This window comes from Phyllobates terribilis, unplaced genomic scaffold (assembly GCF_046119375.1).
Source record: "Phyllobates terribilis strain yellow unplaced genomic scaffold, ASM4611937v1 Scaffold_1__5_contigs__length_1240528914, whole genome shotgun sequence".
In the NCBI taxonomy this organism is placed as follows: Eukaryota; Metazoa; Chordata; class Amphibia; order Anura; family Dendrobatidae; genus Phyllobates; species Phyllobates terribilis.
The window spans coordinates 203,002,061-203,290,418 of NW_027362761.1; the positions used below are offsets into that span (position 1 = coordinate 203,002,061).

Consider the following 288,358-nt stretch of genomic DNA (forward strand, 5'->3'; position numbering starts at 1 on the left):
CTTGCTCCGCCTGTGGGGAGTAGTAAAAACTACGGCCGCTATACCACCATGCCTCAGCGGACTGCAGCGGCGCTGGTGGCCCCTCACCAGGTGCCACAGGTGGCGTAGTCGTAACCAGCCACTCAACCCGGATAAGCCCATACCATCCTTTTTAAATTGTGACGGCCCTGGGCAAGGAGCGGGTCCGGGCCACGGCTGCACCCCATCTGTCCATCTTAGGACCCGACTCCGAGTCCCCCATCTCCCAGGGTAAACAAGGGGCTTCCGAGAAGAGGCGTCACAAAAACTTGGCGTAGTCGGCAGGATAGCGTGCCCGCAGCAAAGGAAGGAATTACCCATTGCTACCGGGTACTGTGTGCCTTACACCTTGAACTGTCGTTTTCCACTTAAAATGGCGCCGGCCCAAGAAGAACAGGCGCCATAGTGCCGTGAAAAGACGGTCTTCAAACACCTCCCATCGTGGGCTGGGCTCCCGCTTGGCGCCAAACGTGTGGACTGCCCCTTCCATCAGAGACTGTCCGCGGGGTAATGCCCGTCAAACCGGATGGGCTGAACGAAGGTGGGCTTGTCAGCATGCCGCCCAGGATCCGCCCCGAAAGAGGAGGAAGAAGAAAAGCAACAAGGTGCGGCCCTTGCAGTCGGAGGTTGGCAATCTTCGGGAGCAGACATGGACGCTTCTGGAGCGCAACCTACTGAGCCTTCTGAACCCGGTTCAGGCCCTTCACCCGGAGGAGAGCGAGGCGGCAGCGTTCTAACAGCGGGAGATCTCCGCCAGGAAACCCCAGGTCTCATGCGGAGACAGAGAGAGGCCCAGGAGGCGGTGACGGCTGCGTGGCGGGAATAAATGTTTCTGCGCATCCGGGCCCGCCGCCAAGGAGTTGAAGCCCAAGGAGACACAGTGACAGAGGTCGTGAGCGGCCCAGACGCGGGTGAGTGTGCAACCCTTGCCCCGGCTGCTGAGCCTACCGTTCCAATCCTGGACCTCATTGCCGAATATCTCTTGCCCGGCGCGGTCACCTGGGAGCAGGTCTTGGCTCCGGAGCTGCAAGCGGCAGCTATAGGTGGGGACCTGCGATGCCGCCCTACTCCCGAATCCGAAGCGCCTGAAGCTGCAGAGGTGCCCACCGAGCTCCAACCCGGACTGGTCCGCGCCTGTAGAGGACCCACAGCAACTCCTAATGACACCGTTACCCGCACCACCAGTCGCCTGGCCGGAGGCTGAGGAGTGGGCCTGGGACAACCAGGGGGGGGACCTGATGGGCTTCCCCGGGAGACCCGGGCTGAAGCGCAGAGAAGGAGTGAGCGGTGCCGTGAGCATATCCTCCAGATCACTCGGGAGCAACGCTAAAGGGAGATCCACTGCGAGCGCCTCGAGGTACGGGCCAAAGCTCCTAAATCCCGGGCCCATCTGGAAGAGGCAACCCGTCCCAGTCCCAGTGTGGAAGGGCAAGTCGTCCGCTTCCACCATCAGGCGGGGTGGGGGTTCATCAGGAGTCCCCAGCACGAGGACGACGTGTTTGTCAGCCGGCGGGACGTCGAGCCGCGGCTGAAGAAGGGACACCCTGGCCAGAACCTCTTCCCGGGCGATGTAGTGACCTACTCTCGCCACCATGGGGTGCGGGGGTGGTACGCCTTGGATGTCCACAAAGTGTTCGGGAGCGATGCCCCCTCGCGCTCGGCCTCAGAGGACCGGTCAGCCTCCGTCGGGAGGAACAAGCCTTTTCCTAGGAGGGAACCCGAGATCTATGCAGCCCCGGCGGTTGTAATTTGTTAAAAAAGTTAAAATGTTGACATTTATGTTTTGATTTTTCTATCCCCGGTTTCTGGAGACATTGGTCCCTGCGGACTTGCAGCAGACTGACTCCTTCCTTGTATATAGTTTGCATCTTTTTAGGTGCTCCATATTGGTTTTATGCAAAACCACGGACATTTCTACCTCAAGACCTCAGAAGAAAAACCTGTCAGGGTGGCTCTCCGGGAGGTCCAACTCGGGATCTTCATGCCTGCAGCCACACCAGGGCCCACGTTGAGGGTTTGGGACAGGTCCCTCGCACTTCTGAACTGACTATGCGTCTTTGCACTTTAACCCGTCTGTCTGCACATGATGTCTCTGGAAAATGTTAGCACTTTTATAATTTTATAATTTTATACTTTTGTACTTTTATAATGTATTGTTATAATTGCAACGTTTAAGAAGATGTGCCTCCCATAAAGGGAAGATAGTTTGTTGTTATATAAAAGAAAACTTTCCTGGGTATTACTCTTTTGCAGCCCGTGGACGTGCTGTGTTTCACCAGGGGGGAATGTGGCGCCCCTGAGGGTTCAACCGCCACAGGGATGCTGCACTTCTCTAATGGAGTGTAGTGTTCCTCCTCTGAGGTAAGAACAGTGTGATGGTCAGGACCCTTCCTTCACATCCAACACCACATTTTCTCCACCAGAGCGGGTCAGAATGCACTAGGTGCTGCCCTCCTGGTTACAGGGAGACTGGGGAACCAAGAGTTAGGGGAACTATTTAGTGGGTGAGGGTGGAGGACTCACATTTTAGTGACACTTTAAATTTCATATTTAATAAATAAAGCCAACTTGGTTTGGGTCTTTGACGGTTCTCTGGCACTGTGATCTCCCACCCTGAACGTGGATCCTGTGTGGACCTGCAGCGGTTGGAAACACAGCCCTCGTACCTTGGCCTTGGGTCGAGGGGCAGGTTGTAGATAAGGAATGTCTCAACCCGGTCAAGGACCACGACCAAGAAGGCCCGGAGCTTAGGAGTGTAGCTCCACCGCAAATGGATCCCAGGGAGGATGCAGACGGAGCGGTATACGCCACCTGTCCTCGCCAACCTGATATATTCAGAGGGAGTCCGGCTGCAAGAGGGGTACCGGCCCCCGATACCCGACCTTGTACTCCACGTCCTGGTCAGGAAAGCCCGGTAGGCCCTGAGGATCCCACCGGGTATCGGAAGGAGCGGAGCTGCCACCCGTGCCCTTTTTCTGAGAGGAGTTCAGAGGGAGACCCGGCCTATCTACACACACAGACAGGAAAGGATACGGTCTGTAGTTCAGGAACACTCTGGTTCGGGGTGCTGATCTAATGCTGGACTTACTCGGAGGTTGTCGGACCCCCATCTCTGGTGACCGCAGAACTCCGCGAGGAGCAGGGAGTCGCCTTCCTTCTGCCATCTCTTATGTGAGTAAAGCCTTGGAAGTTCACCCCTATGGCCTCCGAACTCTTTATTCTGCGCTACATCGCACTATGCGGACTTTCTGGACTACTACCCCCTCCATCCTGTCTCTCTGCCCTGAGGCCTTGCTCCGCCTGTGGGGAGTAGCAACAACTACGGTCGCTATACCACCATGCCTCAGCGGACTGCAGCGGCGCTGGTGGCCCCTCACCAGGTGCCACAGGTGGCGTAGTCGTAACCAGCCACTCAAACCGGATAAGCCCGTACCATCCTTTTTAAATTGTGACGGCCCTGGGCACGGAGCGGGTCCGGGCCACTGCTGCACCCCATCTCTCCATCTTAGGACCCGACTCCGAGTCCCCCATCTCCCAGGGTAAACAAGGGGCTTCCGAGAAGAGGCGTCACATATGTGATCCGTGTGACAGAGAAAACAGAGTTTTAAATACCCGGCCTGTAGGTAGCTAGTTTGAACAGCTAACTGGTGTGAATTCCTTCACTGACACACTGAAAGAAATTTTTAATGGAGGCCAGAAATGGCAGTATTTTCTGAAAACATATATGTGATTCGTGTGACGGAGAAAACACCGATTTAAATACCTGGCCTGTAGGTAACTATTTTGAACAGCAAACTGGTGTGAATAGCTTCACTGACACACTGAAACAAATTTTTAATGGAGGTCAGAAATGGCAGTATTTTCTGACAACATATATGTGATCCGTGTGACGGAGAAAACAGAGTTTTAAATACCTGGCCTGTAGGTAACTAGTTTGAACAGCAAACCGGTGTCAAAAACTTCGCTGACACAGTGAAAAAAAATTGGAATGGAGGCCAAAAATGGCAGTATTTTCTGAAAACGTATATGTGATCCATGTGACGGAGAAAACACAGTTTTAAATAGCTGGATTTCTAGCGATGTAATATGGAAAGGACCTGGCTGTATTCTGCAGTGCCAACAAGCAAATGGCGCAGAAAAACGGTGTTCTCTGGATTGCTTTGAAAGCAAATAATGAGGATTAAGATCCAAAAAAAAGTATTCCTGGCCCCTGAGACCTGGGCCTTTGTATAGAAATATCTAACAGCAGCAGAAGGCAGAATTGGAATGGAGCCTCTTGTGCTATATGCACTGCAGTCTGCTATATACACTGCCTGCCTATATACCCTGCCTGCCTGATATCTCTGCAGATGGATTAGTTCTCAGAAGGACTGTTTTTTTAAGATGGATAAGTGTAATGTACGGTTTTTCTCCCTACACTACCTAATACACAAGCAAATCTCTCCCTGACGCAGCAGCACCTTTCCCTACTCTGCCTGATTCCAGAGAGACTGTGACGAGCACAGCGGTGCCAGGTCTGATATAGACCTGATGACGCTGTGCGGCCAGCCAATCACTGTAATGCCACAACCACCATGGCTGCGGCATTACAATGAGTGACAGGCAATCCCTGCATGTTGATTGGCGCTCTAAAGAGTGCCAAACATGCAAGGAGAGGCCCCGTGCATCCGCCCGAGCATCTCGCAAGTACTCGGCGAGCTCCGAGCATCTCGAGTACTGAGATGCTCGGGCGAGTACCGAGTACTTGCGAGTATGCTCGCTCATCACTAGCTCTAACCAGAGTAGAAAGAGGAGTGGGAGGCCCCGCTGCACAGCTGAGCAACAAGACAAGTACATTAGAGTCTCTAGTTTGAGAAATCGACGCCTCACAGCTCCTCAACTGGCAGCTTCATTAAATAGTACACGCAAAACGCCAGTGTCAACATCTACAGTGAAGAGGCAACTCTGGGATGCTGGCCTTCAGGGCTAAGTGGCAACGAAAAAGCCATATCTGAGACTTGCTAATAAAAGGAAAAGATTAATATGGGCAAAAGAACACAGATATTGGACAGAGGAAGATTGGAAAAAAGTTTTATGGACAGACGAATCAAAGTTTGAGGTGTTTGGATCACACAGAACATTTGTGAGACGCAGAACAACTGAAAAGATGCTGGAAGAGTGCCTGATGCCAACTATCAAGTATGGTGGAGGTAATGGGATGGTCTTGGGTTGCTTTGGTGTTGGTAAAGTGGGAGATTTGTACAAAGTAAATGGGATTTTGAATAAGGAAGGTTATCACTCCATTTTGCAACACCATGCCATACCCTGTGGACAGTGCTTGATTGGAGCCAATTTCATCCTACAACAGTACAATGACCCAAAGCACACCTCCAAATTATGCATGAACTATTTAGGGAAGAAGCAGGCAGCTGGTATTCTATCTATAATGGAGTGGCCAGCGCAGTCACCAGATCTCAACCCCATTGAGTTCTTGTGGGAGCAGCTTGACCGTATGGTACGCAAAAAGCGCCCATCAAGCCAATCCAACTTGTGGGAGGGGCTTCAGGAAGCATGGGGGGAAATTTCTCAAGATTACCTCAGCAAATTAACAGCTAGAATGCCAAAGGTCTGCAATGCTGTAATTGCTGCAAAGGGAGCATTCTTTGACAAAAGAAAAGTTTGAAGGAGAAAATTATTCTTTCTAATAAAAATCATTATTTCTAACCTTGTCAATGCCTGGACTATATTTTCTAATCATTTTGCAACTCATTTGATAAATAAAAGTATGGGTTTTCATGAAAAACACAAAATTGTCTGGGTGACCCCAAACTTTTGAACGGCAGTGTATGTGAAAAGTGCATGCATGAGTGTATGGTGCATTTGAGAACTGTATGTAAATATATATACAGTGTGTGTGTATATATATGCACCATGTGTATATACAGTATGTGTGCAGTGCAAGTGTATATGTGGCGCCCCTGAAGGTTCGGTCGCCACAGAGGTACTGCATCTCACCCAGAGGTGTGGTATCTTACTCTCAGGTAAGGAAGGAGTACAGCTCGGGACCCTAACACCTGCATCCAACACATACCCGCATTGGGGGTAGGGCGAGATTGCTCCTAAGGGAGAGCACAGTCCCGGGTCCCTAGCTGAGGGGAGGAGCTATGTTGTGGGTGTGGGTGGAGGAAGTAGATTAGGGGAGCACATGAGAGGAAGGTATAAATAGTGAAGCCATCTTGTTTAGATGAGTTCAGTCTGAGGAGAGAGTGAGAATGGTCAGTCTACAGTGAGAGGAGTTGGGAGCAGGAGCTCTGCTAGGGCAGAGGGCCTGAGGAGAGGCCCAGGACTGAAGGAGAAGGAGAGGAGCAGGAAGGGCTCCAGGAATGGAAGAAGGGACCCCAGGGGTACGGGCAGTGCTGGAGGCCACCAGTACGCCCGAATCTACCAGGAGGTGGAGGGGTCAGGCCACACAAAGGGGACCGGTCCCTCAACTAGCAGAGCACTTTATGTCTCAACTAGAAACCGGAGGCTTCAGTATTTCAAGTCCTGCAGCCAACAGTCCATATCAGTCTCACCAAGAAGGTAGCTATAGAGGACCCAGGGGACGGAACAGACGTCGCCCGACAAGGCCCGCAGGTACCGGTTTGGGACACTTGGTATGAGGTGCAGGGAGATGGCCAGAGAGAGGACACAGAAGGGGGTCCCGCTAAGTACTCCGGAGATATCTGGGGGTGGACTGAACCCCTCTCTGAGTAAGCGCAGCACGACGTGGGAGGTTGTAGTCCGGAACCTGTAACCTGAGGAACTTAAGAACTATGAGTAAACTCGGAAGACTGCATCCCACTGTCTCTGTGATTATTACCTGCGCCATCATCCCTGCACTAAAAGGTGGCTACTTTGAAAAACCTAGAATATAAGACATATTTTCAGTTGTTTCACGCTTTTTTGTTAAGTATATAATTCCACATGTGTTAATTCATAGTTTTGATGCCTTCAGTGTGAATGTACAATTTTCATAGTCAAGAAAATACAGAAAAATCTTTAAATTAGAAGGTGTGTCCAAACTTTTGGTCTGTACTGTATATAGACATACAGTGGGTACGGAAAGTATTCAGACCCCTTTAAATTTTTCACTCTTTATTTCATTGCTGCCATTTGGTAAATTCTAAAAAGTTCATTTTTTTCTCATTAAAGTACACTCTGTACCCCATCTTGACTGAAAAAAAACAGAAATGTAGACATTTTTGAAAATTTATTAAAAAAGAAAAACTGAAATATCACATGGTCATAAGTATTCACACCCTTTGCTCAGTATTGAGTAGAAGCACCCTTTGAGCTAGTACAGTCATGAGTCTTCTTGGGAATGATGCAACAAGTTTTTTACACCTGGATTTGGGGATCTTTTGCCATTCTTCCTTCAGGATCCTCTCCAGTTCCGTCAGGTTGGATGGTGAACATTGGTGGACAGCCATTTTCAGGTCTCTCCAGAGTATGCTCAATTGGGTTTAGGTCAGGGCTCTGGCTGGGCCAGTCAAGAATGGTCACAGAGTTGTTCTGAAGCCACTCCTTTGTTATTTTAGCTGTGTGCTTAGGGTCATTGTCTCGTTGGAAGGTGAACCTTCGGCCAAGTCTGAGGTCCAGAGCACTCTGGAAGAGGTTTTCATCCAGGATATCTCTATACTTGGCCGCATTCATGTTTCCTTCAATTGCTACCAGTCATCCTGTCCCTGCAGCTGAAAAACACCCCCATAGCATGATGCTGCCACCACCATATTTCACTGTTGGGATTGTATTGGGCAGGTGATAAGCAGTGCCTGGTTTTCTCTACACATACCGCTTAGAATTATCACCAAAAAGTTCTATCTTCGTCTCATCAGACCAGAGAATCTTATTTCTCATAGTCTGGGAGTCCTTCATGTGTTTTTGAGCAAACTCTATGCGGGCTTTCATATGTCTTGCACTGAGGAGAGGCTTCCGTTGGGCCACTCTGCCATAAAGGCCTGACTGGTGGAGGCCTGCAGTAATAGTTGACTTTGTGGACCTTTCTCCCATCTACCTACTGCATCTCTGGAGCTCAGCCACAGTGATCTTGGGTTTCTTCTTTACCTTTCTCACCAAGGCTCTTCTCCCACAATTGCTCAGTTCGGCTGCACGGCCAGGTCTAGGAAGACTTCTGGTGATCTAAAACGTCTTCCATTTAAGGATTATTGAGGCCACTGTGCTCTTAGGAACCTTGAGTAATGCAGAAATTCTTTTGTAACCTTGGCCAGATCTGTGCCTTGCCACAATTCTGTCTCTGAGCTCCTTAGGCAGTTCCTTTGAGCTCATGATTCTCATTTGGTCTGACATGCACTGTGAGCTGTGTTGTCTTATATAGACAGGTGTGTGCCTTTCCAAATCAAGTCCTATCAGTTGTTTAATTAAACACAGCTGGACTCCAGTAGAACCATCTCAAGGAGGATCACAAGGAAATGGACAGCGTGTGACTTAAATATGAGTGTCTGAGCAAAGGGTCTGAATACTTATGACTATGTGATATTTCAGTTTTTCTTTTTTAATAAATTTGCAAAAATTTCTACATGTCTGTTTTTTTCAGTCAAGATGGGGTGCTAGGTGTACTTTAATGAGGAAAAAAATGAACTTTTTAGAATTTACCAAATGGCTGCAATGAAACAAAGAGTGAAAAATTTAAAGGGGTCTGAATACTTTCCGTACCCACTGTATATATAATATGTATTTATATATATGCGCGTGTGTGTATAGATTATATATATATATATATATATAGAGAGAGAGAGAGAGAGAGAGAAAGCTAGAGATAGCGGTCTTTTATGTAACTGCACAATATGGTTGGGTCTCTGTCTACATAATACATTTATTTGTAGCGCTCTCTTGAGATATATATATATATATATATATATATATATATATATATATATATATATATATGAGAAGAATGCAGCAGCACTCCATATGGCCGAAATACGTCTTAACAATGAAAATATTGGATCTAAACTGTTTTGCTTAGCAACAAGTACTTACAAAGAACGAAGGTTTTTAGCCCATAAATTGGCCAATTCATGTGTGCCCATCAACCACGGCAAGGTAACCTCCCCCTGATGGGTAACTACTCTGCCTCTTGCCTGATTCTGCACTCCTCCCATTAACCAGCAGGTGTTGTATAAACAGCTCTGCTTGCCCTTTAAATGTAGGTGTTTTTAGCCCAGAAGAAGACATGTTTGTCCATTTAGTTGTAGGCTTGTAGCCCAAAAGTGGCATGTAAGGCAGAGTAGTTACCCATCAGGGGGAGGTTACCTTGCCTTGGTTGATGGGCACACATGAATTGGCCAAATTATGCGCTAAAAAACTTTGTTTTTTGTAAGTACTTGTTGCTGAGCAAAACAGTTTAGATCCAATATTTTCATTGTTAAGACATATCTTGGCCATATGAAGTGCTGCTGCATTCTTCTGATATATTTTATAGTTACAGCAGCTGGCACCAGTTCATACTAGGAGGTGCTGGTCAGGTTTCTCTGGTTTGTATTACTATAAGGGGGTGTAACTGCCTCTTGCCTGATTCTGCACTCCTCCCATTAACCAGCAGATGTTGTATAAACAACTCTGCTTTCCCTTTAAATGTAGGTGTTTTTAGCCAAGAAGAAGACATGTTTGTCCGTTTAGTTGTAGGTTTGTAGCCCAAAAGTTGCATGGAAGGCAGAGTAGTTACCCATTAGGAGGAGGTTACCTTGCCGTGGTTGATGGGCACACATGAATTGGCCAATTTATGCCCTAAGAACCTTCGTTTTTTTGTAAGTACTTGTTGCTGAGTAAAACAGTTTAGATCCAATATTTTCATTATTTTCATTGTTAAGACGTATCTTGGCCATATGGAGTGCTGCTGCATTCTTCTGATATATTTTATAGTTACAGCAACTGCCACCAGTTCACACTAGGAGGTGCTAGTCAGGTTTCTCTGGTTTGTATATATATGTATATATATATATATATATATATATATATATATATGCAGCACAGACCAAAAGTTTGGACACACTTTCTCATTTAAAGATTTTTCTGTATTTTCATGACTTTGAAAATTGTACATTCACACTGAAGGCATCAAAACTATGAATTAACACATGTGGAATTATATACTTAACAAAAAAGTGTGAAACAACTGAAAATATGTCTTATATTCTAGGTTCTTCAAAGTAGCCACCTTTTCCTTTGATGACTGCTTTGCACACTCTTGGCATTCTCTTGATGAGCTTCAAGAGGTAGTCACCGGAAATGGTTTTCACTTCACAGGTGTGCCCTGTCAGGTTTAATAAGTGGGATTTCTTGCCTTATAAATGGGGTTGGGACCATCAGTTGTGTTGTGCAGAAGCCAGGTGGATAAACAGCTGATAGTCCTACTGAATAGACTGTTAGAATTTGTATTATGGCAAGAAAAAAGCAGCTAAGTAAAGAAAAACGAGTGACCATCATTACTTTAAGAAATGAAGGTTAGTCAGTCTGAAAAATTGGGCAAACTTTGAAAGAGTCCCCAAGTGCAGCTGCAAAAACCATCAAGCGCTACAAAGAAACTGGCTCACATGAGGACCGCCCCAGGAAAGCAAGACCAAGAGTCACCTCTGCTTCTGAGGATAAGTTTATCTGAGTCACCAGCCTCAGAAATCACAGGTTAACAGCAGCTCAGATTAGAGACCAGGTCAATGCCACACAGAGTTCTAGCAGCAGACACATCTCTTCAACAACTGTTAAGAGGAGACTTTGTGCAGCAGGCCTTCATGGTAAAAAAGCTGCTAGGAAACCACTGCTAAGGACAGGCAACAAGCAGAAGAGACTTGTTTGGGCTAAAGAACACAAGGAATGGACATTAGACCAGTGGAAATCTGTGCTTTGGTCTGATGAGTCCAAATTTGAGATCTTTGGTTCCAACCACCGTGTCTTTGTGCGACGCAGAAAAGGTGAACGGATGGACTCTACATGCCTGGTTCCCACCGTGAAGCATGGAGGAGGAGGTGTAATGGTGTGGGGGTGCTTTGCTGGTGACACTGTTGGGGATTTATTCAATATTGAAGGCATAATGAACCAGCATGGCTACCTCAGCATCTTGCAGTGGCATGCTATTCCACCCGGTTTACGTTTAGTTGGACCATCATTTATTTTTCAACAGGACAATGACCCCAAACACACCTCCAGGCTGTGTAAGGGCTATTTGACCAAGCAGGAGAGTGATGGGGTGCTACGCCAGATGACCTGGAATCCACAGTCACCAGACCTGAACCCAATTGAGATGGTTTGGGGTGAGCTGGACCGCAGAGTGAAGGCAAAAGGGCCAACAAGTGCTAAGCATCTCTGGGAACTCCTTCAAGATTGTTGGAAGACCATTTCCGGTGACTACCTCTTGAAGCTCATCAAGAGAATGCCAAGAGTGTGCAAAGCAGTCATCAAAGCAAAAGGTGGCTACTTTGAAGAACCTAGAATATAAGACATATTTTCAGTTGTTTCACACTTTTTTGTTAAGTATATAATTCCACATGTGTTAATTCATAGTTTTGATGCCTTCAGTGTGAATGTACAATTTTCAAAGTCATGAAAATACAGAAAAATCTTTAAATGAGAAAGTGTGTCCAAACTTTTGGTCTGTACTGTACACACATACACACGTTCGTGTATGTCATAAAGATGTGAATAAACCTGTGTAATATATATACTACTATATATTACACAGATATATTTGTGTACACCTACATATTTATATATAGCAAGAGAGAGTGCTACATATATAAGCATATGTGTGTTATATAGACAGAGGGGCTCAACCATAATGTGCAGTTACATAAAGTTGCGCTATATATAAATCTATAGATATAGAGAGAGTCAAAATTGGAACAGCACCATATCTTCAAAATATTGGGTGCAAGGACCCCAAACAGATATCCATAAGTATAGACAGTATAGCAAAAAAAATGGCAGGCAGCACTCCAAAAGTTCTTTGAAAAAATATGGACTTTATTAGCCTGGTGTGGTGATGTTTCAGTTGTAGACAACCTTCATCAAGCAGCTATTCAACACTTTCAATTCTATTCTCCGTCCACCCATGCCTTCTCCCTCACCTCTCATCTCAGCTGAAGACTTTGCCTCATTCTTCAAGCAGAAAATTGACACCATCAGACAAAGCTTTTGCATAAAGTTCCCTCATCCCCTCCTCATATCTACTCAACCCTCCTCCTCCAAAACCAGCTTCTCCAACATTACGGACAATCAACTTTCCTCTTTACTCTCCAAATCACACCTCACCACCTGCGAACTTGATCCAATCCTGTCCCACCTCATCCCTAACCTTACCACAATCTTCATCCCAACCCTAACCCACCTTTTCAACCTGTCACCAGCAACTGGTGTCTTCCGCTCATGCTTCAAACATGCCTCGATCACACCCATCCTCAAAAAGTCCTCCCTTGACCCATCCTCTCTGTCTAGCTATCGCCTCATATCACTTCTCCCCTACTCTTCAAAACTACTGGAACAACACGTCCATTCTGAACTGTCCTCCCACCTCTCCTCCTGCTTTCTCTTTGACCGCTTACAATCTGGATTTCGGCCGCATCACTCCACTGAAACTGCCCTGACTAAAGTCACCAACAACCTACAAACTGCCAAATCCAAGTGACACTACTCTGTCCTCCTCCTCCTGGACTTGTCATCTGCCTTTGACTCAGTGGACCATTCCCTCTTACTACAAACTCTCTCATCTCTTGGCATCACCGACTTGGCCCTATCTTGGATCTCGTCGTACCTAACAGACTGGACATTCAGTGTCTCCCACTCACACACCACCTCCTCATCTCGCCTCCTATCTGTCGGTGTCACCCAAGGTTCAGTCCTAGGGCCCCTGCTCTTCTCAATTTACACCTTCGGCCTGGGAGAGCTCATAGAGTCCCACGGCTTTCAGTATCATCTCTATGCTGATGACAGACAGATCTACCTCTCTGGACCTGATATCACCTCCTTAATAACCAGAATCCCACAATGTCGGTCCTCTATTTCATTCTTCTTCTCTGATAGATTAATAAAACTTAACATGGATAAAAATGAATTCATCATCTTTCCACCATCTCACTCAACTCCCCCATCTGACCTAGCCATCATAGTCAATGGCTGTCCACTCTCCCAAGTTCCCAAGTGTAGGGGGCTGAGGGTGATGAAGATGTCGAGTTGAAGATGGGCTTAATAATTGTTATATGTGTTTATGTTTTTTTGTGTGATAAAAGTGTTTCTCGTGTGAAATCCCTATGGCTGATTATTGTATGCTGGTTCTCCTATAAGCTTTGCCTATGGCCGTCCCTGGGATGCGGGAGGTCTGCCCAGTAGGGGGAAACATACAATAGAGATAGGGGTTTAGTACACTACACTGATTAGACACTAGGTATTTAATACAGGGGTTACATCATTAGCTGGGAGGAATTACACCATTAGAGCAGTTTTATAGAAAAGCATTTCCTGGTTACAGACAGTTTAGGAGGGGAGAGTGAATAGTGAGGAACATTAGGCAGAGTACGCCTGCCATCAGGGGAGGCCTGTGTCAGGCCACCTCAGTCCTGGGTTCAAGACCTCAGTGCACAGAATCGGGGTAGGTTCTGTTCCATTTACAGAGAGAGACGTAGTGTGGAAGACGACTGAGCAGATTGGAAAGCTGACTGCATCAGCAGTATCAGCAGTGAAGAAGTGTTTTACTGGGGCAAGTTATCAGAACTGAATGAGGACACATTTGAGGCAGAATCTGGATGCTGGCATTGTCTTAGGCTCATGGCATGTTAGAGGTGCTCAAGGTGAGGCTTCTGTTTCCCTAGAGGGGAGTTTCTCAGCCAGGTCCCAGAAGATGTTGAGTCTCAGGAAGAGACCAGAGGAAACACTGGAAACGCAGATTACCAAGGGTACGTCACTAACTAAAGAACTTGTCTTGATCTGTATACTGCAGCCACATATGGAAGAATTGCACAGTAAAAGTGAGTCTGTTAACCCGGATCTACGATCTCCTGTCTTGCTTGAAGTTGGTGACAGTTCCATGAATGGTGTAACAGTGAGGACAGCAAATCTTCCATTGAAGCACACACTCCGGTCTCAGTCCTTAATAGTAGAGAGGGCATTGGGCGAAGAAAAGATAGTTCCGGCACACAGCATGATGGCAGTGGCCCTGGGTGCTCCCCTCTACCCAAGCTCACTAACCCTGGACTCTAATCTCTTTTTCAAATCACATATCCAAGCTCTTTCCACTTCCTGCTGACTCCAACTCAAAAATATCTCTCGTATCCCCACATTCCTCAACCATGAATCTGCAAAAACACTAGTGCACATCATCATTATCTCCTGCCTCAACTACTGCAACCTCCTCCTATGTAGCCTCCCCTCTAACACTCTCACACCCCTCCAATATATCCTAAACTCTGCTGCCCAACTAATCCACTTTTCCCCCCTTCTATTCCCCAACCTTTCTTCTCTGTCAATCCCTTCAATGGCTTCCTATTATCCAGAGACTCCAGTTCAAAACCCTAACCATGGCATACAAAGCCATCCACTACCTGTCTCCTCCATACACCTGAAACCTAGTCTCCCGGTACTTACCTGCACGCAACCCCCGATCCTCACAAGATCTACTTCTCTACGCCCCTCTTATCTCCTCCTCGCACAATCGCATACAAGATTTCTCCCGTGCATCCCCCCTACTCTGGACTCTCTTCCCCAACACATCAGACTCTCGTCTACAGTGGAAACCTTCAAAAGGAACCTGAAGACCCACCTCTTCCGAGAAGCCTACAACCTGCAGTAGCCCTCGCTCCACCATACCGCTGCACGAACAGCTCTGCCCTCTCCTACTGTATCCTCACTCATCCCTTGTAGATTGTGACCCCTCGCAGGAAGGGTCCTCTCTCCTCTTGTACCAGTCACTGACTATTGTCAAGATTATTGTAATTGTTTTTGCTATGTATACCCCCTTTCAGATGTAAAGCGCCTCTTGAGAAAGCCAACGATTCCTAGGCGAAACGTGCGTTGGGGCTCCTTCTTGCCACGGATTACCATCTTCCCAGTGCTCTTTATTTACTTGTGGTAAGGCATTTGATGTTTATTGACTAGGGTTGTAAGTTAATATGGCAGACTGCTGCCTTAAGCTGATATCGCTATTTGCCCTTAGTACATACTGTTTTTCCCATTTGGTTTGCCTTGCCTTGCTCCTTCCCATTTCCTTTGCTTTCACCCAACGCAATGGTCAGGGAGTTATGAGCTAATGAGCGCTGTGTTTTCTTGATAGTATCCACCTTCTGTTCATCCATGCCATGACTAGAGTACTTATGATGTGATGTGTATTTATTGAATATAAATTATTAAAATTCCTATTGCTTTCTACCATTCTACTCCTGGTTTCTCTTTTTCTATATTATGTTTTTGGAGTTAGTATATTTAGGCTGATTCTGGCATTGTCCAGATTTATCAGCCATGTTTTCTTTTGGTTTTTTCTTTTTACATAAGGCCATTCTGTGTACATGTTTGACATTTCTGTAGCGATGAGAGCCCGCCTAATTTACGGGGTGCGTGTCTCCAAAAGTACAAGCTGGGCACAATGTATGGGCACTACAATGTACTGGGCACTGCAATGTACAGGCACTATAATGGCACGTTTGCAATTTTCACTCAGCAACATCCACTACTGCTTGCTTCTGGAAAACACACACGGAGTCAAAATAGTCACTATACCTATAGATAAATTCCCAGAGGGGTGCAATTTCCAAAACTGGGTAATTTGAGGGGGGATTCTGCTCTTCTGGCACTTAGGGGCTCCGTATATGGAGCCCGCAAACTATTCTACAATAATTTGTTCTCCAAGAGTTAAAAAGCGCTCCTTCCCTCTCGAGTCTCACCGTGTGGCTAAGTAGTACTGTACAGCCACATATGGGGTATTGCCACATTCAGCAGAAATTGTGTGACAAATTTTGTTGCCAGTTTTACTCATTTCTTACAGTGGGTCATGGCACCCGCAAAACATAACAGCCAAGTCGGCACTAGAATATGGCGCTTCTTCCCTTCTGAGCTTTCCACAGCCTGAAAAGTAGTTCCCGATTACAAGAGGGTATTGGCGCATTCAGGAGAAATTGCACAACAAACAGTGAGTTCCATTTTTTCCTATTAGCCCTCATAAAAATTAATAACTTGGGGCTGAAATAACATTTTAGTGTTAAATATGTAATTATTCTTTCTTCACTGACCAATGGTATAAAATTCTGTGAGGCACATGTGGTGTCAATATGCTCTCTGCACCCCTGGATAAATTCATTAAGAGGTGTAGGTTGTAAAATGGGTTCACATATGATTTTTTTCTACTGTTCTGGGACCTCAGGGGCTCTGCCAATGTGACATGGCACCCGCAAACTATTCCAGCAAACTCTGAACTCCAAAATGGTGTTCCTTCCATTCTGAGGTTTCCACTGTTCCTCAATTGTAGTTTTCAACCACACATGGGGTATTAGTGTACCCAAGAGAAATGGCATAACAAATTGTATGGTTCATTATTATCCCTTTTGAAAATTAAAAACTTGGGGCGAACGCAACATTTTAGTGGAAAAAATGGTAATTTTCCATTGACTCAGCCCACTGTTATACAATTCTGTGAATCGTCTGTGGGTTAAAAATGCTCACTACACCCCTAGATGAATTCCTCAAGAGGTGTAGTTTCCAATTTGGGGAACAAATCAATGTTTTTGTGGGAAAAAGTTACATTTTCATTTTTTCCTTCCACATTACTTTCATTTTGGTGAAGCGCCTAAAGGGTTAATAATAAACTTTTTAAATGTGGTTTTGAGCACTTTGGGGGAGAGGGGTAGTTTTTAAAATGGTGTAACTTTTGGGTATCTGTCACATAGGGATCTCAAAGTCACTTCAAAAGGGATGTGGTCCCTAAAAAAATAGTTTTTTTTAAACTTTGTTGGAAAAATTAGAAATTGCTGATAAATTTTTAACCCTGCTAACTTCCTAACAAACAAAATTATGTTTAAAAAATTATGCTGTGAATTAGACATGTGGTAAATGTTATTTATTAATTATTTTGTGTGATATAATTATTTTGGTTTAAGGGCATTAAAACATTAAAACTAGTAGAAGTACAACATGTCACGAAAAAACAGACTCAGAATCACTGGGAAATGTTGAAGTGTTCCAGAGTTATTACCTCATAAATTGACATTGGTCAGAAATGAAAAAATTGGCTTGGTCAGGAAGGTGAAAGCAGGCTTAGAGCGAAGGGGTTAAAATTTAATTTTGAGCCCTCTTCATTTGTCTAATAGTTTAATATTAGACATGTACAAACGCCACCTGATTACAGAGGCCAGTTGTGCATGCTTGCTATTGGGATTTGATTCCACCTACATTTTCTAGTCCCATTCAATTTTGTAAAGGTATGTGGCCTTTTTTTCCTTCACCTTTAGGCTGAGTTCACACGATGCGTTTTTCATGCGTTTCCGCGGCGTTTTTGCAGTTGCGGAAACGCTGCGGAAACGCATTAAAAACGCATGGTAGAAGGGCAGCAATGTTCCCCAATTGAAATCCGCATGTGCTGTGCCCATGATGCGGATTTTTCCGCAGCGTAAACGCTGCGGTCAAAAATCCGCAGCATGTCAATTCATTTTGCGTAAACGCTGCTCTTTTGCCGCCATTGACTTGCATTAGACCGCATGGAATCCGCATCACTGTATATGTTGATGCGCTTTTCATGCGGTCTAATGTGCGGATGGTACCCGGGTGTGGAGGAGAGGACTCTCATCCAGACCCAGGTACCATTAAAAAAAAAAGAATAAAATAAAAAATATATATATTCTCACCTTCTGACGGCCCGCGCTGTGTCCTGCTGGCTTCCCGGGCACTTCGCGGTTGAATGAAGGACCTTCGCTGACGTCAGAGTCATGTGACCGGGTCACGTGACGCTGACGTCGGAAGGTCCTAAAGTCTTCACTGCCGGCAGCCGGGACCGATGAAGCAGGACACCGGGGGCCATCAGAGGGTAAAGTATAGATTTATTTTTTATTTTTTGACATTCACACACTATATAAATCCATGCCGGTTGCATGGATTTATATAGTGTAAAGTTGACAAGCACTTTCCAAGTGATGCTAAAATCGCTTGGGAAGCGCTTGTCAACCCGCATGCGGAAATGAAAGTGAAGACCGCTTCATTTCCGCATGTCCCTGGCAGGAAACCGCATGTACGATCCGCATGTACAATCCGCATGCGTTTTTTCCTGCCAGAGAGATGCAGAAACGCTCAGGAAAAAATCCTGAGCATTTCTGCATTGTGTGCACATACTAGTCCAATGCATAAAAAACGCAAGGCAATTCCGCATGTGGAAAACGCGTGATAAACGCGCGAAAAATGCGCGATAAACGCGTGCGGAATTCCGCATGCGTTTTTCCGGGAGAGGACTTGCATTTATGCAGCAGAAATTTTCTGCTTCATAAATGCAACGTGGGCACATAGCCTTAGGCTATGTGCCCACGTAGCAGATTTGACGCAGAGCGTTTTTGCCTCTCTCTGGCAGAAAAAACGCATGCAGATTTACATGCGTTTTTTCTGCCAGAGAGAAGCGTTTTTTCAGCGTTTTTACATGCGTTTTTGCATGCGTTTTTTCAAGCACTTTTCCAAGCGATTTTGAGCATCACTTGGAAAGTGCTTGACAAGTTGATCACACAATATAAATCCATGCAACCGGCATGGATTTATAATGTGTGAACAACTTAGATGCTTTAAATGCAGCATCTATAGTAAAAAAAAAGAAAGAATTAAAACATTAAAAATAAAAAAAACCTGTATATTCACCTCTCCGGCGGCCCCCGGTCTGCTCTCCGGTCTCCTCCGATCTGCTCCCGGCCGCGTCTTCTCTCTTAAGCATCCCGCAGTGTACTGTCAGGACCTGCGGTGACGTCAGTCAGCTGATGGTCACGTGACCATCACCTGACCGCCGACATCAGCGGTCGCGTGACCACCAGGTGACTAAATTACGTCACCGCAGGTCCTGACAGTACGCTGAAGAGAGAAGACGCGGCCGGGAGCAGACCGGAGGAGACCGGGGGCCACCGGAGAGGTGAATATACAGGTTTTGTTTATTTTTAACTTTTTTATTTCTTCTTTTCACCGCGTGGTAGCCGGGATGAAGAGGAGTTGTAGTGTCCTCTTCATCCCAGGTACCACACGCACCGCGATTACGCTGCAGCGTAATCGCGGTAGAAATGGTCATGCTGCGTTTTGCAAAGCAATGCGAATTCGGCATGCAAATTAGCGCATCATGTGCACAGCTCATCCGAATTCACATTGCTTTGCATGGCAGACTGTATAACAAGCGTTTTCGCAGCGTTTTCGCGGCCATAATTACGCCGCAAAAACGCTACAAAAACGCTACGTGGGCACATAGCCTTAATACCAAAAGTCACTTTTTATTTTTAGAATGCCTGTTTTAATTGTCTACTCTAGATACTGTACACCCCATGACCATACTGCCATTGCTGATGCTTGTTTGTTACTGGCCGTGATCATACGTGTAGCAACTTTGCAAACTAGTATTTTAGATTTCAGTAGTTTATCTTTCATTTTGGTTGAACATCATTATTTAAAATAAATAAATAAATTTAAAAAAAAAAAACAACAATAAGCGATTAAGGTTTTGCAATTGTTCAACTAGTTGCATTTAAAAATCGTAGGTGCCACAACAAATCTGATGGGAGTTACCACAAATTACTTTCTGTGCGTGAACTTATGCCGCAACCTGTTTATTTAGGGTTAAGCTTTTTGTCAAGGGTGGGAGAATTATGTCCAAAATGTATGCTAAACCTCAAGGCCAGAGTACGAGGACCGCGAACCTTCCGCCAGCTACAGCCTCTTGCTGGACCCTGACAGAAGACCCTCAATCAAAGACCTTGAACTTAAGATGGCCATAGATTAAATATGAATCAATAAGTGTTTCCTAAAAGTGTGTCCTCCACCCTCACCCACTACATGGTTCCCCCTATCTTTGGTTCCCCCCCCATCTCCTCTATCCTGGGCCGGGGCAGCACCCTGGTGCATTTAGGCCCCCTTCAGGACAGGAGTGGTGTAGTGTTGAGTGGTGAAGTGGGGTCCTGAGAGATGCTCCATCCTTACCTGGAAGAGGAGATACCACACCTCATCTGAGGTGCAGTACCCCTGTGGCGACTGAACCCTCAGGGGCGCCACACAATCTGTGAACCGAGGTGGTAGGGACACTGATTATAATTACTATCACTCTAAGGCCACGGCCTACTATCAGTGTTTGGTCAGTATTCGGTCAGTATTTTTTCTCAGGAGTGGGAGACAAAACCAGGAGTGGGAATAAATGCAGAATTCGTGCAATTGTTTCTATTATACATTTTCTCTGATTGTTCCTCTCTTGGTTTTGGCTCCCACTCCTGAGAAAAAATACTGACCAAATACTGATAGTGGGGCCACGGCCTAAGACAGGGCAAACTTTGTGGTGGGAATCAGGCGGGAGGAGGAAGGGGTGCACTGGCCATTTTACACATGGAGGTACCTGTCTGCCAAATCATGGATGATGATGAATATAATAATTATTCTGTGTTGGACAAAACCTGGGAACCAGACAGGTGTGACGAAGAGCTGAAGTCGTCAGAGGATGCTCTTGCTGGTATTGGTGATCTATAGAGGAAGCAATGAATGTCAAAATCCTTCTGTCGGTCTAAATAAGCTTTTCTTGCTTTGGTAATGCCGCTCATACTGTTGGTGGAGGAGTGTCAGAATTGACAGACAGTAGCCCTGCAGTGGGTTGCAGGAGATCTCTATGTTTGGCATTACAGACATCTTCTTAGAGGCTGTCTCTAGGACCCAGCGGCTACCTTCTTATGGCTAATTAACACCCTGGCCTGGGTGTTTAAATACCTGCTGTGTTTCAGAGGGAGATGTCGGCGATATTCATTACTCCTTGTGAAGGCTTTAGCAAGAGCAGTACTTTTCTGGAGCTTGAGGACGTGTATGCATTTGTCTGGAATCATCTAAAGCTAAGCTATTTCCCCCTGTTTGTCCTCCCTTGTTGTCTTTAGCGTTCAGTGGGGATCGACTAGTGCTCATCTCCTCCCTTCCCTAGCCATAGCCATACGCCAGAGAAAGACAGGGCGAGGCACATGTGCAGCAATTGGTGAAGAGACAATATAGGGTTGTTAGGGGAGACAGGGCGACACTAGACCAGCCTAGGTGGTCTCCACTCCCCCCTTTCCCTAGAATCTGGTCGCCCTTTCCCTCTTCCCTTTGTGTTGCACTAAGTCTTTCCCACACCTAGCGTGACAAGGAGGCTCTACCATGCCTGAAAAGTCTGCTAGTGGTGGTGGCCAGTCCTATGTGAGGGCTTCTCGTATGTGGGAATTCTTTTCCATGTTGCCAGAGAACCAATCTGTTGCATTATGTTCTATGCTTTGTTTGAAAATATGCCAGGTACATTCTGGCATACATTGAATAGAAACTTCATTACTTTGTCAGCACATGAAACAGCATCACCTGCTTCAGTGCAGAAAGGAAACTGATCAGCAAGATGAGCAAAGCTCAAGCTGACATCCTTGTTCTCTTCATGATTGTCTTTCTGGTAACCAGCCTGCACCCGCAAGTAGTGCCATGCCCCATCATGATCCTCACCTACTGCTTTCCATACAGTCCTTCCTCTACCTACATTGCTTTGTCAGTTCTCCTTTTGTATGCCCTAGAAACATTAGTCCAAATACATGAAAAATATTTAGATTTGAGAGTCCTCAGTGGTTGATACCTTTTAATGGCTAACTGAAAAGATGGTAACAAATTGCAAGCTTTCGAGACTACTCAGGTCTCTTCATCAGGCATAGTATACCACAAAATCTGAAGAGTCACATATTTATACACAAGTTTTTGTTCCCCTGATCACAGCATAAAACACATGAAATTACTGGTATTAAAAGGTAACTTCAAATCTCAAAGAGAAAGAAGAATCTCAGAATATAAACTGATGGTGACCTTTAACACTTTCAGAGCAGGAATGAATGTGTCGCATGGATTTATGTCATTCTACATCAACTAAGGAATGGGCTCCTTAGACTTTTGAGGCCATCACAACACTGGACCTAGTCACAGGACAATAAAACCTTCACACTCCTTATCTATTAACTGCTAAAATATTTATAGCCAGAACTGTTTATCTCTTCCATAATAACTCTGCTTTTCATCACCTGTCTTACCTATTGCATTTTTTGCGTGTATTATTGTGTATAAATATGTGACTTTTCAGATTTTGTGGTATACTATGCCTGATGAAGAGACCTGAGTAGTCTCGAAAGCTAGCAATTTGTTACCATAATAATAATAATAATATTAATTTTTATTTATATAGCGCCAACATATTCCGCAGCACTTTACAATTAAGCGGGGACATGTACAAACAATAAATTCAATACAAGGTGAGACAGTTTAACAGTTACATGAGGAGTGAGGTCCCTGCTCGCAAGCTTACATTCTACACGGAAATGGGGGTACACAATAGGTGGAAAGTGCTTGTTATTTCAGGTCAGGCAATTATAATAAGTCGGGATTATCATATAAAGTTGTATGATCTGGTCATCAGCCTGTATGTTAAAGTGCAATACTCAATTACCGAGTGCAGTTATCGTGTGCATGGAGGGTGTAGAAACAGATGAACAGTAGGGGGCAGATTCTGAGTATTATTTAGGAGGGAGCAGGGGAAAGTTAGTTTACTGGGTATTTGAGATGGTAGGCTTGTTTAAAGAGATGGGTTTTTAAAGCGCGCTTGAAGACATCGGGGCTAGGCATCAATCGGATCGTCTGGGGTAGAGCATTCCAGAGAACTGGCGCAGCACGAGAGTAGTCTTGGAGACGGAGGTGCGAGGTTCGGATTATGGGGGATGTTAGCCTTAGGTCATTTGTGGAATGGAGGGCACGTGTAGGATGATAGACTGAGATGAGAGAGGAGATATAAGGTGGTGCAGAACTGTGGAGAGCTTTGTGGGTGAGAGCAATGAGTTTATATTGGACCCTGTAGCGAATGGGTAACCAGTGTAATGACTGGCACAAGGTGGAGGCATCGGTGAAGCGGCTGGACAAAAATACGACCCTGGCTGCCGCATTCAGGACAGATTGGAGAGGGGAAATTTTGGTAAGAGGGAGACCGATCAGAAGAGAGTTGCAGTAGTCCAGACGAGAGTGAATAAGAGCGACAGTAAGAGTTTTAGCAGTTTCCAAAGTGAGAAAAGATCAGATTCTGGAGATGTTTTTAAGATGCAGGTGACAAGAGCGAGTGAGTGATCGGATATAGGGAGTAAAGGAAAGGTTAGTGTCGAATATGACCCCAAGGCAGCGGGCGTGCTGCTTGGGAGTTATGGTTGACCCCTCCAAGGTCATTTCGATGTTAGGTAGAGTTCGGTTAGTAGATGGGGGAAACACAAGAAGTTCAGTTTTGGAGAGATTCAGTTTGAGATAGAGGGAGGACATGATGCTAGACACAGCAGACAAACAATCCTTGGTATTTTGTATTAGGGTAGGAGTGATGTCAGGGGAAGAAGTGTATAGTTGGGTGTCGTCAGCATAGAGATGATACTGGAACCCAAATCTGCTGATTGTTTGTCCAATAGGAGCAGTGTATAGAGAGAAGAGGAGGGGGCCTAGGACTGAGCCCTGCGGAACCCCGATAGTAAGGGGATGAGGAGGGGAAGAGGAGCCGGCAAAAGATACAGTGAAGGAGCGGTCAGAGAGGTAGGAGGAGAACCAGGAGAGAACGGTTTCCTTGAGGCCTATAGAGCAGAGCATAGTGAGGAGGAGCTGGTGATCCAAAGTGTCAAATGCTGCAGAGAGATCCTGGAGAATCAGCAGGGAGCAGTGACCTTTGGATTTGGCTGTTAGTAGATCGTTAGAGACTTTAGTGAGGGCAGTTTCAGTGGAGTGTAAGGAGCGGAAACCAGATTGTAGAGGGTCGAGGAGAGAGTTATCTGAGAGATAGCGGATTAGACGGGAGTGGACCAAGTGTTCCAGGAGTTTAGAGATGAAAGGAAGATTAGAGACAGGTCTGTAGTTAGCAGTGCAGTTATGGTCCAGGGATGGCTTTTTAAGTAAAGGGGTTATGATGGCGTGTTTAAATGAGGAGGGAAAGATACCTGACGAAAGAGAGAGGTTAAATATTTTAGTCATACCATGTTTTCAGTTAGCCATTAAAAGGTATCAACCACTGAGGACTCTCAAATCTAAATATTTTTCTATCTACGGGCTAACACGGTACAAGAATATATATTTTCCCTATATCCAAATACGTGGAAATTGCACTGCCATATTTCTTAGTTCAATACAATTGATACCAGACCACCTGGCTTGTAATGACTTTTGCGAAAGAATCGAGTATGCTCAAGCTCAATGGAAGATACTTAGCAGCTATCATTTATTGTACCAAAAAGCCTTCTGTGGGCACAAAATGCAAAATTTTACATATAGCTAAATTCACCTTCTTTATAAATTTGTGTGAAAGTAAATATTATTGTGTCTGCATTGGGGTTGAATTTTCCCAGTACCACCCTAATCAGGATTGTGAGAATGGGTAAAGTTATATACATTTATCAAAAAAAAAAATATTAGAATTTCATAAGTGAAGTTTTCTTAAAAAAAATGTACTATTTTTTTTAAAAAGTTATTAAATTTTTTTTTGGGTTGGTGGAATTGGCATATTAACAGGAAATTTTGTGTTCCCTAATCAGTGAACTATTTGTACAGCGAGCGGTTGCTGACTGTATGTCTGACTAGGAGAACCTTTTTTACTCCCTGCAAAGTCAACATTTACACATGTATCTGGCCCCTGTGCTGGGCAGGTCAGAAAGAGAAAAAATATCAGAAAGGGCAAAATTTTTTCAATTAACAAACCAAAATTCTTTGACTTCAATGACTGCAATTTTCTTTGCTAAAATTATCAAGTTTATTAGAAAAAAATTGGGATGGGACAATTGACATATTTTCAGGAAAATCTGTGTACCCTAATAGGTGGAACTTTGGCAAATCAGATGGTTGCTGACCACATGTATGACCAGATGACCAGCATCCACTCCCTACAGAGTCAGCACTACCCAGCGTGTGCAACCCGTCTGCAAGACAAGTCAGAAAGGGCGAAATTTTTTAAAATTATCAAACCAAAGTTCTTGACTTCCACTTTCTTTACCAAAATTATATATTTTTTTACAAAATTGTTAAAAAATGTTTGGTGTGACGGGGATTGACGTATTACCAGGAAAATCTGTTCCCTAATCGATGAAGCTTTGGCAAAGTGGACAGTTTCCAATCGCATGTAGTCTTCTATGGCCCATCTGAAGGTCACGCCAGAAAGAGAAAAATTTTCAGAAAGGGTTAAATTGTTTACATTTATCAAACCAAAAGTGCAATTTTCTTTCACATAATTAATATAAAATTACAAATAATCAAGGCAGCGCAATCAATAATAATACATATCAAATGATTGACCAGATGTTTATCTGGCAATGCAACAAACTGATGCATTTCAGAAAACAGAACTTGCACCACTTGAACAGGCAGGTTTAGTCATACCTTCTTTCTATCCTTTCTCTATCAGGTACTCTTAGCTCTGATCCCATGGACTTCTGGCTCAGCAGATTGGGCCACTGAAAATAAGTGAAAATGAATAAGGCAAGGGTCAGTGCTAACTTTCCTTCACCTATGGCTGGTGGCACAGCCACTCCACTACCATGCCAACCACCCACATCCTAGCTCCCCACTGTGTTTCATAGTTATAGGCTGTACTGCCGCTGCTAAAACTGCTGTTGCTGGCCCTAAACTGCCAAGCATCTCTTTGCCTGCCCCATCCTAACTCTCTACCGCGTCGCTCCTGCCGCAGTCACTGTACAGCCACACCAGTCACACAGGGTTCATGTTCATTTTGTTTCTTGAAAGTTTTGTCTGCTTTATAGCCATTGTGAACATGCTTTTATGTGCTGTGTGTATACCAACTTAAACCAAGCTCAAATTTTGTGTTTTTTCTTTGTATTTTTGCAATTTATGCAAACCAGGGCGTGGCCTTCCTTCCTTGAGCTAGAAATTACAGTTAAATATATTCCCAAGGCTGGTGTCCACAGTTCGGGACCCGATCCTTTGTCTGTCCTTATTCACACACTGAGTTCAACTTTGACATGGTAAGGTTTTTAATATTAGGCAGTGTAGGACCATCCCGATTTTCTTGCCTGTCCTGTCCTAACTCTCTACCATGATGCTCCTGCCACAGCCACTCCACAACCATGCCAACAACACACATCCTAGCTACCCCACTGTGTTTCATAGTTATAGGCTGTACTGCTGCTGCCAAGGCTGCTGTTGCTGGCCCTAAACTGCCAAGCATCTCCTTTCATCTCCTTCTGAGTAGTGATGAGCGAGCATGCTCGTTACTCGAGATTTACGAGCATGCTCGGGTATTTTCCGAGTATCTTCAGCTTGCTCGGATGTTATGTTTTCGTCACTCAGTGCTCATGATTTGCAACTGTTTGACAGCTTTAATACATGTGAGGAATGCCTGTTTGAGCGCTTAGACCTGGGTTTCTGTGTAAATCTCTGAAATACGTGATTCAGACGGAACCCCTGATAGAAGATTCCCTATAATCAGGCAGATGGAGGCACTGTGGATGCCATCTGACCTAGGATCCGGCGGTGTCTGTCTTTTTATTAGGCGTGCATAAAAGTGCCGTCGGCCACAGTTTTGTGCATTTTTGAAAAAAAGGACACTGCTTAACAGAGGCCAGATGAGTCGAGAGTAACTCAGCTGCCTTGTTATAGTGAATGGATCCCTCGGGGGTTTCATCTGAATCACGTCACTCTGAGATTTAAATGGAAACCCCAATATAAGTGCTCAGTATAGAGTGCCAGATAAAAATGAGATCCAAAATGTTATGCAAAATGTTCCCAATAAAAGCTTCGACTCAATCCACAAAAAAAATAAGTCCCTACTCGGATCCGTCATCTGTTAATGGAAATATAGGGGGCTTCCACATTACTGGTAGCACAAAGCCTCTGGAAAAGAGAAATGGCTCCTTGCCTCCCAAAATTAATTTAGCAAATTCTGTGCTCCCAAATCCCTTCTGAGCCCCAGAGTGCCTAAACCACATTTAGCATCCACATGTATGACATTTATGTAGCGATGACAGCGCTCCTAATTTACGGGTGCAGAACGAGCTAGGCACAACGTACTGGTCACTACAATGTGCTGGTCACTACAACATACTGGTCACTACAATGTACTGGTCACTACAATGGCAGTTTGCAATTTTCACTCAGCAACATCCACTGCTGCTTGTTTTTGGAAACTACCCATGCAGTTAAAATCCTCACCACACCTGTAGATAAATTCCCAAAGGGGTATAATTTCCAAAGTGGGGTCACTTGAAGGGGAATTCTGCTCTTCTAGCATTTAGGGGTTCTGTATATGGAGTTCGCATACTATTCTAGGAAAATCTGCGCTCCATGAGGCAAATAGCGCTCCATCCCTCCGGAGCCTCGCCGCGTGGCTAAGCAGTACTGTACAGCCACATAAGGGCTATTTGTACATTCAGCACAAATTGTGTTACACATTGTGGTGCCATTTTTACTCATTTCCCAATATGAAAATGTAAAATCTGGGGCTAAAACAAAAATGGTGGTAAAAATTTAATTATTCTTTCTTCACCGCCCATTGGTATAAAGCACTGTGAGGCACATGTGGTGTCAACATGCTCACTGCACATCTAAATTAATTCATTGAGAGGTGTGGTTTGTAAAATGGGGTCTCTTATAGGGGGTTCTGCTGTTTTGGCATCTTAGGGGCTCTGTCAATGTGACATGGCACTGTCTAACCAGTCCAGCAAAATCTGAACTCCAATATGGTGCTCCTTTCTTTTGATCTTTCCCCTGTGCCTCAAAAGTAGTTTTCGACCACATATGGAGTAACGGCGTACTCCGTAGAAATTGCACAGCAAACTTTGAGGTCTATTTTCTTCTGCTACTTTGTGAAAATGAAAAAATAGGGGGCTAAAACAACATTTTTATGGAAAAAATGTAATTTTTTTATTTTCAAAACCCTACATTTTGTGAAGCACCTGGGGGCTCAAGGTGCTCACCACACATCTAGAAAATTCCTTGAGGGGTCTAGTTTCCAAAATAGGGTCACTTGTGGGAGTTTTCTCCTGTTTAGGCACATCAGGGGCTCTCCAAATGCGACATGACACCCGCAGAACATTTCATCTGCGTTCCAAACCGCCACTCCTTCTTTTCTGAGCTTTGCTGTGCACCCAAACAGTAGTTTATCCCCACATATGGGGTATCTGCATACTCAGGAGAAATTGCACAACAAATTTTGGGTTTAATTTTCTCCTGTTACCCTTGTGAAAATAAAAAAAATGTTGGCTAAAGCAATATTTTTATGGGAAAACTCCACGTTATAAACTTCTGTGTAGCACCTGGGGGTTCAAAGTGCTCACCACACATCTAGATAAGTTCCCTGAGGGGTCCTAGTTTCCAAAATGGTGTCACTTGTTGGGGGTTTCCACTGTTTAGGCATATTAGGGGCTCTTCAAACGTGACATGGCGTCCACTAATTATTCCAGCAAATTTTGCATTCAAAAAGTCAAATGGTACTCCTTCCCTACCAAGCCCTGCTGTGTACCCAAACAGTAGTTTTTTCCACATATTGAGAATCGGCATACTCAGGAGAAATTGGACAACAAATTGTACAGTGCAATTTCTCCTGTTACCTTTATAAAAATGCAAAATTTGGGGCTAACAAACATTTTTGTGGGAAAAATGTGACATTTTTAAATTCACGTCTCAATGTTATAAATGTTTGTGAAGCATCTGGGGGTCAAGGTGATCACCACACATCTATATAAGTTCCTGAGGGGTCTAGTTTCCAAAATGGTGTCAATTGTGTGGGGTTTCCACTGATAAGGCACATCAGGGGCTCTCCATACACGACATGGTGTCTGCTAATTATTCTAGCAAATTTTGCATTCAAAAAGTCCATTGCTGCTCCTTCCCTTCCTTGCCTTGCTGTGCGCCCAAACAGTGTTTTTTCCCCACATGTGAGGTATCGGCATGTTCAGGAGACATTGCACAACAAATTTTGGAGTCCATTTTTCCTGTTACCCTTGCAAAATAAACAAAATTGGGTCTAAATAAAACTTTAGTGAAAAAAAGTTAAATGTTCAATTTTTTATTCCATATTCCCAAAATTCCAGTCAAGCACGTGAAGGGTTAATAAACTTTCTAAATGTGGTCTTGGCCCTTAGAAAAAGCCGGCACCCCCGGCGAAACGCGCGTCAGGGACGTCTATGTCCTGTGTATTGGCATGTCAGCCACAACTCTAATGCCCCTTTCCTATCCACTCACTATGCCCCGTCAGGTCTAACGATATAGCGTCTTACTGGAGTCTGACAGCTCCTGGTTACACTGACCGCGCGCTTACCACATGTACGCGGTCAGCGTGTGAGACGGCTTGCCGGTGTCAGGAGCGAAAGTGCAGCTTCGTACATAGCTGCTTTTGGTAGATTACTGCCCGTTCCTTACACCGCTGCGGGGGTCGAGATTTAGGGCGCCGCACACCGCAATTAACGGGGACATAATATATCCCCATTTATCCAAATTGTCAGGATAAATCCTCTGGGTGAATTTTTGCGCGGATCCCGCTTTATTCATTTGCATGGTCACTTGTAAGAGTGACCCTCATTAACATGTGACAGTGGATATCTTTGATAACACCAACAGCTGTCACATTGAATAGTAATCCACAGTTTCCATACCGCACATTGATTTATATCCACCTTTCAATCAGAATGTAGCGGTGATCCGCAACAACTTTCCATAGTGACAAATTTGGAGATATTAGGGAAATAGACATCTAATAGGGACATCTTAATATAATTCCCCACCTTCAATTTCAGTTTTGAGGGACATTGGTGGTGGATTTACGCAAATTTATTGGCTGTAATACACAATCCAGGACTTACAGGGTCTGAGTTTACAATTTAATATCGACCCTATACACATCCAATTGGATGTATGTAACAATTTGATTTTATATATATATATATATATATATATATATATGAATTTATTGGTATTTTAAATTAAATTAATATTAAAAGTTATATTTTATATTTATTCACACTCTTTTCCTCTCTTTCCCCCTCCCTATGATTTGTGGTCTTGAGCACCTTGAGGGGTGCAGTTTTTAGAATGGTGTCACTTTTTGGGTATTTTCTGTCATATAGACCCTTCAAAGTCACTTCAAATGTAATGTGGTCCCTAACAAATGGTTAATTTTGTTGGAAAAATAAGAAATCACTGGTCAACTTTTAACCATTATAACTTTCTAACAAAAAAATATTATGTTTAAAAAAAAGTTTTGATGTAAAGTAGACATGTGGGAAGTGTTATTTATTAACTATTTTGTGTGACATAAGTCTCTGATTTAAGGGTACAAAAATTAGAAAATTTCCAAATTTTCGCCAATATTCCATTTTTTTCACATATAAACGCAAAAAATGCCAAACAAATTTTACCACTATCATAAAAGTACAATATGTCACAAAAAACAACCTCAGAATCAGTGGGATTCGTTGAAGCATTCCAGAGTTATTACCTCATAAAGTGACAGTGGTCAGAATTGTAAAATTTGACCTGGTCATGAAGGTGAAAACAGGCTTGGGGTTTAAAGGGGTTAAAGAGAAAATTTAAAATCATGGTGAAGATTATCTTCAGGTCCCTTAATAGCAGTGATTCCCTCTCCTACTGGACTTTTCTTCTCACCCTATTACCTACAGTGGCTTGCAAAAGTGTTCAACCCCATTGACTTTTTACCTATTTTGTTACATTACAACCTGTGTTTAAATATTTTTGGAATTTGATTTGTGTGTGATGCATCATCACTAAAGAGTATAAGATGGTGTAGTGAAGAGAGAAAAATATAGGCATAAATTAAATTCATGAGATCAAATAACCACAAATTGTCATGTGCTTATGTATTCACCCCTTTTGCGATAAAGCCCCTAAAAATTTCTTATGCAAGCTATTACCTTCATATGTCACATGCTTAGTGAAAGGAAGTCCACCTGTGTGCAATCTAAATATCACATGGTCTGTCAGTATATACACACCTATTCTGAAAGGTCACAGAGCCTGCAACACTCTAAAGCAAGAAGCAGAATTCACCAAACAACACCATGAAGACCAAGGCGATCTCCAAACAAGTCAGGGACAAAGTCAGGGTTGGGTTATAAAAAAAATATCCCAATCTCTGAAGATCCCCCGGAGCACCATCAAATCCATTATCATCAAATGGAAAGAACATGGTACCACTACAAACCTGCCAAGAGAGGGCCGCCCACCAAAACTCTCAGCCCAGGCAAGGAAGGCATCAATAAGAGAGGCAGCACAGAGACCAAAGGTAAACCTGAAGGAGCTGCAGAGTTCCCCAGCAGAGACTGAAGTATCTGTCCATACAACCACAATAAGCCATACACTCCATAGAGGAGACCTTTATGGAAGAGTGGGCAGAAAAAAGCCTTTACTTACACACAAAAATTGTAAGGCTCATTTTGAGTTTGCTAAAGGACATGTGGGAAACTCTCCAAAAGTATGGAGGAAGGTGCTGTGATCACATGAGACCAAAATTTAACTTTTTGACCACCAAGGTGAACACTATGCCTGGCACCAAACCAACACAGCTCATCACCCCAAAAATACATCCACACAGTGAAACATGGTGGTGGCAGCACCATGCTGTGGGGATGTTTTTCAGCAGCAGGGGCGGGGAAAGTGTTCTGAGTTGAGGAGCAGAGGGATGAAGCAAAATGCAGGGATATTCTTGAGCAAAACCAGTTTCAGTCTGTCAGTGATTTGCGACTGGGACGGATATTCCCTTTCCAGCAAGACAATTACCCAAAGCATACTGCTAAAGCAACACTCGAGTGGCTTAAGGGGAAATGTGTAAATGTTTTGGAGTGGCCTAGTCAAAGCTCAGACCTTAATCCAAATGAGAATGTGTGGTCAAACTTGAAGATTGCTCTTCACCAGAGGAAATCATATAACTTGAAGGAGCAGCAGAAGTTTTGCCTTAAGGAATGGGCAAAAATCTCAGTCAGTGGCCAGATTCGGAAATCTCATAGAGACATATCCAAAGCGACTTGCGACTGCAATTTCCGCAAAAGGTGTCACTACAAAGTACTGACTTTAGGGGGGTGAATAGTTATGCACACAGAAGTTTTCAATTATTTTGTCCTATTTATTGTTTGCTTCACAATAAAAAGAAAACCAAATGTTCACAGTTGTAGGCATGTTCTTTACATGAACTGATGCAAACCCTAAAAAAAAACTGAAATTCCAGATTGTGATGTAGCAAAACATGAAAAACGCCAAGGGGTGAATACTTTCGCAAGCCACTGTAATTTAAGGATTTCATTTCTTAACATCTTGTCTAGTCCTTCTGTCACTAGTCATCTAACCAAAATATTTTTTAAACATCTATATTTCGGATAACCTATGCGATCTCTTTTCTGCACTCTACAGAAACTGCACTTACCAAAGTTTTCAATGATCTCCTGACCTGGATTTGATTCTTCAGGATCTCTCTGCAGCATTTTTACACAGTGGACTGCAAACTCTTTCTGAGTATGTTTTGCTCTATAGGTCTTAAAGAGTACTTATCACCAGTCTGCAGTTGACCTTTTTATTTAATAAAATAACTGGTGATTTTCAAACTATAAGCAATTAACAAAAGCTCAATAGCTCTAATGTCCCCTTTTTAGAAAAGTTAGGATCAGACTTCAGGGGCCTATCTCATAGTGAAAGTGCAAGAACTCACTCTTTGCACTAACCCAGGGTGTCCTATCATTTACTAAGCGGTGACCAAATGGTAACATCCTTAAAGCGGTATCTATTCGGTCACCACTTAGCAAAGGATGTGGCAGAGTTAGGTTAGTGCAAAGAGCAAGATCTCGCAATAACGCGTAAGATCTCATGCTTTCTCTGAAAGAGGGGCTGTGAAGGGTACCCACAACCCAGAAGTTCAGACACAACTTTTGCTAGAAAGTTTGGCCCTTTCGGGAGATATTAAGAAGTGTTCTGCTCACTTCTGTCAATAACTTACAGTACAGACCAAAAGTTTGGACACACCTTCTCATTTAAAGATTTTTCTGTATTTTCTTGACTATTTCTGTACTATTTTCTTGAAAATTGTACATTCACACTGAAGGCATCAAAACTATGAATTAACACATGTGGAATTATATACTTAACAAAAAAGTGTGAAACAACTGAAAATATGTCTTATATTCTAGGTTTTTCAAAGTAGCCACCTTTTGCTTTGATGACTGCTTTGCACACTCTTGGCATTCTCTTGATGAGCTTCAAGAGGTAGTCACCGGAAATGGTCTTCCAACAATCTTGAAGGAGTTCCCAGAGATGCTTAGCACTTGTTGGCCCTTTTGCCTTCACTCTGCGGTCCAGCTCACCCCAAACCATCTCGATTGGGTTCAGGTCTGGTGACTGTGGAGGCCAGGTCATCTGGCGTAGCACCCCATCACTCTCCTTCTTGGTCAAATAGCCCTTACACAGCCTGGAGGTGTGTTTGGGGTCATTGTTCTGTTGAAAAATAAATGATGGTCCAACTAAACGCAAACCGGATGGAATAGCATGCCGCTGCAAGATGCTGTGGTAGACATGCTGGTTCAGTATGCCTTCACTTTTGAATAAATCTCCAACAGTGTCACCAGCAAAGCACCCCACACCATCACACCTCCTCCTTCATGCTTCATGGTGGGAACCAGGCATGTAGAGTCCATCCGTTCACCTTTTCTGCGTCGCACAAAGACACGGTGGTTGGAACCAAATATCTCAAATTTGGACTCATCAACCAAAGCACAGATTTCCACTGGTCTAATGTCCATTCCTTGTGTTCTTTAGCCCAAACAAGTCTCTTCTGCTTGTTTCCTGTCCTTAGCAGTGGTTTCTTAGCAGTTATTTTACCATGAAGGCCTGCTGCACAAAGTCTCCTCTTAACAGTTGTTGAAGAGATGTGTCTGCTGCTAGAACTCTGTGTGGCATTGACCTGGTCTCTAATCTGAGCTGCTGTTAACCTGCAATTTCTGAGGCTGGTGACTCGGATAAATGTATCCTCAGAAGCAGAGGTGACTCTTGGTCTTCCTTTCCTGGGGTGGTCCTCATGTGAGCCAGTTTCTTTGTAGCACTTGATGGCTTTTGCAGCTGCACTTGGGGACACTTTCAAAGTTTTCCCAATTTTTCGGACTGACTGACCTTCATTTCTTAAAGTAATGATGGCCACTCGCTTTTCTTTACTTAGCTGTTTTTTTCTTGCTATAATACAAATTCTAACAGTCTATTCAGTAGGACTATCAGCTGTGTATCCACCAGACTTCTGCACAACACAACTGATGGTCCCAACCCCATTTCTAAGGCAAGAAATCCCACTTATTAAACCTGACAGGGCACACCTGTGAAGTGTAAACCATTTCCGGTGACTACCTCTTGAAGCTCATCAAGAGAATGCCAAGAGTGTGCAAAGCAGTCATCAAAGCAAAAGGTGGCTATTTTGAAGAACCTAGAATATAAGACATATTTTCAGTTGTTTCACACTTTTTTGTTAAGTATATAATTCCACATGTGTTAATTCATAGTTTTGATGTCTTCAGTGTGAATGTTCAGTTTTCATAGTCATGAAAATACAGAAAAATCTTTAAATGAGAAGGTGTGTCCAAACTTTTGGTCTGTACTGTATATTTAGAAAAATCACCAGTCTGGGGCTGCCCACTCTTTTATTAAATAAAAAGGGCAGCCTCAGATTGGTAATAGGTACTTTCTAAGGATTCAGCTCTCTTGGTTGTTTCCATACCTTTATGATTTCTTCCTACCTTTCTATACTTGCATTTTAATTCATTCTTGTCTTGATTACCATATCTCATTACTAAATGGTCTTCCTCTCTCCAATTTATACAGAATGCAGCAGCAAAGCTCATCTTTCTATCATGCCTCTACACTTATAGATATCAGCACAGTATGATTTACCAGGGGTCTCAGCCCCAGAACCAACCAATCACAGCAATACATATAGGCTGATAGAACTATCTAGTTATATGCAAAGCTGGTGATTCTATCCCTAAGTCTCAATTCATCATGATTTACTCTCACCCTATCCCTCAGTCTCAATTCATCATGATTTACTCTCCCTCCACCCCCCCCAGTCTCAATTCATCATCATTTACTCTGCCCACCCCTCACCCTCAATTCATCATTTGCTTTTGCTGGGTCTGAGCTCCCCCTCTTTGTTTCTGCTCACCGAACTCCATACACCAGTAAGGGCAGTAATGCCCTGATGGCGGCCCTGATCCCAGTACCTATACTGGCTGTCCATTGGCTGTAAGCCATAATCATAAACATTGACAGAAATAAACACTTGAAATAGATCACTCTGTTTGTAATGACTCTATATAATATACGAGTTTCACTTTTTGTATTGAAGAACTGAAATAAATCAACTTTTTGATGATATTCTAATTTAGTGAGAAGCACTTGTAGGGCGTATCAACTCCCGACATCCTCAGTTTTAAGTTTGCCTAACACTTTCCATAATCACATTCTTCTTCACTGCAACATTATTCACAAGAAGTACTTGATCCTTTTTTTAACACATCATGTATAAATAAGTATGCACAGATACTGGCTTGTGACTGTCTCATGCAGCCTTATGTATATTACCCTATATACTGTAAAGGATCTCCGGACCATTGTACAAAACGAGCACTTTTTACTTTTTGTGTCAGTCCTATATTCCTTGTAGATAGCTGTTGTGAGCCTTAACTCTATGGTTTGACTTGTTTAATTTGTTACTATGTAATATTTTAATTTGTTTATGCATAGAACCTCTGAATTATATATTATTATTACTACATTATATTATCATTATTACATAGACTTGCAGAATCTATTTTTTCTATACTATTACTAATATAGGTATAAAGTTATCGATACACAACATATGTAACTTTTATCGCAGTGTACCGCTTTGTGCACTTCCTGCAGAGTTCACTGCTCCTTAGCCTATATGAACAAACAAATTGCTCATTTCATTATACCTGGCAGTACAAGGTTTGTTTGTCCATGTAATTACCTATAATGTTTTTGCTTTTCTATATAATGACAGATGTTTTAGGATTGAAATTGTGTTGCCAAATAAAGCTGGGACATTCAGTAGCATGTTCGCTTCAGTGTGTGCATGTTCATCTACTTGTCTCAATTAGATAAATGCACCTATTGCTGAGGACACAGGCCAATCATACACTAATGGATATATTATCTGATGTAACACTGCCTACTACACAGTGGGCAAAATTGCAACAGGCTTTAGTGGTTTAAAGAGCTTAAATGTTGGTCTATTCCCTCCAAAGATTAAATCTAGTCTGGTCCTGCATTCAAGTGTTGTAATAACGCAAAGTGATGCTGTAATATTATCCACTGACGCTTTACCACTCTTATTCATTCAGCTAATGGTGGTTAACTACTGCTATTCTAGGGACAGTGGCTTGACTGTAATTAACTGGCTCCCTGTCCTTGCACTCCATATTGACATTTGGCTTGCACTTACATTTTCTACTTATTTGTCTGACACTTCTATAAGTGAATGTTACCCTTTAAAATACACTTATATGCTGCACATTAACTTTTGAACTTCCAGTTCTTACCATATGCTTTTCTTTTACCAGTAGGTCTACTTCTTAATGTATTATTGTGCAGCTTTTTACATTATACAAACTAGTTCAAAGTGTTAGCCATAAATGGCGTAAAGAGACTTAAAGACCATACAATGCTCCTCTGGGAAATTAGATATGCAACTGTAGCACCCTGAGGACTCGGCTGCTACAGGGGTATTACGCCTCAAGCCAGAGGTGTGGTATTCCACTCCCGGGTAAGGATGGAGTGTGGAACTGAGCTCAGATAGCTGCATACACTACATACATCCCATTTCCGGGGGACAGATCGACGGTACTCCCACCAATATATGTGCAGGTACGATAGTGTCTGTCCCTGGCTGGAGTGGGAGGGGGGTGGAACATCCCAGTAGTGTAGGGGCAGATAGGGGGAGCAGTCTGGGTAATGCTAGGAGCTCATTGGGTGCTGGTCACCTGAGCTCACACATAGAGGGAGTATATAAGGTGGGCACCATCTTAGGACAGGGTCTTTTGTAGAGTGAGTCAGTCTGTCAGAGTTTAGCCTGAGGAGCAGAGCAGAGAAGCTCAGCCAGAAGGGCTGACAGGGAGTTGTGGTTCCGGCTGGGCCCAGCTCCAAGGCCAAGTCTGAGAGAGAGAGAGGAGTCAGAAGGACCCAGAGAGAAGAAGAAGGAACCCCAAGACCCCAGAATACAAACAGCAGGGTGAAGGGTTGGCACCCAGGGTACCGGATCCCAAGCTGGTGGAGGCCACTAATCCTTAGCCAGAGACCGGAGGTCGTGGGCAGGATCTGCCACGACCCTCACTAAATCCACTAGGAAGGCATACCAAGTATAGGGTCAGGGAACTCAGAAGAGGTGTACCCACCAAGAGACCCGAGGGAGCCGGACATAAGTGGATCCCTAGTGAGAACGGCCAGAAGAGAGGGAAAGTCAGACAGGAGCTCAGGACCACGCTCCAGAATTGCTTGGGGGTTGGCCGAGTCCAGGACCTGGTGGACGCAGCACGGCTCGGGTGGTCGCTTCAGGCCAGAGTGACCATAAGAACACCCGTAAGTAAAAACCCCTGAACTGCACAGCCCGACTCTGAGTCTTCTTGCTTAGCTCTCCTGCACCTTCACAACCACCATCCTCTACATCTGACCCCCTGAGGCTATACCCCTCCCGTTGGGGGTTATACTACCACAGCTGCACACATACCACCAGCCTCAGCGGACCCTTCTGCAGCGGCGGCCTTTTGACCGCAAATCAACGGGTGGCGTAGTCGACACTAAAGAACATTTAACAACATCTGTAAAGACTGCCACACACTGAGTTTGACACCCTGGGCACGGACCGGGTCGCCGCCACTCGGAGACTACAACCCCCATCTGATCCGGTTCCGGGTATCCCCAAACAGCACTGGCCCAGGGGGCGCGTCAACTTTGGCGTAGTCGGCAGGATTTCGTGCCCACAACCACCGGGTACTGCGTGCCTGAAGAGAAGTTCAAATTTACCTTAAGAAGAAGTCTCCCGCCGGTTCCAGAGGGTCCCCGCCATGGGACGCCATCACGGATCGTTTCCCGCCGGTTGCCCGCCATCTGCGGCTTTTTCCCGCCGTCCGCGGAGTTTCCCGCCACTGGGAGACGATTCCCGCCATTTCCAGAAGATTTCCCGCCTTGGAAGAGCGGACGCCATTATGGGCGTGCCAGAGGGTGGCAAGAGGTCACCTCCCATCGTGGGCCAGGTCAAGGAATGGCGCCAAAAGCGGAAACCGCCCCCACCAACAGAGACTGTGATGCTGGAGATGTCCATCAGCGTGAGAGAACTGCCCCTAGAACTGACAATCACAGAGTTGCCCCGGGACCACCTTCAATGTGGGCGGAGACAGAACAAAACAGAGAAGATGGGTGCAGCCTGGAGGAGTCTGGAGAGAGCTCACCCGGAGACAAGAAGTCTGGAGGGGACTCCGGAGAAGTCGTACCCGGAGATGGAGGGAGAGGCAGGCAGCACCGACCCAGTGGTCAGGAGCCTGCTGCAAGCAACAACCCCACTAGGCTTAGTGGAGATCCTGGCACAGCTCCCCCGAGACCGGGAGTGTGCGCAGACCGCGCTGGAGCGCCTCGCATGGAGGATGGCCCAGGTGCAGCGAGAGACGCTGACGGAGTGGAGCCGAGAGATGGCCCTGCAGGCAAGAACCCGCCAGCGAAGCACGCCACCCGAGACGAGGAGACAGACCGCCTCTGAGGATGGTGCAGGAGGAGTGAAGGCCGGAGACGGCGCCGAGAAGGGAGCTGGACAGATGGAGGCAGGTAAAGGGGACGTCACTACCCCGAGCCGAGAAACCGCGTGCCTGCCCCAGCTCCCCGTCGCAGAGCCCGAAATTCCCCCTGCCGTGCCCGTCGCTGCATCGTCACCGCTCCAGACAAGGCCTCAAGCAGAAGCCGCGGCCGCGACCCCTGTGACGTCACGCGCCTCAACCCTGAGCGCGGCAAAGCAGGAAACACCACCGGCCTGGTCGCAAGGTCTAGTACCCCCGGGCGCCGCAGTACCAACAGCGCCCTCTACCTCCACTGAGCCACCGGCCTGGTCGCTGGGCCAAGTAACCCCGGGCGCCGCCGTCTTCACGGTGCCCTTTACGTTCAGGGTACCCCAGGCCTGGTCGCAAGGCCTGGCGAACCCGGGCGCCGCTACCACCACCGCGCCCTCAACATCCACAGCGCCACACCTGGGTGAAGACCTATTTGCCCAGCATACGTGCCCGGATGGGCAGCCCTTTGTGTGGCCACCGGAGTTCCACCATCCCCGACTCCGGAAAGAAAGACCCCTAGATGAGCCCCTGATTCCGGTTCCAAAGCCCGTTAAGATCACCCCACTCTCGTTGGAGGAAGCGCAGTTTGCGTGGGACCCCACCGGAGGAGACCTCATGGGATTCACCCAAGAGACTCGGGCAGCCGCAGCTGAGCGTGCGGAGTGCTGCCGGCAGCAGTTAGAGGTCTTTGACCGCGAGCGAAGAGAGAGGCGGGTCCGAGAGCAGCGGCTGCAGGAACAGAGTGCAGAGCAGAAGAGCCGGACCAGGAGGAACCCCCGTGCAGCCCACGGTCCCCGTGCCACCGGGACTGTAATTAAATTCCAACTGCAGCACGGTTGGGGTTTCATCAGGGATCATCACACCCCCGGCGACGTCTTTGTCACCCGCAGAGACGTGGAGTCCCATCTGCCGGAGGGACACAGAGGTCGTGACCTATATGTAGGGGACGAGGTCACGTTCACCCGGCACAAGTGTGCCAAAGGACCCTACGCTCTCCATGTACACCGGCTGACGGAGGAGGAGCTACGGTGTGAAGAGGAGCAAGAGGATCCGGACGGGTCTGAAGGAGGAGCAGGAGTACGCCGTCATTAAAGTACGGTAAAGAGACTGTACATAGTTACCCGTCAGGGTATATGCCATGCTGCTAAGTTAAAATATAGTCCCCGTTGGGACCAGTGAACTGTTCCAGTGTGTCCCATCTCCCCACAGGCTGAGGACTGTGAGCAGCCATCCCTTTTCCCCACTGGTCGAGGACTGAGAGCGGCCATACCTTCCCTTGTATATAGTTGCCCTTTCTAAGGCGCCCCCTACCGGTTTTATAGGAAACTGTTGTTTTTACTACAAGAGACTGTCGCACTTTACCCGGTCACAAGTTGCACCGTGGCCGGAGGAACAAGAATGTTTATTATGAAAAAGTTTATGCTGATAATATATGATGTTTTATATGTTTATGATGTTTTTGAAAAAAAAATAAATAAATTTGTATGTTTGTGATGTTTTTATACTTTTACAGCCCAAGGACGTGCTGTGATTTACCAGGGGGGAATGTAGCACCCTGAGGACTCGGCTGCTACAGGGGTATTACGCCTCAAGCCAGAGGTGTGGTATTCCACTCCCGGGTAAGGATGGAGTGTGGAACTGAGCTCAGATAGCTGCATACACTACATACATCCCATTTCCGGGGGACAGATCGACGGTACTCCCACCAATATATGTGCAGGTACGATAGTGTCTGTCCCTGGCTGGAGTGGGAGGGGGGTGGAACATCCCAGTAGTGTAGGGGCAGATAGGGGGAGCAGTCTGGGTAATGCTAGGAGCTCATTGGGTGCTGGTCACCTGAGCTCACACATAGAGGGAGTATATAAGGTGGGCACCATCTTAGGACAGGGTCTTTTGTAGAGTGAGTCAGTCTGTCAGAGTTTAGCCTGAGGAGCAGAGCAGAGAAGCTCAGCCAGAAGGGCTGACAGGGAGTTGTGGTTCCGGCTGGGCCCAGCTCCAAGGCCAAGTCTGAGAGAGAGAGAGGAGTCAGAAGGACCCAGAGAGAAGAAGAAGGAACCCCAAGACCCCAGAATACAAACAGCAGGGTGAAGGGTTGGCACCCAGGGTACCGGATCCCAAGCTGGTGGAGGCCACTAATCCTTAGCCAGAGACCGGAGGTCGTGGGCAGGATCTGCCACGACCCTCACTAAATCCACTAGGAAGGCATACCAAGTATAGGGTCAGGGAACCCAGAAGAGGTGTACCCACCAAGAGACCCGAGGGAGCCGGACATAAGTGGATCCCTAGTGAGAACGGCCAGAAGAGAGGGAAAGTCAGACAGGAGCTCAGGACCACGCTCCAGAATTGCTTGGGGGTTGGCCGAGTCCAGGACCTGGTGGACGCAGCACGGCTCGGGTGGTCGCTTCAGGCCAGAGTGACCATAAGAACACCCGTAAGTAAAAACCCCTGAACTGCACAGCCCGACTCTGAGTCTTCTTGCTTAGCTCTCCTGCACCTTCACAACCACCATCCTCTACATCTGACCCCCTGAGGCTATACCCCTCCCGTTGGGGGTTATACTACCACAGCTGCACACATACCACCAGCCTCAGCGGACCCTTCTGCAGCGGCGGCCTTTTGACCGCAAATCAAGGGGTGGCGTAGTCGACACTAAAGAACATTTAACAACATCTGTAAAGACTGCTACACACTGAGTTTGACACCCTGGGCACGGACCGGGTCGCCGCCACTCGGAGACTACAACCCCCATCTGATCCGGTTCCGGGTATCCCCAAACAGCACTGGCCCAGGGGGCGCGTCACAACTATAGTCTTTAGCAAGGAAGAGGACTAGAACTCTAGTGACACTTATTGGCGGTAGCAATCCTAAAAGTCAATACCGACCCTTTAACGAGCCTTGCCATTTGACTTAGGATAAAAAGCCAAATCAGACACTTCATTTGCGGAAATGTGTATTGAGTTGTTTGCCCCTCATCAGTGCAAAGTAAGAGGTTTGATTTATCTGGTGAGCGGCCTCTGACATTGGTTCTAGGGGGGAACAGTTCTCTATGTGCAGAGTGCCAAGCTGATGTAAGGAGACTTATAGGCCATTCAATGCTCCTCTGGAAAATTAAATATGCAAATAGCCTCTTCAGAGAGTAAGATGATGAGAACTCTAGTGTCATCTCATCTATTGGGAGTAGCTATACTAAAAGTTAATATTGAATCTTTAGCGAGCCTTGCCATATGACCGAAGATAAAAAACCAAACCAAACTCTCCAATTGCAGACAGACACATGTTTCGGGGTGTGAATTGAAGATATTTGCATACAGGCAAAAAATGAGACTCCTGTTCATAGAGCCATCTCTTTAATAAATGCTTAATGAGGTTGTTGAGTTTACAAACCTAATTAGCAAATATCGTAATTGGAAATCCTCTATTTGAGATCTCCCCTATACACAGGAGCAGAAAACGTCTGGCATGTCTTTTCATTAAATGAAGAGCCCATATATTTCACATGGCACTGCGCAATGCTTTATTTATCATGTGGCACAGCAGGTGAATGCAACACTTGATACCAGGTTTTCCCATAGACAAAAGCTGATTGCCAGGGATTTTAAAAGCAGAAAGCTATTTGACCAGCTTATTGCCAAGACACCATGCTAACACTAAGAAATTGTTCAAAGTGGCAATCTTTTTAATTTTGTTTTAAATGCTAGCAATGGCTTGGTCTTGGCAATGATTGATATAGAGATTCTTTAAAGTATTTCTACTTTCTTTTATTTATACAGCGCCAACATATTTTGCAATACTATACAGATCTTGTCATCAACCATATCAGTCCCTGTTCCCATTGAGGTCCACAATTTAATCTCCAAATTAACTTATAAGTATGTTTTTTTGAGTATATGAAGAAACTACTGTAGATGACCCAGAGTAAACATGCAAACATAGGGAGAACATACAGAATCCATTCAGATAATTCCCTTTGTTGAATTCGATCCCAGTATCTCAATGCTGTTAAGTAAGTGATGAGAGACCATGCAAGGTATTTAACATCCAGCAAGAATCAAATCACATACGCTACTGTGAAGCAAGCCAGAATATGTGTTAAACCATTGGCCCTTCAAAGTACCCCCTTTTACTCTGATGACAACTTTACACACCTTTGCCGATTTTTTAAGCACCCTCATCAAGTAGTCAATTGAAATGGTTTCCAATGAACAGGTGCATCCAGTGGAGTACCGCCAATGGCGGCAGGCCACAGGGCAACTATGGGGCCCGTGAGCCGGGAAACCTGGTGCCAGTGCCGGCACCGGGCCTCCCTTGTCATCGCAAGTTCAACTGTATTGGGATGTTGATACAGTTGAAAGCAATGATGAAAGAGGTAGTGTCAGCTGACACTTCCTCCTCCATCATTCTTCCTCGGCATTTCACGTGTCAGCGCGGCAGGTGCAATGACGTCACTACATGGCGCCCGCTGCGCTGAGATGTGCTGGCTCTTCAGAATGCTTGCTGCAGAGACCAGAGCAGCGGGGGAGTGAGGAGGAGAGGTGAGTATTGTATTTATTTATTTTTTTACATCAGCAAGTAAATTGTGGTAGCCAGAATACTGTATGGAGGACTATGGGGAGTGCAAGTGGATTATACTATATAGAGGACTATAGGGAGTGAATTATACTGTATGGACTAAGGAGGATTATGGGGAGTGCATTATACTGTATGGACTATGGAGGACTATGAGGAGTACGTTATACTATATGGAAGACTATGGTGCCCATTATACAATATTGAGAGCTCTGTGGGGCTATCATAATATTTGGATGGCTATGTGGGGGAATTATAATATTTGGAGGGCTATTTGGGGTCCATTACAATATTTTGAGGGGTATGTGGGAGCCTTTATACTTTATGGAGGGCTATGTGGGGGCCATTATACTGTATGCAAGCAATAATACAGTGTGAAGGTTTGTGGGGGGTCCATCATACTGTGTGAAGGGCTGTGTGGGTTGCCATTATACTGTTTGGAGAGCTTGTGGGGGCCATTATAGAGTGTAATTAGGTGAAGGGGGGCAATTATACTATATGTAGGCAAATTGTACTGCATGGAGAGCTGTGTGGGGGATCATGCTGTTTTGAGGTCACCATACTTTGCAGGGGGAGTTGAGATGGGGTACAATAGGGTCATCATACTGTGCGTATGGAGAGTACTCTGGAGGAATTCACTGTGGGGATATAATACTGTGTTTGTGGGACACTTTTGTTGTCATCATATGTTATGGGTGGAATGAAAGGGGAAACTAGGACTTCAGTAGGAGATAAATTACATTGTAAAGGTGCAAAGTTGTGAGATATGCTCCCCTGTGACCCCACCGAATATTATTTATTTTTGTTGGGGGGGGCAATTAGACCTTCTGCTATGGGACCCCATGATTACTATGTACGTCCCTGGGTAGACTTCGTCAAGAGTTTGTGGAATCACTGGCCTTCAGAAAGTGACAGTGTTGGGACAAAGTTCCATATAGTGCTGAGCCCTATTCCACAACTTTTCTATGCCAGAATATGGAAGAACCACTGAACTAAGCAAAGAGAAACAACAGTCCAAGTGTTAACAGGTACGTAGGTGCAACAGCGCAGACAATGAGGAGACGGTGGTACTTCACCAACAACTATTTATTTGACTCGCATGAATACCTATATATATGTAGGCATGGTGTTAAGGGTAACAGTGAACAATGACAGAATAGTGAATTCTGCCACAATCAAAACTCGGCAATGCAACTAAACAGGATATCTATGCAACGTTATATATATACCGTATTTACACATACATACAAAATCCTGATTTAATTATTCTGAGGATAAGCTTACTGCCTGATTTAGTCTCAAGCTGGGGAACAAGCCTACCTTTGGATCCACATATTATAAAAATGCTCCAAGATGTCAGATGTTGTTGCTTCAATATGCTAAAAGAGCATTATTAAATTTAGACACTCATTTACTGCTGAACAACATAGCGACATGATCTTCCACTTGGGTGTGATGTTAATTCTAGTAGCCATTATGATATAGATAATAAGGAGGCAGTTTTGTTATTTCTGCAAAATGTTTATTCCACGACCAAGATATAAGCTAGGAGATTTCGCTCCATGAAGTCTTAGCTATTGAACATGTCCAAAAATTACTTATTATTTAACCCCTTCATGCTGAAGCCAATTTTTGCTTTTTTCCTCTTCTTCTTACAAGGGCAATAACATTTTTTTTTGCATTGAAATAGCCACATTTTACTATAACTGTACTGGAAAATGGTAAAAAAAAACATTAAACTGTGGTAAAATATCGAAAAAAAACCCTCAATTCCAAAATTATTTATTTATTGGGGGGGGGGGTTATTAGAAGCTTATTCTGCAGTAAATATTACCTTGTATCATGATTCTTCATGTCAGTATGATTTCAGTGATGCCGAACTTGTATAGTTTTTTTGTTTTAATGGTGAAAAAAAAATCTGAAATTCTGAAATTTGTAAAAAAATAATTGGTTTGTGTTGCCATTTACTTAGACCTATAACTTTTTTAAGTTTCCATTAATGAAACTAGGTAAAGGGTTGTTTTTCATAAGTCAAGCTGATGTTTCTAGTAAAATCATTTTGGGTAACAACAATGTTTTAATTGATTTTTATTATATTTTTTGTGTAAGGTGTGTCAAAAAACAGCAATTCTGATGATTGACTTTTTTTTTTTGCTTTACGGCATTTACTGTAGAGGTTAAATAATTTTAAATTTTGATAGCTTGGACTTTTATGGACATGGTGATAACATTTTTTTTAATGCTTTTAATTTTAAAATGGAAAAGGTAGGTAAATTGAATTTTTATGATATTTTGAAAAACTTTTTATTTTACTTTTTTACTTAGTCCCAGAGGCGTATCTATGAGGGGCGGCAGTCCGAGCATGTGACTCGGGCGCAGGTCTTCCCCGGCGACGGAATTCTGCTGCCCCCGGACTTGGATTTGGCATTTCTCTGAGCTGGGTGTCAAGCTGACAGCCAGCTCGCAGAAGCTGCAGTGCTCCAGGTCAGAGCAGCGCCAGCAGCATGATCAGGTCATGTGATCACGCTGCTGACGTCACTCGCAGGCGCCCAGAGAGAAGAGCATCCGTGGTGGTAAGTGCTCCACACTGGAGCTGAAGACACACGAAGATTACATGGAGGGAGGGAGGAGAGATTTACTGTGGGGGTGTATATACTCTGTGTGGGGGGTATTTACTGTGTGAGGCTGGGGGAGATTTAGTGTAAAGGGGCTGGGGGGATTTACTGTGTGTGTGTGGGTTATTTACTGCGTGGGAAAGATTTAGTGTAACAGTGCTGGGGGGCATTTAGGGTAACAGGGCTGGGGGAGATGTACTGTGTGGGGGAGATTTAGTGTAACGGTGCTGGGGGCATTTAGTGTAACGGCCTGGGGGAGTTTTACTGTGTTGGGGAGATTTAGTGTAAAGAGGGAAGATTTGAGGACACAAGTTTGGGGAGCAAGGAGACACAGTATGGTGAATGAGGGTGATGGGATGGGTGCGGACACAGTATGGGGAATTGGTGGGATGTGTGAGGAGGCAGTATGGAAAGTAAGAGGGTAAATGTATTAGGAGGGAGAAGGAAACGTGTGAGGAGACTACTGAGGTTAATAGTGCGAGGAGAAAGTATGGGGAGAAAAGTGGGCACAGAATATAGACTGAGTAGTGTGTGGGGTAGTATGGGGGGGACAGTGTAAGGGCACAGCCAGGAAGGGATAGTAAGAGAAGGGGGGGGAGTGTGATGAGGGGGCACAGTATAGAAACTGGGCTGTATGGGGGACACACACCGTGTGAGAGGACAGTGTGAAGAGGGGAGCCAGTATGGAAAGGAGAGGGCAGTGCGGAGGGCATGCACCATAAGAGGGACAGTGTGTGGGTAATATTTTGTGCAGTGAATATAGTAAGACGCAGTTATTTATTCAGGGGCTCAGCGTAGGGCAGATATTATTATTCAGGAGCATTATAATAACACTGCTATCTTTAAGGGCACCGTGTTGAGATGTGCTGCGGAAAACCAGAGAAGATGGAAGTCTGCAGAGACGAGCTGTGGATGAGAAAAGTCATCATGGCGTCTGGACACGATGAAGAAGAAAAGAAATATAACGACTCTAGAGACAATGTCATCTATCAGGTACCTGGATGTAAACATTTTTTGTGATACTGACTAATTCTTATGTTTTTATTTATGTTAGGAGCATTAAAGGGGTTGTCCACGTTTGTGATGAGTCTGCAGTCATTCTATGTGACTGCAGACTTCTGAATTCTCACAGTGCGCACTGCAGGCTGTCAGGTTTCTCTGGTGTCGGCGATTTGCATACATGTGGTCACGTGCCTACGAGACATGGGTGGACTCACTCAATGAAAATGAATTGAGCAATTCAAGGCAACTTTTCTCGAATCTTAATTCTCAGATTCGCCTTCTGGAACTTAGATTTGCCTCTTCTCCGTCAACTGGGACTCTGAGGAAGCTGTTGGCCACTAGGGACAAATTGAAGGATCTCTCCATCCGTAAAGTGGAGAAGATGCTTGTATTTTCAAAACAGAGATATTATGAAAAAGGGAACAAGGCCCATACCTTGTTGGCTAGGCAATTGCAGGATCGCTCTGTGGCCGCGGCTCCTCTGGCTCTTAGAAACGATGAGGGAACTACGCACTATGACCCGGGGGAATTGTCAAATATCTTTTATAAATTTTATAAGAAATTATATAATCTTCAGGACCCACTGGCAGGCAATCCAGAATATAGGCGATCAGAGATAGACAGCTTTTTTCGGAAGATTAGTCTACCAGTTCTTTCAACGGAGGCACAAGATTCCCTTAACAAACAGATCACTCTTCAGGAATTAACTGACATTTTGAAAGATTTGCCCCTGGGTAAGTCACCAGGCCCGGACGGTTTGACATATCTATATTATAAAACTTTTGCGGATATACTACTCCCCTATATAGTTGACCTTTTTAACTCCTTCCTGACAGGAACCCCGATTCCTAGCTCGCTGTCTCATTCATATTTGGTGTTAATTCACAAGGCTGGTAGAGATCCCCTTGACTGCGCCAACTATAGGCCCATAGCCCTCTTGAACTCGGACTTAAAAATATTTACCCGTCTCCTTGCAAACAGACTGAATGTCTGGCTTCCGCACATGATTCATAAGGATCAGGTGGGGTTTGTGCCCTTCAGGTAGGGAGGAGACAACACAAGGAGGGCTGTGGACCTGGTGGATGTGGTCAATAGGAATAAGTCTCGAGCGCTTCTCCTCAGTCTTGATGCGGAAAAGGCTTTTGACCGCCTTAATTGGCCCTTTATGTTTGAGACAGTGAAGACTTTTGGGATATCAGGTGCTTTTCTAACAGCACTAAAGGCCCTTTATTCTTATCCCACGACGTCCATTAAACTTCCCCATTGTGTATCACCCAGTCTCTCTATAGCAAATGGTACAAGGCAAGGCTGTCCTTTATCCCCACTCTTGTTTGCCATGTGTATCGAGCCTCTAGTGGCAGCAATAAGAGTTAATCCTGACATATAGGGGGTGGAGGTAAGGGGTAAAGTATTTAAAATTTCCCTATTTGCAGACGATGTGCTACTGACCCTCACGAATCTGCATATCACCCTCCCTAATCTTAAAGTGACACTTCGGGAATATGGCATGATCTCAGGATATAAGATTAATTCTTAAAAAACAGAGGCACTTCCACTAAACCTTCCCCATGAAGAATTAGATCATCTTAAGCTGAATTACAAATTCCGGTGGAAGTCAGAAAGTATCAAATATCTGGGGATTAACATAACGTCAGACTATGGGACCCTGTTTGCTCATAATTTTCCGCCCCTTTTTAAAGAATTGAAGGGTCTTATGGTCAAGTGGGCCAATTTTCATATCTCATTTTTGGGACGGATATCGGTGGTGAAAATGTCCCTTATTCCTAAACTCAACTACTATTTTGAAACTGTATCAGTTGGGGTTCCTATGGGGGAGTTGAGGGCTCTCCAATCCTGTATAATGAAGTTTATATGGAATAATGGAAGGCATAGAATCTCCAAGCAGGTACTGATCTCGGGGAGGGAGCAGGGGGGGTTATCGGTCCCGGATGTGGTTAAATACTATTGGGTGGCTCACTTGAGAAGGATTCCTTCGTGGTCATCCCTTTGGGCATATAATAAGTGGACAGAAATTGAAAAATTATGGATAGCCCCAGTTCATCCGAATTCACTACTGTGGTCTGAGAAATCTGTTAAACTCCAAACCACTTTCCTGGGCCCTATGCAATTCACTAGAGACATATGGGACACCTGAAGGAGGAGATTTCCTCTTTCTTCTAAACACTCCCCGATGATATCGTTTGTCTTTCAGCCTTTGCTCCCTCAGACCCAAGAATCATCGATGGTTCATCCCTGGATCAATGCGGGATTATTTAGATTTGTGGATATAGTGGACAGAAACACCTTAGTAATACATCAGTTTGATTATTTAAAAGAAAGTTTTAACATCACTAATCGGGAATTCTATCAGTACATGCAGATTCAGTATTTTGCAAGATCCCTGTTTGGCTCATATAAAGTGTCCATCCCCACGGAGTTTGAGAGGCTGTGCAGGAGAGGTCCCTCTAACAAGTGGTTGATCTCAGATATATATAAAATAATCAATTCACCGGTGGGTGGACCCATCTTCCAGCACCCCTAAGTGGGAGGGATTCTTGGGAAGGAGGCTTTCCCCTCAGACATGGCAGACAATATGGTCTAAAGCAGCTAAGACATCAATTTGCACCCTATACAAGGAGAACCAATATAAAATTTTAATGCATTGGTACCATACGCCGGATGTCCTGAATGAAATGAACCCGCAGGTCCCGAGTATATGCTGGAGATGTGGATCATCTGTCGGCACTCTGACACATGTTTTCTGGACCTGCAGCAAAATAGTTCCTTTTTGGGAAACAATAAGAAAACTGGTTCAGGAGGTGCTATTTACTGAGATTTCTCTGGAGCCCTCTGTTTTCCTTCTCAATGTGACCCCTGGGGGAATGGGTAGACATTCTTCCAAATTGCTCCTCTACTTGTTGACAGCAGCAAGATGCATAATTGCTCTTTGCTGGAAAAGGGACTCACCACCCTCTAGACAAGAGTACTACGCTAGGGTCTGTGATGTGAGGCGGATGGAGTCCTTGACTGCAAGTCTTAATGCAAAGATGGACCTGTTCGAGACAGTATGGGCCCCATGGGACTCCTATAGGGCGCTTCTTGATCATTTGTCTATATCGTTCTTCCTTTCCCTTCCTTCTCTCTGTGTTGTCCTAGTTTTTTTTTTTTTTTTTTCTCTTTCTCTGTGTTTCATGGACTGTTATTTAAAATGGATGTCATATCAGATATTTGAATTTGAAAGCTTTAAAGTGATCTCTAATGGGCCGGCCTGTTGGAGGCCTAAGTGTTTTCTCTGATATGAAAATGTGAGTGACTTTTCTGTGTTCTATGTTTCCTAAAAATATGTGAAAAATCTTAATAAAAATTACAGTTATAAAAAAAATGAATTGAGCAAGGCTGGACACGGAATGTGGCCAGAAGTATATGTAGCGCCCCGAGGGTTCGGCCGCTACAGGGGTATTGCACCTCTGCCAGAGGTGTGATATTCCACTCCCGGGTAAGGATGAAGTATGGACCAGGGCTCAGTTAGCTGCATGCATCACACACACCCCATTACCGGGGGACAGCTCAACGGTGCTCCCATTTAAACAGTAATGCAGGCACGACAGACCATGTCCCTGGCTGGAGTGGGGAGGGGGGAGGAAAACCCAGTGATGTAGGAGCAGAAGGGGACGGTTTCTGAGCATAGGTAGGAGCTCATTGGTTGCTGGTCACCTGAGCTCACACACTAGGGAAGGGTATATAAGGTGGGCACCGTCTTAGTTCTGGGTTGAGTTCAGTGAGAGAAGGAGTTCAGCCAGAGAGGGCTGACAGGGAGCTGTGGCTCAGTCTGGGCCCAGCTCCACTTGGCAGGCCTAGGGTGAAGGCCTGAGCCAGAGAGGAGAGGAGAACAGGAACAGAAAGGAACAGAAACAGAAAGGAACAGAAAAAGAAGAGAAGTACCCAAAGTGTAGAAGGGCTCAGGAACAAGAAGGCAGAAGGGACCCTAAGGACCCAGGAAATTACGGGTGACGGGTCAGGCAAGAAAAGGGTACCGGATCCCAAGTTGGTGGAGGCAAATAATCCTCAGCCAAGAACCGGAGGTCGTGATCATTGACGCGCCCCTGGGCCTACTTAGTGTAGCATTGCGCACGCGGGGACTACTCGGAGCCGGGCCTGTTGGGGGTAGTAGTTTCGTGGCGGTGACCCGGTCCGTGCCCAGGGAGTCAAACTGTGTGGCTGAGTATTAGCAGTAGATGTTGGACGACTACGCCACCCGTTGAATGCAGCTATGGAGCTGCCGCTGCAGGGCAGACCGCTGAGGCCGGTGGTAGGATAGTGCAGCGTAGATGGTATAACCCCCAACGGGAGGGGTATGGCCTCAGGGCAGCTGACGTGGATGATGGGGGTAGCAGGAACCACTCAGAGACGATGCGGTGTAGTTCAGGGTCTTTACTGGTGACAAAGATAGACCCTCCCGGAGTACTGGCTAGCGGTCGGGGCCTGGTCAGTCCTTGAGCAGATGGAATCCCCCTTGGCCAGGCGGAGTTGTAGGCCTCCCCAACTAATTGTACTCTTCTGGCTCCCTTGCTAGAGGCGGGTAAAGGTAGCCCACGTCCCTGAGTGTACCGTGTGGTGCTCACCCGTATGGCTGGTGACTCGGGGCCTTCTAGTGGCTTCCGCTCCACGACAGCGGTGCTGGTCCCACGCGTGTGACCGTGCCTTCGGGTTTCTTGGCCAGAGGACCTGAAATCCCCTGCCGGTCGGTTTCTGCTGCTGGGTCTGGGTTAATCCCCACAGCCTCGGACTCCGGGTCCGGTGGTAACTCTTCAATCAGGGCGAGCTCTTCAGCTGCCAGCCCCTGATTCCTTTTAGCACTGCTCCCACAGAGCTCCTGATCTCTCTTTCCTATAGCTGCTTCTCTTCTTCTCTCTACTCTACTCACTAACCCTGCCTCAGCCCCAGCTTTATATCGGGGAAGTTCTTCCCCTCCCAGGACTGGGCAGGAAGTGTGGCATGCATAGGATTCCTGACCAAGAGACCTCCCATCTGCTCTCAGACATAACATTGCTATTACTGTGGAGACCAGACCCCTGGGGTGCCACATTCCCCCCTAGTGAAAGTTAGTACTCCGGGACTAAACATATTTTTGTAACATAACAAATTACAAACAGAAACAACGCAATAAAGAAAAACATTAGGATGGTCACGGCGTGTCCGCAACTGGGTGTAACTTTTGAGGAAAACAAGGGTGTCCATTTCACCAACACAGGGAGACGTAACCAGGTAGGGGTCTGTCCTGCCCCGAGTCCTTAACAGTCTTTCAGTCCGTCCTGGGTTACGCTCCAACTATATACACAAAGGATTCCCGGTAAATCCACCAAAGACTCCTATAAATAACTAGAAACACATAATTATACACAAGCAAAAATAAACAGGTAAACATTAATAAAATAGCTTGAACATTTAGATCCTCCACCGTATGGGCAGCTGGCCTCTAGTGACCCTAGTGGACCTACGGAGCTGGTTGATTGGTCCTGAGCTACAGGGTATAGGGGCTGTCAAGGGTAAACTGGGCAGCCGTCTACGGACTCTTTGGCTCACTAGGGGTATGGCAGGCTCACTATAAGCAGAGGGTTGATTTTCCTGGTCTGCTTGTGTGGGGCCTTCTGCCTCCTGGACCGGCTGTTCTTCCAGTTCTACCTGTGTCTCCGTAGGCACTTGGGATGCTGATTGGAGGAACGTGAGGACGGGTACCACAACAGCACCATTGACTTGAGTCCAAGACCGAGGGAAGTCTCTCAGCACAGTACTAACCATATCTTCCCTTTCCTCCACGGGTCGAGGGTCCTCTTGTTCCTCTTCAGGGTTCCGTAGCTGTTCGGGACACTTCTTTAGGTGATCCGGGGATACAATGGCTGTGGTTTCCCCTCCGTCTTTACTGATTGTACAGATCTTCGGGTTGTCGTGGCTTGAGGGCAGTGCGGTGTACGGGTCCTTCTCCCATTGGTCGTCCAACTTGTGGAGCCGTCTTTTCCTCTTCAAGACCTGCTCTCCGGGCACCAGGGGAACAGCGGGAGCATACTGGTTGTAAGTTTTCTCTTGTCTTTCCCTAGCTTGACAGAGACTACGCTCCACGCTCTCCTGTACTTTTCGGTATTGCTGCTGCCTCTCTGTGTCCCAGTTGGCTTCTGGTGAAGTGTCCTCGGGTGTCAGGACTCCCATCTCCAGATCAACAGGAAGCTTACCAGTAGTGTTGAGCATTCCGATACTGAAATATCGGGTATCGGCCGATATTCGCGGTATCGGAATTCCGATACTTAATTCCGATACTATTGCAATATCGTATACCGGAATCGGAAGTTCCCATAATGCAATGAGACATTTTCATTTTATTCAGCCAATGAGGATCCTAAGAAGTGTGGGCACATCCTGTTAGGCATGTAGGCATCTTAACTAATGGCATGGCTGTGATTGGCTGCTGAAATGATGTCATGATGCACTATAAAAGCCACCGCCGCCATTTTGAGCTCACTCTGCTGTGAATTCAGTTAGGGATAGGACGCTGTTGTTCTGAGGGACAGTTTTAGCTACCTATTTGCTCTATACTGCTTTACCCAAGCTACTTTCTAAATCACTGTGCCTTGCAGTGCTAGTGCACAGTTCCCTGTGCTGTTCACCGCTATCTGCAAGGTCTGTGTGTGTGAGTGCAGCTCACCCTGTAGTGTGTGCTTCAGCCAAGTCTGGTTGTAGTGCACTCAGTGTGTGTCACTGCCTCATACATTGTCCTTTTTTGCCAATTCATAATTTTTCCTGATATCTCCTATTAGTGTGGTGGTTCCATCTGTATTCAGCTAAATTGGTTCCAAACACACTATATAGGAGTAGATAGAGAAATTTTTTTCCGTCTTGCAGCACTAGTGCACAGTGCTCTGCATCTGTACTGTTCACCGCTGTCTGCAAGGTCTGGTGTGTGAGTGCAGCTCACCCTGTAGTGTGTGCTTCAACCCCGTCTGGTTGTAGTGCACTCAGTGTGTGTCACTGCCTCATACATTGTCCTTTATTGCCAATTCATAATTTTTCCTGATATCTCCTATTAGTGTGGTGGTTCCATCTGTATTCAGCTAAATTGGTTCCAAACACACTATATAGGAGTAGATAGAGAAATTTTTTTCCGTCTTGCAGCACTAGTGCACAGTGCTCTGCATCTGTACTGTTCACCGCTGTCTGCAAGGTCTGGTGTGTGAGTGCAGCTCACCCTGTAGTGTGTGCTTCAACCCCGTCTGGTTGTAGTGCACTCAGTGTGTGTCACTGCCTCATACATTGTCCTTTATTGCCAATTCATAATTTTTCCTGATATCTCCTATTAGTGTGGTGGTTCCATCTGTATTCAGCTAAATTGGTTCCAAACACACTATATAGGAGTAGATAGAGAATTTTTTTTCCGTCTTGCAGCACTAGTGCACAGTGCTCTGCATCTGTACTGTTCACCGCTGTCTGCAAGGTCTGGTGTGTGAGTGCAGCTCACCCTGTAGTGTGTGCTTCAACCCCGTCTGGTTGTAGTGCACTCAGTGTGTGTCACTGCCTCATACATTGTCCTTTATTGCCAATTCATAATTTTTCCTGATATCTCCTATTAGTGTGGTGGTTCCATCCATATTCAGCTAAATTGATTCCAAACACACTATATAGGAGTAGATAGAGGAGCCTTTCTGCAGCATTGGGCCCTGCAGCCCCAGCCAGATTAGTATTAGCCTATTTTTTGCAGCCTCATCTATTGCATTGTAGGTTACCTTCCTACATTGTAATAGCTACAAAAAGTTTGTGATACTATCGTTATTACATCTTTAGGCACATCCAGTGTCTTTTTGTGACAAAAAAAACCTAAATAAAGTTCACCAAACACTCCACTTTACAGTTGTGTAGGCCACATTAGCTCATATTAAAGTCTAGTCCACACTTTATAAAATTAGTGTTTCTTATACCTGTTAGCAGCTGTTCAGGAATAAGCACACTAAGCCCTTAGTACTTTTCTGCCTATCTTTATCAGTCTACCAAGATGAAGAAGGCAGGGAGTAAGGCATGTGGTCGTGGTCGTGGGCGTGGGCGTGGAGTTTCTGCAGGGAGAGGACGTGAGGATTCTGTGCCTGCAGGGAGAGGACGTGGGGATTCTGTGCCTGCTGCGGGCACCAGTGACTCAGCATCCCCCAGTTTTACCAGGGAACAGTCCTTTATGCGCAGCTTTGTAGGAGCTAGCCGTACCCCACTGCTGCGCGAGGACCAAATTGAAGCCGTTGTCGGATGGATGGCAGCTAACGCATCGACTTCAATTAGTTCCAGATCCTCTCAGGTCCTGAGCACTGAAGAGCACCCATCTGTCTCTTCACCACCTGCCAAATTGCCCAGGCAGTCAGAGAGCCCTGGACAGGAGCCATCTCTACTTCTGTTCTCTGAATCTCTTGGCTTGGAAAGAGGGGGCCAGCCAAGCAGAATTCGAGAATTTGAAGAAGAGGTAGTATGCAGTGATGCGCAACCGTTTTGTCTCTCTGAATCTGAAGAGGCGGGTGGGCCAGTGCCTATGGTCAGCAGCACACCTCAGTACGCATCTGATGATGAGACTCAGGTGCCACTTTCTGGTGCGTACTGTGCTGTCGAGACTACCCAGGAGAAGCAGTTGTTTGAAGAGGGTGGTGTAGATGATGAGGTCCTTGACCCATCATGGCGTGAGGGACAGGAAGGTGGTGGGAGCAGCTCTGAGGAAGAGATTCCCCGAACGGCCCAAAAAGGAGGGAGAGGGAGGGGGCAGACTTGGTTGCCTGTAGCCTCCACTTCGGCACCCATTAGGAGCATGGCTCTTCCAAAATCCAAAGCGGGCGCTCCCAAGACTTGCAGTGCCTGGTCCTTTTTTGACACAGTTGCAGATGACATTTGCTTTGTCAAATGCAAGCTGTGTAATCAGAAGGTGAAAAGAGGGAAAAGTGTCAGCAACCTCAATACCACAAATATGTGGAAACATGTGCGGACCAAGCACGTGGTGGAGTTACACAAACACACTGAAGACCTAGGCCAACCTACAGCGCCACCTACCACCTCTTCAGCTCGTGTTGTAGCCTCTTCCTCCAGCTCACACACAGCTGGTTCGGCTTCCTCACAGGATCGCCATGGAAGAATCTCTGGCACTGTTGTACAGAGACACAGTGTAATTCCACCCACAGCACCACTTTCCCAGTCATCCTCACACTCCCAGGCCAGTCTACAGCCATCGTTAGCACAGGCATGGGAGAAAAGGCGCCCATACTCGGCAAACCACCCCCGAGCACAGGCTCTGAATGCTGGCATTGCTAAACTACTGGCCCTTGAAATGCTATCATTCAGGCTGGTGGAGACTGACACATTCCGTAACTTTATGGCATTGGCAGTCCCACAATACAACGTGCCCAGCCGCTTTTATTTCAGCAGGCAAGCCGTCCCTGCCCTGCAACATCATGTGGAGGGAAAAATTAAACATGCGCTACAAAACGCCGTCAGTAGCAAGGTCCACCTGACCACTGATGCGTGGACCAGTAAGCATGGACAGGGACGATACCTTTCCCTCACTGCCCATTGGGTAAATGTTGTGGAGCCGGGTACAGATCTTGAGAGTGGCGCTGTACGTGTTCTGCCAACTCCAAGGATTGCAGGAATCCAGTCTGTACACATTGACTCCTCCTCATACTCCAGTTCCTCTGAATCAGCGCTGCAGGAGCCGTCACGGTCTACCTCCACATCGACCCGTGAACGGTTACCTGTTATGATGACCGATATGAGCACAGCCGTGGCCAAACGTCAACAGGCCGTATTAAAATTAATTTCTTTGGGGAATCGAAGCCACACAGCGCAGGAGCTCTGGAATGCCATCAAGCAGCAGAGTGACGTGTGGTTTGTGCCAGCGAATCTCCAGCCAGGCATGGTAGTGTGTGACAATGGCCGAAATCTGGTGGCAGCTCTGGGCCTAGGCAACCTCACTCACATCCCATGTCTGGCACATGTGCTCAACTTGGTCGTGCAGAGTTTTTTGAGGGACTATCCGGATCTTGATGCACTGCTTCACAAGGTCCGCATAGAGTGCGCTCACTTGCGGCGTTCCAGCAATGCAAGATCACGCATTGCAGCTCTGCAGCGCCGATTATGTCTTCCGGAACATCGCATCATATGTGACCTACCCACCAGGTGGAATTCAACGTTACATATGTTGGAGAGGTTGTGTGAGCAGCAGGCAGCAGTAATGGAGTACCAGCTGCAGCAGGCGCAAACAAGTCGCAGTGCGCGCCGTTCACACTTCACCACCACTGAGTGGGCCTCTATGAAGGACATTTGCCACGTTTTGCGTGCCTTCGATTATTCCACGCGGATGGCGAGTGCAGATGATGCACTAGTCAGCATGACTATCCCCCTTATCTGCCTGCTTGAAAAAACACTGCAAGCACTAAGGGACGAGGTTTTGGAAGAGGTGGAGGATGAGGAGTCACAAATGCCATCTGCTTCTCTACAGTCTGCGCAACGTGGTTCCTCACAAAGGCCTAGGCAGGGGACACTTTGTGAGGAGGATGAGGAGGAGTCAATGGATGAGGAAGACATCTGTCCAGAGGAGGGAGGTACACAATGCTCTAGTAGTCAGTATCTAGAGCGAGGGTGGGGTGATGCAGAGCAGGCAGAGATCACGCCTCAAGCAGGGGACAGCGTTTCTTGGCCAGTTGGCAGTCTGCAGCACATGGTTGATTTCATGCTGCAGTGCCTCAGAAACGACCGCCGCATCGCCCACATTCTCAACACGGCTGATTATTGGGTGTCCACCCTCCTAGATCCTCGCTACCGGGACAACTTACAAAGCCTCATAACACCATTGAACCGGGAGCGTAAAATGCGGGAGTACCAAGACGCACTGGTGCATTCCATCATGTTCTCCATTCCAACCGAGAGCAGTGCTGCTAGTGCTTTACAAAGCAGCTCAGTGCGTCGAGGCAGTGGAGGAAGCTCTGCACAAAGAGGGAGCAGAAGCAGCGCCTCAGCACAAGGCAAGACCAGTATGGCCGAAATGTGGCAAAGTTTTGTGTCCCCGCCGCCACAAATGTCTACACCATCACAGACAGCTCCAGTCAGCAGGAGGCAACGTTTCCGTCAGATGGTGACAGACTACATGTCTTGCCCTCTTAGTGTACTCCCAGACGGCTCTTCTCCCTTCAAGTTTTGGGTCTGTAAGCTGGATACATGGCCAGAGCTTAGTCAGTATGCACTGGAGGTGCTAGCTTGCCCTGCTGCTAGTGTATTATCGGAACGCGTCTTTAGTGCCGCAGGTGGTGTACTAACAGACCGTCGCATGCGACTATCCTCCGATAACGTTGACCGGCTTACTTTTCTCAAAATGAACAAGGCCTGGATCTCTCATGAATTTGCCAGTCCTCTTCCAGAATAAATAATTGGTTGGCAACAGTATCCAGGTCTCCTGTTCTGTTCATGTTTCTACCACCTGAACTGTAATCCCTGAGCTCCAACACCGCCAGTTGGCGCTCGGAAGTGCCGTCTGCACAGTCAACACTTGCTGCCGTGTTATTGGGGTTCAGTAACGTCAGCTGTTCTCCTGCTGTGCGGACGGCAATTTCTCCTGATTTGTCCACATCCACTGTACTACACATTTTAAAGTTGCTCCAATTACTCCTCTGGCTCCTCTGTTTTCATTCTTATCCCTGGGCTCCAGCACCGCCAGTTGGCGCTCGGAAGTGCTGTCTGCACAGTCAACACTTGCTACCATGTTATTGGGGTTCAGTAACGTCAGCTGTTCCCCTGCTGTGCGGACGGCAATTTCTCCTGCTCTGTCCACATTCTCACTACTACAGATTTTAAAGTTGCTCCAATTACACCTCTGGCTCCTCTGTTTTCAGTATTATCCCTGAGCTCCAACACCGCCAGTTGGCGCACGGAAGTGCCGTCTGCACAGTCAACACTTGCTGCCGTGTTATTGGGGTTCGGTAACGTCAGCTGTTCCCCTGCTGTGTTCACGGCAATTTCTCCTGCTCTGTCCATATTCACTGTGCTACTTATTTAAAACTTGCTCCAATTACACCTCTGGCTCCTCCGTTTTTAGTATTTACCCTGGGCTCCAATACCGCTAGTTGCTGCTCAGAAGTGCCGTCTGCACAGTCAACGCTTGCTCCAGTGTTATTGGGATTCAGTAACGTCAGCTGATCCCCAGCTGTGTGTCCGGCAAATTCTCCTGCTTTGTCCACATCCACTGTAGTACGGATTTAAAACCTCCTCCAAATACACCTCTGGCTCTTCTGTTTTTAGTATTTACCCTGGGCTCCAGCACCGCCAGCTGGTTCTCGGCAGTTCCATTGGCTCTTGTACCTTCTGCTACCCATCCGGGTTCCAGTACCGTCAGCTGGTTCTCGGCAGTGTCTTTGGCACGGGTACTCCCTCCTGCCCAGCCTGGTTCCAGCACGCCAGCTGTTTCCGGGTAGTGTCAACGTCACTTTGCCTCCAATGCGTTGTCCTGTCGTGTTGCGGTCGGGTTAGCCGACTCTATGGTGCCTGCAGTTTAGGTGACTCCTATGTGGGCTGCGGGATCTGGCAATGAAGGCTGGTTCCATAGTGCCAATAGGACAAGCACCCTCTGTAGGACTGTGGGTTTTGGTAACTGCGGCCGGCTCGCGGCCTTGAACTTTTTTTTTACATGGGTACCTTCTGCTACCCATCCGGGTTCCAGTACCGTCAGCTGGTTCTCGGCAGTGCCTTTGGATTAGGTGCCTCCTTCTCGGTATCCAAGTTCCACCAACGTCTGCTGGTCCTTGGTAGTGCTTTCTGGCACAGGTACCTCCTGCTTAGTAACCGAGTTCCAGTAACATCAGCTGGTCCTCGGTAGTTCCATTGGCTCTTGTACCTTCTGCTACCCATCCGGGTTCCAGTACCGTCAGCTGGTCCTCGGTAGTTCCATTTGCTCTTGTATCTTCTGCTACCCATCCGGGTTCCAGTACCGTCAGCTGGTTCTCGGCAGTGTCTTTGGCACGGGTACTCCCTCCTGCCCAGCCTGGTTCCAGCACGCCAGCTGTTTCCGGGTAGTGTCAACGTCACTTTGCCTCCAATGCGTTGTCCTGTCGTGTTGCGGTCGGGTTAGCCGACTCTATGGTGCCTGCAGTTTAGGTGACTCCTATGTGGGCTGCGGGATCTGGCAATGAAGGCTGGTTCCATAGTGCCAATAGGACAAGCACCCTCTGTAGGACTGTGTGTTTTGGTAACTGCGGCCGGCTCGCGGCCTTGAACTTTTTTTTTACATGGGTACCTTCTGCTACCCATCCGGGTTCCAGTACCGTCAGCTGGTTCTCGGCAGTGCCTTTGGATTAGGTGCCTCCTTCTCGGTATCCAAGTTCCACCAACGTCTGCTGGTCCTTGGTAGTGCTTTCTGGCACAGGTACCTCCTGCTTAGTAACCGAGTTCCAGTAACATCAGCTGGTCCTCGGTAGTTCCATTGGCTCTTGTACCTTCTGCTACCCATCCGGGTTCCAGTACCGTCAGCTGGTCCTCGGTAGTTCCATTTGCTCTTGTATCTTCTGCTACCCATCCGGGTTCCAGTACCGTCAGCTGGTTCTCGGCAGTGTCTTTGGCACGGGTACTCCCTCCTGCCCAGCCTGGTTCCAGCACGCCAGCTTTTTCCGGGTAGTGTCAACGTCACTTTGCCTCCAATGCGTTGTCCTGTCGTGTTGCGGTCGGGTTAGCCGACTCTATGGTGCCTGCAGTTTAGGTGACTCCTATGTGGGCTGCGGGATCTGGCAATGAAGGCTGGTTCCATAGTGCCAATAGGACAAGCACCCTCTGTAGGACTGTGGGTTTTGGTAACTGCGGCCGGCTCGCGGCCTTGAACTTTTTTTTTACATGGGTACCTTCTGCTACCCATCCGGGTTCCAGTACCGTCAGCTGGTTCTCGGCAGTGCCTTTGGATTAGGTGCCTCCTTCTCGGTATCCAAGTTCCACCAACGTCTGCTGGTCCTTGGTAGTGCTTTCTGGCACAGGTACCTCCTGCTTAGTAACCGAGTTCCAGTAACATCAGCTGGTCCTCGGTAGTTCCATTGGCTCTTGTACCTTCTGCTACCCATCCGGGTTCCAGTAACATCAGCTGGTCCTCGGTAGTTCCATTGGCTCTTGTACCTTCTGCTACCCATCCGGGTTCCAGTACCGTCAGCTGGTTCTCGGCAGTGCCTTTGGATTAGGTGCCTCCTTCTCGGTATCCAAGTTCCACCAACGTCTGCTGGTCCTTGGTAGTGCTTTCTGGCACAGGTACCTCCTGCTTAGTAACCGAGTTCCAGTAACATCAGCTGGTCCTCGGTAGTTCCATTGGCTCTTGTACCTTCTGCTACCCATCCGGGTTCCAGTACCGTCAGCTGGTTCTCGGCAGTGCCTTTGGATTAGGTGCCTCCTTCTCGGTATCCAAGTTCCACCAACGTCTGCTGGTCCTTGGTAGTGCTTTCTGGCACAGGTACCTCCTGCTTAGTAACCGAGTTCCAGTAACATCAGCTGGTCCTCGGTAGTTCCATTGGCTCTTGTACCTTCTGCTATCCATCCGGGTTCCAGTACCGTCAGCTGGTCCTCAGTAGTTCCTCAGCTTTCTTGTACCTTCTGCTACATTTCCAAGTTTAAGCTTTTTGAAATGGTTCTTGGTAATCACTCTGGATCTCCCTGACGAGGACCCTGAAGACGAGGACCCTGAAGACCAACCCTAAGAAGACGAGGACCCCGAAGACAATGACCCTGAAGACGAGGACCCTGAAGACCACCCCGAAGAAGACGAGGACCCTGAAGACCACCCCGAAGAAGACGAGGACCCTGAAGACCACCCCGAAGAAGACGAGGACCCCGAAGACGAGGACCCAGAAGACCAACCCGAAGAAGACGAGGACCCCGAAGACGAGGACCCCCGAAGACGACGACCCTGAAGACCACCCCGAAGAAGACCAAGAAGATGACCCTGAAGAAGTTGACCAAGAAGACAAAGAAGAGAAGACAAGCACCAAGATACAGAAAAACAAGAGACAGAAAACCAAGAAGCAGAAATACAAGAAGCTGCAGAACAAAAAGCGGAAGAACATTAAGCATAAGACTAAAAATCAGAGCAAAAGATAATATCTAAATTATAAGCAGAAGATGACTAAGCAGTGTATGGGGGTGAGTCCGTTCCTCCTCGTGGTGCCCCTGGAAAAGACCTGCTGCTGCAGGCCAAACTGAACGCGGACAAATCCTGTTGTAAATCTTTTGTGACGGGCAGAACGAAAGGTGTAATGTCCAACCTTTTATAGATAACAACTACAGGAATGCCTGTCACAAATAAGAATATGATGAAGAAGAAGAATATGAAGAAGATGAAGAAGTAGAATATGAAGAATGTAAAAAAAAGAATAATACGAAGAAGGTGAAGAAGAAGAAGGTGAAGAAGAAGTGGATGAAAAAGATGCTGAGGATGATGAAGGAGAAAGTGTGGGAGAAGTAAAAAAGAAGGTGAAGAGCATGGAAGTAGTGAAACATAAATATCTGACAAAATATAAAAATACTTAACATAGTTAATATTTCCGTAACTCAGAACATAATAAAAAAATATTAATTCCTGCTATTCCATTTGACTGGGCTAAACCTCTATGCCTTTATTGTCTCCCCCACCTCCCCCAATACATTCTACATTATTCTTAGTTGTTTTCCTTCATGTAGAAATAACCTACAAGGAAAGAAAGGGTTTATTTTAATTCCGATATTTATGTCCCATTGACTTGCATTGGTTTCCGGTATCGGAATCGGCGATATCCGATACTTTTTCGGTATCGGTCCGATCCAATCCGATCCGATATTTCCCGATATCGGAAGGTATCGCTCAACACTACTTACCAGGTCTTGCCCTCATTAGGTAAGCCGGGGTACAGTTGGTGGAACCTACAGGGATGTGGTTGTATAGGTCCACCAGGTCGGGCAGCTTCTCAGGCCACAGACTGAGTTCCTCCAGGGGCAATGTTTTCAGGAGATCTATCACCACCTGGTTCATTTTCTCACAAAGTCCATTAGTTTGCGGGTGATAGGGTGTTGTTCTAATCTTCCGGCAGCCATACAGGGTGCAGAACTCCTGGAAGACCTCCGCTTCAAAGGCAGGCCCCTGGTCCGTCAGCACCTGCTCCGGGTATCCATGCGGACGGCAGAAGTGCTGCTGGAAGGCTCTAGCTGCTGTGTGCGCCGTTAAGTCCTTGACGGGGACGACAACCAAGAACCGGGAGTAGTGATCCACGATGGTTAACGCGTAGACGTAGCCACTTCTGCTTGGGGTCAGCTTTACATGATCCAAGGCTACCAGTTCCAACGGCTGTCTGGTGAGGATGGACCGCAGGGGAGTCTTCTGGCTGGCACGGTCCCTCCTTCTTAAGTTGCATGGGCCACAGTCTCTGCACCACCTCTCGATGGTTCCTCTCATGCCTACCCAATGGAACCGCCCGCGCAGCAGAAACTCCAGCTTCTTCCATCCGAAATGCCCAGCTCCGTCGTGGTATGCCTCCATCACCATAGCTGCGTCTCTTCTTGGCACCACTACTTGCCAGATTAGTTCATGCGTCCGGGAGTTAACCATTCTGCGGCACAACTTTCCCTTGTAAAGGAACAGTCGACTCTTCTCAGCCCACAGTTGCTTGGCTTCCTCCGGAGCGTCTGGGTCAAGGCGTGCATCTGGCCGAGTCAGCATCTCCTTTACCAGACGGACGGCAGGGTCACTGTCTTGCGTCTCCACCCAGTTGAAATGAGGTAAGGGGTTGAACGTAGCGGTTTGCTTACTTCTTACACGGTGGGAATACTGGATAGTCCCATGACGGTGGAACGCGGGGAGCTCAACTTCTTCCAGTTCCTCTGAATCTTCCCCTACGTCCGGTAGGTTTGGCATCCTGGACAGGGCGTCTGCGTTGGTATTGGAGCGTCCTGCCCGGTATTTGATTGTAAACTCATAGTTGGACAAGCGGGCCATCCATCTCTGCTCTAGGGCACTGCAGTGTCCAGGTGTGTCAACGGGTTGTTATCCGTGTACACGGTGAACCGGGAAGAAGCGAGGTAGTGCTTAAAGCGTTCAGTGACTGCCCACACCACTGCCAGGAACTCTAGCTTAAATGAGCTGTAATTCTCAGGGTTTCTTTCGGTGGGTCGCAGTTTTCGGCTGGCGTAAGCAATTACCCGTTCTTTCCCCTGCTGGATCTGGGACAGTACGGCTCCTAGCCCGATGTTACTGGCGTCGGTGTAGAGGATAAAGGGCTGGCTATAATCAGGGTACGCCAGGATTTCATCCCCCGTGAGGGCCATCTTCAGCTGGCGGAAGGACTCTTCTTCCAGCTTCTCCCATCTGAAGGGTGGCTTCTGGTTCTTGGCCTTCCTGGACTGGCCTATCAGGAGGTCCTGCATAGGAGCTGCCTTTTTGGTGAAACCGGGAATGAACCTTCGGTAGTAGCCTACCAACCCCAGGAACTGCCTCACTTCCTTTACGCTGGAGGGGCTTGGCCATTCCTTAATTGCGGTGATCTTATCAGGGTCGGGAGCCACTCCGTCAGCACTCACCACGTGTCCGAGGTACTGCACCTTTGGCTTCAGTAGGTGACACTTGGAAGGTTTCACCTTTAGGCCGTAACTTGCCAGAGCTTCAAACACTTCCGCCAGGTGCTTCAGGTGGTCCTCGTAGGTCTTGGAGTAGACGATGACATCGTCCAGGTATAACAGGACCGGCTCAAAGTTCCGGTGTCCCAGACAGCACTCCATCAATCGCTGGAAGGTTCCTGGCGCGTTGCAGAGTCCAAACGGCATGCAGGTAAACTCGCTAAGTCCCATCGGGGTGGTGAATGCGGTCTTCTCCCGATCCGCCTCTGCTACAGGAACCTGCCAGTACCCACTAGTGAGATCCAAGGTGGAGAAGAAGTTAGCAGATTTTAAAGCAGCCAAAGACTCCTCTATTCTTGGTAAGGGGTACGCATCTTTGTGTGTGATACGGTTAATTTTCCGGTAATCTACACACATTCTCATGGTGTTGTCTTTCTTTTTGACCAAGACTAGTGGAGCTGCCCAGGGGCTACAGCTATCCCTGATTACCCCAGCCTCCTTCATGTCTCTAAGCATCCCCTTGGCGTGTTGGTAGTGTGCAGGGGGTACGGGCCGATACCTCTCTTTTATGGGAGGATGGTCTCCCGTGGGGATGTGGTGTTCTACCCCCTTGACTCGCCCGAAGTCTAACGGGTGTTTACTAAACACTCTCTCGTACTCTTGAACCACCCGGTAGACTCCCTGTTTCTGGTGGGAGGGAGTGGAGTCAGTACCCAAATGTAGTTGCTGACACCAATCCTCCATTATTTTCTCAGAGCCGTTACCTTCCTCCGGATGAGATGGAGGCAAGGGTTCCACAGACTGTATAGAATTTTGGTTGATAGTATATAATTTGGCTAGCGTAGCATACCGGGGCAGGTATACTTCCCTTTTCCCAATATTTATTATGCGAACGGGTACCCTCCCATGGCGTACATCAACTACCCCCGGGCTGTCAAAATGGTGGGCCTACTGTCTGAGTAGACTGGCTCTACCATGGCCTGGTAATCTCTACCTCTCAGACCAATAGCTGCCCGGCACCAAATCATCATTTCACTTTTCGGGGGTATGGCAATAGGGAAAGGGTCACACATTCTTACGCTACCAATCTCACCGCCGGAGAGTTCCACTTGTTGCCGTCGCATCAGTGCCCGGATCTCTTTCTGGAGCACTCGCTGCTGGCCGGAGCTGGCGTTCTTGGCAACCTGCTGTAAAATGAAAATCACCTCTGCAAGACAATTTTCAATCACATTAGTTCCTAGAGTTATCTTTGGGTGACTCTCGCGCTTGTCAATGTCCACAATGATCAGTCCCTGTGCTGCCAGTTCGACTCTACCGATTTTAATGGTCATCTCTTTAAATCCGATCTGCGGCACGGGTTGACCATTGCTGGCAATAATACTCAAGTCGTCGTCAGGGTAGCGGGTTATATCCGAGTCATTCCAGTACTGCTTGAAGAGCACGTACGGGATGGTGGTGACCTGTGACCCGGTGTCCAGTAGGGCACTCATAGGAATGCCATCCAGTACCACAGGCAAGACTGGACGTCCTCCCACATATTTGTCGCGCCAGCTCGATGGGCCTGGTGATCTTTTTCCTGGGGGTTGGCCCTCTACCCCAGGTTGTGCCAGTTTAAAGGACAGTACCTTGCCATATGTCCGGGTTGATTGCAGCGGCGGCAGATGGGTTGTCCGTCCTCGTTGTATCGGTCGCTGGGTCTTCCTCTGGCCGGTGGGGTCCTCCTTGGTCGACGCCACGGGATGTCCTCCGGTCCGGATGCCAGCTGGATCTTCCCTGGAGTGGAAACCTGTAAAGACTGCACAGTTCGGGTTAGCGCAGCAACGCTTTTAGCTAGCTCTTGGACCTGATGGTGCAGGTCCGGAGCCGGGTCATTGTTCAAAGCCTGCGCGTCAGCTCCCACAGGCCCTGTCGACAAGGGCGCCGCCTCCTGGTGGTAAGTGATAGCTGGGCGCCTGTGGGTCACAACGCCACCCGGTGCCGGTTCTCGGAGCACCCGGATGGCTCTGTCCTTGAACTGTGCAAAGTCCAGATGAGGATCCTGTAAGGCTATGGCCCGCAACTGGGTTCGGTGGACATTGCAATATAGTCCCTCTATAAATTGTTCGGTCAACAGCCTGTCCTCGTTTCCCACGCTGTCGGGGTCGGTCTGCTTAATGGCTCTCAGGGCCTCTTGTAGGTTTAGTGCATAGTCCCTTATACTCTCATGTGCTCGCTGCTTGCACCCATAGAATTTAAGCTTAATCTCGGCTGAGGTGCGGGTATCAAAGGTGTCCCTCAGCCAGGTTAGTATCCCCGCGACAGTCCTCCTCCCAGGTGGCCAGGACTTTACCTCCCTTTGGGCTGCCCCGGTTAGTTGGGCCACAAGGATGCTCACTTTTTGCTCTTCTGTGAGGGGGTACACCTGGAAGAGGCTATCCAGCTTTTCTCTAAAGTCATTCAGGGTATGTGACTCCCCTGAGTATTGGGGTAGCCAGGCTGCTCCCGGGATATAGGGCATGGTAAAAGGCATGACTGCAGCAGCGCTGGCGCTGGCGGGGGTTGAGGCAGTGAAGCTCTCCTCCGTATCCGACATCTTCCTCCCCCCTAGTGGACCGTGGCCTACCTTGCGATGATCCTCTTCCGTAGGCCGCGGCTCCGCAGTGGATCGTCAGGGTTGAGGACCTTCCGTCGCGCTCCTGTGACGTCAGCGTCTGCTGGGCTCCTTCCAGGACCTTACGCGATGTCTGGACGTGAGGCGGGGCTTCAGTTCTCGCGCGCTTTTGGAGTCCACGCCCCTCTTCTTCCCGCGCGGCGTCTTCAAGATGCTGTCCAACGGCGGGAAAACTCCACGGAAGGCGGGAAGAAGGCTGAAAATGGCGCCGGATGGCGAGAAAACTTCACGGATGGGGTGAAGAAGGCTGAAGATGGCGCCCGCTGGCGGGAAACCTCCACGGATGGCGGGAATCTTCACCACTGGTAAGTTTGAACAGTCTTTTTCAGGCACGCAGTACCCGGTGGTTGCGGGCACGAGATCCTGCCGACTACGCCAAAAGTTGACGCGCCCCTGGGCCTACTTAGTGTAGCGTTGCGCACGCGGGGACTACCCGGAGCCGGGCCTGTTGGGGGTAGTAGTTTCGTGGCGGTGACCCGGTCCGTGCCCAGGGAGTCAAACTGTGTGGCTGAGTATTAGCAGTAGATGTTGGACGACTACGCCACCCGTTGAATGCAGCTATGGAGCTGCCGCTGCAGGGCAGACCGCTGAGGCCGGTGGTAGGATAGTGCAGCGTAGATGGTATAACCCCCAACGGGAGGGGTATGGCCTCAGGGCAGCCGACGTGGATGATGGGGGTAGCAGGAACCACTCAGAGACGATGCGGTGTAGTTCAGGGTCTTTACTGGTGACAAAGATAGACCCTCCCGGAGTACTGGCTAGCGGTCGGGGCCTGGTCAGTCCTTGAGCAGATGGGATCCCCCTTGGCCAGGCGGAGTTGTAGGCCTCCCCAACTAATTGTACTCTTCTGGCTCCCTTGTTAGAGGCGGGTAAAGGTAGCCCACGTCCCTGAGTGTACCGTGTGGTGCTCACCCGTATGGCCGGTGGCTCGGGGCCTTCTAGTGGCTTCCGCTCCACGACAGCGGTGCTGGTCCCACGCGTGTGACCGTGCCTTCGGGTTTCTTGGCCAGAGGACCTGAAATCCCCTGCCGGTCGGTTTCTGCTGCTGGGTCTGGGTTAATCCCCACAGCCTCGGACTCCGGGTCCGGTGGTAACTCTTCAATCAGGGCGAGCTCTTCAGCTGCCAGCCCCTGATTCCTTTTAGCACTGCTCCCACAGAGCTCCTGATCTCTCTTTCCTATAGCTGCTTCTCTTCTTCTCTCTACTCTACTCACTAACCCTGCCTCAGCCCCAGCTTTATATCGGGGAAGTTCTTCCCCTCCCAGGACTGGGCAGGAAGTGTGGCATGCATAGGATTCCTGACCAAGAGACCTCCCACCTGCTCTCAGACATAACATTGCTATTACTGTGGAGACCAGACCCCTGGGGTGCCACAATCATTACTTGGTGTGACCCCCTGCTAAACCTTGCTAGGAAGGCACCATATAGGATAGAGGGAAACGGGGCCCACGTTTGCCCGCATAGATCCGCGGCAGCTGGAAAAAAGCTTGGTCACTGGTGGGGCACGAGCCAGAGAAAGGATAGAAGGGAGCCATACTCCTGAATTGCCTGGGGGTTGACCGAGCCCCTCACCTGGTGGACGCAGCACAGCTTGGGCAGTCACTACCTGTACAGAAGTGGCTTGGAGTATACGAACTGTGAGTAAAAGACCCTGGACTGCAACACGTTGTCTTTGTGCTTTTTACCTCGCCAGCACTAACGGTACTGGGACTCCCTGCACCATCACCCCCACCATCTACTACATTGCCCTGGGGCTACACTCTTCCCGTGGGGAGTCATACTAACTCAGCTGCACACACCATCAGCCTCAGGGGACTGCCTTGCAGCAGCGGTTCATGATAGCCGCAATCCACGGGTGGCGTAGTCGGACATTACCTAAAACATATAAAAGACTGCCACTGGTCTGACCACCCTGAGCCACGGGACTGGGTCGCCACTACTACTCCCAGCATTGCCCTGAAGACCGGTCCCGAGTGCCCCACGGCCCAGGGGGCGAGTCATATACCAATCTCATACTTGTGCAAGGGGGTGGGGGTAGGGACGCCAAACTGAATTCTTGCCCCAGGTGCCAGAAGACCCAGATACACCTCTGCTTAGTCCCTTTAGGAGACTTGAATATTTGATTGTATAAATATCATCACAGGCAGAATTACATTGAAAGAATATATCCGGATAACAAAAGATCCACCTATTACAACAGGTGTTGGTCACAGCTCACATTCTCCCCTTCCCGCACAGTGACCTGTACAAAGAAGTCGGTGTCATCTCCATCTTGCCTCCGGGCGTGACCCAGTGACGTTCACCCCCCTGATTGATGGGCTGTGGTCGGGGTTTCACCATGAATGAATGCAGAGGGGGGAAAGCGCGCGGTGGATGCTGGGCTGTGACGCGTGGGGCAACCCCGCCCACAGTCAATCAATCAGGGGGGTGCACGTCACTGGGTCACACCCAGCTGCAGCCGAAACTTGACGTGACATCAGCGGATTTCAGAACCGGCTGCATCCGGGTCACGTGATGCCTGTGAACGGTCAGCAATAGTGCCGCTCACAGGCAACAATCACAACAGGAGTTATTTACAAATAAACTTATTTCCACCGTTTAAATACATTGGGGTATTGTTAATAGTAGTGGACAACCTCTTTAAGGTATATATGGTATTTTATCAGTTTTTATTGTATTTTTTGGGGAAGTGTAGCAACTTTCAATTTTTTTCTACTTACCATATTTTGCTGACTATAAGACTCACTTTTTTATGGGAGTGCGCTTTAGGCCATGTTCACACACTCAGTATTTGGTCAGTTTTTTACCTCAGTATTTGTAAGCCAAAACCAGGAGTGGAACAATCAAAGAAAAAGTATTAGGCCACGGCCCCACTATCAGTATTTGGTCAGTATTCAGTCAGTATTTTTTTCTCAGGAGTGGGAGCCAAAACCAGGTGAGGAACAATCAGAGAAAAGGTATAATAGAGACAAGTCACCAATTCTGCATTTATCACCACTCCTGGTTTTGTCTCCTACTCCTGAGAAAAAATACTGACCGAATACTGACCAAATACTGATAGTGGGGCCATGGCCTTATAGAAACACGTGCACCACTTTTGTCTTTTTCACCCACACCTGGTTTTGGCTTACAAATACTGATGTAAGATACTGACCAAATACTGACAGTGTGAAAGTGGCCAAATATAGCAGGGCGGCGTTACAGGAGGCAGGGTTGCCACTGCAGGAAGCCGGCGGCAAGAGTGGGGAGATGCTGCGGGCCCTGGGTTCGGAGAAGGGGGTGCAATAGCAATGGGCTTCATGAAAATGTCGGTGGTGCAGGCAGGAGTGGAGTCTCCACTCTACACATTGCTCTCCCGCAGTGGGCATCAGGAAAATGGCTGGCGGAGGCGACACATGCGCAGACTGAGATATCGGCTCAATGACAGGGCACGGAAGGGAAGAGAAACCATTTGACTTTTATAGTGCAACTTTTTTTTTTTACAAAAATGTTGCTTTAGCCCATAATTTCTAATTTTCATAAGGATACTAGGAAAAAATTGACCAATTTATTTGTTGTACATTTTTTCCTGAGTATTTTGATGTGGTCAGAATCCACTATTTGGTGACACAACAGGACTCTGAAAGGAAGGAGCGCTATTTGATTTTTGGAATATAATTTTTGCTGGAATATATTGTGGATGTCATGTTGCATATGTAGAACCTCCCCCAAAATTAGTACCACTCTGGGGTGTGATGATCATCCTGAACCCACTGGTGCTTCACAGAATTTTATAACAATGGACCATCAAAATTAAAATATATATTTTTTTGTCCTTGAAAATGTTGCCTTAGTGCCAAATTTGTCATTTTCACAGTGTAAAAGGAGAAAATGGGCAACACAGTTTGTTGTGCAATTTCTTCTGAGTATGCTATATGTGATTAAAAATTACTGTTTGGGCAAACAAAAGGGCTAGGAAGGGAAGGATCGCCATTTTACTCTTTTTGGTGCAATTTTTGCTAGAAGAGATTGCAGATCCCATGTCACAATAGGAGAGCCTCTGAGATGTCAAAACAGCATTTTAAACCCACGGGTGACTCAATGTTATTTATTGTATAACATTGGGCTGTGTTTTTTTTTCACTAAAATGTTGTTTTAGTCCCACATTTTAATTTTTTAGAAAGGCTAATAGGAGAAAATGGACCACATAATTAGCTCAGCAATTTCTCCTGATTATGCCAATACTCCATCTGTGGTCAGAAACTACTTTTCAGGCACAGTGTAAAGCTCAAAAGTGATGGAGTGCCATATTGGAGTTCAGATTGTTACGCTCACGCCCGGACTAACTGGCGTGAGCGTGGTTAGTGATCCCACTGGATCATGAACCGAGGAGTGCCTGGAGGGGCGTGACTAAGTATCAACTCGGTCCGACCAAGGTCGCATGGCGGCTCAGTCGACTCCGTGAACCAGGGAGGAACCGAGCAGAGGGACCAGATGCTACTCCAGGTCACAGCTGTTGACCCACACCGGGGAATGCAGGAACGGGCAGGCACAGCTGGTATGCAGACAGGTGGGTACTGGCAGGCACGGCTGGTATGCAGACAGGCGGGTACTGGCAGGTACGGCTGGTATTATTATTATTATTATTTATTATTATAGCGCCATTTATTCCATGGCGCTTTACATGTGAAAAAGGGGGTATAATACAAGAACAATTTCAATAATCTTGAACACAATGTGACAGCGACTGGTACAGGCGGAGCGAGGACCCTGCCCGCGAGGGCTCACAATCTACGAGGGATGGGTGAGGATACAGTAGGTGAGGGTAGAGCTGGTCGTGCAGCGGTATGCTGGAGCGGTGGTTACTGCAGGTTGTAGGCTTGTCGGAAGAGGTGGGTCTTCAGGTTCCTTTTGAAGGTTTCCACGGTAGGCGAGAGTCTGATATGTTGGGGTAGAGAGTTCCAGAGTAGGGCGGAAGCACGGGAGAAATCTTGTATACGGTTGTGGGAGGAGGAGATAAGAGGGGAGTAGAGCAGGAGATCTTGTGAGGATCGGAGGTTGCATGCAGGTATGTAACGGGAGACTAGGTCGGAGATATATGGAGGAGACAGGTTGTGAATGGCTTTGTATGTCATGGTTAGGGTTTTGAACTGGAGTCTCTGGGCAATGGGGAGCCAGTGAAGAGATTGACAGAGAGGAGAGGCCGGGGAATAGCGGGGGGACAGGTTGATTAGTCGAGCAGCAGAGTTTATGATAGATTGGAGGGGTGCGAGAGTGTTAGAGGGGAGGCCACAGAGCAGGAGGTTGCAGTAGTCAAGGCGGGAGATGATGAGGGCGTGCACTAGTGTTTTTGCAGATTCATGGTTTAGGAATGTGCGGATCCGGGAGATATTTTTAAGTTGGAGTCGGCAGGAAGTGGAAAGGGCTTGGATATGTGGTTTGAAGGAGAGTTCCGAGTCCAGGGTTACCCCGAGGCAGCGAGCTTGAGGGACTGGGGAGAGTGGGCAGCCATTGACTATGATGGATAGGTCAGTTGGGAGGGTTGAATGAGATGGCGGAAAGATGATGAATTCTGTTTTGTCCATGTTAAGTTTTAGAAATCTAGCAGAGAAGAAGGATGAAATAGCAGACAGACATTGTGGGATTTTGGTTAATACGGAGGTGATATCGGGTCCAGAGAGGTAGATCTGTGTGTCATCAGCATAGAGGTGATAATGAAAGCCATGAGACTCTATGAGCTGTCCCAGGCCTAAGGTGTAGATGGAGAAGAGCAGGGGTCCTAGAACTGAACCTTGGGGGATACCGACAGATAGGGGGCGAGATGAAGAGGTGGTGTGTGGGTGGGGGACACTGAATGTCCGGTCTGTTAGGTATGAGGAGATCCAGGATAGGGCCAAGTCTGTGATGCCGAGAGATGAGAGAGTCTGTAGTAAGAGGGAATGGTCCACTGTGTCAAAGGCAGATGACAGGTCTAGGAGGAGGAGGACAGAGTAGTGTCGCTTAGATTTGGCGGTTAGTAGGTCGTTTGTGACTTTAGTCAGTGCAGTTTCAGTAGAATGGTGCGGTCGGAAACCAGATTGTAGGCGGTCAAAGAGGGAGCAGGAGGACAGTTCAGAATGGACATGTTGTTCCAGTAGTTTTGAGGCATAGGGGAGAAGTGATATGGGGCGATAGCTAGACACAGAGGATGGGTCAAGGGAGGGCTTTTTGAGGATGGGTGTGATTGAGGCATGTTTGAAACATGAGGGGAAGACACCAGTTGTTAGTGACAAGTTGAAGAGGTGGGCTAGGGCTGGGATGAAGATAGTGGTAAGGTTTGGGATGAGGTGGGACGGGATTGGGTCAAGTTTACAGGTGGTGAGGTGTGATTTGGAGAGTAAGGAGGAAAGTTGATCTTCAGAAATGGTGGAGAATGTAGTTTTGGAGGAGGAGGGTTGGGTAGGTGTGGGGAGGGGCTGTGGGGGCTTTAGGCAAAAGCTTTGTCTGATGGTGTCAATCTTCTGCTTGAAGAATGAGGCAAAGTCTTCGGCTGAAATAAGAAGAGAGGGAGGAGGCACTGGGGGACGGAGGAGAGAATTGAAGGTGTTGAATAGTTGTTTGGGGTTGTGGGACAGGGAGGATATGAGAGATGTGAAGTATGTTTGTTTTGCTGCAGTGAGTGTGGACTTGAAGGTAGTGAGGGACTGTTTGAATGCGATGAAGTGCTCATGGGAGTGGGACCTTTTCCATCTACGTTCAGCAGCCCTGGAGGCCCGTCGCAGTTCTTTAGTTAGGCTGGTGTGCCAGGGTTGTCTGTTGATTGTGCGAGTCTTGGTATGCATGAGGGGGGCGACCGAATCGAGAGCTGCAGCTGTTGTGGTGTTGTATAAAGTGGCAGCAGCATCTGCATCATGTAAGGAACTAATGTCTGTAAGAGGGAGGAGGGATTCAGAGAGAGAGTGTAGGTCAAGGTGTTTGAGATTTCTACGAGGGTATTCAAGTTTGTGGAGTGGGGATTGTTGCCCGGGGGAGGAGAGAGAAGAGAATGTGAGTAGGTTGTGGTCAGAGAGAGGGAGAGGTGAGTTAGAGAGGTTAGATAGGGAACAGAGGCGGGTGAAGATGAGGTCCAGCGTGTGGCCGTCTTTGTGGGTGGGTGTGGAAGACCACTGGGTAAGACCAAAGGAGGAAGTGAGGGATAGAAGCTTAGAGGCAGCTGAGAGGGAAGTATCAATGGGGATGTTAAAGTCGCCCATGAGGATAGTGGGGATGTCAACAGAGAGGAAATGAAGTAGCCAGGTGGTGAAATGGTCAAAGAAAGTGGTGGCTGATCCTGGGGGGCGGTAGATGACAGCCAGTTGGAGGTTGGAGGGGGAGTAGATGCGCACACAGTGCACTTCAAAAGACGGGAGAGTAATTGCGGGTGGCAGTGGGATCTGGGTGAAGGAGCAGTTTTCTGAGAGGAGGAAACCTATTCCTCCACCGTGCTTGCCGTTGGGGCGGGGGGTATGGGAGAGGTGGAATCCGCCATACAAAAGTGCAGCAGGAGAGGTTGTGTCGGAGGGGGTGAGCCAGCTTTCAGTGATTCCGAGGAAGGAAAGCTTGTTAGTGATGAAGAGATCGTGAATGTAGGAAAGTTTATTGCAGACAGAGCGAGCGTTCCATAGAGCTCCTGTTAGTGGAACTGGGGAAGCGGGGGCTGGGCGGATGGGTGTAAGGTTAGAAGGGTTACGAGAGTTTGGGATAGATCGGGGGTAGGAGGTGGAAGTGAATGTAGGGATGTGGTGAGGAGGGCCAGGATTTGGAGAGATGTCGCCGGCAGTAAGGAGGAGCAGAGAAAGCGTTATTAGGTGGGAGCAGGAGAGGGCATGAGGTGGCTGTCTGTGTTTGGAGACAAAGGATTGTATGCTGTGGAATAGCTCTGAGGAAGAGGTGAGATGGGTGGGGAGAATGGAGGGAGAGATGAAGAGTTCTTTTCCAGGTGTAGGGATTAGGGGTGGTTGAAAGAAGTGAAGGATTAAGGGGGTGAGAGTGAAAACAAAAACAAACATTGTTTACTGTGACTTAGTATCCAGGTACCTTCAGTTCACTTCAGGTTCAATTCAGGATTAATTCAAATTTCAGACACTTCAGCTCATGGACACTTAAGTTGAGGGACACAGACTTCAGTCTGACACAGACTCCTAGTTCTCAATATATGGCCTACAGAATGCATTCAGCTGTGAACCAGAGGGGAGTGGTCTGTGCTCATCTTGATCAGCTGATTAAGGCTGAACCAGATGTAGGATACTCAAAGGTTCAGTAAACAAGGTCATAAATTAAAGTGGGGGGTGGGTAGTGTAACTTGGGTCACGTACCATTAGTATATAGTAGGAGCAGAGAGATATAGGGAAGGCTGCATGGAAATCAGGATGGAAAAGTTGGGTCACGTATCATTAGTATATAGTAGGAGCAGAGAGATATAGGGAAGGTTGCATGGAAATCAGGATGGAAAAGTTGGGTCACGTACCATTAGTATACAGTAGGAGTAGAGAGATATAGGGAAGGCTGCATGGAAATCAGGATGGTAAAGTTGGGTCACGTACCATTAGTATATAGTAGGAGCAGAGAGATATAGGGAAGGCTGCATGGAAATCAGGATGGAAAAGTTGGGTCACGTACCATTAGTATATAGTAGGAGCAGAGAGATATAGGGAAGGCTGCATGGAAATCAGGATGGAAAAGTTGGGTCACGTACCATTAGTATATAGTAGGAGCAGAGAGATATAGGGAAGGCTGCATGAAAATCAGGATGGAAAAGTTGGGTCACGTACCATTAGTATATAGTAGGTATGCAGACAGGCGGGTACTGGCATGCACGGCTGATATGCAGACAGGCGGGTACTGGCAGGCACGGCTGGTATGCAGACAGGCAGATACTGGCAGGTATGAACGCAGGCTGGATAGTGACCAGTACAGACTGGGATACAGGAACAGAGCCGCGGGTGCGGTGGACTAGCAGAGCAGAACCGCAGGCGCGGAGGACAAGCGGGGCAGAGCAGAGCGAAACCGTAGGTGCAGTGGACAAGCAGAGCAGAGCAAAACAGCAGGTGCAGTGAACAAGCAGAGCAGAGCGAAACCGCAGGTGCGGTGAACAAGCAGAACAGAGCGAAGCGAAACCGCAGGTGCGGTGAACAAGCAGAACAGAGCGAAGCGAAACCGCAGATGAGGTGGACAAGCAGAGCAAAGCGAAACCGCAGGTGCAGTGGACAAGCAGAGCAGAACAGAGCAGAAGGTGCAGGCAGACAGGACAGGGCTCTGTTCACATGGAACAGACTGGAAAATACAGGAAGATAGTTAGAACACAGGAGGTAGATACGGAGGCAGGGAAACGGGACAAGCAAAACCAGATACACACAAGGTACTTACTATGAAGTAGCGAGTGAACACAAAACTCACAAACAGAAGTACAGAGACAACGAGTTGGAGTTAGGTGCAGGTTCAGACACTGCAGGAAAAGGGAAGGTTCGGACATAGAGACAAACAGGTAACGGGCTAGGAAACAGTTCAGACAGGAACTGATCCAGGAACAAGATACAGGAGTGAGCCTGGGAACTCAGCCCCCAGGGTGGCAGAAACTGACTAGAAGTCACAGATACAGGCAACAGGCCTGGGTATACAGCCCCCAGGGTGGCAGAAACAGACAAGATACAGGACAGGACCTGGCAACTCAGTTGCACAGAACACACTGTAAGAAAGTGTTGCTCAGGCACCTCCTACTGGGTGGAGGGGGTTTAAGTATCCAGTGACTCACAGCAATAGGCTGGGGAGGCATTAGGAGTGCGCACACAGTAACTATAAGAATCAGGCAGTAACCGCGCTGCCGCCCTAAGCAATCAGACAAGAGACACAGCAGGTACTGCAGAAAAGTGTGCAGCCTGGACTGATAGGTAAGATGGCGGTCTTGCATGGTGGGAGGTGGTATGCCATGCCGGCACACCACCAGGGATGTTACACAGATTTTGCTGGAATGGTTTTCTGGAATGGTTTGCGGGTGAAATGTCACATTGGCAGAGCCCCTGAGGTGCTAGAACAGCTGGCACTGGTCCTGGCTGTTAAAGCAGGAGCCCAGCTATCAATTAAGCTGAGCTTCTGGCAGCGATTGTAGTGGCACTGCTCCTGTGCCAACACAATTGCATAGAAGTACTGGTAAGTCCATTGCCAGTAATTATCTGCAAAACTGGCCATATCGGTACATCCAATGTCGGGAAGATGTTAATAAAAGATATTATGATAACAGTGTTCAGTGCACAGCAGTGTGATTATTTCACTGCTGTACTCTGAACACTGCAGTAGTAACAGTGACAGTGAGAACAGGTTGGGCAGCTAGACATTGTACAACTAATTAATGCCGCTATATAAGCGAGTAAAATGAATTAATGTACAGAGTGCAACAACAACAAAACGTCTCATTTAGATGTTCCTGCATTACAGACATCTGAATGAGGCTTTACACTGACTGAACAGAGCTCAATCGGAAAGTGGTTATTTCCCTGCTATATTCTGAACACTGAACAGTGGCAGTGTGTCACACAAGGTGAGGAAAAGACTAAGTGCAACACGAACGAAAGAGGGGGAGGAAGCCCAAACACTAGGGAAAGGGAAGTGGAGACCCCTACGCAGATCTAATATTACCCTGCCTACCCGATCGTCCCTATATAGGTTTCACACCTATCGCCGAGCAGGAACCTAAGCCCTAAATGACCCTAGAGCTTGGCCGTACATAGGGAGGGGATAGGGTGAGCACTAGTCAAACCTCACTACAAATTAAAGACAACAAGGTAGACAAACAAAGGGGATACACTTAGCTTGAGCAGACACCAGAGAGTTAACACCAACTGTCCTCCAACTAGCCGACTGCTAGTGCGCCAAGCCTACACAGAGGTACATACAGTGCTGGCCAAAAGTATTGGCACCCCTGCAATTCTGTCAGATAATACTCAGTTTCTTCCTGAAAATGATTGCAATCACAAATTCTTTGGTATTATTCTCTTCATTTAATTTGTCTTCAATGAAAAAAACACAAAAAGAATTGTCCTAAAGCCAACTTGAATATAATTCCACACCAAACCTAAAAAAGGGGGTGGACAAAAGTATTGGCACCCTGTGAAAAATCATGTGATGCTTCTCTAATTCGTGTAATTAACAGTACCTGTAACTTACCTGTGGCACCTAACAGGTGTTGGCAATAACTAAATCACACTTGCAGCCAGTTAACATGGATTAAAGTTGACTCAACCTCTGTCCTGTGTCCTTGTGTGTACCACATTGAGCATGGAGAAAAGAAAGAAGACCAAAGAACTGTCTGAGGACTTGAGAAACCAAATTGTGAGGAAGCATGAGCAATCTCAAGGCTACAAGTCCATCTCCAAAGACCTGGTTTTAGAGAAAGCACTGGAGACTTCTGAGGTGGCCAGCAATGAGTCCAGACCTAAATCCCATAGAACACCTGTGGAGAGATCTCAAAATGGCAGTTTGGAGAAGGCACCCTTCAAATATCAGGGACCTGGAGCAGTTTGTCAAAGAAGAATGGTCTACAATTCCAGCAGAGCGTTGTAAGAAACTCATTGATGGTTACCGGAAGCTGTTGTTCTCAGTTATTTTGGCTAAAGGTTGTGCAACCAAGTATTAGGCTGAGGGTGCCAATACTTTTGTCCGGCCCTTTTTTGGAGTTTTGTGTGAAATGATCAATGATTTGATTTTTGCTTCATTCTCTTTTGTGTTTTTTCCTTGCAAGCAAATTAAATGAAGAGAATAATACCAAAGAGTTTGTGATTACAATCATTTTCAGGAAGAAACTGAGTATTATCTGACAGAATTGCAGGGGTGCCAATACTTTTGGCCAGCACTGTAGAACTAACACTGGTGACTCTCTGGAGAAACTGAGACTATTTAACTACCCAGTAAGGGTGTGTCAATCAGCAGCAGAAGGTGGAGGTCACTTCTGGGTCCTAAAGGAAGAAGGATTAAACTATACTGCAGAGATGAGGGAATCAAGAAGGCACCTGCAATGCCAAGCGCAGTGACCTTCTACAGCCGGCTCCAGAGCGATTGTCTGTCACACCTGACACACCCATCACATAGTGACAACAGGTCGGGCAGTCTGACATTATACTACTGTTTAATGGTGTTATAAAAGCGAGTAAAATTAAATAAATGTACAAAGCGCAGTGATAAAGTTATCTCTTCTGATGTACTTTGTAGTAAAACTCATTTAGACAAACCTGCATCACAAACATCTGAATAAGTCTTTACAATGACTGAACAGAACTCAATCAGTGTTCATCGCAAGGTCCGAAGGGAAGTAAAAATAAAATTTCGAATCACTCCCCTTCTCACTCATTATCGAAGCACTCCGGTTAATTTTTTAAATCTTAAACCTGTGTAAAATTGTATGTACTGTAGTGTAAGTGTATAGATATACTCACCGATCGCAATCCTCACCCAGTTCCCAGCGCCTCTCCGGTCCTTTTCTCAAGGTCGGCTCCATCGACTTATATTTTAATAGTGACTGCCATCTAATAGAACGTAGTGTGAGTCGGCTGGTCGAAATCACAATCATGTGACTGAGAAGAAGACCAGAGCAGTGCTGGGAACTGGGTAAAGACGGTGATAATACACACACCCACACTGCATACAATTTTGCAGAAGTTTGGAGAAAAATTAACAGGGTGTTCTGTTAAAGGGCGCGGTTTCCCTCCAAAAATATCAGTAATTAATGGGGGAACTCTCCTACTCCTCTATTGAGGTCCGATAATAACTATTAACATCAAACTTGATTATTAATAATTAATATCCACTAACGTTATCTGTGCCTTATACTATACACCAACTGAGACAAAACCGTGTGCTAATATAAGGTATTTATTACACAAAAGTCTGCAGTTAATATACTACTATTTATCCCACTAACACAGTACACAATAATAATAACAATATACAATTCCCAATTACCTATTTTCCACCCATGTTTCCTAATCACTCATGCAATATCAGCCCACCCAACTATACTAACTTTCCCTATATATATATATATATAGATACAAGGATAGTAAGGTTAGTACAATGTATGTAGGGCTAGTAAGTAAAGAGTTACAGGGGAAGAGAGATACTCAGCCATGTGTTATGTCCATCTCTCCATCTCTCCGTCCAAAGAGCAAAAAGGGCCTAGCACATAAGTGCTCTGGGGTTTTAAGTCCTGCACAGGAAATGAGGTGGTATTCCCCGCCCACTGGCTAAGGTCTTTGTTCATGTCCAACCATACTAGCAAAACCCGTTTTAGTACATGGCTGGACATTTTGTTGATCCTGCCCCCAACAGCAGCAAGCAGACTGAAACACATAAGGAGATGGGGGCCAATATTTACATGTATACTTATCTGCAAGCATGGCTAGTATGTAGATACATATATACATGTACAACCTAGGACACTTCCCTTTACATGTTCTCAAATTATTAAATTGATTTCAATAGTTAAACTCCATGAAAATAAGCAAGTCTGCAATTGTCTTCCTTTCCCTATCTGCTGTCATTCTCCTGGAGTCAGGCGTTCCTGATTCAAGAGGAGGTGCCACTTCATCAATCTGGAACATTACATGCACAACCATGCACAACGCCAGAAATCCCACTCCAGTTAAGTACTAGAGTGAAATTTCTGGCATACAGAATGCCACATCTTCTCATAAATTAGACAAGCTATGTTGTTTCCCCTCCCCCATGCGGCTCCGCAACTTTCAAAGCTTTTTCATCAGAATTCTGGTATGAAAGATTTGATGAATTGGGCCCAATGTGCCTGTGTATAGAAATATGCACAAGCATAATCATATTTTAATAATATTATAACTTGAGCCCATTGTATTGGAGAGACCACTGTGTAACCATCCACATATACAGTTGCATGAAAAAGTAAGAGAATTATGTGGAATTCTTTGTATTTCTGCATTGATTAAAAATGGTGTCCTTATCAAATTATAGACTAGTGCAATTATAGACAAAATCTAGCTAAACAATTGATGTTTCCTTGACAGAATAAAAGGATGGAAATGACAACGGTAGAGCACATTGCGAGTTACTGTACTTGTACCCCATCATTTTTTAGCATTTAGGAAAATGAACTAAGTACTATGTAACAAAACAGGATAGTTGTATTTGTTGTGTCCTTTGGCTTATTTGTATTTATTAATAATTTTTGCTGGGCATTGCACTTTCCTAACTATTGATTACATGTGGACAGCTCATCTCTTTTTCTGTTTTAAAGAAGTGCAGGCTTCCTGGTGAAAAGAAAAGCGCACTACTGCCACCATATGGCTGAGGGCATGTATAGCAATTGTGAACTATGTATTTCTTCATCCTCTCTAATATACCCATGACAAATTTCCTCTATTTGCAAAACATTCATTGGAACAGATCCAAGAGATCAGTCAAAGACATATATGTCCTATAAATATATTACATTTCTGTGAAGTTGCCAAACCATTGTTGTAATTTGTGCAACTTTTTTACGCACGGCCACACTGCTGGCTTCCATTGCCGTACTTATGAGACATAGACCAGAAATGCATCTGCTGTACAACATGTTTTTAGGATACTAAAATTGTACTTTACACATTCCCAAAATTAAATCCCATTTTAATCATAATCCTTTTTTTTTAATACATCATTTTTATTACTATTTTCAGAAAAGAAAAAACATATAAAGAAAGACAGATGAACAAAGCCAACATGAGACATTAATCAGGAGCCCGTAAGCAGATCAGGCACATTGTACAGGCAATAAATTGTGATTAGCTGGCACAACAAATAAACAAAGATTAAGTATTAACAACTTAAAGTCATCATTGTCAACAATACAAAAGGAATTAGATGCAGATAATTAATTTGTTCTGATTATCTCCCATATTTTAGTTTACGTGTAATAGTCCTACGTTGTTATTTAGATCCTCTAGAATATAACATTCTGTAGAAGTAAATGGTTCGACAATTTTATATTTTTGAGTCAGAGAGCAGCATGTTATAATAAACTGTTTCCATTTTGATACAAATTTGCCAGCTTGTTGTTCCTTGTTACTGAGGGCACCTAGTTGTTCTACTCCCATAAAATGTTTAATTTGGATTATCAGCTCTGCTATGGGGGGAATGTTAGGGTCTAGCCAATGTTTGAGTAGCTGTTTTTTTGCCAAGAAGAGTAGAGTATGGAGCAGTTTTGGGGGGCCTTTTGTTTTTTTGTAAGGATTCTCTGGGTTACTCCAATAATGTAGTAGGGCTAAGTATGTAGAGAGGGTGTACCCTGGACCCCATATAGTATGAATCAAATCTGAAACCTGATCCCAATATACTGTTGAATCTGTGCAGGACCATAGGCCGTGCATAAGGTCAGAGTATGGGTGATGACACTTAGGGCATGCAATTAGTCTATGCAATAATGGATCTTTTTTTCAGTATATTAAAGGCGTATATGGCCCCATGTATTATTTTATACTGAGTTTCTCTCCATGTTTCATTTATAATGTATTTTCTAAATACCTTCCAGCCTAATTTGATCTTAATGGGAATTTCAACATCTTCCAATTGTTGCTTCCAATATTTAAAGAAAATGTCAGGGTGTATCTTTAACAAATTAGATTTCATTACCGAATAGAGATTAGATATTGAGGGGGTGCCCGTTGGAGATAGTAGAATGACATCCAATTCATTTTGGGAGATCTCGAAAGTAACATCCCTTAAGTTTGACATAACGGAAAGTCTGATTTGTTCATATTGAAGGCCATGTTGGAGAGGTAGATCATACTTATCCATACACTCTGGGTATGTCAACCATCTCTGATCAGTTGGGTGGAGATGAGATATGTTATCTATACCTGCTTGCTGCCATTTAAAAAATAATTTGTTTTCAATGCCCTGAGGAAATTCTGGATTCCGCCATAGCGGCAGATGCTTAGAAATTCTGAAAGAAAGGCCATATTTCTTCCTAACCGCTTTCCAAGCGGAAATGGTGTCTTTAAAAGTTACTGATTTTTTGATTGCTAGGGGTAGGGAAGTATAGCGAGAGTGTAGAAGTGCAGTCAATTTGAAGGGTATGCATAATCTGATTCCAACAATAATCAAAGCATGTATGTCTTTTGTGTAGCCAATCTATTATATAGCGAAAGAGGCAAGCTAGGTTATAATTCCTGATGCTTGGAAAATTAATGCCACCATCATCTTTGGATGGCATAAGTTTGTCTAGATTAATCCTAGGATGTTTTCCCCTCCATATAAAATGACTAAAGGCCTTGTTGAGTGTAGTTACGTCAGTGTTTCAGTAGCAATGGTAGAGTTTGGAGTTGATACATAATTTTGGAAGTACTGATCATCTTGACCAAATGTGCCCTACCCAAAAAAGACAAGGGCAAATCCTGCCATGACTTCAATTGATTAGTGATTTTTTTTAATGAGGGGGCTATAATTTAACGTGTATAAAGAGGATGGCAAGCGACCTAATTTGATGCCCAAATATCGTTAAAAGATCCTTTTGGGTAAAGTTTTATTCCTTTTTCAGTTAATGGTAGTAATTCACATTTTTTAGCATTTATTTTAAACCCAGAGTAAGTACCGAAATTTTTAAGTAAATCCATTACCACAGGTAAATGCAGAATGGGGTCCGACATAAACAGAATGATATCGTCTGCAAAAAATGCCGCCTGAATTGATTTTTTAGTGAATTGGATGCCTGAAAAAGTTTTAGGGTCCGATAGAATACGAATTAAGGGTTCTAGTGCTATGTTAAAAAGTAGGGGGAACAAAGGACATCCTTGTCTCGTTCCCTTCTCAAGGGGGAAGGGAGTGGACAGAAAACCTGGGGTATACACCTGAGCTTTTGGAGACATATATAAATTGCATATCCAATTAAAAAGGGGGCCTGACAACGACATCTTAGTTAAGACCTTATATAACAAATCCCAACTAATGCTATCAAAGGCGTTTTCGGCGTCTAGGGAGACAATCGCCGGGGACCCTTTTAAATTAGGTGTAGAGTGGATTTTATCCAGAGCCAACAGTACTTTCCTAATATTTAGCGTGGCTGAGCGACCCTTAACAAAACCTGCTTGTACATGGGATATAAGGTGAGGTAAAATAGAGGCCAGTCTGTCAGCCATTATTTTGGACATTATCTTAATGTCGGTATTTATGAGGGAAATTGGTCTGTATGAATTGGGGGATAATGGATCTTTGTCTGGTTTTAGTAATAATTTAACGTAAGCCATATTTGCGGAAGGGAAAATGGGATCGTCATTAGTTATTTTGTTAAAGAGCGATACTAATAACGGGGAAACCTCTTCCCTTAAAGATTTAAAGAAATCAGATGTGTATCCATCAGGTTCAGGGGCTTTGTTTGATTTCAAATTTCTAATTGTATTAGTAATCTCTTCCAATGAGATAGGTTTATTTAATATCGATTTTTGTTCCTCTGAAAATAAAGGTAATTTGACCCTATCTAAGAGTGTATCGGAAAGGGGCAAGGCTTGCTTTGGATTTTTATATAAGTCCTTATAAAATGAGCCTAGGATCTCATTAATTGATTTAGGATTCATGTGAATTACCCCGTTGGTATTTCTTAATTGGAAAATTCCCTGTGGCTTTTTCAGACCTCTTGCTAAATTGGCCATCATCCTCCCTGATTTGTTGCCAAACCTATAAAAATACGCTTCTGTTTGGGATAGGTGGAATAGGTGGAATTTTTCTCTCATATCTGCGTATTGGTTGAATTCAGACTGTTTTTGAGACCATTGTGTTTTATTTAAAGGGGAAGGGTCAAGAAGAAATGTAGTGTAGGCTTGTTTCAGTTCAGAGGATAGTTCACAATATCTTCTCATAACTTTTTTTTTGTGACAAAACGCATACGCCAAAATTTTCCCCCTAAGTACCGCCTTGGCCAATTCCCATGGTAATGTGGGATCATTTTGGTGTACCAACTTGTCAGACAAGATTTCCTGCCACCATAATTTGAGAGAGGAAATAAAAGAATCATCTTTGCAGAAGTAATCTGGAAATCTCCATAAGAAATCAGAGCTCCTTCTTTGATAGTTCCATATTCACTGGAGCATGGTCTGAAATAACAATATTATCAATGTGTACAGTTATCAATTTAGCTAACAGAGAAGGAGAGATAAAAATATAGTCAATTCGAGACCAAGAGACGTTGGTGTGTGAGAAATACGTCAATTCTCTATTACTAGGGTTCAGGAACCTCCACGAGTCGATTAATTGACAGGTGGACATAAGAGGTACTAGCGCTTTGTCATGCAAGGTTGTTGATTGTGGAGTACCAGCAGTGTTTTTCCTATCCTCGTGGACTGAAACCACCAAATTAAAATCTCCACCTACTATTTTATTAGGATTGGAGTCGAGCAAAAGTCTAGTCTCCAGTTGTTTGAAAAAAGATTTGTTTCCTATATTAGGGGCATATACATTATAGATAGAGAAGGTTCCACAAGATGTAGTTAATGTTAATTGTATCAACCTTCCCTCTCCATCTTGTTGTTGGCTTATGATATGGTGTGTAAATTGTTTATTGATAAGGATTAAAACCCCAGCTTTTCTATCCACAGACGATGAGCCATAAACACCACCCACCCATAATTTTTTCATCCAGGGGAAATCTGCATCCGGTAAGAGGGCTATGTCGGGCTTTAAACATTTTAAATGTCTAAGGACTTTCATTAGTTTTTGGGGAGATCTCAAACCTTTAACATTCCATGACACGATAAACATAATCAGGGACTGTAAGAATAAACATGACTGGTGAAATACTTACAAGACAATGATGACATGTAACTAGATTATATAATAAGGAGCAATGCTCGAACATGTGTAACAAACTTAAGTAACAATAAACCAAATTTTAGAAAACTGTCCTAGCAAGAGCGTAGACACTTTGTATCTGCTCGCTAGGAAAACCTTTCCCCTGGGCTTCACTTCTGCCCGACCATGTGTGTAACACTACAAATTACAATTTAACCCCCCTTTTCTATGTTGTTTTTCATCAAAATTCTTCTTCCATTTTGATCCCTTATTGATTCCATTCTCCCCTCCCACCACACTCATAAAAAATAAAAACTTTAGTCAAAGTTGTAAAAGTCTGAGAGGGGAGACGGTCGGAAGCAACTGCCTCCATAATACCTTTGCTCCGGAGTCTCCAGGTGTATAAAAGGAGAAGCTCACTGAATTAACGATTGTTACAGTTCTGGCCTCCTTTGTCTGCTTGCCTCGTAGATCCCTTATGGGACCGTGAGCAAGAAGGAGTTTCATCCTGGTGGATCCGTTCAGGGCTGTCCCTCGGGCACAGGAGACTGCTGACAAATATTTCTGCTTTAACAGGTGAAATAAATTCCCGGAAACTGCCATCTGTGTCCTTCAAGCGTAGAATAGCCGGGTAGCGGAGTTGAAAGCGAATTTTTTCTTTGTGAAGTCTGGTGCATATGGAGCTGAAGGACTTCCTTTTTCTGCTTAGGCTGCATTCACACATTGCGTATTTTAGCGCGCTTTTTTGCGCGCGCTTTTTGAAAATACGCAATGTGCTTTGTGTCTGCCAGCAAAGTGAATGGGAAATTCACTTTGCCGTTCAGACACAGTGTAATTTTACGCAGTGGGAAAGCGCAGCTGCGTAAAGAATTGGCAAGTCAATTCTTTACGCAACTGCGTCCCACGCTTTCTCTCTATTGTGCCCATTATAAGCGATGGAATTATGCAGCGGTGTTCACACACTGCGTAATTCCATCGCTTTTAACGGAGGCGCAGGATGGATACTCACCTACCCAATGTCAGGGGAGAGGCGTCCGGTCCGGTCCGCTCCAATCCCGCGCTTCCAGCATCTGCCGGTTAGCCGATCAGCTGTTAGCTAACCGGCTTGTAACCGGCTTCCGGTCAGCTGATTACAAGCCGGTCACGTGACAGTCAGCTGATCGCTTCACGGCAGATGCTGCAAGCGCGGGACGGAGCAGACGCGTCTCTCATCCATCGGGTAGGTGAGTATCCACACACACACACACACGACACATAGACACACAGGACACATAGACACACAGGACACATAGACACAGACAGTACACACACGACACACAGACACAGACAGTACACACACGACACACAGACACAGACAGTACACATGTCACACTGAAATGAAGTGTGATATTACACATGTCACCCTTCATTTTTCACACTGCGTTTTTTGCTGCGCTTTTTTACGCAGTGTGTGAATGGAGGTGCTTTTTTTACCTGCGTAAAAAAACGCAGGTAAAAAAAGCAGGAAAATACGCAGCGTAAAAAAACGCAGGAAAATACGCAATGTGTGAACGCAGCCTTACTTCGATGGAATAGTCTTCAAAAAGCAAGATTTTATGGCCTTGAATGATCAATGGGTGGTTTAGTTGTTTGTATGCTCGGATAATGTCCGCTTTATCATTGAAGTCCAGAAATTTGATGATGACCTGTCTTGGCCTGATTGTACCCTGGGCCCCAAAGGTAGCAGGTGGAGGAACGATTCTGTGAACCCTTTCCACCTTTTTACCTTCGGGTAGTTTTAGGGCTCTTGGGACTTCATTTTCACATAGAGGTTTCAAGGTGTTCTGAAGATACGATTCTGGTAGACCCACCAAACGCAGATTGCTTCTACGAGAGCGATTCTCCAGGTCATCTATACCAGGGTTCCCCAACTCCAGTCCTCAAGGCCCACCAACAGGTCATGTTTTCAGGATTTCCTTAGTATTGCACAGGTGATAATTCCATCATCAGCACAGGCAATAGTTACATCACCTGTGCAATACTAAGGAAATCCTGAAAACATGACCTGTTGGTGGGCCTTGAGGACTGGAGTTGGGGAACCCTGATCTATACAGTCTCTCAAAATTATGTTTTCACGGACGATAGCAGATATTTTGGAATGGTCCTCTTTTGAATCATCCTCGATGTTCGATATTCGTGATTCTCATTCGGTAAGCTGTTCGACTTGTTCATCCTGTCTGGTTTGAAGATCCAGCAGGGCAGTGTTTAGTGTGGATTGTATTATGGTTTTGATTTCAGGTAATAGCCTAGCAGTGACCTCAGCCACTAGTTCTGAAGGGTCCATTTGTGTCTCCCCTTTCCTTGAAGTAGAATTGCAGGGCATTTTGGGGGGTTGACGCAAATCCTCTCCACCTTCAGATTGGGCAGGGGGTTCCTCTTGGTCAAAAGTAGGAGCCATAATAGGAAGATTGGAGATGTAAGAGTGGTTGGAGAAGGTAGATTGTTTTTGCCCGCTACGGAGAAGGTAGAGGTCCATATAGGCCAGTGATATTGTTTAAAGATGGCCTTCAGCTGTGTGAAAGCTTCGAAGATCGCTGAGCTGCAAGAATCAGGAGACTGGAGTAGATGTACAGGGGGGGTGGACATGAACGGTTGATCAGAACTCACATGGTCGGCGCCTGAACCAGAAGACTCACAGATTGATATTTCGGAGATTGTAGCTACTGCATGATAAGAAATTAAAAAATCACCAGAGCAGATAATCTACTGACCAGTAATAGATTGTATATGCGGGGCCAAAGCTCGTTATTAAATGGCCATGGAGAATTGAATGGTATCACAAGAGTAGTGAATGAACAATAATTGTAATAAATTGGGGCTGTAATATCCTTGTAGTCCACAAGATGGCGCTTGAAGTGAATAGTGAAAAGTAGCTGTTTTATTACAAATGTCCACTGGATGGAGTTTAAGTGTAAAATTAGGAAGTGCTTTTCAATTATTGGTAAATCCCTTTTTTTCTTGTAAGTTGCTCCTTTTATTCCTTGTTAATAAGGACAAAAAGTTCACATTGGGGACTTTAAATGTCAAAAGAGATTTTTGTCATTTGCTGTGGGTCAGCGGAAAAACAAGTGATTTTCTATGGGGTTAGAGATCAGTGGCTCTCAATAGGTGTTAGATAAAAATACAGAGGAAGGGAGAAGTGTTTATCTTATTTTGAATAGATTTAGTAGAGATGCAGTCTATTTGAAGCTCCTGCTTCTGTGTCTCTATATGAGAAGTGCAGGTTTAGCAAGATGGTGGCTGTTCTTGTGGCGGGAAAGCCCTGGTGGCAGGGACAGGGCGGCCGAGGCGGCTCCAGCAGGACTCTCCATGTCACGGGCCCAGCGCCTCTCAGGACCACTGCGGCACCCCTCAGAGAAGACCGCAGCCCCACCAGCAGCAGCACAACATACGGCAAGCACAGAGTCCAGGCCGGTAAGTTCTTTGTGTCTGTGTGTGACTGCAACTGGCCCTTCACTCTGCCACACCAGTACCTGGATCTCCATTGTTACCGGTCTCCTCGGCACGGAGGTGGCGGTGTCTCACACCGTGTATCTCTACGCTGCGGTCTCAGTCCGCAGCCGGAGCCGCAGGTGATCCAGATCGGGACCCCCACAGTCCGCCGCAAGCGCTCCTCCATCGTCACAGCAGGGCAAGCCACGGATCCCACAGGGAGGAGAGGCCGCGGCTTTTGGCCTCCAGGTAGGCCCGGGTTCACCGGGTAGCGAGGCGGCCTCCTCTATGCACCGGTCTGCAACTGAGGGGTCCAGGGACCTCTACTGTGACCCTGGGCAATTGAGATGGGGAAGAAAAAAGCCTTTAAATGGGCTAAATTCAGCCTAATTCAGGGAGCTTTTATGAAGTGCGACTGTCTCCCTCAACAGCAGGCCACGCCACCCCAACATTTTTTTAACCCATAACATGACAGTAAGTTTAATAATTTAACTTTCATTACAAAATCTTCACTTTTACTCAGATTAGTTGATGCAAAAATGAACAGACCCCACATCAAAAACTACTACATCTAGTATTTTGTATGACCTCCATGCAGAGGCAGACCTAGGTTTTCTAACACCCAGGGAAAGAATCCAGTTTGGTGTTCCTTCCTATATACAGCTCAAGCGGTTTGAGTAGTCATCATGTGTCTGCTCATATGCTCGTTGCACACTTACAGTGTACAAAAAACATCACTAGAACTCCCATCAGTACAGAAACCCAGCATCATAACACCCCTCAGTACAGAAATACATCACCAGAAACACTAGCAGTACAGAGATACATCAGCAGAACCACCAGCAGTACAGAAATACATCACTAGAAACCCCATTAGTAAAGGAATACATCACCAGAACCACCATCAGTATAGAAATGCTTCACAAGAATCACTATCAGTACATGAATGCATCACCAGAACCATCATCAGTACAGGAATGCATCACCAGAACCACCAAAGTACAGAAATGCATCACTAGAACCATCAGGAATACATGAATACATCAGCAGAACCACCATTTGTACAGGAATACATCACAAGAACCACCAACAGTACATGAATACAGCACCAGAATCACCATCATGAATATATCACTAAGCTTACTACAGTGATCAACTGTAATGTCAGGTCAACCATATATGTATTTGTGGTATGCCCAACGGTGGTGCATGTGGATTTGTGGACCTACTGTGCCACAGACTGGGCCTACCATGTAGGGGCATGACTAAGAAGCTACCTTGGTGTTCACTGAAGCATCTAGTGGTGAGGTCAGGCTTGTGCGGCAGGTAGCTGCCACATACCACTCCAGGGTGGTGGTTGGCATTAGCTGTTGACCCCAGGGGTCAGGTAAGCTGACACTGATTAGGGCTCCATTTAGACTTAGTAGGTACAGTTCAGGATCACTGACACATAGATACTGATAGGAAAACATTCAGATACTGGCTGAACCGGGATCAGGTAGCTTTGGGGACAGGATTGGCTGCACCAGGACCAGGGGACAGGATCTTCGGGGCAGGGCTGGCGACAACACCAGGACCAGGGGACAATGTTCAGACATTGGCCGCTCTGGGACCAGGGGACGAGGTTTAGGCACTGGCCACTCCGGGACCAGGTGATGAAGGTTTCAGGCACTGGCCGCACCGGGACCAGGGGACGAGGGTACAGGAACTGAACTGGTTGCTCCGGGGCCAGGGGATGATGAATCAGGCATTAGCTGCTCTGGAGCCAGGGGACGAGATTAAGGCACTGGCTGCTCCTGGACCAGGGGACCAGGGTTCAGGAACTGACTACACTTGGGCCAGGGGATGAGAAAACAGGCACTGATCACTCCAGGACCAAGGGATGAGGGTTCAGGATTTGGCTGATCTGGGACCAGGGGATGAGGGTTCAGGAACTGGCCGCTCTGGGACCAGGGGACTTTGGATACATGACTGGCCACACCGGAACCATGGGACTATGGACACAGGACTGGCCACACCGGGACCAGGGAACTACGGATATAGGACTGGCCACACCGGGACCATGGGACTACGGACTACGGACACAGGACTGGCCACACCGGAACCAGGGATACAGGTTCAGGACACCAGTTGCACTGGGGCCAGGGGACCTCACAACTCACTAGTAGTACACCTTACTGGGTAATGACTCATTGCTTGGCGACTCCCTAGGGGAGAGGGAGTCTTTTACACAAGATACCATCTTGCAGGAGTACTACTTATTCTAAATGCCTCTCAGCAACAAGCTTAGGTCATTTAGCAAAATGCAGGCGCTGCCCCTTTAAGAATGGGGGAGCGCGTGCACGCACATACTAGGCGTGCTGTCAGGACTGCGGCGCGCACACGTGAATCAAGAAGAAGGAGCAGGAGCACGCCGGGGACCGTGCTGAGCAAGCCGGCGTCCCTGCATGCAGGGAGAAAGGGACACCTTGCAGGGTCGCCGGCAGCAGTGCTACAATTTGTATTGCATGAACCTACAAATCTAGTATGTCAAATGGTAAGGAGATACTTAGAGTTGTTGTTATCAGACTGTGGACCATACAGAAACCACAGTACTAATGAAGCTCAGACAATATATAAACATTTTCATCCAGATATCTTCCCTGATTGGAGTCTTTCTGTTTCTTTTCTCCATCTGGTGCAGATGCCATAATGATTTTTCACATCCACAGCTTGTCTCTACAGACTTCTCTCTTCTGCAGCACATCTCAACACAATGCCCTTAAAAATAGCAATGTCATTATAATAATCCTGAATAAAAATATCTGCCCTATACAGAGCCCCTGACTAATTGCCCCTTATTGTGCTCCCTGCACAAAATATGACCCCCACACTGTCCCTCTTATGGTACAAGCCCTCCACACTGCCCTCTCCTTTCCATACTGGGGCCCCTCTTCACAATGTCCTCTCTCACTGTGCCCCCCCTATACTGTCAGTCTCTATACTATGTCCTCTCCTCACACTTACACTCCTCGGCATACTGCCTCCTCACACTGCCCCCTCATACTGCCACCTACCGATACTGCCCCCCCACATTACTCAATTACTCAGTTTCTATACTGTCCCTTCTCAGATTTTTCTCCCCCCTCAATTATGTCTCCTCACACATCAAGGACAAAATAATTATAAACTACAGCAAATAAATCACAAAGTAGAAAAGGAAAATATCAACTGCCGCATATTTACTGAGGAGTTAAAGCAATCTCCTAGAAAACGTGCTGCTTAAGATAATAGAAACTTTCACCTCTTGGGCACCTGTGTGACTGCACAGGCTGCACTAATAGTATGTCCATCTCTGCGCTGATTACTTATATACTAAAAAGTACGATTACAGCGATACCAAACTTGTCCAGTTTTTTTCATTATTTTAGTGGTGAAAGAAAAATCAGAAATTTGAAAAAAAAAAATTTTAGATTATTGTTTTTTTCCCCAAGACCCATAACACTTTCATTATTGGGTTGATAGACCCGTGTGAGGATTTTTTGCAGGGCGAGATAAGATTTTTCTTATATCATTTTGGGATAGATATGACATAATGATTGCTTCTTATAGCAATTTTTTTGCTTTTGCGGCGACCAAAAAAATGCAATTACATTTTTTTCAGCATTTACCCATTGGGTTAATTACTTGTAAAGTTTGATAAAGCGGACATCTATGGTTGTGGCGATACCACATGTGTGTATTTTTTCTTATCTATTTTTAATAGAGGAAAAGTGAGTTGATTCAAAATTTTATGTTTTTTTTTCTTTTTTTCATACTTTTTAAAACTTATTTTTTCTATTTTAATGTATTTTTATGTCACCTTAGGGAACTTGAATCTGCTTATATTGTATACAGCAATACCAGAGTATGGCTATAAGGCCACGGCCCTAGTATCAGTATTTGGTCAGTATTCGGTCAGTATTTTTTCTCAGGAGTGGGAGCCAAAACCAGGAGTGGGTGATAAATGCAGAATTGGTGATTTGTTTCTATTATACCTTTTCTCTGATTGTTCCTCACCTGGTTTTGGCTCCCACTCCTGAGAAAAAATACTGACTGAATACTGATCAAATACTGATAGTGGGGCTGTGGCCTTAAAAGCAAAATCATGGTCTCCTTTGAAACCCAGTTGCTTTTTTTTGATACTTACTGGTATTTGGCTTTGACAAAACTTCATGTGCGGATTACAGGCATTTTTCATGTGTTTCTACTGCAGAAATGCACAAAAATACACACACGTTTCTTACCTGTGCATTTTCCGCATCTAGTGCAATTCTATGTGGAAAATCCACACATAAAACTCAGTGTATTCGCAAGAGAAATTGACATGTTGCAGATTTGAAACACGAACCGCAGGTCAGTTTATGCTGAGTTAAAGTAAAAGCCCAGTGGGCAGGAGATTTTTATAAATCATATCCACTTTGCTGGAATTGTAAGATGCTGCGATTTTGATGCAGCAAAAATACATCGCATCAAAAACGCACAAAAAGCTCATCATGGGCACACAGCCTAAAGGCCCCGTCACACTTAGCGACGCTGCAACGATCCCGACAACGATACAACCTGTCAGGGATCGTTGCTGCGTCGCTATGTGGTCGCTGGTGAGCTGTCAAACAGGCAGGCTCACCAACGATCAGGGGAGCAGCGACATCGTGGAAAGAATCTTTCCACGATGTCCTGCTCCTGGTTACCAGCCTGCTGAAGCAGGAGCAGGCTGGTAACTATGGTAAACATCGGGTTACTAGGGGCACACGCGCACCTAGTAACCCGTTGTTTATCATGGTTACCACTCTGCTACAGTCAGCGGGAGGTTACCGCTCACTTTAGCAGGCTCGTAACCATGATAAACATCGGGTTACTAGGGGCACATGCACAACTAGTAACCCGTTGTTTATCATGGTTACCACTCTGCTACAGTGAGTGGGAGGTTACCGCTCACTTTAGCAGGCTCGTAACCATGATAAACAACGGGTTACTAGGTGCGCGTGTGCCCCTAGTAACCCGATGTTTATCATGGTTACCAGCCTGATCGCTGCTCCCGCTGGTCACACACAGCGATGTGTGCTGACCAGCAGGAGGGCAACGACCAAAAAATGGTCCAGAACACTTTGCAGCGATCAGCGACCTCACAGCAGGGGCCTGATCGCTGCAAAGTGTCACACATAGCGACATCGCTGGTGAGGTCGCTGTTGCGTCACCAAAACCGTGACACAGCAGCGATCTCGCTATGTGAGACGGGGGCTTTAGGGTTAGGTCCTGACTGATTGTGTGTCACAGCCTTTATCTGCCAGGTATGGGGTGGGCCTACGCCTCCATATACCCTCTATTAGCTCGTGCAGTACATGTACGGTGAATGTTGGTAAAGGGGTTAAACTTTAAAAAATTTCTTCAAAAAACAATCTCATGTTTACAGATGTATTATATGAGGAGGAAAGTTTGAGCAGATCATAGTACCCTTAGAGGTGAGCGACAAAGACTAGAAATGTCTTCCACACTTCTATTTTCTGTAGCCATATGTTGAAGTTTGTTGAATAAGTGGATGTGACGTTGACATACAGATGAAATAAAAGTTCACTTAAAAGCGAATCTGTCTCCAGGTTTTTTCCACCTAATCTGAAAGCAGCATAATGTAGAAGCAGAGATCCTGATTGCAGTAATGTGTCACTTACTGGGCTGCTTGCTGTAGTTTTGATAAAATCCATATTTTGTCAGCAAGGAGATTATCACTAGAGGATTAGTTAGGATGCTGCCATGTAGTCCTCCATATTCATGAGCGCTGTATAACCCCGCCCTCACCGCTGATTGGCAGCTTTCTGCCTATGCACAGTGTATACATAAAGCTGCCTATCAGTGATGTGGGTGGGATTACACAGCTCCACATTCTGATAACTGGTAGCTCTGCAGCAGATAAATAAGTAATTTTATAAAAATGATATCAAGCAACCCAGTAAGTGAAACATTGCTGGAATCAGGATCTCTGCCCCTTCATCAAGCTGCTCTCAGATGAGGTAGCAAAGACTTGGTGACAAATTCCATTAAATTCCCTTGACTTAACAATATTTTCCTTTTTGCATCAAACCATGAGCACCACTTTTAGATTTTCAGATATTAGAGTATGTAATACCTAGGGATCACAGAGCCCTTCCATTCTGGTATGTAAAGCTACACGCTGGAAATTGAGGAATATGTCAGATCTCTATAATATGATGCAGGGCCGGCATCAGCACCCGGCGAACCTGGGCAAGTGCTGGGGCCCTGAGCAGGTGGGGGGCCCACTCACGGTCGGGCACCCCGCCGGGCTATGGGCGGAGGAGAGTGGTGCCAGCGCCCACCCTTCTCCCCTGCTTGCTCAGGGCCCCGGCAGCCGGACACTTACCTCTCCTCGTGCCTCCGCAGATCCGCTGTCTTCCTGCTGTGCGCTCCCTGTGACGTCTCAGGTCTTTCCACCATGCCCTCCCCTGAGCCATCACAGGCAGTGCAGAGTGGGATGATGCCAGAGTCCAGAGCAGCAGCAGCTGGTGAGGAGTGAGGTGAGTATTTGATTCTTTTTCTTTTAACGTATGGAGGCATGGGGCATTATATGGTGGGGGAGTGACATCCTGCATGGGGCATTATATGGGGGGTGACATCCTGCATGGGGCATTATATGGGGGGTGACATCCTAAATGGGGCATTATATGGGGGGTAACATCCTGCATGGGGCATTATGTGGGGGGAACAGCCTGCATAGGGCATTATGTGGGGGGAACAGCCTGCATGGAGCATTATATGGGGGCCAGTATCCTGTATGGAGCGTTATAAGGGGACCAGTATCCTGTACAGAGCATTATATGGGGGCCAGTATCCTGTATAGAGCGTTTTATGGGGGCCAGTATTCTGTATGGAGCGTTATATGGGGGCCAGTATTCCGTATGGAGCGTTATATGGGGGCCAGTATCCTGTATGGAGTGTTATATGGTGGCCAGTATCCTGTATGGAGCGTTTTATGGGGGCCAGTATTCTGTATGGAGTGTTATATGGGGGCCAGTATTCCGTATGGAGTGTAATATGGGGGCCAGTATCCTGTATGGAGCATTTTATGGGGGCCAGTATACTGTGTGGAGCGATTCGCTGGTTTCTGAGCTATTGTAGAATTTACAATAGATATCACTCATGTAATGTAAGAAGTGAAGTCTTCGGTATTGTACTATATATATATATATTTCTCTGTGGTATCTGTGTATCATGAATCCTGGTATGTGTTAAAGGGGCCCACTGAGACTCTTTCGCCAGGGGCCCAGAAAAACCTGGAGCCGGCCCTGATATGATGGGTCACAAAGCTTAATGTATTTAGCTGCTGTGCACGTTTTTAGGGTATACAAGCCGTTTAAGTTTTTATTAAAGAAAAATGAAAAATAAAAAACAAACCAAAGACTATTCTGAATGTAAACATTTTTTATCATATAAATAACATTCTTATAGTTTGATGTTACAGTTGATGTTGTTATCTTGGACATGGACAATTCTAAACAATAATTTTATATAGGAAATGTACATTTCAGTATCAAAATGTATATACAAGGGACTCTATTTATCCAGGATGAAGTGTATGTGCATTTTCCAGCCCATTTTACAGTCTACAAATATAATTAATCTAACTATTAAATATCTTTGTAAATACATTGCAGTAGTTGTATTGTCCCTAAGCCACTTTATAAAAGCTGAGATAAGCTATTGGGGATGTGTGCCTGTTGACTTTTTCCAATTATAACAAGCAGAATTGTGAATGCAGCTCTGGAGTATAATACCAGCAGTAACTCATTGTATTCACAAACATATTCAACTTCTTATGGAGATTAATTCTATTTATAAAGTGTAAAATTGTATTCAAAAGTGAAAATACTCTTTAATACATTTGTAGAAATTGGAATCATACAGTAGAAGTCTAAGCTACTAGAGCAAACCAAGTGCAATTGAAGGATGGTGAATCAATGATCTGGCAGCATCCGGATAACATGTTCATGCTATAATTGCCTCCAATGGTGACATTTGTTGGACTTTCCGCAACAACCCTGCAATAATAATAGAAAATGAGATGTTTATTATCATCGCTTGCCTCAATCTTCAACTCTACTTGATTTTGAAAAAATTGATTACAAATGTTTTCTAACCATTTATTGAAATGTATAATCTATACGTAAAAATATCATTATTGTTTGTGTTGTAGAGTTAAATTGTAAGGTTCCTTTTAAATGGGAGGACAAATTGTGCCACTTGGCAATATAACAAGTTGATCTACACTTGTCAACTTTCTATTCTTTTAGAACCATGAGCGTTTGTGAACGATGTTTCTTTGTGTAATTGATTTAATCCCATACGGTTTCTATTACAATCGACAATCGGATGAGATAACTGTTCATCGGAGGGAATGTGTAGACAGCAAACAATGCTTTTTATGTCAGCATAAAAGATGCAGTCAATGACAAACACGCAAATTATTGTTTGGTTTTATTCAGATTTTCTGAGTCAGGCTGTGTGCCCACTATGCGTTTTTCAAGCGTTTTTGATGGGGAATTTCCGCAGCGTAAACGCTTGCAAAACGCTTGGTAATCCGTGCCCCATGATCCCCATTGAAAATCTGCACGTTCTGTGCCCATGCTGCAAAAACGCAGCAAAAACGCGTGTAAAATCCGCAAGCGTTTTTACTGCCAAGAACATGCAGAAACGCTGCAGAAATTTTCTGCTTCAATTCTGCAATTTTATACAGTATATGAGGTTGAAGAATGGTCATAACACTTCTTTTATCCACTTCACGGTTGTCAAAGCCTGAAGTGGTTCAAGGAAGTTAAAAAAAAGATGGAGCATTTGAGTCACTTTGACATTGCTGTGCATATGTTCGTTATTATTACCGCTTATTGAGAACTTTTTCAGTCTGGTTCCAGGCAGAATGCACCTGAAAAAGACTTTATTTGCACATACTCTAAGGTTATGTGCGCTTAAGAGGTTTTTTTATGAGTTGGTTCACTCCAAAAATGGCTGAAAAAATGCTTGAAATACTCTTTCTATTCATTTATTTTATAAAACCACTTAGCTGGCCATATGTTCAGTCTGTGGGCTCTTTTTTTCCACTTCAGGTTTCAAAAATGGTTGGTGGGAGAAATAAAAAGCGCATGTCACTTCTTTTAAGTGTCTCCAGATGGAAAATGCTCCAAACTAGGCACTGTCCAATCAAAAGGCTGCAAAAAAAATGCTTGCAAAAATGTTTTCAAAACTCTCCAAAACCGCTTCAGGAAGCAAACACTCCTCTAAAAACTGTGCAAAATAGGAGCGTTTCCTGAAGTAGTTTCCACTAGACAACTCATTGTTTTTGACTGCCTTAAAAAAAGCTCCTCGTGCACAAAGCCTGGGTTCTGTTTCAGATGCAAAAAATATGGCCTTCTGAACCCAGCCTTAGGGCTTGTGCAGATTACCGTATTTTTGATCCGAGTGCAATCCAACAAAACATTGGATCGCACTCGGACCAATGTTATTCTGTGGAGCCGTGCACATGTCTGATCTTTTCCTCAGACTAAGCCTGTCTAAGGAAAAAAAATTGCCGCATACGTGATTTGCGTCTATAAATCAGATCGCTCTGATGGTTTATTGCAGAAATGTCTGCAACTGAAAATCAGTTCTGTACATCAGAATGTGGATGTTTTGACAACAAGCCCAATGATTTCTGCAAACCTCATTCAGATACATTTTTGTATGAATATAACCTAAAATATGTATTCATCAAATTTTGCAACTTGAACAATGTAAAAAGGAAAAAAAATGGTAATACGTAGTTACCGTGTGTAGAGGTTCAAGCAGCAGTCAGTAATCTCCGGTGTCATAACAGGCAAGTCTGTAGAATTAAGAAAGGCGTTGTCTAATACATCACTGCATATGGTTGAGGCAATTGGTGGAGTTAATATTCCTGCAAATGGTATGAAGTAATGAAAAAAAAAGAAAGATATTATTTTACATAAAACTAGAAACAAATTATTTCAGTAAATATAATCTCAAATAACTGAAAGAGACCACACCTACGTTTATCTATCTATCTATCTATCTATCTATCTATCTATCTATCTATCTATCTATCTATCTATCTATAAAGGCTTGGACTGGCCCACGGGAGAACAGGAGAATCCTCTGGTGGGCCACCACCCTCTTATATGAGCAGTACTTGGCACAATATACTTGTATCACTATGTACAGACAAAGGCACCATCATATTAATTTAACAATCTGCACAGTTCATTGTTATAGAAATTTGTGATTGAGGATAATGTCACTTTTGCATAAAGCTGAAAAGTGGGGCCCTGGAGTTGGTAACTGGTGGTCCCTTGGCACCCCAGTCCAACACTGTATCCATCTATCTATTAATCTATCTATCTATCTATCTATCTGTATATCTCATATCTATCTATCTAAATGTTTTTAACACAAAATCCTGCTTTAACCTATAGGTCATTTTATGATGACACATTCTTTTTAAGGCTATGTTCACATGTCCACTAGTGATCCTTTTGAATGGATCCAGCAGCAAAACTTTTTTATCCGTTTTTAAAAAACTGTTTTCAGCTGGATCAATTTCTTTTACATAGAAGTCTATGGAAAATGCATCCGTTAATAGCCATCTGTTGTTCACCCATTTGAAACGGATCTGTTTTTTGCTTACTGGATCATTTTCAAATAGATGATTACTTGAAAGTTCACATGTCCAGTAGTAAGTGTTAAATATTTGTTTTTCCACCTCCAGTAAGCAAAAAACGGATCTATTTTCAAATGGGAGAACACCGGATGATTAATTAACGAATCTGTTTTCCATAGACTTCAATGTTAAAAAAACGGATCCAGCTAAATAAGTTTTTTAAAAACGGACAGAAAAAGTTGTGTTTGCACAACTTTTTTGCCAACGGATTGCTGCTGAATCCGTTCTAACGGATCACTGCTGGGCATGGGAATATAGCATAAGAGATTAGTTTATATATTTGATTTAAATTTAAAATACATTTGTTATTAAAAATACGATACCTGCAATGCAAGCAGTCATGAAACATGCTACTGTGCCAGCTATCATGGCTCTAATGGCACCTGCTGCGATATCACCTTTTCTGCTTGGTGCCATAGAGGCTGCAACAAGAGAACAAAAGTATTTGAAATATTGTGTGTTACAGTTCAAAACTAGTGTGAAACCGGCCAAATACATCTGTGTAGACTATCTATCCCATATTGTCTTTCACCAGTATAAAGTATATTCCAATTTAGTCAAGCAATTTCTTAAGGTGGATGTACTTGCTGCTTTATGATAACCCTTTCCCGACATTGGACATAATTGTACTTCTTATGTCTCTATGTCAGGTCCCCAGGAGCTAAGCTTGCATTATACCCGGCAGACACTGTCTGTTTTACACAGTCAGCATCTGCCTCAAACAGCAGTGAGCAGAGTTGAACTCTGACCACTGCTATTAACCTTTTGTATGCTACTGTCAACCTGACAATGGCATTTGCAACATGCAATCTGGGGAGATACGCCGTTCCACGCACCTTGCATGCTACCGATGAGTTGCCATGGCAGCTGTGGACCTGCTGAAGGTCCTGATGACTGCCATGACAGTGCTCCTGTGAAGACCGGTCTCTGGACTTTATAGGAGACTGTGATTTTTACTATTTTTACAGTATCTAGCACAAGCGATCAGACAATCGCAGGCTCAAGTCCCTTAAGAAAAGTAAAAAATAATGTAAATTTAAAAAAAATATATATATATATAAAAAAACATAAAAAATGTAAGAATTGGAACCATTCCCTCTTTTCCCCCCATTAAAAACAAATAAATAAAATGAAAAAGAAACAATAGATATATTTAGTATCACTGTCTTTTAAAATCGGATCTATCAAAATATAAAATTAATTAACCCAATTGGTAAATGCCGTAAAGAGAAAATAATCTAAAAATGGAATCATTAAAATTGTTAGCTCACCACGCAAAACACAAGCCCTCACACAGCTCCATCTATCTAAAAACAAAAATGTTACAGGTCTCGACAAAGGGCGATACAAACAAAATGTTTTTTTACAAATTCCTGAATTTTTTTCACCACTTATGTAAAGAAAATCCATTCAAGTTTCTTATCTCTGTAATTCTACTGATCTGGAAAATCATAATACCCAGTCATTTTTAGGCTGCGTGTCCATGATCAGGAATAGTAGCGTTTTGGACGCAGCATGCTTTCGCTGCGTGCAAAACGATGCGTTCTATATTACACACTTTAAAACACGTGTTTTGGAACTATAAAGATTTAGCGCATGACAGTCTATTGGGGAAAATGCGCACAGGAGACTAAGCATCTCTACTACAGAAATTGACATGCTGCGGCTCGGAAACCCACACTGGAGGTGAGTTTACGCAGCGTTACAAAGAAGCACAGTGGGCATGGGATTTCTATAAATCCCATCCACTGTGCTTGTAATGTAGAACGCAGCGTTTTGGACCCAGCGAAAATACGCTGCTTCAAAAACGATACAATTCCTGATTGTAGGCATGCAGCCTTACTGTAGAATGAACCCAATAAAAACAAAACTCAAAAATAATTGCAAAATTGCATTTTTTCCCTTATTTTTCACAACACTTGGAATTTTTTTTCCTGTTTTACAGTACATTATTTGGAAAAATAAATGGTATAATTGATAACTACAACTTGTCCCTCAAAAAACAAGCCCTCAAATGGCTAGGTCCCGGGAAAAATAAAAAAGTTATAGTTCTGGTTATAAGGGGAGGGAAAACAGAAAAAAACTAAACAGAAAAGATGGAAAATTGCCTATTCGGGATTAATAAACATGGAGATTTTCTACTTTTGCAAAAAAAAAAATTCTATAGATAACAGCTTTGCTGCTCTAAAGCTCAAGTATTAGTGATGCTTTCTCTCTGAACAATCAGAAAAGGTTTCCTTGCCTCTTACAGCATTTGGAGGAATTCTGATTTCTGGGCCTTAGAGCAGGACTCCAGGGCAACATTTTGAAGAGCAACTTTCCATTTTACTATTAAGCTACAGCCATAACCCATAAAAGTACACTCTGTTTCATTCAACTCAATGCATTCCTCTGGATTATATTTTAGTATAAAGGGAATCTGACAGCTTCCCCAGACCCCTCAGACCACCACCATGTATTTATTTCTATCTTTATATCCTTCCTAACAAGTGACCTTTTATTGATTACTGCATATGGCAAAAACATTTTTTATAACTTTGGTGGCCATAAGCATAATGATGGCCATCGCAGCGGATGTAACCATGGCCGGGCCCGTGCAGGAGGGGACCTGCTGACTGCAACGCCTATATCAGGTGGATGTGCCAGGAAGGGGCCTAGGATGGGTGACATTATTATAGAAAGGGGCCCAGGATGGGGGACATTATACCAGGAAGGGCTCAGGATGGGGGGCATTATTACAGAAAGGGGCCCAGGAAGGGGGACATTTTTACAGGATGAGGCCTAAAATGAGGGAGATTATTACAGAAGGGGCCTAGGATGGGTGAGAATATTATAGAAAGGGGCCCAGGATGGGGGAAATTATTACAGCAAAGGCCCAGTATGAGAGACATTATGTCAGGAAAGGGCCTAATATAGGGGAGATTATTACATGGGGGGGAGTGAACATGTGTGTCTTGATAGAATCTAAAACGCTAAAAGGGCCCATACATCTGTCCAATATACAGGTGGGGCCCAGGTCGGAATATTGCAGTATCGGACTCTAGTTCCACCACTGTTGGTGGCAATATGCTAATTAGGGGGGTAATATTTGTGTTGTCATTGTTTTCCCCAGACTAACCATGACACAAATCAGGTTATCATTCTCCTGTGGGCGTGAGTAACAAGACTTGCAAGAGAGAGGTCACTATCATCTTCCCCTTACAATGCTAAGTAAGCTACGTGTATGCACTCCAGCTTCATTGGCACACTGCACATGCACAGCCAGGCAGTCGTGACATAAAACACAGCCATCCTCAAGATTTGCAGTGTCGGCAGTAAAGGCTGTCACCACTGCTTCCCTGGGCATGCGCAATGCTCTGAGGAAGCTGGGGTGGATGCACCCGACTTACTGAGCATTGTCAGGGAGGCAGAGATTTGACAAGAGCCGGTGGTGATGCTACTCTTACTGCATATTACTCACTCCTACAGGGGAGTGATAACATGATTAGTGGGTTGACTAAGGCGAGATAACATGATATCCATTTACTTCAGTGAAGCAAACAGATTCCAAAGAATAAACATTTGGACACCGCCAGAAGTAAGATCTGTGTCCTTTTTTGCAGGACTTGAAAGCATAGTTGCCTAGTGGGAAGCACTTTTCTAGTGTGAATGTGGCCTAAGGAACATGGAATAGTCCTTAATGCACATCCTTTAGAGCAGGGATGTCAAACTCAAACACACAGAGGGCCAAAATGAAAAACTTGGACAAAGTCGCAGCCCAACCAGTATACAGAATAATGGGCGTCACACAGTCCACCATACAGAATAATGGGCCCCATAGAGTCCTCCATACAGTATAATGGGCCCCATAGCTTCCCATACAGTATACTGGGCCCCACATAGTATAATAGGCGCCACATAGCTTTCCATACAGTATAATGTGCCCCACACAGTCCTCCATTCAAAATAATGGGCCCCACATAGTCCTCCAAACAGTATAATGGCCCCACATAGTTTTCCATACAGTATAATGGGTTCCACATAGTCCTCCATACAGAATAATGGGCCCCACAAAGTCTTCCATACAGTATAATGGCCCCACATAGCTTTCCATACAGTATAATGGGTCCCACATAGTGCTCTATACAGAATAATGGGCCCCACAAAGACCTCCATACAGAATAATGGATCCACATAGGGGTGGTGGTTCTGGTGTCGCAGACCAAATATGATCACCCTGCTGGCACAGATTTGGCCCACAGGCTAGAGTTTGACATGCATGCTTTAGAGCTATGGATACCCCAAACCTTACAAGACAATGGCCATATAATTATATCAGTGATGGACTGCATTTCACAAGGCCCAAAATGTTGTCATATTATGCATCATTTCCCCTAATGGGCTTAAACTTTAAAACTACAGAATATATATATACATACATAGTCCACCAATAGTAATTCCTAAGGAGCCAAAATTTGCAAATCCACACAAAGCATAAGTTGCAATAACTTCAGATCGAGCCTAAAACAGAAGACATAATAATAATGAAAAATACCTCATTAAGGCATTTACAATTGCTTTTGGCAGCTATTTATGGCAATATTTTATTGACTGAAGTTCAAAGTGAGCAGAACGGCAACTTAAGGCCATGTTCACATGTAGCAGAAATGCTGTCTATTTTTTCTGCTGCTGTTTATCTTCATATTTACTGACTGCAGGTGTCCGCACCAAAATATGCAATAACATATTTCTCTGATTTTTTTTTTGATTCTGCACTTAAAAATGCAACTGCATTTTTTACATATGTTTTCATGCTCCCCGTAGAAGACTGTAGAGAAAAAAACGCACCAAAAATGCACAAATCAACGGCATTTGTAAACACACAATGGGCAGGAGTTTTCAAGACATCACATCTACTTTGCTTGGATGGTTAAAGATGTAAAAAACCATAGTGGAAAAAAACGCAGCATTTATGCTACATGGGAACATGGCCTAAAGTATTTTTTACATTGACAGTGGTTTACGAAAGTATTCACCCCCTTGGCTTTTTACCTATTTTGTTACATTACAACCTGTGTTTAAATATTTCTGTAATCTGATTTGTGTGTGATGCATCAGCACTAAATAGTCTAAGTTACTGAAGTGAGAAAAATTAAGCATAAATTAAATTTATGGAATCAAATAACTAAAAATTGGCATGTGCATATGTATTCACATAGTATTTTGCGATGAACCCCCGAAAAATTGCTGGTGCAAGCAATTACAGTTATATGAAAAAGTTTGGGCACCCCTATTAATCTTAAGCTTAATGTTTTATAAAAATTGGTGTTTTTGCAACAGCTATTTCAGTTTGATATATGTAATAACTGTTGGACACAGTAATGTTTCTGCCTTGAAATGAGGTTTATTGTACTAACAGAAAATGTGCAATCTGCATTCAAACAAAATTTGACAGGTGCATAAGTATGGGCACCCTTATCATTTTCTTGTTTTAAATACTCCTACCTACTTTTTACTGACTTACTAAAGCACTTTTTTTGCTTTTGTAACCTCATTGAGCTTTGAACTTCATAGCCAGGTGTATGCAATCATGAGAAAAGCTACTTAAAGTGGCCACTTGCAAGTTGTTCTCCTGTTTGAATCTCCTCTGAAGAGTGGCATCATGGGCTCCTCAAAACAACTGTCAAATGATCTGAAAACAAAGATTATTCAACATAGTTGTTCCGGGGAAGGATACAAAAAGCTGTCTCAGAGATTTAACCTGTCAGTTTCCACTGTGAAGAACATAGTAAGGAAATGGAAGAACACAGGGACAGTTCTTGTTAAGTCCAGAAGTGGCAGGCCAAGAAAAACATCAGAAAGGCAGAGAAGAAGAATGGTGAGATCAGTCAAGGACAATCCTCAGACCACCTCCAGAGAGCTGCAGCATCAACTTGCTGCAGATGGTGTCACTGTGCATCGGTCAACTATACAACGCACTTTGCACAAGAAGAAGCTGTATGGGAGAGTGATGCGAAAGAAGCCGTTTCTGCAAGCATGCCACAAACAGAGTCGGCTGAGGTATGCAAAAGCACATTTGGGGAAGCCAATTTCTTTTTGGAAGAAGGTCCTGTGGACTGATGAAACCAAGATTGAGTTGTTTGGTCATACAAAAAGGCGTTATGCATGGTGCAAAAAAACACAGCATTCCAAGAAAAACACTTGCTACCCACAGTAAAATTTGGTGGAGGTTCCATCATGCTTTGGGGCTGTGTGGCCAATGCCGGCACCGGGAATTTTGTTAAAGTTGAGGGTCGCATGGATTCCACTCAGTATCAGCAGATTCTTGACAATAATGTTCAAGAATCAGTGATAAAGTTGAAGTTACGCAGGGGATGGATCTTTCAGCAAGACAATGATCCAAAACACCGCTCCAAATCTACTCAGGCATTCATGCAGAGGAACAATTACAATGTTCTGGAATGGCCATCCCAGTCCCCAGACCTGAATATCATTGAACATCTGTGGGGTCATTTGAAGAGGGCTGTCCATGCTCGGCGACCATCAAACTTAACTGAACTGGTTTTGTAAAGAGGAATGGTCAAAAATACCTTCATCCAGGATCCAGGAACTCATTAAAAGCTACAGGAAGCGACTAGAGGCTGTTATTTTTGCAAAAGGAGGATCTACTAAATATTAATGTCACTTTTCTGGTGAGGTGCCCATACTTATGCACCTGTCAAATTTTGTTTGAATGCAGATTGCACATTTTCTGTTAGTACAATAAACCTCATTTCAAGGCAGAAACATTACTGTGTCCAACAGTTATTACATATATCGAACTGAAATAGCTGTTGCAAAAACACCAATTTTTATAAAACATTAAGCTTAAGATTAATAGGGGTGCCCAAACTTTTTCATATAACTGTACCTTCATAAGTCACATGCTTAATGAAAGGAAGTCCACCTGTGGGCAATCTAAGTGTCACATAGTCTGTCAGTATGTACACACGTTTTCTGAAAGGCCACAGAGGCTGCAACACCATTAAGCAAGAGGCACCACTAACCAAACAACACCATGAAGACCAAGAAGATCTCCAAGCAAGACAGGGACCAAGTTGTTGAGAAATACAAGTTCGGGTTAAGTTATTAAAAAACAACCCAATCTCTGATGATCCCCCGAAGCACCATAAAATCCATTATCCTCAAATGGAAAGAACATGGTACCAGAACAAACCTGCCAAGAGAGGGCCGTCCACCAAAACTCTCAAGAAGGGCATTAATCAGTGAGGCAGCACAGAGACCAAAAGTAACCCTGAAGGAGCTGCAGAGTTACCAATCAGAGACTGGAGTATCTGTCCATATGAACATAATAATCCGTAAACTTCATAGAGGTGGCCTTTATGAAAGAGTGGACAGAAGAAAGCCTTTACTTACACATAAAAATTGTAAGGCTCATTTTGAGTTTGCCAATAGACATGTGAAAGACTCCTGAAATGTATCGAGGAAGATGTTGTAGTCAGATGAGACCAAAAGTTAACTTTTTGGCCATCAAGGTAAATGCTATGTCTGGCGCCATACCAACACAGCTCATCACCCCAAGAACATCATCCCCACAGTGAAACGTGGTGGCAGCATCGTGCTGTGGGGAAGTTTTTTGGTAGCAGGAACAGGGAAAATGGTTAGAGAAGAGGGGATGATGAATGGTGCGAAATACAGGCATATTCTTGAGCAAAACCTGTTTCAGTCTGTCAGTGATTTGAGGCTGGGATGGAGGTTTACCTTCCAACAAGACATTGACCCAAGGCATACTGCATAAGCAACACTCGAGTGGTTTAAGGTGAAACGTGTAAATGTTTTGGAGTGGCCTAGTCAAAGCCCAGATCTTAATCCAATTGAGAATCTGTGGTCAGACTTGAAGATTGCTGTTCACCAGAGGAAACCATCTAACCCTCTCCTCTCTGTCAATTGCTTCACTGGCTCCCCATTACCCAGAGACTCCAGTTCAAAACCCTAACCATGGCATATAAAGCCATCCACAACCTGTCTCCTCCATACATCTGTGACCTAGTCTCCCAGTACATACCTGCACGCAACCTCCGATCCTCACAAGATCTCCTGCTCTACTCTAATCTTATCTCCTCTTCCAATAATCGCATACAAGATTTCTCCCGTGCATCTCCCCTTCTCTGGAACTCTCTACCCCAACATATCAGACTCTCGCCTACCGTGGAAACCTTCAAAAGGAACCTGAAGACTCACCTCTTCCGACAAGCCTACAGCCTGCAGTAACCCTCGCTCCACCATACCGCTGCACGACCAGCTCTACCCTCGCCTACTGTATCCTCAGCCATCCATTATAGATTGTGAACCCTTGCGGGCAGGGTCCTCTCTCCTCCTGTACAAGTCGATGACTCGTTTTTGTTCAAATTATTGTACTTGTTTGCTATGTATACCCCTTTTAAACATGTAAAGCGCCATGGAATTAATGGCTCTATAATAATAATAAATAATAATAATAATAACTTGAAGGAGCTGGAGCAGTTTTGTCTTGAGGAATGGGCGAAAATCCCAGTGACCAAATGTGGAAAGCTCATAGAGACTTTTCCAAAGTGACTTGTAGCTGTAATTGTTGGAAAAGGAGGCTCTACAAAGTACTGACTTTAGCGGTGTGAATAATTATGCACACTGAAGTTTTCAGTTATTTTGTCCTATTTGTTGTTTGCTTCGCACTCAAAAGAAAACCAATTGTTCACAGTTGTAGGCATGTTCTTTACATGAACTGATGCAAACCCTAGAAAAAACAGGGACATTCCAGGTTGTGAGGTAGCAAAAGAAGAAAAATGCCAAGGAGATGAATACTTTTGTGAGCCACTGTATGTGACTTGGATGGAATAGTAGTATGCAGCCTGTCGGGATAATGATACTGTGTTTAACTCTCACAAAAAAGGCTGGCAATAACATTAATACATTGGCTTACTATTCATAGAAAACATTATAAAATACATTCATTTGGATGACAGACATATATAATCTACCAGCTACAAGCCATGATAAAAATGATCAACTACCTCTTTTTAAAGTAACTATAATGTTTCTTTGCCTATCAACAAATAGCAGACAGAGACCTAGCATGGTTTGAACATTAGGAATCTATAAAGATATTGATAAGGCATTTATTCATTTATTTTCTATGCTAACGACTTACTACAAATATATAGCAAGAGTAGACATTTCAGTGAATTGCATGTTGAATCGTACTTACTGACATATATTGCTTTACTCCACTTATAAACAACGGCTCATTATCTTTCCTCTTTTTAATTAGCCCGGCAAGGTATTCATATGCCACAAACTCATTAAAAAATGTCTTGTATCCTATAAGTTTTCCAACTATAAAGCTGTCTTCCAAGTCTACACCCATCATGAAGGAGAATGGCATGAAGACATAAGAACATATTATCTGCACACAAGAAAATATACATGATTATTCAAAGCACGCCAATGTTATTTATTAGAGGGCTATTCATATTTTAGCTATTCATGGTTGAGACAAGAATAAATGAGGGATAGGACTGTGCAATGCTATTTCTGTAATTTACATAAACCACCTAATCCAGTCCACTTGGCTGTTTATGTACTTCAGCAATTACAATGTATTTATTGTAATAAAATATCCTTCATTAGACAATATTTAAGTGTGCTTTATCTAGTCTGCACATTTATATAGCATGTGTTCTTGTTAACAGGTACGCAGATGCAACAGCGCAGAGAATGAGCAAACAATGGTACTTAATAACTATTTAACTAACACAAATATATATATATTTAGCGCCTACAGAACAAGATGAAAAGTAAAAGTTAGCAGGGGCAATACAGCAAATTATGGCACAATAAGAACATGGTAATACGGCTATAACAGGGTATTTACACAATGTTATTTACACGCTATCGTTCTATAATCCCCATTAAGCAACTACTGTTGTCAACAACGTCTCAGTCCTAATACCTTGACCTAGGGTGCTCACTGTTACTAACGGGTCCATCACTGTTGTCTCTCCCTAAGCAATATGAAGCGCCATACAGGCGCCAACAGGAGTCTATATTACTCCACGTTAGGATGCAAATCCTGTATCGATGAGTCACTTGGCATATACGATATGCTGGATGCTTCCATTTCCAGAAGCACGGCCCCGATCCTCCCTCCGTATCGTACATTTACACTAGGAGTTGCACCTCAGACGAATGTCCTTTTTCTGCAGTTTGGGCACCTCTCCTGGTTCTGGCCCTGCTCCGTGACTCGAATGTTCGATCTGGTCTCTCGGGTCTTCATTTGGGTCTAGTCTCTTGGGGCTTCACTTGTGTCTGGTCTCTCATAATGATAGCTATAAACCAACTCCGCTGCTCACATGGCCATCCTGCTTCAGGCCCAGGCGCCAAGTCCTCCCTTTCTCTGCCTTCCCAGGCTTTTTATAATTATTAACTGTGCCACAGCTGTCACCTGACCTGGTTTCTCCTCTAATCTTTTCCCTCAGGGGACGTGTACTTCACTCTTCAGTTCCTACTAGAGTAATTCTCTTCTGCTTTCTCTTTTCTTATCATCTTCGGTCAGCAGATGGCGATGTTCACATGCAGACACTTGTTTTAGGCATTACTGTGCGTGTGTCTCCTCACTTATTCATCCCCTTACACTCTAACAGAATATTTAAACTAATATCAGAAGTTAAGCCATAATTTGTCTGTGGAGCCCCAAAGACCATTTCACATAAGAAGACACCATTGTTATAAATGGCACCTTGTAGATAGGTCCCATTATAGATTTTGCACTAGGGACCAGCATCTACAAGCTATGGCTTTGAGTACGATGAACAATATTTCACAGTGTAAATTTATATTAAATAATTTTGCAAATTCTTCACAGTGCTAGTCAGATGTTTTTAAAGCTAAGCTAAGCTTTCATCTGAGATAGCATCAACCTTTTAAGTTTGACAAAAATACATATCTTCATGTTTACCTCAAAGCTTAACTGTGGATAATCAAACATATTTCCCAGCCATGAGAGAACGGAATTGAAGAATGCTAGCAGCGAGAGAAAAGCCATCAGGTTTACTGCTATGTTTGCCACTAGAGGTATTGAGGCAGAAGCTCCTTGACTTGCAGCTTCCAGAATATTTCTTGCATCCCTGATTATAAGCAAGAAAATAATGCTGAATAAATATGCCAGATGATAATTATAAATAATAGTGTGACATGAGCAGCACAATAAATTATTAAATATGATTCTATTTGATTTCAGAGCAAGATTAAGTAACTATTTTAAGTAATTCTACTTAAAGAGCACCTTCCACCAGTTTGGCTATATCACGCAAGAGTGGCTGCAGAGCAGAGTAAAACTAATTTTTATTTCTTAATATCTCCTCTTCTCTGCGGAAATATTAGCTTGTAAAGTTTAGCTTATAACTTATGTTAAATCCAACTGGGCATTACCAGAGATTTGTCTCTGGGTGCATGTACCATGTTTCTCCAAAAATAAAACGGGTTCTTTTATTATTTTTTTGCTCCGAAAGATGAGTTACAACTTAGTTTAAAGGGATGTCTTATTTTTTTTCCATGAACAACAATCCACATTTAATCTTGCACAAAAAAAATCAACATTTACTCAAACATAATCATAACTTTACACACACACATGTATATACACGCATGTATATACACACACTGCACATACACATGTAAATATACCCATACTACACATATGGTACATACCAGCCTGTCTCCTCTTCAGTTCCACTAGACTCCTGAAGTTAAAGGACCTTTAGTGACATGATGTCACTAAAAAGGTCGTTAAGCAGTCTTAACCTCAAAATAGAAATGCTGGATGCCTCGAAGAGAGTGGGGGCCCTCAGAAATTGTTTGCCCCCCCACCACCTAATGTTGGCCCTGCATACCATCCTATCTCCCCTTTAGTTCCTTTATACTCCTGCAGTTATATCACGGTCACATGACTAGAATGTCACAAAAAGTCTTTAAACAGTTTTAACATTGGAATAGAAATGCTGGGCGACCCTAAGAGAGTTGAGGCTCTGGGCAATAGACCAGTTTTTTCCTCCCACCAAACGCCGGTTCTGACTGCTTATATTTCAAGCATACTCCCAAAATCCTGTAAAATCATGCTAGGGCTTATTTTCAGGGTAGGCCATATTTTCTTGGAAGCACAGTACATCTTCTCCTGCATGAGGTTGAGTAATCATAAGCAGGCCGTGTCATGAAGGGGAGAAAAGAACACACCCTCTTCTCCTCATTGATTTCTGCAGCTACTTGGTATAGCACTGATCCCCGATCTTTCTTAAGCCCCCGTCTCACATAGCGAGATCGCTAGCGAGATCGCTGCTGTGTCACGGTTTTGGTGACGCAACATTGACCTCACCAGCGATGTCGCTATGTGTGACACTTTGCAATGACCAGGCCCCTGCTGTGAGGTCGCTGATCGCTGCAAAGAGTCCTGGACCATTTTTTGGTCGTTGCCCTCCCGCTGGTCAGCACACATCGCTGTGTGTGACCAGCGGGAGCAGCGATCAGGCTGGTAACCATGATAAACATCGGGTTACTAGGGGCACACGCGCACCTAGTAACCCGTTGTTTATCATGGTTACGAGCCTGCTAAAGTGAGCGGTAACCTCCCGCTCACTGTAGCAGAGTGGTAACCATGATAAACAACGGGTTACTAGGAGCGCGTGTGCCCCTAGTAACCCGATGTTTACCATAGTTACCAGCCTGCTCCTGCTTCAGCAGGCTAGTAACCAGGAGCAGGACATTGTGGAAAGATTCTTTCCACGATGTCGCTGCTCCCCTGATCGTTGGTGAGCCTGGCTGTTTGACAGCTCACCAGCGACCACATAGCGACGCAGCAACGATCCCTGACAGGTCGTATCATTGTCGGGATCATTGCAGCGTCGCTAAGTGTGACGGGGCCTTTACCCTAAGAAAGCTCTGACAGATGGTCAGAAGCCACATCCAGAGCACTCCATGTAGTGACTTCCAGTTCCCCCATGCTTCCCAAGTAATGACAGACAAAGCTTCCCCCCAGAAAACACGAGACCTTGTGTTTCCCTGCCATCCAAGCAGCATACTGACATCCAAGTGTTCCCAGCTTACCAGCATTTGATATTCTTCCATCAAGCACTCCTACTACACTATTGCATCCAGCTTCAAACACCCCTCTAACTGCTCTAACTGGCAATACCATCTTATCTCTACATATCTGGACAGTCTATGTGCATCCAGATATACTCCTCTGTACAGGACTACTCAGAAAATTGATCAGTTCTGCATAGTTGTTTCCTAGCCCTGGTGCTAATGCACCAAGCTGACAGACAGCCGTAAGCCACATACCATGGGAGCACTAGCCAAATAGAGCTCCCAAGCCACAGGTTGGGGACCCCTGGTGTAGAGTCGAGTTATGAATCATTGCAAACACTTCCAGATCAAATCTCACAGCAGACATTTTGGGGGGAGAATCAGAGTTGACAGTACTGTGAGATGAGATCTGGAAGTATTTGCAATGATATATAACTCTGTAACTATTGTGTGGAAATACAAATAAGCTGCGTTATATATCATTACAAATACTTTCAGATTTAATCTCACAGCAATCAATGTAGGGGAAGGGTAAGTGCTGATTGAACTGTCAGATGAGATCTTGAAGAGTTTGTAATGATATATAACTCAGTTCTGCTCTGTCTGTAGGGCAGTAGCTGCTGAGTTAGGTGTGAGGGTGTACATATTTTCATCTTCATTTGTGTACAGGGCTTATCATTTACCATTTTATCCTTTGTATATTAGTGTTGACTAACTGCATTTATATTGTAAACATGTCTTAGGTGATCTGTCACATTTATTGTATTGCTATTAATGTTATATTTTGTACTTTACATTATTCACTGACATTGGACTGTGAAAATACAGGAGTAAACCTTGTATAAGAGCTTGTTCACATTTTTTGATGCATTTTTTCTGACTTTTTGTACGAGGGAAAAAGTAACAGCAATATGAAGGAGATTTCCAAAACTTCATTCACATGGTGCATTCTTTTTTTCTTGCGTTTTTTATTCTTTACCAGTGCAGCCTTTTTGTTGCAGTTTTTCCCTAATGAGATCAAAATGGTTTAGCAGCAAAAAAATGCTCCAACACAGTGTGAAAAATGCACCAAACGATCGTAATTGCCACTGTGTTTTTTTTTTTTGTCCAGCAAATTATTGTGTAATGTGTATTAAATTCTACAAAGCTATTACATAATAATAATAGTTTGTGATTTTTATAAGCAATCCACATTAATTAACTATGTATACTATATGATCTATATACCTCTTACCCTTTCTCCAACTTAAGCCCATTCTGCATATTTATTTTTATTGGTTCAGTTTCTGGCCAAAATAACTTGGATATAGCGAGCGCCGCTGGGGCAGACATCACAGAAGCAGTCAGCAGATGAGAAGAAGATACCTACAAGTGAGGATTGCAAATTGATAATTTATCTGTTATGTTTGTAAAGATTAGTCCTATATTAAACATAATATTTCTGTCGTTTTTTTGCATAAAGTTCAAGAAAATGTCACAAGAAAATGTTTCAAGAAAAATAGCTTTTTATTTTTGTCTTTAACATGTTCTGTAAGATTTTAGCGTAAAAAGTGCATGTTCGGCTAAAATGTTGCAAAAATTTCATCAAACGTTCCAGGCGTACTTAATATAATTCTACAGGAGACTGGGGTACATTTTCGACATTTTGAAAAGTTTCAAATGATGAATCAGATGAAAACTGGATATCTGGAAACTCTACTAAACCCAAAGTAGCGAACAGAAGAAAAAAGCACAACACATAAGTTAGTCTATGTTCACATGTCCAGTAATGATCAGTTAGAACAGATCCAGCAGTAATCCGTTGCAAAAAAAGTTGTGCAGACACAGTTTTTAGACTGTCTTTTGTCTGTCTTTATATAACTGATCTCTGCTCTATCCATTTTTTTAACATTGAAGTCTACAGGAAACTGATCCATTAATTAGCCATCCGTTGTTCTTTCATTTGTAATGAAACCATTTTTTGCTTGCAAGATCCAGTAGGTAAAAACAGATCCATTACTGGATCCAGTAAGCAAAAAACTGCTGATTAATGGATCTGTTTTCTATAGACTTCAATGTTAAAAACACAGATCCAGCCGAGATCAGTTATTTAAAAGCACACTCAAAAGTTGTGTCTGCACAACATTTTTGCTCACAGATTGCTGCTGGATCTGTTCTAACTGATCTCTACTAGTGTTGAGCGAGTATGTTCTGTTAACCCTTTCGCCGAGTATGCTCGGGCCGAGCTCCGAGTATTGACAGTTTGACAGTTTTATTACATGGGAGGAATGTCTATTTCTTACACATTCCTCACATGTAATAAAGCTGTCAAACAGTTGCAAATCATGCACACGAGAGCGATTCAATGATATCACCGAGCAGCTGTAAATACTCGGAGCTCGGCCCGAGCATACTCGGACAGAACATACTCGCTCAACACTAATCTCTACTGGACATGGGAACATAGCCTTAGTGACTTTAAAAAAAGGTTCAAATGAAAAGACAAATTTGGTGCAAATAAAAAAAAGGTGAAAAACACAAAAAACGTAACAAAAAAAGGCACAAATACAATGAATCGGGGCCTATGTTATAGCCACGCATTTAAAGGGAATGTGTCACTCCTCTGGGCGATATCAGACCTCTACTATGGGCATACAGGTGATAGAAAAGTAAATCTATACATACCTGTATGGCCCATAGCAGAGGTCTGATTGCATAAAAATAAGGTTTTATAAAGTCTGCTTTCCAGAGGATTGGTGTCCAGGGGACGCCAAGCAAACCCCTCCTATCTGCTTACTATTCCCATAAATCGCCGCCTCTGTGCTGAATTACCATATTGCCCCCCCCCTCCTCCGCACGTGACAGGGCCCTGTGACTGCCCTGCTCAGCCTCACCTCCCGCGCATGCACAGAGTGCCACTCCCATCGAGCGAACTTTGTTTCCCTCCGGCTCCGTTTGGCTGCGTACTGCCAGCGGAGCGGAAGTCTCAGTGACTCACCGTTGCTTGTGCAATACAAAGCTGTGGTGCAGTACACAGCCAAATGAGGCCGGAGGGAAACAAAGCGCATGCGCGGGAGGGGAGGCAGAGCAGGGCACGTCACAGGGACTGTCAAAGGGAATATGGTAATTTAGCACAGAGGCGGCGATTTAGGGGAATAGTAAGCAGATAGGAGGGGTTTGCTTGGTGTCCCCCGGACGCCAAGCCTCTGGAAAACAGACTTTATAAAACCCGATTTCTCTGCTATCAGACCTCTGCTATGGACCATAGATGTAAGTATAGATTTACTTTTCTATCACCTGTATGGCCATAGTAGAGGTCTGATATCGCCCAGGGGGTGACAGATTCCCTTTAAGATTAACATAACATTGTTGTATCTATTGACAATAAAAAGAGACCAGATTGCTCTACTCACAAGTATCCTCCAGATAATACTGTTCTAATAATCAGTATAAGTGTCAAAGAAATGTGATCTGGACTTAAGATAAGAAGATATAGAAATGAATTATTAATGAAATGGCAATTGCCTTTACTTACTCCAAATGAAATATATGCTCCAAGGACACTTCCTGCGATGGTGGCGAAACCAGCAGTCATAACAGCATGTATCTCAGACTTTGTCAGGTGTTCTAAATATGGCCGTATCAGAAGGGGAGATTCTGTCTACGAATAAAAAACAAACTATTAAGAGTCCATTTAACATGTACCTGAACTTATATATATATATATACACAAGTGCTTCTCACTAAATTAGAATATCATTAAAAAGTTTATTTATTTCAGTTCAATACAAAAAGTGAAACACATATTATATAGAGTCATTACAAACAGAGTGATCTATTTCAAGTGTTTATTTCTGTTAATGTTGATGATTATGGCTTACAGCCAATGAAAACACAAAAGTCATTATCTCAGTAAATTAGAATACTTTATAACAACAGCTTGAAAAATGTTTTTAAAATCCGAAATGTTGTTCTACTGAAATGTATGTTCAGTAAATGCACTCAATACTTGGTCGGGGCTCCTTTTGCTTCAATTACTGCATTAATGCGGCGTGGCATGGAGGCGATCAGCCTGTGGCACTGCTGAGGTGTTATGGAAGCCCAGGTTGCTTTGATAGCAGCCTTCAGATCGTCTGCATTGTTGCGTCTGGTGTCTCTCATCTTCCTCTTGACAAGACCCTATGGGGTTAAGGTCAGGCGAGTTTGCTGGCCAATCAAGCACAGTGATGCTGTTGTTTTTAAACCAGGTATTGGTACTTTTGGCAGTGTGGACAGATGCCAAGTCCTGCTGGAGAATGGAATTTCCATCTCCAAAACACTTGTCGGCAGAGGGAAGCATGAAGTGCTCTAAAATTTCCTGGTAGACGGCTGCGCTGACTTTGGTCTTGATAAAACACAGTGGACCTACACCAGCAGATGACATGGCTCCCCAAACCATCACTGATTGTGGAAACTTCACACTAGACCTCAAACAGCTTGGATTGTGTGCCTCTCTCCTCTTCCTCCAGACTCTGGGACCTTGATTTCCAAATGAAATGCAAAATTTAGTTTCATCTGAAAGCAAAACCTTGGACCACTGATCAACAGTCCAGGTCTTTTTCTCCTTGGCCCAGGTAAGATGTTTCTGGCATTGTCTATCGGTCATGAGTGGCTTGACACAAGGAGTGCAACACTTGTAACCCATGTTCTGGATACGTCTGTGTGTGGTGACTCTTGAAGCAATGACTCCAGCAGCAGTCCACTCTTTGTGAGTCTCCCCCAAATTTTTGAATGGCCTTTTCTTAACAATCCTTTCAAGGCTGCGGTTATCCCGGTTGCTTGTGCACCTTTATCTACCACACTTTTTCCTTGCACTCAACTATCCATTAATATGCTTGGATACAGCACTCTGTGAACAACCAGTTTCTTTAGCAATGACCTTTTGTGGCTTACCATCCTTGTGGAGTGTGTCAATAACTGCCTTCTGGACATCTTTCAAGTCAGCAGTCTTCCCCATGATTGTGAAGACTGCTGAAACAGACTAAGGGACATTTCTAAATGCTTAGGAAGCCTTTGCAGGTGTTTTTTGTTACTTATTCTAATTTACTGAGATAATGACTTTTGTGTTTTCATTGGCTGTAAGCCATAATCATCAACATTAACAGAAATAAACACTTGAAATAGATCACTCTGTTTGTAATGACTCTATATAATATATGAGTTTCATTTTTTGTATTGAAGAACTGAAATAAATGAACTTTTTGATGTTATTCTTAATTAGTGAAAAGCACTTGTATATCTATATAATTATAAATATACTGAATATATTAATCAAACTATCAAAATATAAGTATGAGATCCATACCTGGCCCACAAAAATGTTCCCAGCAGCAACCAATGATTCTGTAGGAGTTGTTGCCATAGTAATTTGCATTAACCATCCAACCTATGAATTGAAAGGACATGGTAAGTATTAGTTGATTTTCTCCAGTTCAAAGGGAACCTGTTATATTAAAAAATGTAATTTACCTGCATATATGAGGATAATCTGCAGGTTAATAGTGTTCTAAAGCCATTCAGCTGCACCACTGAAAGCTCAGCTACTGGGAGGAAATGAGCTTTATTCCTCCTGGTAGCCTTTGGCTTTCAGTTATAGGCGCAGCTTCATTCACCGCTCAGTACATAGTGAGCGGCAGCTATTACCACGCCCCATGACTGACTGACATCTGGCTCTGCACTGATGCACTGTAGAGCCGGATATCAGTCAGTGTCAGAGGTGGTTATAGCCACCTCTCACTATGTACTAAGCGGTGACTGAAGCCACGTCGGCCGCGCCTCTGTGACTGAAAGCTGGAGGCTTCCGGGAAGCATAAAGTTAATTTCCTCCTGGTACCTGTGCTTTCAGTGTGGTGGCTGTATGGATTTAGACCGCTATTTGCCTGCAGATTAACCCCATATCTGCAGGTTAATAACATTTAGGGACATGCAGATTCCCTTTACCATATAGATATGACAATTGACTTTTTTTTACTGTTCTTACTCCATGTAAGAAGTTAGCTCCAACATCAAAACAATATTTAAACAAATACTTATTTGTAAATTAACTCCTTAATAACCTATGATGTACATTTTTGTCAAAGGTCGATAAGGAATATATGCAGCCATCTTATTAGCTGATCCTGCCTCATACTAGACAGGCACAGCTGTGGCCAAACGCGCTCTAATCAATAATTTAACCACTTAAAGGGAATCGGTCGGTAGGATCAACCCTCCTAAGCTGTCTATACAGACATGTAGGTCATAGGAAGCTTAATAAAGTGATACCTTGATATCTGCGTCTGATTTCTTATTCCGCAGAAATCCACATTTTTATTATATGTAAATGAACTGTTAATATCTATGTGTTTGACTCTGATCTTCGTCAGAATCTGCCTCAAAGAGGTTATTTTAAATGATAGGGGGTGTTACCAGTGTGAGACATGTAATGACTGACGCTTTGCTTCAATCGTACACAGCTGTGCAGTGAGATCAGAGCTAGCACAGTTCAACAGAGCTTACACAGAACAACCGAAGTAAACTTTGTCTCATTACAAACATACAGTTATATGAAAAAGTTTGGGCACCCCTATTAATCTTAAGCTTATTGTTTTATAAAAATTGGTGTTTTTGCAACAGCTATTTCTGTTTGATATATGTAATAACTGTTGGACACAGTAATGTTTCTGCCTTGAAATGAGGTTTATTATACTAACAGAAAATGTGCAATCTGCATTCAAACAAATTTTGACATGTGCATAAGTATGGGCATCTCACCAGAAAAGTGACATTAATATTTAGTAGATCCTCCTTTTGCAAAAATAACAGCCTCTAGTCGCTTCCTGTAGCTTTTAATGAGTTCCTGGATCCTGGATGAAGGTATTTTTGACCATTCCTCTTTACAAAACAATTCCAGTTCAGTTAAGTTTGATGGTCGCCGAGCATGGACAGCCCTCTTCAAATGATCCCACAGATGTTCAATGATATTCAGGTCTGGGGACTGGGATGGCCATTCCAGAACATTGTAATTGTTCCTCTGCATGAATGCCTGAGTAGATTTGGAGCGGTGTTTTGGATCATTGTCTTGCTGAAAGATCCATCCCCTGCGTAACTTCAACTTTATCACTGATTCTTGAACATTATTGTCAAGAATCTGCTGATACTGAGTGGAATCCATGCGTCCCTCAACTTTAACAAGATTCCCGGTGCCGGTATTGGCCACACAGCCCCAAAGCATGATGGAACCTCCACCAAATTTTACTGTGGGTAGCAAGTGTTTTTCTTGGAATGCTGTGTTTTTTTGACGCCATGCATAACGCCTTTTTGTATGACCAAACAACTCAATCTTGGTTTCATCAGTCCACAGGACCTTCTTCCAAAAAGAAATTGGCTTCTCCAAATGTGCTTTTGCATACCTCAGCCGACTCTGTTTGTGGCGTGCTTGCAGAATCGGCTTCTTTCGCATCACTCTCCCATACAGCTTCTCCTTGTGCAAAGTGCGTTGTATAGTTGACCGATGCACAGTGACACCATCTGCAGCAAGTTGATGCTGTAGCTCTCTGGAGGTTGTCTGAGGATTGTCCTTGACTGATCTCACCATTCTTCTTCTCTGCCTTTCTGATGTTTTTCTTGGCCTGCAACTTCTGGCCTTAACAAGAACTGTCCCTGTGTTCTTCCATTTCCTTACTATGTTCCTCACAGTGGAAACTGACAGGTTAAATCTCTGAGACAGCTTTTTGTATCCTTCCCCTGAACAACTATGTTGAATAATCTTTGTTTTCAGATCATTTGACAGTTGTTTTGAGGAGCCCATGATGCCACTCTTCAGAGGAGATTCAAACAGGAGAACAACTTGCAAGTGGCCACTTTAAGTAGCTTTTCTCATGATTGCATACACCTGGCTATGAAGTTCAAAGCTCAATGAGGTTACAAAACCAAAAAAGTGCTTTAGTAAGTCAGTAAAAAGTAGGTAGGAGTATTTAAAACAAAAAATGATAAGGGTGCCCATACTTATGCACCTGTCAAATTTTGTTTGAATGCAGATTGCACACTTTCTGTTAGTACAATAAACCTCATTTCAAGGCAGAAACATTACTGTGTCCAACAGTTCTTACATATATCAAACTGAAATAGCTGTTGCAAAAACACCAATTTTTATAAAACATTAAGCTTAAGATTAATAGGGGTGCCCAAACTTTTTCATATAACTGTATGCAGCAGCAGTTGCCCTCTCATAGTGCTGGAATCTGCTGCAGAGCTGTGTGTGATTATAAGTTATAACAAACACAGTACAGCAGAGTTGAACCTTGTCTCACCACAAACCGTGGTCGGGATAGTCGAGGAGTCCAAGGTCAATAGCCAAGAAAGTATATCATAAACAGAGGTAAGAGACAAAGTCGTAGTCAGGTAACGGTCCAAGGTCAAAATACCAGGAGGATAGCGGATCAGAGCAAAGGGGTTAAACAGAAGGATAGTCAGAATGAGGTTCAAGGTCAGGCAGGGATACATAAACAAGCAAAATACAAGGCACAGAGTAAACCAGCCACACTTAGCTGAAGCTACGGCTGACAGCTACCTGTGACTGCTAACTCAGTTAAATAGCTGAACAATCAAGGGAACCTGGAACAACTGACTTGACTAGAGCTCAGCACCTCCCAGTCTCAGATTGGATGGCTGAGATGTCAATAAAAACACAAAGACAGCTCAGCACGCCCCTGAACCAGACAGGACAACTGAGCTGTTAATCACTGCACAGACAGCTCAGTACTGAGGGATGGCATCGTTACAACTGGTCTCATAAAATGGCGAAATAAAGGGTTTTTCTCTTACAAATTTCAGAATTTCTTTCACTCCTAAAATAGCAGAAAGTATGGCAAAGTTTAGAATTGCTGTAATCATACTAACCCTGTGATTTATTGAGAACGCTAATCTCTGAATGACCGCCAATTAACAAGGTATAATGACCCCTTAGATGGGGGTCACAGATGCAGGGCATTATGAGGAAGCTTGGACGGCAATGCAAAACAACATTACCCTGCTCAGCAAAGCTTCGACAGCTTGGGAAATGGTGCCAGGAAAGTTTTTTTTTTTTTGGCAAAACCCGAGTCAAATCTCAAAGTGTTCAAATTTGCATGAAGCCACAAATTTCAGAAAATTTGATTCTGTCCTCTCATCAGGACTATTTATTCAGTTATACTGTAAATTGACATTATATCTATAGCATGTAAGGGGAAACATCACTCAAAAGATAAAAAGCAAAACAAAAAGAATATTTACCTTTTTAATTAGCCACTGCATGAAACCAAGGTAGTAAAGCATTGACATGACAGTGCTGAAGAATATCACAATTGGTAGGACCTGCGTAATACAAGAGAAAAGAGTCACTTCATAATTTCTTTCACCTGGAATCTCTGACGTAGCACTTCTATGGATGTACCACTGCTTTGCCCTGAATCTGACATTTAGGATTAATACAATTCTTGACAGAGGCGAAAAGGATTCAGGTGCCTGAATAGGCTCAGTATTCCTATATTTCAGGGTATCAGTGGTAATTCCAGCTCATTGTCTTTTAAAATTTCCCTATGCAGAACATAGAATATTAGAAGCCATATGTGAAATGCAGAAGTAGTGCTGTTGCTTCAAAAGCATCCAGCAACTATAAGCGTTAACACAGTCACAAGAGACAGGAAGTGTTGTGCTTCAGAAGCATCCAGCAACTAGAGGGGTTAACACAGTCACAGGAGACAGGGAGTGTTTTAGCAAAGCCCCAGGGGGATTGTGGGGAACTTGTTATTGTAGTCTTGCTGAAGCCGAAGAGACAGGTAGTATGTTATCTGTATCTGACAGAAGGCAACTGAACAGGATTCAGATCAGGAGAGAAACTAAACACAGGTCAGATAAACTCCATGAACTAACAGTGCAGAGTATTATTGGGCAGGAAGATAAGGACTGGAAAGAATTGTGTCACAGGGATCATCTCCCTCATCAAACCCTCCCCTCTTCCATCTCCATGCAGGATAAAGAATGCTGTGTACTATTTTGTCCTTGTGAAGGAAAAGCCTGTGTTTCTGTAAGCATAGAAGTATGCTGCTAAGAGATCTAATCTATGCTGAATTATGCTACTGAAGAGACTGTAATACTGTGCCTTGTGAAGAAACTACTGTATTGTTACTGGAGCCGGTTGCTCAAGAATCTCAGACTGTACTGTAATGAAGATTGTGCTATAATATCCCTGAATTGCACTAGCCGTTCTTTAGCTTAAATTCCACTGTTAAACTATTGAAAAAGACTCTTCTCAGATGTGTCTGGTCAGCAATTGATATAATGTGCCTGAGAGAAGCTGCAGCCTATGGTTGCCCTGAGTAACAGTTCCCCCAGGATTCCTAAGAATTCATGAAACCTGTCTCGTCCTATCTGAATCTAGTGGTGTGCGTGTAACACATAAGAAACCTAAAGGTCGTTTGTTTATTATAATGCTTGAAGTTACTTATAATCTAGGGCAGGGGTGGGGAACCTGAAGCCTGAGGGCCATTCAATGATCTTTTCTCCAGCCCCCGAGGCAGATTCCTGGGGACCGCAGTGGTAGAATATCCTCCGAATGTCTAAACTGCAACAGTAGAGTGTCTGCTGTAATGTCTATGTTGCAGCCCCATCACTCCTGTGATGTCTATGCTGCAGCCCCATGTCACCTGTGGTGTCTGTGCTCCAGCCACAGTGTCTCCTGTGATATATTTGCCACAGCCCCCTGTCTCCTGTGATGTATTTTGCCACATCCCCATGTCTTCTGTGATGTATACGCAGCAGTCTCGGTGTCTCCTGTGTGATGTTTACGGCAGTCCCAGTGTATCCTATGTGATGTATATACTGCAGACCTCCCTCTGCTTGAGTTCTATAAATGTTATGTGAGCAGTGATCTACTTTGCACTGTGTAGAGAGCTGCAGTGTAATATACATCTGTGTTTGGTGCTACTTACTGCTGTGAGTTCTTTACAAAATTCATCAGCACAAAGAGTAGCCAGTGCTCCAGACCAATGTAAAAGCAGTTACGAGTAGCAACATCATCCATACCACCTAACATCACACCAAAGAGAAGCAGTTCCAGCCATCACATTATCTGAGTTAATTAAATGTTTAACCAAATATAGCGGGGTAATTTTCAAGTTGATCGTTTTGTACGGACCCCGAGTGAAGCTCTAAATATCCAAATGGTCCCCGGCAGAAAAAAGGTTCCCCACCCCTGATCTAGGGTAAAGGTATAAAATAAATATATGCTGTCGCTGTCCTTCTTTGGTTTGTTTTGGTGCAGTATTTTTCCGCCTAGCTGAGATGACAGCGAGCATTTAGTGGTACAGAATATGCACCTCAAATAATTATTTGAGCACATTTTATCATCTTCTTTAGGGCTCACCTTAAAAGCAAAAAAGTGGTCAACATACTTTTCTCCAAACACAAACTTTGAGCCAGTATTTGAGTATTCCAGGAAAGTCTGAAACAAAGGAAATTAATGCAATTTTAGTAACTGGTCTCCACTACATTTCTATTACTATCTGCTACTTTAGAATCCTACTGATGTTGGTATGACTTGTAAAGCACTGGCCTCTGAAAATTGTATCTTCCAAAACCATTCATACAATTTATGTATTTTTTCAAATGCTTAAAGTGGTTCTCAGGTGCAAACTAATTATCACCTATCCAGGGATAGACAATAACTCAATGATCGTGAAGTCCGACCGCTCTGACACATACTGATTGGCAGAACAAGGAACTTTTATCCTCATTAGAATGGAGTCATTCCTCTGTTTATTCTCTTGGGGCTTCCAGAAACATCTGAGCACACCGCTCGGCAGCCCCATAGGGAATTAATAGAGCAATGGTCGAGCATGCACGCTGCCACTCCATTCTAATGGGGGTTAAAAGCTCCCAATTCTGCCGATTTGTGTATGTCCCAGCAGTCGGAGCCTCAAAGATTAATAAGTTATCAGCTATCCTGCGATAACTTGCTTTCACCGGAGAACTCTTCTAAATAATATTGCTTGTCAGTGCCATTCAGCGTGCAAATAATAACACCATGTAATATCCTATGATTTCATTAAGTAGCTTTTTAAATTCCTTCATCTTTTAATTCTGTATCAAGATTTTTATACTCATTTGTAGTACCTGTCACTATTAGAAGATGACGCCACCCTGAGACACAAAGTTGAGCGCATTAAAGGGAATCAGCAGGATTTCACACCCCAAACTATTTATTGTTACACACCTGTCCTGGAGTCGGGTTTTGCTTCCCTCACCCCAGTCCACTGAACTATGTTATGCTCCACAGCGTGCTCCCATATGATCGTCTACCTGGGCCTATATAAGGTCTACCACGACACACACCTGTGTTTTGGTATTAAAACTTTTAGAGTCCATAAGTCCTGTCTGCCTGCAGCCTCCAGTACCTCTGCTATCTGCTTCCAAGTCTCCTGTCTGCCTGCGGCCTCCAATACTTCTGCTATTTGCTTCCTGGTCTCCTATCTGCCTGTGGCGTCCAGTACTTCTGCTATTTGCTTCCTGGTCTCCTGCCTACCTTGCAGTCTCCAGTACCTTTGCTATCAGCTTCCCAGTCTCCTGTCTGCCTGCGACCTCCAATACTTCTGCTATTTGCTTCCTGGTCTCCTATCTGCCTGTGGCCTCCAGTACTTATGCTATTTGCTTCCTGGTCTCCTGCCTACCTTGCAGCCTCCAGTACCTCTGCTATCTACTGCCCAGTCTCCTGTCTGTCATGTAACTCTTTCAAATACAAGTCCAGCAATTCCTTTACATGCCTATTCCATTCCTCCCTTATCAAGAAATCAGTGTTTCAATGTATATGCAAATGAGACTGAAAAGCTGCTTGTAGTTCTGAAGCCTCTGTCATTCCAGCTCTATACCCAACCCAGCACCACTTCCTCCCGCTTGACTGACAACCTTTATGCCATGTGACTTCAGGCAAATGAGCCATCAGTCAAGGAGGAGAAGGAGGCGCTACTCGGGGAATAGAGTCGGAGCGTCAGATCTACAAATAGTTCTTCAGCCTTATTTAAATATGAATTGAAACACTGATTTCTTAGACATGGAGGACTAGATTGACCACATAAAAGTATTGCTGAACTTGTCTTTAAAAGAGCTACATGCGCAATATGAATGTTTTTGGGGTGTGAAATCCTGCTGACAGATCCCTTTAAAGAGCGCTATATAAATGTTTTTGGGGTGTGAAATCCTGCTGACAGATCCCTTTAAATGCTAGGCAGAAGTAAGTTTGCTTTACCTTCTTTTTATATATTTTTTTCCTAAAAGGTGCATTCTTGGTTTAATTAATACTATTTGCGATAAAAATTAATTGTCCTATACTTCTCTGTATGGTAATGTCAAATATATGTCTAATATTTGGCATTTCGGTAGAAAATGCCCTCAAATTTAGTTTCAAATGTCCCTCCCATGACTTTTGTACAAAATGTTTTTAAAGAAAAGCTCAAGATCCATTATGAATAAAGTATACGGGAATAAAAATCGCAGGTCAGGATTAACTTTTTTTCATATGGGAAATATACATTTTGTGCAATATTAACACATTACTGCATAAACGTGATGTCCAAGCATAACATAATCATTCATATCACACATCAAGTATGATAATGTCATAAAAGGGCACTGTTGTGCACAGGTTCCCTCATCTATACTAGCTATGTTAGTTTTTTTTTATTTAGTCTTTTCTCCAGTGGGGAGAGGAGGGCATTATGGCTAAAGTTTGCCGAGAACACGTTTTGAGACATAACTACTGAGCCCGACTACGATATTTTTAACAGGCCTCCTGATCTACCTTATGCCATTCTTAAGCATCCAAGAAGCTTTTTGGGCAGCCCAGGCTCCATGGCATGGGTGCGACTTCTACGGTAACACTCCCTGTAGTTATTCACCTGCTTTGTGTGTTCTCAGCATTATAATGATTAAAATATATAAAGAAATGAAAAAAAAAATTAAATAAATAAAAAAGTCCTCAACTGAAAGAGGAAATGAAAAAATGAGTTTAGATAAAGTCTGAAAACACATTGTAATTAGTCACACCTACTCAGTATCCTTTAATTAAAGTAAGTCAATAAGAAACAAGTATAACTTGAAAGTCTTGTTTAAATGCGTTTCTTATGATTGAGTATAATATTTTGCCTGCCAGGAATATAAGGAGGCTAAAACAATTAATCAGGTGTTCCACTTACTGGAATAGCCTATGAATTAATATTTTCTCAGAAATGTAACTGATGTTTCTGAAGCAATAGGATTTGGAATTGAATGACAGAAAGTCACATTGAAGAACTAATTAAAACAGAATCAAGTATGGATTAAAAATGCTCTAGGCAAATGGGATCGGACAAATAATGCCCTTAAAGAGCATTAAATGTTCACTATTACATATCAAATCCACTTTAAAGATCCTAAAAAATCAATAATATTTGTAATTTATATGGTGTTAAAAAATAAGTTTGGATGTTTAAGTTGTCCTCCTGTTTAGCGGCTTCTTCCAGGAAACCCCCAACAAGCAGGCATGTTGCAATTATTAAACCTATTTAGTGCTTTATTAAATATGATATGTGAACCTTAGTAACCCTGCAGTACAACTGATAGAAAAATGAGCAGCTATAGCCTGACTAATGTACTGAATGTTATCTGTCTCAGTATCTTACAGACTCCAGACAGGCGATCAGTCTTTGTAAAGGTTGCTGGGCTCTATAGAGGAAAACATGTGGCTAAGTAGAGTTTTTTAACAGATTTTTTATGAACTGGGTATGTTGAATTATAAATTTACAATCATAAAAATACTACCTGTACTTGTATGCCAAGCCAGTCAAATGCATCAAATCCTGGCTTTGTTCTTAGGATAAGTAGTCCTAGTAGGAACTGTAGTCCAATGCCCCAGAATACTTGTCGCCAGTGAACCTTCCAAAGATACAGACAGAGCATTACTTCTCCCCCTTAATTTGATTTAATATAATTTATTCTATTTTTTTAGCACTTTACTATTGACATCTTCCATTACCTCCCTATAATCATGTCACAGTCCCCTTACCTAGCTAGCCAGTACTCTTCTATGCACTGATGGGGGCAAGAACTGAGACATAGCTCTCTGCAGATGGGTGTCTCTTTTGGAGGAAACTGATTTGGCTCCTATCTTTAGTCATGTTACAAGACTTGTTAAAGGATCAGACATTGACTATCTTCATCTTTAGTCATGTTACAAGACTTGTTAAAGGATCAGACATTGACTATCTTCAATAGACAAGTCTAGAAAGGCCGTATTCTATCTTCTGGAGGAGACCTACTTGGCTTAATTCATCATATGACAGACATACATCACTCATCCACACTTATTCCTCATACGTCACCTACAGATTTTATTTAAAATATCCAAGCCAACCAGTCTGTCTGTCTATCTATCTATCTATCTAGCTTATCATATGTCTATCTATCTATCTATCTATCTATCTATCTATCTATCTATCTATCTATCTATCTATCTATCTATCTCATATCTATCTACTACATATCTATCTATCACATATCTATCTATCTAGCTTATCATATGTCTATCTATCTATCTATCTATCTCATATCTATCTACTACATATCTATCACATATCTATCTATCTAGCTTATCATATGTCTATCTATCTATCTATCTATCTATCTATCTGTATATCTCATATCTATCTACTACATATCTATCTATCACATATCTATCTATATAGCTTATCATATGTCTATCTATCACGTTGAGAGGATGATGGGAGTTGTACTTCACGCAAGACTACGATGTAAGACACAGATGAAGTTATTCTTCCCTTATCTGGACATTTGGACTGACGCCCAGAAACTAGATTGTAACTTGTTTTAGCTGTCTCAGCAAGCTTCTACTAATTATCACTTTTTGTTTATGAAACTTTCTTATCAACATTCCACTGTTATGAATCATCATTTCGCTGCCTGTGAAACAAAGGCATTTTACTGCGCATGTCTGACAAAAAAAAAAAAAAAAAAAAATGATTATTATTATAAATAAAGGGACAGCACCCATAGAGGGAGACGCGCTCAGGGGCTTCCCAGTACTTGATTATACACTACGTGTCTGTGTATTTCTTGTTACGGGGATACCCCGACTCCAACAAGGACCCTCCATGGCTGAATGATCCTAACAATTCCTGGCGCCCGAAACAGGGACCCGAGGTCTGCGTATTCCTTCAAGTTCATCGACCGGCACGAGTAACCGCTGAGATTGGGACATCGGAACAGCAGATGACAAACCTGGCCAGGTAAGAGACACTGTTAGTTCTCTTACATCTGCTCTGCGATAGTCCGTAAATTTCATGCATATCTTGTGTTGGGATTGAGGAACTAGTAGAGAAGGATACCTATAGCTCGGGTCATTCATGTATATACTGTAGGATCTGCCGAAGGAGAGGTCAGAGAAGGTTATGAAACGGATGGTATGAAAGAGATGTGGATGTCGGGAATAGCCTCATAAGCCGCACTAAGGTAGATGACATAAGTATTACGGAGATTGCCTAACTGAGTCATAAGGTTGTGTCCTTTCGGGGAAACCTTCGCTCACGCTTAACTCCCGAACCTTTGTCCTCCTTTTTGACGGATAAGAGATTGACAGAATGAGCCCATGGAAGTAATGATAATACTCCAGGGACACGATATATAATGGAGACTGTATGGTTCATTTTATGTATTGTTGGTCTTGCCCTTGTTGCCATATATATGTGTGTTAGAATTACTCTACACTTCAGACAAAACGGTCCAGAGAAACCGTTTCAGATACTGGCTCCTTAGGACAGAATAGGTAACGAGGAAAGGTAGAATATAGAATATATTTTATCTAACCCAAAAAGCTTCCTAAGGTAAGAATAGTCAGGAAAAATGGGCAACAAACAGACTAAGACCACAAATGATGAACAAGATGTCTATACAATCGTGAAAGAAAGGTGTGGTGTAGAAGCAACTAAGAATTTAGGGAAAGTTTGCAAAACTTTTCAGGTAGCAAGGCATGACAGGTTTAACAGGAAACTATGGGAGGACATTCGGGTTAGAAAAGCAGGAGTGATAAGAGACAAAGGATGGCAGGAACAAGTAGAGGCCATGGTCGAACTATCAAAAACAGCAGAGACAGACCATTGGACTTTTAATAAAGACAATGGATTATGGAGAACTCCAGTCAGACAGGGTCCCATTGTACAAACAGAAAACAGTAAACAAATGAACCCATTGGCACCACCATATCAGCCCAGGTCAGAACCCACACCGTATCCTGATTTTCGGGGTCCGGGTGGATGGACATGTACAAACTGTGGACTCCAGAATCCAGACTGGAGAGACACATGTGCAGGATGTGGAGCACCACGACCACATGATATGTTGGCACCAGTGCGTATCCTCAGTCGACCATACAGAGAAGAAGATGGTGGCAATCCACCGCGTAGAGTAACTAGATACCATCAGACTAGACAATATTTTCCATGGACCCCCGCTGAGGGAATGTCCCTACTTCAGAATGCACCAGATCCAATACAATGCCCACTAAGATTTGCTACGTACATACAGCAGATAATACACACCCATAATGGAACATGGTCAGATGGGACAGAATTATGTAGAATGAAAATGACACCAGGGTTGTATCAGGAATTGATGACAGTTATAGAACCTCATAGACCTCAACCAGTAGATGGTGAGGATCCAAATACCGCACTGTCAGGACAGAATTTTATGATCAGACTTATGGAGTTTATGAGAACTAAACAACGAATGAGAGGGACTTCAGGAACTGTCTCCCAGAAGTCAGGACAGCCTGTAGATGAATACTACTTAGCGGTAGAAAACAGTTACAGAGACGAGGGAATGGACCTTACCAATGAAGGAGTCATTCGACTGATGACAAAAACTTTTATAGAGAATCTTAACCCAAAACTTAGGGAAAAGTTCAAGGCTGCAACTCCTGATTGGAGAACCCTAGATGATCCCCAGATAGTCAGACAAAAACTATTAGGGATAGAAATGGATATGCGTGAGGCAGCATCCAAACCCATCAGAGTAGCAGCAAATAATAGTCTGGTCAATAAAAACAACAGATCAAATCAGACCTATGACAAAGGGAATTTGGATAAGAAAACTAATCCATGTCACTACTGTAAGAAACCAGGACATTGGATTAGAGAATGCAGGAAAAAAGCCAGGGATATAGAAGATGGTACCTATGTCCCAAGAGAATCACAAGAAAAGACAGTACAGGCTTCTGCTCCTGCAGCAAGCGAGTGACTAGACGTGATGCAAACCACTTTGACTGGAAGGCGCCCAATAATTCAGGTAAAAGTAGCAGGAAAACAATGCCCTTTTCTAATAGATACCGGAGCAACTTCCTCCGTCCTCAATGAAGACGCCTTACCAAATGCTGATTGTTTATCAGATGATGTAACCTATACCGAAGGGTATGATGGAGGAATCAGGCCACTCCCATATAGTATTCCCCTTGAAACAAAGATAGGATCTAAAATATTTTTATCTAAATTTCTTTTTGTCAAAGGGGCACCTACTTGTCTTCTAGGTACAGACCTATTAAAGCAGACAGAAATGAATATCCAATTTTTGGAGGATGGTAGAGTCCAAATTTTGGTGCCTGATGACCAAGAGTCTCTAGAAAACATTGTAAAAGTCCAAGCCTTAGAGGATGAGAAAGATCCTGCCCCTACCCAAATTATTTTAGATCTTTCTGAGGTACCAGAAAAATTATGGGCACAACATGACACCGATGTAGGACTAATGCCAATAGCTCCAGTAAAAGTCACTCCTGTTCCAGGTGTGACACTACCCCAATTGAGACAGTATCCTATTAGTGCCCAACAAGAACACGCCATAGGAGAACAGATAAAAGATTATCTAAAAACTGGAGTACTGATAGAAGTAAAGTCACCAGCCAATACACCGTTGTACCCCGTAAAAAAGAAATCTACTGAGGGGTCAGCTGCTAGATACCGGATGGTACATGATTTAAGAGAGATAAATAAAATTTTGGAACCTATTACTCCTGTTGTGCCAAATCCACACACGTTGCTATCACAGATCCCAGCAACAGCACGAGTATTTTCTGTCATAGACTTATCAAATGCATTTTTTTCAGTACCATTACACCCAGACTGTTACAAACTGTTTGCATTTACATTTAAGAATAGACAATTAGCATGGACAAGATTACCACAGGGTATGATACATTCACCTACCTTGTACTCAGAAGCTATGAGATCAGTTCTTCAAAATTTCAAACCTACGGATGAGGTTGTAATTCTCCAATATGTTGATGACCTATTGTTATGTGCCCCTGCTCAAGAGTCCGCAAACAGCAACACAATAAGGTTGTTAATATTTCTAGCAGACATGGGCTGTAAAGTTAACAAGAAAAAAGTACAACTTTGTATGACTACGGTAGTATTTCTAGGACACTGCATTTCACAAGGTATTCGGCACCTCACCGCCGACAGACTAAAAATCATTAGAGATCTTGTTCCTCCCAAGAACTACAAAACATTAAGAGCATTTTTGGGAATAGTATCACACTGCAGACAATGGGTTATACATGCTAGTCAGCTTATGCAACCTCTATATGATTGTTTAAAAATCGAACCTTTCCAGTTAACTGAATCAGCACTCATAGCCTTTCAAGACCTCAAGAAAGGTCTCATGTCAGCCCCGGCCTTGGGAATCCCAGACTACGCCAAACCATTCCAATTAATGGCTGCGGAAATGTCTAATCATGCTACAGGAGTACTAACACAGAAACATGAAAATAAACAAAGACCTGTCGCATACTATTCTGCTCAATTAGATAATGTTACCAAAGCTGCACCATCATGTGTCAGAGTAGTAGCAGCTGTCTCTCTTTTGGTAGAAAAAGCCTCAGAAATAGTACTAGACCATGCCCTAATAGTACAAACTACACATGATGTACATGGCATACTGAATCAGGTATTGCCAAAACACATTTCAATGGCTAGACATCTTAGATTACAATGCTCCTTACTAATGCCACCAAACCTCACTTTTCGCCGCATATTGTCTCTAAATTTAGCCACTCTGTTACCACTAGAGACAAAGGGGGGAGTGGAAGGAGGTCAGGAAGACGAAGATGAAAATTTTTTACAATACCACGAACAAGACAATATAATACATGATTGCTTACAGTGTATAGAACAAGAAACACAAGGGCTACCTAATGTACAGGACACCCCTCTTGACAATCCAGACCTACATATGTATATAGATGGTAGTAGGTATGCAGATGAAACTGGTAACTTTCACACAGGTTATGCCATTGTATCAGATTATGATGTTATTGAAGCTGAGCCAATGCAGGCCAGCTGTTCAGCCCAGGAAGCTGAACTATTAGCTCTAATACGAGCATTACAGTTAGCAAAAGAAAAAACCGCTAATATTTTTACCGATTCTAGATATGCATATGGTATTGTACATGATTTTGGATGTATATGGAGAGCTAGAGGTTACATGACAGCTTCAGGTCAACCAGTAAAACATGGACAAATGATTAGACAAATCCTAGAATCAGCTGCCTCAACCAAACAAGTAGCAGTAATAAAAGTACCTGCACATGTAAGACTCAACACCGAGATAGCTAGGGGTAATGACCGAGCCGACAAGGCTGCTAAGCGAGCTGCAGTAAAACCTCTGACAACTGACCACACTATTAGTGCAGTATCAGAATTTGACTTAATTACACGGCTCAAAGAAGCCCACCAGCAGGTGAGTAGAGAAGAAAAAGAAGAGTGGCAGAAACAGGGGGCAGAAGAAAAAGAAGGACTATGGAGAAAAGGAGATGAGCTTTGTCTCCCCCGAGCATGGTACCCTGTTGTGGTCAGTGAAGCCCACGGACCTACACATGTGTCTGCAAACGGTATGATACAGAGGGTCAGACAGAAGTGGTTAGCCCCAGGGTTCGGCCAGGTAGCTCGAGCAAAATGTGGTTCTTGTGAAATCTGTTTAGCCCACAATCCAGGACAGACTGTTAAGACCCCCCAGAAGCACCATGTAAGACCACTATATCCGTTCCAGAGACTTCAGATCGATTACATCCAGATGCCTAAGCATGGACACTATAAGTATGTACTGGTATGTGTGGACATGTTTTCGGGGTGGCCAGAGGCTTATCCAGTTCATACAGCCACGGCTAAAGTCACTGCAGTAAAAATAGCACATGAACTGGTACCCCGTTATGGTATCCCAGAAGTGATCGAGTCAGATAGAGGTACACATTTTACTGGAGAGATCTTTCAGAATGTAATGAAAATGTTGTGTATAAAAAGTGAACTACACACCCCTTACCACCCACAGAGTTCTGGTAAGGTTGAGAGAATGAATGGAACACTTAAGTTAAAAATACAGAAAGCCATGGCAGAAACACAGAAACCATGGACTGAGTGTCTCCCAATAGCATTGTATTCAGTCAGAAACACCCCCCAGGGAAAGAGCAAACTCACCCCCCATGAAATATTGTTTGGTAGAGTTGCCAATACAGGATTGTATTTCCCACAGACTTTAATGTTAGAAACTGAAAGCTTAACTGCTTATGTACAAAATTTATGTAAGCATGTGTCTAAAATACACTCTTTAGTGTTCTCTTCCATTCCAGATCCAGATTCCATTGAGGGAACGCACAAGCTGCAACCAGGAGACGAAGTCTACGTAAAAAGACATAACAGAAGAACGCTAGAACCCAGATTTGAGGGTCCATATCAGGTGTTATTGACAACTCCAACTGCAGTAAAATTGGAAGGAAAATCAGCATGGGTACATGCAAGCCATTGCAAAAAGAAATAGTGGTGATTGTACTTGTGTTAGCTATAACGATAGATCAGGGAGACCTGTGGGATAAACTAAGTTCCCCAAAACCTACAGATAATAAATTTATAAAACATCATGAGACATTGGTAAACGGGCTGCTCGATGGCGGACAGAAAATAGCAGACTGTTGGATTTGTACGCATTCTCCAATATCAGCCACGAGCATACCCTTCCTGGCCGTACCCATGACCCCTGAGGAAGTGTTTACATGGACTAATTGCTCAGACAAATTAGCAAATAACCAAACCGTTAATTCTAGATTATGGAACACCACTGTTGCCATCCCAGTTGTGGGGTGGGTGGGATTTCCCTGGTGGCAAGGTAATATGACCGGAAAAATAAACAACTTACAATATTTAGCGTTTAAAGGAGGTGTATGGGTTCCTAGAAATAAGACGGGACTAACAGACTTAGGGTTAATTCCTACAGAAAATATACAACTCAGTTTTAGTAGCACAGTATCTTCTTCTCAACCTTTTAAACCTGATATAGTAGAAAAATACATACACAATAATGGTTGGAAATATTCACAATTATTCCCCGATGGAAACAATGATACATGTTCAAAGATACCAGGTAATATATTATGTAATGAGTCAAGTGCATATGACCCAGGTACACCGACTTGTGGAAATCCAGATGCAGGATACTGTAGTCCATTAGGTCAAAAACCCCCTTGGTGTATACTTCAGAATGTATCTAAATTTTTAGATTTGGTACATAGGTTGGTGCTCCAACACTCTGCAATATGGGATCTGCCTGAAGGAACCTTCTGGATTTGTGGAAATGGAGCATACAAATGGCTCCCAGTAGGAATAAAAGGTGCATGTACTCTAGGACGCTTAACACCGGCCACATTTATAGTTCAGAATCAGCAGGTAGATATGCAAGCAGTACCTAAACACACACTATACAAAAGAGCAGCCGACAACTCGCCTAGACCTTCAGGTAGGCCACATGTGGTCCAAATGGGAATTCCTAATAAAATATTCAGCACTTTCTTTGTGTATCCAATGTTGATGCAGATGTGGGATAAATTAGTTCAGGCCACCGACTATCTAGATGATCAGATATGGGATATTATGGATATACTTAATACTAGTATAGCTGTACAAAATCAACTTATAATTGTTACTAATCAACATACTGTAGTGTTAGACTACCTAACTGCGGCCCAGGGAGGAATGTGTCAAATTATTGGTCCAACCTGTTGTCATTACATAGATCCAAACAGTACAATGAGTATGAGGTTCAAGCTGGCAGATATACAACGATTACGGGATGAATATGACAGACACAATGACCAAAATAAAGATAGCTGGTGGTCAGACACCTTCTCCTTTCTCAACCCAAAGAACTGGTTTAAGGGTATTGGAGGTTGGGTGGCTGGAATTCTGCAAGGTATATTACAGATTGTGCTAATTATAGTAGTCATATATGTAGTGTTTAAAATAGGATTAAAAATTATTTTAATATGCATAAATAAGCTTTGTAACACGGACTCAAGAATATGAAAGAAAAGAACTCCCGGACCAGGTTTTCTACCAAAAGTCCATAAGGAAGAATCAAAGGGGGGACTGAGAGGATGATGGGAGTTGTACTTCACGCAAGACTACGATGTAAGACACAGATGAAGTTATTCTTCCCTTATCTGGACATTTGGACTGACGCCCAGAAACTAGATTGTAACTTGTTTTAGCTGTCTCAGCAAGCTTCTACTAATTATCACTTTTTGTTTATGAAACTTTCTTATCAACATTCCACTGTTATGAATCATCATTTCGCTGCCTGTGAAACAAAGGCATTTTACTGCGCATGTCTGACAAAAAAAAAAAAAAAAAAAAAATGATTATTATTATAAATAAAGGGACAGCACCCATAGAGGGAGACGCGCTCAGGGGCTTCCCAGTACTTGATTATACACTACGTGTCTGTGTATTTCTTGTTACGGGGATACCCCGACTCCAACAAGGACCCTCCATGGCTGAATGATCCTAACAACGTATACAGTTGTGCTCAAAAGTTTACATACCCCGGCAGAATTTTTCCTTTCTTGGCCTTGTTTCAGAGAATATGAATGATAACAAAAAAACTTTTTCTCCACTCATGGTTATTGGTTGGGTGAAGCCATTTATTGTAAAACTACTTTGTTTTCTCTTTTAAAATCTTAATGACAACCAAAAACATCCAAATGACCCTGATCAAAAGTTCACATACCCCAGTTAATATGGTGCATTGCCCCCTCTAACATCAATGACAGCTTGAAGTCTTTTGTGGTAGTTGTGGATGAGGTGCTTTATTTTCTCATATGGTAAAGCTGCCCATTATTCTTGGCAAAAAGCCTCCAGTTCCAGTAAATTCCTGGGCTGTCTAGCATGAACTGCGCGCTTGAGATCCCCAGAGTGGCTCAATGATATTGAGGTCAGGAGACTGAGATGGCCACTCCAGAACCTTCACTTTGTTCTGCTGTAGCCAATGAAAGCTCAACTTGGCCTTGTGTTTTGGATCGTTGTCATGTTGGAACGTCCAAGTACGTCCCATGCGCAGCTTCCGGGCTGATGAGTGTAAATTTGCCTCCAGTATTTGCTGATAACGTGCTGCATTCATCTTTCCTTCAACTTTTACCTGGTTTCCTGTGCCTTTGTAGATCACACATACCCAAAACATCAGCGATCCACCTCCGTGCTTTACTGTAGGAATGGTGTTCCTTTCATCATAGGCCTTGTTGACCTCTCTCCAAATGTAACTGTAACATACCTGGCGGCATCCTTGTATAGTGGTCCATCTCCCACTGTGCAAGAGCGCGCACTTGATCTCCAATCCAGAATGTCTCTCTGGCTTCCCTCCATGCTGTCTGTTTGCCTCTGTTTTTGCTGCTTAAGGGCGGCGCCCGATCACTTCCTGCTTTTTGTACCTGCTGCAGGCACACCCCTTGTGCGTCCACAGCCTATTGCTGTCTGTCACCTGGTATTTAAACCAGCTGCTCCAATTAACCTATGCCTGAGCATCTTGCCCTGTCAGTTGGCTTTTTGTCTCTGACATGCCAGGTCCTGTGTAAGTTACCTGTCTTGCAGTATCTGTTCCCGTGTCTGTACTGTGTCCTACCTGTGTACTCTAACCTGCAGTCTGTACACACTCTCTAGCCTGTTGTCTTCTGCCTATCCTGGAGGCTGTATTTCCAGGCCAGTGTGAACACGCTCCTAGCCTGTTCTTTCCGCCTTCTAGGGGCCACATACCTAGACCCGTTCCTGTATCTTGCCTGTTCTTGTCTGTATACTCTCCTAGCCTGTTACCTGTTTTTCTCTATGTCCGTATCTTCCCTTTTCTTGCAGAATCTGATCCCGTACCTATCTCCTACTCGTTGTCTCTGTACTCCCGTTTGTGAGTTTAGAGTCCACTCGCTACTTCATTGCAAGTATCCTGTGTGTACCTGGTTCTGCCTTTCCCTTCCAGTCTGTTCCGTGTGAACAGAGCCCTGTCCCCTCCGCTCTGCCTTGCTTGCCGCTTTGGCGGTTCTTGCCTGCTCAGCCCTGTCCACTGCGTCTGCGGTTTCGTTTTGCTCAGCCCTGTCCACCGCGTCTGCGGTTTCGCTTTGCTCAGCCCTGTCCTCCGCGTCTGCGATTTCACTTTGCTCAGCCCTGTCCACCGCGTCTGCGGTTTCGCTTTGCTCAGCCCTGTCCACCGCGTCTGCGGTTTTGCTTTGCTCAGCACTGTCCACCGCGTCTGCGGTTTCGCTTTGCTCAGCCCTGTCCACCGCGTCTGCGGTTTTGCTTTGCTCAGCCATGTCCACCGCGTCTGCGGTTTCGCTTTGCTCAGCCCTGTCCACCGCGTCTGCGGTTTCGCTTTGCTCAGCCCTGTCCACCGCGTCTGCGGTTTCGCTTTGCTCAGCTTTCTCTACCGCGTCTGCGGTTTTGCTCTGCTCAGCCCTGTCCACCGCGTCTGCGGTTTCGCTTTGCTCAGCCCTGTCCACCGCGTCTGCGGTTTCGCTTTGCTCAGCCCTGTCCACCGCGTCTGCGGTTTCGCTTTGCTCAGCCCTGTCCACTGCGTCTGCGGTTTTGCTTTGCTCAGCCATGTCCACCGCATCTGCGGTTTCGCTTTGCTCAGCCCTGTCCACCGCGTCTGCGGTTTGGCTTTGCTCAGCCCTGTCCACCGCGTCTGCGGTTTCGCTTTGCTCAGCTTTCTCTACCGCGTCTGCGGTTTTGCTCTGCTCAGCCTTGTCTACCGCGTCTGCGGTTTTGCTCTGCTCAGCCTTGTCTACCGCGTCTGCAGTTTTGCTCTGCTCAGCCTTGTCTACCGCGTCTGCGGTTTTGCTCTGCTCAGCATTGTCTACCGCGTCTGCGGTTCTGCTCTGCCTTGTCTACCGCGTCTGCGGTTCTGCTCTGCTCGGCCTTGACTACCGCACCTGCGGTTTCGCTTTACTCTGTTTGTTTACCGCATCTGCGGCTCCGAATTTGTCTCCCAGTCTGTACTGGACCCTACCCAGCCTGCCCTCTAGTCTGCCTGTTCCTGTATTCCCCGGTGTGGGTCAACAGCCGTGTCTGGAGTCTGACCTGGAGTAGACCCTGGTCCCTCTGCTCGGTTCCTCCCTGGTGCACTGGCGTCGTATGCCGTCGTGCGACCTTGGTCGGATCGGGCAGATACTTAGTTATGCCCCTCCAGGCACTCTCCGGTTCATGGCACAGTGGAACCACTAAACACGCACACGCCAGTCAGTCCGGGCGTGTGCATTACAGTAACGTTTATGGTTGTGGCCAAAAAATTCAATTTTGGTCTCATCACTCCAAATGACCTTGTTCCAGGAGTTTTGAGACTTGTCCCTGCGCAGTTTGGCATATTGTAGGCGAGATACTTTGTGGCATTTGCGCAGTAATGGCTTTCTTCTGGCGACTCGACCATGCAGCCCATTTTTCTTCAAGTGCCTCCTTATTGTGCATCTTGAAACAACCACAACGCTAGTTTTCAGAGAGTCCTGAATTTCAGCTGATGTTATTTGTGGGTTTTTCTTTGCATCCCAAACAATTTTCCTGGCAATTATGGCCGAAATTTTTGTTGGTCTACCTGACCGTGGTTTGGTTTTAACAGAACCCCTGATTTTCCATTTGTTAATCACAGTTTGAACGCTGCTGACTGGCATTATCAATTCCTTGGATATTTTTTTGTATCCATTTCCTGTGTTATACAGTTCACCTACCTTTTCCCGTAGATCCGTTGACAATTCTTTTGCTTTCCCCATGACTCACAATCCAGAAATGTCAGTGGCTGGATGAAAGATGCAAGAGTCTGTCTGGATCCCAGAAACTCACTCAGCTTTTATGCACACGCACTGATTACAAGCAAACAGGTCACAGGTGAGGATGTTACCTTTAGTAGCCATTCAAACCCATTTGTGTCAAATTCTGTGCATATTATCAGGCCAAAATCACCAGGGTATATGAACTTTTGATCAGGGTCATTTGGATGTTTTTGGATGTCATTAATATTTAAAAAGAAAAAACACAGTAGTTTGACAATAAATGGCTTCACCCAACCAATAATCATGAGTGGAGAAAAAGTTTTTTTGTTATCATTCATATTCTCTGAAACAAGGCCAAGAAAGCAAAAATTCTGCCAGGGTATGTAAACTTTTGAGCACAAATGTATATTCATCTATCTATCTATCTATCTATCTATCTATCTATCTATCTATCTATCTCATATCTATCTATCTACTACATATCTATCTATCTCATATACACACGTGGTCAAAATTGTTGGTACCCCTTGTTTAATGAAAGAAAAACCCACAATGGTCACAGAAATAACTTGAATCTGACAAAAGTAATAATAAATTAAAAATCTCTGAAAATGAACAAATGAAAGTCAGTCATTGCTTTTCAACCCTGCTTCCACAGAATTTAAAAAAAATTAAACTCATGAAATAGGCCTGGACAGAAATGATGGCACCCCTGAAAAGAATGTGACAAAAGGGACATGTTAAATCAAGTTGTGTCGACTAATTAGCATCACAGGTGTCTATAATCTTGTAATCAGTCAGTGGGCCTGTAAATAGGGCTACAAATACTCACTGTGCTGTTTGGTGACATGGTGTGTGCCACACTCAACATGGACCAGATGCAGCAAAGGAAAGAGTTGTCTTAGGAGATTAGAAAGAAAATTATAGACAAGCATGTTAAAGGTAAAGGTTATAAAACCATCTCCAAGCAGCATGATGTTCCTGTGACTACAGTTGCATATATTATTCAGAAATTTAAGATCCATGGGACTGTAGCCAACCTCCCTGGACTTGGCCGCAGGAGGAAAATTGATGACAAATCAAAGAGACGGATAATACGAATGGTAACAGAAGAGCCAAGGAAAACTTCTAAAGAGATTAAAGGTGAACATCAAGCTCAAGGAACATCAGTGTCAGATTGCTCCATCCATTGTTGTTTGATCCAAAGTGGAATTCATGGGAGACGACCAAGGAGAACACCATTGTTGAAAAAAGATCATAAAAAAGCTAGACTGGAATTTGCCAAACTACATGTTGACAAAGCTTCTGGGAGAATGTCCTATGGACAGATGAGACAAAAAAGGAAGTTTTTGGCAAGGCACATCAGCTCTATGTTCACAGATGGAAAAATGAAGCATATCAAGAAAAGAACACTGTCCCTACTGTGAAACATGGAGGAGGCTCTGTTATGTTCTGGGGCTGCTTTGCAACATCTGGCACAGGGTGTCTTGAATCTGTGCAGGGTACAATGAAATCTCAAGACTATCAAGGGATTCTAGAGAGAAATGTGCTGCCCATTGTCAGAAAGCTTGGTCTCAGTCGCAGATCAGCAGATCATGGGTCTTGCAACAGGATAATGACCCAAAACACACAGCTAAAAACACCCAAGAATGGCTAAGAGGAAAACATTGGACTATTCTGAAGTGGCCTTCTATGAGCCCTGACCTAAATCCTATTGAGCATCTTTGGAAAGAGCTGAAACATGCCGCCTGGAAAAGGCAACCTTCAAACACGAGACAACTGGAGCAGTTTGCTCATGCGGAGTTGGCCAAAATACCTGTCGAGAGGTGGAGAAGTCTTATTGACAGTTACAGGACTCGTTTGATTGCAGTGATTGCCTCAAAAGGTTGTTCAACAAAATATTAAGTTAAGAGTACCATCATTTCTGTCCAGGCCTATTTCATGAGTTTAATTTTTTTTTTAAATTCTGTGGCAGCAGGGTTGAAAAGCAATGTCTGACTTTCATTTGTTCATTTTCATAGATTTTTAATTTATTATTACTTTTGTCAGATTCAAGTTATTTCTGTGACCATTGTGGGTTTTTCTTTCGATTTTGACCACGTGTGTCTATCTATCTATCTATCTATCTATCTATCACATATATATCATCTACCACATATCTATCTCATCTATCTAATATCTATCTATCTGTATATCTATCTATCTATCTGTATATCTATCTATCTATCTATCTGTATATCTCATATCTATTTATCTATCTATCTCATATCTATCTATTTTTCTATCTATCTCATCTATCTAATATCTATCTATCTATCTATCTATCTATCTAAAAAAACAAAAACAAAAGCAGCACAAAAATTGTAGCAGTAGGTGCTCAGCCACCCAGGTACATACCAGACCTATGAATATCCACGAAAAATGGAGGCAGCACACAAATAGAGAATAAAAAATATCCAATTTATTAGCCCATGTGGCTGTGGCGACGTTTCGGTCCAATATTGTGGACCTTTCTCAAGCCTTTGGTACTATCTTTTTACTGAAGTGATGCACTAAGTTGTAGATCTCCTCCCCATCAGTTATTAGAAATATGTCATAGTAGAATGCAAAATTTTAGAAAACAATAACTTGAAATGTGTTTCTTGGGTAAATGTGATCTTTATACCTTAGTTGGATGTTTAGAGAAGATGAGCATCAGGAGGATATACATAACAAGGCCACCAAATGAAATCAGCTGATTGGCTCCCATTTTTGCGGTGTCAAAAATAAGCCACAGTATCACTGCTGCGATAAGACCTATCCAAACTACCCTACAGAGAAAGCACATTATATTAAAGTTTAATAGCAAAATAGTAGTAACAAAAAATCAAAATACGGCACATGAATTTTATATATTGCATTTTGCATTTTTGTGGCACTTTTATATATCTTTTTCTTTTAATAAAAATGCTATGGCTAGCTGAAAACTAAAAGTACTGTTTTTCTATAGGGTTGTCTATAACATTTGATAAATGTCTGAAAAAAGCAGAACAAAACACATGAATAAAAAACACCACAAAATAGCTTCTAAAATCTGTATGAAATTTGTGTAATTGTTTAAATGCCAAAAAAGATAATTCTGCAAAAAAAGAAAAAAACAAACAAATAATAGGGCAGATTTACTAAAGCATAATATTGCGACAGTGTAAAATCAGAATAGAGTCTAAAGATGTGCCAAATTTCAGAGTGGCTCATGCTGTATGATATACTTGGCGCATCTTGCACTTTCATCTTTCTTTATACCATTAATTAAATGGCTTACAAAAACGTAAGGCAAAATTTTAGTTGCTGCGCATTGTTGCATCTAAAGTTCTGCCCCCTTGTCGAGCTTAAAAAGCAAAATAGACAAACTAGACTCAGTGAATTATTTATTTTGCCATATTTCCCTCTTGAATATGTTTAAAACACAATGCAAAATTATGAGCCAGAAATGCGTCAAATGTTAGCTCATATTATGACAAGGTGTAGGTGCAGACACATTAATAAATCTGCCTCTGTGTATGACCTTAGCATATGTGTAGCACTTAAAGGGTAATCATACTGTCACGTAGCTTTTCAGAATAAGCTGTATATCACTATTTTTGGCCATTATATGACTTGTACTCTGCATGTTCACCAGTTTTCCCCTCTGAAGGCTCTATCTTTTAAAGTGCAGTTGACTCTGAGCTAGTTCAGAGAGACTAGATATTATGTCTCCTATTCATTTCTTATGATCTTCTATGGCACTCCAAATCCCCTACCTCCACTGCAGAGTTGGCATACTTAAAGGGGTTTTCCATATTTAAGGTTTCTTTCATTCCTAGGGCTTACTTACCCCCTGCTGCTCTAATGCTGTCACTGTGAGGCTACTCCCTGTCTTTATTGATGCAACTCCAGCACATGACCACTCCATCCATTCACTGGACTTAGCGGCTTTCACCACCTACATCAGCATGACCACGACCACTGAATACAGTGCCGGGCTGGCAGTGGTCATGTGCTATAGTTGTGACATCACTACTGCAGTTGTGTCCACAAAATCAATGGCTAGAGCAACTTGGTAAGTAAGGCTCATTTTGCTTTTATTACACAGAAAGCCTTAGCAATAAAAAAATTATAATGAAAAACTTTTAAACCAATTCTATAATATACATTTATTAAATACAAATCAAAATCATAGATAACTTTTAATTGTTCGCAAACATTTTTAACACAATAATATTCTTAGCAAAATATCACAGACAAAAGTGAATACAGGCCAACGTCCAATAGAGATCTTGGAAATTGAGGAATTCTTATAACAGATACTGATATATTGTATAGCACTCACCATTTCATCCAAAACCATTGTTTTTCGAAAAATGAATTAACCGGGCTGAAAAATTTGACAATCTTGCCTTCATATTTGTCCATAAATAAATCCCAGCAGACAAAAAAGATGACCAGCAGAGTCAGAACAAAGAGAGCCAGCGCCCTTTTGAAGTTCAAAGCACAGGCCGCGATCACCATCGCCAAGAAGCCTTAAAGACAATATGGTGACACTTATAATCTGCAGAATATTTCATTTCACTTGATCATGTGAACAGATCTCTTCTCATCAAGGCAAAACAAACTTACAACAGTGCATGTAAACTATAATAATTACATATTACAGGAGAAATTGCCCAAAGCCACCTCTTAATCTCGGACGTCCTGCTGTGCCTGCCGCCTGTGTGCGCCCTGCACATAATGCTGGCTATAGCGCGAGCTCTCTGCACCATGCCACCTACTTTCTTATGGTTTTTGTTAAAAAACGGAATAAGAAGCAGCAAAAAGGAAATAGAGAGCTCCCACTGTGACCAATTACTATATATGCTGAATGTCCATGTCTAGGACAAGCAAATCATCTATAGGTGAAACTTTAGCCCAAAGCGGCAGCACAGGAAGTGATGTCAGATACGTCAGCATCATTTCGGTCACTTCTCCTGTACAGCCCAGTAATTTGCAGCCATATCATATCATCAGCAGCTTGCAGCATGATCCCAGTCATGAGTCACTTACTGCAGCAGCTTTGATAAAACCTCTGTATTATCTGCTACAGATCTAGCAGTTCTCTGAATGCTGAGCTCAGTATAACCCCGCCCACACCACTGATTGACAGATTTCTGTGTACACTGCATATAGGCAGAAGACTGGCAATCAGTGGTGGGGGCAGGGCTATACAGAGCTCATGAATATGGAGGACTACATGGCGACAGGTTTACTCGTCCTATGATAATCATCTCCTATTGATAAAACAGAGATTTTATCAAAACTGCTTGCTATATATGGTGAAAATGGTGAAATTTTATTCACAGCCGGCAAAAGAAAATAACAATGATATCCAATGTCACTAAAGGTGACACATTTTCACACCCCAGATGTGGTAAGCGGTTCCCAGTTAGAGGGTTCTTTACATGCGATTCTACACATGTTATCTACCTCATTAAGTGTCCGTGCAGTCTCTGATATGTTGGTAAGACCACCCAACATATCCGAGATCGCATCTCACAACATACAGTGGGTACGGAAAGTATTCAGACCCCTTTCAATTTTTCACTCTTTGATTCATTGCAGCCATTTGGTAAATTCTAAAAAGTTCATTTTTTTTCTCATTAAAGTACACTCTGCACCGCATCTTGACTGAAAAAAACAGAAATGTAGAAATGTTTGCAAATTTATTAAAAAAGAAAAACTGAAATATCACATGGTCATAAGTATTCAGACCCTTTGCTCAGACACTCATATTTAAGTCACATGTTGTCCATTTCCTTGTGATCCTCCTTGAGATGGTTCTACTCCTTCATTGAGCAAAAAATGAACTTTTTAGAATTTACCAAATGGCTGCAATGAAACAAAGAGTGAAAAATGTAAAGGGGTCTGAATACTTTCCGTACCCACTGTAAGTCAACTATTTATTGTAAGCATATAATTTCACAAGGGAGTGAAGAGGCACCAGGTCTCATCTTCAGCCTTACAATCTGTGACCAGAGTACAGAACCTGACCGGCGCGCTGCTTACAGACGTGGGAATGGACCCGTAGAAGCGCAGTTTGGTGCTTGAAACGGCCATCGCCTTCATCTCACCCCCGCACCCTCTAGCCAACCGCTGTTCCTGAAATGTCCAGTCTGGATTAAAGGACTCTGTGTCAGCGACTGTTGGTGAGTGGTGTCTTTCTGCTCGAATCTCCTTTGTGATATTCATTGTAAGTGACTTATGTTACCTATCCCATTACATTTTACTTCTGCCGGACACACCATTGCCCAATTGAGGTTTCAGGTACTTCAGAGTGTTCCTATTCCCAGACAAGGGGGTGATAGGATCAAAAAACCAAAGGAAAGAGATGCATATTGGATATACACTCTCCAGACACTTGAACCATTGGGGATTAATAGGGAATATGAAGTTTTCTACCACTGAATTATCTATATGGCTATGTGATGCATAATTGTATGATTTCTCTTTATTTTGTCTTTTAGATCACTCAATGATCCTTTCCAGATGTTTACCTTTCACATGATAGAATAGGTTCCTACTTCCCCTTTTTCCCTCTTTTTCTTTTTTATTTTATTCCACCTTTTTCTATCTACTTGTCTCCTTTCTCCCCTTTCTCTTGTCCCCCCCTCTCTTTTTTGGTCCTCTGTATGTGGCGCTATATCCCTCCGGTTCCTTTCCAGTCTTATCACCACCCAGCATCTAAACTGACAGATTGTGGTCTTCACGTAGGTGCACTGTCCTTTTCCTTCCATTTTTGGTCCATTGATCATTTTTTGCTATGCGCATGAACACCTCCGCTTTCTGTACCAACACTTCAGTTCCCTACATCACTTTCTGTCGTGTGCACTATAGTCATGCGCACTCGCTCCTTCCTTCCTTCCTTCCATCTTAGCTTTTTTCGCTATTTCTCGGCACACTCGGTACTGGACATGCGCACTGGCCTTTTCCCGACTGGCTCCCCGCACTCTTTCAGCACTCCTCGGGCCACTCACAGCTGCTGTTGAGTCTTTGCTGCATGTACACCGGATCCGGATATGACGATTGCATGGCACCGCTGTAAGAAGGCTAGAGCCCTACACTCTTCACATTCCACTGATTTGGACTTCACATGGACTTTTCTCCTTCCGAACTTCACACTTACAGGTATGCTATGTACTATGTTTCCTATGGACTGTGTTTTTTCACCATCTATTGCATGTTGTCCTTTTTCCTCTCTTTCTTGTTTATTCACTCACCATCTCCTGTGCAGCTATATAGGTTTTTCAGTAACTTCATTCATCTCCCTCTGCCCATATGTCTTCTACTTAACCTCTTGAGTATACTTGGCCATATAATACATTTATAGTGGCACCTATCCTTCATATATATGCATATTTACTCTCTCCTACTCCTGTCCCTTGGATCCCTTTGCCTTACTGATGCATGTTGGAATCTCCGTGCTTTATAAAGATTTTCTATATGATTAATTAGGGACATTTTACTGCTCAGATGTGGAGCCTGATATTTCCTCTACCTGTGTCATACTGGCATTTTCACTGCATATACGGTAATATATTTACTGTGAAAGCAATTCACACCAAGACTCCTGAACGTGATTTTGCATGAAATTGTCTATACACTGTTTGAACCACTTTTATTTTTGTTTTCTCCTTTTTTCTTATTTTGAATGATTAAAATTCTGTATTCATTTAGAATGTATGTTTATGTTAGTTCATTAATGAGATTCTACATGGTATTTTTCATACATGCAGATATCCTTGATAAAGGGATCAATGCCGAAACGTTGGATGAATTGAAATCTGTAATTTTCTTTTGGCGGCTGTGAATAAAATTTCACCATTTTCACCATATATTGCAAGTGTCATATCTGAGTGCCGAAGGTTTTCGTTGAATATTGACTTCCTGTTCCTTCAGTGCACCATCCACATGGTTCAAGGTGTGCGAAGCTTCTGATCTTCTATTGTTGATCAAAACTGCATCAAGCAGTCCAGTAAGTGATACATCGCTGAAATCAGGGTCTATGCTCCTACATTATGCTGCTCTCAAATTAGGTGGGAAAAACCTGGTGACATATTCCTTTTAAAAGTTTCCAGCAATTGCAAGAAGAGGATAGATTACAACTAGTGTTGAGCATTCCGATACTGAAATATCGGGTATCGGCCGATTTTCGCGGTATCGGAATTCCGATACTTAATTCCGATACTTTTGCAATATCGTATACCGGAATCGGAAGTTCCCATAATGCAATGAGCCATTTTCACTTTATTCAGCCAATGAGGATCCTAAGAAGTGTGGGCACATCCTGTTAGGCATGTAGGCATCTTAACTAATGGCATGGCTGTGATTGGCTGCTGAAATGATGTCATGATGCACTATAAAAGCCGCCGCCGCCATTTTGAGCTCACTCTGCTGTGAATTCAGTTAGGGATAGGATGCTGTTGTTCTGAGGGACAGTTTTAGCTACCTATTTGATCTATTCTGCTTTACCCAAGCTACTTTATAAATCGCTGTGCCTTGCAGTGCTAGTGCACAGTTCCCTGTGCTGTTCACCGCTGTCTGCAAGGTCTCTGTGTGTGTGAGTGCAGCTCACGCTGTAGTGTGTGCTTCAGCCACGTCTGGTTGTATTGCGCTCAGTGTGCATCACTGCCTCATACATTGTCCTTTTTTGCCAATTCATAATTTTTCCTGATATCTCCTATTAGTGTGGTGGTTCCATCCGTATTCAGCTAAATTGGTTCCAAACACACTATATAGGAGTAGATAGAGAAATTTTTTTGGTCTTGCAGCGCTAGTGCACAGTGCTCTGCATCTGTACTGTTCACCGCTGTCTGCAAGGTCTGGTGTGTGAGTGCAGCTCACCCTGTAGTGTGTGCTTCAACCACATCTGGTTGTAGTGCACTCAGTGTGTGTCACTGCCTCATACATTGTCCTTTTTTGCCAATTCATAATTTTTCCTGATTTCTCCTATTAGTGTGGTGGTTCCATCCGTATTCAGCTAAATTGGTTCCAAACACACTATATAGGAGTAGTTAGAGGAGCCTTTCTGCAGCATTGGGCCCTGCAGCCCCAGCCAGATTAGTATTAGCCTATTTTTTGCAGCCTCATCTATTGCATTGTAGGTTACCTTCCTACATTGTAATAGCTACAAAAAGTTTGTGATACTATCGTTATTACATCTTTAGGCACATCCAGTGTCTTTTTGTGACAAAAAAAACCTAAATAAAGTTCACCAAACACTCCACTTTACAGTTGTGTAGGCCACATTAGCTCATATTAAAGTCTAGTTCACACTTTATAAAATTAGTGTTTCTTATACCTGTTAGCAGCTGTTCAGGAATAAGCACACTAAGACCTTAGTACTTTTCTGCCTATCTTTATCAGTCTACCAAGATGAAGAAGGCAGGGAGTAAGGCATGTGGTCGTGGGCGTGGAGTTTCTGCAGGGAGAGGACGTGAGGATTCTGTGCCTGCAGGGAGAGGACGTGGGGATTCTGTGCCTGCTGCGGGCACCAGTGACTCACCATCCCCCAGTTTTACCAGGGAACAGTCCTTTATGCGCAGCTTTGTAGGAGCTAGCCGTACCCCACTGCTGCGGGAGGACCAAATTGAAGCCGTTGTCGGATGGATGGCAGCTAACGCATCGACTTCAATTAGTTCCAGATCCTCTCAGGTCCTGAGCACTGAAGAGCACCCATCTGTCTCTTCACCACCTGCCAAATTGCACAGGCAGTCAGAGAGCCCTGGACAGGAGCCATCTCTACTTCTGTTCTCTGAATCTCTTGGCTTGGAAAGAGGGGGCCAGCCAAGCAGAATTCGAGAATTTGAAGAAGAGGTAGTATGCAGTGATGCGCAACCGTTTTGTCTCTCTGAATCTGAAGAGGCGGGTGGGCCAGTGCCTATGGTCAGCAGCACACCTCAGTACGCATCTGATGATGAGACTCAGGTGCCACTTTCTGGTGCGTACTGTGCTGTCGAGACTACCCAGGAGAAGCAGTTGTTTGAAGAGGGTGGTGTAGATGATGAGGTCCTTGACTCATCATGGCGTGAGGGACAGGAAGGTGGTGGGAGCAGCTCTGAGGAAGAGATTCCCCGAACAGCCCAAAAAGGAGGGAGAGGTAGGGGGCAGACTTGGTTGCCTGTAGCCTCCACTTCGGCACCCATTAGGAGCATGGCTCTTCCAAAATCCAAAGCGGGCGCTCCCAAGACTTGCAGTGCCTGGTCCTTTTTTGACACAGTTGCAGATGACATTTGCTTTGTCAAATGCAAGCTGTGTAATCAGAAGGTGAAAAGAGGGAAAAGTGTCAGCAACCTCAATACCACAAATATGTGGAAACATGTGCGGACCAAGCACGTGGTGGAGTTACAAAAACACACTGAAGACCTAGGCCAACCTACAGCGCCACCTACCACCTCTTCAGCTCGTGTTGTAGCCTCTTCCTCCAGCTCACACACAGCTGGTTCGGCTTCCTCACAGGATCGCCATGGAAGAATCTCTGGCACTGTTGTACAGAGACACAGTGTAATTCCACCCACAGCACCACTTTCCCAGTCATCCTCACACTCCCAGGCCAGTCTACAGCCATCGTTAGCACAGGCATGGGAGAAAAGGCGCCCATTCTCGGCAAACCACCCCCGAGCACAGGCTCTGAATGCTGGCATTGCTAAACTACTGGCCCTTGAAATGCTATCATTCAGGCTGGTGGAGACTGACACATTCCGTAACTTTATGGCATTGGCAGTCCCACAATACAACGTGCCCAGCCGATTTTATTTCAGCAGGCAAGCCGTCCCTGCCCTGCAACATCATGTGGAGGGAAAAATTAAACATGCGCTACAAAACGCCGTCAGTAGCAAGGTCCACCTGACCACTGATGCGTGGACCAGTAAGCATGGACAGGGACGATACCTTTCCCTCACTGCCCATTGGGTAAATGTTGTGGAGCCGGGTACAGATCTTGAGAGTGGCGCTGTACGTGTTCTGCCAACTCCAAGGATTGCAGGAATCCAGTCTGTACACATTGACTCCTCCTCATACTCCAGTTCCTCTGAATCAGCGCTGCAGGAGCCGTCACGGTCTACCTCCACATCGACCCGTGAACGGTTTCCTGTTATGGTGACCAATATGAGCACAGCCGTGGCCAAACGTCAACAGGCCGTATTAAAATAAATTTCTTTGGGGAATCGAAGCCACACAGCGCAGGAGCTCTGGAATGCCATCAAGCAGCAGAGCGACGTGTGGTTTGTGCCAGCGAATCTCCAGCCAGGCATGGTAGTGTGTGACAATGGCCGAAATCTGGTGGCAGCTATGGGCCTAGGCAACCTCACTCACATCCCATGTCTGGCACATGTGCTCAACTTGGTCGTGCAGAGTTTTTTGAGGGACTATCCGGATCTTGATGCACTGCTTCACAAGGTCCGCATAGAGTGCGCTCACTTGCGGCGTTCCAGCAATGCAAGATCACGCATTGCAGCTCTGCAGCGCCGATTACGTCTTCCGGAACATCGCATCATATGTGACCTACCCACCAGGTGGAATTCAACGTTACATATGTTGGAGAGGTTGTGTGAGCAGCAGGCAGCAGTAATGGAGTACCAGCTGCAGCAGGCGCAAACAAGTCGCAGTGCGTGCCGTTCACACTTCACCACCACTGAGTGGGCCTCTATGAAGGACATTTGCCACGTTTTGCGTGCCTTCGATTATTCCACGCGGATGGCGAGTGCAGATGATGCACTAGTCAGCATGACTATCCCCTTTATCTGCCTGCTTGAAAAAACACTGCAAGCACTAAGGGACGAGGTTTTGGAAGAGGTGGAGGATGAGGAGTCACAAATGCCATCTGCTTCTCTACAGTCTGCGCAACGTGGTTCCTCACAAAGGCCTAGGCAGAGGACACTTTGTGAGGAGGATGAGGAGGAGTCAATGGATGAGGAAGACATCTGTCCAGAGGAGGGAAGTACACAATGCTCTAGTAGTCAGTATCTAGAGCGAGGGTGGGGTGATGCAGAGCAGGCAGAGATCACGCCTTAAGCAGGGGACAGCGTTTCTTGGCCAGTTGGCAGTCTGCAGCACATGGTTGATTTCATGCTGCAGTGCCTGAGAAACGACCGCCGCATCGCCCACATTCTCAACACGGCTGATTATTGGGTGTCCACCCTCCTAGATCCTCGCTACCGGGACAACTTACAAAGCCTCATAACACCGTTGAACCGGGAGCGTAAAATGCGGGAGTACCAAGACGCACTGGTGCATTCCATCATGTTCTCCATTCCAACCGAGAGCAGTGCTGCTAGTGCTTTACAAAGCAGCTCAGTGCGTCGAGGCAGTGGAGAAGCTCTGCACAAAGAGGGAGCAGAAGCAGCGCCTCAGCACAAGGCAAGACCAGTATGGCCGAAATGTGGCAAAATTTTGTGTCCCCGCCGCGACAAATGTCTACACCATCACAGACGGCTCCAGTCAGCAGGAGGCAACGTTTCCGTCAGATGGTGACAGACTACATGTCTTGCCCTCTTAGTGTACTCCCAGACGGCTCTTCTCCCTTCAAGTTTTGGGTCTGTAAGCTAGATACATGGCCAGAGCTAAGTCAGTATGCATTGGAGGTGCTAGCTTGCCCTGCTGCTAGTGTATTATCGGAACGCGTCTTTAGTGCCGCAGGTGGTGTGCTAACAGACCGTCGCATGCGACTATCCTCCGATAACGTTGACCGGCTTACTTTTCTCAAAATGAACAAGGCCTGGATCTCTCATGAATTTTTCCAGTCCTCTTCCAGAATAAATAATTGTTGGCAAAAGTATCCAGGTCTCCTGTTCTGTTCATGTTTCTACCACCTGAACTGTAATCCCTGAGCTCCAACACCGCCAGTTGGCGCTCGGAAGTGCCGTCTGCACAGTTAACACTTGCTGCCGTGTCATTGGGGTTCAGTAACGTCAGCTGTTCCCCTGCTGTGCGGACGGCAATTTCTCCTGCTCTGTCCACATTCTCACTACTACAGATTTTAAAGTTGCTCCAATTACACCTCTGGCTCCTCTGTTTTCAGTATTATCCCTGAGCTCCAACACCGCCAGTTGGCGCTCGGAAGTGCCGTCTGCACAGTCAACACTTGCTGCCATGTCATTGGGGTTCAGTAACGTCAGCTGTTCCCCTGCTGTGCGGACGGCAATTTCTCCTGCTTTGTCCACATTCTCACTACTACAGATTTTAAAGTTGCTCCAATTACACCTCTGGCTCCTCTGTTTTCAGTATTATCCCTGAGCTCCAACACCGCCAGTTGGTGCTCGGAAGTGCCGTCTGCACAGTCAACACTTGCTGCCGTGTTATTGGGGTTCAGTAACGTCAGCTGTTCCCCTGCTGTGCGGACGGCAATTTCTCCTGCTCTGTCCACATTCTCACTACTACTGATTTTAAAGTTGCTCCAATTACACCTCTGGCTCCTCTGTTTTTAGTATTTACCCTGGGCTCCAATACCGCTAGTTGCTGCTCAGAAGTGCCGTCTGCACAGTCAACGCTTGCTCCAGTGTTATTGGGGTTCAGTAACGTCAGCTGTTCCCCTGCTGTGTGTCCGGCAAATTCTCCTGCTTTGTCCACATCCACTGTACTACTGATTTAAAACTTGCTCCAATTACACCTCTGGCTCCACTCTGTTTTTAGTATTTACCCTGGGTTCCAGCACCGCCAGCTGGTTCTCGGTAGTTCCATTTGCTCTTGTACCTTCTACTACCTATCCGGGTTCCAGTACCGTCAGCTGGTTCTCGGCAGTGCCTTTGGATTAGGTGCCTCCTTCTCGGTATCCAAGTTCCACCAACGTCTGCTGGTTCTTGGTAGTGCTTTCTGGAACAGGTACCTCCTGCTTAGTAACCGAGTTCCAGTACCGTCAGCTGGTCTTCGGCAGTTCCATTGGCTCTTGTACCTTCTGCTACCCATCCGGGTTCCAGTACCGTCAGCTGGTCCTCGGTAGTTCCATTTGCTCTTGTACCTTCTACTACCCATCCGGGTTCCAGTACCGTCAGCTGGTTCTCGGCAGTGACTTTGGCACGGGTACTCCCTCCTGCCCAGCCTGGTTCCAGCACGCCAGCTGTTTCCGGGTAGTGTCAACGTCACTTTGCCTCCAATGCGTTGTCCTGTCGTGTTGCGGTCGGGTTAGCCGACTCTATGGTGCCTGCAGTTTAGGTGACTCCTATGTGGGCTGCGGCATCAGGCAATGAAGGCTGGTTCCATAGTGCCAATAGGACAAGCACCCCCTGTAGGACTGTTGGTTTTGGTAACTGCGGCCGGCTCGCGGCCTTGAACTTTTTTTTACATGGGTACCTTCTGCTACCCATCCGGGTTCCAGTACCGTCAGCTGGTTCTCGGCAGTGCCTTTGGATTAGGTGCCTCCTTCTCGGTATCCAAGTTCCACCAACGTCTGCTGGTCCTTGGTAGTGCTTTCTGGCACAGGTACCTCCTGCTTAGTAACCGAGTTCCAGTACCGTCAGCTGGTCTTCGGCAGTTCCATTGGCTCTTGTACCTTCTGCTACCCATCCGGGTTCCAGTACAGTCAGCTGGTCCTCGGTAGTTCCATTTGCTCTTGTACCTTCTACTACCCATCCGGGTTCCAGTACCGTCAGCTGGTTCTCAGCAGTGTCTTTGGCACGGGTACTCCCTCCTGCCCAGCCTGGTTCCAGCACGCCAGCTGTTTCCGGGTAGTGTCAACGTCACTTTGCCTCCAATGCATTGTCCTGTTGTGTTGCGGTCGGGTTAGCCGACTCTATGGTGCCTGCAGTTTAGGTGACTCCTATGTGGGCTGCGGGATCTGGCAATGAAGGCTGGTTCCATAGTGCCAATAGGACAAGCACCCCCTGTAGGACTGTTGGTTTTGGTAACTGCGGCCGGCTCGCGGCCTTGAACTTTTTTTTACATGGGTACCTTCTGCTACCCATCCGGGTTCCAGTACCGTCAGCTGGTTCTCGGCAGTGCCTTTGGATTAGGTGCCTCCTTCTCGGTATCCAAGTTCCACCAACGTCTGCTGGTCCTTGGTAGTGCTTTCTGGCACAGGTACCTCCTGCTTAGTAACCGAGTTCCAGTACCGTCAGCTGGTCTTCGGCAGTTCCATTGGCTCTTGTACCTTCTGCTACCCATCCGGGTTCCAGTACCGTCAGCTGGTCCTCGGTAGTTCCATTTGCTCTTGTACCTTCTACTACCCATCCGGGTTCCAGTACCGTCAGCTGGTTCTCGGCAGTGTCTTTGGCATGGGTACTCCCTCCTGCCCAGCCTGGTTCCAGCACGCCAGCTGTTTCCGGGTAGTGTCAACGTCACTTTGCCTCCAATGCGTTGTCCTGTCGTGTTGCGGTCGGGTTAGCCGACTCTATGGTGCCTGCAGTTTAGGTGACTCCTATGTGGGCTGCGGGATCTGGCAATGTGTAGCGCTGGCGTCCCTGCCCTCTGCTAGGCAGGGACGCTGCTCCCCTCACCGCTCTGCTCCGTGCCCGGCGTCCTCTCCCCGCTCTGCTGTCAGCGCGCGCTCCTTCCCGGCGTCCTCCTCCCGCTCTGCTCTCAGCGCGCGCTCCTTCCCGGCCCCTGTGCTTAGGGCGCGCGCGCGCGCGCTCCCCTCCTCTTAAAGGGGCCGCGCGCGCCGTCCTAAGGAGTCCCCGGCCAATGGCCGGAGGACTTCATCATATATAAGGCACCTCCTCCAAAATGGAGGTGCCCGAGCAATGTTGTTTGCACCTGTGTCTCACCTGTGCTTCAGCCCTCAGGTCCCGTTGCCAGTTACCTGCCAGTTTCCTGCCAGTTTCCTGCTAGTTACCTGCCAGTACCTGCCAGTTACCTGCCTGATTCCTGCCTGAATACTTGTTACCTGTCTGCCAGTCTGAGGTCCGACGGTCTGCCTTACTACTCCTGTCAGTCTGTCTAAAGGACCAGCCTGCCCGCTCACCTGGGAGCGCATATCAGCTACCTGCCTGCTTGCCTGAGGTCCGACGGTCTGCCTTACTACTCCGGTCAGTCTGTCTATGGACCAGCTTGCCCGCTCACCTGGGAGCGCTTCTCCGTTATCTGCCTGCTTGCCAGCCCGGAGGCTCCGTTGTCACGTGCTGTGATCACCAGCTACTCCAGACTCTTGCCCGCTCACCTGGGAGCGCATCTCCGTTACCTGCCTGCTTGCCAGCCCGGAGGTCCCGTTGTCACGTGCGGTGACCATCAGCTATTTCAGAGACTCTTGCCCGCTCACCTGGGAGCGCTTCTCCGTTACCTACCTGCCTGCCAGCCCGGAGGTTCCGCCGTCACGTGCCGTGACCACCTGCTATTCCAGAGACTCTCGCTTGCTCACCTGGGAGCACACATCTACCACCTGCCTGCTAGCCTACCCGGAGGCTCTGCCATCACAGGTCGTACCTACCCCTTACCCAGAGACTGCCCTGATCACTTGCCGTAACTCCCTGTCCGTTCACCCAGAGACTGCCACCCGCTCCCTTACAAGGGCCGCCCCCTTGTATAGTAGCTCAGAGGTTCCGCCTCCCGGACCCGTTACAGTCCGCCTCCCGGACCCGTTACACAATGAAGGCTGGTTCCATAGTGCCTATAGGACAAGCACCCCCTGTAGGACTGTGGGTTTTGGTAACTGCGGCTGGCTCGCGGCCTTGAACTTTTTTTTACATGGGTACCTTCTGCTACCCATCCGGGTTCCAGTACCGTCTGCTGGTTCTCGGCAGTGCCTTTGGATTAGGTGCCTCCTTCTCGGTATCCAAGTTCCACCAACGTCTGCTGGTCCTTGGTAGTGCTTTCTGGCACAGGTACCTCCTGCTTAGTAACCGAGTTCCAGTACCGTCAGCTGGTCTTCGGCAGTTCCATTGGCTCTTGTACCTTCTGCTATCCATCCGGGTTCCAGTACCGTCAGCTGGTCCTCGGTAGTTCCTCAGCTTTCTTGTACCTTCTGCTACATTTCCAAGTTCAAGCTTTTTGAAATGGTTCTTGGAAATCACTCTGGATCTCCCTGACGAGGACCCTGAAGACGAGGACCCTGAAGACCAACCCTAAGAAGACGAGGACCCCGAAGACAACGACCCTGAAGACGAGGACCCTGAAGACCACCCCGAAGAAGACGAGGACCCTGAAGACCACCCCGAAGAAGACGAGGACCCTGAAGACCACCCCGAAGAAGACGAGGACCCCGAAGACGAGGACCCAGAAGACCAACCCGAAGAAGACGAGGACCCCGAAGACGAGGACCCCCGAAGACGACGACCCTGAAGACCACCCCGAAGAAGACCAAGAAGATGACCCTGAAGAAGTTGACCAAGAGGACAAAGAAGAGAAGACAAGCACCAAGATACAGAAGAACAAGAGACAGAAAACCAAGAAGCAGAAATACAAGAAGCTGCAGAACAAAAAGCGGAAGAACATTAAGCATAAGACTAAAAATCAGAGCAAAAGATAATATCTAAATTATAAGCAGAAGATGACTAAGCAGTGTATGGGGGTGAGTCCGTTCCTCCTCGTGGTGCCCCTGGAAAAGACCTGCTGCTGCAGGCCAAACTGAACGCGGACAAATCCTGTTGTAAATCTTTTGTGACGGGCAGAACGAAAGGTGTAATGTCCAACCTTTTATAGATAACAACTACAGGAATGCCTGTCACAAATAAGAATATGATGAAGAAGAAGAATATGAAGAAGATGAAGAAGTAGAAGATGAAGAATGTAAAAAAAAAGAATAATACGAAGAAGGTGAAGAAGAAGAAGATGAAGAAGGTGAAGAAGAAGAGGATGAAAAAGATGCTGAGGATGATGAAGGAGAAAGTGTGGGAGAAGTAAAAAAGAAGGTGAAGAGCATGGAAGTAGTGAAACATAAATGTCTGACAAAATATAAAAATTCTTAACATAGTCAATATTTCCGTAACTCAGAACGTCTTAAAAAAATATTAATTCCTGCTATTCCATTTGATTGGGCTAAACCTCTATGCCTTTATTGTCTCCCCCACCTCCCCCAATACATTCTACATTATTCTTAGTAGTTTTCCTTCATGTAGAATTAACCTACAAGGAAAGAAAGGGTTTATTTTCATTCCGATATTTCTGTCCCATTGACTTGCATTGGTTTCCGGTATCGGAATCGGCGATATCCGATACTTTTTCGGTATCGGTCCGATCCAATCCGATCCGATATTTCCCGATATCGGAAGGTATCGCTCAACACTAATTACAACACAAAGTATTTCAGTAATACCTTCAATTGTTACTTAGTTGGAACTAGTGAAACAATAAGACCAAAATAAAGATACAAAATAATATTGTGTTCACTAGTATTACTGGAAGGAAGGCACCCCAGGAACCATCTCAATGTTGCATAATCTTTTATTGTCTGAATATCTTGGAGAACATGTGGCGCCCCTGAGGGTCCAGTTGCCACAGAGGTACTGCATCTCATCCAGGTACTCCACTCTCAGGTAAGGAGGGAACACTACCCGGGACCCACATACTCACATCCAACACTACACCACTCCTGAGGGAGGGTCCAGATAGCTCCTAAGGGAGACCACAGACCCGGTCCCTGTTTAGAGGGTGGAACTAAGTAGAGGAGGAGGGTGGAGGAAATAGTTTAGGGGAGCACTGAAGGAAAAGTATAAAAGGAAGGGTAGAAACATCTAGAAGGGTCCTAGGAGCAAGAGTTCAGTAAGTGAGGACCGTGGAGGAGTAGGGCCCAGTCCGGGAGGCCCAGTAGCAGAGTGAGGAGAGAACACCGGAGCAGTGAGGAGGGCTCCAGAGAGAGTAAGAATCCTAGGGGTACGGGAAGTGTGGAGTCCACCTGTGTGCCCGAGTTCATGCTGACCGTGAAGGGATCAGGTACGGGGCCGGCCCCAGACTAGTGGAGGACTGCCAGACTCAGCTAACAAACCAGAGGTTGTGGTATCTTCACATGCTGTAGCTAAAATCCACACACAATCGCTGAAAAGGTGGCCTTATAGGACAAAGGGGACAGACAGGACGTCGTCCAACAAGGCCCGCGGCCACTGGCTCGGGACACTGTGTGTGAGGGGCAGGGCAGGAGGGAGAGAGCCAGCGCAGGGAAACAACCTGGAGAGGTACACAGAAAGGGGTCCTGTTCAAGTACACCCAAGTTATCTAAGAGTTGGCTGGATCACTTCCCTGGAGGACACAGGACGATGTGGGCGGTTATAACCAGATGCAGCATTAACTTGGAACTGCTTAAGAACTGTGAGTAAAACCCAAAGACTGCACCCCACTGTGTCCTTGATTTATTGCTGCATCACCGGCTCTGCACTACACTGTCCCTGCCAACAACATTTACCTCATCAAGCCCTATATACTGCTCTGGAGCTTAGCTCTGCCCGTGGAGAGCTGAACCAACTCTGCTGCGTCACCATCAGCTCCAGAGGATCTGAACAGCAGCGGCGGCCACCTATAGCCATATACCACGGGTGGCATCACAAACTTTATTCCCCTTTTCTTTATTTCCCCAATTGCCTTTCATTGATTGACCGCCCTGAGCCACGGACCAGGTCACTGCCACGGTGATAACCCCAATAGAACCGACCGGCCCGGCTACTGAGTACCCTACGGCCCCAGGGGGCGCGTCAAACATCCACTTTGATACTTTGATCAAAGAAAAATAGGAGGCAGATATTGAGGAAATCGAAGCTAAGCAATGGGAGTCAGTGTTATGATCTATAGGATAAATCTCTATCAGTGAAGCACATACACCGTCTCAAATATACGTAGTACATCAAACCACACAATTTTTCCACAGGATTAATGTCTGGTCGGATGCAAAGCGTCCTACATGTGGGTTCACTCCCTCTGATATCCTTTACATGACCTTGAACAGTGTCCCTCTTGGATGTTTCTTGAGCAGATTACTTACTTATATGGAAAATGTTTTGGAAATACAAATTTCTCTGAAACCACTGACTTGTGTCTCAGGCTACAGTTATATGAAAAAGTTTGGGCACCCCTATTAATCTTAAGCTTAATGTTTTATAAAAATTGGTGTTTTTGCAACAGCTATTTCAGTTTGATATATGTAATAACTGTTGGACACAGTAATGTTTCTGCCTTGAAATGAGGTTTATTGTACTAATAGAAAATGTGCAATCTGCATTCAAACAAAATTTGACAGGTGCATAAGTATGGGCACCCTTATCATTTTCTTATTTTAAATACTCCTACCTACTTTTTACTGACGTACTAAAGCACTTTTTTGGGTTTTGTAACCTCATTGAGCTTTGAACTTCATAGCCAGGTGTATGCAATCATGAGAAAAGCTACTTAAAGTGGCCACTTGCAAGTTGTTCTCCTGTTTGAATCTCCTCTGAAGAGTGGCATCATGGGCTCCTCAAAACAACTGTCAAATGATCTGAAAACAAAGATTATTCAACATAGTTGTTCAGGGGAAGGATACAAAAAGCTGTCTCAGAGATTTAACCTGTCAGTTTCCACTGTGAGGAACATAGTAAGGAAATGGAAGAACACAGGGACAGTTCTTGTTAAGGCCAGAAGTGGCAGGCCAAGAAAAACATCAGAAAGGCAGAGAAGAAGAATGGTGAGATCAGTCAAGGACAATCCTCAGACCACCTCCAGAGAGCTGCATCATCAACTTGCTGCAGATGGTGTCACTGTGCATCGGTCAACTATACAACGCACTTTGCACAAGGAGAAGCTGTATGGGAGAGTGATGCGAAAGAAGACGTTTCTGCAAGCACGCCACAAACAGAGTCAGCTGAGGTATGCAAAAGCACATTTGGAGAAGCCAATTTCTTTTTGGAAGAAGGTCCTGTGGACTGATGAAACCAAGATTGAGTTGTTTGGTCATACAAAAAGGCGTTATGCATGGGGGCAAAAAAACACAGCATTCCAAGAAAAACACTTGCTACCCACAGTAAAATTTGGTGGAGGTTCCATCATGCTTTGGGGTTGTGTGGCCAATGCCGGCGCCGGGAATCTTGTTAAAGTTGAGGGACGCATGGATTCCACTCAGTATCAGCAGATTCTTGACAATAATGTTCAAGAATCAGTGATAAAGTTGAAGTTACACAGGGGATGGATCTTTCAGCAAGACAATGATCCAAAACACCACTCCAAATCTACTCAGGCATTCATGCAGAGGAACAATTACAATGTTCTGGAATGGCCATCCCAGTCCCCAGACCTGAATATCATTGAACATCTGTGGGATCATTTGAAGAGGGCTGTCCATGCTTGGCGACCATCAAACTTAAATGAACTGGAATCTACTAAATATTAATGTCACTTTTCTGGTGAGGTGCCCATACTTATGCACCTGTCAAATTTTGTTTGAATGCAGATTGCACATTTTCTGTTAGTACAATAAACCTCATTTCAAGGCAGAAACATTACTGTGTCCAACAGTTAATACATATACCAAACTGAAATAGCTGTTGCAAAAACACCAATTTTTATAAAACATTAAGCTTAAGATTAATAGGGGTGCCCAAACTTTTTCATATAACTGTATGTAATAACTGTTGGACACAGTAATGTTTCTGCCTTGAAAAGAGGTTTATTGTACTAACAGAAAATGTGCAATCTGCATTCAAACAAAATTTGACAGGTGCATAAGTATGGGCACCTCACCAGAAAAGTGACATTAATATTTAGTAGATCCTCCTTTTGCAAAAATAACAGCCTCTAGTCGCTTCCTGTAGCTTTTAATGAGTTCCTGGATCCCGGATGAAGGTATTTTTGACCATTCCTCTTTACAAAACAATACCAGTTCAGTTAAGTTTGATGGTCGCCGAGCATGGACAGCCATCTTCAAATGATCCCACAGATGTTCAATGATATTCAGGTCTGGGGACTGGGATGGCCATTCCAGAACATTGTAATTGTTCCTCTGCATGAATGCCTGAGTAGATTTGGAGCGGTGTTTTGGATCATTGTCTTGCTGAAAGATCCATCCCCTGTGTAACTTCAACTTTATCACTGATTCTTGAACATTATTGTCAAGAATCTGCTGATACTGAGTGGAATCCATGCGTCCCTCAACTTTAACAAGATTCCCGGCGCCGGCATTGGCCACACAGCCCCAAAGCATGATGGAACCTCCACCAAATTTTACTGTGGATAGCAAGTGTTTTTCTTGGAATGCTGTGTTTTTTGCCGCCATGCATAACGCCTTTTTGTATGACCAAACAACTCAATCTTGGTTTCATCAGTCCACAGGACCTTCTTCCAAAAAGAAATTGGCTTCTCCAAATGTGCTTTTGCATACCTCAGCCGACTCTGTTTGTGGCGTGCTTGCAGAAACGGCTTCTTTCGCATCACTCTCCCATACAGCTTCTCCTTGTGCAAAGTGCGTTGTATAGTTGACCGATGCACAGTGACACCATCTGCAGCAAGTTGATGCTGCAGCTCTCTGGAGGTGGTCTGAGGATTGTCCTTGACTGATCTCACCATTCTTCTTCTCTGCCTTTCTGATGTTTTTCTTGGCCTGCCACTTCTGGCCTGAACAAGAACTGTCCCTGTGTTCTTCCATTTCCTTATTATGTTCCTCACAGTGGAAACTGACAGGTTAAATCTCTGAGACAGCTTTTTGTATCCTTCCCCTGAACAACTATGTTGAATAATCTTTGTTTTCAGATCATTTGACAGTTGTTTTGAGGAGCTCATGATGCCACTCTTCAGAGGAGATTCAAACAGGAGAACAACTTGCAAGTGGCCACTTTAAGTAGCTTTTCTCATGATTGCATACACCTGGCTATGAAGTTCAAAGCTCAATGAGGTTACAAAAACAAAAAAAGTGCTTTAGTAAGTCAGTAAAAAGTAGGTAGGAGTATTTAAAACAAGAAAATGATAAGGGTGCCCATACTTATGCACCTGTCAAATTTGTTTGAATGCAGATTGCACATTTTCTGTTAGTACAATAAACCTCATTTCAAGGCAGAAACATTACTGTGTCCAACAGTTATTACATATATCAAACTGAAATAGCTGTTGCAAAAACACCAATTTTTATAAAACATTAAGCTTAAGATTAATAGGGGTGCCCAAACTTTTTCATATAACTGTATATGGATGATATAACAAAGGAAGGCTATAAAAGAGGTTAGGCAAGAATTCTCCCTGCATGAAAGGGTGAAACTGAAAGAAATGTAAGAGACTTGTCCTAAAAGAGGAAGTCACCATTACCGAGGTTTGTTTGACCAAGAGATTGTTCAAGTCATGCGCCTCCCAATGAGAACCAATATGCTTTATGCACCATGTATAGAGTAGTAACTGTCAAGCTTATGTGCCCCACAGATGTATCTGTGCATACTAGAGGTGGCAGGTGACCATGAATTGTCCACTGAATGTGGATTTCAGATATAAATCTAATATTAATAATTTCATAATATCAAATTTGTAGCCATGTATCATGATTGTTCCTTGACACTATTAAATATACAACTGACTAAATATACTTGGTGTACATAATGAGCCAAGCCTTCTACAATTCCTTTTGATCCACCACATTGGCTTATAAATCTTAGAACTGGTTAGCACTAAAGTTATTCATTCTTACCTGCCAACAAAATGCCATAGATGACATGTTTAATTATGTGCTTATGTTTGTTGTAGAAGTAACATACAGCATCATATTTCTCTTCAAAGAATCTGTGGAAGAAAAGACATAATTAGATGTGGAGTGGAATATTATGGGGACAATTAACCAAAGCTTTTACGACGGAAAACTGGCATAAATGCTTTGAAAGGTCGCACACTTTTTGCGCAAAAATTTTGCAACTTTTGCCGATCTTCCACATTTTTCACTCAGCTCTTCTAAAATGGGCAAATCACAAGTGGGAAGGGGCATGGTCACGCCTGCCCATCAAATTCATCAAAAATGCCGGCGCTTTGTACGCCAGGAATACTACTCCAGTGCTTGGCTGGAGTAGCATTTCTGGTGCAGCACACAGAGGTGCACGCCAGTTAGAATAGGCACCAAATTCTTTAAGTGACGCCTTAATGAATTTGGCACCATCTATTTCAGCAAGATTGGAGTAGGAGATAGAGTGTTAGGTCAATCTTAATGAATTGACCCCACTGTATGGCTATCTATCTATCCATCTATCAAAAAATCATGGAGACAGCAAGCTTGTCAAGTGAAAAAATGGTAAGTTTAATGGCCCATGAGGTGACGTTTCAGTCCAACAATGGGGACCTTTCTCAAGCTTGTGAAAGGTCCCCATTGTTGGACTGAAACGTCGCCTCATGGGCCATTAAACTTACCATTTTTTCACTTGACAAGCGTGCTGTCTCCATGATTTTTTGATATTGAAAGGACTGTTATGTACCTGGGAGGCTTTGCACTACTAATGTGGCTGGTGCTGCTCTTTTTCTTGACTCTATCTATCTATCTATCTATCTATCTATCTATCTATCTATCTATCTATCTATCTATCTAATTCTGGATCTAAAAAAAAAGAAAGCCATCATAAATTATTCCTTCCTCCGCCTTTTATTTCCATTCAGAATAGGTGTATGTCCACATTCTGTCAAACATAACAGAATTAGGGTTGTTCATATGATCTGCACACTGACCATGGCAAATCAATGGTGTAGTTCACATGAACATTTTTTACACATGGCCAGTTTTTTCACTTGTAAAAAATCACAGCATGCAATGGCCTGATCCATTTTTCGGATCAGACGTGCCCATTAAACTCAATGGCTTTGATTCATCAGAATCTGACAAGCATTGTTTATGTGGTTCAGATGTTCCTGATGCATGAAGAATATCTGTACAACTTTTGCTACTTTTGGCACTAGAAATCTGGCATAAAAGTCATAATAAATTATTATTCAAGCTGTTAGACCTTGACATTGCTGTTAGTATCTTAAAGAGGTTGTTCGGTCTAAAGTGATAAGTCTGCAGTCATTCGGTGTGACTGCAGACTTATGAATCCCCCAGTGCAGGCACTGTGCTCTGCTGGGATTCGCCAGTATGAGACCAGCAACCAGAAACCAGAAACCAGCAAATACCTGCAGCACACTGTGCCTGCACTGGGGGGATTCAAAAGTCTGCAGTCACACAGAGTGACTGGAATCTTATCACTTTTGACAGGACAACCCCTTTAAATCTCAAATATCTGCCCTTCTGCTGTCACCTCACAGCAAGCGACCGATATTTTCTGAAATCAGAGTTGCAGTGGACAAGCCACATTAACAATGTAATGTTAAACAAAGTTAATTCATTCATACTTTTCCTAAGGAAATAACAGAGGAACGACACATAATAGAATTCTATGGAAAAGACCCTTCAGCACTGGTATTTCCTGAGAACTTCAAATATTAACAAACATTGGCATGCCAGGAGAGATAATAATATTCCTGCTGACATAAAGGACTTGCATTTCAACAACCGCTTTAACTGTATTCCTTTTGTGCACTGGCCATTGGAGTCACTGACTTAAAATGCAAAGTTTGTATTGTGGTACAAAGGCATTGCTTTGTAGTTCTGCTTGTAATGTTTGAATTAGCAGAGTGCATATTTGTTTTGGCTCATTTACTTTCTTTCATGTATCTCTTTCATCAACACTATCTACAGTTAAAGGGGTTTCCCATGAACAAAGTTAATTTTAATCAAAATTTTAATCAATAGATTTTGAATAAGTTCCAAAATTGTATGTGTTTAAAAACAATGCTCCTGTGCTGAGATAATCTTATAAATGTGCCACTGCTGTGTACTGTGTAATGGCTGTGTGGCGCCCCTGAGGATTCAGTCGCCACAGGGGTACTGCACCTCAGAATGAGGTGTGGTATCTCCTCTCCAAGGTAATGATGGAATACCACGCAGGACCCCAACCACACACTCAACACTACACCACTCCACTTCTGTAGGGGGCCTAAAAAGCACCATAGTGCTGCCCCGGGCATGAATGGAGGATTTGGGGGGAACCAAAGTTAGGGGGAACCATGTAGTGGGTGAGGGTGGAGGAAGCACTTTACTTAGGCACTTATTAGAATCATATATAACTGGAGGCCATCTTTATAACCGGGTCTTTGGTCGTGGGTCTTTGGGATGGCAGGACAGCGCTAAACTGCAACCGGCTGAGGGATCCATGATTCCCGGTCTCAGGCCTCGAGACGGGGGATTGGGGCAGAGTCATAGCCGGCTCTGTCCCCGGTCAGAGTTCAACCAAGAAGGCCCAGGAGGGGAGCAGAGGAGATAGGCTCCACAGGCGAAAGGATCTCAGGGGGTGCGGACGGAGCGGAGTCGCCACCTGCATACTTTATTCTGGCCCTGCCAGAGAGACCCTGCCGCAAGAGGGGGTAACGGTCCCCGATTATCTGACTTTGCACTTCACGTCTCTGTCGGAAAAGTCCGGAGGCTTATGTGGATCCCAGGGGGATACGGACGGAGCGGAGTCGCCACCTATATGCCCTAATCTGAGTTTATCCAGAGGGACCCGGCCTTACGGCACGTTCTCACCACCGGTCACCAAGAAGTGCACCCAGTCGGTCCGGGAGCTATACGCTACCCATCAGGGACATCGCAGTACCCGCACGGGACTCAGTGGGGGACACAAGGCGGGAGAAGTTTACAAGAGAGGAACACTCTAGAGCGGGGGTCCTGTCAAGCGCTCCTGAACTACCTGGAGTGTGCTGAACCCCACCCTGGCGGCCGCAGCTCGCCGTGTGACAGCAGAGAGAAGCTCTGAGCTGAGAAAGCACCACCGTGAGTAAAGACTCGGATGACTTCAACTACTGCCTCTGTCTGTTCTTTCCTCTGCGGCTCTGCACCTGCCACCGCTCCATCCTACACCCTCTCTCCCTACGCAGCCCTGAGGCCCCGCTCCACCTATGGGGAGCTGCACCAACTAAGCTGCCTGAACACCGGCCTCAGAGGACTGTAGCAGCGCTGGTGACTCTCACCAGACACCATGGGTGGCGTCACGAATATTTCCCTATCCAATATAACTTCCCCCCTTCTTTTAAGAGTGACCCCAGGGTAAGGGCCCGGGAGCCGACCACCGCGACATCCCCCAAGGTCAGGCAACAACAAGGCCCGGGCGCCAAGTCGTTCCCCATCCCCTGGGCGCATCATCTCTTCCTGGCGTCACAAACAGGATTTCATGCCCGTGGCAACGGCAGAAATCTATATCCATTGCCATTGCGTACTGTGCGCCTTTCCTAAAGACTGTATTTCCACATTAAATGTGGCACACGCCCAAGAAGAACGGTCGCCATTATGTGCAGGGAAGACAACAACAACTTAAGACCTTCCATCGTGGGCCAGGTTCCCCAATGGCGCCAAAAGCTCAGACCGCCCCTCACATCAGAGACTGTCCGCATGGTTGTGTCCGTCAAGACGGATGGGACGTCCCAAGGAGTGCCCGTCTGCAAGCAGCCATTGAACCGCCCCCGAAAGAGGAGGAGAAAAGGAGGGAGACAAGGTGTGGTCTGCGCAAGTTTAGACAGACCACCCCTGGCAGCCGCGATGGAGGGAGAAGAGGAAGTTCCCTCCGTCGTTGGCCCCCCAGCTGCCACCTCTCTTACCCCGGAGGGATACAGCGTTCAATTGACAGCGGAGGAGGCCAAGTTCCTCCACGGCGAGACGCAGGATCTGACCCGTCGAGTAGAGGAGGCCCAGCGGAAAGCGGTCGCGGAGTGGAGAGAGGACCTGCTGGGGAAGCTTGCGGCCTGACGCCGAGATACGTCGCGCCCCACCAGCGATGCCCCAGCCCAGACGGAAAATCAGGAAAACCAGGAGGCCGCGTGCAGCCCAGGAGCGGGTAAGAGTGAAACCCCTGCCCCGGGCGCTGAGTGCGCCGACCTGCTCCTGGACCTCCTACCGTCACCTCCATCCCCGGGCGCCACCGTTTGGGAGCAATTATTAGCCCCGGAACCTGAGGCCCAACACGCCGCAGCCACCAGAAGGCTGCTACCCCTCGCGCTCCCGGAACCGCCAGCACCTGCCCTCGCCTGGGTGTATACACACCCGAACCCGGACTGGTCCGCAAAGTTCGAGGACCAGCAGCGTCCCCCGTTAACACCATTGCCAGCACCCCCGGTTGCTTGCCCAAAAGGAGAGGAGTTTAGATCCGACACCCGCCACCGCTCCATCCTACACCCTCTCTCCCTACGTTGCCCTGAGGCTCCGCTCCACCTGTGGGGAGCTGCACCAACTAAGCTGCCTGAACACCGGCCTCAGAGGACTGTAGCAGCGCTGGTGACTCTCACCAGACACCACAGGTGGCGTCAGGAACATTCCCCTATCCCATTTAACTTTCCCCCCTTCTTTTTAAGAGTGACCCCAGGGTACGGGCCCGGGAGCCGACCACCGCGACATTCCCCCCCCCAAGGCCAGGCAACAACAAGGCCCGGGCGTCGAGTCGTCTCCATCCCCTGGGCGCGTCAGCTGTGTCTGACCATACAGGGACATGGTCTGATCATATCACATCTCCTGGGCAGGGGAGGAAGCAAAAGACTATACAGACATTATAGCATGAGATCACAGCAGATTCTTTCTTTGAGGTAAAATATTGCTTAAAAACAGGCAGTGAAATGTTTTACCTCACAGAAAGAATCCGCTGTGATCCCCAGCTGTAATGTCTGTATACTCTTTTGCGTCCTCCCCTGGCCAGGAGCTGTGGTATGATCAGACCATGTTCCTGCACAGTCAGACACAGCCATTACACAGTACACAGCAGAGGTACATTTATAAGATTATCTCAGCACAGGAACATTTTATTTAACACATCCAATTGTGGAACTTATTTTTATTGCAAGATCTAATAATTAAAATGTACTTTGTTCGTGGGAAAACCGCTTTAAGACAAATGATACTATTTGAGCATAGTGAGCATGATTTATAATATGGAAATCTTTAGCAGCATGTTTTTTTGTTTTTTTTTACTTAAACGGAACCTGTCACATCCAGAAATGCTATTTATCTGTGGATGTAGGGCTAATCTGCAGGTAAATAGTATTAAAATCTCATTAATGCTGCTTTACTGGAAGAGCAGCTAGAAGGAGAAAATTAATTTATATCTACCCAGAAGCCACTTGCTTCCACTTAATGGGGCAGTATAATGAGAGGTTACAGACACCGCACACTACACAGTGAGCATGCTGTAGTCTCAACCCTTGCACTTGATTGACAGCCTGTTCTGCACTCAAACACTGCACACATGTTGTAGAAAAGGCTGTCAATCAATGTACCAAGGAGTGATTACAGCAAGCTCACTGTGCAGTGGAAAATAAATAGAACAAACTAAAATAATGTAGTTGCATACGTGTGAACACTCTCTTATAATTGAGTATGTGGTTGTGTTCAGAATTAGCCAATCACATTTAAACTCATGTTAAATGCTATTCAGTATACAGCTACCATTCTTGCCATCATTTAAAGTAATTCTGATTAACTCCATATAAAGTTTAGCCGTTCTAATAAAATTTTCCTGACATTTTCTTAGCTGCATTTGACAGCAAAAGCCATGGCAAAATTCAGCAAAAAATCACAAAATTCAGCAACTTTTGGTGTTTTCACGACAGTTTATTCCAGCTCTATCAAAGTAGGATAGTGACACCACAGAGGTGTGATTCTACAGCTCATCTAATTCTTGACGAGCTTTTTGCTCTTTATGCCATATATCTTACTCCGGTCTCTTATTGGAGTAATATTTGTGGTGAGGTTCATAGAGGTGCAAATCACTTTTCACAGGCTCCTGATTAATTAAAGAGGTTTTCCCATGAACAAAAGTTCATTTTAAAAATCGTCTGTGTCTGACCATGTACGGAACACGGTCAGATCATACCACAGCTCCTGGGAAGGGGAGGAAGCAAAAGACAATACAGACATTACAGCAGGGGATCACAGAGGATTAATTTTGTGAGGTAAAATATTGTTTAAAACTAGGCAGTGAAATGTTTTACCTCACAAAATCCCCAGGAGCTGTGGTATGTTCAGTACACGGTCAGACACAGACAATTTTTAAAATGAACTTTTGTCCGTGGGAAAACCCCTTTAAGAGGTGTGTGCCTCTGACTTTAACACACCCCCTTCAACAAGACTGGTGTTGTTCATGATGGTCTTGATGAATCAGTGCCATAGTCCGTAAACAGCTTACAACACAGCAAAGGGATCTAATTGCTGAATGTTATCAGTCAAGAGAAGGGTAAAAAAAATTCCATAGCATTACATATACCATGAATCACTGTGAAGTGAATTTATGACAGCATTCAGTCTCCTGTGTGCAGCCCTCTTCAGGCCAACCCACAGATTTTCAATTTGATTCAGGTCTGCCATTCCAAATTTTTTTTTTGGCAAAGCCATTTGTTTGCTGATTTGGAGGTATGCATAGGGTCGTGGTCTTGAAAGGTGAAATTTCTCTTGATCTTCAGCTTTTTAGCACATGCTTGACGTTTTTGTTGCAAAACTGACTGATATTTGGAACTGTTCATAATTTCATCCACCTTGACTAAAGCCTCAATTCCAGTGACATTATCTCGAATTGGATAACTGGATGTCCCTCAAAAATTGATGAATAGTCAAGAATAAAATTGGTCCAGGAGACTGCCAAGTGGCCTACAGCAACTTTAAAGGAGCTGTAGGAACTTCTAGCAAGTATTGGTTGTATACTGCATATGACAACAATCTCCCACATTTTTCATTTGTCTGCATGTGGGGTTGGTTGACAAGATGGAAGCCTTTTCTTAAAAAGAAAAACATCCAAGCCTGACCATGTTTGCCAAAACCTACATCAATCTGCCAAAAGCATGTGGAAAATGATTGAACCTTTTGGTCAAAATTCCAAAATGGTATGTTTGTCACAAAGCCAACACTGGGTATCATCAAAAGAACACCATACCCACAGTAAAGCATGGTGGAAGTAGCATTATGCTTTGGGACTGTTTTTTGGCAGCTGTAACTGAGGCTTTAGTCAAGGAGGATGGAATTATAAACAGTTTTAAATATCAGTAAATTTTGCAACAAAACTGTCAGGCCTGTGCTAAAAAGCTGAAGATGAAGAGGAATTTCACCTTTCAAGACATATCTTTAAGATGAAGAGGATTTTTACATTTCAAGTCTATGCATACCTCCAAATAAGCAAAAAAATGGCTTTGCCAAAAGAAAATGAAAGTTTTGGAATGGCCTATCCTGAGCCCAGACCTGAATCAAATTGAAAATCTGTGGGTTGACCTGAAGAGGGCTATACACAGGAGAATGAAAGCTGTCATAAATTCTAGCAGTACTTCAACAAAGTATTAGTTTAAGGGTGTGCATATTTATGCAACCACATTATTCTAGTTCTTTATTTTTCTTTTTCAACCGAAAAGATTTCATTTTATTCTTCAATGAAATTGTAGAGATTATGAGTGACATTAAAAGGTGGAAAAAGTTCTGAAAGGATTCTTCTTGGTTTTATTTTTTCACATGACAAAACCTCACATGTTAACAGGGGTGTGTAGACTTTTAAATCAACTTCAAATAGCATTAAAATCCTTTAAGGCTGCCTTACTGGAGCAGCGGCCACAATGAAAAAATTATCTTATATCCTCCCTAAATTTTAACAGGGGTGTATAGACTTTTTATATCCACTGTACATGCCCTATATCTGCAGATAAATAACATTTCTGGATGTAACAGGTTTCCTTTAAATGTATGTAATTTGGGCTAAACAGTTGTGTTTGCAAATGGGTTTCATTAAATATTTAGCTATGCTTGCCTTCAATAGCCTATGTGTTACACTGTCTATGGCTGGCTGCAGAAGTTTGTAAATCTTTTATCTTTTGTGTTTTTCTGAGCTCAGACCACATGAACGTTCACTTGAACTTTGATAAGCCCCAAATCAGCTGAGAAGAGCAAAATAAAACAGATAACAATCAGAAACTCAGATTGACAGATTTTCAGTTAAAGAAGACCTTTCACCAGTTTTAGTATGTTAAACTGGCCACATTATGGGATAGTGGCTGCAGAGAAGAATAAAATGTATCTGTTATTTTTTTTACTTTTTTTATTTCTCATCTCAGTTGTGGAGATATTTGGCTTGTAAAGTTTAGATTCTAAATTCCTCTTTAACCAAAAGGCGCGTTTGCACAGGTTCATCTCTGGGGTCAGTTACTTTTTTTTTCAATGTCATTGCAGGGAAAAAAGAACATGCCCCAAGAGAAGCTTAGAACAGGTTTTTGTCTGAGTGAGACATCTAATGACACACAGTTCTCGCCTCACTAATCTTATTGCCAGCATCTGCTGTGATTGTAAGCGAGGCAAGGGAGTAGAGCTGTGCGTCATTACAAACCAAACACCTCTTGCAACTCTCCTCTCACCGTGTTGTCAACTCTTCTCTACTCCACCTCCACCCACATTGATATTGCCACTGAAGGAGAGCTACAGAGGTGTTTGTAATGACACACAGCTCTACTTTACTGCCCTCTCATACTTTAAACGGCAGTAGATGCTGGCACCAAGGAAAGCAGGATTGTGCATCATTACATTTATCACAGAAAGAAAGCCAGGTTTGATTTTCTTTGGGAACCTGTTCTGTTTTTACCCAGCATAACACCTAAGGTCACTACCTCATCTACATTAATACATCACCAGAACCACTATCAGTACATGAATAATCACCAGAAACACTATCAGTACATAAATACATCACCAGCACCACTATCAGTACATGAATGCATTCCGAGAGCCATCATCGGTACATAAATACATGACAAGAACCATCATCGGTACATAAATACAGCACCAGAAGCACTTGGCACCAAGTTTAGTACAATTGCAATGTCAAGTCGGCCTCTGCCGTGTACAATTGTGTTGCATGAGCCTGCAACTCCCACCATATCCTTAAAAATGGTAATGAGATTATTGGAGTTGTTGTTACAAGCCATCATCAGACTGCAGACCATACAGAAAGTAGCACCGATTAGACACAGGCAGTAGCACTATTTAACATTTAAGGAGTAACAACTTTTGGGAAATATATGTTTTAGACCCTTACATTTTTTTGCAGATTGGTGGGGATCTGTGTCCTGAGATTCTCCGCTGATTGCTCAAAAGACCTTTTAAAAATGCACATCATCCATATTCCACTGTTTGTTTGCTCTCCTATCTATAGGGTGAATGGTGGGAGTCTCAGGACCTAGACCTAGATTAAAAAATCTCACAAAAGTTTAGTTACTATTTCATGACTTCTGAATCCCCGATAGATGATAAAAATCCAGGGGTTCCGCATTCTCCTCTTCAGTGACATTCTAAAATGCCACTGCATTGCTGGAGTGGGGAGTTGGCTGTCAGATATAGGCTAAGTTCACACGATGCGTTTTTGATGCATTTTCGCGGCGGTTTTCCTGCCGTGGAAATGCTGCAAAAACACTTGTAATAGGTCTTCCAGCTGTAGCAATGGTAATCCGGATGTGCTATGCACATGATGCGGAAATTTCCGCTCTGGATTAGCATTGTGGTAAAAACCGCAGCATGGCCATTTCTTGCTTGACCCCGCCGCAAATTTGCGCCCATTGACTTGCATTGAACTGCAGCAAACCCGCAGGTATAATATCTATGCCTGCGGATTTGCTGCGTTTCAATTACAGCCAATGGCTGTGAATTCGCGGCGGAAACGCAGTGTGGGTGGTACCGGGGTCGGTAGAGCAGGGCTACAACTCCTCTCATCTGACTGCTGCTCCCACTGATAACAGCGAGAGTGGCGTGGATGGGAGGAGCAGTAGTCTGCTCCTCCCAACCGGCATGCCCGCGGTAAAAACTAAAGTAAAACAAAGTAAAGATAAACAAAAACCTTATAGTCACCTGTCCGGCGGACCCCGGTGTCCTCCTGGTCCCTGGCGGTGATCCTCTCCTCCCGGAGTGTTCCGAGCTGCCAGGACCTGCGGTGACGTCAACGATCAGCTGATCGGTCACGTGACCATCAGCTGATCGGTGACGTCTGCAATCAGCCGATCGGTCACGTGACCGATCAGCTGATGCTCACCTGACCCTGGGATCTTCAGCTGATCAACCCCAGTGACCCCACTGACCTCCTGCAGCGTGTATACTGATAGGGGTGATTTTATACCCTGTCAGTATACAAACCAGTCTTCTACAGCAGTGACATCAGTGATTGCCGTGGGATCACCGTGGGACAATCGTTTTTTTCAGGAGATCGAGGGCTTCGCGGACTGATTGTAATAAAAAAAATTGTAGAACCGTGTGTTTTTTATTTCATTAAAATACTTTATTCTGGCCGTGTCTTTTATTGAAAAAGCGGAGACCATTTTACTACGCGGTTAGTAATGGGGGAATCTTATAGACGCCCTCCATTACTGACCTGGGCTTCATGTCAGCCGCCAATACAAGGCTGACGTGAACCCCAACCCCATTACCCCACTCACCACCACTACAGTGCAGTGGGAAGAGCGGAGGCTAAGTGCTATATTTGGTGCATCTTATGGATGCACCATTTTTGGGACTGCTGAGGGGTGATATTAATTGCCACGGAGGGGGCTAGTATCCATGGCCCCTTCCCTGGCTATTAATATCAGCCCGCAGCTGTCCAGCATAGCCTTTGCTGGTTAGATTTTATAGGGGGACACCACATCAATTTTTTTCTGGGGTCCCCCTGTAATCTAGCCAGTAAAGACTAAACAAACAGCTGTGGGCTGATATTAATAGCCAGAGAACATTGTTGGCTAATGACCCCTTCCCCGGCTACTAATATCAGCCCCCAGTGGTCTGCTTTCCCTCTGCTGGTTATAAAAATTACGCGGGAGCCCACGCCAATTTTTAATTTTATTTTAGTCTCATGATCCGGACATAGCGCTTTGGACGCATATTTTTTGCTGCATCCAAAACATTGCATTCTATTGAACGCAGGTAAATCCACATGTGTTCACTGAACCATGCATATTTACTGCATTTTATGCATTCTAGTGGTCAAATTTATGTTGCAGAGACTAGCGACTCCACAAGAGAATTTGACATGCTGCGGTCCTGAAAGACGCGCTGCATGTCAGTGTCCATGGGTGATCCGCAGCCTCAGAGGCACGCATAGCGGACATGGGATTTCTAGAGATCCCATCCACTATTCTATGCTGTAACATCTGAACGCTGTGGGTTTGACTCCATATCAACACGCAGCATCAAACCTGCAGTGGCTCCTGACCATGGCCATGTACCAAAACTCACCCGCAGCATGTCAATTTCTGTAGCGGACACTCTAGTCTCCGCTGCAGATTTTGACTGATTGAAGTGTCATTATATGCGGTGGATTCACATGTACCGACAACAAAAGTGTGGCATTAGAACACCGCATTTTGGACGCAACAAAAATGTGCTGCGTCCAAAACGCTGCTGAGTGCTGATTGGGGGAAAATGGCCAGGGACCATGTTTGCAAATGGTACCTTCCCAGGCTAAAAATACCAGCTCACAGCAGCCGCATAAATTACAAGAATAGAAATGCTAATGAAGATTTGGTGAATGGGACTAGCGACACCCAGCTCTTTTGTTTGGTTATGACAAGGTGTCAATCAGACCTTTTCATGACCAAAACAAATTAAATAAACACACAGCCACAGAGCAAACACTTTATTTGAAATACATTAGACACATTCTTTAATCATTTAAATTAACCAATATACTCACCCCAGTTCTGACGGTAATCCAAGGGTTTAAGCAATGTCCCACCAAATAACTTTATTTAGCTCCAAAAAGCATTCATTGATGTACAAAAATGCTTCAAAAACCACATAAAAAAACACATCAAAAACGCATCAAAAATTTATCAAAAACACCCAGTGTTTTTCCTGCCAAGGAGATGCAGAAACGCTCAGGAAATTTGTGCTTCAAATCCTGACTGTGCTCACATACCCATAGATGGACTCCTCACTGACAAGGCAAATACAGTTTACTATCATTCCTGCCTTTCTGATCAATGTATAAACAGCGCTAAAGAAGCACTATGTATATAGCATATAGGAAGTGCTAACTGTGCTTCCTCCTCTGGACCCAGCAGTCAAGTGATTGCTATGTATAGGGAGGGAGAAGGAGCTGCTGGGTACAAGAAGACCCAGTCACCTCTTTTATGCAGCCAGGAGACTTAATTTCTCCTAAAACTGTGGCTAAAATTCAAGCCCCAGTTACAAGGAAAATTAGGTAAAAAAAGCATAATTAAATGATGAAATGCCCAACAATGTCTTTTAGGACCTCACGGTGACATACTATGTGAAATAAATGAAAAATAAATTAATAAAAAACAGCAGAAAAAAATAAAAATAAAAAATAAGATGCTGGCAATCCAAATCACTGTTACTAGCCCCTCCTCCGTTGAAAAAAGGGTCCAATATATAAAAATAATTGTTATGGAAACGGAAACAATCTAAAATCATATCATACTGTTCCCTCAAACTATATACTGCACTCACACTATATACTGCTCTCCATACTGTGCCCTCTCACTATGTATAGCACCTATACTATGTACTTACACTATATATTGCCTCCTATATTGTGCTCTCACATTATATACTGCCCTCATACTATTTACCACCCCTTATACTGTGTCCTCAAAATATATATTGCCCTCATGCTATATAGTGCCCCCATACTGTATCCTCACACAACATACTGCCCCCCCATACTATATAAAGCCCTCATAATGTGCCCTCACACTATATATTGCCCCTATGCTGTACCCTTTCACTGTCTCTCACTTTCTATACTTACCCCCCCCCCCCCTTTCTTGAATCTTTAACTCTATGAGCACTTACCTTTCCCGGCATATGCGTCTTCTCCTCTGCTACGCTATAGCAACAGATAGTGTGATGAAGTGACCTCATAGTGCCGCAGCAACGTCAGCAGCATGAACATTGACCTCATAGCGCCGCAGCAACGTCAGCAGCATGAACATTGACCTCATAGCGCCGCAGCAACGTCAGCAGCATGAACATTGACCTCATAGCGCCGCAGCAACGTCAGCAGCATGAACATTGACCTCATAGCGCCGCAGCAACGTCAGCAGCATGAACATGCTGGTGCACGTTGGGGCAGGGAATATAAATGTGTGGAACCTCTCCAAAAAGACAGCGGATTTGTTATGTGGTCTGGCTGAGGTGGGGACATAAAAAAAATATATATATTTTGTTTTGCTTTCTGCTGGCAAATTTAGCTCTGCTTGCAGTGCAGGTTAATTGATGATCTTTCTATTATGGGGGCTTTACTTGCCCATCATCATCACAGATACTGTATAGGAGATACAATACTTGTTACTTTGACTTGGTACATTTTAGGATTGTGTTTATTGATGTACAGGCAGCAGTAGATCTTATGATAACGCATGTTTGCGGATAGCTTATTTCTAGTGTCTATCTATGATTACTATAGTACGCGTGAACTGCATCTTGACTGTCTGTGTGAGCTGAAAAGATTTTATTCTTGTGCATTCACATCACATGTGTACAGGCACTTACACGAAGGATCACATAAACACTAATATTTTCAGAATTTTTCTATAAAGATGCTGCAAAGCATAATGTTCAAAATACCTTTTATGATTTGAGGCTTCTTTATTATGTTTAGTAATTGAGGGATCATCTTCAAGCTAAAATTAAAGTGGGAGAAAAAAAGAAACGGATGTAATATAATATGTAATATAATGAGTACAGTTGAGCGGGTCGCATCGCGCAACCCCGGTTCATGGTCCAGGTCAGAGGTCTCTGGCCGTGAAGAGGAGCTGGGTGAATTTCCTATACTTCAGGGTTCCCTAACGCAGCGTTTGATTTGCTGTCCTGGCATGATGTCATCTGTGCGATGTGTGCTGCACAGGTGACATCTTGCCAGCCCAGCTAAGCATGAGCTGAATCTGGGATCCTGGAGGATAAGGAATTTTGTGCAGATCCTATCCACAGCCAGAGAATGTTGACCTGGACCGTGGACTGGGGTTGCATGATGTGACCTGCTCATCTCTAATTATAAATAATGGTAGATTTTTTCATCTGGTTATTATAATTTATCCCTATATATTTAAATATCAAATAAAAAAATGGAAATTAAGTGAATGAAAGGTAAATTTGTTAACCATTCACTTACCTGGTTAATAATGACAGAGTCTCCATTAATATGTTTCCTGTTCGGTTCATCGCTAGAAGCAGATTCATCATTCTGTAAAATATAATGATATACATTGTAAGTCAGCTACATATAATTGATGGGAGGTATGTGTCACAGAGATGGCTGTCATCTGTGATGTAATCCTGGAGTATTGCTCTAGTGCACAATTACTAAAAGGATTATTTGGTGCATCCGGGACCAGGTTACAGGCAGCCTTGAGAGATGGGCGGGTCTGGCTGCCCACATACCTCATCTCTGGGTGTAGCTAAGAGTTTAAAATGGAGTCCTTTGCTTGATACATGGTCTGTGTTTGGAGGGAGAAGGCCTCCCGTGTGTTGTTGTCTCCAGACTGAGTCAGGGTACTGGACGCTATCCAGCCTGTGTGCCCACAGGACTGGCTAATAAAGACTTTTCCTAAAGGACTGTTTACTTTGTTTTGCCTGCACTAAAGGCTGTTTGCTTTCCTTTTTACTTATGAACGGTTTATGAAGTAATAAACCGACATGGACACTTAAATGAAAAACGCTTCCTGTTTGCCTCTGACACACCCAAGTGAGTAGAAACTCTACAACATGAATTATTCAAATAATCAATAACTAATAAAATCATAATAGTTGAAAATTGTTTTTTTTTTCAGGCGACTATACTCAAAACCTTCTCAGCTAGGTTTCTCATTGGAGGCATTTCCTAATGGAGTACAATGTATGTTTTACAATGGAATTGAAAACACATTTGGACCAATTCAACAAGACTGAATATTCCTACACTAGTTTTAAGGATAAGTCTTTTGAAGTAAGATTCAACAAATTCAGGGCTGCTTTGTGCCATAATAAACAATCTTGATTAGATTTTTTGCTGTAATTTATTCTACTTTCTGATGTAAATTATAGTGAATTTGTTCGTCCACGATTGTAGATGTCCCTCCTGTTAAGCCTCTGCACAATTTAGAAAAGTGGCAGGGCTGGTGTAAAAATGCAAAAGTTTAACATTTGTGTACAACTATGTGTTGCACAAAAATTTGCTACGTTAATCACTAAATAAAAGTCATAATAATTTAATACTCAAGCTATTACACCTTTATGTAGCTGATAAGAGGTTAAATTTTAAATATCTGCACTTCTACTGTTCACCATAATTTACAACAAGCTACCAAAATTATTTTCTGAACTGAGTTAAGTTAACACCATTTGTTAATTCATTCATACATTTCCTAGAAGAATAACAGAAAAAGGAACAATGCAATGTTCTACTGATTAGATGCTTACGCATTTCACAAGAAATTAAAGTATTAACTAATATAGGCATGTCAGAAGAGATACCATGTTGTCTGTAATATAACACTCTGTGGCACAAGCTAAATGTATTTTGCCATTTTGTATACTACATTTTTTCCATGAAATGTGTAGTAATAGGGAAAATAAATCTATTTTGGGAGACCGCTATAAAATTGATTGTATGAGAAAGCTTTAAACACCATGAGCTGCATACACAAAGTACATGAGAATATTCCTGCTGATGTACTGCACTTACGCAATCCTAAAATACACCATAGCATTTTCATCAAGCTATTACGTCTTCGGTCTTCTTTACGCATCTGCCATAAAATGGATGAAAAATGGGTTTCCTCAGTGTGAGGGCACAAGTGAATACTGTCTTAAAAAGTTTGCTTACTTTTCTCTGAGCAATTTTTGATTGTTTTTATGTCTTTATATAACATAATATATTTAATTAAAAAGTAATGCAAAAAATAATCTTCTAGACTTAGAATATCCTTTCTAGTTTTCTTTTCAGTGATCAAAATTTACAACGAACTATACCAATTTTATTACTCTTTTAAAAAAAATTTTTTTTTTTTATTAAACCTGTGTTATGCACCTTTAGGCCCCCTTTACACGTCCGTATAAATCTGGTACCAGAAAAAACAATATCAGTGTCATCAGTGTGTTGGATCAGTCTGTCATCTGTGCCATCAGTGTTTTTCCAGTATGGCAAAAGAAAAAGAAATTACAAAGCTTCTCCTATACTTTGCAATGTTAAACACTTACAGCACACGGATAGCATAGCAGGATTTACACGAACCCATAGACTTAGATGTCATCAGAGCAGATCTGGGTGGTGGTGTGATAGCACCTTTGGATTCACAAGTTGTATGCAATTGTACTCTCTAGTTCAGCAGTACAGTATACTTAACCGAGTACATTGGTGCTAGAAAGTTTGTGAACCCTTGAGAATTTGCAATATTTCTGCATAAATTTAGCTTAAAACTACATCAGTTTTTAACAAAAGTCCAAAATCAGATAAGGAAAACCAAATGAAACAAATGAGTCAAAAATATTAGATTCTGTTAACCTCTGTTTTCAATATTTGGTGTAACCCCCTGGTGTAGCCATGGGCATGGGGAGCAGTGAATTTTCTTTTTCTTTAGTAGCGGGCACAGTGTAGGTTGCAGCAGGCGGCTGCTGCCTCCTGTGCCCCACTACTCAGCCGCTGTCACTTCACCCCACATCCCCCACCACCCACAGCCACAATATTTATGTATATCAGACTATAAGAAGCACCCCCCCACTTTCCTCCAAAATTTTGGAGGAAAAAAGTGCGTCTTATAGCCAGAAAAATATGGTAAGTCTATGAGAACCTCGTTCTGGTTCTTTGAGAGCTTGTGACGTGACTTCTGAATTCCGGTCAGTCAAAAGCTGCACTCACAAGATGGTGTCGCAGGACTGGAGCCACACCAAAAACGGTGAAGACTTCAGAGGGTGAGTGTATGTCCGGGACAGGGGACCACTCCAGCGCCGAAACTTCCCCCCTGCTGGAGTGGAGCTGTAACTTTATTCTTCTTTAACCATTCTTTTGTAGAATGACTTGTATGTATTCTTTGAGTCATTGTCTTGCTGCAAGACCGATGTTCTCTTAATATTCAGCTCATGGACAGATGTCCTAACATTGTCGTTTAGAATTTGCTGATATAATTCAGAATTCATTGTTTCATCAATGATGCAAGTTGTCCTAGCAAGGACACAGAAAACAGGCCAAAGCTATGTCACTACTGTACACAGGTGATCAAATGCAATGCACAAAGCACTAGGCAAAAGTAACCACTAAAACTGTTAATGTTCCTGATATGGCGGGAATTGTGGTAACTATAGCAATGACAAACAATGCTAAACAGGATAATTACAGCAGGAAATATACATTACCAAATATACAATGAATCCTCAGGTTCTCTCTAAATGCTATAACAGTCTCTTGTTAAACGTTCTTATAACCTCCGACAAAGGGGATGATACTGGTACTAGGGAAAGTCACTATATTATCTCTTCTTTTAACACAGGCGCTAGCGGGGGTCTTCAGTTCTTCCCACTAGGCAACAAGCTCTCCTGATAAAGTCTAACAAGGCTCACTGGGCTAGCCCAGACCAACTGCTTTAACATACACTGGTGCTGGAAGCAACGGCCTAGCTCACTCGCCCCTCAATTCGTCACCACGGCCATCTTCCCTTGAGTGGAGTCTTCTCACGGTTCTGAAGTGCATGACCAATGGTGGATGTCTCTGGTACCCAGTGGCTCTAGGCTGGCATAGTCTGAACTCCAGATCTTGACCGGCACAGGTCGGGTTCTCGGGTCTTGAACGGCATCGTCTGGATTCTGGAACTCACTTGGTGTCGCCGGGGTTCTGCTTATAGGCACACCACAGCCCACTGCCTTGGGGCTTCTGCAGTGGCCTGTCACTCTGGCCTCAGCGTCTTCCTTGATACACATCTTGTCTTTTCCTTTACTTGGCGCCAAATCTCCTCCTGTTTTAGCGCGCTGGCCTTTTATATTGGGGAACTGTGTAATCAAAGTCACCGGACCCGGTGCTCCAATCAAACTCTTCCTCCCTGAAACTCTCCTTCCTTTGGTTGGTTCCACAGGGTCTAATTTGGACAGTAAATGGCAGTCTTCTTGCACAAATGCTGCACAGCGCTGGGAATTCTTGTCTCTTATGTCGCACCTTGTTACACTACCTCCACTGTGTTTCTCATATGGTATGAGGTTTTTATGCTGTAAAGCATTGTTTTCCTTTCTTGAAACATAACGCTTCTCATTTAAACCAAAAAGTTGCATTTAGATTCATACATCCACAAAACTGATTTTTGGAGAGCAGTGCCTTTCTCCTTGCAATCCTGCCATGCACACCATTGTTGTTCAGTTTCCTCCTGATGGTGGATTAATGAACATTAACATTAGCTAATGTGAGAGAGGCCTTTAATTGGTTAAAGGTCTGCGTGGGTTTCTTTGTAACCTTGCGGACTATTATACGTCTTGCTCTTGACTAATCTCGATATTTTGGGAGCATAATAATGGTCTTTCAGTTCCTCCATTTGTACACAATGTGTATGACTGTGAGTCAAAACTCTTTAGCAGAGATGAGCGAATCCAAACTGTAAAGTTCGGGGTTCGTACCGGACACCTAGTGTCTTCTCTGGGAGAAGTCCATTTTAGTGTTCAGAGAGCGGGAGAGAGAGACCCCTAGCCCTTACTATGACCATTTTACAGCCTTTTAACAGCACCAAAGTTCGGATCCCCATTGACATCTATGGGGTTTGGGTTCAAGTTCGGGTAGAGTTCTGGTACCCGAATCGAACTTTGGAGTAAAGGACCGCTCATTCCTACTCTTTGGATATGGTGGTATAACCTTTTCCAGCCTGATGAGCAACAACTTTTCTTATGAGGTCCTGAGAAATCTCCTTTGTTCGAGCCGTTATGCACATTCACAATCACATATTGTGAAGATCAGTCTTTGATAGATCCTTGTTTTTTTAAATGAAACAGCTTTCCTGCTCCTCACCCTACCCCATTTTCATCCCATCGATTGAAAACACCAGACTCTAATTTCACCTTCAAATTATCTGCTAATTCTAAAGGTGTACATACTTTTGCCAGTTACATGCATGTGATGTTGGATAATTAAAAAAAAAGACAAAATTTATTATTTTTGACTCTTTTGTTTTATTTGATTCTCTTTATCTTTTTATTAGAACTTCCTGGAAAATCTGATATAGTTTTAGGTCAAATTTATGCAGAAAAATGGAAAATTCTGAAGGGTTCACAAACTTTCTGGAGCGAATCTAAATTAAAACTATAAACCATATTTACTAGTACCTTTGCTGTGCTGGATTTCTCTGAGTCCTGTTTTAATGGCGCTAGCTTTAGGGTAGTAGTAGGAGTTGCACTTACTTTGACTGTTAGGGCTGTTGTTGTACAAGGTATGATATGATTTGAGCAGGGCCGGCTCCAGGTTTTTGTGGGCCCCGGGCGAAAGAGTCTCAGTGGGCCCCTTTAACACATACCACGATTCATGATGCACAGAGGAATATATACAGTACAGACCAAAAGTTTGGACACACCTTCTCATTTAAAGATTTTTCTGTATTTTCATGACTTTGAAAATTGTACATTCACACTGAAGGCATCAAAACTATGAATTAATACATGTGGAATTATATACTTAACAAAAAAAGTGTGAAACAACTGAAAATATGTTTTATATTGTAGATTCTTCAAAGTAGCCACCTTTTGCTTTGATGACTGCTTTGCACACTCTTGGCATTCTCTTGATGAGCTTCAAGAGGTAGTCACTGGAAATGGTCTTCCAACAATCTTGAAGGAGTTCCCAGAGATGCTTAGCACTTGTTGGCCCTTTTGCCTTCACGCTGCGGTCCAGCTCACCCCAAACCATCTCGATTGGGTTCAGGTCTGGTGACTGTGGAGGCCAGGTCATCTGGTGTAGCCCCCCATCACTCTCCACATTGGTCAAATAGCCCTTACACAGCCTGGAGGTGTGTTTGGGGTCATTGTCCTGTTGAAAAATAAATGATGGTCCAACTAAACGCAAACTGGATGGAATAGCATGCCGCTGCAAGATGCTGTGGTAGCCATGCTGGTTCAGTATGCCTTCAATTTTGAATAAATCCCCAACAGTGTCACCAGCAAAGCACCCCCACACCATCACACCTCCTCCTCCATGCTTCACGGTGGGAACCAGGCATGTAGAGTCCATCCGTTCACTTTTTCTGCGTCGCACAAAGACATGGTGGTTGGAACCACAGATCTCAAATTTGGACTCATCAGACCAAAGCACAGATTTCCACTGGTCTAATGTCCATTCCTTGTGTTCTTTAGCCCAAATAAGTCTCTTCTGCTTGTTGCCTGTCCTTAGCAGTGGTTTCCTAGCAGCTATTTTACCATGAAGGCCTGCTGCACAAAGTCTCCTCTTAACAGTTGTTGTAGAGATGTGTCTGCTGCTAGAACTCTGTGTGGCATTGACCTGGTCTCTAATCTGAGCCGCTGTTAACCTGCGATTTCTGAGGCCGGTGACTCGGATAAACTTATCCTCAGAAGCAGAGGTGACTCTTGGTCTTCCTTTCCTGGGGCGGTCCTCATGTGAGCCAGTTTCTTTGTAGCGCTTGATGGTTTTTGCAACTGCACTTGGGGACACTTTCAAAGTTTGCCCAATTTTTCGGACTGATTGACCTTCATTTCTTTTCTTTTTGTTTTTCTTAACTTAGCTGCTTTTTTCTTGCAATAATACAAATTCTAACAGTCTATTCAGTAGGACTATCAGCTGTGTATCAACCAGACTTCTGCACAACACAACTGATGGTCCCAACCCCATTTATAAGGCCAGAAATCCCACTTATTAAACCTGACAGGGCACACCTGTGAAGTGAAAACCATTTCCTGTGACTACCTCTTGAAGCTCATCAAGAGAATGCCAAAAGTGTGCAAAGCAGTCATCAAAGCAAAAGGTGGCTACTTTAAAGAACCTAGAATATAAGACATATTTTCAGTTGTTTCACACTTTTTGTTAAGTATATAATTCCACATGTGTTAATTCATAGTTTTGATGCCTTCAGTGTGAATGTACAATTTTCAAAGTTATGAAAATACAGAAAAATCTTTAAATGAGAAGGTGTGTCCAAACTTTTGGTCTGTACTATATATAGTACAATGCCGAAGATTTCACTTCTTACATTACATGAGTGATATGTATTGTAAATTCTACAATAGCTCAGAAACTGGCGAATCGCTCCACACAGTATACTGGCCCCCATAATATGCTCCATACAGGATACTGCCCCCCATATAACGCTCCATACAGAATACTGGTCCCCATATAACGCTTCATACAGGATATTGGCCCCCATATAATGCTCCGTACAGGATACTGGCCCCCATATAACGCTCCATACATGATACTGGCCCCCATATAACACACCATACAGGATACTGGCCCCCATATAACGCTCCATACAGAATACTGGCCCCCTTATAACGCATAATGCCTCATGCAGGCTGTTCCCCCCACATAATGCCCCATGCAGACTGTTCCCCCCATATAATGCCCCATGCAGGCTGTTCCCCCCATATAATGCCCCATGCAGGATGTCACCCCACCCTAATAATGCCCCATACAGGATGTCACCTCCCCCCTTTTAATGCCCCATGCAGGATGTCACACCCCTCCCTTATAATGCCCCATGCAGGATGTCACATCCCTCCCTTTTAATGCCCCATGCAGGATGTCACACCCCCCCTCCCTTATAATGCCCCATGCAGGATGTCACACCCCCCCCTCGCTTATAATGCCCCATGCAGGATGTCACATCCCCCACGCTTATAATGTCCCATGCAGGATGTCACACACACTCCCTCCCTTACAATGCCCCATGCAGGATGTCACATCTCCCCCTCGCTTATAATGCCCCATGCAGGATGTCACATCCCCCATCGCTTATAATGTTCTATACAGGATGTCACACACACTCCCTCCCTTATAATGCCCCATGTAGGATATCGCATCCCCCCCTCGCTTATAATGCCCCATGCAGGATGTCACATCCCCTCTCGCTTATAATGTCCCATGCAGGATGTCACACCCTCCCTCCCTTATAATGCCCCATGCAGGATGTCACATCCCCCCTTGCTTATAATGCCCCATGCAGGATGTCACACCCCCCCTCCCCTATAATGCCACATGCAGGATGTCACATCCCCCCCTCGCTTATAATGCCCCATGTAGGATGTCACACCCCCTCTCCCTTATAATGCCCCATGCAGGATGTCACACCACCCCACCCCCCCCTTATAATGCCCCATGCAGGATGTCACATCCCCCCCTCGCTTATAATGTTCCATGCAGTATGTCACATCCCCCCCTCGCTTATAATGCCCCATGCAGGATGTCACACACCCCCCTCCCCTATAATGCCACATGCAGGGTGTCACATCCCCCCCTCGCTTATAATGCCCTATGCAGGATGTCATACACCCCCCCTCACTTATAATGCCACATGCAGGATGTCACATCCCCCCCTCGCTTATAATGCCCCATGCAGGATGTCACATCCCCCCTCCCTTATAATGCCCCATGCAGGATGTCACACACCCCCCTCCCCTATAATGCCACATGCAGGGTGTCACATCCCCCCCTCGCTTATAATGCCCTATGCAGGATGTCATACACCCCCCCTCACTTATAATGCCACATGCAGGATGTCACATCCCCCCCTCGCTTATAATGCCCCATGCAGGATGTCACATCCCCCCTCCCTTATAATGCCCCATGCAGGATGTCACATCCCCCCTCCCTTATAATGCCCCATGCAGGATGTCACACACCCCCCCCTTATAATGCCCCATGCAGGATATCACTCCACCCCACCCCGTCTTCCTTATAATGCCCCACGCCTCCATACAATAAAAAAAATCAAATACTCACCTCACTTCTCACCTGCTGCCGCTTCTTTGGGCTCCTGGGTCGCCGGTGTCTTCCCGCTCTGCGCTGTGATGGCTCAGGGGAGGGCGCGATGTAAAGACGTCACCGCGCCCTCTGACCTGAGACGTCACAGTCAGAGGACGGGGAAGAGACCAGAGCTGCTGCGGAGGCACGGGACCCTGAGCAAGCGGGGGGGGAGCGGGTGCTGACACCGACACTGCACCGCTCACAGGTCCCATAGCGCGGCGGGGTTCCCGGCGGCGAGTGCCCCACCCCGCCTGCTCAGGGCCCCGGCACTTGCCCGGATGCGCCAGGTGCTGACGCCGGCCCTGGATTTGAGTACAGTTACATCATTTTTACTGTTAAACCCCAGAAAACCCTCAGTTTAACTGATAAAATAAGTCATGTTCTTCAATCGTTCAGGCAGTACCTCACAGGGTAGCTGTTTTCTATACTTTTACCAAGGGACCACTGCTCTAAAGACTTTTACTTGATCTCAACAAGAAGAATCAGAACAATTTGTGAGAGAGTGATGCTGTCTCAGATATTGCAACCAATACTAATATAACCGATAACTGGCTTTATACAAAGTGCCACCAGAAGAATTTTTGTATGACCATTTTTCGAAATCACTTCTATAATTGAAACAAGTTTTAAAGGCCTGAAGTTCAAAGTATAACATGGAATTTCTCTAAAATAAAAACATGAGAACAAATAAAAAATAATATTGTTGTTATGCTCCCAACAAATTTTAGTCCGATGCACACATGGGGTGTACAGCAGCACAGTTAGTAGCAAGACCAAGATGTGCTTTCAGCTATTGTAAGCAGCTTGGTAGCAAGGCACAAGCACAGTATAGGATACATTTTCTAGGTTGCGACATGATAACCTGAGATATGAAGTCTAAGATACAGATATGTCCACCCTTAACTTTTCTTAAATTTGGTTACAAACTTTACAAAATTTTACATAGAAGGGTGGACAGCAGACAGTGGGCTAGGCTGAAAAAATGTAGTCAAGACAGATCTGGGTCAGAAATAAGCGGATAAATACCTGGTCCAAAATTGTGGACACATGGCTGGGTCGGTATACAAAAACCTCAGATGAAGGGGTCAGTGAGGTTAGACAAACTGGGTCAAACACAAGAATGCAAACAGAAAAAAATCCAGGAACTTAGGGCTGATATCGCTGATATCTAAGCACAGAGACAATAAAATATTTCCAAGTCTTAATCCTAAGGCTGAAACTGTTTTACAAACATGGTGTCCTTTTGTTATGGTCACGCCAAGCCTCTGCATGAGCCCTTTGGCATAAAACCCCTGTCTTTTTTATAGTAGGTATTTTTTTACCCATTGATTTAATGCACAGTTGTTTCAACATTAATTGATACTGATTTACTACAACGAATTAAGGCTGATTCATCATTACAGTTTGGTCTAATTCACATCAACCTATTAAACCTACCGTAATTACTAGTTGACTCATGCAAAATAACTTGTCAACTCTCCCATTTACATTTCTTTGTTCACATGGGATTGTAATAATTTAAGATAAGACTTTGACACATATTTATTACTAAATAACATGACCGGACATGAAACTAAATCATAACATAACAACAGCCAAGCAGGAAACAAAAGTTTTACTTCTAAAAAGCAAAATATATATTATGGCTGCTCAAGTTAATTACCCTGTAGCAACCTGTATCTCATTTTCATTGCCACTTATTGAATTACCTTTCAACAAAAAAACTAATGGTGCAATCTGTAGTGAATTTACTACTCAGCAATCTGAAATTAATAATTCCTATATACATACTAGTATATATGAAGGCACAGTCAATAAAATGCATTTACACTGAAAGATAATTGTGAATGCTCATTTTACAATAATATTGCAGTATTAACAGGCTATTGATCACGCAATAAACAAGCAAAACAATCGATGATTGGGTGAAATAATGATCTTTTGTGGAGCACAAAAGATCATTGCTCTCAGCAGTGCATTGTCCTGTGTAAACAGGTCTCTCACTGCCAAGAACAATGGCAGCCTGTGCGATATGGCTTTTAAAAGGACTGCTGATCAGTAAAGGTTTGCTGATTGGTGGTTGTATCGTGCCACAAATCTGTCCATGTAAATAGACCTTCTCTGTAAAATATGCATGCACCGGTTACTGAACAGTTTATGGACCTCTTGCTCTCTTGTCTGTGGAGCTCATCTTTATATAACAATAAATCATTAATTGTGAACCATTCGTTTAGTCCCTTATATGTAATTTAATATACATAAAGAAGTTATAAGGAATGTATGCTAATAGTAGTGCTACCCTCTGTTATACTGGGCACTCAGATAGTATCTACATATAATACAGGTCAGATATTGTACAATGAGAAAACTTTTGTGACAGTACACCAGAGACCAAAAGTTATAAGCAATGCCGGCTGAGAATTACTTCAATAACCAACAACTCTTAGTTGCCATTTATACTAGATGATTATCATGAATGAGCATTTCTAAGAACACTGGTTTCCTGATAATTTACCAGTGTAAACATTCTGCTAATCACCCAACATGGGAGCAAAATGCCTGGTGAAGTGATTTTTAGCCCCTTCGCCCCTGGGCTATTTTCCACTTTATTTTTTTCCTCCCCTTCTTTCAAGAATTATATTTTTTTTATTTTTGTCCACATAGCTGTATGATGTCACAGGTGTGTCAGATGTAACAGACAGTCGCTCTGGATCTGGCTGCAGAAGGTCACTGCGTTTGGCATTGCAGACGCCTTCTTAGTCCATCTGACTTTTGGACCCAGCGGCAACCTCCCTCCTGCTCTGATTTACACACCCTGGTCTGGGTGTTTATAAACTCTAAGTCTGCTTCAGGGAGTCGCTGGTGATATTTTCATTTTCCCTTGTGAAGGCTTGGAGCAATAGCAATCGACTATCTTCCTCTCTGGGGCCCTGGGAGGACGTTTGGTGTTATCTCTCTGGTGTCTGCTCAAGCTAAGTTTTCCCCCCATTGTTTGTCTCCCTTGTTGTCTTTAGTTTATAGAGGGGACTGACCGGTGCTCACCCCCTCCCTATCTAGGGCCTAGCTCTAGGGATATACAGGGATTAGGTTTCCTGTTCTGCAATAGGTGTGGAACCTATATAGGGACGGTAGGACATGTAGGGTGATATTAGATCTGCCTAGGGTCTCCACTCCCACTTTCCCTAGCGTTTGGGCTACCTTCCCCTCATCCCTTCATGTTGCACTTAGTCTTTCCCACACTGTGTGTGACATATGAAGGCTTGTTTTTTTGCGTAACGATTTGTACTTTTCAATGGCGCCATTCATTTTATCATGTAATACACTGGAAAGCAGGAAAAAAATTCCAAGTGCGTTGAAATTTCTAAAATTTGGTACATTTTTGGTAAATGGTACATCTGATCTGGCATTCTCCAGGTCAGTATGATTACGCAGATAACAAACATACTGTATATAGTTTGTTTTTATTTAAGTAAGTGTTGAAAACAAATTTGGACAACTGTAAAAAAAACAAACCTTTAATTTTGTCGCCTTTTTCTGAGACCTGTAACGCTTTAAATTTTCAGGATATAGTGCTGTGTGATGACGTATTTTTTGCACCCTGGGTTTACATTTTTATTGATACCATTTTGAGCTACATACGATGTTTCTGGCATTTTGATTTTTTTTCTTGTTATGACATTTACCGATCTGATTAATTTACTTTATATTTTGACAGATCGGACTTTTAAAAATTCAACAATACCAAAAATGTGTATTTTTTTATTGTTTTTTTAATTGTTTTATTTTTGATGGGGCAAAAGGAGGGGATCTAAACTTTTGTGTTTGTTTTTATTTTTTTCATATTTTTAAAAACTTTCTTCAAACTTTTTACTGTATTTAATAGTGCCCTTAGGGAACTTGAAGCTGCAATCAGCTGATAACTTGAACTATACATAGCAGTGCACTAGCACAGCTGTATATAGTGAAAATCACAATCTCCTATGAATGCCAGCTTGTAGCTGGCGTTCACAGGAGAATCATCATGACGAGCACAGAGTTCTTTAGCAGACCCCTGGTTGTCATGGCAACCCATCAGTGCCCTTTGATCATGTCGTGTACGTTGAATGATGCACCCCCTGCTGGCATGTGTTAAATATTGCTGTCAGAAATTGACAGCTCCATTTAACAGGTAAACAGTTGCAGGCGAAGCTCCACCCCACTAGCGACTGTGAAAGGCACATGATGGCTGAATAAATCTGACTACTGTGCAATATTACCAACATTGCAATTCTCCAATCAGGCAAAATCTCAGGAACACTCAAGACGGCCCAGAAATGGCAAAACAAAAAACACAGTATTTACACTCTATGTGAACACGGCCTTAGGACACCAAAAAGCCAGTAAAGGATGGAACAAGCTGGAACAAACTTTACGTCACAATTTTGTGATATATTTTTAATTCATCTTGTATAATTAGTAAGAGTCTCTCATGAAAGTTAATTGTCAGCTCTAGTTATACACACTCATTTAATGCTATTGAAACTGACTTACTGAATTGTAGCCAAATAGATGCAATATCAAGATAGAATTTAGACTGTCAAAACCAGTCGTATAAGCTGGGTCAGACAGTTTATGAAGCAAGCAGGGAGTTCCATTATCACTGAATCACTGAAACTGCAGGAAAGACAAACATAATCCAGATACACAGCTTCTGTTTTAGTAAAGGAGTCATCTAATGACATCACTCTGTATCTAAATCAGGAGAAATCCAATTTATGGAGCAATAAAAAGTCATTTAAAAGGCGTGGATTATGCTTAAAATTATTATTTAGGTCTGATCTGACTTTTACACAGGTTTTTAGTTTTGGTTGCAATAAGATTTTGGTCAAGTGAAAAATCATCTTTATGTGGTTGGTTCATCACTCACAGACATTGGTGGCCACTGATTCAACCAATTCCACCGATGCTTGATTGGTCTGACTACTGTGCAATATTACCAACATTGCAATGTCTCAAACAGGCGTAATCACTAACACTCAAGACTGCCCAGAAATGGCAAAACAAAAAACACAGTATTTACACTATGTGTGAACACAGCCTTACAGACACCAAAAAGCCAGATGTCATATAGTGAAGCTACATAAAAGTGAGAAAGTTCTGGCTGCTACAACTGTAGATGAATGAACAAAAAATTAATCCACAACTAGAGATGAGCAGAACGCACAGATGACATTGCCCCAGCTCTGGCTGATCAAAAGCCGGTCCGGGGTCGCCGGAAGGTAAGAGATTCACGGACTCCCGTCCAGTCACCAGGTAGCACTGACCTGCACGCTGGACCGGAGCTCCGTGAATTGCTTCACTCATATCTAGTCCCAACAGTCCCAGATACAGTGAGACAGTTCCAGATTCGAGTCTACACCCTGCAGTTTCAGGCATCTTCTGAATGTCCCTCACTGACATCTCCTCTTGCCATGGGAAAAAGAAATGGTAAATGGGCGTGGATTGGGGTGTGGCCAAACTTTGCCGCAGCTACGCATGCTGCATAATTTGTCCCTTTTTCTGTTCTTCCAAAGTTGGGAGGTATGCTCTATTAGAGAATCACCCTATGGCCTTGTGTAATTTGTTCCCCTTACAGTTTTCCATCACAGCTGGTATATGAACATTCAAAATAACAATTTGTGCTTTAAAATTGCTCTTCCTTTTAAAGCAGGGAACAGAAAGTTGTATGCATTATCCGCCATTTTGGAAACTATGGTCAACGGTTTTAGCTCACATAGTTACACAGGCTGCATACAAACATATAAACACTCCCTTGTCTTGTTCCCCCTCTCCTGTTAAAGAAGTACTCCATTCAAAGTTTTTATCCTCTTAATATATTGCAGTCATCATATAGCACTGTGTACTTACAATTGCTCATTTTGCCCTTCTACCCAGTTAATTCTTCTCTTTTATGTTATATCTATGACATCATGTGATTAAGCTGACTCCTTCTAAGCTTAGTGTAGAAATAGGAAATCTCTTTTCCCTCTATGAGTCATGAGTCAATGAAAAAGTCCCTGGCAGGGAAGGGGAGGTAGCAGCTGGGTCAGGAGTTGAAGAGGGGAATTATTCATACAGGGAAAAGAGACTTCCTGTTTCTACATATAGCAGAGAAAATTGAAGAATTAACTGGGTAGAAAGGAAGAATGAGCAATTGTAAGTGCACAGTGCTATATAATATGATGACTGCAATATATTAAGAGGATAAAAACTTTGATGAGAGTGCTTCTTTTATTCACAAACAGAAAACAGCAAAAATGGAACACAAACTTGAAATAACAGGCATAGAATTTTATAATGCACCATAAGAACACATACTATGAAGAAGCTTTCAGTGCACAGTTGAAAATATGCTTTAAAGCTTTCGCTTTGGCCTGTAGTGACACTTTTTCTAGCACTTAAGACAGCAAGCGCAGAAAATGAAGAGTTCATGTTATGTCAAGTACTATATCATTAGAGCTCAAGGTACTCACGTGATTTCCTCATTGGGAAATCTTAAAAATGATCAATGTGTTGAAGATACGCTTTATAATATTTTAAAGGGTTATAACATAGAGTAAAAATAACTGATTGTTGAGGGTCTGACCACTGGGCATAGCCGTAACTTTTATATTTTTGCACATAGATATATGCGGGCTTGCCACTGGCGTAACTAGAGTCCGATGGGCCCCAGTTGAATCTAACCCCTCCCACCCCCCGCATGTTGGTCAGATGTATAGGCCCTTGCAGCGGTGTCCTAAATCATAAATGGACATACGTGTTGCCCCCTCCCCCATTATGTAGTAATGTCGCCCATCCTCTTCCCATTCTGGTACATATATCCCCCATCATGGTATATATGTCCCTCATCCAGGCCCCATCCTGATATATATGCCCCCCATCCTGGTATATATGTGTCCCCCATTCTGGGCCCCTTCCTGGTATATATGTCCCCTATCCTGGGCCTCTTCTTGGTATATGTGTTCACCATTCTGATATACAGTCATGGCCAAAAGTGTTGGCACCATTAAAATTGTTCCAGAAAATGAAGTATTTCTTCCAGAAAATTATTGCAATCACAAATGTTTTGTTATACTCATGTTTATTTTCTTTGTGTGTACTGGAACAAAAAAAAAAAAAAAAAGGCAAATTAGACATAATTTCCAGCAAAACCCCAAAAATGGGCCGGACAAAATTGTTGGCACTTTTCCAAAATTGTGGGAAACAACTTTGTTTCAAGCATGTGATGCTCGTTCAAACTCACATGTGGCAAGTAACAGGTGTGGGCAATATGAAAATCACACCTGAAAACAAATAAAAAGTGACCCAGTCTTTGCATTGTGTGTCTGTGTGTGCCATACCAAACATGGAGAACAGAAAGAGGAGAAGAGAACTGTCTGAGGACTTGAGAACCAAAATTATTGACAAATATCAACAATCTAAAGGTTAAAAGTCCATCTTCAGAGATCTTGATGTTCCTTTGTCCACAGTGCGCAACTTAATCAAGAAATTTACAACCCATGGCACTGTAGCTAATCTCCCTGGACGTGGATGGCAGAGACAAATTGATGAAAGGTGTAGCGCCGGCGTCCCTGCCCTCTGCTAGGCAGGGACGCTGTTCCCCTCACCTCTCTGCTCCGTGCCCGGCGTCCTCCTCCCGCTCTGCTGGCAGCGCGCGCTCCTTCCCGGCCACTGTGCTTAGGGCGCGCGCGCTCTCCCTCCCTCTTAAAGGGGCCGCGCGCGCCGTCCTAAGGAGTCCCCGGCCAATGGCCGGAGGACTTCACCATATATAAGGCACCTCCTCCAAAATGGAGGTGCCCGAGCAATGTTGTTGCACTGTTCACTACTCTACTTCAGCCCTCAGGTCCCGTTGCCAGTTACCTGCCAGATACCTGCCAGATTCCTGCCAGCTTGCTGTCTTATTCCTGCCTGATTATCTGCTACCTGCCTGCTAGTCTGAGGTCCGACGGTCTGCCTTACTACTCCTGTCAGTCTGTCTAAGGACCAGCCTGTCCGCTCACCTGGGAGCGCACTTCAGCCACCTGCCTGCTTGCCTGAGGTCCGACGGTCTGCCTTCCAACTCCTGTCAGTCTGTCTATGGACCAGCTTGCCTGCTCACCTGGGAGCACACATCTGCTACCTGCCTGCTAGGCTACCTGGAGGCTCCGCCGTCACGTGCTGTGACCACCTGCCTGTCCAGTGACTCCTGCCCGCTCACCTGGGAGCGCTCATCTGCTGCCTGTCTGCTAGCCTACCTGGAGGCTCTGCCGTCACGTGCTGTGACCACCCGCCTGTCCAGAGACTTCTGCCCGCTCACCTGGGAGCGCTCATCTGCCGCCTGTCTGTTGGTCTTCCTGGAGGCTCCGCCGTCACATGCTGTGACCACCCGTTCATCCAGAGACTCTCGCCTGCTTACCTGGGAGCTCACGTCTATCATCAGCCGCCACAGGTCGTACCAACCCTTTACCCAGAGACTGCCCCGGTCACTTGCCGTGACCATCTGCCCGTTCATCCAGAGACTGCCCCGGTCACTTGCCGTGACCATCTGCCCGTTCATTCAGAGACTGCCCCGGTCACTTGCCGTGACCATCTGCCCGTTCATTCAGAGACTGCCCTGGTCACTTGCCGTGACCATCTGCCCGTTCATCCAGAGACTGCCCCGGTCACTTGCCGTGACCTCCAGCCCGTTCACTCAGAGACTGTCCCGGTCACCTGCTGTGACTTCCTGCCCGTCTTCCCTGGTCGCCACCCGCTCCCTTACAAGGACCGCCCCCTTGTATAGTAGCTCAGAGGTTCCGCCTCCCAGACCCATTACAGTTTGCTCGGGCCATGGAACCCGGTGGCACCCAAGCTCCCTCGCTCTCGGACCTGTGTCATGAACTGTCCCGTCAAAGGTCCCAACAGGAGTCCATCCTGGGTCACCTGCGGAATGTCAATACTCGCCTGGACACTCTGACTGCTCCACCAGCAACCTCCGCCAGTGCCATGTCTCGCAATCCGGCAGCTCCGCTGCCCACTAATACCATGGTATACTACCCCGGACCCCGGCTTTCTGCACCTCCTCGCTTCGGAGGCGACTCTGCCCAGGCTCGGGGCTTCATAAATCAGTGCACCCTGCACTTTGAACTATTGTCCCACCAGTTTAACTCCGACCGAGCCAAAATTGCATTCATCATGTCCCATCTCACCGGGGAGGCCCTGGCCTGGCTAAATCCTCTATGGGAGAGAGGAGACCCCCTGGTGTCCAACTTGCCTGCTTTTCTCACGGCTTTCCGGAAAGTCTTCGACGAACCCGGACGGAAGACCTCATCCGCATCATCACTGCTACGCCTCCGTCAGGGAAGTCTCACCGTGGGCCAATATGCCATACGGTTCCGTACCCTTGCCTCGGAGCTGGCCTGGGATAACGACGCTCTGGTATCCGTCTTCTGGGAGGGTCTGTCCGGCCGTATTAAAGATGAACTTGCCGGTCGGGACATCCCTACCACTCTCGATGACCTAATAACTCTTGCCACCCGGATTGACCTACGGTTCCAGGAGCGTGCCAAAGAGGTCACCCGTGAGAGGAGGTTACCACGTCTAGCTCCTACTTTTCAGAAACCCGTCACTCCCTCCGTCTCTACCCAGGTACACCCTCCTGAGCCTATGCAGGTCGACCAGACCAAGATGGTCAAAACCCGTCAGGACTTACGCCGTGCCGAGGGGAGCTGCTTCTACTGTGGCAGTAAGGAGCACCGGATCCGTACCTGCCCGGAGAGGTCGGGAAACGCCTGTGTCTAGGTTCGCTCAGAGAGGTCGACCTAGACAAGAATAAATCCTCTCCATCTCTGCTGTTGTCAGTCTCAATCGTCTGCGGGGAGAACCGTTATTTCGAACTAGCCCAACTTGACTCTGGAGCAGCCGGGAATCTTATTTCACAGTCCCTGGTAGAGAAATACCGCATCCCCACCAAACCTCTGGCTGTACCCTTGTCTGTTGCTGCCGTGGATGGGGGTCTCTTACCACGCCCCATCCAACTCATCACCGAATCCATTACTCTGCAGGTGGGAATGCTGCATTCTGAGAGTATCTCCTTTCATGTTCTGCCTGGACTCTCCCACGCCCTCTTGCTAGGCCTACCTTGGCTCCAGAGACATGCACCCGTGCTTGACTGGCAGACCGGAGAAGTCCTTCGCTGGGGACAGGACTGCCATAAGACCTGTCTGGTTCCCGTCCATCCCGTCCATCCTTCTCCTACCCCAGCTAATCTACCTGGACTTCCGATTCCTTATTGGTCTTATGCTGATGTCTTTAATAAAAAGGAAGCAGAGACACTACCCCCTCATAGACCATATGACTGCCCTATCGACCTGTTACCTGGTACTACTCCTCCCCGTGGGCGTAATTATCCATTATCCGCTGCTGAGACCCGGTCGATGTCCGAATATATTGAGGAGAATCTGGCCAGGGGATTCATCCGGAAATCTACCTCCCCGGCGGGAGCAGGCTTCTTTTTCGTCAAAAAGAAGGACGGCTCTCTCCGTCCCTGTATAGACTATAGAGGCCTTAACCAGATCACGGTGAAGAATAAGTACCCCCTTCCGCTCATTCCGGAGTTATTTGATCGTCTGAGGGGGGCTAGAATCTTCACCAAACTGGACCTCCGTGGGGCGTACAACCTGGTTCGTATCCGTCAGGGGGATGAATGGAAGACGGCATTCAACACCCGGGACGGCCACTATGAATATCTGGTAATGCCCTTTGGTCTCTGTAACGCTCCTGCCGTCTTTCAAGAGTTGGTCAATGACATCTTCCGGGACCTTCTCTACTCCTGCGTAGTGGTGTACCTGGACGACATCTTGGTCTTCTCTCCGGATCTCCAGACTCACCGGAGGGACGTTCGTCAGGTCCTGCTCAGGCTCAGGCAGAATCACCTCTTCGCTAAATACGAGAAGTGCCTCTTTGAGCAGACCTCGCTTCCGTTTTTGGGCTACATTATTTCTCAGACCGGCCTGCGAATGGATCCAGAGAAACTGTCTGCCATCGAGAAATGGCCTCGACCGGAGAGGTTGAAGGCCATTCAGCGATTCCTGGGCTTCGCTAACTACTACCGCCTCTTCATACCACACTTCTCTTCCCGGACTGCCCCAATTTCCGCGCTCACCCGTAAGGGTACTAATCCCAAAGAGTGGCCGCCCGAAGCAGAGGAGGCCTTTCTTTCCCTAAAACTGGCCTTCTCTTCCGCCCCGGTGCTGCATCGCCCGGACGGCAACAAGCAGTTCTTCCTGGAAGTTGACGCCTCCTCCTCTGGAGCCGGAGCGGTACTTACTCAAAAATCATCTTCCGGGAGAATGGTAACTTGTGGCTTCTTCTCCAAACTCTTCTCCTCTTCTGAGCGCAACTTTTCCATAGGAGACCGAGAGTTATTGGCCATCAAGCTGGCGTTGGAGGAGTGGCGTTATCTACTCGAGGGGGCTCTTCACCCGGTAATAATTTACACTGACCACAAGAACTTGGCTTACCTCCAGCATGCCCAGAGACTTAACCCGCGCCAAGCCCGGTGGTCCTTGTTTTTTGCTCGCTTTGATTTTGTTCTTCATTTTTGCCCGGCTGACAAAAACGTCAAAGCAGACGCCTTGTCCCGATCCTTTCTGGTGTCCGATCTCGAGGAAGAACCTAAACATATCATCGATCCCGCCAGAGTAATGCAGGTGGCTCCCGTGAGTCTAAATCGTCTCCCTCCCGGTAAGACGTTTGTTTCAGTACCTGATCGGAAGAAGATCCTACACTGGGGCCATTCGTCTAAACTAGCTGGCCACGCCGGTCAGAAAAAGACCCTCCAGCTTATTGCCCGGCACTACTGGTGGCCTACCCTGCACAAGGACGTAATAGACTTTGTTTCTGCCTGTGTGTCCTGCGCCCGCAACAAAGTCCCGAGACACCTGCCAGCCGGTCGCCTTCTTCCACTTCCTGTGCCTGCTGCCCCCTGGCAGCATATTGCTATGGACTTCATAACTGATCTCCCCGTCTCCGCCGGTTGTACGGTCATTTGGGTGGTCGCTGATCGCTTTTCCAAGATGGCTCATTTTATTCCCCTGTCAGCCCTCCCGTCTGCACCCGAGCTGGCTAAAGACTTTATCCGCCACATCTTCCGTCTTCATGGCCTGCCCCTCCACATCGTGTCGGATCGTGGGGTACAGTTCACCTCACGTTTCTGGAGAGCCACTTGTAAACTGCTAGACGTCACCCTGGACTTCTCTTCCGCTTACCACCCACAGTCCAATGGTCAAGTGGAGCGGATCAATCAGAACCTGACCAGTTACCTCCGGCACTTCGTTAATGCCCATCATTCAGACTGGGTGGATCTCCTACCATGGGCCGAGTTCTCTTATAACAATCACGAGAGCGAATCCTCCTCCAAATCCCCGTTTTTTGTAGTCTTCGGTCAGCATCCTCGGATTCCTTTTCCTATCTCCACCTCTGTGGACAACCCGGCTGCGGAATCTCTCGTTAGCAAATTTTCCTCCATTTGGGAGAGTACCCGATCCGCACTCCTTCAGTCGTCCGAACGGATGAAAAGACACGCTGACAAAAAACGCCTGGATCCTCCACAATTTCGTCCTGGAGATAAAGTCTGGCTCTCATCTAAATATGTCCGACTCAAGATACCTTCTTACAAGTTAGGGCCTCGGTTCATCGGTCCTCTGGAGGTCATCAGTCAGATCAACCCGGTGGCCTATAAATTGAAACTCCCGGCCAACTTACGGATCCCTAACTCCTTCCATGTATCTCTCCTCAAACCTGTGGTACTTAACTCTTTTTCCAAGTCTACAGGTACGCCTCCTGCTCCGGTTTCTGCTGAGGACGAGTTTGAGGTAGAGAACATTCTTGCCACCAAAAGGGTAAGAGGAAAGACCTTTTTTCTAGTAGATTGGAAGGGGTTTGGTCCTGAGGAGAGAACGTGGGAGCCCCGGGAGAACATCCATGCCCCTCTTATCCTAGCTAAATTTCTGTCTGGCCTAAAAAAGGGGGGGCCTAAAGGGGGGGTACTGTAGCGCCGGCGTCCCTGCCCTCTGCTAGGCAGGTACGCTGTTCCCCTCACCTCTCTGCTCCGTGCCCGGCGTCCTCCTCCCGCTCTGCTGGCAGCGCGCGCTCCTTCCCGGCCACTGTGCTTAGGGCGCGCGCGCGCGCTCTCCCTCCCTCTTAAAGAGGCCGCGCGCGCCGTCCTAAGGAGTCCCCGGCCAATGGCCGGAGGACTTCACCATATATAAGGCACCTCCTCCAAAATGGAGGTGCCCGAGCAATGTTGTTGCACTGTTCACTACTCTGCTTCAGCCCTCAGGTCCCGTTGCCAGTTACCTGCCAGATACCTGCCAGATTCCTGCCAGCTTGCTGTCTTATTCCTGCCTGATTATCTGCTACCTGCCTGCTAGTCTGAGGTCCGACGGTCTGCCTTACTACTCCTGTCAGTCTGTCTAAGGACCAGCCTGTCCGCTCACCTGGGAGCGCACTTCAGCCACCTGCCTGCTTGCCTGAGGTCCGACGGTCTGCCTTCCAACTCCTGTCAGTCTGTCTATGGACCAGCTTGCCTGCTCACCTGGGAGCACACATCTATCTGCTACCTGCCTGCTAGCCTACCTGGAGGCTCCGCCGTCACGTGCTGTGACCACCTGCCTGTCCAGTGACTCCTGCCCGCTCACCTGGGAGCTCTCATCTGCTGCCTGTCTGCTAGCCTACCTGGAGGCTCTGCCGTCACGTGCTGTGACCACCCGCCTGTCCAGAGACTTCTGCCCGCTCACCTGGGAGCGCTCATCTGCCGCCTGTCTGTTGGTCTTCCTGGAGGCTCCGCCGTCACATGCTGTGACCACCCGTTCATCCAGAGACTCTCGCCTGCTCACCTGGGAGCTCACGTCTATCATCAGCCGCCACAGGTCGTACCAACCCTTTACCCAGAGACTGCCCCGGTCACTTGCCGTGACCATCTGCCCGTTCATCCAGAGACTGCCCCGGTCACTTGCCGTGACCATCTGCCCGTTCATTCAGAGACTGCCCCCGTCACTTGCCGTGACCATCTGCCCGTTCATTCAGAGACTGCCCCGGTCACTTGCCGTGACCATCTGCCCGTTCATCCAGAGACTGCCCCGGTCACTTGCCGTGACCTCCAGCCCGTTCACTCAGAGACTGTCCCGGTCACCTGCTGTGACTTCCTGCCCGTCTTCCCTGGTCGCCACCCGCTCCCTTACAAGGACCGCCCCCTTGTATAGTAGCTCAGAGGTTCCGCCTCCCAGACCCGTTACAAAAGGTTGCAACACAGTATAGTCCGGATGGCGGATAAGCAGCCCCAATCAAGTTCCAAAGAAATTCAAGCTGTCCTGCAGACTCAGGGTGCATCAGTGTCAGTGTGATCTATCCGTCGAGATTTGAATGAAACAAGGGGAGGGGGTCTCTGGGCTACAAGCTGAAGACCTCATTGTATAGCGTTTCATCAATGAAGAGGTCAAGGACAATTATGCTCAGGCTCAGACTGATCCACAGGGAAGCAGGTGAAAATCCCTCTAGTGCTTATAAGAGTAGCTCTTAGCACAGTACATTTAATTGACTATACTCAGAGTCAGTGTACCAAATCTTTGCACCCATTGATTTAAATTGATGAGTTGGATCCATGACTTTTTTCTACTTTTGCAAATGCTCAGTCTAAAAAATAACACTGACATTTAAACAACTTAATAAACCATAACTGTTACATGTTCTAGCCATAATAAAACATTGAATAAACATGTACATGAAAAATCGATGTCGGTAGAGGTCTATGGGTGATTTCACATGTAGCATCCACTGCACAACTGCAATATGTCTGAAAATTGCACTGAAATGCACTTTTACCACTATTTTCAAGTTGATTGTTAATTGACGCACAAGTTTGATGAGTAGAACTGCTGTTTACCTGCAAAAAATGCAGAGACATGACAATCAAGTTGTAAACTGTGATATTTCATGGTAAAACTGCATGCTGAGCCACACTGCAGAAAATACTTGTGCACCTAATGTTTGCCGTATATACTATATATACAGATTCTGGGATCCTCAACTATTGGATGACTGGGTGTCCCTCAATTCTTAACCACAGAAATCTCCATATACTTCAGAGATGGGACTGTGACCAGTGGTCACTGACCACCTATCCATTTAAATATATAAAGAATGTGTTGATCATGAATTTGCGAATTCACCTCTACGAGATATTTCACAATTTTCAGTTTTGGAAACACTGGATTTTAACCATTTTCTAGATTTATTTATCTTATTATTTTATATTATTTTACAGACTTGTCTAACTGTGAATGTTTGATTACTAGTATGTGAGAAATATCTAAGCTCTACAGTCATTATTTAACTGTTCTGCACTTTTGTTTGACAAATGACTAGTGGAATGGTTTACTAAATACAAATGCAAAAACCAAAGCATTAGAAATATTGGAAAGGGAACATGTACTGTCATCTAATGCTATAGATCCATAAAACTGCAAACATTTCATGAGCTCTGTATGCCGTATACCATGCTTATAACTTTAGCTGTATTTTTAATTTGAGCAAATTGATTTGATTCATTGTATAATGGTGTATGGCTGTATTTGTGGTGAATACTTCCTAAGTGATTTATTAACAGAGGACATATTACATCTTGTGGATTTACTCTTCATGAACTGGGAAGTGGAGTCTGGACTGCTAGGATGGTAAACATTGCGTTTGGGCACAGATTAACCCAGTATATACAACTTTTAAGTTCCAGTTTTGTATTGCAGTTTGTGAGCTGCCCTCTTCTACTAAGTTCTGTCAAGTCACAAACTAGTGATTGGTAAGGAACATGATCAATCTTCTAACAGTAGCCAAATATTTCCCCAGGGGATTAATCATTGGCCCATGATTTATGGTGGTATGAGTTAGGGGTGGACCCTTCATTTAAGCATTAAGACATTATCCAAGGGTCCGTAGCGGAACATCCACGTCTCAAGTGTATTATAACTATGGTAGGTAATAACAGGTCAATGACTATTATCATTAAACACTACCCGACCAGACAATTTAGATTTTGAGTTTTTGTTTTCTTTCCTGCCTTTTTTCCAAGAGCTATAACGTTTTTAGTTTTCTATTGACATAGCTGTCATTTTATTATTATTATTATTATTATTATTAATTTTTACAGCATCATTGATTCCATGGTGCTGTACATGAGAAGGGGTTACAAACAAAATACAAAGAGGGCCCTGCCCTTGCGAGCTCGCAGTCTGCAGAATAATGGTGAAAGAGACAGTAAGTTGGGTGGTTGCAACAGCTCCGGTGGTGGCGAGGTGGTAGTGGGGTCATTCTAAGCGGTAAGCTTTCTTGAAGAGGTGGGTTTTTAAGTTCCATCGGAAAGTTCCGAATGTGTTGGAAAACCAGATGTGTTGGGAAACAGAATTCCAGAGGATCGTGATTCCCAGGAAAAGTCTTGGAGGCAATTTGGTGAGGAACGTATAAGTGTGGAGGAGAGAAGGTCTTGGGAGGACCGGAGACTATGTGTGGGAAGATCTCGGTAGATTAGTTCGAAGATATATGGAGGAGACAGATTATGGACAGCTTTGTAGGTCAATGTTAGTAGTTTAAACTGAATATGTTGGGGAAATGGGAGCTAATGAAGCAATTTGCAGAGGGGAAAAGGGGATTTGTAGCAAGGAGACAGATGAATTAGTCGGGCAGCAGAATTAAGGACAGACTGGAGAGGTGCAAGAGTGTTAGCAGGGAGGCCACAGAGGAGGATACTGCAGTAGACAAGGCGAGATGATGAGGGCATGCACTAACATTATAGTAGATTCAGGGTTGAGGAATGGATGGATTCTGGAAATATTTTTAAGTTGGACGCATCAGGGGGTGATAAGAGCTTGGATATGTTGTGTGAAGGATAGGGCAGAGTCAAGGGTTATGTAGCGTCGGCGTCCCTGCCTCCTGCTAGGCAGGGACGCTGTTCCCCTCACCTCTCCGCTCCTAGCCCGGCGTCTTCCTCCCGCTCTTTGTAGTCTTCAGTCAGCATCCTCGGATCCCATTTCCCGTCTCCACCTCGGTGGATAATCCGGCTGCGGAATCTCTTGTTAACAAATTTTCCTCCATGTGGGAGAGTACCCGGTCCGCACTCCTTCAGTCGTCCGAGCGTATGAAAAGACACGCTGACAAAAAACGTCTGGATCCTCCTCAATTCCGTCCTGGGGATAAAGTCTGGCTCTCGTCCAAGTATGTCCGGCTCAAGATTCCTTCCTATAAGTTAGGGCCTCGGTTCATCGGTCCTCTGGAGGTCATCAGTCAGATCAACCCGGTGGCCTATAAATTGAAACTCCTGGCCAACTTGCGGATCCCTAACTCCTTCCATGTATCTCTCCTCAAACCCGTGGTACTTAACTCTTTTTCCAAGTCTACAGGTACGCCTCCTGCTCCGGTTTCCGCTGAAAACGAGTTTGAGGTAGAGAACATTCTGGCCACCAAAAGGGTAAGAGGAAAGACCTTTTTTCTAGTAGATTGGAAGGGGTTTGGTCCTGAGGAGAGAACGTGGGAGCCCCGGGAGAACATCCATGCCCCTCTCATCCTTGCTAAATTTCTGTCTGGCCTAAAAAGGGGGGGGCCTAAAGGGGGGGGTACTGTAGCGTCGGCGTCCCTGCCTCCTGCTAGGCAGGGACGCTGTTCCCCTCACCTCTCCGCTCCTAGCCCGGCGTCTTCCTCCCGCTCTGCTGGCAGCACGCGCTCCTTCCCGGCCACGGTGCTTAGGGTGCGCGCGCGCTCCCCCCCTCTTAAAGGGGCCGCGCGCGCCGTCCTAAGGAGTCCCCGGCCAATGGCCGGAGGACTTCACCATATATAAGGCACCTCCTCCAAAATGGAGGTGCCCGAGCAATGTTGTTGCACTGTTCACTACTCTGCTTCAGCCCTCAGGTCCCGTTTCCAGTTACCTTCCAGTTTCCTGCCAGTTTGCTGTCTGATTCCTGCCTGTTATCCGCTTACCTGCTTGCTAGCCTGAGGTCCGACGGTCTGCCTTCCGACACCTGTCAGTCTGCTCACCTGGGAGCGCTCACCTGCTACCTGTCTGCTAGCCTACCTGGAGGCTCTGCCGTCACGTGCTGTGACCACCTGCCAGTCCAGAGACTCTTGCCCGCTCACCTGGGAGCGCTCATCTGCTACCTGTCTGCTAGCCTACCTGGAGGCTCCGCCGTCACGTGCTGTGACCACCTACCAGTCCAGAGACTCTTGCCCGCTCACCTGGGAGCGCTCATCTGCTACCTGCCTGTTAGCCTACCTGGAGGCTGCGCCGTCACGTGCTGTGACCACCTGCCAGTCCAGAGACTCTTGCCCGCTCACCTGGGAGCACTCATCTGCCATCTGCCTGCTAGCCTACCTGGAGGCTCAGCCGTCACAGGTCGTACCTACCCTTTACCCAGAGACTGTCCCGGTCACTTGCCGTGACCTCCTGCCCGTTTACCCAGAGACTGTCCCGGTCACCTTCTGTCCTCCTGCCCGTTCACCCAGAGACTGCCCCGGTCACTTGCTGTGACCTCCTGCCCGTTTACCCAGAGACTGTTCCGGTCACTTGCCGTGACCTCCTGCCCGTTTACCCAGAGACTGTCCCGGTCACCTGCTGTGACTACCTGCCTGTCTTCCCTGGTCGCCACCCGCTTCCTTACAAGGACCGCCCCCTTGTATAAGTTGCTCAGAGGTTCCGCCTCCCAGACCCGTTACTGTTTGCTCGGGCCATGGAACCCGGTGGCACCCAAGCTCCCTCGCTCTCGGACCTATGTCATGAACTGTCCCGTCAGAGATCCCAACAGGAGTCCATCCTGAGTCACCTGCGGAATGTCAACTCCCGCCTGGACACACTGACTGCTCCACCAGCAACCACCGCTAGTGTCATGACTCGCAACCCGGCAGCGCCGCTGCCCACCAACACCATGGTATCCTGTCCTGGACCCCGGCTTTCCGCACCTCCTCGCTTCGGAGGTGACTCCGCCCAAGCTCGGGGCTTCATAAACCAGTGCACCCTGCACTTTGAACTCTTGTCCCACCAGTTTATCTCCGACCGGTCCAAAGCGGCCTTTATCATGTCCCACCTCACGGGGGAGGCTCTGGCTTGGCTAAATCCTCTATGGGAGAGAGGAGACCCCCTGGTGGCCGACTTGTCAGCCTTTCTCACGGCTTTCCGGAAAGTCTTCGATGAACCCGGACGGAAGACCTCATCCGCTTCGTCTCTGCTACGCCTCCGTCAGGGAAGTCTCACTGTGGGCCAATATGCCATACGGTTCCGTACCCTTGCCTCGGAGCTGGCCTGGGATAACGATGCTCTGGTATCTGTCTTCTGGGAAGGTCTGTCCGGCCGTATTAAAGATGAACTCGCCGGTCGGGACGTTCCTACCACTCTCGACAACTTAATAACTCTTGCCACCCGGATTGACCTACGGTTCCAGGAGGGCGCCAAAGAGGTCACCCGTGAGAGGAGGTTTCCACGTCTAGCTCCTACCTTCCAGAGACCCGTCACTCCCTCCGTTACTCCCCAGGCACACTCTCCTGAGCCTATGCAGGTCAACCAGACCAAGATGGTCAAAACCCGTCAAGACTTACGCCGTGCCGAAGGGAGCTGCTTCTACAGTGGCAGTAAGGAGCACCGGATCCGTACCTGTCCGTAGAGGTCGGGAAATGCCTGTGTCTAGGATCGCTCAGAGAGGTCGTCCTAGACAAGAATAAACCCTCTCCATCTCTGCTGCTGTCAGTCTCAATCATCTGCGGGGAGAACCGTTATTTCGAACTAGCCCAACTTGACTCTGGAGCAGCCGGGAATCTTATTTCACTGTCTCTGGTAGAAAAATACCACATTCCCACCAAACCTCTGGCTGTACCCTTATCTGTCGCTGCCGTGGATGGGGGCCTCTTACCACGTCCCATCCAACTCATCACCGAATCCATTACTCTGCAGGTGGGAATGCTGCATTCTGAGAGCATCTCCTTTCATGTTCTGCCTGGACTCTCTCACGCCCTCTTACTAGGCCTACCTTGGCTCCAGAGCATGCACCCGTGCTTGACTGGCAGACCGGAGAGATCCTTCGCTGGGGACAGGACTGCCATAAGACTTGTTTGGTTCCCGTTCATCCCGTCCGTCCTTCTCCTACCCCAACTAATCTACCTGGACTTCCGATTCCTTATTGGTCATATGCTGATGTCTTTAATAAAAAGGAGGCAGAGACATTACCCCCTCATAGACCATACGACTGTCCTATCGACCTGTTACCCGGTACTACTCCTCCCCGTTGGCGTATTTACCCGATGTCCGCTGCTGAGACCCGGTCTATGTCCGAATATATTGAGGAGAATCTGGCCCGGGGATTTATCCGGAAATCTACCTCCCCGGCGGGAGCAGGCTTCTTTTTCGTTAAAATGAAGGACGGCTCTCTCCGTCCCTGTATAGACTATAGAGGCCTTAACCAGATCACGGTGAAGAATAAGTACCCCCTTCCGCTCATTCCGGAATTATTTGATCGTCTGAGGGGGGCTAGAATCTTCACCAAACTGGACCTCCGTGGGGCGTACAACCTGGTCCGTATCCGTCAGGGGGATGAATGGAAGACTGTATTCAACACCCGGGACGGCCACTATGAATATCTGGTAATGCCCTTTGGTCTTTGTAACGCTCCCGCCGTCTTTCAAGAGTTGGTCAATGACATCTTCCGGGACCTTTTCTACTCCTGCGTAGTGGTGTACCTGGACGACATCTTGGTCTTCTCTCCGGATCTCCAGACTCACCGGAGGGATGTTCGTCAGGTCCTGCTCAGGCTCAGGCAGAACCACCTCTTCGCTAAATATGAGAAGTGCCTCTTTGAGCAGACCTCGCTTCCGTTTTTGGGCTACATAATTTCTCAGACCGGCCTGCGAATGGATCCTGAGAAACTGTCTGCCATCGAGAAGTGGCCTCGACCGGAGGGGTTGAAGGCTATTCAGCGGTTCCTGGGCTTCGCCAACTACTACCGTCTCTTCATACCGCACTTCTCTTCCCGGACTGCCCCAATTTCCACGCTCACCCGTAAGGGTACTAATCCCAGAGAGTGGCCGCCCGAAGCAGAGGAGGCCTTTCTTTCCTTAAAACAGGCCTTCTCTTCCATCCCGGTGCTGCATCGCCCGGACGGCAACAAGCAGTTCTTCCTGGAAGTTGACGCCTCCTCCTCTGGAGCCGGAGCGGTACTTACCCAAAAATCATCTTCCGGGAGAATGGTAACTTGTGGCTTCTTCTCCAAACTCTTCTCCTCTTCTGAACGCAATTATTCCATAGGAGACCGAGAGTTATTGGCCATCAAGCTGGCATTGGAGGAGTGGCGTTACCTGCTCGAGGGGGCTCTTCACCCGGTAATAATTTACACTGACCACAAGAACTTGGCTTACCTCCAGCATGCCCAGAGACATAACCCGCGCCAAGCCCGGTGGTCCTTGTTTTTTGCTCGCTTTGATTTTGTTCTTCATTTTCGCCCGGCTGACAAAAACATCAAAGCGGACGCCTTGTCCCGATCCTTTCTGGTGTCTGATCTCGAGGAAGAACCTAAACATATCATCGATCCCGCCAGAGTAATGCTGGTGGCTCCCGTGAGTCTAAATCGTCTCCCTCCCGGTAAGACGTTCGTATCGGTACCTGATCGGGAGAAGATCCTACACTGGGGTCACTCGTCTAAACTAGCTGGCCACGCCGGTCAGAAAAAGACCCTCCAGCTTATTACCCGGCACTACTGGTGGCCTACCCTGCACAAGGACGTAATAGACTTTGTTTCTGCCTGTGTGTCCTGCGTCCGCAACAAGGTTCCGAGACACCTGCCAGCCGGTCGCCTCCTTCCTCTGCCAGTACCTGCTGCCCCCTGGCAGCATATAGCTATGGACTTCATAACCGATCTCCCAGTCTCTGCCGGTTGTACGGTCATTTGGGTGGTCGCTGACCGCTTTTCCAAGATGGCTCATTTCGTTCCCCTGCCAGGCCTCCCATCTGCACCCGAGCTGGCTAAAGACTTTATCCACCACATCTTCCGCCTTCATGGCCTGCCCCTCCACATCGTGTCGGATCGTGGGGTACAGTTCACCTCACGCTTCTGGAGAGCCACTTGTAAACTGCTAGACGTCACCCTGGACTTCTCCTCCGCTTACCACCCTCAGTCTAATGGTCAAGTGGAGCGGATCAATCAGATCCTGACCAGTTACCTCCGGCACTTTGTTAATGCCCACCATTACCATTCTGACTGGGTGGATCTCCTGCCATGGGCCGAATTCTCTTACAACAATCACGAGAGCGAATCTTCCTCCAAATCCCCGTTTTTTGTAGTCTTCAGTCAGCATCCTCGGATCCCATTTCCCGTCTCCACCTCGGTGGATAATCCGGCTGCGGAATTTCTTGTTAACAAATTTTCTTCCATGTGGGAGAGTACCCGGTCCGCACTCCTTCAGTCGTCCGAGCGTATGAAAAGACACGCTGACAAAAAACGTCTGGATCCTCCTCAATTCCGTCCTGGGGATAAAGTCTGGCTCTCGTCCAAGTATGTCCGGCTCAAGATTCCTTCCTATAAGTTAGGGCCTCGGTTCATCGGTCCTCTGGAGGTCATCAGTCAGATCAACCCGGTGGCCTATAAATTGAAACTCCTGGCCAACTTGCGGATCCCTAACTCCTTCCATGTATCTCTCCTCAAACCCGTGGTACTTAACTCTTTTTCCAAGTCTACAGGTACGCCTCCTGCTCCGGTTTCCGCTGAAAACGAGTTTGAGGTAGAGAACATTCTGGCCACCAAAAGGGTAAGAGGAAAGACCTTTTTTCTAGTAGATTGGAAGGGGTTTGGTCCTGAGGAGAGAACGTGGGAGCCCCGGGAGAACATCCATGCCCCTCTCATCCTTGCTAAATTTCTGTCTGGCCTAAAAAGGGGGGGGCCTAAAGGGGGGGGTACTGTAGCGTCGGCGTCCCTGCCTCCTGCTAGGCAGGGACGCTGTTCCCCTCACCTCTCCGCTCCTAGCCCGGCGTCTTCCTCCCGCTCTGCTGGCAGCACGCGCTCCTTCCCGGCCACGGTGCTTAGGGCGCGCGCGCGCTCCCCCCCTCTTAAAGGGGCCGCGCGCGCCGTCCTAAGGAGTCCCCGGCCAATGGCCGGAGGACTTCACCATATATAAGGCACCTCCTCCAAAATGGAGGTGCCCGAGCAATGTTGTTGCACTGTTCACTACTCTGCTTCAGCCCTCAGGTGTGGGCAATATGAAAATCACACCTGAAAACAAATAAAAAGTGACCCAGTCTTTGCATTGTGTGTCTGTGTGTGCCATACCAAACATGGAGAACAGAAAGAGGAGAAGAGAACTGTCTGAGGACTTGAGAACCAAAATTATTGACAAATATCAACAATCTAAAGGTAAAAAGTCCATCTTCAGAGATCTTGATGTTCCTTTGTCCACAGTGCGCAACTTAATCAAGAAATTTACAACCCATGGCACTGTAGCTAATCTCCCTGGACGTGGATGGCAGAGACAAATTGATGAAAGGTGTAGCGCCGGCGTCCCTGCCCTCTGCTAGGCAGGGACGCTGTTCCCCTCACCTCTCTGCTCCGTGCCCGGCGTCCTCCTCCCGCTCTGCTGGCAGCGCGCGCTCCTTCCCGGCCACTGTGCTTAGGGCGCGCGCGCTCTCCCTCCCTCTTAAAGGGGCCGCGCGCGCCGTCCTAAGGAGTCCCCGGCCAATGGCCGGAGGACTTCACCATATATAAGGCACCTCCTCCAAAATGGAGGTGCCCGAGCAATGTTGTTGCACTGTTCACTACTCTGCTTCAGCCCTCAGGTCCCGTTGCCAGTTACCTGCCAGATACCTGCCAGATTCCTGCCAGCTTGCTGTCTTATTCCTGCCTGATTATCTGCTACCTGCCTGCTAGTCTGAGGTCCGACGGTCTGCCTTACTACTCCTGTCAGTCTGTCTAAGGACCAGCCTGTCCGCTCACCTGGGAGCGCACTTCAGCCACCTGCCTGCTTGCCTGAGGTCCGACGGTCTGCCTTCCGACACCTGTCAGTCTGTCTATGGACCAGCTTGCCTGCTCACCTGGGAGCGCTCACCTGCTACCTGTCTGCTAGCCTACCTGGAGGCTCCGCCGTCACGTGCTGTGACCACCTGCCAGTCCAGAGACTCTTGCCCGCTCACCTGGGAGCGCTCATCTGCTACCTGTCTGCTAGCCTACCTGGAGGCTCCGCCGTCACGTGCTGTGACCACCTGCCAGTCCAGAGACTCTTGCCCGCTCACCTGGGAGCGCTCATCTGCTACCTGCCTGTTAGCCTACCTGGAGGCTCCGCCGTCACATGCTGGGACCACCTTCCAGTCCAGAGACTCTTGCCCGCTCACCTGGGAGCACTCATCTGCTACCTGCCTGTTAGCCTACCTGGAGGCTCCGCCGTCACATGCTGTGATCACCTGCTTATCCAGAGACTCTCGCCTGCTCACCTGGGAGCACACATCTGCCATCTGCCTGCTAGCCTACCTGGAGGCTCAGCCGTCACAGGTCGTACCTACCCTTTACCCAGAGACTGTCCCGGTCACTTGCCGTGACCTCCTGCCCGTTTACCCAGAGACTGTCCCGGTCACTTGCCGTGACCTCCTGCCCGTTCACCCAGAGACTGCCCCGGTCACTTGCTGTGACCTCCTGCCCGTTTACCCAGAGACTGTCCCGGTCACTTGCCGTGACCTCCTGCCCGTTTACCCAGAGACTGTCCCGGTCACCTGCTGTGACTACCTGCCTGTCTTCCCTGGTCGCCACCCGCTTCCTTACAAGGACCGCCCCCTTGTATAAGTTGCTCAGAGGTTCCGCCTCCCAGACCCGTTACAGGTTACTTTAAGGCAGCGGACTTCTGGTGCAGGGGAAAGCTTGATGCCATTTATTGTAATAGATAGATCAGATAGCGGAGTTAGGTGAGATAGAGGAAAGGCTTGAGGATTTGTTTTTTGGGACAAGTTGTAATTTTGAATGACACCATTCATTTTACCATTGAGTGCAGTGAAAATGGGAAAAAAATCGGCACTTGTCTTTTAGGTGTTTTGTTCTTGCGGCATTCTTTGTGCTGTAAAAATAACCTAGTAGTATGGTTCTCAAAATCTTGTATAGTTTTTTTTTTTATTTAAGTGCTAAAAAAATTCAGAAATTTATTAAAAAAAAAATTGTGTCAATATTTTCCAAGATCCTGCAACATTTTCATTTTTACATTGATGGAACTGTGTAAGAACTTTTTCTGTGTGGCGACCTAACATTATTATTATTATTATTATTACTATTTTAAGGTAGATATGACTTTTTGATTGCTTCTAATTACACTTTTTGCAAAAGATAGAAAAACACAATTCTGGCATTTTGATTTTTTTTCTCTTTACAGAGTCTACCGATTGGGTTCATAAATTTTATATTTTGATAAATCAGATTTCTATTTCTAATAGGAGAAAAAAGGTGAGTTGAATTTTTATGTTTATTTTTTAAAAAAAAAACTTTTTTTCATTTTTTACTTTTTTTTTGTCTTCATCTTCATAGAGAACGTGAACCTGCAATCAATTAATCACTTATACTATATAATGCATTGCAACAATAATTGCAGTACTGTACAGTTAAGGCCAAAAGTTTTGAGACCGACACAAATTTTGGCTTTCACACAGTTTGCGGTTTCAAGGTTTTTATCTTTTAGTAAGGTGTTTCTATGGCTACTGGAGTACAACTATAAGCATTTCATAAGTTTTATTGAAAAATACATCAAGTTTATGCAATATTTACAGTGTTGACCACTATTTTTTAAGACTTCTGCAATTCCACTGGCAGCTTTATATCAGCTTCTAGGCCAAATTCTGACTGATGGCAACTCATTCTTGCCTAATCGGTGCTTGGATTTTATCACAATTTCTCAGTTTTTGATGGTCCATCTGCTTTTTGAGGATTGACCAAAGGTTCTCAATTTAACTGAGATCTGGGGAGTTTCCTGACCATGGACACAAAATTTCATTGTTTCGCTCACCAAACTTATCACTTTTGCATTTTGGTGCTACATCATACTGGAACATCACCTGTGATGTTACAGTGGCTTACTAGGTTAATGGGCCTGTCTTGTAAACAGGTCATGAGTTTGAATCCATGGAGTGCTACATCATACTGGAAAAAATGTTGTTCATCATCACCAAATTGGTCCTGGATTGTTGGAAAAAGTTGCTCTTGAACAATGTTTAGCTACCATTCTTTATTCATGACAGTGTCCATAGGCAAAAATATGAGTCAGCCCACTCCCTTGGATGAAAAGCAACCCCACTTATGTATGGTTGTATAGTCTCAGGATGATTTACTTTTGGCATGACACAGAACTCATGGTAGCGCTCTCCTTTACATCTTCTCACATCCCAAACAGTGTAAAGGGGGCTTCATAAAAAAAAACTTTTGCCCCAGTCCTGTGAAGTCTAATACCCGTACTTCCTGCAGAATGTCAGTCTGCCTTTGATGTCTTTATTGGCTTCTTTGTTAACCTTCTTCGGGCACTTGGACAACCTTCACACCAATGTGCGTGAATGTGTACTAACACCTGGTTGCTGCCATTTCTGAGCAAGATGTTTACAGGTGGTGAACCGATCCTATAGCTGAAACCTTTATAGGAAATGGTCCTGCCACTTGCTTGACTTTCTTGTCCACCCTAAAGAAATTGAACATCTCTCTTGGAAGTTCATGATGATCTGATAAATTGTTGATATGGGTACAATCTTACAAGCAGTAATGTCCCTGCCAGTAAAGCCCCTTATATACAAAGCAGTAATGGCTGCACTTTTTTCTTCAAGTTACCCATGGTTAAGAGGAGAAGACAATGATTTCAAGCACTGGCCTACCTTTAAAGCAAAAGGTCTGCTTTTATAATTCAATCAGCATGACAGAGTGATATCAGCTGCCTTGTCCTCGTTAACACTTCTTCCTGAGGTTTTGTGATTAAGTTCATTTTCATGGCGAGGAATGATTAGAATTTTTTTGCAATTCAAGTCACTCTTCACAGCAATATGGAGTTAATGAAAATTGCCATTATAAAATCTGAAGCAGCTAACTTTGTAAACACAAAAATTTGTCTCAAAACTTGACAACCATGACAACAGCCATGACAACCCATCAGTTCTATGTGACTGCAATAACAAAGATCAGATGAGACATAGTATACATGTGCACACTTGTGATTGTGCTATTTAAATGCCACTGTCAGAGATTGACAGGGGCATGTAAATAGGTAAACAGCAGCATTCCTCTGGTATAGTGGGGGCTCAGTTCCTATTACGCCACATATCAGGGATGTTTTAGAGCTTCAGATCTCTTCTCTAGTCCTGTACCTAAGCTATCATCAGAAAAATACCTGTGGTTCAAATCATGGTTTTGTTTATTTGTCATTCATGTCATTTGTTTTTGTTTTTTGTTTTTTTAATGTGGGCAATATTTTTTCATATCACGATCTAAAAAACAAATGATTTATTTAACTCACTTTATATAGCGTCATTAATTCCACAGCGCTTTACAGATATTATGGGCACTGTCCCCACTGGGGCTCTCAATCTTAATTCCCTATCAGTATGTCTTTGGAGTGTGGTAGGAAACCGGAGAACCCGGAGGAAACCCACTCAAACACGGGGAGAACATACAAACTTCTTGCAGATATTGTCCTTGGTGGGATTTGAACCCAGGACCCCAATGATGCAAGGCTGCAGTGCTAACCATGTTAACATCTTATAGTGTTATAATTTTCACAATGGCCACTGGGGCTCACACTCATACTTCTTGTTCTTTCAGGAAAAGTTTATAGCAGTTTCCTCATTATTAGAGGCAGGATCAATGTCACATAACACCATAAGACGTGTATACACAGTTGACAACACAGGATCCACCATTCATAATAGACGATGACACACCTCAACCTGTTACCCTTCCTTTCACAATGACCTTTGCACGTGTTCATGAGATGTTTCAGTATAAAAGATAGGGTCAGGCATGTTCATTGTGGTTCATTGTAGTTGTATTCCGAAACAACAGGAAGTTAGAATATAAAAAAGCTGAAGTGGACAGTTTGAAAATTGCAAGATTTCTATTTTTTATTTTTAATACAGATTGTGATGTGGAAAAAAAACTTTATAAAAAAAAGACAAAATACATTTAACATAAAAACCTGATTTAAACAATAGGTCAATTTCTAATAACAACTTCCCTTTAAAAACCTTGGCAAAAAGAGACTTGATTTGTTAGTTCCTCCCTCGGCACCGAGCAGTCAATTCATTGACCCATCAGCCAATTTCCAATACTAAAATCTAATGTGTGTTTATCACTGAAGTAAATCAAAAAATCTTTGGACTGCCAGGCAATTTTAGGCTAACCAATGTATTCTGGTGATCAAGCCATTTACCAACAAAATATTATGCAAGTCAATTTTTGACTTTAACTCAACTGTCAAACTCAGTAACTTGGAACAATTCATTTTCATTAAAGGCACATGAACATACTCAATAGAGCAATCACATCTAATGACCAAATTGTTCCATCTTACAGCAGAGCTTAGTGATTGTTGTGATTACAACTAGTTTGTTTTCTCACACAAGGAACAATAAATTAATCTGCATAGACTGCAATGCGATCCTCCTAAACAGGACAGGGGTAAAAATTAGGCAATAGCCGAGTGGCTGGACATTCCGCATCTGTGTTATTTTTTACTGCGAAGAATTAGAAAGTTAGACTAAGTCTAAGAATGTGACCTGTGTTCGAAACGCATTTGGTTTTTATGATATCCTCCCCCTATCCTCACATGCACAAATGCATTTTTTTGTATGTTATTTTTAAAGATTTATAATAAAAGTAAAATCTTTTCTTAATATTCCCACACTTGGAAGCTGGATAGTCTTTCCTTCTTCTATCCACATTAGAAAGTTAATGACAAAGCAACAAATGATGTCAATGGGTGAGTTGATTATCCAAGTGTGTCTTTCCTATTTAGCTCAACATATGCTGAGATGAGTGGCATAAGATGACTATGTTTGTACAATAAACTGTGATGCTAGTCACTACTCACGGACTAGCCGTGAGGTGGGGAAGTCAAGGAGTACAAGGTCAAAAGCCAGGAGGATACCTCATGAACAAAGGGGTGAGGCAAAGGAGTACAGTCATGGCCAAAAGTTTTGAGAATGACACCAAAATTATATTTTCACATGATCTGCTGGCCTCTGGTTTTTATTAGTGTTTGTCTGATGTTTATATCACATACACAAATATAATTGCAATCATATTATGAGTACCAATAGGTTATATTGACAGTTAGAATGAGTTAATGCAGCAAGTCAATATTTGCAGTGTTGCCCCTTCTTCTTCAAGACCTCTGTAATTCTCCCTGGCATGCTCTCAATCAACTTTTGGACCAAATCCTGACTGATAGCAGTCCATTCTTGCATAATCAATGCTTGCATTTTGCCAGAATTTGTTTTTTGTTTGTCCACCCGTCTCTTGATGATTGACTCAAGTTCTCAATGGGATTAAGATCTGGGGAGTTTCCAGGCCATGGACCCAAAATCTGTATGTTTTGTTCCATGAGCCATTTAGTTATCACCTTTGCTTTATGGCAAGGTGCTCCATCATGCTGGAAAAGGCATTGTTGGGCGCCAAACTGCTCTTGGACGGTTGGGAGAAGTTGCTCTTGGAGGACATTCTGGTACCATTCTTTATTCATGGCTGTGTTTTTAGGCAAGACTGTGAGTGAGCCGATTCCCTTGGCTGAGAAGCAACCCCACACATGAATGGTTTCAGGATGCTTTACAGTTGGCATGAGACAAGACTGGTGGTAGCGCTCACCTCTTCTTCTCCGAATAAGCTGTTTTCCAGATGTCCCAAACAATCGAAAAGGGGATTCATCAGAGAAAATGACTTTGCCCCAGTCCTCAGCAGTCCACTCCCTGTACCTTTTGCAGAATATCAGTCGGTCCCTGATGTTTTTTCTGGAGAGAAGTGGCTTCTTTGCTGCCCTCCTTGAAACCAGCCCTTGCTCAAAGAGTCTCCGCCTCACAGTGCGTGCAAAAGCACTCACACCAGCCTGCTGCCATTCCTGAGCAAGCTCGGCACTGCTGGTAGTCCGATCCCGCAGCTGAAACAGTTTTAAGATACGGTCCTGGCGCTTGCTGGTCTTTCTTGGGCGCCCTGGAGCCTTTTTGACAACAATGGAAGCTCTCTCCTTGAAGTTGTTGATGATGCGATAGATTGTTGACTGAGGTGCAATCTTTGTAGCTGCGATACTCTTCCCTGTTAGGCCATTTTTGTGCAGTGCAATGATGGCTGCACGTGTTTCTTTAGAGATAACCATGGTTAACTGAAGAGAAACAATGATACCAAGAACCAGCCTCCTTTTAAAGTGTCCAGTGATGTCATTCTTACTTAATCATGACCGATTGATCGCCAGCCCTGTCCTCATCAACACCCACACCTGTGTTAATGGATCAATCACTAAAACGATGTTAGCTGCTCCTTTTAAGGCAGGACTGCAATGATGTTGAAATGTGTTTTGGGGGTTAAAGTTCATTTTCAGGGCAAGTACAGTAATTGCTGTTAAGCTGATCACTATTTGACATTCAGGAGTATATGCAAATTGCCATTACAAAAAATGAAGCAGTAAACTTTGGAAAAATTACTATTTGTCTCATTCTCAATACTTTTGGCCATGACTGTAGTCAGGTCACAGTCCGAGGTCAGATTTCCAAGAAGATAGCAGATAAGACAAAAGTGCTAGGCAAAGGTATGACCAAATGCAAATCCAAGGTAGGGAAACAAAGATCAGAATACTAGAACCCAAAGCACAGAGTAACACACACCATTTTAGCACAGCTATAACTGGCAGAGATCAGATGCAGACAGCCAGCTAAATAGATTGGGAATTATTCCGAACAGGAGACACCTGTAGGAAACCCAGCACACGCTGGCCCTGATTGGGCGACTGGAATGTTATGCACACACTGACAGCTCAGCACACTTGAGCCTCAGCTTGGACAGCTGAGCTGTCTATCATGATACCGACAGCTCAGCACGCCCCTTACCCAGATTGGACAGCTGTGCTGCCACTCACCACACTGAGTGGAAGTATCATGGCATAAATATTGGGCCCTATGAATCAAAGTTTTCACTTCAGAATTCTGTCATTAAAGCTTTGAAAAATCACAAAATTTAAGCAACTCGGAGTTGCACCAACATTTTGTGACTTTGATGTTCTCATGCCAGTTACTCCCAGCTCCGACAAAATAGGCAGAGATGGTACTGGGCGTGGCAACTGCTACTTGTCAAATTCATGATGAGCGGTAGTGTTCCCTGTGCCACAAATTTTACTCCAGCAGTGGCTGGAGTAAGATTTGTCCCGAGGTGAATACAGAGGTGTACACTGCTCTTCCAATGCTTCTGATTCATGAAGAGGCCCATGCCTCTTCATGAATTAGGAGCATCTGGCTCCAGCACACTTCCTCATCAAGACTGGTGTGAACAATGCTAGTCTTGTTGCATTGGGCCTATTGTTTATGTCATATGGGTCTATGTATTAACCATTGGTCATTATATCACTTGTAGTCAAGGTTTTGCTTTTATGGCGCATTACTGTTTTGAATTTGTATTAAAAACTGAATACCTTAACAAAACAAGTAGAAAATTAAAGGTGGATGCATCTGAATACAAGGTAAACATACATATCTGTGGTAGCACAGAGTCTCTATGAAGAACTTGAGTTGGCCATACTATGCTACAATTAGTTTTAAACCAAAAGGAGCATTCAAATGGAGAAATTTAACAGCAAATAAACATTTCAATCAAAAGATGATACATCATTATATGAAATTAGTCGTGCTCTAGTTTTTATGGCTGATACACTAAAGTTTGTTCTGTAAAAGATCTTTTGTCCTTCTTAGTGCTTTGCAGATCTATTCAATGAAATCTGACCTCAAATCAAATTTTATGAATTTCGCAGGTCTTGGTAAGTTCAAACAATTTGTGTTTAGATTCGTGAGGATTGCACAAAAAATATGTGCCTGGTGCCATTTTAAACACTGCTGAAGATAGTATCAGCCAGAGGGTGGGCTCATGATTCCACCGTAATGCTTTGCAGCTGTCACATCACATGGTCTAGTGCAGCCAATCAGCAGGGATTATCACAAGGACTATAAAAGATATGGGCTGGGAAATCAGGGGCCATTTTAAGATTTTTCAGTCTAGAGATAGGAGTTTATGAGAGTGTACAGCTCATCATTACAGATAGGGGGTATAAAGGCCTAAATCTGAGTGTGGACTTCTACTGTAGCAGTAGGGGGTGGTAGTCTCAGTCTGAGAATAATAATGCAAGTGATGGGAAGGTTCTGGACCTGCAGAGTTAGTGTATTGTGATTGATATGTGATATACTCCAGTACACCACTTTAATAACACAATTGTTTTTCATTTCATGACACTGCAAACAAGGAGGGAAGAGTAATATTTTTTTTTATAAATCTTTTCCAAAAAGGACACAAGAAAAAGGCATTTTCTTGCCGTATCTATTAGAAATCAACAACGGAAGGTGCATTAACAGATCTGTTGCCCATTGACTCCAATGTTAAAAAAAAACAGATGCGGCAGAGATCAATTAGTGAATAATAGACTAAAATGTTGTGTCAGCACAACTTTGTTTCTTAACGGATTTCTGCTGGATCCTTTCTAAGAGATCATCACTGGACATGTGAACATAGCCTAAGCCATGAATCTTTCCCATTAAGTTACAATTAGTGTTGAGCGAACATGCTCAAAAAAAGCGTGTCTCTGATTTTTCAGACACAAATATAACTGTTGAAAATAGTCTGGTGTAGGCTAGAGAAACAGAAGTGTTGTTTTGCACTTCCACGGTTCAAACCTCTGTATTATCCATTTTGGGCCATTTGTATCTAAAAAAAAAAAACAGTTTGAGTGTGTCGCTCACTGTTCAGCCGCAAATCTATATATTTAAAAAGTCTGGTATACCCCAGTAAACAATAACTGTGGTTTTGCCATCCCACGGTAAAAAATCTCTATTATTCAGGTTTTGGTATATTTTCCGTAAAGAAAAACAGTAGTGTCTCCTGACTGTTGTGACACAAAAATATATCTGTTGAAAATAGTCTTGTGTAGGCCCGACATCCCAGTGTGGTTTCGCAGTTCCACGGGTCAAATCGCTGTACTATCCAGTTTTGGGCCTTTGGTATAAAAAAAAAAAGCAGTTTGAGTGTGTCGCTCACTGTTCAGCCGCAAATATCTCTATTTAAAAAAGTGTGGTATACCCCAGTAAACAATAACTGTGGTTTTGCCATCCCACGGTAAAAAATCTCTATTATTCAGCTTTTGGTAGTTTTTTCCGTAAAGAAAAACAGTAGTGTCTCCTGACTGTTGTGACACAAAAATATATCTGTTGATAATAGTCTTGTGTAGGCCCGACATCCCAGTGTGGTTTCGCAGTTCCATGGGTCAAATCGCTGTACTATCCAGTTTTGGGCCTTTGGTATCTAAAAAAAAAGCAGTTTGAGTGTGTCGCTCACTGTTCAGCCGCAAATATCTCTATTTAAAAAAGTGTGGTATACCCCAGTAAACAATAACTGTGGTTTTCCTCTTCCACGGTTCTAATCTACTCTTTATTACCCTTTTTCCATTGATAGTGCAAGTGTAAGCTATTTTACTTCATTTACAATGGGCAAGGCGCGTGGCAAGGGACGTGGAACTGGACGTTCTGGTGATGGTTCGTGCAGAGGACGGGGCCGTGGCCAAGGTGAAAATGTGCCACAACCAACAGCCACATCTTCTCACTCCCACTTCTTGACCGAATTACTAGGGAAGCACAGAACAACACCAGTATTGAGAACTGATCAGTGTGAACAGGTTATTAATTGGATAGCGGATAATACTTCCAGTTACCTGGGCACCACCACCTCCGGTCTGTCTTCCACACGGTCAACTCTTAGTAGCCGTGAGTCTCGACCGCATACTCCTCCTCACCCTGATGCTCCTTCCTCCCACCATGCCGAGTGTCGTCAGACAGCAAGTGATCCCACACTTGGACACTCTGAAGAGCTGTTCACTGGTCCATTTCCATATTTGGGCCCCTCGCCTGATACGCTTGAAGTGGTGGAAGAGGAGATCCCATGTTGCGATGCCCAAATATTTGAACAGCCACGGCCACAGGAAGTCGACGTTGGCAATCTGTCACAAGAGGTGGACGATGACGAGATACAATTGCCAGGAAATGAGGAGGAGGATCGTGGTGCGCAAGTGGAAGAGGAGGAGGTGGTGGATGATCTAGTAACTGACCCAACGTGGAAGGAGGACATGCAGAGTGAGGCCAGCAGCACACAGGGGGAGGGAGGCAGAGTACCCCAACAGGCAGGAAGAAGCAGTGTGGTGGCCGCAGACAGAAGGCAGGCAACCGTTCCCCGTAACACCAACACGAGGGACGTTGCCAGTACAAGCGGTAGGTCTTCCAGAGTCTGGAATTTTTTTAAAGACTCTGCTGATAACCCCAAAAAGGCCATATGTCCCACCTGCCATGCCAGCATCAGCAGGGGTGACAAAACTACCAGCCTGACCACCACCAGCATGATCAGGCACATGGCAGCAAAGCACCCGACTTTGTGAGACGAAACCCAGGGTCCACGACCAGTGTCAGCAGGTGTCACCACTGCTTCTTCCACTGTTGTGCGTGCAATAGAACTCCCTGTTGTGTGTGCAAGGCAATCCCCTGTCCATACTGCATGTAAAGATGCCCCCTCCTCTCAGTCTTCACTTGTTATGGCAGTTTCTCAAGAAACAGCATCAACGTCCACGTCCGCGTCCCACCGCAGCGTTCAATTGTCCATATCCCAGACCTTTGAACGAAAGCGGAAATTCGCAGCTTGCCGACCGTACCAGCGTCCTCCGTGATTCCTCTGTGCCTTTTAATTATTGGGTATCCAAGCTGGACACTTGGAATGAGCTCGCTCTGTACGCCTTGGAGGTCCTGGCCTGCCCTGCCGCTAGCGTGTTATCGGAGCGTGTTTTTAGTGCCGCTGGGGGAATTATAACTGATAAGCGCACTCGCCTGTCAACTGACAATGCTGACAAGCTGACCCTTATCAAAATGAACAAGGGCTGGATTGGGCCAGACTTCTCATCACCACCAAATGACAGCAGAGTAACATAAAGTCAAATCCACTGTGTTATTTCGGGAGGTGTATTCACATGCACCGCTTCACACCCACACATGGGTATACGCTTCCTCGTTTCGGCTGTTTTATCTTCTTATCCTTATCCTCAGCCTCCACCACCACTATACCACCAGGGTGCCAGCATTGCAAGTTCCTCCGTCCTTATTTTTGGCAGCTTTTGCTTGCAAGGCATAAGCAAATACTATGGGACACCCACTCCCCAATAATGGGACTTATGTTTGTAATATGCTGTACTGCATGGCTCTTGTAAGGGGCATTGCAAGTTGCTCCGTCCTAATTTTTGGCAGCTTTTGCTTGCAAGGCATAAGCAAATACTATGGGACACCCACTCCCCAATAATGGGACTTATGTTTGTAATATGCTGTACTGCATGGCTCTTGTAAGGGGCATTGAAAGTTGCTCCGTCCTAATTTTTGGCAGCTTTTGCTTGGAAAGCATAAGCAAATACTATGGGTGACCCACTCCCCAATAATAGGACTTATGTTTGTAATATGCTGTACTGCATGGCTCTTGTAATGGGCATTGCAAGTTGCTCCGTCCTAATTTTTGGCAGCCTTTGCTTGCAAGGCATAAGCAAATACTATGGGAGACTTACTCCCCAATAATGGGACTTATGTTTGTAATATGCTGTACTGCATGGCTCTTGTAAGGGGCATTGCAAGTTGCTCCGTCCTAATTTTTGGCAGCTTTTGCTTGCAAGGCATAAGCAAATACTATGGGAGACCCACTCCCCAATAATGGGACTTATGTTTGTAATATGCTGTACTGCATGGCTCTTGTAAGGGGCATTGCAAGTTGCTCCGTCCTAATTTTTGTCAGCTTTTGCTTGCAAGGCATAAGCAAATACTATGGGAGACCCACTCCCCAATAATGGGACTTATGTTTGTAATATGCTGTACTGCATAGCTCTTGTAAGGGGCATTGCAAGTTGCTCCGTCCTAATTTTTGGCAGCTTTTGCTTGCAAGGCATAAGCAAATACTATGGGACACCCACTCCCCAATAATGGGACTTATGTTTGTAATATGCTGTACTGCATGTGACGCGCCCCCTGGGACGTGTGTACATGTGTGTGGGATACCCGGTGCCGGGTCTCTGGGGTCTGTAGTCTCCGTGGCGGTGACCCGGTCCCGTGGCTCAGGCTGGTCAAACCAGTGGCAGTCTTTCTTAGGTTTTGAGGTTAATTGTCCGACTGCGCCACCCGTGGATTGCGGTCAGGGAGTACCACCGCTGCGAGGCAGACCGCTGAGGCTGGTGTTGTGTGCGCAGGAGGAGTATAGCCTCAGGGCAGTGAGTGTGGATGATGGGGGTGATGGTGCACGAGCGCAGCAGGAATGACTCAGAGTCTTTGCAGTGCAGTTCAGGGTCTTTACTGATGATTATAAGGTAGACTCTCCCGGGAGTACTGGCTAGCATAAGAGGCCTGGTCAGTCTGTGAGCAAGCAGGAGTTCCCCTGGCCAGGTGGAGTTGTAGGCCTCCCCGTCTGTCTGCACTCTTCCTGGCTACCTTGCTGTAAGCGGGTAGAAGTAGCCCACGTCCCTGAGTGTACCGTGTAGTGCTCACCCGTATGGCTGGTGACTTGGGGCCTTCTGTTAGCCTCCGCTCCACGACGGCGGTGCTGGTCCCTTGCTTGTGACTGAGCCTCCGGGCTTCTATGGCCAGAGGACCTGAAATCCCCTGCCGGCTGGTTTCTGCTGCTGGATATATAAGTCCTCACAGCCTCGGACTCCTGTGTCCGGTTCCTATTGTCTTCTGCCAGGGCGAGCTCTGCTCAGCTTCCAGCCCCTGGTCTTTAGCTCCTAGCTCCTACAGAGCTCCTTGCTGTTACTTTCCCTTGCTCTCACTCTGACTCTGACTGTTCTCTGACTCACTCAACCCCGCCCCAGATCCAGTTTATAAGGGCAGAATTCTCCCCTCCTGGGGCAGGAGGATGTTGCATGTTTAAGGGATCCTGACCAGGAAACCTCCCACTTGCTCTCCGACGTAATATCTCTATTACTGTGGTGACCAGACCCCTAGGGTGCCACACATGGCTCTTGTAAGGGGCATTGCAGTTCCTCATAATTTTTGGAAAGCCTTCCATTCACTGCTTAGGCCAACAGTGCACAGGAGACCCAGTTGCTATAAATGGGAAAAAAGGTTTAGTTAACGCCCTCTGACCTCCATGTCATTTCCAAGGGGCATTGGAGTGCCTCGAAATTTTTGGTAGGCATTGCACTCACTGTATGCCCTATAACTGTGTAGCCGAACCGCTCCTTTTGTTACAGAAACATATCCTACAAGACATATCTGGTTGACTGGCCTGATATTGATGTGAATGGTCCCTGTTCCTCCTGCTCTTTCTCCATTACCACTACCTCATCCATCATTTATCACCTGAAGCTTTGTTTTAATGGGAGTCATAGAACTTGGATAGTAGCAGGAAAACATCCAGCAATCCTCGGAGGAGGTAGAATATGCGCCAAAACGCTGACCACCTCAGGCCTAGCCGCTACTACATACATGCGCTTGCATTACAACAAAACAAAGCAGATGCTAACTTCTGTCATCATCATCATGCTCCTCACCTTGGCACTCTCAATTCCACCGATGGAGAAGTCAGGGCCCACCGGAGGAGTCTGGTTCTCTGGTGGGCTCGTCCAATGCTGCCTAAAGCAGGCCGGGCTAAGAAAAGTGTGTGGGGGGATGTTCCAAGGAGAAATAGGGGCGGCTGGGGACAGTTTATGGACACCCGGCTGCCCCCAGGCGGCTGGGGACCGTGTGTGGACACCTGGCCGCGGGGCGGCTTGGGACCGAATATGGACACCCGGCCGCCGGGCGGCTGGGGACTGAGTATGGATTCCAGGCCGCCAACACAGCCATGACGTGGTGGCCAGATTCCGCCTCAATATGCCTGAAAGGCCCAATTTCAAGTTCAAGCAAGCAAGCAGCATGGTATTGCAGCCTGGGGGTGGGTGGGTGGCAGGCTGCATACTTGCGCTTGTATTGCAAGGAATTGGGGAGGTACAATTGAACACTGCCCTGGGACTAGAACTTGCATGGGGATAGTTGCAAGTCTGCATCTTCTGATGCGGCAAGGATCACTTATGATGGGCACACTTTTAGACAGTGACCTGGGAGTCAGAGATGCTTCCAGGGGTCTTCCCCATGCTGTTCCCATGTCTTTTCAGCACTTTATGCATGTGTCACACAGCACATGGCCAGATAAGGTTGTAAAATGTTAAAATGACATTTCCCGGTGAATGCATTTGTCATAGTTGAAAGCAATACAAAAGTGCAAAAACGCATAAAAAATGCTACTTGTGAACATAGCCGAAGGTGTGGAGGAGTATTTTTGTTTTTGGTCATTTATTTTAACTTATACACAAGTCTTTTCCCTGGAAAGGATGTTCCTTAACATATTTCACAGGAAATAAGTTTCACTTTCGTTTTTGAACGTTTTATTGTGAGTTCGTAAAAGTGGCTTAATACCTCTGACCACGTTGTTGACAGCAGTGACCTGGGGGTCAGAAATGCTTCCTGGGGCGATCCCCATGCTGTCCCCATGTCATTTGAGCACTGTCACTTTTGGGCACTTGTTAGGCTTTTAAAAGACTGCCGGGGGTGCCACCGCAAAAATGCTCGAGTCTCCCATAGACTAACATTGTGCTCGTTGCTCGGGTCGAGCACCCGAGTATCACGGCGAGCTCGGCCCGAGCTTCGAGCACCCGAGCATTTTAGCGCTCGCTCAACTCTAGTTACAATCTTTTTCAGCAAAACCATACCACCTAATCACAAAATTTGTACAAGTGTCTAAAACACAGCATCATGTTGAATGTAATGAAAAACAGATTTTTGGTGCAAATGACGCCAGAATTCTGGTGCATTTAGCTCGATAAATATACTCCAGTGTATTTAAAATTATAAAGGAGAAATTCCATGCCCTTAGCTTTGGTATATTAATGGGAAATGTAAAAAAATTAAATGTGGGAATAGAAAAGATACCAAACAAAAGTCCAGCTGCCAGATAAGCATTGCCTCTTCCTTGAAACCTTTTATCTGAATTCATTGTATGTTTGAAGGCATTTATGGCTTTGGTCAATATAAGTCTGTAAATTGTACTCCCCTCATGCAGTACATGTAAATAGAATTTAGAGATCTATTTCATCTCAGTATTAAGGCAAAAGATCACTTGAACTACTGCAATGACTGTTGCTATCTATGCCTCTAAGCCAAGAATGGTGTATCGGCAGGTAGAGGGACGAGGAGCTCTCATCTTATGAATACAGCAGACTCTTGCTTCACAGCAGACTCCTTGCTGGACACACACTGCAAGATTTAAGATGTAAGTTATGACAAACTACTGAAAATTTAAGAGTAACTAAATGTTTTTTTCTTTTCATTGAAAGTTACCTGGATCATATTTGCCACTTTGATCAACAGGAAAGAAGTCAAATACCCTAGTGAAATAAATTATAAACTTTCATGACTTTCGATGCTGGACACAATAATGGAAAAAAAAGACAAAGTTTAGTTACTCTTAAACAGGGGCACAACGCACGGTTGCCGAGATTTCGACGGTGACCGTGTTTGTGCGGGTGGGGGCTCACCGACACCAGCGCAAAATTCAACTGGATGTGTGTCCTCGGAGGTAAATTAATCTAAAGTATATTGTAGTGCAGAGACCTGCTGGGTCTGTGCACTGCAATACACGCTGCCAGCCATCAGAGACCAGTAGCTGACGTTGGCATGCACATGACTGGAAGCGCATGGCAATGTCATAATGTGCTCCTGTCGCTTTGCATGCTGAAGTCAGCTTCAAAAGAAGACGCCACACAGTGGGGGGGGGGGGGAGGGAAGGTGAGTAGAATCATTTTTTTTCTATGCATTAAAAAACAGCAGCAGAATGGAGGACATATATACCAAGATGGGGGAAATATATACCAGGATGCGGAACATACATACCAGAATGGGGGATATATATGTGTCACCCCTGCGGGGGATTACCACAGGATCCATAGGTGCAGGGAGAGATGTACACTTGGGCACACACAACACCTTCCACCCCAGGTCTGAGGGGAGGAGTCAGTTTCCAGGGAGACAGCAAAAGCGGCAGTTAGTCTTGTGAGGGATGAAGGAGGAGAGAGACAGAGAGCTGTTGGCTGAGGACCAGTTAAGCCCTGAACTAGGAAACTGGACTGAGTTGTAAAGCGCCCTAGAGAGAAGGATGGAGGCTAAAAGGAGAAAGAAAGAGATAAAACTATTATCCCTTTAGCTCATCTGGACACCGGAGTCCGAGATTGCTATTAATTCAGGGATAGCATAGAAAACCCGGACAGATCAGGAGGATCTACTCCCCCTGAAGAAGAAGGGGAAAGAGTTGCCAAACTTGACCAAGTATAGGACCAGGGGCCCAGAAAGAGAATTGGTAGCCCCAAGGAAAGGTCCTCATTGTCAGGTGTGGAGGAGGACCCCAAAGAAAGTAAAAGATGGCAGGTTCAGCTTAAGGCAGGACTGACCCCAAACAACGCACACAGTGTTAGAGGAGGCCTCACAAATCTCCAGAGTGAATATCTCTACCTGCACCGAAAACCTGGTTACCCTCCTGAACTGTACCTGTTACCGGACATCAGTAAAAGAAAGGTACTGAAACAAAGACTTAATGTGTGTGTGTGCCTACTTTGACATTACTGCCTATAGCGTTCGTACAAGCCGTATGCCGATCACCTCAGCAACCATACACAGCGCTTGTAACCGATTTTACCAGTTACCACAGGAGGCGTCAGGACACAATACTCCCATCATCCTCACCCCCATCCCTTTACTGACGGTCCAGGGCACGGAACCGGGAACCAACCAACCGTGATCCCCACAGAAGTAACCCATCCATCCCGGTATCCGAGTACCCCTACCCCTGTCGACCGAATCAGTTATACTAGGATGAGGCATAGGATAAGGGACATATATACCAGCATGGGGCTCAGGATAAGGGACATATATACATATATACCAGGATGGTGGCAGGAAGGGGAACATATATACCAGGATGGAGGACATATATATAAACCAGGATGGGGCCAGGATGAGGGACATATATACCAGGATGGAGGACATATATATCTACCATGACGTGGCCCAGTATGGGGGATATACAGTACAGACCAAAAGTTTGGACACACCTTCTCATTTAAAGATTTTTCTGTATTTTCATGACTATGAAAATTGTACATTCACCCTGAAGGCATCAAAAATATGAATTAACACAAGTAGAATTACATACTTAACAAAAACGTGTGACACAAATGAAAATATGTCTTATATTCTAGGTTCTTCAAAGTAGCCACCTTTTGCTTTGATGACTGCTTTGCACACTCTTGGCATTCTCTTGATGAGCTTCAAGAGGTAGTCACCGGAAATGGTTTTCACTTCACAGGTGTGCCCTGTCAGGTTTAATAAGTGGGATTTCTTGCCTTATAAATGGGCTTGGGACCATCAGTTGTGTTGTGCAGAAGTCAGGTGGATACACAGCTGATAGTCCTACTGAATAGACTGTTAGAATTTGTATTATGGCAAGAAAAAAGCAGCTAAGTAAAGAAAAACGAGTGGCCATCATTACTTTAAGAAATTATGGTCAGTCAGTCCGAAAAATTGGGCAAACTTTGAATGTGTCCCCAAGTGCAGTTGCAAAAACCATCAAGCGCTACAAAGAAACTGGCTCACATGAGGACCGCCCCAGGAAAGGAAGACAAAGAGTCACCTCTGCTTCTGAGGATAAGTTTATCCGAGTCACCAGCCTCAGAAATCGCAGGATAAAGCTATGTGCCCACGTTGCGGAAATGAAGCATATTTTTTACGCTTCTCCCTGGCAGGAAAAACGCATGCGGATTTTACATGCGGTTTTCCCGCCAGGTAGAAGCGTTTGTGAAGCGTCTTTGCATGCATTTCTGCATGCGGGTTATCAAGCGCTTTTCCGAGCGATTTTAGCATCACTTGGAAAAGTGCTTGACAACTTGTTCACACTATATAAATCCATGCAATCGGCATGGATTTATAGTAGTGTGACCAAGTTAGTTAAAAAAAAGAATAAGAATGGTAAAAATTAAAAAAAAAAAGTTTATACTCACCTTCCGATGTCTTCCCAGTGTTTTGTCTGCTCCGTCCGGTGTCTTGCACTGCTTGCGGTGGTGTGAAGGACCTGCGGTGACGTCATTGAGCCATGTGATGGGTCACATGACTTAGTGACGTCATGGTAGGTCCTTCACATCAACGCGAACATTGCAAGACACTGGACGGAGCAGACAAAACACCGGGAAGACATCGGAAGGTGAGTATAAACTTTATTTTTTATTTTAAATTCTTTTTATTACAGGTTCTATGGTACCCAGGTCTGGATGAGAGTCTCCTCTCCTCCAGACTTGGGTACCATCCGCACATAGAAACGCATAATATCCATGTGTACAAATGTACTGACACGGATATTATGCGTTTCAATGCAAGTCAATGGCGGCGTTTACGCTGCGTGTCCGCAAAATTATTGGACATGCTGCGGATTTTTGAGCGCAGCATAAACGCTGCGGAAAAATCCGCAACATGGGCATTGAAAGTGCGGCTTGTCATTGGGGACCATGGGGGGGGGATTACCAAGCATTCCCAAGCGTTTATGCTGCGGAAATTCCGCAGCATAAACGCTTGTAAAACGCTACGTGGCCACACAGCCTAACAGCAGCTCAGATTAGAGACCAGGTCAATGCCACACAGAGTTCTAGCAGCAGACACATCTCTTCAACAACTGTTAAGAGGAGACTTTGTGCAGCAGGCCTTCATGGTAAAATAGCTGCTAGGAAACCACTACTAAGGACAGGCAACAAGCAGAAGAGACTTGTTTGGGCTAAAGAACACAAGGAATGGACATTAGACCAGTGGAAATCTGTGCTTTGGTCTGATGAGTCCAAATTTGAGATCTTTGGTTCCAACCCCCGTATCTTTGTGCGACGCAGAAAAGGTGAACGGATGGACTCTACATGCCTGGTTCCCACCGTGAAGCATGGAGGAGGAGGTGTGATGGTGTGGGGGTGCTTTGCTGGTGACACTGTTGGGGATTTATTCAAAATTGAAGGCATACTGAACCAGCATGGCTACCACAGCATCTTGCAGCGGCATGCTATTCCATCCGGTTTGCATTTAGTTGGACCATCATTTATTTTTCAACAGGACAATGACCCCAAACAAACCTCCAGGCTGTGTAAGGGCTATTTGACCAAGAAGGAGAGTGATGGGGTGCTATGCCTGGCCTGCACAGTCACCAGACTTGAACCTAATCGAGATGGTTTGGGGTGAGCTGGACCGCAGAGTGAAGGCAAAAGGGTCTAAGCATCTCTTGAAACTCCTTCAAGATTGTTGGAAGACCATTTCCGGTGACTACCTCTTGAAGCTCATCAAGAGAATGCCAAGAGTGTGCAAAGCAGTCATCAAAGCAAAAGGTGGCTACTTTGAAGAACCTAAGACATATTTTCAGTTGTTTCACACTTTTTTGTTAAGTATATAATTCCACATGTGTTAATTCATAGTTTTGTTGCCTTCAGTGTGAATGTACAATTTTCAAAGTCATGAAAATACAGAAAAATCTTTAAATGAGAAGGTGTGTCCAAACTTTTGGTCTGTACTGAATATACCAGGATGTGGCCCAGGATAAAGGACTTATATACCAGGATGGAGCCCAGGATAAGGTACATATATACCAGCATGGGGGATATATATACCAGGATGGGGCCAGGAAGGGGAACATATATACCAGGATGGAGGACATATATATAAACCAGGATGGGGCCAGGATGAGGGACATATATACCAGGATGAGGGACATATATACCAGGATGTAGAACATATATATAAACCAGGATGGGGCCAGGATGAGGGACATATACACCAGGATGAAGGACATATATACCATAATGGGGGACATGAATACCAGGAAGGAGCCCAAGGTGGGGGACATTACTACATAATGGGGGAGGGGTTCGGACTTTAGTTACGCCACTGCTGTTAAGCACATTAGTAGCAGACTGCAGATATCAGCCTGCCTGTCACTACTTTATGTTGCCTTTAGAAAAGGAAACCTAATGAAGCTGAAAGGATATTTCGACTTGTAAAGTGTTTTTCAGTTTAGTCCAACATTAATGCAAACCTGCAAGCATGAAGATGTTTACTTTGTACACAGGTATACAAACACCAAAATGATGGGTATTATAACTGTATAGTATATATAACTAGTGAGCTAAATTACTAAGAATGTGTATTATAAATTAGGAGTTCTTTTCTCAGTATAATGTCATGATTTGATGATAAAAGGATCCCAAATTCACAATGGACAGCTGTCAGCCGAGCAACTATTTGGCCTACAGCTATGTTTCTCAAGTCTACCATACACAGGAAAGCTCGGCAAAACACTTTCATATTTTTTATGAGAGAGCCGCTGTCAGAGGAAACTTATTTCCCTCATTACAAAACCATCATCCATTGGACATGCTGATTCCATCTCTTCCCCAATATCATCAGTTTGGGGAGAGTATGAAAGGCACCCCACACATTAGACTGGTGGTCTGTCCTGCCGCTAATGTTTATGGAAGCCTTTACAGCTATGCACAAGTTCAAGTGCAAATTCTATACCCACCATGGCTGGACCACTGCTAAGCATTATCCCAAAAATTATTTTCAAATTTCAGCAATTAGCCATGTCCTTTATATTTTTGTCAGATCCGTCAATTTTTATTGTTCCATATGATTTTATTTCATTAAATAAATTATTTCATTTTCATCAAAAAATGTTTACATTTTTTTCACTTTTTTTATGTTAGCTAATGCAAACATTTTCAAAACATGACAGTAAGGCCATGTTCACACATTCTGTGTTTGTTCAGTATTTTCCATCAGTATGTGTAAGCCAAAACCAGGAGTGGGTGATAAATACAGAAGTGGCAACGTGTTTCTATTATACTTTTCCTCTGATTGATCTACTCCTCGTTTTTACTCCTAGTTTTTGCTTACAAATACTGAACGTGTGACCGTGGTCTTGCATTGTAAATCCTGTGCAATCCAAAACTTGCAACTTTTTTTTATTTAGCACTGGCCTCACCACTTTCTTGAAAAAATGGTAGGTGGGTTCTAGTGGTAGGAATATAATCAACAGTCTACAGATTTATTACATTTTACACCAGAAATTGGCTTATGCTTTTTTAATCCCCGCCAGCTCATAGATTTCAGTTAGTGACACACAGACTGCCCAAAACACATTACATTTATTAAGAGATGTGCACCCTTTAATAATTTTTCTACATTTTACTCTAGTAGTTATTTGTTAAAAATCGACAGGGTTTGGAAACAAAAAACCTGTCCCCTTTTCTGGCACATTTTTTTTCTGAATGGCGAAAACATATGTTATTCCAGATAAAACAAACTCATTCCCTTTCCCACAAGCTGGAGGATAAAACGTGCAGTACACACCTCCTTTTCAGACAGCGCCTTCCTCACTAAGCAATGCTATTTGGCAAAAAGTATCTAAATGAACAAGTCATAACATGGAGAGTTTGGCAATTTGCACTGATCTATTGTTTCGCTATATTTGTTAGTATGTTGTTGACTGCACCTGTTTTGTGCTTGCTTAGTACACTTGTACGCTCATTACAATGCAGTCTGAATATACACATACAAATGGTGCAAAACAAGAGTAATACTAGTTTCTAAATGCTGCGTATGCTGATACTTCATCTCAGTGCAAGAATGGGTACGAATTGATTTCCTTAATATGAAATATATCCAAAGTGACCTACCTGAAAAGCAGTGTTCGTGAAACCAAGAGTGTCATCTTGGATTTTTTCACTGAGCTCCATGTCAAAACAGCAAGAATTTGTAAATGTTCCAACCGCACAAGTGATTCTTGAATACACAAGAGCAGAGGTTTACCTGCCTGCAGTCACTCCCAGCCTTATTTTGTTTCCTTGCTCCACCCTTGAAGAAATGTACTTGTTCGTTCTTTCAGAGATTGCTAAAGAGTGCAAATTGCTCATTTCCATATAAAGATGGGAACTGGTGCAAGTGTTTGTGTCAGTGTCTTACCCAAAGGTGACAATCCTCTCATTCTTGCACAATGTTCTCGCATCACACGTAGCAAAAGTTAGTTCACTTTGTGACTTTCACAGAAACATACACAGAAATGTAAATTAAACAATTGGAAGACTTGTGTAATCCATGTAGAAATGTAATACCGGACACATATATGTATGTATGCCTATATCTATCATATACAGTATGTACAGTATATAGATAGATCTGTACACACATACAATATAAAGTTATTATAATCAGTTCTAAACACAATATAAATATATATGTGCATATGTATATATATGCATATGTATATATATCTATATATATATCTATATATACATATATATAGATATATATATATATATATATATATATATATACATACACACGAATGTACATATATAAAATAAAACCACAAATATAGACACAGAAACAAATATATGAGTGTGGATCGTCTTCTGCCGCAAGCTTTGACCAGCTGGTCAGTAACGCAGCAGTAGGCATGTTTATAACTGGTTATAATAACTTAATCCTTTTCAATTTAATTGTGGACCTCAGGGTAAAGCTACATTTTATATACATTATATGGACAAAAGTATTGCAACATTTCACATTTTATTTATAATAGGAGCTCTTTTGACATCCTAAATTTATAGGCATTAATAAAGAGTTGTTCCCATTTTTGCAGCTATAACATCTTGTCTTCTTCTGGGATGGCTTTCTACAAGATTTTAAAGTGTGCCTAGGGGACTTTTTACCCACTTATCCAAAACAGCATTTGTGAGGTTAGACACTGATACTGGCACTAGACGGGCTGGCTTGCAATCTTCATTCTATATCATGACTTCGGAATGTGTGACTATAACGCCTTACTAAACTAATAGGCAGCCCAGATCTGCCTACCACCCCTTATCTAATAAATAAGACACCACACTGCGTGACTTTGGATATAAAGGCCACAGAAGCCTCAATTTATTTATTAAAAACATATCAAAACATCAAACAATAATAATTCCATATTAAACTGACCACCATAAAGGAGGGAGGAATTGAAGGTTCCAAAAATCATTCTTAAAACCGCAACGAAACAGCTCCACCACACCAGCCCCCAGCCGCACCGCACTGGTTCGGGGGCCCCAGCTGAATGTTGCCCGCTGAGACCTAGCCCACTAGCCCAGTAGGGACCCGCTTACAATTCTGTAAGAACCTTAAACCCGATGGGAGTCATCCTCCCCAGTCCTTCAGTGCAACCTACCTCCTTCAAAACCCCTCAATTTACGCCAACCGTTGTGACAAATCATGCAATCCCTAATAAATTTTTGATACATGAACTATAACAGGGGCGGCTGGCTTGGATATTCCGGGTACAAAAGTCATCACAGAAGATGGTCGTCCCCTAAAGGCAAGCCCTTTAATACCCCTTATTGAAGACCAACCCCCCCACCAATCAGGTAAGCCCCATACAGGGGAGCTCTGGGGACATCATACTCTGTATAAGGTAGCTATGGGTCCACTATACTGTATATAGAGGAGCTGTATATGTGAGGAACCAGTGGACATTATTAAATATTAAGTGGGCACTTAAGAAGCATTATTGTTGGGGGCGTGGCCTAGCCAGCGATGTGAGAAGACGCGGTCTGGAACTCTCCCGCCGACAGTAGCTGTGTGCGCTGAGCCAGGGCACCGTAAAGACTTTCAAGTACCGTCGGATAATGGGGGAAGGTCTCCTGTTGTCCCGGGGAGCGTTCCTGGAAAACAAGACTGCCGCAATGACCCGCACCAGGCAGCGGGATCCCGGCCCTGGAAGAGGAGGCGCAGTAGCTCAGGAGGAGGCGGCCAGAGAGAATACAGCGTGCTCCAGGAGGATGTCGGCTGCTGCACGCCTGGAGAAGTTTGCGAGGGTGGAAGCAAGTAATAATAAAGCTGGACTCTCAGAGGGGGAGGCTGGGGCAGAAAACTATATGGAGGATCAGGAGAGTACAATAGGTACAGTGGATTGTGAGGCTGCTGGATCTGGAGATGATGGGCAGGACAAAAATGTGGAGTCTGCTGTTGATCCTGATGTGGGGGAACCCACTTTGAAAGATGTGTTCACTGTGGTGTTGTATTGCAAGCAAACGCTTACTAAGCTGTCAAAACAGGTTACTGGTGTGCAAGCAGAAATTACTAATATTAAAGCTGCCATGCAGAAAGCTGATGTCTGCACAGGAGAGGTAGAGGAAAGAGTGAGCACGGCTGAGGACACCATAATATCTGTACAAGCTGCTCAAAAAAAGCAGGACAAGCTGTTAACTGATGTTATTGCCAAAAACGACGATTTGGAAAACAGGTCGAGACGTAATAATGTCAGGATAGTGGGGGTCCCGGAAAAAACAGAATTTATTGAGAATTGGCTGTTGGAAAAATTTGGAGCTGATAAACTATCAAAAGTCTTTGTTGTAGAGCGAGCTCAGAGTCCCACTGAGACCCCAGCCTCCAGGAGCAGCTCCCCGAGCCATGCTGGCTAGGATCTTAAATTACAGAGACAGACACTATCCTGCGTTTGACGAGAAAGACTAAGGAGTTAACAATAGATGGTCAAGATATCTCGTTTTACTCAGACTATTCACCCATGATGCAAAAGTTACGTATGAGTTATAGAGATGTAAAGAAAAAATTGAGAGACATGGGACTTGCATATTCTATGATGTATCCGGCCAAGCTGAGACTGGTTGCACTGGGTAGAGTACACTTCCTGCAATCTCCAGAAGAAGCTCTGGACTGGATTGAGAAGAATTCTAGAAGAGTGCGGGAGCACAAGGACAGTTGAAGAGACGCAGAATATATGTTTTGTGCATGTGTCTATGTGACGCCTCAATCTCGAAAGAGCCCTTTGAGTTTTGAGTTTACCCTGGGTGATGGGGGACTTGGTGTCGGGTCCTGTGATGAAGAGATGGGATGCAGCAGTGGCCCGGACCCGACCCATGCTCTGGGCCGTCACATAAAAAGAAAGATGGTGTGGGCTCGTCCGGGTTGAGTGGCTTATTTAATGACTACGCCACCTGTGGTGCCTGGTGAAGGACCACCAGTGCCGCCGCAGTCCGCCGAGGCCTGGTGTCATGGCGGCCAAAGTTCTCACTGCTCCCCACAGGCGGAGCTAGGCCTCAGGGCAGGCAGACAGGATGGAGGGGGTAGTAGTAGGGAAGTACGGGCACCGCGTCGCGTGGTATGGTGCAGAATGAACAGTCCGGAGGCCATAGGGGTGAACTTCCAAGGCTTTACTCACTTAGAGATGACAGCGGGAAGGCGACTCCCTGCTCCCCGCGGAGTCCTGCGGCTACCAGGGACGGGGATCCGACTACCTCCAAGAAAGTCCAGCATTCAGTTGTGACCCCTCACCAGAGTGTTCCTGCACTACAGACCTCATCCTTTCCCATCTGTGCGTATGTAGATAGGCCGGGTCTCCCTCTGAGCTCCTCTCAGAACCAGGGCACGGGTGGCAATTCCTCTCCGTCCGATGCCCGGCGGGATCCTCAGGGCCTACCAGGCTTTCCCAACCAGGACTTGGAGTGGCAAGGTCGGGTGTCGGGGGCCGGTACCCCTCTTGCAGCCGGAATCCCTCTGAATAGATCAGGTAGGCAAGGACAGGTGGCGTACTCCGCTCCGTCTGCATCCTCCCCGGAACCCATTTGCTGTGGAGCCACACTCTAGAGCTCCGGGGCCTTCTTGCTCATGGTCCTTGACCGGGCTGAGATATTCCTTATCTCCCGCCTGCCCATCATCCCAAGGCCTAGGGACTAGGGCCGTGTCTCCATCCCCTGCAGGCCCACACAGGATCCACTTTCAGGGTAGGAGATCACGATCTGATAACAGCCAAAGAACAAAAACCAAGAGCCAAGATGGCTTTATATTAAATATGAAATTTAAAGTGTAACTAGCTTGTAAGTCCTCCACCCACACCCACTAACTGGTTCCTACCACTTTGTGTTCCCCAGTCTCCATGTAACCAGGGGAGCAGCACCTAGTGCATACTAGCTCCCTCTGGTGGAGAAATGTGGTGTTGAATGCAAAGGTTGGGTCACGACTATCACACTGTCCTTACCTCAGAGGAGGAACACTACACTCCATTAAAGAAGTGCAGCATCCCTGTGGCGGTCAAACCCTCAGGGGCGCCACATTCCCCCCTGGTAAAACACAGCACGTCCGCGGGCTGCAAAAGAAGTAACACCCAGGAAATTTTCTTTTTATATAAACATGAACTATCTTCCCTTTATGGGAGGCACATCATCTTAAACATTGCATAACAGGGTATACAGTATAAAAGTACAAAAGTATAAAATTATAAAAGTGCTAGCATTTTCCAGAGACATTAGTGCAAACAGACAGGTTAAGGTGCAAAGACACAGAGTCAGTTGAGGTAGAAATGTCCGCGGTTTTTGTATAAAACCAATATGGAGCACCTAAAGAGATGCAAACTATATACTATTGAAAAGAGTCTGTCTGCTGCCAGTCCGCAGGGACACCTGTCTCCAGAACTCCGGGTATAACAAATAAACAAAATAGGAAAAGTCAACATTTTAAACTTGTAAACAAAAACAGAAACAGCCGGGGGCTGCTTTAAATCTCAGACTCTCTCCTTGGAAAGGGCTCATTCCTCCCGACGGAGGCTAGCCGGTCCCCTGAGGCTGAGCGCGGGGTGGCGTCGCTCCCAGACACTTTGTGCACGTCCAGGGGGTACCACCCTCGCACCCCCTGTGGCGAGGGAAAGTCACTGTATCGCCGGGGAAGAGGTTCCGGCCAGGATGTCCCTTCTTGAGGCGCGGCTCAACGTCCTGCCGTCTGACGAACACATCGTCCTGGTACTGGGGACACCGGATGAACCCCCACCCCGCCTCATGGTGGAAGCGGATGACTTGGCCTTCCAATCGGGGACTGAGATCGGTGGCCTCCTCCTGTCGAGCCCGGGATTTGGCAGCTTTGTCCCGTACCTCAAGGCGCTCACAGCGCTGCTCCCGCTGACGCTGCTCCCGTGCGAGCTGGAAGATCTGGTCGCTGCACCACTGGCTCCTCCTCCGCGCTTCAGCCCGGGTCTCCCGGGGGAAGCCCATCAGGTCGCCCCCCTGGTTTTCCCAGGCCCACTCCTCAGCCTCGGGCCAGGTTACTGCCGGTGTAGGTAGCGGGGTCAAGACAGGTTGCTGCGGGTCCTCTGCAGTCGTGGATCAGTCCGGGTTGGAGCCGGTAGTCTCTTCCGCAGTTTCAGGCACCTCCGACTCAGGGTTTGGGCGGCATCGCAGGTCCCCACTCATAGCTGCCGCTTGCAGCTCCGGAGCCAATGCTTGCTCCCAGGAGACCGTGTGGGGAATTAGATACTCCATCATGAGGTCCAGGATAGTCATGGTAGGCTCTGCAACCGGGGCAGGGGTTGCACACTCACCCGCCGCTAGGCCGCCCTCGACCTCTGTCACCGCGTCGCCTTGTCCTGGGACCTCTACTCCTTGGCGGTGGTCCCAGATACGCAGCAGCATCTCCTCCCGCCACGCAGCCGTCGCCACCTCCTGGGCCTCTCTTTGCCTTCTTAAGAGTCTTGGAGCTTCCTGCCGGAGAAACTCAAAATCTCCCATGGTTAACGTGCTGCCGCCTTGCTCTCTGCCGGGTGAAGGGCCTGAACCGGGTTCAGTGGGTGCATGGGTTTGCTCCCCAGAGGCGTCCATGTCTGCCTCTGTTGATTTCCAAACTCTGACTGCAATGGCCGCACCTTGTTGCTTTTCTTCTTCCTCCTCTTTCGGGGAGGTTCCTGGGTGGAATGCTGACAGGCCCACCTTCGTTCAGCCCATCCAGTTTGACGGGCATTACCCCGCGGACAGTCTCTGATGGAAGGGGCAGTCCACATTTTTGGCGCCAAGCGGGAGCCCAGCCCACAATGGGAGGCGTTCAAAGACAGTCTTTTCACAGGATTATGGCGCCTGTTCTACTTGGGCGGGCGCCATTTTAAGTGTAAAACAACAGTTCAAGGTGTAAGGCACACAGTACCCGGTAGCAATGGGCAATTCATTCCTTTGCTGCGAGCATTCGAATCCTGCCGACTACACCAGGTTGTGACGCCTCATTCTCGAAAGAGCACTTTAAGTTTTGAGCTTACCCTGGGTGATGGGGGACTTGGTGTCGGGTCCTGTGATGAAGAGATGGGATGCAGCCGTGGCCCGGACCCGACCTGTGCTCAGGGCCGTCACATAAAAAGAAAGATGGTGTGGGCTCGTCCGGGTTGAGTGGCTTATTTAACGACTACGCCACCTGTGGTGCCTGGTGAAGGACCACCAGTGCCGCCGCAGTCCGCCGAGGCCTGGTGTCATGGCGGCCAAAGTTCTCACTGCTCCCCACAGGCGGAGCAAGGCCTCAGGGCAGGCAGACAGGATGGAGGGGGTAGTAGTAGGGGAGTACGGGCACCGCGTCGCGTGGTATGGCGCAGAATGAACAGTCCGGAGGCCATAGCGGTGAACTTCCAAGGCTTTACTCACTTAGAGATGACAGCGCGAAGGCGACTCCCTGCTCCCCGCGGAGTCCTGCGGCTACCAGGGACGGGGATCCAACTACCTCCGAGAAAGTCCAGCATTCAGTCGTGACCCCTCACCAGAGTGTTCCTGCACTACAGACCTCATCCTTTCCCGTCTGTGCGTGTGTAGATAGGCCGGGTCTCCCTCTGTGCTCCTCTCAGAACCAGGGCACGGGTGGCAATTCCTCTCCATCTGATGCCAGGCAGGATCATCAGGGCCTAACAGGCTTTCCCGACCAGGACTTGGAGTGGCAAGGTCGGGTGTCGGGGGCCGGTACCCCTCTTGCAGCCGGAATCCCTCTGAATAGATCAGGTAGGCGAGGACAGGTGGTGTACTCCGCTCCGTCTGCATCCTCCCCGGGACCCATTTGCTGTGGAGCCACACTCTAGAGCTCCGGGGCCTTATTGCTCATGGTCCTCGACCGGGCTGAGATATTCCTTATCTCCCGCCTGCCCATCATCCCAAGGCCTAGGGACTAGGGCCGTGTCTCCATCCCCTGCAGGTCCACACAGGATCCACTTTCAGGGTAGGAGATCACGATCTGATAACAGCCAAAGAACAAAAACCTAGAGCCAAGATGGCTTTCTATTAAATATGAAATTTAAAGTGTAACTAGCTTGTAAGTCCTCCACCCACACCCACTAACTGGTTCCTACCACTTTGTGTTCCCCAGTCTCCCGGTAACCAGGGGAGCAGCACCTAGTGCATACTATCTCCCTCTGGTGGAGAAATGTGGTGTTGGATGCAAAGGTTGGGTCACGACTATCACACTGTCCTTACCTCAGAGGAGGAACACATCTATACTTATCATTTGCTGTCCTTTTTCAACTGCATTTAACTGCTTGTTGCAGGGTATAAGTTTGATTTTGGACGGAAGCTGTGTGCTGGTGATGCATACAGTTTATATACTTGTTATCTAATATGTTTTTCATAAGGCGGGAGAGACCTTGGGGAAGACATTTGGATTTTTGTCTATCTGTAGTTTAGACGGGAGGGATCATCTGGCGGAATAGGCCGGTTTCATTCATCCACTCTCGGATAGAGAGAGAGAACGGAACGACAAACTTGGAGGCGGATTGGGGGTGATAGGGATGGTAAGAAGACGGCATTGGGGGCACTGTATGATGTGGTTATATACACAGATATTGATTCTGATAAACAATGGCGGGTATGGTTAAGGCATTAAGCTGGAACATACTTGGTTTGGCGGACCGTAAGAGACGGGCCACTATTCTCCAAAATATTACGGCTCAAGGGCCCTCCATTATCTGCCTTATGGAAACACACCTGACAAGGGACAAAATTGGTTTTTTAGCGAGGAAGTGGGTTCAAAGAGCATACCATTCTACCTATTCTGCATATGCAAGGGGGGTTTCTATCCTGGTGTATGCTGGGATTCCGTTTGAGGAGGTTGAGATTAAAATAGATAAAGACGGGCAATATATTTTTCTAGTCTGCAGACTTTATGGCAAATTATATTGCGTGGTGGCAGTGTATTTTCCACCGCCATATACTGGGACGAAACTGCAGGAGATTATAGAGCTCACGAGGCATTGGACAGGGATTCCTGTGTTGCTGATTGGAGATATTAACAACATAATGAATAAAATTTGTGACAAAACTAGTAGGCAACCGGGAAGAAATGATGGAGAGGAGGAGACACCCTTTGCTAAGTATGTGTCAGAGGTGGGCCTGATAGATTTGTGGAGAGTGAGACATGTGGGAGTGAGGACATACTCGTGTTACTCTTTGACACATGGCTCTATGTCTAGAATAGACCTGGCCCAGGGAAATGGGATGATTGACCAAAATGTTATACATATTGAATATCTACCTAGAATACTCTCTGATCATTGTCCCTTGTTGATGGAGCTGATGTCCGGTATATGTGGGGGCTGTGGACGGAAAGAATGGAAGGTTCACCCAGTATGGTTGGAAACGGTGGATATTCAGAAAATAGCAGGAGAAGTGGAGGAATTCTTCCAGAATAACGTGGGAAGTACAGCCATAGGAACTGTGTGGGACACAATGAAGGCATATGTTAGGGGTTTACTGATCCGAGATATCTCCAGATGTAAAAATCAGAACAGAATGGAGGAAAGAGAGGCATTGACTGCGCTGAAGAAAGCAGAGGAGGAATTGGTGCTTAACCCCACCGTAGAGGCGCAACAGATTATGAAGGAAGCTCAAAAAGGGGTGGATAAAATATTTCTGGCCAGTGGGGAAAAAAAGAGGGAATTTCAAAAAATTGCCTTTTATGAAGAAGGTGAAAAAGTTGGCCACCTGTTGTCTATTACAGCGGCAGCGCAGACAGAACCGGGATATATATATGGTCTCCTGGATCCAACTGCCACTTTAGTCACTGAAACGCGAGATATCTTGAGGGTGTTTAGGGACTTCTATAGTGATCTATATAATTCTAAGTTAAGTAATACGGGAGATGATATAGACCAATTCTTAAGGGGAACCCAGATATCTAGACTTAGTGAGGAAGCTAGGGATAGCTTGGAAGGCCCCCTGACGGCGGAGGAGATGGAGGAAGCTCTGGCTTCAATGGCAAATAATAAAGCCCCAGGAGCGGATGGCCTACCAACAGAATTTTATAAACATCTTAGAGATGTACTATTGCCAAAATTGAAGGATGTGTTTCTAGAGGCCCTGGAGGTGGGAGAATTGCCGGAGTCAATGCAAGAGGCTACGGTAGTGGTTTTGCCCAAGGCGGATAAAGACCGGACACAGCCAGATTCGTATAGACCCATATCTCTACTACCAGCTGATATTAAAATCTTAGCTAAAGTATTGTCTAACCGACTAAGCCGTGTAGTTTCTAGTGTTATACACTCAGATCAGTCAGGTTTTATGCCGGATAGATCAACGGCCATTAACTTGAGGCGACTATTTTTTAACATGCAATCGGCCGCTGACAATGCTGGGCATAGAGTTGTGGTCTCACTGGACACACGGAAAGCCTTTGATAGTGTGGAGTGGAGCTATCTCTGGCGAGTTCTCCAATTGATGGGATTTGGTCTGGTTTTCATGGCCTGGGTAAAGTTATTGTATACGCGCCCGGTAGCCAGAGTAAGAGTAAATGGAGAACGGTCAGATACATTTGATATGACAAGAGGAACCAGACAGGGCTGCCCCCTTTCCCAGCTGTTATTTGCCCTGGCCATAGAGCCACTGGCTTCTGTAATGAGACAGTCAGACGTGGTAAAGGGATTTCGTTATGGAATGGTTGAGGAGAAGATAGAGTTGTACGCAGATGATATTTTATTATTCTTGCAGGACCCTCGGGCGTCATTGCATGGCGCAATGGCTATAATCAATAGATTTGGCCTGTTATCTGGGCTACAAATTAATTGGGATAAATCTCATATTATGGAAATAGATACCCTAGATGGCTTAGATGTTGAGCAGGTGGAATGTACACAACTTAAATTAGTACGAGAGTTTAAATATCTGGGAATTACAATAACATTACCAGTAAAGGAGTACCAGTTAAATATATACCCGGTACTTGGGAAATTAAAAGATAAAGCATCTACATGGAGCAAAATGCGCCTCTCGGTGGTGGGATGCACCAATCTTCTTAAAATGGTACTGATGCCCAAATTGCTATAAGTTTTACATAACTCCCTTGTGTGGATTCCTCAGTCGGTGTTCCAGCGTATTAATTCAATATTTAGGGATTTGGTCTGGGGAGGAGGACAACCTAGGATTAAGTTGGAGACTCTCCAGAGGCCGAAAGAAGAGGGGGGTCTCGCCATACCAAACCCGTGGGTATATTTTTTGGCAGCACAATCCCAGCATATTAGAGGGTGGGCGCTGAGGGCGGTGAAGGGGACTATCCAGGCGGTATTGGAAGTTCATCTTAAAAAGAGTCCATTGGTAGTGGGCCTAGAGTCGGGACTTTTTGGGAAGATAGGCAGGTCATACCCGACCTGTGGCTTAGTCCATAAATTGTGGACGAGGGTGAAGAAGATTAGAGGCATAGTGGGAATGTCTATGTATACTCCTATTTGGGATAACGAAAACTTAGGTGAATTTTATAAAACAGGAGAGCTGAGAGGATGGGTGGCAAGGGGTATACGGTACATTTACCAACTGATGGATAACCAAAATATCAAAACCTTGGAGATGCTGAAAGAGGAATTTCATTTATTAGACAGACACAGCTATCAGTATACACAGGTTAAGCATGCGTTTACTAAGCAAAGGACGATTGGGAACCTATCTGTTCAAAAGGATATCGTTATTGATTATATTTGTATGGGGGGGAAGTACAGCAGGCATCATATCTAAGGTGTATGTGACTCGCCGCCTGGGCCGTGGGGTACCGGAACCGGGCTTCAATACAATGCTGGGGGTAGTAGTGGCAACCCGATCCCATGGCTCAGGGTGGTCAGACCAAATGCTGTGGCAGTCTATTTATAGATTTGTGAATGTCCCACTACGCCACCCGTGGATTGAGGTTAGGGATGACCGCCGCTGCGAGGCAGACCGCTGAGGCTGGTGTTGGTGTGCAGCACAGGGGTAGGATAACTCCCCACGGGAAGAGTGTAGCCTCAGGGCAGTGTAAGTGGATGCTGGGGGTGATGGTGCCGGCGCAGCAGAAATCACACAGAGTCCAATGATGCAGTCCAGGGTCTTTTACTCACAGTTGTTATCCAAGTCACTTCTGTCGGCAAGGACTGCCCGAGCCGTGCTGCGTCCACCAGGTGAGGAGCTCGGTCAACCCTCAGGCAATTCAGGAGTATGACACAGGACCCCCTTCTGTCCTTTCTCTGGCCTCTCGTGCCCCACCGCGGACCGTGTCGGGTAAGCGTTGGCCTTCACTTCCTGCTATCCTATATGGTGCCTTCCTAGCAGGTTTAGCGGGGGGTTGCACCAATAAATGGTCACAACCTCCAGTTCTTGGCTGAGGGTAGATTCGCCTCCACCAATTTAGGGATCCGGTACCTTTCCGCGGCCTGACCCTTCCACCCGGTATAATGGGTTTGCAACGGTTGCTGACCGTTCTGCACTCTTAGGGTCCCTTCTGCCTTCTTGTTTCTGGAGCCCTTCCACTCCTCTGTCTCTTCTCCTTCCTTCTTTCTCCTTCTCCTCTTTTCCTCTCCGGCCTTTTCTCTAGGCCTGCCTCGTGGAGCTGAGCGCAGCCTGAGCCGCTGCTCCCTGTCAGCTCTCTCTCCCTTCTGCTCTGACTGAACTCCCTCCTAAGATGGCCCCCACCTTTTATCTGCTTCTCTGTGTCTGAGCTCAGGTGACCTGCACCCAATGAGTTCCTTCCTGTGCTCCAGAAACCATCGCCTTCTGCTCCCACATCACTGGGTTCTCTCCCCCCTCCCCACTCCAGCCAGGGACATGGTCAGTTGTGCCTGCAAAAATGGGAACACCGTCGAGCTGTCCCCCGGAAATGGGGTGTGTGTGTGTGTGCAGCTAACTGAGCCCTGGTCCACACTCCATCCTTACCTGGGAGTGGAATATCACACCTCTGGTTGAGGTGCAATACCCCTGTAGCAACCGAACCCTCGGGGTGCTACATATGCTGATCTGCTTCACACCTTTCTATTGAACTATCCTGTTTTGGCGAGGGAAAGGTGGGAAGCAGATGTTGGTGCCATTGAAGATGACAGGTGGGAATCCATTTTGGAATATATCCCCAGGTTGTCTCTAAATGAACCTGCAAGAATGTCCCAATTGCTTCTTGTACATAGAGCATATAGATCACCTGATTTTTTGTTTAGAATAGGGGTACGGGAGAATTCGGACTGCCCGAGATGTGGGTCAGAAACTGCCAGTATACTACATGTTATGTGGAGTTGCCCAAAGATTGCAAGCTATTGGTCTGAAGTAGCTGGCCTAATTGAAGGACGGTATCATTGTATAATTCCTAGGGATCCAGTGGTTTGCTTGCTGGGATATGTGGAGGAACTTGTGGGGAATGATGTCGCAAAACTGGCATCAGTTAGCAATTGCCAGACTTAGTAATAGCTAAGTATTGGGTGCGAACGGAGCCTCCCTCTAGACAGGAGTACATAAGGCAGGTGGATTATGTGGTACGGATGGAGGAAAAAATTTATTTAAAAAGGAAAAACGCCAAACTCAGTGACAACCTATGGGCACCATGGAAGGTGTGTTAATGCTTTTGGAGGAAAGAATCCGGTAATTACATTACATTATAAAATACATTGTAATGGTTATAAGATGTTGAACCATATTTTATATAATGATAAAGGTTATTGTCGTCCGTAAAAGGGGAGGGGGGGTGGGTGAGGGGTTCTTTTTGATAATAAGAAAATGGGAAATTATTGTACTGAAGTTGTATTTCATTATTCTATCTTTAAATGAATAAAAATTTATCTGATTTAAAAAAAAAAAGAAGCATTATTGTTATAGGGGCACTCAGAGTATTGTAACCATCAAAGGAGCAAAATGTGGACACTTTTCTAAGGCATTTCACAGTGCATTAATCTTTTCAAGGGTGCAATTTTACCATCTAGAGGGCACATATGAGGCATTATTACTTTGTAAAGGGCATAGTGTTGGGCATTATTATCCGGAGTAGTGAGAGGAGCTCTGTTATTGTACCACATAGCAGGTGCAGTAATAGGGTTACATATGGCAGCAGCGGCTCAGTATTGGGGTATCAGCAGGATAAGGAGTTTGTGCAGGTTAGGAATAGATGGAGACGGGGCTGGATGTGTGAGAAGTCAAATGTGTTTTCGTTGTAATCTCTGCAGACGAGTCGTGACTGGAAGAAGTTTTCATGTTGGTCTGGGTCAGATGGAAAAGATGGAAAAATTAGCTACTCCATCAGAGAGAACGTCAGCTGTAAGTTACTATATATACCTGTACTGTAATTACTTGTATGGTCTGCAGGTCTGGCAACTACCACTATATGGTCACCATATGGTGGTAATATTAGTTTTGCTCTTTATGTACAGATTTATTTTCGGTAACAGTATGGTCATTTGCTGAGGTTCCTCTTTATCCCCAAACAGGGTGTGCCACCCTAGTTGTACCCACGGTTACCTTGTTAGGGGCCCACTCAGATATTTTGCCCCCCCTGAGCTGAACCCCTAGCTACTCCTCTGGGTCTTCACCAAATTGTTCCCATAAAGTTGGAAGCCACAATTATGCAAAATGTTTTAGTTCCAGGGAAGGGAAATTTTCTGCATACAAACAGATCTACTCCTACTCCTGAAAAACAAACCCATATCATTATCCCTCCTCGACCAATCTTTATTGTTGGTACAATGCAGTCAGGCAGGTAAAGTTCTCCTGCCATTCATCAAACAAAGACTAGTCCATCAGACTGCCAGATAGAGAAGAGTAATTTGTCAATCTACAGAACATACTTCCACCACTTCAGCATCCAGTGATAGTATGCCTTACAAACTCTTGGCAATGTATTTGGTGATGTAAGGGTGTTTTTACATCACGTTTCGTTACACACTTGGTGGTCCCATCGGGGCATACGTCCGAACCCCCAGCAAAATGGGATCCGGGAGTATGTGTTGAAGAGGCCATAGTCTATAATGGTGCCGGCAGAGCAAACGTGCACTCTGACATGCATCATTTTCGGGCACATATGAATACTAAAGACAAGACACTCAGGCGTAGTAGACTGTGTCTGGGTATCCATCTCCAGTAGGCGTACATGCCTGAAAATGAGGCACGGCAGAGCACACGTTCGCTCAGCCGGCACCATTATAGTGTGTGGCCCTGTAGGCGCATATGCCCGAATATAGTTTTGCAGGGGGATCGAACATATGCCCCGACGGGGCCACCGAGCGTGTAACTAAAAGCAGTGTGAAAGCACCCTAAGGCTTGCATGCAGCTGCTCAGACATTTAACCCCTTGCCATAATGTTCCAAAGATACAGTTTTGTGTTGATGGTAGTGCCAGAGATTTGAAACTCTGTGGTCATTAAGTTCACAGAGAATTGGTGACTTTTATGTACCTCCACACTCAGTGACCCCATTCTGTAATTTTACAAGACCTTCTGCTCTGCTGTGGTTTCTAAACGGTTCGACTTTTCAATATGATCACCCAAAGTTGATGGTAGAATATTTAAAAGGGAAGAAGTTTCATGAACTGACTTGTTAGGCCGGAGACACACTAGCAAATTTAAAATCGGTCCGATTTTGATGCAGGAGAGTCGGATGAGTGTTCTGCGATTTTGTTTCCGATTCTTCTGCAACTACAATGCAATTCTGCATTTTTTCCCTACTCTCAGCGTATGTGATGCTATTTACATCCGTTTTTCAAGGAATTGTGATGCAATTTCCTGGGACAGTGGAGAATGTTACTACAAAATCGCATGGCATTCGGATTACTCGAGGGCAGTCCGATTTAAAATTGCATCCATTGATTTTTACTGCTGAATGCGATTTGAGATTACAATCGAAGCATGCTGTGATTTTTTTCCAATCCGATTGCTATCCGATCCGAGCTAGATAAAAAATCGCAGATCAACATAGAATCATAGAATAACATTGGTCCGAATGCAATCCGATTTTTTATCGGATTGCATTCGTCCGATTTCATCGCAAGTGGGAGCGAGCCCTTACAATGACAATCTATTATAGTAATATGCCCAAATTCTGTGATTTCTTTAGTATGAGCCAATCTTTCACAAATGTTTTGAAAGGCAGAATTCATGACAAAATGCTGGATTTATAAATCTGTGGCAAAGGACTTAATAAAAAAACAAAATTCAATGATTAACCCCTTAACCCTGAACCCTATTTTAACTTTCCTGACCAGGCCAAATTTTACTATTCTGACCAGTGTCACTTTATGTGGGAGAAACTCTGGAGCGCTTCAACAAATCTCAGTGATTCTTTCAATGTTTTCTCGTGACAAATTGTACTTCATGTTAGTGGTAAATTTAGGTTGAATTTTTTGCGTTTATTTGTGAAAATATCAGAATAAGGCGAAAATGTTGAAAATTTTGCAATTTTCAAACTTTCACATTAATATCCTTAAACCAGTTAGTCATGCTGTACAAAATAATTTATAAATAACATTTCCCACATGTTTACTTTATATCGGCATCATTTTTGAAACATCATTTTTTATTAGGAAGTTAGAAGGTGTAAAATTCATCAGCAAATTCTCATTTTTTCAAAACCATTTTTAGGGACCACATCACATTTAAAGTGACTTTGACGGACCAATATGACAGAAGATACCCAAAATTGACACCATTTTAAAAACTGCACCCCTCAAAGTGTTTAAAACCACATTCAAGTTTATTAACCCTTTATTAACTCCACAGGAATTAAAGCAATGTGAAAAAATGAACATTTTAATTTTTCCCATAAAAATGATCATTTAGCCCAAAATGTTGCATTTTTACAAGGGTAATAGGCAAAAATGAACTATACAATTTGTTGTGCTATTTCTTCTGAGTACACTGATACCCCATATGTGCTATATGAGGTAGAAAACTACTGTTTGGGTAGAAGGCAGGGCTTGAAAGGGAAGGAGCGCCATTTGTCTTTTGAAGCGCAAAATTGCCTGCAATAGATAGACACCCTGTCGTGTTTGCAGAGCCCATGATGTGCCTAAACAGTGGATCCCCCCACAAGTGACCCCATTTTGGAAACTAGACCCCTCAAGGAATTTATCTAGAGGTGTGGTGCTCACCTTGAACCCATAAGTGCTTCAAAGAATTTTATAAAGTTGAGCCGTAAAAATGAAAAAATACATGTTTCCACAACAATGTTGTTTTAGCTGCAAATATTTCATTTTCACAAGAGTAATAGTGAGAAAATGGACCATACTACTTGTTGTGAAATTTCTCCTGAGTACGCCGATACCCCATATGTGGCGGAAAACTATTGTATGGGCTCCTGGCAGGGCTCGGAATGGAAGGAGCGCCATTTGACTTTTGGAGCACAAAATTGGCTGGTTTGAATAGTTTGAATAGTTTGAACCCCTCATGTACCTAAACAGTGTGAACCCCCAACAAGGGATCCCATTTTGGATGCTATACCCCTCTGGGAACTTATCTAGGGGTGTAGTGAGCACCTTGAACCCACAGGTGCTTCACAGAATTTTGAGCAGTGAATATAAGCAAAAAAAAAAATTTCCCTCAAAAATTGCTTCAACCCCATATTTTTCATTTTTACAATGCTAACAGGAGAAAATGGACTATAAAATTTGTTGAGCAATTCGTCCTGAGTACACTGATACCTCACATGTGGTGGAAAACTACTGTTTGGGCACACAGCAGGGCTCGGAAGGGAAGGAGCGCCAATTGAATTCTGGAGTGCAATTTTGAATGGACTAGGTTGTGGATGACATGTCACATTTCAAGAGCTCCTGACATGCCAAAGCAGTAGAAACCCCCACAAGTGACCCTTGTCACACAGGGAAATGGATAAAAATGACATTAAAATTTGTCAAACAATTTCTGCTGAATGTGGCAATAATAACACATATTTAATCTGCAGGTTTAGTAATGATTTTGATTTCTATGGGTGTTTTCCAGAAACAAGCAGCTGAGGGAAAATTGCAAATCTGCCAGTGTAGTGCCCGTACGTTGTAGTGCCCATACATTGTAGTATCCATACATTGTGCTTCTGGATACATGCACCCGTAAATTAAGTGGGCTCTCATCACTACAGAAATGCCAAACATGTGGATGCTATATGCGGTTTAGGCACATTGTGGGGCTCAAAAGGGAGGGGGGCATTTGGATTCCAGAGCTCATAATTCGCTTGTTTTCTTTTGGGGTGCGAGGAGCCATAGCACTTTTCCAGAACCTTTGTACTACCACTATTTCCATTGAGGTATGACAGACCTGAGTGGGGGCTTGCTTTATTGTTGATTGAGTTGAATCTTTTATTGGGAACATTTTACACACAATTTTGGATTACATTAATCCTGCGCTCTACTCTACGCTGGGCACTTACATCGGGATTTGAAAACTATAATTTTTCTATATTTCTACCAACAGAATCATGTTTAGGGCTTATTTTTTGAATCACGAGTTGACATTTTTATTGGTACTATTTTCGGGCACACAACATTTTTTGATCACTTTCTATTCCAACGTTTTCAGCCATAACATTCTTATTTATGTTCGACTTTTTTATCGCGTTTTTTTCCACTTTTTGTTCGGCACTATGATGAAAAAGCATAGTTTTTTTCCACATTTTTTTTTTACGGTGTTCACTGAAGGGGTTAACTAGTGTGACAGTTTTATAGGTCAGGTCATTCTGGATGTGGCAATACCAAATATGTGTACTTTATTACATATATTTATTTATAAAACAAAGAAAATTGAGCTTCCTATCCCTAAGCATTTTTGTGAGCATAAACATGGTGTTAGCCAACTCAGATTTCAGATTCTAGACAGTGTACCACACTTAAATAAAGGTGGGGATAGAATTAAACTTTTAAACGAAAATAAATTATGTGGAGTAGACGACTGGGGACCATGTACCCTTAGAGACCTGAATATGGAATACAATCTATTACCCTTTATCTAATTATATGTGTTCTTATTCTCTAGGCTGGCGGAACATGTGACATCTTATTATGAGTATGGAGAGTAAAAGTGAGCGAAGTGACAATGTCTATTTTACATACAGTATATTTACATACATGATGAATACAATGGTTTGGGTGGATTTTTTCACATGAATATTCTATTTGGTAGTATAACACTCTATGCATCTGGATATACATTGGGATATCACATTAGGGACAAAAGATAGCGACATTATAACAAATTTTTAATTTCTTTTTACTTTTTTTTTTTTAAATATGATATATACATCTACTTTTTAATACTTACCATATACGGATATGTGTAACAATATTGGTAATCATTAGGTCCCTTGTGGCTAATACGGGCTGACCAAAGCACAGCATTATATGGCCCATCCATATACAGGATGTGATGTCTTTTATATGCAATTAGTGCACACTTTCATATACAGTAACTGTTTGGTGGTACTGTGCGGCTTTATGTAAGATGAGAATAACCCCCTCCATGTAGAGACGTGGGGACCACGGGTTCGCCATATTAAAATCATTCAGCATATGCATGGCCCCCATGTGAGGAGCCGTTGCTTTATGACATCTAGCAACATGACTATGGAATGGGTGGCTACTAGCCCACATGATGCAAGAGAGGCACATGACCGCAGTCACATGACATCCAGCCACATGACTATGGAATGGGCGGCTACTAGCCCACATGATAGAGGCACATGACCTGGATCTAGTGACATGTGATCATATGATATCCGCACAGAGCACCAGGTACACATAGAGCTGGTGTAGGAGGAGCTGTTAATCCCTAATTGGATACACCCATATACTGTGCACCAATGCCTGACACACTGACATGGCCAGTTACACCTAGGTTTGAGAAATATTCTCTGATTTGTGTTTCCATAATAGGGGCGTATCCCTTCCCCTTTTGAACTATGGGATGAATACACTACAGCAACATGATCATGAGCATACTATCAAGATGACAAGGCACTGCACACCACTGATACTCCCCTTACTTCACTGTGTGATTTTATGTAAGTGTTTTTAAATTGTATTATGTTTTAATGCTATGTCTTTCAATTGTATACAGTTTCCATGGTAACATGGGAGGACCTGCGGGAGGAGTCGAAAGGAGTGATGAGCGAATATGTTCAAAATCCGATCTCCAAACTTAAGTTCGACACGAATGTGGCACATTCGGATTCGTGATTGGAAAGGCGAGCAAAATTTGTTAAATTCGGGAAAATCAGTAACATTCAGTGAATTTACGTGGTTACGTGATTGCGGGACAACTACAGCGTTTTTTACAGTTTAGCTAGCATAGTGCTTGTGTATGATGAGCATGGGGAACACGTGGCAGATGAGTGGAGGGGCTGGTGAGAGCTCAGAACAGGTCAGATCAGTGGCGAACTGTTTTTTTTTTTCTGTAGGCAGTAACTTTAAGTCAGGAAAGTGCGACTAGCCAATCAGAGCGCAGGAAGCATCCACAGTGTCCCAGACACAAGGGCTTCTGCAATTAGCTGCTGAAATCACATGTCCTCTCCATATAAAAACCGGCCATGTTCCCTCAGCGCCATTTTATGCATGTCACTGAAGGAGATAGACGCTGCAGAGTGTGCTCTGTCCTGTGCAATGAGAGATATTAGGTAGATATATGGGCGCTTCTGTGGAAGTCAGATAGTGTAGATAAATCCTGTGCTGTGTACCTGTACAATCAACCTTGCAGCCCTTTTTTTTGTTTTTGTGCAATAAGGCTATGTGCCCACGATGCAGAAATGCTCAGGATTTTTTCCTGAGCGTTTCTGCATCTCCCTGGCAGAAAAAAACGCATGCGGATTGTACATGCGGATTGTACATGCGGATTGTACATGCGTTTTCCTGCCAGGGACAAGCGGATGTGAAGCGTTCTTCACTTGCATTTCCGCATGCGGGTTGACAAACGCTTTCCAAGCGATTTTAGCATCACTTGGTAAGTGCTTGACAACTAGGTCACACTATATAAATCCATGCAACCGGCATGGATTTATATAGTGTGACCGAGAGAATGTTAAAAAATAAAAAATAAATCTATACTTACCTTCCGATGGCCCCCGCAGTCTTGCTGCGCTCCTGTGCTGGCTGCCGGCAGATCGCGGTACGCTGTACTGAAGGACCTGCCGTCACATGACTGTGATGTCACCTCAGGTCCTTCAGTCCTGCGCGATCTGCAGGCAAGCACAGAGAAGGAGTCCGGGGGCCGTCGGAAGGTGAATATAATCTTTATTTTTTATTTTATTCTTTTTTTTTTACAGCTTTTAATGGTACCTGGGTGTGGAGGAGAGTCTCCTGTCCTCCAGACCCGGGTACCATCCGCACATTAGAACACCAATTACGCAAGTACAGATGCAGCCTTGCAGAATTGGCGTGTTCTAATGCAAGTCAATGGCGGTGAAAACGCAGCGCTTCCGCAAAATAATTGGTAGTGCTGCGTTTTTTTCCGCAATGATAATCCGCAGTGGAAATTTCCGCCGCATGTGTGGATTATCATTGGGGGACATGGCAGGCCTTCTACCATGTGTTTTTTAAGCGTTTCTGCAGCGTTTTTGCCGCTGCGGAAACGCTTAAAAAACGCATCGTGGGCACACAGCCTTACTGAGATTTTGACACAAACAGCAGGGCCTATGACATAGAACAGTGTTGTGCATCAGTTGTACTGTCTGTGCTCCATGCAGACATTTAAGCTATTTTTGTATTTGCTAATGTGATAAAGCAACCAAGTATGCAAGCCCTTGTAGGCCACTTTTTGTTTTTGTGGGGTTGAAATTCAGCTATCTGCAGAGCTTGTCAGTGCAGAGCTTCTGAGTGCAGAGCACAAAAAAATTTTTTTTTTTAATTTGCTAATAAGAGCAATCTGTGTCAGCCCAGTTTGTCATTTTTTGGTGGATGAACTTCAGCTTTATGCACAGTAAAACAAATATTTTTTTGCTGTTGCTAGCCACAGTCCACCAAAGATTTTTTTGTGTCACAGATGTGTTACACTCTGATATAAGTCACCTAGTGCTTTTAGTGGTGGTGAAATTCAACTGTTTTCAGAGTAAAAAAAAATATTTTTTCTGTTGCTATTCAGAGTCCACAAAAGATTTTTTGGTGTCATAAACTTGATACACTTTGCTAAAAGCCACATACTATTTTAGTGGTGGTGAAATTCAGCTGTATGCAGAGCTTATGCAGAGTAAATAAATCTATTTTTTACTGTGACTAACGTGATACAGCAGGCTAGATCTGAGTTTGAAATATCTTGGAGCATATATTCTATGTTATACAGGCCTCAACCACAGTTAAAAATACTTTCTTTGATTCCTAATGTTATACAGCTGGGGATATCTCAGTTTGAATTAGTTTGGAGAATATCTCGTATGTTATACAGGCCTCATCCACAACAAAAAATACTTTCTTCTGTTACTAATGTGATACAGTATTACTAATGTGATACAGTAGGGGACATCTCAGTTTGAAATTGTTCATAGCATATCTCTTATGTTATACAGGCCTCATCCACACTAAAAAAATACTTTCTTCTGTTACTAACGTCATACACTAGGGGACATCTCAGGGTGCCAAGGGAGGGTGGTTCACTGCAATCGAATGGGATTGGCGATAGCAGAAAACTATTAGTGAAGGTGTTAGTGAAGGCGAGGAACAAATGGAAGAGGAAGAGGTCAGAAAATTAAAAGGATAATCATCCCCTCTCTGTTCATGTTTGGCGGGTGGGGACAGAGGAAGCAAGCATCAGAATTACCCAGCCACAAACACAGCATGGGCTTGAACCTCATGAAAGAGGCCGACATATGAGTGCATTCTTGCTGCACTATCTGCAACATGATCCCCGTATAGTTATGATTCAAAATAGTGCTCACGACTGGGTTGCCACTCTGTTAGATCCACGCTATAAGAGTAAATTTTGCCAGATCCTTCCCACCCTGGAAAGGGACCCGCGAATGCTGGAGCATTGAAACATGCTTTTACTCAACCTTAACATAGGTTTTCCCCAAGCCAGCAGTGAGGCACACAGAGTTCATCGCAGCTCTACACTTTCAACCTCCAGCACGTCAATTCATCAACGCCAAAATATTAGCAGCAGCAGTAGTGTAAGTGGCAGAAGCAATTTCTGTGAGTCCTTTCACACATTTTTTAGACCAGCTCATGCACCTGCACAACAGAGTACAAGTCTGACATGTGGTGAACAACTGGAGATGATGGTGCACTCCTGATTGAGTCTCCATCTGCTCCATGTGCCACTAATTATTGGAAATGTCTCCTTCTACTGGGTTGGCTTTAGGGGAAGACTTGTTGTTCCTAATTCTACAATTTCTACTGTAGTGAAATTATTGCCACTTTGCTGGTGTCTGCCAGTAAGTTTTGGAAATGTGGAGAATCCTGATTGGGTCTCCATCTATTGGGTTGGCTGTAGCGGAAGAGGTTTCTGTCTCCATTAAACTACTTCTACTCCGGTGAAATTGATGCTACTTTGCTGGTGTCTGCCACTAATTTTTGGAAATGTGGGGAATCCTGATAGGGTCTCCATCTACTGGGTTGGCTTTAGAGGAAAACACATCATACCTAATTCTACAATTTCTACTGTACTGAAATTGATGCCACTTTGCTGGTGTCTGCCACTAATTTTTGAAAATGTGGAGAATCCTGATTGGGTCTCCATTTATTGGGTTTGGCTCTAGTGGAAGAGGTTTCTGTCTCCATTAAACAACTTCTCTAGTTAAATTTATGCCACTTTGTTGGTGTTACGTCCTAATTTAGGGAAATTTGAATACTCCTGGTTAGGTCTCCATCTCCTGGGTTTGCCGTAGTGGAAGAGGTTTTGGTCTCCATCTATTTGTATAGTTATACTGTAGTGAAATTAATTATTTGGTGCAGATATTGTTCTCCACAAAGGGGTACACAAACATGATTAAGACCATACCCTCTTACTAAAGACTCTCATCTCTCGGCATCACTGACTTGGCCCTGTCTTGGATCTTTTCACATCTAACCGACAGGACATTCAGTGTCTCTCACTCACACACCACCTCCTCATCTCACCCCACCTCCTCATCTCACCCCATATGTGTCTGTATCCCCTAAGGTTCAGTTGTAGGACCCAGGCTCTTCTCCATCTACACCTTCGGCCTGGGACAGCTCATGGTCTCACGGCTTTCAGTATCACCTCTATGCTTGTGACACATAGATCTACCTCTCTGGACCTTATATCACCTCCTTACTAACCAGAATCCCACCATGTATGTCCTAAATTTCATCTTTCTTCTCTGCTAGATATGTAAAAATTAACATGGATAAAACAGAATGCATCATCTTTCCACCATCTCATTCACCCCCACAACTGACCTATCTATGAAAGTGAATGGCTGCCCAATCTCCCTAGTACCGCAAGCTTGACTCTGATCTGTCCTTCAAACGTTATATCCAAGCCCTTTCCACTTGCTGCTGACTCCAACTCCAAAGTATCTCGGGGATCCGCACATTCCTCAACCATGAATATAGAAAAACACCAGTGCACACCCTCAACATCTCGACTACTACAAGCTCCTGTTCTGTGGCCTCCCTTCTACCACTCTCGCACCCCTCCAATCTATCCTAAACTGTGCTGGCCGATTAATCCACCTGTCACTCCACTATTGCCTGGCTTCTCCCCTCTGTCAATCCCTGCGCTGGCTCCCTGTTGCCCAGAGACTCCAGTTGAAAAGCCTACCAAGCCATCGAAAACCTGTCCCCTCCATACGTTTGTGACCGAGTCTCCCTCTTCTAGTTAACTGCACGCAACTTCTCATCCTTCCAAGATCTCCTTCTCTACTTCCGTCTTATCTCTTCTTGTCACGATTGCATACAAGATTTGTCCGGTGTATCTCCGCTACTGTGTATTGCTGTACCCCAACACATCAGACTCTCGCATACTGTGGAAACCTTGAAAAGAAAGCTGAAGACCCACTTCTTGTGACAAGCGTACAATCTGCGGTAAGCCTTGCTCCTGCATACCGCTGCACGACTAGCTGTACCCTGACCTACTGTATCCTCACCCATCCCTTGTAGATTGTTTGTGCGCCTTGGCGGGCAGGGTCCTCTCTCCTCTTGTACCAGTCGGTGACCCCTTTTGACATGTAACGCGCCACAGAATAAATGTCGCTGTAATAGTAATAATAATTATAGTACTTGTTATACACAATGGATTTTTCATCTGGATTTCATAATTTGCAATGCACTCTTACACACTTACATGTATAACTAGTTCATATTTTTTCATATGTATAACCGGACCTAATATATTTGCTATTAATCCAGCAGTATGTGCCTTCATATCACTGTTCTTCTACTTCAAGTACAGGAAAATTGTAGATATTTTCAAATGATAGATAAGAATTCAATGAGTGTGTGTGATGATTTAGCACAGTAAGGAGGAGACCTGGATGGTTGGCAGCCTGGGCTATTGTGTCTTTTAGTTACATAGTGACGTCTGTTTACAGCCACTTTGAGTAATTAAACAGCCCATTAAAAGTTAGTTTGCAGGATAAATCAATTGTAAATAGAGTAAAGTATTGCGTTCATTCGCCAAGAGAATGCCAATTGTTTTTCTTCTCACAGACCATAAATCAGTTGATATTTATTCTGAAGACAACTAGTAAATATAGGACATGTGTTCAATTACTCACCATGATTGGTGTGGCTTCAAGCTCTAGAGCCTTAGTCTATGTTCACATGTCCAGTAGTGATTAGTTAGAACGGATTCAGCAGCAATCTGTTGGCAAAAAAGTTGTGCAGACACAACTTTTTAGTCCATGTTTAAATAACTGATCTCTGCTGGATCCGTTTTTTTATTTCATAGAGAACACAGGAGCTCTCGGCAAAGCAAGATCTCCAGTGTATGGGAGAAACACCTGAGATTGCTGCTGGCCAAATGATCTGCCGAACCATAGTTCTGCTTATAACCATCTAATGTGTATGGGGGGCTTTAATTCACAAGGTTACTGTATCTAATATATTACTAACAGTGCTCAAATGGACATTCTACAGACCTGTCTATTGTTATGCATAGTTGAATATACTGTACTATATGGTCTGTGCCATGCAACTACTGAGAACGGTGAGTTCCCAGAAAAAATTGGAAAGACATTTTGTTATCTTTCTACATGCCATTTATTTATAAATTAAATGAATGTCTCACAAATCAATCAATGGAATAGACACGTTTGTATAGAACTAGATAAGACCTTCAGAAAACAGGAACATTGGGAAGCAAAGACCTGCACAGGTGAAAGGCAAACATGAGAACACCTGGGTAAATTAGGGAACTCAGACAAAGAGGGTGAATTGTGCTAAGATTGAAGAAGTCATCAAGTGGCCTGAGTGGCTAAGGTCTTGGGTAAAATTAGCTGGACACCAGGGCTACTCAAAAATTTATGTGGAAGATAACTTTAACTTGAATATACAGTATACCTGTATACCAGATATGATCAACCTTTTCTAGTTCAATGGCCATCTCATGAGATTGCACTACTTTCCAATGGCTGCAATAAAATTTCTATTTAATACACATATAGTAAATCAGAGGGTCTAACAGTATATGTGGTTGTGTAAGAGGGTGGTGGATTGCTGGTGCCCTGGTATTGCATGTCCTGTTATGTTATAATATATGGGGTGAGCTCTAGATCTCCTTGCTGCAAATTTGTGTATTTTGGGCCCAGTTGATGCCATGTAAGTGCCCATATTAAGCTATCCTAAAAGACTTAATTTTTCATATAAAATGTTTTGCTTTGCAACCAGTGCTGGATTTTCACTTGTCAATGGTGGGAAGCTTTCTGAAGTAACATCTTGTATTCCATGAAAATGGTATGGTGTCCTGACGAAGGCATCACCTAAATGTACGTTGGGCTGGGCGTCACTCTTCTAAGGAAGCTCCTGCTACTTTATAGGTATTTACCTTGCTAATTATGTTGATAACGCCTTTATTGCGTGACCGTTGACATTCCGTTCCATGTCCAATGACTGGCGTGTATATATACATCTGACATGGCCCTATCTCCAGTCTTATATTTATTATATCTACTCACCATACCTATTTAGTCTATCATTGTATATTGGGTCCTCCTTCACTCCTCCCTTTTTGTTATACCAATTTCATATTTTATCTATTTTATACATACTTTGGGTATACACCCCTTTTCTTCTCTTGTTCATCCATTAGGCTATTTTCACACTAGATGTTTTTTCAGCATTTTTTTTTACAGCTCTCTTGGCAGAAAAGAAGCAGCATCAAAAACGCATGTTTTGTTGCGTTTTTTGGTACATTTTTTCGTCGACATCAGACGGGTCAATTCTTTGTGCTTTTTTGCCGTGTTTTTGACCCAATGACTTCAATTGAGTCAGTCAAATACACAGCAAAAATCCACAAATATTTTTATACCTGCGTTTTTGCTGCGAATTTGACTGACTCAATAGAAGTCTATGGGTGAAAAACGCAGCAAAACCGCACAAAGAATTGGCATGCTGCAGATTTAAATACAATGCAAATGCTCAAAGGAAAATTAGTGATCATGTACATAGCACTTCTCATTGAGTTAGCTGGCATGAGGATTTCCTAGCATTTTTAGGCCAATTCCGTGAGGAAAAAACGCACAGTGTGCACATAGCATAATACAAATAAAGTTTACAATTTTTTCATCATTTGATTGTTTGAATCATTGACCACACGATCTGTTTTCTTGCTTTTGGTTTTAACCAGAAGACATGCAAAGCCTACAATTCACTTGTAGCTTATATATGCTTACATGAACATTTTCTGTTTAAGGCTATGTTCACACGTTGCGTTTTTGCCGCATTTTTTTCTGCAGGCAAAACCTGCTCTCTGCATCTTTTGCTACGTATTTGCTGCATTTTTATTGTGTCTTGTGCATGCTGATAAAGTTTAGTGCCCTCAATAAAGATGATGCAACTTCCTTAAAGCTTTTGCACCAAAAACGCAGCAAAACCTGATACCTGAGTCTATTGCTGCATTTTTGCTGCGTTTTTTGCACTTACTCATTGCTGTCTATGGATGAAAAAAAGCCGAAAAAATACAGCAGTTTTCCAAATTAGTCAGGAAAATGTATGTGCATGAGATTTCTGAAATCTCATAGCTTTTGCAGGATCTGTAAAAAGCAGCTTAAAGTTTGCATAAAAAACGCAGCAAAACGCAACGTGTGAGCATAGCCTTAGAGTGCACTTACCCTTTTTTAAGAAGGGCAGAAGCCAATCGGAGTGTATGTGAATATTATTATGTAATTCAATTCTTAAAACATGGTTAAAGTCCAAAGCTTTAAGAATGCACTTCCTTATGTATTTTAGTCTTGCGGTTATTATTGTAGTGATTTTAAAATGTCAGAATTGGAATATATCCAGTTCAATGTGGAAATATAAATACTAACATTGGGCAAGGATGTTACTTTTAGTTACAATGAATTAGCATTTACAAAAGCCTGGTGGCTTTCAGAATAAACAATGCAATGACTCTTAAGACAGTGAGTACTTACAGTACCATCCTCATCACTTGGGGAAAAAAACATCATTAATTTATATATTTAATATTTGTATTAATCTAACATGATGAATGAAAGGTATAGGTTGTCATAGTTATTCACAGTGTATCGACAAATGGACACCTAACCAGACGAACCCCATAGTAAAGAATAAGGCTTCTCTCCTGCTTGCATCATTTACTATATCTTAACTAGACAATTCTTCAACACACTTTCTTTGTTAGGTTTCCTTCTTAATATCATATTGTTACATTAATTATTTCATTTTTTTTAAAATAGTGTTATTCCTGAATTCTCTTTCATGGACTGGTAACTTCATAAGCAAGATACATCACATTAGGTAACCCATTTATTGGGCTCTATCTGTTTCCCCAGTGGCTGACTCAGAGAACTCCAAACCACCCTCACTGTCCCAGGAATTGAAAAATCCCTCTGGATCAAGAAGCTTGTCCTTGCTTCACACCTTGCTTTAATAATAATAATAATAATAATAATTTTTATTTATATAGGGCTAACATATTCCGCTGCACTTTATAGTTAAGCGGGGGCATGTACTGACAATAAAAACTATGCAAAGTAACACACAGTTCAACAGTTAGGCCATGTGCCCACGTAGAGTTTTTGTAGCAATTTTACGGCCGCGAAAACGCTTGTAAAACCGTCTGCCATGCAAAGCAATGTGAATTCGGATGTGCTGTGCACATGATGCGCTAATTTGCCCGCCGAATTTGCATTGCGTTGCAAAATGCAGCATGACCGTTTCTACCACGATTATGCTGCAAATTCGCGGCCATTGAGGAACATTGAAACGCAGCAAACCCGCAGGTATATGTGGATTTGCTGCATTTCAATTAAATTCAATGGCCGCGAATTTGCAGCGTAATCGCGGTGCGTGTGGTACCCAGGATGAAGAGGAGACTACAACTCCTCTTCATCCCGGCTACCACGCGGTGAAAAAAAGAAATAAAAAAGTAAAAAAAAAACAAAAAAACCTTTATACTCACCTCTCCAGTCTGCTCCCGGCCACGTTCTCTCTCCTCAACGTCCCGCGGTGTACTGTCAGGACCTGCGTTGACGTCATTTGGTCACCTGATGATCACGCGACTGCTGACGTCAGCGGTCAGTTGATGGTCGCGTGACCATCAGCTGACTAAATGATGTCACCGCAGGTCCTGCCAGTACACCGCGGGACGCCGAAGAGAGAGGACGCCACCGGGAGCAGACCAGGGGCCGCCGGAGAGGTGAATATACAGTTTTTTTTTTATTTTTAACTTTTTAATTATTTTTTTTTTTTTTACTATAGATGCTGCATTTAAAGCATCTAAGTTGGTCACACAATATAAATCCATGCCGGTTGCATGGATTTATATTGTGTGACCAACTTGTCAAGCACTTTTCCAAGTAATGCTCAAAATCGCTTGGAAAAGTGCTTGAAAAAACGCATGCGAAAACGCATGTAAAAACGCTCAAAAAACGCTTCTCTCTGGCAGAAAAAACGCATGTAAATCTGCATGTAAATCTGCATGCGTTTTTTCTGCCAGAGAGAGGCAAAAACGCTCTGCATCAAATCTGCTACATGGGCACATAGCCTTGCAGGAGGAGTAAAGGCCGTGCTCTCAAGCTTACTATCTATACGGAAGTTTAATGTCCTTATCTCATAGTCAACATCGTAGGAAACAAAGAACATGGCAAATAGTATAAAATATCACTCACCAGTAAAGGTTATCAAGCATATCTATTACACTCACAAATGATCATAAAATGGAATCATATTTAAATATTCCACTCCTTGTGATGACTTCATTTCCGTCTAACCTTGGTTTTGCCTGGGGGAATCAGTTAGGTATCCCTTGAATCCACTACTGCTTAAGGCTTTAGAAATTACATAGGTGTGTCCACCCTTAGATATACTCTAATATATATACAGTATATACATATATACAGGTGCATTTCACTAAATTACTGAGATAATGACTTTTGTGTTTTCATTGGCTGTAAGCCATAATGATCAACATTAACAGAAATAAACACTTGAAATAGATCACTCTGTTTGTAATGACTCTATATAATATATGACTTTCACTTTTGTATTGAAGAATTGAAATAAATTAACATTTTGATGATATTCTAATTTAGTGAGAAGCACTTGTGTATATACACACACACACAGTATATATATGTAACATATACTTTTTTTATTTGAAAGCTTAACGGTGATTGATAGCTAACAGGTGGCATCCTTCACAGCAATCCAGTAACAAATATATTATAAACATATGCATTTTTTATATAAACCATACATCTCAGAATGTTAGGTTTATAAAAAAAGAAACCTATCAGTTCGGATAATGCCATTTGCCTGCAGCTACAGTTATATGAAAAAGTTTGGGCACCCCTATTAATCTTAAGCTTATTGTTTTATAAAAATTGGTGTTTTTGCAACAGCTATTTCAGTTTGATATATGTAATAACTGTTGGACACAGTAATGTTTCTGCCTTGAAATGAGGTTTATTGTACTAACAGAAAATGTGCAATCTGCATTCAAACAAAATTTGACAGGTGCATAAGTATGGGCACCTCACCAGAAAAGTGATATTAATATTTAGTAGATCCTCCTTTTGCAAAAATAACAGCCTCTAGTCGCTTCCTGTAGCTTTTAATGAGTTCCTGGATCCTGGATGAAGGTATTTTTGACCATTCCTCTTTACAAAACAATTCCAGTTCAGTTAAGTTTGATGGTCGCCGAGCATGGACAGCCCTCTTCAAATGATCCCACAGATGTTCAATGATATTCAGGTCTGGGGACTGGGATGGCCATTCCAGAACATTGTAATTGTTCCTCTGCATGAATGCCTGAGTAGATTTGGAGCGGTGTTTTGGATCATTGTCTTGCTGAAAGATCCATCCCCTGCGTAACTTCAACTTCATCACTGATTCTTGAACATTATTGTCAAGAATCTGCTGATACTGAGTGGAATCCATGCGTCCCTCAACTTTAACAAGATTCCCGGTGCCAGCATTGGCCACACAGCCCCAAAGCATGATGGAACCTCCACCAAATTTTACTGTGGGTAGCAAGTGTTTTTCTTGGAATGCTGTGTTTTTTTGCCGCCATGCATAACGCCTTTTTGTATGACCAATCAACTCAATCTTGGTTTCATCAGTCCACAGGACCTTCTTCCAAAAATAAATTGGCTTCTCCAAATGTGCCTTTGCATACCTCAGCCGACTCTGTTTGTGGCGTGCTTGCAGAAACGGCTTCTTTCGCATCACTGTCCCATACAGCTTCTCCTTGTGCAAAGTGCGTTGTATAGTTGACCGATGCACAGTGACACCATCTGCAGCAAGTTGATGCTGCAGCTCTCTGGAGGTGGTCTGAGGATTGTCCTTGACTGATCTCACCATTCTTCTTCTCTGCCTTTCTGATGTTTTTCTTGGCCTGCCACTTCTGGCCTTAACAAGAACTGTCCCTGTGTTCTTCCATTTCCTTACTATGTTCCTCACAGTGGAAACTGACAGGTTAAATCTCTGAGACAGCTTTTTGTATCCTTCCCCTGAACAACTATGTTGAATAATCTTTGTTTTCAGATCATTTGACAGTTGTTTTGAGGAGCCCATGATGCCACTCTTCAGAGGAAATTCAAACAGGAGAACAACTTGCAAGTCGCCACTTTAAGTAGCTTTTCTCATGATTGCATACACCTGGCTATGAAGTTCAAAGCTCAATGAGGTTACAAAACCAAAAAAAGTGCTTTAGTAAGTCAGTAAAAAGTAGGTAGGAGTATTTAAAACAAGAAAATGATAAGGGTGCCCATACTTATGCACCTGTCAAATTTTGTTTGAATGCAGATTGCACATTTTCTGTTAGTACAATAAACCTCATTTCAAGGCAGAAACATTACTGTGTCCAACAGTTATTACATATATCAAACTGAAATAGCTGTTGCAAAAACACCAATTTTTATAAAACATTAAGCTTAAGATTAATAGGGGTGCCCAAACTTTTTCATATAACTGTATGGGGTTAATCTGCAGGTCATTAGCATTAGAAAGGCCGCTGTACTGAAAGTGTGGTTACAGGTGGAAAATCATCTTTTTTCCTTCCAGGAGCTGCAGGTTCTCAGTTATAAAGGTGTGTCGGTGCAGCTACTGTCACTGTTCAATACACAATACACAGTGAGTGGTGGCTGTAAGCATGCTACAGCACTTTTATTGACTACTTGTGGTGCAGTGCATCAGTGCAGAGCCGGCTGTCTCTCAAAGTGCTGGTGTGTGCTTACAGCTTCCACTCACAGTATAGTGAGTGGTGCTGTGAATGATGACTGAAGCCGTGCCGACACAACTGTGTGACTGAAAGCCGGCTGCTCTCGAGAAGAATAAAGTTAATTTTCTCCCGGGAGACGCTATTTCAGTAGGGCAGCTATGAAATTTTCTTATGCTATTAAGATTTATCCATCGTGACAGATTCCTTTAAGCAATAACACTTCTATAACAGCTATAAACCCTTAAAGGGAATCTGTCAGCAGGTTTTTGCTACCTCATCTGAGAGCAGCATAATGTAGGCAAAGAGAAGCTGAATCCAATGATGGATCACTTATATTACTGGGTGCAGCCGTTCTCACACAATCAGAGCTTTTAGATTTAGCATGAAGCAGAGCTGAGAAAGCTAACCCAGTCCACACAAGGCTCTGTATGTACATTGTCTGTAGACAGTGAGCTGCTTATCACAAAAGGGGGTGTTGCTGGACCTGAAGGCATGCACTTCTGTGTCACAGCAATGATAAGCTACTGGTGCTAAACCAATCATTGCAAGTAAAAGAAACCACAGAGCTTGAAAAGAGAGGCATCACTGAAATCTGTGTTTTAACTCCTACAGCGTGCTGTGTTCAGATTACATAGCCAAAACCTACTGACAGATTCCCTTTATATGTAACATCTGAACTGTAGGGATGTTTCTTTCATTATGCTTTTCTGTCTTCATCCTAATGCCACCAGTTCCCCAAAGTGTACTACACTCTTCACCTATCTTCTACTCTATACAGGGCATCTCCTCTCCAGTGTGCCTCAACACTCCAGGTATGTGGCGAATCTTCATTAGATGTAGCAGAGTAGTATTCCCATCGTCATTTTCCTACTGTTTCAACTTTCTTTTGGGACTTCATCCTAGTGGCAGGGTTGCCAACTGTCTAGAAATTCTAGGACATTCCATAAAAATAGGGCACTTTTTTGACCTGTCCATACATAAATTTAAGGCATCCATAAAGAAACTTATACAGACAGTTTTGACAGTAATTATCACCAATGTAGTTTACAAAGAATGTAGTGGATATATTCCTATCAGATGTATGGGCTGTAGACATGTATCTCTTATTTTCACAGACATGTACAGTACAGACCAAAAGTTTGGACACACCTTCTCATTTAAAGATTTTTCTGTATTTTCATGACTATGAAAATTGTACATTCACACTGAAGGCATCCAAACTATGAATTAACACATGTGGAATTATATACTTAACCAAAAAGTGTGAAACAACTGAAAATATGTCTTATATTCTAGGTTCTTCAAAGTAGCCACCTTTTGCTTTGATGACTGCTTTGCACACTCTTGGCATTCTCTTGATGAGCTTCAAGAGGTAGTCACCGGAAATGGTCTTCCAACAATCTTGAAGGAGTTCCCAGAGATGCTTGCTTAGCACTTGTTGGCCCTTTTGCCTTCACTCTGCGGTCCAGCTCACCCCAAACCATCTCGATTGGGTTCAGGTCTGATGCACCCCATCACACTCCTTCTTGGTCAAATAGCCCTTACACAGCCTGGAGGTGTGTTTGGGGTCATTGTCCTGTTGAAAAATAAATGATGGTCCAACTAAACGCAAACCGGATGGAATAGCATGCCGCTGCAAGATGCTGTGGTAGCCATGCTGGTTCAGTATGCCTTCAATTTTTAATAAATCCCCAACAGTGTCACCAGAAAAGCACCCCACACCATCACACCTCCTCCTCCATGCTTCACGCTGGGAACCAGGCATGTGGAGTCCATCCGTTCACCTTTTCTGCGTCGCACAAAGACACAGTGGTTGGAACCAAAGATCTCAAATTTGGACTCATCAGACCAAAGCACAGATTTCCACTGGTCTAATGTCCATTCCTTGTGTTCTTTAGCCCAAACAAGTCTCTTCTGCTTGTTGCCTGTCCTTAGCAGTGGTTTCCTAGCAGCTATTTTACCATGAAGGCCTGCTGCACAAAGTCTCCTCTTAACAGTTGTTGAAGAGATGTGTCTGCTGCTAGAACTCTGTGTGGCATTGACCTGGTCTCTAATCTGAGCTGCTGTTAACCTGCGATTTCTGAGGCTGGTGACTCGGATAAACTTATCGTCAGAAGCAGAGGTGACTCTTGGTCTTCCTTTCCTGGGGCGGTCCTCATGTGAGCCAGTTTCTTTGTAGCGCTTGATGGTTTTTGCAACTGCACTTGGGGACACTTTCAAAGTTTGCCCAATTTTTTGGACTGACTGACCTTCATTTATTACAGTAATGATGGCCACTCGTTTTTCTTTACTTAGCTGCTTTTTTCTTGCCATAATACAAATTCTAACAGTCTATTCAGTAGGACTATCAGCTGCGTATCCACCAGACTTCTGCACAACACAACTGATGGTCCCAACCCCATTTATAAGGCAAGAAATCCCACTTATTAAACCTGACAGGGCACACCTGTGAAGTGAAAACCTTTTCCGGTGACTACCTCTTGAAGCTCATCAAGAGAATGCCAAGAGTGTGCAAAGCAGTCATCAAAGCAAAAGGTGGCTACTTTGAAGAACCTAGAATATAAGACATATTTTCAGTTGTTTCACACTTTTTTGTTAAGTATATAATTCCACATGTGTTAATTCATAGTTTTGATGCCTTCAGTGTGAATGTACAATTTTCATAGTCATGAAAATACAGAAAAATCTTTAAATGAGAAGGTGTGTCCAAACTTTTGGTCTGTACTGTATATCAATTCATTATGGTTTCCAACCTGCCCGTAAAAAATATTGTCTGTCTGTGATTTGTTGGTGAGTTGTCCAGAAAAAAACAAGGAGTCAAGCTGAGAACCCTGCCCAGTGGGCATTACTTAGTAGGTTCTCTTCCTGGACGACATACTCGTGACTTCTGGACTCCCCTACTTGTTGCAGACTAACCTTCTATTCCTGCCAACACTCAGCACAAACTATCAGACTTCCTCCGAAGTAACTTATTATTACTCACATCTATTACTTGACCCCTTCTGAGCAAAACTAACTGGAACTAAACTTCAACATGGCTGTGGCCTTTGTATAAAGTAGTCTGTCATTAAACACTCTGAAATGTATTACCAAATATCAAAATAGCTTAATAATGTACATTAAAGAGCTTGTCTCCTTTCAGCAAACCTTTGTCACCACTGAAGTCTATAGACAATCACCATAACAGCGCTAGAAACAGTTATTTCTTTAACAATGAACTAAGCCAATACACAAACATTTTTTGAAAGGGCGCAACCCATTTAAAAAAACAATATAATAATATAACACATCTCAAACAGAATATTTGCAGGGGCATTACATATTGGGCCGTTACATAAGATTTGGAAAAATCTAATTACTTTGTTATTCACATATATTTTTGTGCTTGATGCATTGATTTGAAATTCCAGCATACCCAATATGTTGTATCTTTGTGACTGTTTTTTATACATCTTAAGAACATGTGTTTGTGTGTCGAGGGGTTTATCATTTTGCCAATCGTAAAACTAATTTTTAGTTTATGTATAATAATTATTTAAGTTGTACCAATGGATACACATATCCTATAGTGCTTGGTATTATTCAGCACCCCAGTGTGGCTCGTCACTTATGTTAGGTGTGGTGCTGATAGTTTTGTAGTTTTGAGGACAGCTATTTATTCAATGTTAATAACTATATAAATACACAGGATATTTGTTCTACAAAATAGAATAATTGGGATTTGTTAGGTTTGGTTAAAAAACAGATAAAAACAGATATGTCATATCAGATCAAGTCCATTAGCTAATGTCTATGTAGTAGTAAATAGACCCCATTAACCTGGGTCTTTGAATGATACTCTCTTTCATTGGACTATACAAACATATTTTTATCAAAAAGTGAACGACAAACCAGGCAGTTTTTTTCTGTGCATTACTTGTGAACTTTGACCATTATTTATAGTATGTTCATCTAGATATAAGAAACCTTGAAGTGGTTGTCTAGACATTTAATGATGATGACCAATACTCAGGATTATCAATTCAGTTAGGGCTCAACACTTAGCACCCCCCATAAACAGCTGTTATTAGCGTCAATGGAGGCCGAATGTAAACACCGAACATAGGCAAAAAAGAGAGCTTCGTCTAAAGTGAACATGTCACTCGATTCATTCTGCCCAAACTGTGGGCAGGATAAATCAGAACCTGACTGCATGATTGCAGCTAGTTTTATTTTTCTCTAAAACGCTCCAGTGTTTCAGAGAAAACGTAGTTGGAAGAGCCTTATGATGGTACGATTGTGGCTTCCCCCCCACACTGCTCAAAGTGATTGATATGTCTCTATCATGTGTGTACATATGGAAAGATCTGTCAGTCACCTGGAGTTGTACAGAGAGAAATCCTGGAGCTGTGCAAGAAGATGTCCAGTGGTAGCACCAGAGTAGTCTCATCTATTTTTATGGTCCTACCAAGCTCTTCAAACTTTGTTTTATCTGAAAAACTAGAGCGTTTCAGAAAAAAACATGCCTCAATGCAATCATGGAGCCAGGCTCTGATTCATGTTGTCAGGTTCTGATCAGGGCCGGCGTCAGCACCCAGCGCACCTGGGCAAGTGCCGGGGCCCTGAGCAGGCGGGTGGGCCCACTCGCCGTCAAGCACCCCGTCGTGCTATGGGACCCGTGAGCGGAGAAGAGCGGTGTCAGCGCCCCCCCCCCCTGCTTGCTCAGGGCCCCGGCACCCGGCACAATACTTACCTCTCCCCGTGCCTCCGCAGCAGCTCCTGCATCCTCCACGTCTTTCCACCGCGCTCTCTCTTTAGCCGTCACAGCGCAGAGCGGGAAGACGCCGGCGCGCGTGAGGAGTCCGGAGCAGCGGCAACAGGTGAGAAGTGAGGTGAGTATTTCAATTTTTTTTTTACTGTGTGGAGGCGTGGGGCATTATATGGTGGGGTGGGGTGGGGGTGGGGGTGACATCCTGCATGGGCATTATAAGCGAGGGGGGGGTGTGACATCCTGCATGGGGCATTATAAGGGAGGGGGGGTGACATCCTGTATGGGGCATTATAAGGGAGGGGGGGGACATCCTGCATGGGGCATTATAAGGGAGGGGGTGTGTGACATCCTGCATGGGGCATTATAAGGAAGGGTGTGTGTGACATCCAGCATGGGGCATTATAAGGGAGGGGGGTGACATCCTGCATGGGGCATTATAAGGGGGGAGAGGTGACATTCTGCATGGGGCGTTATAAGCAATGGGGGTGTGACATCCTGCATGGGGCATTATAAGGGAGGGGGTGAGTGTGACATCCTGCATGAGGCATTATAAGGGGGGTGACATCCTGCATGGGACATTATAAGGGAGGGGGTGTGTGTGACATCCAGCATGGGGCATTATAAGGGGGGGGTGACATCCTGCATGGGGCATTATAAGGGAGGGGGTGTGTGTGACATCCTGCATGGGGCATTTTAAGGGGGGGTGACATCCTGCATGGGGCATTATAAGGGAGGGGGTGTGTGTGACATCCTGCATGGGGCATTATAAGGGAGAGGTGGGTGTGCGACATCCTGCATGGGGCATTATAAGCAAGGGGGGGTGTGACATCCTGCATGGGCCATTATAAGGGAGGGCGTGTGTGTAACATCCTGCATGGGGCATTATAAGGGAGGGGGGGTGTGTGACATCCTACATGGGGCATTATAAGGGAGGGGTGGTGTGTGACATTCTGCATGGGGCATTATAAGGGAGGGGGGGTGACATTCTGCATGGGGCATTATAAGGGGGGGTGACATCCTACATGGGGCATTATGTGGGGGGAACAGCCTGCATTGGGCATTATGTGGGGGGAACAGCCTGCATGGGGCATTATGTGGGGGGAACAGCCTGTGTGGGGCATTATGTGAGGGGAACAGCCTGCGTGGGGCATTATAAGGGAGGGGGTGTGTGACATCCTGCATGGGGCATTATAAGGAAGGGTGTGTGTGACATCCAGCATGGGGCATTATAAGGGAGGGGGGGTGACATCCTGCATGGGGCATTATAAGGGGGGAGAGGTGACATTCTGCATGGGGCGTTATAAGCAAGGGGGGTGTGACATCCTGCATGGGGCATTATAAGGGAGGGGGTGAGTGTGACATCCTGCATGAGGCATTATAAGGGGGGTGACATCCTGCATGGGACATTATAAGGGAGGGGGTGTGTGTGACATCCAGCATGGGGCATTATAAGGGAGGGGTGACATCCTGCATGGGGCATTATAAGGGAGGGGGTGTGTGTGACATCCTGCATGGGGCATTTTAAGGGAGAGGTGGGTGTGCGACATCCTGCATGGGGCATTATAAGCAAGGGGGGGTGTGACATCCTGCATGGGGCATTATAAGGGAGGGGGTGTGTGTAACATCCTGCATGGGGCATTATAAGGGAGGGGGGGTGTGTGACATCCTACATGGGGCATTATAAGGGAGGGGTGGTGTGTGACATCCTGCATGGGGCATTATAAGGGAGGGGGGGTGACATTCTGCATGGGGCATTATAAGGGGGGGTGACATCCTACATGGGGCATTAGGTGGGGGGAACAGCCTGCATGGGGCATTATGTGGGGGGAACAGCCTGTGTGGGGCATTATGTGAGGGGAACAGCCTGCGTGGGGCATTATGTGGGGGGAACAGCCTGCATGAGGCATTATGTGGGGGGAACAGCCTGCATGAGGCATTATGTGGGGGAACAGCCTGCATGAGGCATTATGTGGGGGGAACAGCCTGCATGGAGCGTTATATGGGGGCCAGTATCCTGTATGGAGCGTTATATGGGGGCCAGTATACTGTGTGGAGCGATTCGCCGGTTTCTGAGCTATTGTAAAATTTTCAATAGATATCACTCATGTAATGTAAGAAGTGAAATCTTTAGCCTTGTACTATATATATATTTCTCTGTGGTATCTGTGCATCATGAATCGTGGTATGTGTTAAAGGGGCCCACTGAGACTCTTTCGCCCAGGGCCCACAAAAACCTGGAGCCAGCCCTGCCTGTGCTGCACAACCTATAGGCCCAGAATGTTCTATAAAATATACAGTACTATAATTTGCCTGACCTATGCTTCCGCCTAAAGTGGGAGCCAAGGAGTTAACCAAAGAAAACAATGAAATTAGATGAGTGCAAGGGGCTGATCCAGCAGTGGTGCAGCCCAGTAGTTCACAAACTTAACAACTTTCTAACCCATCCTTTTCTCCCACCTACAGGTGATTCTCCACGGGGGAGGGTTTGGCTCAGAGTGTGTGTATATGAGTCTCTCTAATACTGTAAGCAACTAGCTAGAGTTCTTACAGTTCTCAATGAGAAACTCTATATGTAGGTTCTGCATGCATGCTCCCACCTTGATCACTATGGTGGGGCCTGAGCTCAGGACTTACCGACCGTAACCTGGTCGCTGAGGAGGCTGGCTGACCATCCGTTTGGCCGTTAGCTGGGAGGCCAAGGAGCGGATGGTGGACTTGTTACATGATGCGTGGATTAGCCAGATAGACTAGCAGGAGGCTCTCCATGTCACAGCAGGTGGCTTGGGGAAAATCTGATTCTGCATCCAACCGTAATCATCCCCAATTTAATTCTCTCCTTGTAACAGTCGTTACAGCAGCAGGTACACGTTTCTCCAGTACTCAGGCCAGTTTCTGGAACACTACGAACTCCGAGCTCCAATGATGGCTGTCTATCTCCCTCACGCCCGTCTTCCTACTGTCAGCTCTCTTCTAGTTCTGAAAAGCAATAGAATCAATCCAAGAGGCGACAGTGACCTCTTGTGGCCAGAGACCGACACTGCAAGTCCATTCACCACCATCTCACAGCAGGATCAATCGAGTGACAGGTTCCCCTTAATGTGTAATGGCTGCTGTTGAATACTACAGATCAGCTGCAGGATGAACTGAGCTGCTTCACACCCAGAAGATGCAGGCTGCGTTACACAGCTGGCATGTTCCTGTAACAGCAATGGCCGAAGCTAGCTCCCATCACTGCTGTTAACCTTTTAGATACTGCTGTGAATTACTGACAGCAGTATTTAAATGGCTTGTTTGGTATTAGAAAACTGATGGGTTACCATGGCAGCCAGGGGTATGCTGAAGGTCCCCTTTGCTGTCATTTGAGTCCTTCTATGAAGCTTTGCCAGAGCAGAACCTCAATTACACTAGTTATTGCAATAATGGAGCCCTGCAGCATACACACTACTCACAAAAAAGTTAGGGATATTCGGCTTTCAAATAAAATTTATGGAAAATGTAAAAAGTTCTCGCTACAGTGATATTTTATCATAACAGTAGGGAATTTAAGTAGCATGCAATGGTGATTTCCTCATCACAAACAATTTATTGAAACAAAAGCCAACAATAGTGGTGGGTGTACCCCCCAAAAAAGTTTATTGTCTCAATAGCTTGTCATGTGGCCTTGAGCATCAATTACAGCTTGACAACGACGTCTCATGCTGTTCACAAGTGGAGTTATTGTCTACTGAGGCATGGCATTCCACTTTTCTTGTAGGGTGGCCCTCAGGTTATTGAGGTTCTGGGGCACAGAGTTACGAGTCTATACATGGCAACTCAGCTGATCCTATAGGTTGTCTATGGGATTCAGGTTTGGAGAAAGTGCAGGCCACTCCATTTGAGGTACCCCAGTCTCCAGCAGCCGTTCTGTAATGATACGACCTCAATGAGCTGGAGCATTGTCGTCCATGAAGATGAAATTAGGCCTGTGTTGTTCATGCAGAGGCACAATAACTGAATTTATGATGACTAGACACACCTGCCCACACTGTAACACCATCACCACCAAAGGCTCATCTGGTGACAACAGTAGCTGATGCATAGCGCTCTCATTGACGACTCCAACATCGTTGGCGGCCATCATTTCTCCTCAGTGTGAATTGACTTTCATCAGTGAACGGCACTGAGACCCACTGGTCCCTCGTCCAGCGTAGATGCTCCCTGGCCTATGAAAGACAATGATGCCTGTGCATGGTAGTGTGGTCAAGTAGCCTTGCAGGTTCTTTTAGAACGCAGACCACGCTGATGTAAAGGGTTTCGAATGGTCTGACGTGACACTTGGGCACCTCTCAGCTCAATTAAATGTGCCTGGAGTTGTGTGGCATTCATCATCCTGTTCAGAAGGGAATTGTTCACAATGAAGCGGTCATCAGTGTGGGATGTGGCTAAAGGACATCCACTTCTATGCCTTTCTGTGACTCTTCCAGTCTCTCTGTATCTCTGTTGCAACCTGCTGATGACACTCTGTGACACGCTAAGCTCAGTGGCCACTTCCATCTGAGAACATCCTGCTTGAAGCCTCACAATGGTGAGGTACTGTTGATCAATTGTTAATTGTCGTCTTGGTCTCATGATGTCAAAATGTGAACAGCATGATAAGGAGGACTGTTTAAATATCAATTTTAATTGAACCCCGAAATTTATTAGTCGATTCATGGGTCAAACCCGTGTTGTGAATTTTTGCCATTAAGCTCCTTGTTAGAGAACAGCAAGTTGTGCAAAAAGTACTGAAACATTGAACAATTGGTTATCTGCATTCAAAAGAATAGAGAAGGTCACATTAAGATCACCTGAAAAGGTTAGAGTGCATTTTAGGTTCATTATGAAATTTCACCCGAAAGCCAAATATCCCTAACTTTTTGTGAGTAGTGCAAGTGATCAAATGATTGCACATTCAAATCCCCTAGGGGGATAAAAAAAATAACAAGATGATTTAAAAATAATGAGACAAATATATGAGCGTGCGCATACTGCATTACGGCGCCATTTTATTGAAGACAGTGTGTATGCGAATTCGCATATACAGTGTCTTCAATAAAATGGCGCCGTATATCGGGGACGGTCACTCGTTTACTCTGGAGCCATTTTATTGAAGAATTCAAGTATCTTGCCTTTCCAAATGTGCCTGTGAGCGGCGCTATCGCTGTCCGCTCATCCCTATCACGTGATCTCCAGCTACAGCTGCCTCTGATGTCCGATGTTGTCACGTCAACTTCCAGAATTGGAAGCTGACCCGGCATCACTGAGGCGGGACCCAGTCTCCCTGAGTGACTGCGCTGTGAGCCGAGTTTCACTGCACATCACAGCCCAGCATCGCGCGCGCTCTCTCCTTGAATCTCACAGAACTGGAAGAATTTTCCAAGGAAGAATGGATGAAAATCCCTCAAACAGGAATTGACAGACTCTCGGCTGGCTACAAAAAGCATTTACAAGCTGTGATACTTTCAAAAGGGAGTGCTATTAAGTACTAACCATGCACTTTTGCAACAGCCCATTTTCCTTTTTGTAATTTTTAAAAAGTGAAAGATGAAAATATATATATATTTTTTTACTATAATACAAAGGAAATGTGCCATCTTTAACTTTAGGCCTTTTAGAGATTATTTCATCTTACACTTGATAAACTGTTCACAATAACAGTAATTTTGACCAGGGGTGCCTACACTTTTACATGCCACTGTAGATATTTGAGTTTATAAAGACTGTTCTTATATCCAAATATAACGCAGCTAAAAATGTAATTACAAAATCCAGAAGGTGCGGGTTGATGACCTAACACTAATGTGAAACTAAAGTCAGTAATACCGGCTCTACCAAGTCAGCACCACACCTAACACTTACTGTTGGTTGCTCTACAAAACTGTTTTATTATTCCTTAATTTATTAACTACTATTATACATATATTGCAACACCAAGAAGGAAAAGTTATAGAATTATTGAAATCACAGTATTGATAGACATGTTAATGATATGCAAATAATGAAGAAAAATTAATCAAAATGATCAAATATGAGCGCCACACACAGAAATACATGCAATTACACACCTTGGCATACTATCAACCAGGTTATTAATGGTTAGCTGAGGAATGTTCTGCCACGCTGAATGCACTTGAGCAAACAAGACATCAATATCCACTGCTGGCCCTTTGCAATCGCCAACCAGTGATGTCCCAGATGTGCTCGATGGATGACGAGTCCAAAGATTTTGTTAGTCCTGGTAGCATGTTTAAGCCACACAGGCTGCTCACAGTAACACGGGCAACATGCGGCTTGGCATTGTTGTGTTGAAAGCTGCTCCTTGTCAGCAACTGCAAAGGGCGCTGCCAGCAGTGGATCTTGATGATTTGTGTGCTCAAGTCCATTTAATGCGGCTTAACATTCTTCAAATAACCATTACTAGCCTCACTGATAGCATGCCAAGGCATGTAAGTCTATGAATGTATAGTAAGTGGTGCTCATACTGTATACTGAATAAATCGAGATGTTTTGAAAATGTTTTTTCTATTTTTTTCATTTGCATATCTCTAGCATGTCTATTATTTCTGTGATTTCCATAATTCCATAACTCTTCCTTTGTGCTATTGCAGTTTCAATGTTGAGGCAGGTACAGGTGCATCTCACTAAATTAGAATATAATCAAAATGTTAATTTATTTTAGTTCTTCAATACAGAAAGTGAAACTCATATATTATATAGAGTCATTACAAACAGAGTGATCTATTTCAAGTGTTTATTTCTGTTAATGTTGATGATTATGGCTTACAGCCAATGAAAACACAAAAGTCATTATCTCAGTAAATTAAAATAATTAACAAAAAACACCTGCAAAGGCTTCCTAAGTGTTTAAAAAGGTCCTTAGTCTGTTTCAGTAGGCTCCACAATCATGGGGAAAACTGCTGACTTGACAGATGTCCAGAAGGCAGTCATTGACACACTCCACAAGGCCCCAGAGCTCCAATTTTCATTTGGAAATCAAGGTCCCAGAGTATGGAGGAAGAGTAGAGAGGCACACAATCCAAGCTGCTTGAGGTCTAGTTTCCACAATCAGTGATGGTTTCGGGAGCCATGTCATCTGCTGGTGTAGGTCCACTGTGTTTTATCAAGACCAAAGTCAGCACAGCCGTCTACCAGGAAATTTTAGAGCACTTCATGCTTCCCTCTGCCGACAAGCTCTTTGGATATGGAAATTCCATTCTCCAGTAGGACTTGGCACCTGTCAACATTGCCAAAAGTACCAATACCTGGTTTAAAAACAAAAGTATCACTGTGCTTGATTGGCCAGCAAACTCGCCTGATGTTAACCCCATAGAGAATCTATGGGGTATTGTCAAGAGGAAGATGAGAGACACCAGACCCAACAATACAGACAAGCTGAGGGCTGCTTTCAAAGCAACCTGGGCTTCCATAACACCTCAGCAGTGCCACAGGCTGATCGCCTCCATGCCATGCCGCATTGATGGAGTAATTGATGCCAAAGGAGCCCTGACCAAGTATTGAGTGCATTTACTGAACATACATTTCAGTAGGCCAACATTTCGGATTTTAAAAACATTTTTCAAGCTAGTGTTATAAAGTATAAAGTAAGATAATGACTTTTGTGTTTTCATTGGCTGTGAGCCATAATCATCAACATTAACAGAAATAAACACTTGAAATAGATCTCTCTGTTTGCAATGACTCTTATATAAGTTTCACTTTTTGTATTGAAGAACTAATAAAGAAATAAATTAACATTTTGATGATATCCTAATTTAGTGAGATGCACCTGTATATTTATATATTTCCCACCTTTAGGTCACCGATAATCTATACAAATCCATTGAGAAACAAACTGAAATCATCTTGAGGGGAAAATAAAAATAACAAAACTAAAATAATGCATGAACACCGTCTTTGAATTAGGGATGTGGTTGTGTTCAGAATTAGCAAATCATATTTAAACTCATGTGAAATAGTGGTCAGTGCACAGCTGCAATCATTTAAAGTGATTTTGATTAACTCCATATAGTGTTTAACTGGTTTTGTATCATTTTCTCAACATTTTCTTTGCTGCATTTCACATTAAAAACCATGGTCTGTAAACAGCTTACAACACAGCAAAGGGATCACATAGTTGGAACTTATCAGTCAGGAGAAGGGAACAAAAAAAAATTTCTAAGGCATTAGATATAACATGTAACACTGTGAAGACGGTCATCAAGAAGTGGCATAAATTTGGCTCAGCAGTGACATACCTAGAACTTGGTGTCTCTCAAAAGTTGATGAAAAGGCATAAAGAAAATTGGTCCAGGAGGCTGCCAAGAGTCCTACAGCAACATTAAAGGAGCTGCAGGAATTTCTGGCAAGTACTGGTTGTGTCCTGCATGTGACAACAATCTTCCATATTCTTCATATGTCTGGCCTGTGGGATAGGATGACAAGACAGAAGACTTTTGTTACAAAGAAAAACATCCAAACCTGGTTATGCTTTACCAAACCCTGCATCAAGTCTGCTAACAGGATGTTGGAAAACATGCTATTGTCTAATGATACCAAGATTGAACTTTTTGGCCATAAAGGACTCTGGGTACAGCATTGTCAGGGAAACGAGCTGAGGAGAAAAACAACTTGTGCAAGTTCTGAGGTGATTCTGGCGCCGAGGAAAGATGGGTAGAGCAAAGAAGCTTCCGGAGCTCCTGTCAGAAAGAAAGGTGCAGTGTATCCACCTAGCCAAGACGTCGACAGTCAAACCCCGAAGACCCGAGCGATGCCAGTCAAGGTTCCCAGCCCAGACGTCGATGGTCAAGCCCCCAATATCCAAGCGACGCCAGTCAAGGTTCCTCACCCGGGTGACGTCGGTCGACAGAACGGTAGAAGGTTGCGGCGGCACATTTGTCAGACGTGTGCGCCAGTGACAGGACGTCGCAGAAACTCTGAAGATGTCAGATCGGAAATTCACTGTCAGGTCGGCGACCAGGAAGGATGCGCGAGACGGGCCGTTACTTCTGACAGAGATCTATGGTACCGGGCAAGGATAGATAAAAAGACAGTAGTCAGACGGGGACCAGCAGACGCCAGAGTGGCATTGCAAAAGTGGATAGGGCGTGTCGGAGGAAACGGGCAGCAAGTTGTGATAGGAACAGAGTATTGTCAAAGCTTTAATGACAATCTAGTTCCCCTTCCCTCCAGTAGATCATTTTAAAATGCCAGCCCCTGAATTCTAGTGTATTCTGATATTTTATTCTGTTATGTGATTCCCTGCTTATTTTACTGTCAAACATTGTAAAGAAATTGCTACCATATAATACGTGTTTTACAATTAATATTAGTTGTTAAATCAAAGAAATATACTGTTGTTCCACCTGTGTCTCTGCTGTTGCATACAGTTTACCTGCATTACATGTGTGAAGGAAGAAAAAGTGGTAGCACTCACCGGTCTTGAGCAAAAAGCAAATCTTTATTTCTTACTTTCAAAATCTATTGCGGTGGAGATTGTGGAACACCTGTTGAACAACGGCCGTTTTGCGCTCCCTTGTGCTTCTACGGGTCCCAAGGTATGAGGGGAAGTGACGAAGGAGCAGGTTTTAAACACTGGACTCAACCACTCCACCATGTCATTACAACAATTTCACCTATCATTGCAGAATCCCAACAAGACCACCCACAATACAACTCTAAATACAAGCTTATTCAATTACTGAAAAAATCAAAAACACACCAATACTATAAGAACACAGACATGTCTAACTTATCAGTAAAACCAATCAGACCCTGTGCACCCGTGCGTATAATCCACCTGGCTTCCCTCATTAGGAGGAACTTGTGCAAATCGCCTCACTGTGGGGAGAAGTGGACTTTCTCTAAGCCTGCAAACCGTAACACACGGGGATTACCTTCATGTTGCTCCCAAATATGTTGGATCAATCTCTGAGATCCTTTTTTAGTGGAAATGGATTTAAAGTGTCCCAGAAAACGAATAAAAAGGGGCCTTATGGTCTTCCCTATATAATAAAAGCCACACGGGCATAGAATTATATACACCACATAATTGGTACGACAGATGATAAGATCTCTCACAGTGTGCCTAATGTCACCTATCTTTAGGGACTTGTCAGTGATATGGAAAGCACGAAAATTGCAACTACCACACTTAAAATTACCTTTTAGCTGCTGCTGCTCTCCGACTTCCTCTTCATGTTAAATTCAACAAGATCAGGGACAGTGACGCCAGCGCTGATTGGGCTCCAATGTCACGTGTGACAACAACAGCACAGGAGCCCCAGGACCGCGAGTGCCGACACTGCAGGAATGGCGCCAGCACAGGAGGTGAGTATAAGCTTTATTATTTTATGGGGGCCAAGCGAGGGTTATGAACAGGGGTTGTCCAAGTAGTGGACAACTTCTTTAAGGGTGTGCATATTTATGCAACCACATTATCTTAGTTCTTTATTTTTCTTTCCTCGCCCCAAAATATTTCAGTTTATTTTTAAATTGAATTGTACAGATTATTGTTGAGCTTAAAGGTGCAAAAAGTTCTGAAATAATTCTTTTTGGTATGATTTTTTTTTACGTGATGAAAACCTGCCATTTTAACAGTAACATAGTAACATAGTTTTTAAGATTGAAGGAAGACTAAGTCCATCTAGTTCAACCCATAGCCTAACATGTTGATCCAGAGGAAGGCAAAAAAAAACATGTGGCAAACACTAAGCTCCACATTGGGAAAAAAAATTCCTTCCCGACTCCATACGACAATCAGACTAGTTCCCTGGATCAACGCCCTATCAAGGAATCTAGTATATATAACCTGTAATATTATACTTTTCAAGAAAGGCATCCATGCCTTTCTTAAATTTTAATAGTGAATCACTCATTACAACATCATGCGGCAGAGCGTTCCATAGTCTCACTGCTCTTACAGTAAAGAATCTGCGTCTGTGATTATGATTAATCCTTCTTTCCTCCAGACGTAGAAGATGCCCCCTTGTCCCCGTCTCTGGCCTCAGAGTAAAAAAATCAGTAGAAAGTACTTGTACATAGTAATAAGATCACCCCTAAGCCTTCGTTTTTCCACAGTAAATAACCCCAAGTGTAATAACCTGTCTTGGTATTGCAGACCGCCCAGTCCTCTAATAACCTTGGTCGCTCTTCTCTGAACCCTCTCTAGCTCAGCTATGTCTTTCTTATACACTGGAGACCAGAACTGTACACAGTATTCTAAGTGTGGTCGCACTAGTGACTTGTATAGAGGTAAAATTATGTTCTCCTCATGAGCATCTATGCCTCTTTTAATGCATCCCATTATTTTATTTGCCTTTGCAGCAGCTGCCTGACACTGGCCACTAAACGTGAGCTCGTCGTCCACCAATACACCCAGGTCTTTCTCAGTGACAGTTTTGCCCCGTGTTTTACAATTAAGCATATAATTATACATTTTATTTCCTCTACCCAAGTGCATTACCTTACATTTATCCCCATTAAAGCTCTTTTGCCATTTATCAGCCCAAGCTTCTAGTTTACATAGATCCTCCTATAATATAAAATTGTCCTCCTCTGTATTGATTACCCTGAAGAGTTTAGTGTCATCTGCAAATATTGAAATATTACTCTGTATGCCCCCTACAAGGTCATTAATAAATATGTTAAAAAGAAGCGGGCCCAATACTGACCCCTGTGATTCCCCACTGTTAACTGAGACCCAGTCTGAGTGTTTTCCATTAATAACCACCCTTTGTTTCCTATCACTGAGCCACTTCTTAACCCTAGAACGCATACCTGGGGCCTCGCAGGCCCGCCCTGATAATTGTTTTCTATTTTCTGCAAGATTACTTTAGTTTGAATTTTGAAACTCTAGGTATTCCTCAGGTATATAGTTGTTTGTCATTTTTGTTTGAGTTATTCCATGTTATTTGCACACAGGCCTAAAAGGCCCCAGGTATGAGAAAAAGTAGATTTTTATGGTCATGCGTTCTAGGGTTAACCCACATACATATATTTTCCCCTATCCCCATTGTTCTCATTTTATGTATCAACCTTTTTGTGTGGAACTGTATCAAAAGCTTTTGAAAAGACCATATACACAACATCCACTGCATTTCCTTGGTCCAGTCCAGAACTTGCCTCCTCATAAAAACTGATCAAATTAGTTTGACAGGAACGGTCCCTCGTAAACCCAAGTTGATATTGGGTCATGAGGTTATTCTTCTTCAGATACTCTAGTATAGCAACTCTTAGGAAACCCTCCAGGATTTTACCCACAGTAGAGGTTAAGCTTACTGGCCTATAATTTCCAAGTTCAGTTTTTGTCCCCTTTTTGAATATTGGCAGCACATTTTCTATATGCCAGTCCTGTGGTATAGACCCTGTTATTATGGAATCTTTAAAGATTTAAAATAATGGTCTATCTATGACTTTACTTAATTCCTGCAGTACTCGCTGGTGTATCCCATCCGGGCCTGGGGATTTGTCAGCTTTAGTGATTTTTAGACGCCGCAGTACTTCCTGCTGGGTTACGCAAGTGACATTTAATGGAGAATTTTTGTTATCACTAATCATGTTTTCTGTCATGCGATTGAAAAAAAATCATTTAGCATATTGGCTTTTTCCTCATCCTCATCCACCATTTCACCCAGACTATTTTTAATGGGGCCAACACTATCATTTTTTTGTTTTTTACTATTTATGTAGTTAAAGAATATTTTGGGATTATATTTACTTTCTCTGGCAATGATTCTCTCTGTCTCAATCTTTGCTGCCTTGATTTGGTTTTTACAGAATTTATTTAATTTTCTGTTTTTATTTAATGCCTCATCACTACCAACTTGCTTTAGTTCTCTAAATGCTTTTGTTTTGTCACTTATTGCGCCCCTTACGGCTCTATTTAGCCATAGTGGTTTCCTCCTATTTCTAGCATGTTTATTCCCATAGGGTATATATTGTGCACAGGTCCTATTCAGGATGCTAATAAATGTCTCCCATTTGCTTTGTGTAGTTTTATGTCTCAGGATATCGTCCCAGTTTATTGCACTAAGATCATCTCTCAACCGTTGGAAATTTGCCTTCCTGAAGTTTAGTGTCCTTGTAACCCCTCTACTACACATCTTATTAAAGGTTACATGAAAACGTATTATTTTGTGATCACTATTACCCAAGTGACCCCCAACTCGTATATTTCATATGCGGTCCGGCCTGTTGGTTAAAATTAGGTCTAGCAGTGGCCCCCTTCGTGTTGGGTCCTGAACCAGTTGTGAAAGGTAATTGTCTCTCATAGTTGTCAAAAACCTATTACCTTTGCTTGAACTACAGGTTTCTGCCCCCCAATGTATTTCAGGGTAGTTGAAGTCCCCCATAATAATGACTTCTCCTTGAGTCGCTGCTTCATCTATTTGCTTTACGAGGATATTCTCCGCTGCTTCCATTATTTTTGGAGACTTATAACAAACCCCTATCAGTAATTTATTATTTTTCCCCCTCCCCTTATCTCCACCCACAGGGACTCTACATTTTCATTAGATTCACATATATTCTCACGCAAGATGGGTTTTAAGGATGATTTTTCATCTAAACACACACACACCCCTCGCTTGTTTGTACGGTCATTTCTGAACAGACTATAGCCCTGTAAATTAACTGCCCAGTCATGGCTCTCGTCCAGCCATGTCTCAGATATCCCCACCATGTCATAATTATTTTCCAACAAAATTAATTCTAATTCCTCCATTAGTGTACATGCATTTTATGTATCTCTCTGTACCTCTATTCCTTCTTACTTTATTGACTGTTCTAACCCCACCCCCAATTTCTTTATTTGTGCCCAGGTCACTATCTGCACTATCTTCCCCACCTATAAAATGAATACCCTCCCCATTGAGGTGCAGCCGGTCCCTAGCGTAGAGTCTGTAGCCAACTGAGAAGTCGGCCCAGTTCTCCAGGAACCCAAATCCCTCCTTCCTACACCAGTTCTTGAGCCACTTATTTATCTCCCGTTGCCTCTCTGGCATGGCACGTGGTACAGGTAGTATTTCCGAGAATACCACCTTGGAGGTCCTTGCTTTAAGCTTGCAGCCTAATTCCCTGAAATCATCTTTAAGGACCTTCCACCTACCTCTAACTTTGTCATTTGTGCCAATGTGAACCATGACTGCTGGGTCCTCACCAACCCCTCCCAGTAATCTGTCAACCCGATCAGCGATGTGCCGGACTCGAGCGCCTGGTAGGCAGCACACTGTTCGACGATCCCTGTCTTTGTGACAGATTGCCCTATCTGTTCCCCTAATAATTGAGTCCTCCACTACCAGCACCTGCCTGGCCTGCCCTGCTCTCCTATTTCCCCCTTACTGGAGCTGACATTCCTCCGGCTTTCAGGGGACATGCCTTGCTGCAGCAGTGCTACCCCTGTACCGACACCCCCCTCATTTGCCAACTTTGCAAACTTATTGGGGTGTGCCAGATCAGGACTAGCCTCCCTGGCACTCTTCCCTCTACCCTCCCTTCTAACTGTCACCCAGCTAGCTGCCTCACTGTCCTGCAGCTCCCTACTACCACCATCCCCCACATCTACCCCAGTGAGCAGCTGCTTAGTGAGCAGCAGACTCCTTTCCATATTGTCAATGGATCTCAGTGTTGCCAGCTGCTCATTTAGATCCAGTACCTGGGCTTCCAAACGCACAATGTGCACACATCTCGCGTAGCAGTATGCAACCCCGACCAGCTGTTCAAGGATTGCATACATGTGGCAAGATGTACACTGGATAGCATAGCCAATAATGGAGCTCATTTCCTAATGGGGATTGCACTAGACAGAAATGTTAGGTAAAAAGAAATGTAAAGAATTACTAAAATACAGACAGCAATTCAGTCCAAATTCCTCCCTTCCAAACTCCCTGAATCCAAGTCACTGAAAAACAAGTCACACACTTACTTCCGTTTGCACTTACACTCCGGTCACACTCAGCTCATTCACACTCTGCTCCGGTCACACTCAGCTCGTTCACACTCACTAAGGAAGAAGATTTAAAGAGGTTTTTTTTCCCCCTTTTGCAGCAATGCACCCGACAGCTCAATGCACTTCCAAAGGCAGGGATATATAGACTTTTTATATCCACTGTATATATTACTGTGCAAAAGTTTTAGGCAGGTGTGAATAAAATGCTGCAGACTGGGAATGATTTCCATAATCAAAGTGTTAACATCTAAACACATCATTATTTGGTGTGATTACCCTTTGATTCAAAACAGCATCAATTCTTTTGGGTACACATGCACAAAGTCAGGGATTTTGTAGGATTTTCATATGTAGGTTGCATGAATCATGACATATCACTAGGATATGCTAAAATATAACGGTGGAGTCTGGTCTTTAGGACGCCACTGATCAGGAGAACATTTGGACAAGCACTGATCAACAAGTGATGGCATACCGTAGCGATACGCCATCACTTACTTTAGTAGTAAAACTTCTGTATAGTAGTTATAGTCACAGTGTGTATAGTTGTATAGCTATAAGCTCTAAGTCAATAGTTATATATTGAATACACAACAAATTACATTTTTTGGGGGTGATGTTTTTTTCACACAAAACGCAACATGCTCTAGGCAAAGTGTCTGTTCCCGATAGATTTTTTATTAGGAATCTAAAAACGAAAAAAAAGTCTGATATTAAAACGAGCCACAAGAAAGAACAGTTTTTGCAAGCAAAGAAAATGCTGTAAAAAACTATGATGAAACTCTTAATGAAATCCTATTCTTAATGTTTAAAACTGTGGCAATACTGCCATCTACAGTGCATAAGTAATCCTCTGTGAGTATCCTGTTTGGTTTAGATTTATAATAGTTCTTTAAATAAAAAATTCCAAATATTAACCCCTTCAGGCATATGGATGTAACTGTATGTCCTGCACTGGGATGACCGTATGTGGCGAGGGCTCCATTATTAAGCACCCTTCATATGCAACTGACACCGGTTATATTAAATAGCCGGAATCTGACTATCAAGTAGATGGGACTTGTATGATCTCATTCACACGTTCATTTAGTGTAGGTACAAAACAGGTGTCCAGTTCTCTAAAAATCCACAATCTAATTGCATATGCCTCCCAGTTCACCTATCACATAATAAAACAGAGGGAGGACACACACGTCCTCCCAATAGTGACGCTCTGGAAATTAGTTTGCAGCAAGAAAACTTCAAATTACCCCCTTTTTCCGTATTAAAATGTAAACATATTTGGTATTCTATGTCCATAAAAGTCCAATGTAAAAAAACATAATGAGAAAAAAAAATCAAAATGCCAGAATTGCGGGTTTTTTGGTCATCACTAGTGATGAGCGAGCATGCTCGCTACTGCTCAGTGCTCGCCCGAGCATCTCACTGCTCGAGATGCTTGGCGTTCGCCGAGTATTTCCAGGTTGCTCGGGCGGGAACTCGGGTCCCCTCCCTGCATGTTTGGCGCTCTTTAGAGAGCCAATGAACATGCAGGGATTGCCTGCCATGCACTGTAATGCCGTAGCCATATTGGTTGTGGGCATTACAGTGATTGGCTAGCCGCACAGCGTCATCAGGTCTATATCAGACCTGGCGCCGCCATGCTCGTCACAGTCACTCTGGATCAGACAGTGTAGGGAGAGGTGCTGCTGCTGTGTCAGGGAGAGATTTGATCGTGTATTAGGTAGTGTAGGGAGAAAAAACGTACATTACAGATATCCATCTTAACAAACAGTCCTTCTGAGGACTAACTAATCTATCTGCAAAGATATCAGGCAGGCAGGGTGTATAGGCAGGCAGGCAGGGTATATAGCAGACTGCAGTGCAAATAGCACAAGAGGCTCCATTCCAATTCTGCCTTCTGCTGCTGTTAGATATTTCTATACAAAGGCCCAGGTCTCAGGGGCCAGGAATACTTTTCTTTGGATCTTAATCCTCTTTATTTGCTTAAAAGGCAATCCAGAGAACACCGTTTTTCTGCGCCATTTGCTTGTTTTGGGAGAGGTGCTGCTGCGTCAGGGACAGATTTGCTTGTGTATTAGGTAGTGTAGGGAGAAAAAAGGTACATTACACATATCCATCTTAACAAACAGTCCTTCTGACGACTAATCCATCTGCAGAGATATCAGGCAGGCAGGGTGTATAGGCAGGCAGTGTATATAGCAGTCTGCAGTGCATATAGCACGAGAGGCTCCATTCCAATTCTGCCTTCTGCTGCTGTTAGATATTTCTATACAAAGGCCCAGGTCTCAGGGGCCAGGAATACTTTTCTTTGGATCTTAATCCTCATTATTTGCTTAAAAAGCAATCCAGAGAACACCATTTTTTTCTACGCCATTTGCTTGTTGGCACTGCAAAATACAGCCAGGTCCTTTCCATATTAGAGCGCTAGAAATCCAGCTATTTAAAACTGCGTTTTCTCCGTCAAACGGATCACATATACGTTGTCAGAAAATACTGCCATTTCTGGCCTCCATTAAAAATTTCCTTTAGTGTGTCAGTGAAGCAATTCACCACAGTTTGCTGTTCAAACTACTTACCTACATGCCAGGTATCTAAAACTCTGTTTTCTCCGTCACACGGCTCACATATACGTTGTCAGAAAATACTGCCATTTCTGGTCTCCATTAAAAATTTCCTTTAGTGTGTTAGTGAAGCAATTCACCGCAGTTTGCTGTTCAAACTACTTACCTACAGGCCAGGTATTTAAAACTCTGTTTTCTCTTTCACACGGATCACATATACGTTGTCAGAAAATACTGCCATTTCTGCCCTCCATTAAAAATTTCCTTTAGTGTGTCAGTGAAGCAATTCACCGCAG

The 288,358-nt window shown here is 44.6% G+C and overlaps 1 protein-coding gene across 1 annotated transcript; it reads right to left on the reverse strand.

Moving 5' to 3' along the window:
- Positions 1–97,243: 97,243 nt before the first annotated feature.
- On the reverse strand, positions 97,244–233,813 carry SLC28A3 (solute carrier family 28 member 3). Its single transcript, XM_073670933.1, has 18 exons — positions 233,638–233,813; positions 178,795–178,866; positions 178,251–178,306; positions 164,289–164,380; positions 145,098–145,287; positions 143,415–143,559; positions 128,434–128,547; positions 125,006–125,083; positions 122,875–122,955; positions 118,928–119,008; positions 117,119–117,244; positions 114,839–114,969; positions 111,482–111,650; positions 109,733–109,930; positions 104,928–105,009; positions 100,833–100,931; positions 99,603–99,729; positions 97,244–97,843 (listed from the first exon to the last, which is right to left on the reverse strand). The coding sequence occupies exons 1-18, from the start codon at positions 233,695–233,697 to the stop codon at positions 97,717–97,719; spliced, it is 2,028 nt and encodes a 675-aa protein (XP_073527034.1). The 5' UTR covers positions 233,698–233,813; the 3' UTR covers positions 97,244–97,716.
- Between the last annotated feature and the right edge of the window lie 54,545 nt (positions 233,814–288,358).

What these genes read in the sequence shown, in the direction of transcription:
- SLC28A3 (XM_073670933.1), bottom strand. Translation starts at nt 233,697, where the DNA reads ATGGAGCTCAGTGAAAAAATCCAAGATGACACTCTTGGTTTCACGAAC. An exon ending in ATCCACAGTTAAGCTTTGAG is followed by an intron (nt 109,931 to 111,481) that starts GTAAACATGAAG and finishes TCTTGTGTGCAG; the next exon opens with ATAATATGTTCTTATGTCTT. An exon ending in GAGTAAAGCAATATATGTCA is followed by an intron (nt 105,010 to 109,732) that starts GTAAGTACGATT and finishes CTTCTGTTTTAG; the next exon opens with GCTCGATCTGAAGTTATTGC.